The sequence below is a fragment of the Schistocerca piceifrons genome, chromosome 1 (assembly GCF_021461385.2).
Source record: "Schistocerca piceifrons isolate TAMUIC-IGC-003096 chromosome 1, iqSchPice1.1, whole genome shotgun sequence".
Taxonomy (NCBI): domain Eukaryota; kingdom Metazoa; phylum Arthropoda; class Insecta; order Orthoptera; family Acrididae; genus Schistocerca; species Schistocerca piceifrons.
This window is the reverse complement of record NC_060138.1, coordinates 651,518,624-651,806,981: the sequence shown is the minus strand read 5'-3', so window position 1 is coordinate 651,806,981 and position 288,358 is coordinate 651,518,624. Positions and strand designations below refer to the sequence as shown.

Below are 288,358 nucleotides of genomic sequence, written 5' to 3'. Positions count from 1 at the left end.
GTGGAAAATCCGGGACAGAAGAGAAACGAAGAGTTTGAGAAATGGTACTACAAATGAATGTTGAAAATTAAGTGGACTAATAAGGTTAGCAATGAGTTTCTCCACAAATTCGGGGAGGAAAGGAATATATGGAAAACACTGACGAGAAGGAGGGACGGGATAACAGAACGTCTATCAAGACATCAGGTAATAACTTCCATGAAACTAGACGGAGCTTTAGAGGGTAGAAACTGTAGAGGATGACTGAGTTTGGGATATATCCAGCAAATAATTGAGGATGTAGGTTGAAATTGCTGCTCTGAGACAAAAAGGTTGGCGTAGGACAGGAATTCAGGGCGGGCCGCTTCAAAACCAATCACAATACCAATGACTCAAAAAAGAAAGCGTTTGTCGACCTAGGAAAAGTTTGCGCTATTCTGAAATGGTGTTAGATACCGAAATTCTTGGAAAAAATAGGTGTGAGCTATAGGGTAAGTCGAAGCGTTTGTCGACCTAGGAAAAGTTTGCGCTATTCTGAAATGGTGTTAGATACCGAAATTCTTGGAAAAAATAGGTGTGAGCTATAGGGTAAGTCGGGTAATGTACAGTGTGTAAAAGAAAAAAGAAAGACCAAAATACCTAGAAAGACGTCCTCGGATTATAAAAAGCTGTAAAACAAGAAGAAAAGATTGCAGTCTTTCTCCTAATATTCAGTCTGTACATAGAAAATATATCGATATTTCTTGTCTTGTTTCCATTATCAACCTCACAATTGCCTCTCCTGTGCGTTTACGTTTCCTAAAACCAAACTGATCGCCAGTTTACAAATAGACACAGAGCAGCTACAGACATTGGCTGCGAGGGGCCTCTTATCTGACACAACGGGGCAGTCGGTGCAGTGGCAACGACCACTTGTCACCACATCTGCCTAGTAAGCAGGGGACCCGGATTCGGATGCCAGTCCGGCACAAGTTTTTAACTGTCCACGTGAAACTTCTTGGTGTTTACTGAAATAACTGAGTAGGTGAAACTTGTTAGTGTTTACTGAAACTGCTCCTACTGTCTCGTTACTTATTTTTATCATTTCAACACTGACCTACGGAATTTCCCCTGACAATGGCAACTCCAACTTAACCTATTCCTTTATTACCCACAATATACAACCCCAAAGCAGTACAACTGCTCTCCAATGGCAACATGACTTCAAATAATTAACACAAAAGAATGACCATGAATTGGAAGAAATCCTAACAATAACCAATACTTTTCATAAGTCACATACCTCACAGAAAATCTTAATAACACGAACCATAGCAGTTACAGCATGCAGCAACTGCAGCCAGCTAAATAAAAAGATTCTCACTACTAGGAAAATCTTAATAACACGAACCATAGCAGTTACAGCATGCAGCAACTGCAGCCAGCTAAATAAAAAGATTCTCACTACTAGGAGGCACATGGTTAGCAAAAGAAAGATTTTCTTGTACAGCAAACAATGTATTTCGCAAATTTTACCTTATTCATGTGACATCCAGTACCAAATATTAGCCGGCCGTGGTGGCCGAGCGGTTCTAGGCGCTACAGTCTGGAACCGCGCGACCGCTACGGTCGCAGGTTCGAATCCTGCCTCGAGCATGGATGTGTGTGGTGTCCTTAGGTTAGTTAGGTTTAGGTAGTTCTAAGTTCTAGGGGACTGATGACCTAAGAAGTTAAGTCCCATAGTGCTCAGAGCCATTTGAACCAAATATTATATAATCGTCAATAATTCCACTATCTAAACATTACCCCCTACATTCAATCCCCATTTTACAATGCATGTCCTACCAATACTCTAACTGCTGACTGCTAGTCCGTCCAACCTCAGAGTCTCTTACCGAGGGCGCAGAGCGCTGTCGGCGACATTATTTACAGTCTATAGCGCTGCCAACGTACAAACATATAAACAGGCTGCTTACACCCGTGATTTGAAATCAAAGCCCACTCGCAGCCAGTGTCTGTAATTCCATTCCTTTGTCTCTTAATCTGTTGTGGCTTCTGGATCAAAATGGTGTAAGGCGAGGACGATCAATGATATCCTCAGTGTTGATGCACACAAGGCTCTAACTTTTCATTGTTCGTTTTTAAACGGTGTCTCACGTAATGGTTGTATGCGCCGAATCTGGCGCAGTGTGTGTTGTCTTATTTACAATCTGACTTCCTCTTTCAGTTTAAGGAACTGTGTACGAAACAGAAAAAAGTTGTATGATTTGTTAGTAGTATGGCTTACACACTCATGCATTCGTTATTTTGATGATGATTAAGGTATGCAATTCCCTAAACTTTCGATAGAGGTGCTTCCTGCGAGAAAATTTCTACATGCTGTTAGTTTCTGTTTGTATCCGGTTTTTATGATCACTTTTATTGTACTCCTTTGCATAACAATTTTCACGATATTCTTCTGTGGGGAGTAATATTTACTCTCGTTGAATGATAAGCATTTTGATACGTTAGACATTGCACTTTGTGACACGCATTGGATGTTTGATGCTCTATGTAACAAATTGTAATTTTATCCTATTGTCTCACAGAATGATTTCAGAATGTGTTATGAATAAAAACCTGAAACTAGTCATCATCAACTAATAAAAAAAAAATTGCAACCTATCTCCTCAATTATATGCAGGTTGGATTTCAGTTTCTGTTTCCTCTACAGTCTTTACTCTGTACAGCTCCCTCCAATACCATGAAAGTTATTCCCTGATGTTTTAGCAGATGCCCTATCGCCTTGTCCCTTCTCTTTGTCAGTGTTTTCCACATGTTGCTTTCCCCGCCGATTCTGCAGAAAGCTGCTTATTCCTTACCTTATCAGTCCTTCCAATTTTCGACATTCTTCTGTAGCACATCTTAGGTGCTTCTGTTCTCTTCCGTTCCGGTTTTCCCATTGTCCGTATTTCACTCAGATAAGATGCCGTGCTCCAAACGTACATCGTCAGAAATTTCTTTCTCAAATAAAGGCCTATTTTTTACACTAGTTGATTTCTGTTGAGCAGGAATACCCTTTTTGCCAGTGCTAGTCTGCTTACAACGTCCTCCTTGCTTCGTCCATCGTAGATTATCTTGCTGTCAAGGTAGTAGAACTCGTTAACTTCATCTACTTTGTCATCACCAATCCTAACGTTAAGTTTCGCGCTATTCTCATTTCTAGTACTTCTCATTATTTTCGTATTTCTTCTATTTACTGTCAATCCGTATTCTGTACTCATTAAATTGTTCATTCTTTTCAACAGAACCTGTAATACTTCTTCAATTTCATTGAGGATATCAATGTCATCAGCGAATCTTATCACTGACATCCCTTCACCTTGTATTTTAATCTCACTCTTGAACCTTGCTTTTATCTTCGTACTTGCTTCTTCGATTTATGGATTGAAGAGTAGAGGTGGAGGACTGCATCCATTTCTTATACACTATTTATCCCGTGCACTTCGTTCTTCGTATCTCTCTGTTATTATTCCCTCTTGATTCTTGCTCATGTAGTATTTTACCCGTCTTTCCCTATGACTTACCATTATTTTTCTCGGAATTTCGAACGTCTTGCACCGTTTTACACTGTCGGACGCTTTTTCTAGGTCAACAGATCCCATAACACTGTCTTCGTTAAGCCGGCCGTTGAGTCCGAGCGGTTCTAGGCGCTTCAGTCCGGAACCGCACTGCTGCTACGGTCGCAGGTTCGAATCCTGCCTCGGGCGTGGATGTGTGTGACGTCCTTAGGTTAGTTAGGTTTAAGTAGTTCTAAGTCTAGGGGACTAATGACCTCAGATGTTAGGTCCCATAGTGCTCAGAGTCATTTGAACCATTTGTCTTCATTATTTTTCAGTGTTGCTTCCATTACCAACCGTAACGTCAGAACTTGTTTTCTAGTGCCAGTCCTGCCGTAATAAGTCAATCGTACTGACTAGCAGATGATAGCTCGGCATAATTCAGTGATCCGTGGCATAACGTATTCTTTCAAGGTTTCTGGCAAGTCCAGTACTGAGATAGTCACTGTACAGGGTGTTTATAAATGAATATCGGGGCTTTAACGCTTTATAATATTTATTATATTAAACTTACAGTTATAAATGATATGTCAAATGAATGAGCAACTCAAACAGTTTTACTGAGAACCTTATAAATGTTCAGTGTGAGCACCATTTGCCACACGGCACACATCAAGTCAATAGGCGAGTTCTTCCCAAACGTTGATAAGTGTTGATTGTAGCAACAGCTGCTTCAGTCTGGTTTATTAATTCAGGGAGGTCTACTGGTAGCGGAGGCACGTACACACGATCCTTGATGAACCCCAAAGGAAAAAATCGCATGGCGTTAGGTCGGGTGAATGTGGAGGCCATGTAAAGCAAGCCCTGTTATTGGACCTCTTGGGGCCTATCCAGTGCTTGGGTACAATTAAGTTCGGATTGCGGCGGAAACATTGCGCGCTGCGCATGCGCACTGGTGCCAAACACAACTGTTTGAGTTGCTCTTTAATTTGACATATAATTTATAACTGTAAGTTTATTGTAATAAATGCTATAAGGCGTTAAAACCCCGATATTCATTTATAAACACCCTGTAGTTTATGTAGCCACCAAAATGAACTATGTCGACTGACCTCTGATAGTTCAGAATATTATGACCACTGCCATCACGAAACGGAACTCCGCCTGGTGCCTGTGCTCGCACGCGACACGGTAAGAAATGTACGTAAGTGGAGCAGAATGGGAACCGCTCTAGTGACACCATAAGCCACAGATAGGGAAATTCACAGACTTTCTCAAATGATAGATTGATATTGCTCGACACTGGCAAAAAGCTTACCAGGAACGGCGAAGTTGGCGTGCCACTGTCTCCACCATCTACTGAAAGGGGGTTGGTGTATGGTGAAGAGGCGAGTAGGCGACAAGGTGTTGCGCGTCCACACCTGATCATGGAACGTGAAGGTTGGAGGCTCGTCCGCTCTATAAAGCATGACAGGCGGCAATCTGTGGCATACCCGGCTAAACAACAGTGTTGTAGTCGGCACAAGCGTCTCGAAGCACACTGTTGTAACGGCCTGCGCAGCAGAGCACACGAACGTGTTCCATTGTTGACTCAGTTACGAAGGCAGTTATGGAGATCTGACCTTGAATCGGTGGACACGTGTCATCTGGTCAGACGAATAATGTCTCTTATTACACCAGGTCGATGGTCGTGTCCAGGTACATCATCATCTAACCGTACGGTTCTTCTAAGCATACCGAGTACCACGGACGCAGGACTATGGGGACAGTATGGTACTGTGGGGGACATCAAACTAAGCTTGCATGGGACCTGTGGTAGTAATTGAAGGCACAACGACAACTTTGAAATAGGTGAACATTATTGCGGATCTAGTCTGTCATGTTTTGTATCTTACCCGGTGACGATGGAAGAACCTCTGTTTGTCACAAGGCCAGAATTGTGCTACAGTAGTTTGGGGAACATGATAGTCAGCTCAAGTTGACGTCTCGGCCTAATTTGGCGCGACCAAGTGTTACCTCCACGTCCACGAACTCCCGGTCCCTAATTTACTGGAACTTTCTTATATGTCCGTAAACACGTGGGCTACATTCCTCCTGCAGACCATCAAGCACTTGTCAGTTCATGCCACGTAGAATATTTGTTGTAATATTCTCCAAAAGTGGGTTGGTTGTGTTGTTTGGGAGAGGAGACCAGACAGTGAGGTCATCGGTCTCATCGGATTAGGGAAGGACGTGGAAGGAAGTCGGCCGTGCCCTTTCAAAGGAACCATCCCGGCATATGCCGGGACCGATTTGGGGAAATCACGGAAAACCTAAATCAGGCTGGCCGGACGCGGGATTGAACCGTCGTCCTCCCGAATGCGAGTCCAGTGTGCTAGCCACTGCGCCACTTCGCTCGATCTCCAAAAGTGGACCAAAACGCTACTAAGCCGGTAGTCGTAAAGGTATAATTGGTTCCGACGAACATTACGCATCATCGCCAGAGGCGTCATTACGATACATCGCATGTGAAATCCAAGACGATAGTCAGCTATGAACAGGAAACCAACATTTACTGGTAAAATAAAGATTACACGCAGACAGTTATCGCCCAGTTCACTGCAGGGAATGATATTTTTCAGTTCAGTATCTCTCACCAATTGTAAACTTCTGGTCAATGGTGCCAGAGCAGCAGGCTCGTCATAATGCGCCAATCAGCACTCTTCATGAACTGTGGTGTCGTGTTGAAGCTGCATGGGCACGCCGTCCAAGCTCTGTGTGACTCAATGCCCAGGCGTATCAAGGCCGTTGTTACGGGTACTGATTTCTCAGGATCTATGCAGCCAAACTGCATGAAAATTTAATCACATTTCAGTTCTAGTATAATATATTTGTCCAATGAATACCCGTTTATCATCTGCATTTCTTCTTGGAGTAGCTATTTTAATGGCCAGTAGTATATAATGGATTTGAGCGAATAACATATATTGTCACTCATTAAATGCGAGCTCGAACTGCTGTAGAATGTAATGAATAATTGCAGTTAAGCTGCAAATAGTTTAATTAGCAGTTTTTCTTATTTAGTACGAGTTTGTTTTGGCTATAGCTCCATTCTCAAGTAAATCTGTAGATTTTACATTTGGTGAGCCTACTTACGTTCATAAGATTGTGTATATGAAGGTCAGTTTGCAGTATAGTTGGAATAGATGCCCATATTACAACAGTGAGTAAATTGTAAACTGTCTATCTGTTGATCGATCGTTATAATCACATAAGTTTTGTTTTAACAGAATATCTTCGTGAAATACTTTTGACTGCTTGACTGACAGCTTATTCTCGGTGATGCCTTATGTTTACAGTGTAACCTTTACTAGTCAGTGATGTCAGTTGCGTTTCATTCTCATTTTAATTTTGTTATCATTTGTATCTGTGGTTATCTTCCGTTTTCCGTTTACTGTGACTTTTATCCTTTCTCATTTTCTAAAATGTCAATAAAATTTTCTGGATAATATTTATCTTTGATGAGATCGATTTGTTCATTATGTCATTAAGGATATCGTTTGGATAATTTTATATAAAATTCTTCCAGATTTTTATGGCATAATGGCATCACCCTATGGTATTCTGTGTACAACTTGAAATGCATTTTCGTTATATTCTGCTTTGTGATGTTGGTTTCTGGCTTACAGATCAGAGCTTGAGTGAATACTGTCGCAATGTCTAGTGTGTTCTTTGATTGCAATGTTAAAAGTTTCGTCCTGTTTAACCGATGTAGAATTTTGTGTTGTCTTTACACAACGTTTTGCATATGTCGTGCTTAATAAAAAATCTCTCCAGATCTAATTTTCATTTTTAGATTCTTATTGGTTCTGAATCATAGTTTTATGGTTGTATTGTTTAATATTTTGTTCGTTTCATTCGGCAATATGTCGTCTGTATAGTTATTGCTTTTTGATTAGCTTTGTTTCTCTTATTAGTTTTGTGTCTTTGTGAATGGTTTACGTTTTGGGTTTCGTTAAACTATGTTCGGGTTGAATTTATTTTGTTGGGCCTCTATTGGAGTATTGCAAGCTTATTTTGTATTGCATGGTATTCGATTGGCAAGCTGATTATTTTGTTGTCATTGACTTAAAATTGGCATTTTTTTGCGATTTTCTGTGACAAGAACTTAAATTGATTATGCTGTCTGTAGTAGCAGTTGGTTTTCGCAAATTTCAAACACACGATGATTGGTATTGTTGCTGAATTTAAGGTCAAGAAAGATTATAGATTTGTTTCTTTCTTTCTCTTTGTATTGTAAATTCTGTTTTTGGTTACAAGTTGTTGAGTTCCTGATGGGTTGACTGCATGTCTTCATCGTTTCCATCGACTACTAGTACCAAAGTACCATCCACATATTTGTGGCAATGCATAATTTTGTCGAGAAGTGGCACTTTTGTGGCGAACAAATTTTATTCCAGTGTGTTGATAAATATGTCTGCTGTTGCGCCGACAGTACAGTTTCCCGCAGCCACTCCCTCGCCTTGTGTGTAAATTTTTTGGTTGAATTCAAAATAATTGTGGTTTAGTTTTAAGAGATTTATAATTTCATACGTTCCCGTGATATAAATTTTCTCTGCCTTAGGAGGCTGATTTTATAAACGTATGAGGACGCACCAAATGTAAGGCTTACAGGTTATCTTGAGAATGGCGTTATAACCACAACGAGCTTGTAGTAAAAAAGAAGCATTACTATTTAAACTATTTGCAGCTTAATTGGAATTATTGATCATAATATATCATATTATGACATATTCTATGCTGCGGGTCCGGCCGAAAAGAATATGTAGAATTTTTTATGAGGAAATTGAAGGAAAACGACGGTGCAGACACCTGTAAGTATTTGTGGGCTCAATAATATTCCACACACAGAGTTGACCAGAAGCTGTACCCCTCTCAACGATTGCTACACAGTTGAGCCTCACGTTCGACCATTCCTGAGTGCTAAGGTTGTTTATGATACGGTCTCGCCTACAAGTAGTGGTGTAGCCAAATTCATTGTACCTATTATTTTGTCCGTTTGACGTCACTGAGTGAGACAAATCTTGAGGCTACCAACATGTCATTTGGTGTTTAGTCATGCTAGTAGTCAAAGCCATCCCAAATAAGAAATGAGCAATTTTAAGTGTAAACTGTGCTATTACTGAATGCTTAAATACCTCTGAATTAAGTATCATGTCTAGTTGTTGTTCAGGTTAACGCGTTGTCGATCACTCGCACCATTGTGAAAAATGGGAATTGTCTATCATCTCGCCACAGCAACCAGTTTTACATTTAGCAGACGTTATCTAATGAATCAAAGATAATTTAAATATGTACGATACATTCGGAATCTTGCCCTTGTTTGCTATATCTCAGCAACTGAGTACAAACGCTTTATTGTATTTCTATCCGTAACTGTATCAAAATGTTTACATATCTCACAAACAATGTACCAGGAATCGCATAGCGATTACATGCATACTTTTAGACATAATATTAAAACTTCCACTTTGCTTATTAGGCTGTAATATTTTAGAAAATTAGGGCATTTTACTAAGATCAATTTATTTATATTGTATTTAGCAATAGCTGACACTGGGTGCAGAATTTAAATTAGCGGTGTTATCACTAAGGGACTGTATCAGGTAATGTGGTAAAAACAACAGAAAGCTGAGAAAAAGGTACAGAAAATGATAAAACTGTTTGCTTAACTGCCATGTGTGGTCCTACACTCTAGAAGGAAGTTCTGCTGATCTTGAAACTAGATTTATGGCCTACGAGTGTCCTAGGATAGAACAGAACTTAACATCTCGTCGAGCCGCTGTTCGTTGTAAGCCGATCAACAGCAAGGCAAGGACAATCTATGAAATCTGTTCTAGATCACAGAGCCAACGTACTATAGGGACGGCCAGGAAAATCTAATTTGTTATGGCTTGATACGACTTGAACCCGACTCCGCCAGAATGCGAATCAAGACGCTAACTGTGTGATCAAGTACGCGCAAATTTTCTAAGCTGGAACGAATTATAGATACAAGTACGGACATGTGATTTACACATAATGAACTTCGTAATGTTTGTGTCTATGGCATGCCTGCAGTTTGTTGCGCAAGGAAATTTTTCTTAATATTTATAGCAGCTATCGCTGGCTGATTATTTCACTGAATCGAGACGTAGTACAACAAGCATAGTGATACTCAGCCACATCACGTGCGCTCTGAGAAGCGTTTATTCCAGTCACTTTATCTGAGTGCTTGTTTATCGCTTTGCGCAGAAAGATTTATTACTACGGCGACAGTTCGTTTGTTGTTTTAAGTATTTTACGTGACACGTTTAAACAGTTCCGTACGATGCGCAACAATATTTAATCCTTTATAAAGGCATATGAAACGTATACCTCAACAAGTAAAAGAAGACTATTAGTAATTATCAGTTACTACACAACATCTTACACTGGACGCCATGTCCAGAGACCAGGTGATCTATCGTAAGGGGGTGATTTACTGTTCCCCGCTATGAAGCTGACTTGGACGCGATATTGGGGGAATGGCCACAGATCACGACTGACATAACTCACCTATCTGCAGAATTGTGAAATACTGCATCGAAAAATTTGCCTTTTTATGGGCCATAGACACGTGAAGTAAGTTACTGCCTAAAAGGAAGGAAAATAGAAGGTATTCTATCATCGAAAGAATTTTATTCAGCGGCCCTTCCACGGACATAACCTCCACTGATACATAATCTACACTCCAAGGCACATCCCTCAGTGGATCATAGAGTGTGAGGCAGCTAATACTTTCAACACAAATTCGTTTTGATGCGTAAAAGATGGAAACAATATATTTTAAAGTAAGCTCACTGTCACAAATACCTCACAAAATAATGATGCACGTACTAGCGTAATTATTTTCAAACCTCGATAAAAGATATTTGGTGATAAGGATTTTAAAGAAAGAACTGCAGCCAGTGTCCCAGAGAAAACTTGCATTGCTTTCCATTAAAACTTTGACACAGTCAAGGCGACAGGCAAAAAACGACAGATGTGTTACGTGTCTGCATATGCAAGTAATCAGCATTCCTGCATATCAGTAAAGTAGGCAGTGGTTACGTCATTTACGTTCTGTACAACGAGGGAACCAGAATTTCACAGACGAACTATGAGAGATGGTACTCTGGACCAAGACAAGAAAAGAAGTCTGTTAAACATGAGCTCCAAAATGCATTCTTCAAGACCTAAGAGCTCTTCATCTCCACTACCATGGAGTACATGTCTTGTACTGAACAAATGGTTATAGCCCTTAAGGTATGCAATTTAGAACCTAAGTCTACTGAACATTTACTCTCTTCTTTTACCCGTACAAACATCTCTGAAACTTGTCGGTTCACTCAGTATAAGGAATGATGACGCAGAGGATTTACCGGTCAGAAATTGCATAGGAATATTGTCTGTTTGTGAGAAAACCATTTCAGTCCTGTCAACGAAGGAAAATAACGGGGAAGGTTTCGTGTAGTGACAAAATTTTGTACACAGGTTGGAGGGAGTGCCAATGAACCGCGTAACGCACTGAGGTGGCAAAACTCGTGGAATACCAAGATTGTTTGCTTGTCCATCATCTGCAGCTAATACAGGAGTATTCGTTTTGTAAATAGAAACCACGTTCTTGTAACTGAAATGTATTTTATTTGTTCCAAACGTATTCCGTCTTTTACTTTAAGGCATTTTCAGAGGAATCTAGATTGATACAGTTTTGTTTTGATATGTGGTATTTTTGGATTATAAAACAAGGCGTGAACTATTCTATAGTCTCAAATATCGCGTATCAAAACGAAACTGTATCATTCGAGATACCACTGAAGATGCCTTACAGTAAAAAGAGAAACGCATCTGGAATAAATAAAAATACATAATGGCAAGAAAAAGGCGGCTTTTATTTACAAAACGAACATTGTGGGATACCTCCTAATATCGTGTCGGCCCTATTTTTGTCCAGTTTAGTGCAGCAATTGGACGTGTCATGCACTCACAAGTCGTTGGAAGTCACCTGCAGAAATATTGAGCCCTACTAGTGCCTCCGTAGCCATCCATAATGGCGAAAGTGTTGCCAGTGCAGCATGTTGCGCACTAACGGATCTCTTGATTACGTCCCATGACGTGCGATCTGGATGCTCAAATCATGCAACGAATTTTCAAGAATGTTCTTCAAACAAACTGCGAACAACTGTGGCCCGGTGGCATGGCGCATGGTTTGGGAAAATGAAGACCATGAATGGCTGAAAATAGTCTCCATCGACTTCTGCGATTATTTCATACTATGGTGCTCGTCTGTTAGCGCTGACAACTCTACACAAACACCGCTGCTCTTGGTCGTTAGGTCAAAGCCGTCGGCTATTGCGTTCAGTTAACGCCTGAAATTTGGTATTCTTGGAACACTCTTGACACTGTGGGTCTCGGAATACTGAATGCTCTAACGATTTCCGAAATGGAATGTCCAAGCGTCTAGCACCAACTACCATTCCGCGTTCAATATGTTAATTCCCGCCGGCCGGTGTGGCCGAGCGGTTCTAGGCGCTACAGTCTGAAACCATGCGACCGCTACGGTCTCAGGTTCGTATCCTGCCTCAGGCATGGATGTGTGTGATGTCCTTAGGTTAGTTAGGTTTAAGTAGTTCTAAGTTTTGGAGACTGATGATCTCAGCAGTTAAGTACCATAGTCCTCAGAGCCATTTCTTTTTTTTCTTTTTTTTTTTTTTTGTTAATTCCCGTTGTGCGGCTATAATCACGTCGGAAGCTTTCTCATATGAATCACCCGAGTACAAATGACGGCTCCGCCAGCTCACTGTTCTTTTGTACCTTGTGTACATGACACGATCACCACCTGTGTGTGCATATCGCTATCCCATGACTTCTGACACCTCAGTGAGCACATATTCACCTATTCACCGTGAGGAGTGACCGTGGTGGTGAGGGGGGGGGGGGCATTTAAAAGTCAGTTTTATTTGGCAGCCAACAGCGTGTGTTCCAATATTTTCTTTTTTACTTGCTGAGTGAACAGTTTCTGCAGAGTCTAGCTGTTAAAAACATTTACTGTTTTCTTCCTTAACTTAATTACGTTTACACTTTACCCAAACCCTGACGTGGCATGTTTTTTATGTAAGTTCCACATCTTGCTGGGAACAATCTGATATTTGGCAAATAAGGATAATTAGCAGCGAAGATCGCGTGATTTAAAATTTTTATTATAATTTAATTTCCTCAATGACCGGTTTCGACAGAGTCCAGCTGTTACCTTCCTCTCTACAATGCACCAATAGATGAACATTTACAATATTCTTTCTTAATTGGTACGCTGTAGATCCGAAGACAACAACTAGATTCTGTCGAAACAGGTCATTTGGGAAATAAAATAAAACCATTACAACACGCTTTATTGGCTGCAAGATATCCATATTTATCAAATACCAAATTGTTCCTCACAACATGTTTGACTTTTATATTTTTCTTGAATTCCCCAAAAACAAGACTTCTAGCGAAAATATTACCCGGTAGAAAATAAAATTACATTACATTTCCTATATAAAGGTCCTATATATTTTTTTCTCTAGGACTAAAAGTTTCCGCTTTACAGGGAATAAAAAATCACTGACTATGAAAGTAGTGTTTTAATGGTTCAAAATTAATTTTTACCTTTTAACAAAGTGGGCTAGCAAAAAATATTAAATGTTGGTACCACATCTAGTCCAGTACAGTCTTATTAATGGTAAATTGTGTTCTAGGAGTGTAACGGTGAAAGGGAGTAAGGAGAGTGAGGAAGGAAGTAGGTCTTTGTTCATAGGTTTCCAATCTGAAGAGCGAGCATGCGGTTTTCGACTCTAAGAACTCCATTAATTCACAAGAACGGTACACGGTATTTCACAAAGTTATACGGAGCTTTGCGCAGCTCAGATTTCGATCACTGGTGACGTAGTGCACAGACTTGGGCGGTGGGTATGTAATAAAAAGTATCCGGACACCTGACTGAAAATGACTTACAAGTTTGTGGCGCCCTCTATCGGTAATGCTGGAATTCAGTACGGTGTTGGCTCACACTTAGCCTTGGTGACAGCTTCCACTCTCGCAGGCATATGTTCAATCAGGTGCTGGAAGGGTTCTTGGTGGATAGGCAGCCCATTCTTCACGGAGTTTGCACTGAGGAGAGATATCGGTGTATGTCGGTGAGGCCTGGCACGAAGTCGGAGTTCCAAAACACCCCAAAGGTGGTCTATAGGATTCAGGTTAGGACCCTGTGCAGGCCAGTTCGTTACAGGGATGATATTGTCGTGTAACCACTCCGCCACAGGTCGTGCATTATCAAAAGGTGCTCGATCGTGTTGAAAGATGCAATCGCCATCCCCGAATTGCTTCTCAACAGTGGGAAGCAAGAAGATGCTTAAAACATCAATGTAGGTCTATGCTGTGATAGTGCCACGGAAAAAAAACAAGGGGTCAAGCTCCCTCCATGAAACACACGACCACATCATAACTTCCCTGGAATTTTACTGTTGGCACTACACACGCTGGCAGATGACGTTCACCGGGCATTTGCCATGCCCACACCCTGCAATCGGATCGCCACATTTTTCCCTAATCGACCTTATTTGGTTTTCGTTGACGGGCCTACTTATACTATTTGTAGGAAGGACAAACATGTACCATAACTTTTTGGATTTCAACAGCAGCAGTACCGTAGGATATCGAGACAGCAGTACTGGTGCGAACGTTGGTGAAATCTCACGACTGACATTGAAATACTGAATCGAGGAGCTCAGGAGAGGCACACACAGCGCCACGCAGGGTGTCAAAGGCACCACGCGACTAGGGTCTGCGAGGACACCGTGCAGGATCGTAAAGTCACGGCCTGTTCCGTCAGTCAGAAAATGAGCAAACATCCACGGAGACAGAGGGACAGCGTGAAAAACTACTGAAACGGAGTCCTATAGTAGGTTTTTAACGAAGGCAGGAGCATATAGAATAACTTTACAGCTATGTGAGTGGCTCGAAGACTTCTTATGTTCTCTTCGACTGGTAGTGTTAATCAGAGACACTCGTATCGTCAGGAGTGATCCAGGGAAGCGTGATCGAACCGCTGTTGTTCTCTTTATACATAAATGATTTGGCGGACGAAATGGGCAGGAATCTGCGGCAGCTTCCTGATGATTCTGTGGAATGCGGTAAGGTGTCGATGTTGAGTGACAGTAGGAAGATACAATATGAATGTGAGAATTGGTGTGATAAATGGCAGCTAGCTGCTAAATGTGGGGAAATATAAGTCAAAGCGGATGAGTAGGAAGAACAAACCCGTAATGTTCGGATACAGAATTACCAGTGTCCTGCTTGACACAGCGAAGTCGTTTTCATATTTGGACGTAACGTTGCAAAACGATATGAAATGGTACAATCATCTGAGGACTGTCTTAGGGAAGGCGAATTGTCAACTTCGGTTCCTTGGGAGAATTTTTAGGAAAGCATACTTCATCCCTAAAGGAGAGCTGATGTTGCCTAGTCTTGAATACTGGGATCCGTACCAGGTCAGGTTAAAAGTAGACATCGAAGCAATTCAGAGGCGGGTACTAGATTTGTTACTGGAAGGTTCGAACAACTCATAAATGTTAAGGAGATGCATCGGGAACTCAAATAGGAATCCCTGGAGGAATGGCGACGTCCTTTTCGAGAAACACTGTTGAGAAAATTTAGAGAACCGATTCAAAATGGTTCAAATGGCTCTGAGCACTATGGGACTTAGCATCGGAGGTCATCAGTCCCCTAGAACTTAGAACTACTTAAACCTCATCACACACATCCATGCCCGAGGCAGGATTCGAACCTGCGACCGTAGCGGTCGCGCGGTTCCAGACTAAAGCACCTAGAACCGCTCGGCCACTTAGGCCGGCTAGAGAACCGGAATTTTAAGCTGACTGCCGAATGATTCTACTGCCGCCAACATATATTGCACGTAAAAACCATGAAGATAAGATACGAGAAATTAGGACTCATACGGAGGCAAATAGGCAGTCGTTTTTCTCTCGGCCTTTTTTCAAGTAGAACAGGAAAGGAAATGGGTAGTACTGGTACAGTGCACCCTCCACGATGCACCATACCGTGGCTTGCGGAGTATCTATCCGGATGTAGATGTAGACGCAGACAACGTCTGAAGCACCATGGACAGTCAGCATGGCGACCACTGTTGTGCGTCAATGGTTTGATGTGTCAACAAAGAAAGGTCACCAACATTGGTATGATCAACAACACTGGACGCAGCAGTGGCACCAGTATCACGATGGACACATCCGTGAGTGGAGGCTCTGATGTGTACGAATGTTGCCAGATTGCATTACTCATCATCGTACCGGCCCAGCACCTGACTTTATGATATAGGGGCGGCATTAGGGTGCTCAACACATTCTATACACAACACATACAAAAGTTGTTTTTATTTTGTAAAACACCTTACTTCTCGATATAGTCTCGTTTGAGGGATATACACTTGGTCCAGCGATCCTCTAGCTTTTTCATCCCATCAAAAAAACAAGTTTTGTCAAACTCCGAAATGTACTCGTTAACTGAAACCATCACTTCTTTGTTTGATGAAAATTTCTGTCCGGGAAGCCAATATTTCAAGTAAGAGAACAGGAAAAAGTCCCTTGGGGCTAAGTCTGGTGAACGGGGTGGATGAAGTAGCAGCCCGAAGTCCAGTGCATGCAATTTCGCAGTTTTTACACTGATGCGTGTGGTGGTGCTTTATCCTTGTGAAAGACTACATATTTGTGTGCCAACTTCGGTCTTTATTCAGACAACGCAAGTTTAAGACGATCTAACGAGTCATAATAGGGCCCAGTTACGGTTCTGCCTTTTTCCAAGTAATTTATGAGGAATACTCCTTGGAAATCCTAAATAACTGTGGTCATCGCCTTACCAGCAGACAAAATGGTCTTTGCCTCCTTCGGTGTGCTTTCAAGAGCCTTTGTCCGATGTTTTACTGCCGTATCGACTCTGGTGTCTAATGATGGATCTATGTTTCATCAAAAATCGGCGCAAAAAGTGTTGCGAATTGCGATCAAAAACACATTGTGTTGAAACGTAGTGCCGCATGTGCTTTTCGCCGACTGTGAGCAGTCGCCGTACCCACATCGCTCGGAGCTTCTTCATAGCCAGTTTCTAGGTCCTTTCGCACCATCAACAGAACAAGCTCTGCTAACGGTATTCTACGCCTACCACATAACTGGCAACGGGTTCTACACAACGCTGGTGACTACTTTGAAGGACACTAAGAGGTGCAAACAAGTAACTATTTTGAATAGGTTGTGAATAAATAACTGCCACTATTTAAGTTTCAACCCTCGTATTTTACGAACAATGTATGTAAATGAATCTGGACGTAAATCCTGAAGGATTTAATGCAAGTGACGGTATCTTCACTCAACTTCATTCTAATCCACAAAAAACAATATGAAGCTAATCAACGATGTGCCGCTAGTAGAAGTACTGTAAGGCTTAGTGTGACACAAATAGCCTGGCTACATATCTTTTAACATTTAGATACAACAACGTAAAAGCTTTTGTTAAGCATATTTGTACACAAAAATTTCTAGTAGACCTCACTGGGTGCTTTTAATCGATAACTAGCCCCATCAGTCGGTTCAAAAAGGTGAAAAGTAAATTGTTGGTATGTGAGATAAAAGTATTAAGCACCAAAAATCCGAGAGTATAAGTCAGTGGTCGTCAAATTTCGATACGCGGGCAGCACGCGGCCCGAATCGAACTTCGTGCGGCCCGCGGATTTCAGGCGTGTTTTATAATGACATGCAATTAGAATCTAACAGCAGAATTCACAAAACGTCAACTATGGTTGTTGTTGTCTTACTTTTCAGTCCTAAAACGGTTTGGTGCAGCTCTCCATGCTACTTTATCCTATGCGAGCCCTTTAATCTCCAGTTAACTACTGTAGCCTACGTTCTTCTGAATCTGGTCACTGTATTCATCTCTTGATCTCCATCTACGATTTTTACCCTCCACGTTTCTCTCCAGTACTAAATTGGTGATTCCTTGATACCTCAGAACGTATCCTATCAACCGTTCCCTTCTTCTAATTAAGTTGAGCCACAAATTCCTCTTCTCCCCTATTTCTTTTAGTATCTCCTCATTACTCGTAGTTACGTTACCTGTCCATTTAATCTTCAACATTTTTCCGTAGATCTACATTTTGAAAGCTTCCATTGTCTTTTTGTCTAAACTATTTAACGTCCATGTTTCACTTCCATACATGGCTACATTCCAGACAAATACTTTCAGAAAAGACTTCCTGACACTTAAATCTATGTTCCACGTTAAAAAATGACTGTTCCTCAGAAACGCGTTTCTTTCCACTGCTGTCTTCATTTTATATCCTCTCTATTTCGGACTTCATCAGTTATTTAACTGCGAAAATAGCAAAACTCATCTACTTTAACTGTCTCGTCTCCTAATCTAGTTCCCTTAGCATCACGTGACTTAATTCGACTATATTCCATTATCTTTGTTTTGTTTATGTTAATCTTATATCCTACTTTGAAGACAACATCCACTCCGTTCAACTGCTCTTCCAAATCTTGACAGAAATGCAATGCCATCGGAAAATCTCAAGGTTTTTGTTTCTTTTCCCTGAACTTTAATTCCTGTTTCAAATTTTTCTTTGGTTTCCTTTACTGCTTGTTCGCTGTACGTATTGAATAACATCAGGGATAGGCTATAACTGTGTCTCACACACTTGTCAGCCACTGTTTCCCTTTCATGCCCCTCGACTCTTATAACTGCCATCTGGTTTCTGTACAAGTTTTAGATAGGCTCTCGCTCCCTGTATTTTACCATAGCTACCTTCAGAATTTCAAAGAGAGCGTTCCAGTCAACATTGTCAAAAGTTTCTCTAAGTGTACAAATGCTGTAAACGTAGATTTGCCTTTCCTTAACCTTTCTTCTGAGATGAGTCGTAGGGTCAATATTGCCTCGCGTGTTCCTACAATTCTCTGGAATCCAAATTGATCTTCCCCAGGTTGACTTATACAAATTATTCTATCATTCTGTAAAGAATTCGTGTTGGTATTTTGTAACCGTGACATATTAAACTGATAGTTCGGTAATTCCCACACCTGTAAGCAACTGTTGCTTTGGAATTGTAGTTATTACAGTCTACTTAACGTCCGATAGTATTTCGTCTGTCTCATACGTCTTGCACATCAGAGGGAAGAGTTTTATCGTAGCTAGCCCTCCTAAGGCTACCAATATTTGTGACGGAATATTGTCTGCTACCGGTCCCTTGCTTCGACTTAGATCTTACAGAGCTCGGTCAAATTCTTCACGCATTATCATATACCCCATCTCATCGTCTCATCGTCTACATCTACTTCCCCTTCTGTACTCTTGCCTTGTAGTTTATCTCCCTTTTGTAGACCCTCAATTTAGTGCTTCCACCTTTCAGTTTTCCCTTCTTTTGTTAGTTCTGGTTCCCGTCTAAGCTCTCATTATTCATGCAGCTATTTCTGTTTTTCTCAAAGCCTTATTTAATTTTCCTGTAGGTGGTATCTACCTTTCCCCTAATGAAATATGCTTCTAATTCCTTACATTAAGAGCATCTTAACACTGTAGGTATCCTGCTCAGTAAAAAAAGTACTTACAGAAAGAGTAAAAGTTGTTTTAAATTTTAAATGAGTTTGGTGAATTCGGCCGTGAGCTACATGAAATTGTCCGCATACTTCCGAGACAAAGGGATTAGAGGATGTGAGAGGGGGAATGTTTTATTGTTTGCCTTCCAGTACTTACAACTGCTATAAATTTTCGCCTGGAAGTAACGTGGATCCCTAAATGCGCATTAATCTGGACATCAAATGCAAGTAATATTATATTACATTAATTATTTGTGGTCGTGCCTCATATTGCATTTAAGTATGAATTCAATTGCTGTTATTAGTCAGTTAATTCGGCGCTGACACAGATAGCAAAACAGCACTTCGTCACCCAGTGTCACAACTTTGGAATAGCTGAGGATGAGAGTAATCTTAAACAGCGAACAATCGAGACGAACAGCGAAAAGGAGGCACAAATTCTTCCGAATGGTGCCGACTTTTAACGATCAGTACTTGGAGGCCGGCGACCAGCTTACGGAGTCCTAAGATTGGCTAACATTCACAGAAGTTCGAAATTTAGCGCGATCTTCAATGCGAAAAGTTTCTAATACTTTCCACAATGAAACTCTGTCTTGAAATGTGGCTGAAAACCCAAATAGATTCGGTCACACGTAAAGTGTACCTTCACTGCGCGAGGGCTGTGGAAATGTTACAGATCACATCACCACTAAAGAAGAGTTAGTAAACATGGTTCACCGCAATTCCTTAACCAAAAATGACGAAGCAAATATACGAGAATTCGAATCAAGATATCCTCGATGTAGCAAAGAAGCTTAAATCACTAAATAAAAGCAAGGCCTCCGGCTAAGATAGTGTGCCAGTTAGGTTCCTTTCACAGGATGCTGATACAATAACCCCATACTTAACAGTCGTATACATCTGCTCGTTCGTAACTTAACACTAGACCGCACCAACATTCAAGAACGGAAATAGGACAATTCCGATGAATTACAGACCCATTTCAGTTACATAGACTTGTTACGTCGACTTGCTGTTGGATTTTGGGACATATACTCTGTCCGGACACTGTGGATTAGCTCTAAACAAGCGATTTATTAACAGTCAGCCAAATCGGAACCAAAAAATACCGTTCTTGTGATACACAACAAGATCTTTACTCTCACGAAGACATGATTACTTTCGACAGGTGATCTCAAATTAATGCCATGTTTTTAGATTTTCAGAAGGATTTTGACACCGTTCCTCTCGAGCTACTTCCAATCAATTGCGTGCCTACGGTGTATCGCCTCAGTTGTTCGGAGGGTTTCGCGATTTCCTATGAGAAAGGCTACAGTTAGTAGTAGCTGGCGGAGAGCCATCGAGTGAAAGAGAAGTAATATCTGGCGTTCCCCAAGGAAGTGTTATGGGGTTGCTGCTGTTCCTGATCTATATAAACTATATAGGAGACAACCTAAGTAGCCATCTTAGATTTCTTGCGGATGATGCTGTCATTTATCATTATGTAAATCATCAGATTATCAAATCAATTTAAAAAGTATGTAGACAAGATATCTGCATGGCACGGGGAGTGGTAATGGACTCTAAATAATGAAAAGTTTGAAGTCATCAACATGAGTACTAAAAGTAATCCGCTAAATTTCGTTTACACGATAAATCATGCAAATCTAAAAGCTATGAGTTCAACTAAATACTTAGGGATTACAATTACGAATAGTTTAATTTGGAACGATCGGATAGATAATGTATTAGGAAAGCAAACCAAGGACTAAGATTTATTGGCAGAACAGATAATGCTACAAGTCCACTAAAGATACTGCATATATAGCGCTTGTCCGCCATCTTCTGGCGTGTTGGTGTGCGGTTTTGGGACCCGCATCAGATAAGAGTAGACAGAGGATATCGAAAAATTCAAGGAAGGGCAACTCTTTTTGTATTCTCTCGAAATAGGGGAAAGAGTGCCGCGAATATGCACATAGCATTGTCTTGTAACTTTGACAGCGACGGAGCAAAATACAGGCATTGCATAGTTGCTCTGTGTTGTGTGAGGACTAATGTTGACGATTCGGCTTACACAATGTTGTTGAACGAGTCTACTTGTGCAACCGTTTTGCCCGCTGTTCAGTCTAATACACTAGGACACAAAGGCACAAAGGGTAGTCATAAAGTTTTAGTTATCATCTGGAAAAAAAATAGTTACGTGAATAAACTTTCATTTGTTGACGGTACATTCCTGCAGTCGTGACACACATTCATATCAACACGCTACAGTACCTTAGTGTGTCAGTAGAGGAACCAAAACTAAATTACGCCCACTGCTAAAATTTTTCTGTAGCTCCTCAAGCGGCGTGCCGCGGTACTATGGGATCTCACTGTGTACCAGGAATGCTGAAATGTACCTAACAAATAAAAATATAGTTAGTAGTTATGCAATTTTACTTTTTTGTGGCGATGACTATACGACTACCTTTCACACGTAAATGGACCCCAGTCTACCCTAGAGCCTTAGGGACCAATTTGAGGTCGAATTTTCCATAACCATGGAAACATATGCTGTGGATACAGTCTCTGTCAGGATCGGAACTGAGGACGTCAACGCAGCATGATTGAGGAAGAAGTCCAACGCTGAATATGAGCTTACAGCTCGTACTATTCCTAATGAAGGGAAGTAAATGAACTGCAAGACAGCTGTAATTGATGGTTTCTTTATTGTCACAACCGGTTTACTTGCATTAAAACAGCATACCCAGGTGAACTCCATCAGAAGAGAAAGATCCCATGCCGCACGGAGTAGCCGCTCGTCAGAGGTTCGAGTCCTCCCTCGGGCATGACTGTGCGTGTCGTCCTTAGCGTAAGTTGGTTTAAGTTAGATTAAGTAGTGCGTAGGCTTAGGGACCTCATCAGTTTTGTCCCATAAAACCACACAGAAAAATCCCATATAATACATATGATCAAAATACTACAATAATATTTTAATTTTTTTGTTTTATTGTTCTTTAATTTTTAAATTTCTTCGAGAAATTTAAGAAAAAATTTTTGAATGTGTTTGTAGTTTCTATACAAATTATCTGAATAGGCAGAAAAAATCAAAATTAAAACATACTTACATCAGTGTCACATTAGCACACCAAGATTGCCCCGACGTTCGTAGTCAAATACCAAACGCTTGGAGAGGTGAAGTCGTCAAAGTAAATGAAACATGACGTCAGGGTGAATAGTGTGCTCGCGCACTACCAGAAAAATCCACATATAAGTACAATGAATGAAGATATAAATATGGAAATACCAAAATTGGAGCCTCCAGCGAGCTGAATAAGCAGCCCTCCCCCGACGCTTTCTTACACCTTCACACCGTTATATCGTATTGTAAGTACGTCAATGTTTCTGCCTGCTTAAATACTTTACGTAGAATCTATAAATATATTTAAAACATTTTCTTAGAAGTCTTGGGAAAACTCAGAAATTTTTAAAAATTTTTAAAAGGATTCTTATAGTATTTTGATCATATGTATCATGAGATCTTTCCTTTATTGTGTAGTTCACCTGAGGATGCTGTTTTAATGCAGCGAAACCGGTTGTGACTAAAGAAATCACCAATTCCAGGTGTCTTGCGTTTAATTTTACTTTCATTCATTATGAAGTTTAACGGCTGTGGCTACTCGCATTGCATAGTTCAGTATTGCAAAATAATTCTATGTTAGACAGCAGAAGCTGATTGTTATGCGTCACAAGAATTTGGAGGAATATATCTGCAATGCCACTAAGACTTGCATAAAATGTTTGCCTTAGGAACAACACAGTCACTGGTTAAAGTGGGCATGAACAGTCACAACCGCAAGAAACTTCTTTTTTTATGTGGTTGCCGGTTTCGGTTTGTTTTAGATCATCTTCAGACCTCACACCATGCTGGTAGACGGTGGCATTGGACGACGCAGGCGCTACAACCCCACGAATGCTAGCTACTGCAGTTGTAGCGGCTGCTCCGTCCACCGCCACTGTCTACCAGCAAGGAGTGAAGTGTGAAGATGGTCTAAAACAGACCGAAACCGGTGACCTCATAAAAAAGAAGTTCCTTGCGGTTGCGACTGTTCGCGATCATTTTTAAGTAATAAAACAACCACTGTTCTCCAAGAAAAATGGTCTCAGAAATTACAGTGATTGGAATTGGACTTTAATTTTATCAGAGAATAATTTTTTGTAGCATTTTGCTAAATGATTAAAATTTCGTCCACAATTTAGTTTGGGAAAGGGTGCTTTCGTGTCACTTTACTGGCATCCGTTGGTGATGTCGACATAGAAGACAGACAACAGTTCGTAGCGAGCTGTTTATGTTTGGCACCACCCGAGAATGGAAAAGGACTAGGACATTTAATAAAAGAATAAATACCTCGCCTTGCGCAGCGTCGGGATGTGGTGGTACTATGGTAAATATTTCAGTTGCTATTAATGGAAAATGGCTCTTGCCGAGATCCCTTTCGCATGAAGACATACGTCCATAGTTTGTGCCTCGCCTCATATTTGAATGTTAAATATTTCTTTCCATTTCAGTGTGACAACATCTTTTGTCGGCGAATGTTTTGTTGCGAAAGCAATACCGGCCCGGACAATATGACGAGACACACTTTCTTATGCGTTTCTGGGTGACGTTCTACGGAGAATGAAGACGCAGTAGCCTGAGGCAAGAGGAGAGATATGTCCACTGTTCCGTTTCCCATAATGTTGACTCTGGGTCGTCCATATGAAATCTCCATTTCACAGACCTGGCGCGGCCGGAGAGGACAAAAGGAGGAGGAATGGGGTTGGGGGATGAAGGGGAGGGGGTAAGGTGAGTGGGGAGAGGCAGCTAGAGAAAGCCGCGAGCAGGACGGGCCCAGCCAGGTCCCACTCGTATTTTCGTCGTCTCGCCCGAGAGCAGGGCAAACAACAATCCATCACGGAGATGGGTCGACTCGCGTCCCGCCGCGTCGCGCGCGCAGCCGGCGAACATCGATCGGCGGCCGAAACGTCGACGTGCAAAGCGCCATTGTGATCGCGCTCTCCAGAATAACGAGTTATTTGCGGTTCCTTTCACCGGCTCCGGCCTCATCAGGTAATTAATTATTGACAGAGCCGCGTGAATAACGTAAATTAAAGCCGAAGCAGGAAATAATTTAATTTACGAGACACTTCGCGCTGAGAGGCCGAAAGCGCCGTCAGTGGTGGAGTGGTCGCGGGCGCGCACCTCGACAAAGCAGCGCGCCGCGACACCGGCGTCAAACACTGTACACCGCGCAGCACTCCAACGGGCGACCAGCTGACCTCTGGCGGCGCTGCCACCAGACCTCACCCGCTACACTGTGCGTCTGGGTACTCAAAATATTTAACGAGATTAACTGACGACATGTTTAATTATTTATTCCTTTCTCTTTGTCTCTGTCATAACATGGTTAGCTATTCATACGACCCACCGGCTTGTCCACAACATTCTACGAAGAGGGTACTGACCAGTCTATGGTATGGTCGATACCCTCCGTATTGTGCAGTTGTTTACCCGAAATTCGTTATAAGGATGACTGTAACTGAGGCCATATTATCTCTCACGGGACTACATACTTAATTAATTAATTTAGTTCTTTCTTTCTCTCTCTCCCTCTCCCTCTCCCTCTCCCTCTCCCTCTCCCTCTCCCTCTCCCCCTCCCTCCCTCCCTCTCTCTGTCGATGTTGTAAGAAGTGCAGGTATGGAATGCCGAAGTAAGTACAATTTCATAATTCCAAAGTTTACAAACAACGATATAATCAAATAGATTGACAGTATTATTATTATTATTGGCACTGTTATATCGTAAAAAATTAAAAATACTTGGTAATAGCCGAGCGGGATTAGCCGAGCGGTCTAAAAAGCTGCAGTCACGGACTGTGCGGCTGGTCTCGGCGGAAGTTCGAGTCCTCCCTCGGGCATGGGTGCGTGTTTGTCCTTGGGATAATTTAGGTTAAGTAGTGTGTAAGCTTAGGGACTGACGACCTTAGCAGTTAAGTCCCATAATATTTCACACACATTTGAACATTTGAACAACTTGGTAATAAATGTTGCATATTGCTAGTTCATTACTTTCTGTTATTTCAGAAACTTTATTTTAAAAGAGACAATTCCGAAACACGTGGAGTAAATTCTACCCCACCTTGTCATTTACGTCCCGGAGTTCGCACGTTGTTATCTTAGGTTAATGAGCCCCTAGCGGGGAAAAGTTGTCAATATGAAATTGTTGTCAAACAACTGTTTGTTTTTATCTCCTCTAAACATTCTATAATACACACACACATATTATTTATATATTACGACATCGAGAAAAAGAGAGTGAGTAAAGGAGTAAGGAGGAGGAGGAACCGGCCGGTGTGGCCGTGCGGTTCTAGGCGCTTCAGTCTGGAACCGCGTGATCGCTACGGTCGCAGGTTCGAATCCTGCCTCGGGCATGGGTGTGTGCGATGTCCTTAGGTTAGTTAGGTTTAAGTAGTTGTAAGTTCTAGGGGACTGATGACCACAGATGTTAAGTCCCATAGTCCTCAGAGCCATTTGTACCATTTTTCTTTTCTTTTTTTGAGGAGGAGGAGATTAGAATTTAACGCCCCGTCGACAACGAGGTCATTAGAAACGGCGCAGAAGCTCGAATTAGGGAACGATGGAGACGGTAAACGACAGTGCCATTTCATCTACATCTACATCCATATAGATACTCCGCAAGCCATAGTACGGTGCGTGGCGGCGGGTACCCTGCACCAGTGCTGGTCGTGTTGGTATTTGCCTCAAGCGCTTTGGTAAATCACGGAAGACTTAAATCAGGATGGTCGGACGCTTTCAGCCATGGTCCTGTCTAATGCGAGTCCAGTGCGCTGACGTTTGCGCTATCCCGCTAGGTGACAGAGAGACAGGCAGCGAGAGGGAGAGAAAGAGAAAGAGAGAGAGAGAGAGAGAGAGAGAGAGAGAGAGAAGAAGAAGAAGAAGAAGAAGATTAAATGACTAAATTAAGGATGTACTACATGCATAAACTATAAAATATTAGAATGTTTAGAGCACATAAAAAGAAATATTTTTTTGACAAAAGATTATACGCGCGACATTTACGCGCTATTGGTCCATTAACCCTAGAATAACAAAGTGCGGATTGCTAAACTAAAACTAAACTCCATGCGAACAGAACTCGGAAGACCCAAATGTAATTCTCAGCCTACAGGCGTCACTCATCTACATCTACATCTGTATCCATACTCCGCAAGCCACCTGACGGTGTGTGGCGGAGGGTACCTTGAGTACCTCTATCGGTTCTCCCTTCTATTCCAGTCTCGTTTTGTTCGTGGAAAGAAGGATTGACGGTATGCTTCTGTGTGGGCTCTAATCTCTCTGATTTTATCCTCATGGTCTCTTCGCGAGATATACGTAGGAGGGAGCAATATACTGCTTGACTCTTCGGTGAAGGTATGTTCTCGAAACTTCAACAAAAGCCCGTACCGAGCTACTGAGCGTCTCTCCCGCAGAGTCTTCCACTGGAGCTTATCTATGATCTCCGTAACGCTTTCGCGATTACTAAATGATCCTATAACGAAGCGCGCTGCTCTCCGTTGGATCTTCTCTATCTCTTCTATCAACCCTATCTGGTACGGATCCCACACTTCTGAGCAGTATTCAAGCAGTGTGCGAACAAGCGTACTGTAACCTACTTCCTTTGTTTTCGGATTGCATTTCCTTAGGATTCTTCCAATGAATCTCAGTCTGGCATCTGCTTTACCAACGATCAACTTTATATGATCATTCCATTTTAAATCACTCCTAATGCGTACTCCCACATAATTTATGGAATTAACTGCTTCCAGTTGCTGACCTGCTATTTTGTAGCTAAATGATAAGGAATCTATCTTCCTATGTATTCGCAGCACATTACACTTGTCTACATTGAGATTCAATTGCCATTCCCTGCACCATGCGTCAATTCGCTGCAGATCCTCCTGCATTTCAGTACAATTTTCCAATGTTACAACCTCTCGATATACCACAGCATCATCCGCAAAAAGCCTCAGTGAACTTCCGATGTTATCCACAAGGTCATTTATGTATATTGTAAATAGCAACGGTCCTACGACACTCCCCTGCGGCACACCTGAAATCACTCTTACTTCGGAAGACTTCTCTCCATTGAGAATGACATGCTGCATCCCGTTATCTAGGAACTCTTCAATCCAATCACACAATTGGTCTGATAGTCCATATGCTCTTACTTTGTTCATTAAACGACTGTGGGGAACTGTATCAAACGCCTTGCGGAATTCAAGAAACACGGCATCTACCTGTGTACCCGTGTCTATGGCCCTCTGAGTCTCGTGGACGAATAACGCGAGCTGGGTTTCACACGACTGTCTTTTTCGAAACCCATGCTGATTCCTACTCGATGCGGATATGGAGGGCCATGCGGTCAGCACAGCGCTACCCCGGCCGTTGTCAGTTTTCGTTACCGGAGCCGCTACTTCTCAGTCAACTAGCTCCTCAGTCTGCCTCACTACGGCGGAGTGCATTCCACTTGCCATCAGCGCTCGGCACACCGGACGGTCACAGCCAAGCCCGCCAGCGCTTCACTTCGGTGATCTGACGGGAACCGATGTTAAGACTGCGGCGAGGCCGTTGGCAACAAGGTGCCCACACCGACACGTAAATAACAGGCTGAGGTACAAATTTACTCCACGTTTTTCGCAATTATTTGTGTTAAAATAAAGGTTCTAGAGTAATATTACAAAATATTATTAATTTTTTACAATATTACAAAGCCAATTATAATTATACAGTCAGTGCATTTTATTGTATAACTGTTGCGATCTATGGAAATGTAATATTATACTTATCTTTTGTATTCAATTAATCTTTTTATCATAACATTACGAAACACAATAAAACATGTCATAAAACGTTAGAAGAATCATTGAGAGATTGTATTTGTAAAAAATATAAAGGTAACAACTACGAATGAAATATCTCATCATATAGAAGGAAATAAAGGTTTTATAAATTTATAAAATTTTCAAGTCTGTTATGGCAACTTTAACAATTATTTTTGCGGTGGAACAGAAGAGACACAACATTGAAAGGAACTTCTATGGTCTTCGTTTCGACTGCAAACAAAGCATCGTCCAAATTTTGTTTAAAGATTGGTCTTGTTTGTGTTTCTGATCCTGGAATGCAGCCTCCCAAAACGTGTCAAAATCTGTTCCATCACTGTACGAAGCTCTTCAGTTAACTTTTTCATGAATCTGTCTTTTATTTCTCCTTCGACCAGCACACATGTCAAAGGCGAGAAAACTGCTTCGACTGCTGGTGCTGAAACTATCCTTATACGAGACAGAGGTGTCTATCCCCGAGGCATCTGAAGGCCTATACATACATCGCAGCGGCCAGCGGAGTGTTTTTCGTGCCGTCGTCTTATTGTGGCATAGTAAATCAAATTCAACGACTCCCTGTTTGTTATCATTGCAGAAAAGTACTATGTTTGTTATCTTTGCCTCCTCATCGACTTCATTTACCTTATACATCGTTGAAAATAAAATAACATTATTATTTATATTATTTGGGAAAGTATGACTCTAACATTTTTTTTCCTTTTGCTGAATGAATACAGACGAAGAAACTGGTCTTTTGTTGGTTTGAAGCTGGGATTCTGAGATTTCTGGATTGCTTTTGCATAAGGTACTAAGCATTGTCAAATTACTATCGGCCGGTTCGTGGGCTAGTTCGTTAGAAGCAAATCAATTGTCCATAGTAATGTTCCGGTTGGTTCCATAAATAGTTTAGCATAATTTGGTCATATGATATGTAAGAATCGAAACATCTTTCTTGCTAGTTTCTTTTCCCAGATACAGGATGTCCCCATAAAAGTAATATAGCTTAGTGTCATATCTTTAGCCCACATTTCTCCAGCTTGCTTCGCAGATACATTTTGAATGGGTATCTACTTCGGACCCAAGTAGTGTCTCATCAATTGTTAGGAGAGCTGAGGGAGTATACAATTCTTGACTACGTTTGTCAAACATACACCATAAATTACGGAAGGCAATGAACTTGTCTGCTGTCTTTTCTTGCAGTTCAGTATATCGTCATTAAATCTTAGGTTATTGATAAAAAATTCCAAGTGGTGTTTCGGCACAGCACCTCAGAAAATTTGAGATCCGTGTACGACAGACCATGCATCAGTGCAATTGACAGGAACATATTTTAGAACGCCTCTCCTAAAAGGTACACCAAACAATGCTTATATCTCTTTTTGGTTGGTATCGCCAATGTATCATCGTGGCGACAAAAATTTTGGCCTTGCGTCAGCAAATTTTTAGTTCGTGTGCATAACTTGTAGCGAAATCATGTCATTGGTTAACAACACTTCAAACAATGAAAGCGGAGACGTGTCATTTCTTGCTTCGACTAGTGCACCAGATATTCCTGTAGTCTCTGATATAACAATCTTCAGGGTTCCTGATATCTTCGTCAGTATCACTATAATATTGTTTCCGGCCGCTTGACGCTCAAATTCTCTTATTATTTCCTCCGTGATTTTTAAGTTTGTCGGAATTTATTTTCTAGGTCTGCAAAGAAAAGTACCACCTACACTGCAAAAGAAAAATCAAAAAATTAAATGTAAATAACAAAGCGAGGTGATTTTGTATCCAGACGGAATAAATTTCCTACTTCACCAGTTAAAGGATGACAGAGAATGGAGCTTGAGGGATTACAATCTCCTGAGTGTGAGCAACAATACTAAATGGAAAACGTAAACGCCCGAGAAGCCAGAAGTACCAATATAGAATAGAAAGTTATATGGACTTAGGTAATTATTTACCCCATCTTGTAATTCCATGATTGATGTTTTGACGCTGGTGGTGATGAGAGACGATTTTTACGCTGCCATATAATGAATATTGATTTATAGATGTTGCTGACAACGTCGTCCATTTATATTAACACACAACTGGCATCTGCTTCCTATAATTGTTACGCTCCAAACAGCCAGGTGTTTCAAGGATAAAGGCTGCAGTTTCAGCCAAATGGGCAACTAGCCGTTCTTTAGGGTCTGTCGGTACCTCGTCCCCTCCCCCCCCCCCCACGCCCCCCCCCCCCGCAAAATAAAATTAAGTCCAATTGAGAGAGGCCTTGGGGGGGGGGGGGGGGGCCCTCACCACCCAATCCCACAAGAGGGGCAAAAATTGTGTAAATGTTCTCTGACATTAGCGGCAAAGTGCGTCATTCTGGAACCATAATCGTTGCCTGACTGATAGCGGGACATTCTCCAACATTTCCGTTAGTACTTCGCAGAGAAAGATACCGTAATTTCCTCCACCGAGCGTCTTACTCAGAAGATACAGCCCAATCAGATGACTGTCAATAATACCAGACCATACATTGTGGTAAATTGAATTTGTTGACGTTGTCAAATAGGAAATAAGCGATCTGTTGTATTTTTTATTCGTATTAGGGACTGAAAACTACTAAAGTCGAGATAGTACGTGAACTCTTCTTTATTTAGATTGATCACAAGTTTTGGCTAACAATCTAGCCATATTCAGATCATAAAACATTCATGATTATTGTTGGGTGCCATTACGTCTTCAAACATGGTTTAAACCTTTCTTAAAAGAATAATATCGATACATGATAGTTACGTAGAGTTTCTCATCGTTGACGTGGTAAAAGGCATGTGTGGACTGTGACATACATTCTGAAAACATTTATAAAGCATGTGTTGCCACTTTAATGTTTATTGTTAATATCAGGAACTGTCAGTGCAGCCTAAGTAGGCCTGGCATGAAATGATCCGTAAGGTGAGAAACTAGTCGCCTGATATAAATGCTGCAACTGTTGACAGAATCATTAGAAAACGCTTTAGGGAAAGTTTTCCTTCTCCACTCACCTGCAGGTACGACTCCGCATATCTTGATCCTTACGTACTTCGCCCTATTCCTGAGGTAGATGCTTTCTTCACGGAAGACTCCGTTTTACCAAACAGACGGAAGTTCAGTCATGTCACGTATTCTACATATTGTTAAGTTTCATAACATTTGCAACGTAGCTTTTGAATCACCTTCAGTTTAACTATTTATTTTTTTCGTTTTGTGAAATTCATAGTGTAATACAGAAAGGGCTCAAACAAGTAACGAATCCAGGTAAAGCTACAGTTCCACCACAGGCGCAAGTAACACACCAAGCCGACGAGTGAGGTAATACGTCTTATTGGTTATTTTGCTGCCTATGTAGCAGACTTCCCTAACATCAACTACTTCGTGATCATCAAACCTGGTGTTAAGTTTCTCGGTGTTCTCATTTCTGCTACTTCTCATTGCTTTCACCTACTTGTCAGCAAAGCTACGTGTTGATCATGTTATCGGAAAGAAGAGTGGAAGATCAGGGCTAAAGGTCTCTTCGACAATGAGATATTACGAAATGGATTGATAATATGAGATGGATGGAAAACAAATGCTCTTTTATTTATGGCCTTTTTTCCTTTATTTTTTTTTTTTTTTTTAGTCATCCATCTTCTGACTGGTTTGATACGGCCCGTCACGAATTCCTCTCCTCTGCAAAACTCTTCATCTCAGTATAGCACCTGCAACCAACATCCTCAATTATTGCAGGATGTATTCTAGTCTCTGTCTTCCTTTACTGTTTTTGCCCTCTGCAGCTCCCATATATTCCTTTCCTCTCCGATTCTGCGCAAAACTCCTCATTCCTTACCTTATCTGTCCATTTAATCTGCAACATTCATATGTAGCAGCTCATCTCAAAAGCTCATCTGACAACATGCCCCACCATATCAGCATCCACTGACGCCTATGTGCCGAGCATGACACGGCGGTCGGTCAGTACTGTTGGTGCTTGCGACACCTGTTCGGACGGAGTGTAGTGTATATTACTTTTATACTGAGCGAGTTGGTACAGCAATAAAACATTGACATTTTGGAGATATTTATTGAAATCTCCGTCCGGCCATCCAAGATTTCATACTTGGCTTAAGGTGAATGCCCGGATGGTTCCCTTGAAAGAGCAAGGCTGATTCCCGCCACATGGGATCTTGTACTCTGTCTTTTAAGCGGGTTGGTTAAACGCTATTGTTCTTCACGTACTCTGCGTATCCACTTTGGCAAGTGACATAGAGCAACAAATCATAATGCTCGGTGCAAGCATCGAAGCCACCTCAATCGAGAACGAATAAACATTCCCTAATATTCTTCCAACGAATCATAGTTTGGCCTCAGTCTTTCCCATAACTAAGTAATCGTTTCATTTCAAAAATATCCCTAGATATTACAGTGTTGTTGTTGATTCGTACGATTAATTGCTGATGCTATAAATTAAAAATATCTTTTCTTCCACCTACTTCACTTTGGGCCGATGTCCTTCCCCACCCAGTGACTTCACCCTCACCCCACTCTCTGTGAGATACTGTAAGCGTCTAGTTTGCTAATATGTCTTCCATCCCATCTTACAGCTAGTGTAGTATCCTCTAAGCCGTTTTGCCACTTCTGATTAGAAAACTGAGCGTTTGAATACTTCGGCAATCGTTTCGAGACTCTGTGGAGCTACGTAGCTTTCGAGGTAATAATGTCTATCCTATTGTGTCTTTCTCTCGCAGAGTCGGTGATGCGTGTCTCGACCAAAGTCAGTGAAACCAACGAATGGCCATTGACATTTCTAATTGCTGTAACAAGTCACATATATTACATTATTTCGATACGGCCGGCTACGCCTTCACCATCGAGTGGATTTATTTCAGTTAATAAACCTGTGTATTTATGTTTTGTATGTATGACATTCAGATAAATTGGAGCACTGTCTGGCAGAATATACAAAAAATTATTCTTAGCTTTTTTTGCCTTCTATTGCCAGGTAGCGCCATCGTTTACACAAAGATCGCATATCATATAATACATCTATACCTTATTAACTGATATAAATCAATTCTATGACTTAGGCATAACCCTCTGTAGTTGAAATAATCTATACAAATAAAAATGAACGTTTCTTTGTATGTTTGTTCTCTAAGCTTTCCTAAATTATTCACTCTATTGTGAGGACCCTTTGGTTAGATCTTCTCAGTATGCCTGCAAAGCCGAAAAGGAAGGAGTATGACACATAATGTAGGAGATATGACGTTATGTATAATGAAATGCCACCGCGCGAAAATACCCCGAGTTCTGTATCCACTATTTGAGAGTGAAAGCACTTCGTGGCTAAGAACAAACTTAATACAATTTATAATTTCAAACCTTCAAGGAAATTTTTCTCGCTGACATGCTCCACAAAATGATGAAAGGAAAAAAGGTTATCCCTTATTACATTTTCACTACACATGCCGTAATACTACCGCATCAAGCATGAGGTTTCAATTTATTACTTCGATACTAGTAATTCTATTCGCAACGTATTTTGCATCCAGTATCCATGTACATCATTAAATGTTCCGGCAAATTTTTATCACTGTACTATAATTAATTAAGGAGAAATGAGGTCATAAAAGTTTTAATGCGTGTGAAACTGAAGCGTCGTTTTGTTTTATCAGTTATTTACTGATGGAGCTATTCGCAACACATTTCTCAAGCTTATTTAAAAGAGATATAAAACCAAGGGCGTATTCCAATACAACACTGTGTCAAAATTTCAAATCAATCGGTCAAGAACTTTCCGATATAAGCTATTAAGAACAAACAAATGGAAAATGTAAAAGATCAAAAGCTTGCAGTTTCCTGTGCGACTCGCGTTTGCAGTGACCATCAACAAGGCGCAGGGACTACATTTGAAAACTCAATGCTTTTCACATGTGGCCTGCTCACGCTTCGGGAAACCGTCTGACTTAATCGTGTGCGCACCGGACGGAAAAAATCAGCTATATTCTGTATCCACACGCACTTCAACGAACAGATAATAAAAACAAACACTTTTCTTTTCTCCGTAGCTCTGCAACAAATGCCGGATACAACTAAAGCAGTTTGCAATATCCATTGATGTTCATGAATATCACGGTCAACTCTAACCCTAAATGTCGAATTTAAAGCAAAACAGCAAAGTTCTGGCGAAACTTATCTAATTGTAATTGATATAGGGGAAGGTCGGTTAGTGTCGGATGGCGGGTTATATCGGACAAATGGTGCCTCTAATTTTTGTCACGCGTAGCAGCAACACTGCAGTCTTGGCTGTGAAGACAGAGCGGAGGTTACGCCATGCCATCTTGTACCGCGCCGACTTCGTGTATGGAAGTGATGGCGCATTTTATATTTTGTGAGTCTTTTTTTTTTGTACGAAGATAACTTTGGAGTGCTATACACGGTTTGGAGGTAAGTATAATTCCATTATAAGGCCATTGGTAACAATAAGGTTTTTGTACTACATGTTTTAGGTAGTAAATCTGTTTAGACTTACTAATAAGAACGTGACACTCGAATTGTCTTCACATGTCCGTCGGGTTGTATCGGACATAAACATTGAGGGTTGTATCGGTCGATAATCATAACCAACTAAAATTAAGTTTTGAAGGATCTGTTTCATTTTGCGGGCGAAATGGGGAGAGTGAGGCATACTTGGAGAGAAGAAAATATGAAGACGGCTGCAGAAAAAGTTTGTTTAAAGGGAATGACAATGCGGGAAGCTAGTGAGCGTTTTTCAGTCCCAAAAAGTACCCTTGGCGACCGGCTTAAGAACTTTTCGAAGGGGAAGGAAAATGTAAATTGGAAATTTGGGTAAGATCTTATAGGATCAAACTGCTCAGTTTATCGGTCCTTAAGTTTACACTACTTGATTTAACTTAAACTAACTTACGCTGTGGACAACACTCACACACCCTTGCCCGAGGGAGGATTTGAACGTCTGACGGGGGAGGAGAAGGAGGTAAAACTGAAACCGAAACTGGGAAACTCAAAAGATTTTGCTACAACCTTCAGTGATTAGCAGAAGCAAGTACTTTACGCTCACATTAAAACTCTAGACAGTCAGCTAATGCCAAGAAGCAAGGACGAGTTTTTAATGCTTGCTTATCAATTTGCTGAGAAAATGAAAATAAAAGATCGGTTCAATAAAGAAAAATTGAAAGCAGGAAAAGACTTCTACTATGACTTTATGAAAAGACATCCAGATCTGCAGAGGACAGCAGAATCAACAAGTTGACAGAGAGCAGCAGATTTTAGCAAAGAACAAGTTGCCCGATTTTCGACAAACTTTATGAGTTGATGGACAAGTATAAGTTCAGCCCCTCCAAGATTTTTAACGCCCAAGAAGCTGTTGTAACGTCTGTTCATACCAACAGACTGAAAACATTATCAGTTAAAGGTAAAAAGCAAGTTGGAAAATTGACCTCAGATGAAAGAGGCATGAATGTCACTATTCTCCTCTCAGTTAACCATGTAGGGGATGTGTTTATCCCACCGCTGTTTATCTTCCCTTGTGTTCAGGTGGACAATGACCTGAAGAAAGATTCCCCAGTGGAAAGTGTTTTTGATGCCCAACCAAGTGGATGGATCGCCAAGGATGCCTCAAGTGGCTTCTTTTTTTTTTGTAACTAATAATTGTGGATGGCCACTCAAGCCATAAGGACTTGGACGTCACAACGATTGCAAAGAAACACCATATTCACTTGTTAGGCCTGCCTCCACATGCTTCCCACTGGACAGAACCGTCGTGAGACCTTTCAAAAACGCTTATCATGAAGCATGTTCATACTGGATGCGACAATATCCTAACGTTACGATAACCTTGAAGGACATAGCAGGTTTCGTGAGCTCATTTTCTCAAAGATTTGCAGGGTGGAGTTGGCAAAACTGGCTCTGAATGCACAGGCATTTCTCCCCTGAAGCGAAATCGTTTCAGTGACTTGGATTACGCTCCTTCACTAAACAAGAAGAGTGAATCAACTGGTACCTCATCCACCAGTCCTGGACCTGGCTCCCCTTCTCACATGTCTTTACCAGGCTCCTCATCTGCTGCCATGTCTTTACCAGGCCCCTCATCTGCCATAGGCCCTATCTTCACCGGCCCCTTCGCCTACCCACCATTACCTGAGTCCTCGCTCCTTGTCTGCATTATCAGAGTCTTCTAATCACGATCCAGTAATTAAATCCCCTAAGAAACCTCAGTCTCAACTAATTTTAGGGGTAATTTCCCATTTCCCCTTTCATTCTCCAAGTAGATTTGTATCAAGGCAGTATCATGGAGAGAAGAATGAAATTTTGACCTCAACTCCACACAGAAAACAACTGGAAGTAAAGGAAGAAGGACAAGAAGAGAGGCAAAGAGCTGGAAACTTGGGGAAGAAAAACGTAAATTGAAAGTAGAAAAGTAAAAAGAACAAACCTCAAAAAAGCCTGTAGGTCAACCTAGAACCAAACTTTTGACCAACAGAAGAATTGGATGGGGTAAAAGAAAGCATAGTTCTACAACAGAAATGGAAAAACCCACAGAAAATGCGAAGAAAAAACTAAAATTTGACGATGAAAACACTAAGCGTGATGGCGTGACTCACTGCATTATTTGTGACGAAACTTTTGAAGAGGACTGGATCTAATGTCAACTGTGTAACGGATAGGCCCATGAAAACTGCGCATACCTAGAAAGCAGCGGTCTGTCCTATGATGCCATGGCTGTTTCTTGAATAAAAATTAAAGGTCGTGTTCAAGATGTAGTAAAATTAATTGTTAAGTGTATAAAATGGGAGACTTATTATTTTTATCATTTAGTAACTTTTTGTGAAACTGAAATTATTAAAATCACTCAATTCAATAAACATTTAGCATTTGTCACGTATTAATATCAATAAACAAGTGTTTTGTGAGAAATACTTGCTTATTTTCTGTAATTTACATCCCGTCCGATACAAACGTCCAACATTTCTCCTTAGTTAAAATTCAGATAAATTTTAAAAACCAATAGATAATAGTGATTCTCCTCCCTCATAGTAAATGCTAGGATGGTTGTTTTATGACTTATGACAGTACATTATGGTGGTTATTGCTTTCATATCAAGTCGCTAATGTATTGAAAATTTGGAAAAATGCTTAACTGTCCGATACTACCTGACCTTCCCCTATTGCAGAGAGTAATCGTGTAGTTCATCATTTAATGGTTCAGATACGCGTATGTTATACAATTTTCTAACATAAAAAACAGGTTTATGCTTTATAAAACAGCAAATTAAGTGATGAAGTATCTGTCAATTAAATGTGTTTGTTCGGTACCTTATTTGTCCAGAAATTTTTTGTTGCCATGCAGGTCACCAGCATGGGCTCTGTCTAACAGTTTATGTGAGGTGCAAAAGCCAAATTTACACATGAAACGGGTGTCTCAAGGAACATTACGTTATACTTCTCAGTAACATAAGCACAGTTTTTTTGTATTTATTCGCCAATACCAGGCCCTCCACTTTTAGTAAACACTTCCATCATGGACGGGAAAATACATGCAAGTTGTGGCTCATGGACGACGACATAAATAAATTTGGTTGTGGCCGTGATTCGTGCTCAGATGACTGAAGTGATCAAGGCGACCTCTCCATAAGCCGGTCGCCCGGCTTTCCCGCTCGGGGTTCTAGTCCCGATCCTTCACAATTTTCGATCATTCCAATACACAGCCGAAGGTGGTTCATGCTCGCAACTACGAATAGATTTTCTACAATTAATACCGTCTGTCGTACTTAGCAGGGGCCACATAAGCTTTTTGTAACTCTGGCGTTTGCAATTAGGTCGGCACCTGGATACCGTCCCAAACGGGACGGCGTGTCCTGATTCCAGGAGGTCAATGCTCCGCCGCGGACGGTTTGCATGTGGCGTCAGTGATGCACATCCGAAGGACAGCGCGCAGACAGGGCTGACAGGGGCGTCAGTATTTCATTAGCGGCTGGCACGCGGTGCCCCCGGGGGCCGGCTTGCCAAACTGTTTGGCCGCAGTTGGTACGCGTGTCGCTCGCAGTCTACTGCCGCGCAGTACAGTACACCGGGCGAGCACTTCCCAACGATAATGGCGGTGTCGCCGGCGGCACATTTCATTCTGCTGACAACACGGGAAATTGTTATATCATTCTGTCTATACGGGCGGTGGCTGGGGGGGTGCTGCTGCCGCCTGATGACGACAACCTCTTCCCGCCAGAATTAGTCGAAACGCTGTTCGCCGAGCGAAATTAATTTCATGTGGCGCTTTTTTTTCTCCCTCTCTCTCTCTCTCTCTCTCTCGTGCTCGGAATGCCGACATGTTCGCCTGGCAGCGGGCGTACACACGCTGTCCAACTGCCACTCGAGGACGAGGCTCTCTCAATCCACTTTGCCACCATTACGTCGTTTCCGCTAGTAAATGCGGCGGGAAGTACAGAAATGCCGAATTTTCCCTGCTAATGGCCACACTTACACTGTTTTGGGTACTTCGCCTCTCGTAATATGAATGCTGAAACCAATAAAATGGTATATTTATCCGCGTTAAACTGATTCACTAATGGAAATCTGATGTCAGTCTAAAAACGTGAAACTGACGGGCATGATGAAAAATACTAGTACACGAACTTTGCTTACATTTCATCGACATATACAAGTAGAACACGAGATGAAATAGAACGAACCTAAGGGAATCACTGAAACGGAATGTTGTTGATTATTTCGTTTCCATTGATCGTGGTCAGTATTAATTTCAGTGTGCTCGACCTACAAATTTACTTGTTATACGGGTTGAATCACGTATGACATAACCCCCCCCCCCTTTTTTCTTTCGCGAACGGTTCCAAATACCGAAACGAGCTTTTCGGAAAATGAAGCTATGCTAAGGGGCGCGTACTTTGATATTCAATAAAGAAATTTAGCTCTTGTATCGATCGACATATTTAATCACGCATGATTTTCTTAAATAGAATAATATTGTTTTTTAACAGAATCCTGAACCGCATGAAAAGACGATTGCGCTGATATAACGCTTTTTAATTTGTATTTGAAACTCTTCGCAAAAGAATCCGAGAAGTATTTTACAATTGAAAAGCAAGTTGGCCGATACCGGCTGCTGCGTTGCAAACACACTCACGCCACCAGATACGTCGCGATATGAAGCCTTTTGACTGTTTACTTTGCACTGCAGAACCAACAGGAACTGTGTTATCCATCGTCAGGTTCAAAAATGGTTCAAATGGCTCTGAGCACTATGGGACTCAACTGCTGAGGTCATTAGTCCCCTAGAACTTAGAACTAGTTAAACTTAACTAACCTAAGGACATCACAAACATCCATGCCCGAGGCAGGATTCGAACCTGCGACCGTAGCGGTCTCGCGGTTCCAGACTGCAGCGCCTTTAACCGCACGACCACTTCGGCCGGCCCATCGTCAGGTCATTCCTGCTTTAAAATTTCTTACACGCAGACATGTGAACGAATGAGGGGGAAGTTAAACGTGGTACTTTCATACGGCTGTTGTCTAACAAATGCTGTCGAAATGGTAATGGAACACTGCCTGACCAAACCGTAGTTGTTTCCACAAAAACCTGGAAAACGTAGGCGCATTTGATATAGTTTTCCGAAGTCCCATCTGATGCTTCAGAAGCTAGCATATCCCGTAGTTCCATATTCAAAAATCATAGCTGACCCTGTATCTGTGTCGTAAAGGAAAGCGGGTTTTACCTTAATAATGTAGGCTTGTCTCACTGCCTACAGCGATGGAGCGTGGCATCTGAGTTCTGCTTAGCCGATTCTAGGTGCATTGCTTTCCAATTTTAGTACATTTCTCGAACTCCTTTTGCGAAAGGTCTCAACGTCAATACTAATAAGTGCTATATCACTGTAATTGTCTTTCCAAGACCTATTGAATGCAAGTACAAAAAATATACGAATCCATTAAAAAACCATACTTGTTTCAATATATCGGTTGATACCAGAGTTCAGAGCACCGTTCGTATCCCTCAACATACAAAAACTCGTTTCGACATGTGGAATCGTTCAGGATATAAAAGGGGTGTAACGTCTTACTCCCTATATACATCACTTAGGTATTAATGGAGTTGATAATGGAGAATTTCCAGGCGATAAAGATTTCAATATTGGAGAAAGCACAGCGCAGTGTCAGAATTTTTATAATCGGCTTTTGACCAATCCTTACCTTCGACAGCTACAATTTGTAGTTATCTTTTCGGTCTCAGACATGAGAGAAATGCTCTTAAAGGTGAAAGTCATTTGAGAACGTAGGCAACAAACACTGCTATACAAAACGATCTACAAGCCCCGCCTCCTATTAACAAGGTTCGCCGCTTCACTAATCTGCAAATTAAGTACAGCTTTGTGATCGAATCCGTACTAGTTTTATAAAACTTTGCATGGCTATCTTTGGCTAAAAATATTTACAATCGTTGACACCGTGCTTTCTAATCCCTGAAAAAAAATTGAAGTATGTTGAATACTGTCATCAAATTATAGAAAAATTCCATTCTGGGCAGTCAGTCTTTAACACCGTGTATAGTGATGAAGCGTGGCTAATTTAATTCGATCTTGAAACAATCATGTTTGTTTTTCACTTTATTTTCACTTCATCTTTCTTGTACCATACACGAAAACGTAATTTGCTTGCTTCAGAAAGAAGTGCAATGTAAAGATTTTTTTGGGAGAGCATTGTGAAATGTATGTCTTATGGAAATTATGGGGAAAAGGACTCCGAACCAAACTGGTGGAAATTGTGAAGAAGGAGAAACCTGACACAGAGACCGAAAGGACTCTTCTCTTAGATCTGCAAGGTTGAATAGATCTTTGGCGGATTTAGTGGCCAGGTAGGGCGATGTGAGTAAAGTTACGTTGACATAACATGTGGAGTGCTTTAGGTACGGGAAATGTGCTGGCGCTTAAGTGTGATTTGCTGAGTGTCCTTGAAGATGTAGGTGAAGTGCAACTGAGTACAGGAATTGATACTCAGAGATGAAACGATTGGATGCTTGGTGTCATGTTTGTAGACACCTCAGGAAATCAGCAAGTGGAAACTGTAGGGGAGGAGAGACGAAATTAACACGTTCATATCGGACCGTGGCTGAACCCACGGTGCCGCGCGGAGTGGCCGCGCGGTTTGGGGCACCCTTTCATGGATTGCGCGGCCCCTACCGCCGGAGGTTCGAGTCCTCCCTCACGCATGAGTGTGTCTCTTCTTCTTAGCGTAAGTTAGTTTAAGTAGTGTGTAAGTCTAGGGACCCATGAACTCAGCAGTTTGATCCCTTAGGAATACACACACATTTTTCTTTTTTTTTTTTTTTTTTAATCTGTGTTCCAGGAGTTCCCGGCTCGATGGGTCAGAGTGTTTGGTCAGAGGGCTCTGTAATAAAAAAAATTAAGTAAAGCATACAAAAATCTACTTCAACAGGTTTCATCTAACGTCAGCCCAGACCGAACACCGAGAACAGAACCGATTGAACGAAGAAGCAATAACAAAAATATAAAAAACTGTGAAAGGGCGCAGTCTCTCGATTGGTAAACTAGTCCGGAGTAGTCCCCCTTTCGGATCTCCAGGAAGAAACTGAAGAGGGCGAGGTGATCATGAGAATAAAAATGAATAACCAACGAAAGGATGATGTTCTCCGAGCCGGGACACGAAATGCCACAAGTTTGAACGTGGTAAGGAAGCTAGAAAATCTGTAACGGTAAATACTAAGGTTCAGTCTAGATATAGTGAACGTCACAGAAGTGAAAGGGAAGAAGACAAGGATTTCTGCTCAGATGAGTGTAGGGTAATATCAAGAATTCGTTGTGAGGAGGGCGGAGATTGAGTTACTGTGAGCAGTTCAGTGATTGGTTTGCTCTCATCAGAATCAACAGAAAACCAACGGCAGCAACGATAGTTCAGGTATACGTGCAGACGTCGGGAGCACAAGATGAAGAAGTAGAGAGAGTATATGAGGATACTGAACGGGTAATTCAGTACGAGAAGGGAGACGAAAATCTAATTGTCATTCATGGGAGGTAGGATTGTGGTTGTACGGGAAGTAGTAGATGAAAAAGTTATGAGAGAAAATGGGGACTAGGAATGAGAGAAGAAAGACTAATTGAGTCCTGCAGAAAATTTTAGCTCGTAGTAGCGAGTACTCTGTTCAAGAATTACAAGAGGAGCAGGCATACTTGGAGACAGGAAAATTTCAGTTATATAATATCATGGTCAGATGGAGATTCCGAAATCGGTTATTATACTTTAAGATACCCCTGGAGCACATATAGACCCAGGCCACAATTTAGTAGTGTTGAAGAGAAGACTGAAGTTTAAGAGACTAGTCAGCAAGAATCAATCCACTAAGAATGGAATACAGAAGTACAAAGGAATGAAGAGATAAGCTTCAAATTCGCTGAGGCTATAGACACTGCGATAACGAATGCTTGAATAGGCATTTCTGTTAAAGAGGAATCGAAAACAATAAAAAGGGCAATCACAGAAGTTGATAAGAAAAACATAGGTACAAAGAAGTTAACTGCAAAGAAACTACGGGTAACGGAAGAAATATTTCACTTGATACAAAAATATTCAGGGAAATACAGGAATACAAAAATACAAGTTACATAGGAATACACGAAGAGGAAGAGCTGGGAAGATAAGGCGGAATTTTTGCATGAAAAATTTGTAATCGGAAAAGAAATGATTGCTGGAAGGGCTGACTGAGCGTACAGAAAAGTCGAAACATCTTTCAGTTAAATTAAAAGCAAGGATGGTTACATTAAGAATCCAATGAGAATTTCTTTGTTAAATGCAGAGCAGAGAGTGGATAAGTGGAAATAATGTCCTCTAGGCATGTATGGGGAGGAAAACTTGCCTGTGACGTGGTAGACGAACAATCACGAGTCGAAATAGAAGAAATGTTGGATCCAGTGTTAGAATGAGAATTTAAAAGAGATAAGGAAAACTTAAGATCGAATAAGGCAGTAAGTTTAGAGAGTATTCCACCAGAATTTCGAAAATCATTTGGGGAAATGGCAACAAAACTGCTGTTGACGTTTATGTGTGTGGAATAGGTGAGTCTGGCGATATACTATCATAGTTTTTAAAAAACATCGTCCACACAATTCCGATGATTGAAAGAGCTTACAAGTGTGAGAGCTGTAGCACAATCTGTTTAACAGCTCATGCATCAAGTTGCTGACAACAAAAGTGTACAGAAGAATGGAAAAGAAAATAGAGGATATGGTACATGAAGATCAATTTACCTTTAAAAAAAAGGAAGTTCTAACGTTGCAGTTGATAATGGAAGCAAGACTCGAGAAAAAGCGAGACACGTTCATATAATTTGTCGGCCTGGAAAAAACGTTCGGCCTTGTCAAATTGTGTAATATGTTCGAATTCTGAAAAGTATAGGAGAAAGCTATATGGGAAAATGGGTAACATATAACATGTACAAGAGTCAGGAGGGTGAGAAAAATAGCTGTCAAGCTGTAGCCAAATATGGGTGATATATAAGATATACTAGAGTCAAAGGGAACAATAACAGTAGAAGACCAAAAACGAAAAGTGGGGATGGAAAAGGGTGTAAGACAGGGGTGTAGTCTGTCGCCCAACCGTTCAATCTATACATCGAAGAAGCAATGGCAGATATAAAAGTTCAAGAGTGCGAAAAAAACGCAGGGGGAAGGAATATCATGGTAAGATTCGCTGATTACATCGTTATTCTCAGTGAAAGCGAAGAATAATTATAGAATGTGTTGAACATAATGAACAGTCTAATAGATACAGAATATGGGTGAGAGTAAATAGAAGAATAGATGAAAGTAATTAGAAATAACGGAAATGAGAACAACTTGCAACTTAACATCAGGTTTTGTGATCATGAAGTAGATGAAATTAAGGAATTCTGCTACCTAGCCAGCAAAATAAACTTTCACCGATGAGGAGGACATAGTAAGTAGAGTAGCACCGGCAAAAAGGATGTCCCTGGCCAAGAGAAGTCTGTGAGTGCCAAAGATAGGCCGTAAGTAGTAGAGAGATGAGAGTCTCGGTGCAATTTTCATATCAAACTGATATGCAAATTAATTAAATTGATCAATTAATCACCCACCGCCTCTGACCAAGCCCACTCCCTACCACGCTCATCCACACCGCCGACCAAGCCCACTCCCACCCCCCAGATGACATCACCTGTTTTCCTCAGCCTGCAGGCAGGTCCCAGGCCCCTGCCCCTTCCCCACCCTCCCCCTTCCACAACCAACCCTATTGGCGGGAATTTCGAATTTCGCCGGAATTTCTTTGTCCCAGGGTTGTGCTGGCATCCCCCCACCCCCACCCCACTCAGGATACTGTCCTGATGCAGAAGAGGAAGGTTAGATTAGGGTACAGTATTTATTTTGGTCAGGAGAATGAAGTAAAGATAGGTCCTAATTATGGAATTAATCATAAAAATTGGACTTAGTTACACAGCTACATGCATGACACTACACAAGGATGGCCTGAAATCACAATACAACTCAAAAACTGACGATACCATACAACTCGTGTTATCCTGCTGGGAAAAAATTTCGCAATACCACTCGAAACTTGTGACAAACACACTCAAACTGTACGCTTCACCTACAAGCTGGTGGGAAAAAAGGCTGGTATGTAAGGTATTATGTTTATTCTTTTTGACAGGAAATATGTTCAACTGACAAAATGCTGGTGTAGGACAGAGAGGACTTTAAAAGTTGATTTATCTGTTAGCATACAGTATCTATCTTTGTTTGACTTCAGAGTTCGCTACAGACGCCCACTCAAAAACCACCCTGCAGCCCAGGGGACTGAGGCCGATTTACAATACCACAACCGATGGAAAAAATGCATTACAGTTCTAATTACCCCGAAATTGTCGTGAAAAAACTAGCACTCATGCTGAACAGGTCATAATGCAGCACATGTACTGGGGAAAATCGTCGCCCTGAAAGACTGCAAAGGAAGCGATCGTTGATCGTGCATTTTCCTCAATGTTCAATCACAAACTACCCAAAATCGAGGCCCTCTTCCTCACAACTACTTCTCTCCCCTCCTTTCATCCATCCACCTTTTCCAAAGGACCGGCTGCTCCGCCACACGCCTCGCAGCATGTGGTGACTGCTGTCTGCCCTTTGCTGTTTTTCTACCACCCCTTTGAGACCACTGGCCTCACCAGGCCTTCCGCTACCCTCTGCAATCACTCGCGATATTCAACATGCCTTGAGGCGACGGTCTAGACAACACGAAAGGGAAATGTAGCAGCACAACTCTGCCTATTTACAGAATGCTCCAGATGGCTTTTTCAAAAGTCGACTACTTGTGAAACAGGAAGCGTCACACCACAGTTTCTTCAGTACAATTCGGTTCGGCAACCACGCTGCCAAGCAGTCAGCTACACATATAATAGAGTGCAACGCCGGCGCCCCTCAGAACCAACCCTTGATAAATGTGGGCTAACCCGACCGTGGGTTGTTTGTCTAAAGGAAGAGCTGTAGCCTCTTATGGAACTCGCCAACAAACCGTTCTGTGAACTGGACTGTAAGAAACACAACTGCAAAGTTAATAGATGTACTCTTCCCATGAAAATAGGCATAGCCCATTTTCTTTTAATTTTATTAGCAAAATCGATATAGTTTTTACATTCAACTGCAGGATACAATTCATATCTCTTTATTTTGCGAGGTCCAGCGAAGTGCACTGCTGCCGATAACAGATGATCACTTGTGTATTACAAATATTTCAGATACGTGTAATAACATTAGAGAATACATTCTTACAGGCCATTAGCTCACATGTTGGGAAAAAAACACAGTCATTTTACGTTTGGCAATAACAAGCTGTAATTCAAGAGCAATTGCTGCGGCTGGCTCCCAGGTCCTACAATATACTCTAGTTATCGTTCGTGTGTTGATCAGCTGTGCATTATATCTGGAGTTATGTTGGTAAGCAGATCCACAGCACTTCACATCCAGCATAGGTCTCGTGGGAGGACCAACCACGCATTACGTTCTGAGATGTGTTCTGTGTTCGAAGCTGAATCCACCAGCGGGAAGAGCACATCCTGAGAGCCATCCGTGACAGGTGAACAGACACAGACATACAGGGAACAGAGCAAACGTGCTGTAACTGTAGAATATGCGGTTGGAGGTGACTGGAAGCATTCAAGTACAGTACTACTATGCTGTATGATTAGAAAAATAGTGCATAATCACTAGGTGTTGGCAGCTGTATTACATTTGTAAGCAATTTTAGAACATGAAACGAGAAGTGATGTCATGATCACATGGATAGAAGTGACATAAAATCCATAGAATGACGAAAAATGACGGAAAATACGTATAAATAAATGGAAAATACGTCGGAATGTGGGGAAATTGAGGGAGTACTTGCATATCTTCTGATTGGTGTGGAAAAATTCTTGTACATGGGTACGAGTATATAAGAGCAAGAGGAATATGAGAAAACGTTGAGATGGATGCACCAGGAATTGGGGAAACAGTCTTTTATTTTTTTGTTGAGGCAACATTCTACTGTATGTCTATTGACATAATAGCTATACAAGAAAACTGGCTGCTGTCTTCGATTCTTTCCTGGAAAAAAGAGAGCCACCTGCCTCTAAACTTAGTTGTATGTGTGTCAAGGGATGACAGCGTGCTGATGGAGTGATCGGTTGAGATGGAGTTGTTAGTAGACTGATGATGCATTCTGCAGAGAGAGGGACTTGTTGCTGTAGGTCATTTGACCATTTTTTTCTGTTGTTCTGTCAGTTGTGTGACATAACCAACGTTCAAATCGCATACAACTGCGTCTTCTGTTTGTGAGTTAGAGCACTGCCTACATGCACTCAATAACAGCAAATCTGTTGGTCACCAGAGGACTTCCATCCTGTTTCGACACATTCCTCTAGACGAACGAAGATTTATGCAATGTACTCCAGTCCCTGCCGCATCTTGGGCATAAAATCGAGTTTTCAGTTTCATAAACATGCAGATCCTAAGTTAGTGACAGGTGTTTGTGAGGTACTACAATCCCCGTGTATACATCTGCTTGACAGATATATTGTTTACGAAGTTAGTGGGGGAATGACGGGCAATTTCACATGTCAAACACCACTGTATGCTTTTGTCTCTTTCTTTGAAAGAGGCCTTCTCCGTTGTTATGGATCACTTTATATAGGATTGAAGCGAGCATGGTATAATTTCTGAACCATGATCGGATGTGAACAGTGAGGCTTATACACCTGCGGAAAGCAACATTGTACATGTATCACAAGGAATCTATGTAGTTTTTCATTTTACAGCTTATCACCACAGTTAATCGTGGAGAAACCAGCAAGGAGAATGGATATTATGCGCTGGAAACATATTTCATACACTGGGACAGTAACAGCGTCGTACCCATATGACTAATAGGTCTGAAACTGCAACGATCTAACATTATAGCGTGTCTTAAGTGGAGAACCTTGTAGCCTTAGGAGTGCATGTGTTTATGTTCTCTCTTACTCATACCTTCCTGGTAACGATCCCAGACACTAGAACTATACTTTTGAGATGATAGCGCTGTTGATTTACGTAAAATGCTGCAAACTCCATCCATCTGGAGCTCCACCATGCATAAAGACCACCCGTTTCTTGTTGTTAACAGTCTGTTATATCATCACAACAGATTCATGTCTACTATACACCTATAAGGGGTGCTCACGTCCTCGACATTCACGCATCTGGAGAAATATTGTGCTCTTGGATGGGTTTGGGATAACAGCTACAGCCTGGGTTCGCACTGTTCCTGCACGAAACGTGGAATGTTGCGATCTACTTGTGGTCAGATGAAGATTAAATAGGTGCCAGTGCTGCATGGAGCGTTGGTCAAAGATAATGTGAGGAGTTCTTTCGGTTTTTACATTTTGTTGTATATGTTCGAGAATTAAAAATGAAAGAACATACTGCACAGTCATCTATTTAAATTCGCAATGGTACTCGCAAAGTAGTGGAGGGGCTGTTGAGCGATGATACAGAAATTGGTAAGAATGCTGCCACGTCATTGGTTGGTGTTAAAATTATGATAAAAGTGCAAAAACTGCTTATTATTAGAGTACATCCATGGTGTCTTTTTCATCCCAACTGTTCACAGGTATGCTGTTGACTATCAGATAATGATAGACTGATATCGTCTGAGATGGAGAAAGAGATTTTTATTGGAGGGGCACACCTTTCAGGAATGGCTAACACCGAAACAGTGATATCGTGCATGGCAGCAATATGAGGAATCAATCAAAAGGAACACAGCGCCATCAGCTATCCCGTCACTGTGAATGGTAGGTTTAAATGTTGAGGTCATCAATCACCTTCAGACGAGTTCCATAAGAGGCCGTGGCACTCCCTTTAGACAAACAACTGGTGCTCGGCATAGCCCTCATGGTTTTGTTCTGAGGGATGTGGGCGTCGCTTACTATTGTACATGCAGCTTATCACCCAAAAGCATGGTCGACAAAGCGCATTGTACTGAAGACTCTGTGGTGTGAGGCTATGGTCATTTTAGGTGGAAGGGGCTTCCTGTTTCACAAAGCCATCTAGAGGTTTCTCTGGATGGGCAGGGTTGTGCTGCTAAATTTCCCTTTTGTGTTGTCTAGACCGTCGCCTCAAGGCATGTTGCATATCACGAGGGACCTTGGAGGCTAGTGGAAGGCCTCGTGAGGCCAGCGACCACAGAGGGGTGGCATAAAAACAGCAGAGAGCACCCAGCACATGCTGCGAAGCGTTCATCAGAGCTGCTGGCTGTTTGACAAAAGCCTTTGTCCTCCCCATAGCTTGATGGGGAGAGGGGGAAATGTGAGGAAGAGGGCTTCGATTGTATATCGAGGAGAACGCACGTTCAACTATCACCGCCTTTGCAGTCTTTCAGGATGAATGTTTTCCCCAGAACATATGTTGCATTATGACCTATTCATTTTGAGTGCTTGTTTTTTCACGACAGTTTCGAAGTGTAATTAGAACTGCAATGAATTTTTTCCATTGGTTGTGGTATTATGTATTGGCTTTTATTACCTAGGCTGCAGAGTGGTTTTTGAGTAGGCGACTGTAGCTAAATTTGACATCAAACAACGATGGATACTGTATGCTCACAGGTAACACAGTTTTTAAGCTCCTCTCCGCCCGGCACCCGCATTTCCTAAGTTGAAATATTTCCTGCCAAAAAGAATAAATGTAGTACCTTACATCCCAGCTTTTTTTCCACCAGCTTGTAGGTGAAGGGTACAGTTTGAGTGTGGTGGTATTGCGAAATTTTTTTCCAGCAGGATAACACCAATTGTATGGTATTGTCAGTTTCTGAGTTGTATTGCTATTTTAGGCCATCCTTGTGTAGTGTCACACATGTAGTTGTGTAATTAAATCTGATCCTTATGATTAATTTCGTAATTAGGACCTACCTTTAGTTCATTTTCCCGACCAAAATAAATACTGTACACTAATCTAATCTTGCTCTTCTGCATCAGGACAAGTGACAGTCTCCGTGTGTTGGGGGGCTGCCTTGGGCTTTCCTTCCAGTAGAATCAGAGTCCATGTCCTGGAAAGAGCGTGGCTATTTTTAATTTCTCCTTAGTTCCAAGCGCCTCTGGTGGTATAATTGTATTTGAGGTTGCTCTTGGACTTTCCATTTTGGAAGACCTGTGTTTTAGTTTCTCAGGTGGGATGGGATGCCAGCACAGCCCTGGGACAAAGACATTCCGCCGAAATTCGAAATTCCCGCCAGTAGGGTAGGTTGGGGAAGGGGGAGGGTGTGGAGGGCCTTGGGGCCTGCCTGCAGGCTGAGAAAAACAGGTGACATCACTGGGGATGGAAGTAAGTGTGGTCAGGGGTGGGGGTGGGCGTGGTAGGTGGTGCGGTTGTTTGGAGGCGGCGGGTGATTAATCCATCAATTTACTTAATTTGCATATCAATTTGATATCAAAATTGCACCTACTGCCATAATGTGAGGAAGTAATTTCTGAGAATTTAAGTTTCGATCGCAGCATTTTATGGTAGTGTAACATGTACTGTGGGAAAAGCAGAAAAAAAGAGAATGGAAATATTTGAGTTATGGCATCACAGAATATTTAATTGTGTTAAGCCTTTGTAAGTGTGGCGTGTGGAAAAGGATGCAATTGGCATGTTCCACCTGCTGGTAATCTATAGTGGTCATTTTTATGTACACATGCTTTGTTTCAGGTTAGTTTACGGTCGATGGATAGTCCATGATATTTTAGACTGTTTGTTAAATAGGTAGGATTTTGGTATATAATGAAGTAGATGTTATGGGAGCGGATGCTGAAGGTGACTAGTTATATACTGCTTGGCTCCTTGGCGGGTTGACCTGAGGATCGCAAGGATGCAAAATACATCATAGGCGGTTCTTCATGTAAAACGCTCTCCCATAAAAAGTGAAGAGTGAAGAGAATGATGTCTACATTGTATTTTGAACAGAGGGAAATAAGGTGATCCTGATGATTCACTACTCAGTCTTTGGAATGCATCTGGGAGAAGCACCGCAGATCAAATACACGCGTTATCCTATTCCCTCACGACACTACATCAGCGTACAGCATGGCAAAGTTGCCTCTTGAGAATACTGAGAACCGCTTATGAAGCAAATCGTATGACCCCAAAACTCCTCGTTATGTCTTCTTTCTATTTTTCAGAGCTAAAGAGGTTATGTACACTTGTCGATTTCTGTCCTGAGCAGTCATCTCTGCATCTGATGCTAACCTAAAACAATTCGCAAAATAATCCCACTGTGAAGCCTCTCCGAGTGACATTAAGCGATTTTGTGGCGCTTCGATCACTGAGAGAGTAGGGCCTATTTAGAAAATGTGTAAGTGTATGATTTTCAGTAGTTAACATAACAGCTGCCAAATTTTTAGTGTCTTTGGAATAAATGACAACCATATTAACTTTATTTCCTCGAGGTGGTAAACGAGACAGTAAGCCTACGTCTCATGTAGCGAATGACGGGCCTCTATCATGATGGCGATCACTGTTTTTGTTAATAATACTAATACTGATACTAATACTAATAATAATGTTAACATTGTTATTATTGCTGAATGCATCAACTTGTGGCAAAAGACTAACATAAGGAATAATTACGTATTCAGTCAGCGCCCTTCGGTTTTAGATGAACACATCGAACAACTCGATTTGACTGACTGCCCAGTCATCCGGTGCATGGATTGGTTTGAACCTCGAGAGCTGTCTTTTTGTGTTGTTCTCCAGAATGTGCTTAGCAGGCTCCACAACTGCAAAATCGCAGGTTGATCCTGGTCCCTGTGTTTTATGTAACTGGACTATAGTTGGTCGTTCTCGCATCCCGTCATCTGTTCAAACCGTCCTGATAACAATGGTCCTTGCTTTTAAGCTAGTCTACTTGACATCTTTGTAATTTGGCCTGATGGTGTGACCTCTTAAGAGTATATTTTTAAAAGCACTTTTTAAAAAAAATTTCGATAAATCTTTTAACCTTCCATTAGGCGCATCAACTTCGGTGACGCTGCCGTCAGCGATGTATGTCCTAGACACATGCGAGGACTTTTATATTCGTTTTCACTTTTTCCAGGTTTTCAGTTCTAGAACTGAGCACCACGCTCACTACGTTTAAAAATAAATATAAATGGTCAATATTATATAGTTATGCCAATGGACACAAATAAATCATAGTTTAATTACGTTATAGTACTAATCGGAGAGCAGCTCTATGTCTCCATTGCTCTGTACAGATAAGCATTTTTCACTATTTATTTGCATCGTTTTACAAACTGCTTTTTATGTACGCATACCTCCTGAGGCAATACTTCTTCGTCTCCTTGTAACATGACTAGCACCTTCTTTTCTTGTTCCCTAGTTCCAAGGAAATTTCAACATTTCCTGCAGTTGTCCTTTGTGGTTGTGTTTTAGCAGCATTGATTTTAGACCATCCGGTAGTTTCGTAATCGGCACTCTTCTTTTGAGGTGGTCTTCCAGTAGAGTCAGAGCCAAAGATTTGAGGTACTCACGCCTGTCTGAATACTCATTCTCGTTGATTAAGAAAATACTCTTGAGTTGACGTATCCAGCCATTAGCCTCTTCCTTGTTGGCCTAGCTGCGTTTAGGTTGCACAGTGTGTGTTAACTGCATCAACTCCAGATTCGGTATCATTAAAGTGAAGTATTATTTCTGTTTTTCTTTTTCTCCAATCTTCACTAAGTCTCATTTGATGATACACGCGTACTCTACAAAGAGCACCTAGGGTGGACTAACATTCAAATGCATTTTATACCCTTTGCAGCTGCCGGTCACATTGGTCAGCGCAACGTAATGCTGCGCAAAGAGGCCCGGGTTCGATTCCCGGCTGGGTCGGGGATTTTTCTCCGCTGAGGGGCTGGGTGTTGTGTTGTCCTCGTCTTCGTCATCGTGTTGTGTTGTCTTCATCATCATCTCATCCACTGGGGTGGTGACAGGAAGGGCATCCAGCCACCCCTTAAATTAACCTTGCCAAATCCTCTAACCATGCCGACACTGCGTAAGTGCGGGACGAAGGCAAAGGAAAGAGAGAGTGAGCTGCAGGACACACACAATAGATTTTCGTCGCTCTCCCGCCCTTCACTATTTTCCTCTTTGTCAAATTTTTGACCACAGATCTTGTTTCATTTATGTCTCCAGGTTCGGATTTAGTTTTCACAATATGATCTCCAACGGGCACATCTTCGCCGAAAAGAAAGCGATGAACCTCTTCCAAATCCTTAGGATTTTCTAAATCGTATGCTTTATGCATTTTCAAAGCTAGGATTCGTAGTACTAACGAAATGTGCCCGCAATTAGCAGGCGATAACAGAACTACCGATTTGCACACGTTCTAAACAATGCTTTGTTTGCATTCGACACTGAGTTGCGCTAGTTGGCGCGGACAACATTATATAAGTGCTGACGTCTTCCTCGTTTGCGACCTCGGAAATATGGCCTTAAGGCAGCGACTTCTGTGAAACAATAACAAAGGTATGATGTAAGATGTCCTGGGCCGGCAAGCACTTATCTCTGTTTACTGCGGTAATACTGAAGAAAAATTAGGCCATTTATCTCAGAGACACATACGCGATTAGACCGCAAATAATATTCGACACTAAATTTGGTAACTAGTTTCGATTGTTCACAGGATCATCCTCAGGTCAATCATGGTTAACACATTACGTCAACGTAAAGAGTAAGGTCAGGCCGCAACTTGAGCACATCTTGGTAAATCCTCAAATAAGAGAGAACTGAAATAAAATGCTGGCTATACAAACAATATAAAAGAGAGTGATTATAAACGGTGCTTATTAAAATTGTATTTGAGTATGAAACGTTTACACTTCAAAGTTATAAAGTGTAACTTTTTGAGACCAAGAACATAAGATATACAAGTACGCAAAGCAGATAAAACTTGTTTGTGAGCTATTCGAGTCCATTAACCAAATGGATTCGAATCGGTCAGAAACAAGTTTTATCTACTTCGCATACTTCTACATACTGTCTTCTTGGTCTCGGAAAGTTACGCCACATGTAGTCTGTACTAGCAGCAAGACAATGTTCCATCCCATCGCTAACCGAATCGCGTCAAGATTGTTTAACGACTACTCCGGAGACAAGAGACTGGCATTCTCACCCAGTGTCATCTCATCTGAACCCTATTAAGTACGTCCTTGTCCCCATCGAGTGAGGTGTGCACTCCTTCGACCCAACGCCGACCAGCTTCCGAGTACAGTACCTCAATATGGGAAAACCGCAACCACCATTTACCGCGGGCTTCAAAATGTTACCGGCAGGAGTCGCTGTCGATTGTCGCCGACCAGTCTGCAGTCCTTAATCAGCCAGTATCCGAAACACGTTCGGTGTCACCTGGAGTCGATGCCAGGCAGCTTTTCTGCCAACATCATGGTGGAGTGGAACGCCACGTATTATTCCATTCTGTTTATCATAAGTTTATCGTGGAGACCAGCTTTTCGCTATATATACCTCTTACCCTCGCCCCCTTCCCCGTTTCGAACGCTTGTGATAGTCGTAATTTCCCGAAACGTCTACAGTCTCAATCATTACAGATTTCTTGTACGCTTCTGATAGTGATTTCCGTAAATCCGCAAAAGCTCAAGTTTAGCCAATTGCAGTTTTATGGAGCTTATCGCAGTGAGATAATGATGTGGCAGCTATCAAGTTCTCTTTAGAAAATGTAACAGCTGACACTCGATTCTGGAGCCTGGCTTCATTCGCTTGTAAGTGGCCCCCCCTCGTTCTGTAACAAAGAGCAGAGTGCTGTTCCACGGATCAGTAGAAGATTGAGAAATCTCGTTTCGCCATCGCTTTTTTCTTAATGTAATCAGCAATAGCTAAGCGCAGCGCTTCGTGGAGCATTGACTGGTTTCATAACAGAATGCCACGTGCAGTACCGTATGCAGTTCGTTATGCACTAAAATTTGTTCTCTGTGTTATATCTTATGACGAGGATTAGTCAAGGGCTCTTTATTCCTGGTTATTTTTGTTTACAACGAACTATATTTTCACATCACGTTCATTATCAATAAACTTAATTGAAAATATCTTTTATAAATACAATGAAGAGCCAAAGAAACTGGTACATCCGCCTAATATCGTGTGGGAACCCCGCGAACACCCAGAAATACCACAACACGCGTGCACTCGACTAATGTCTGAGGTAGTGCTCAAGGGGACTGGCACCATGAATCATGCAGAGCTGTCCATAAATCCGTAAGAGTACGAGGGGGTGGAGATCTCTTCTGTACATCACGTTGCAAGGCATCCTAGACATACTCGCTAATTTTTATGTCTGTGACCAGTGAAAGTGTTTGAACTCAAAAGAGTGTTCCTGGACCCGCTCTGTAGCAATTCTGGACGTGTGGGGTGTCGCATTGTTCTGCTAGAATCGCCCAAGTCCGTCTGAATGCACAATGGACAAGAATGGATGCAGGTGATCAGACAGGATGCTTACGTAGGTGTCACCTGTCAGAGCCATATCTAGACGTATCAGGGATCCCATACCACTCCTGCTGCACACGTCCCACACCATTACAGAGCCTCCACCAGCATGAACAGTCCCCTGCTGACATGCAGGGTTAATTGATTCATAAGGTTGCCTCCTTACCCGTACAAGTCCATCTGCTGAATACAATGTGAAACGAGACTCGTCCGATCAGGCAACATGTTTCCAGTCAGCAACAGTCCAGTGTAGGTGTTGACGGGCCCAGGCGTGTCTGGAGTCATCTAGGGAACACCAGTGGGCCTTCGGCTCCGAGAGCCTATGTCGATGATGTTTCGTTGAATGGTTCGCATGCTGACACTTGCTGCTGGCCCAGCATTGAAATCTGCAGTAATTTTGGGAAGGGTTGCACTTCCGTCATGTCTAACGATTCTCTTCAGTCGTCCCGTTATTGCAGCATCATTTTCCGGTCGTAGCGATGACGGAGATTTGATGTTTTCCGGGTTCCTAATATTCACAGCACACTCGTCAAATGGTCATGTGGGAAAATTCCCACTTCATCGCTACCTCGGGGATGGTGTGTCGCATCGCTCGTGCGCCGTCTATAACACCACGTTCATAGTCACTTAAATCTCGATAACCTGCCGTTGTAGCAGCAGTAAACGATCTAACAACTGCGCCAGACACTTGTTGCCTTACACAGGCGTTACCGACAGAAACGCCATATTCTGCGTGTTTACATATCTCTGTATCTGAATACGCATGCCTATACTTGTTTCTTTGTCGCTTCAGTGTATTTTGCTGCTTCATTTCCTAGCTTATCGATCATTTTGTTGGATACATGCCAAATATCATCGTAAAGCAATATAGTTCTAGATCGCAAACTTCAAAAATGTGTCACCTCCACAGTCATTTTCATAATACAGAATAGGTTATTTTGAAGGTAATCACGTGCCACGCTTAACTTTTAATTAAAACTGCTCATTGTTGTTGCGGTCTTCAGTCCTGAGACTGGTTTGATGCAGCTCTCCATGCTACTCTATCCTGTGCAAGCTTCTTCATCTCCCAGTACTTACTGCAACCTACATCCTTCTGAATCTGCTTAGTGTATTCATCTCTTGGTCTCCCTCTACGATTTTTACCCTCCACGCTGCCCTCCAATGCTAAATTTGTATTCCCTTGATGCCTCAAAACATGTCCTACCAACCGATCCCTTCTTCTAGTCAAGTTGTGCCACAAACTTCTCTTCTCCCCAATCCTATTCAATACCTCCTCATTAGTTACGTGATCTACCCACCTTATCTTCAGCATTCTTCTGTAGCACTACATTTCGAAAGCTTCTATTCCCTTCTTGTCCAAACTAGTTATCGTCCATGTTTCAATTCCATACATGGCCACACTCCATACAAAGACTTTCAGAAAGGACTTCCTGACACTTAAATCAATACTGGATGTTAACAAATTTCTCTTCTTCAGAAACGCTTTCCTTGCCATTGCCAGCCTACATTTTATATCCTCTCTACTTCGACCATCATCAGTTATTTTGCTCCCCAAATAGCAAAACTCCTTTACTACTTTAAGTGCCTCATTTCCTAATCTAATTCCCTCAGGATCACGCGATTTAATTTGACTACATTCCATTATCCTCGTTTTGCTATTGTTGATGTTCATCTTATATCCTCCTTTCAAGACACTATCCATTCCGTTCAACTGCTCTTCCAAGTCCTTTGCTGTCTCTGACAGAATTACAATGTCATCGGCGAACCTCAAAGTTTTTACTTCTTCTCCATGAATTTTAATACCTACTCCGAATTTTTCTTTTGTTTCCTTTACTGCTTGCTCAATATACAGACAGAATAACATCGGGGAGAGGCTACAACCCTGTCTCACTCCTTTCCCAACCACTGCTTCCCTTTCATGCCCCTCGACTCTTATAACTGCCATCTGGTTTCTGTACAAATTGTAAATAGCCTTTCGCTCCCTGAATTTTACCCCTGCCACCTTCAGAATTGAAAGAGAGTATTCCAGTTAACATTGTCAAAAGCTTTCTCTAAGTCTACAAATGCTAGAAACGTAGGTTTGCCTTTTCTTAACCTTTCTTCTAAGGTAAGTCGTAAGGTTAGTATTGCCTCACGTGTTCCAACATTTCTACGGAATCCAAACTGATCTTCCCCGAGGTCCGCTTCTACCAGTTTTTCCATTCGTCTGTAAAGAATTCGCGTTAGTATTTTGCAGCTGTGACTTATTAAACCGATAGTTCGGTAATTTTCACATCTGTCAACACCTGCTTTCTTTGGGATTGGAATTATTATATTCTTCTTGAAGTCTGAGGGTATTTCGCCTGTCTCATACATCTTGCTCACCAGATAGTAGAGTTTTGTCATGACTGGCTCTCCCAAGGCCATCAGTAGTTCTAATGGAATGTTGTCTACTCCAGGGGCCTTGTTTCGTCTCAGGTCTTTCAGTGCTCTGTCAAACTCTTCACGCAGTATCTTATCTCCCATTTCGTCTTCATCTACATCCTCTTCCATTTCCATAATATTGTCCTCAAGTACATCGCCCTTGTATAAACCCTCTATATACTCCTTCCACCTTTCTGCCTTCCCTTCTTTGCTTAGAACTGGGTTGCCATCTGAGCTCTTGATATTCATACAAATGGTTCTCTTCTCTTTAATTTTCCTGTAGGCAGTATCTATCTTACCCCTAGTGAGACAAGACTCTACATCCCTACATTTGTCCTCTAGCCATCCCTGCTTAGCCATTTTGCACTTCCTGTCGATGTCATTTTTGAGACGTTTGTATTCCTTTTTGCCTGCCTCATTTACTGCATTTTTATATTTCTCCTTTCATCAATTAAATTCAATATTTCTTCTGTTACCCAAGGATTTCTATTAGCCCTCGTCTTTTTACCTACTTGATCCTCTGCTGCCTTCACTACTTCATCCCTCAGAGCTACCCACTCTTCTTCTACTGTATTTCCTTCCCCCAATCCTATCAATTGTTCCCTTATGCTCTCCCTGAAACTCTCTACAACCTCTGGTTCTTTCAGCTTATCCAAGTCCCATCTCCTTAAATTCCCACCTTTTTGCAGTTTCTTCAGTTTCAATCTGCAGTTCATAACCAATAGATTGTGGTCAGAATCCACATTTGCCCCTGGAAATGTCTTACAATTTAAAACCTGGTTCCTAAATCTCTGTCTTACCATTATATAATCTATCTGATACCTTTTAGTATCTCCAGGATTCTTCCAGGTATACAACCTTCTTTTATGATTCTTGAACCAAGTGTTAACTATGATTAAGTTATGCTCTGTGCAAAATTCTACAAAGCGGGTTCCTCTTTCATTTCTTACCCCCATTCCATATTCACCTGCAACGTTTCCTTCTCTTCCTTTTCCTACTATCGAATTCCAGTCACCCATGACTATTAAATTTTTGTCTCCCCTCACTATCTGAATAATTTTTTTTTAAATCTCGTCATACATTTGGTCAATCTCTTCATGATATGCGGAACTAGTTGGCATATAAACTCGTACTACTGTGGTAGGCGTGGGCTTCGTGTCGATCTTGGCCACAATAATGCGTTCACTATGCTGAGTGTAGTAGCTTACCCGCACTCCTTTTATTCATTATTAAACCTACTCCTGCATTACCCCTATTTGATTTTGTATTTATAACCCTGTATTCACCTGACCAAAAGTCTTGTTTCTCCTGCCACCGAACTTCACTAATTCCCACTATATCTAACTTTAACCTATACATTTCCCGTTTTAAATTTTCTAACTTACCTGTCCGATTAAGGAATCGGACATTCCACTCTCCGATCCGTAGAACGCCAGTTTTCTTTCTCCTGATAACGACGTCCTCCTGAGTAGTCCTCACGCGGAGATCCGAATCGGGGACTATTTTACCTCCTGAATATTTTACGCAAGAGGACACCATCATCAGTTAACCATACAGTAAAGCTGCATGCTGTCAGGAAAAACTACGGCTGTAGTTTCCCCTTGCTTTCAGCCGTTCGCAGTACCTTTACAGCAAGGCCGTTTTGGTTAGTGTTACAAAAGCAGATCAGTCAATCATCCAGACTATTGCTCCTGCAGCTACTGAAAAGACTGCTGCCCCACTTCATGAACCACACGTTTGTCTGACCTCTCAAACTACGGCTGTAGTTTCCCCTTGCTTTCAGCCGTTCGCAGCACCTTTACAGCAAGGCGGTTTTGGTTAGTGTTACAAAAGCAGATCAGACAATCATCCAGACTATTGCTCCTGCAGCTACTGAAAAGACTGCTGCCCCACTTCATGAACCACACGTTTGTCTGACCTCTCAACAGATACCCCTCCGTTGTGGTTGCACCTACGGTACGGCCATCTGTATCGCTGAGGCACGCAAGCCTCCCCACCAACGGCAAGGTCCATGGTTCATGGGGGGGGGGGGGGGGACTGCTAATAACAAATATAAATACTAGGTACACAACAGTCAATCCTCTGGAATATAATAAATTTATTGTATCACCTACAAAATTTAGTTCTTGTGGCACGACATGTCTCAGAATTTATATCAAAAATAACATATTTAGAGTATTGCCCTTCCCTGGAAAAATTCATGCATACACCTATGGTCAACTATTAATTACTAAAGCATTTATCGAAACTGTTTGAAGTAATTCGAGCTTCATAGTTATCAGACAGATATCATGCTCCATCTTATAGTGTCATACTTACTTCAAGCTTTGTGTTGCCTGTTTTCATCTTCGACCATATTGTACGAATCGTTGTCGATAATTATAACGCTGGTGGGTCAGTTTTGGCGGAATATCTCTGAACCATTTTTAAAAGCTCCAACGTTCACACCTCATCTTTCTCTCCAGTCTTCATAGATACGAAAATGAGTACCCTCTACAAACCTGGAGTTACCTGCAGGCATCATGGAAAATAGTATTTTGTCTTTGCTGTAATAGAGCTGCAAAATGCTTATCTTTTTTCAGTCAGTGTATTCTCAGTCCACGTATTGTCAGTAATGGCTGTTGATAAAAAATCGATATTTCGATATATAATCATTTTCCAAATATATCGATATGTACGTGCGACATTTTGTTCGCTATATATCGATATCTAAACACCAATATCGAGTGACGATATTTAATTTTATATTATATTTTGTTTTACAATCTGCACTTTTGAAATTGGAGTAGAACAAAATTTTAGTTTCACTTTGTGAAGTCTTCCTATATTTTGGGCGTTCTTCACATCCGCTCTTTCTGTATGACTGTGTGAAGCAAGTATATGTGGCACAAAAGAAGAAGTCCGATCGCACTGGGGAGGGGGTGATGCGAATGGAACACGAATATTTTTGATGCGAAGAAATAGCACACCAGTTGCATTAAAAAAATAGTTTTTAACAAATAGTGTGCTCTTTCTTCACGCTGGCATTCTTCGAAAACAGTTGCTGAAAATGATTAACAAAACTCTAAATGACAGTATTGGGTTTTGCGGTGGGCGGATACGCGTGAGGGGAATTGCTGACATAATCGGCACTCGGCGCAACAACAGAAACTACGACGTTTCTCTTCATCACGCAATTTTGACACTACAGCTCCTAGGTTGCTAGTGTTGACAGAAAAAAAAAAAAAACAGAGAAGTCGACATAAGGCGTTCTGGACAAATCCGATGTGGGACACCTTTTATTGGGCCATTTACATGCAGTTACCATTGTTAGCAAAGTGGTTAACGCCAAGCGTGAACGTGCATCGTTTTCCTTTGAGCTCCTATCCGAAAGGGGCTAGACGGGCTGCCAGCTTGTTGATGTACAGAATAGCTAGCAATAAATCAGTACTATAAATACATCGGTAAAACCGGCAGTTCAAATGGTGCAAATGGCTCAGAGCGCTATGGGACTTAACTTCTGAGGTCATCAGTCCCCTACAACTTACAACTACTTAAACCTAACTAGCCTAAGGACATCATACACATCCATGCCCGAGGCAGGTTTCGAACCTGCGGCCGTAGCGGTCGCGCGGTTCCAGACTGTAGCGCCTAGAACCGCTCGGCCACTCCGGCAAGCAAAACCGGGAATATATTTACAGTGTACAGCTGATATATTTCTAGACAGGTACGTTATATCGATATGTCGATACATTTCTCGATGTGTAGATAGCGGATAATCACATTTCTCTATCGATATATCGGATTACCGATACTTAAAACATATCATCAGTCTTATTGTCAGCGCACGTCTTGCCTGGAGCGGAGGTCCCACGTTCTATATTTATCTTTCTGCGTGCTAAGCACGCTCAAATCAGCCACCACGCTAAACTCAGGTATTATCTCTGCAATTTGTCGTTTTGGCGCCGCGCGATAGTAGCCGAGCGGTCTAAGACGCTGCAGTCATGGACTCTGCGGCTGGTCCCGGCGGAGGTTCGAGTCCTCTCTCGGGCATGGGTGTGTGTGTTTATCCTTAGGATAATTTAGGATACGTAGTGTGTAAGCTTAGGGACTGATGACCCTAGCAGTTAAGTCCCATAAGATTTCACACACATTTGAACATTTTTTTTGTCATATTGGCAACAACTTTTTTTCCTATAAACTTGACTTCAAACGTTAACCATAGCCTGTTATTTTCTGATTTTTAATAGTTTTCCGCAAGTATGTTTCACTACGAAACACGAAGCAGGTTAAACATTTGACATGGTGATTAATAAAATCACTGAATGCTATCAATGACTTACCATCGCTCAGTATATCATTCACTCAATAGTAACATCAAAAAATTAATAGATAAGTTCCGAATTATTTCCAGTAGGGTTACAGGATCCAGTATATGCTAAAGGCCGCAGATGAACAATCGCTGAGCGTCCGTTTGTTTCCGCTGGAGATGGAGTAACGATGAATAAAGTGTAAGTGTTGGAGTTTCAATGAATAAGATAACATTTTGGTTAGTTCTGAAACATTCTCAACACCCTCCAAAAACCAGAAGCAGACCATGAGTTTTATTCTTCTTCAGGACGTGTCGTTCTGATCAACGCTGACCTCCACTAGACGGTAAACACTGGACGTTGGCAATTGGGCATATTCATCCACTGTCTTGCACAACAATACTTTGTAAGAATTCAGTCCTGACTGTATCTCCCTCCCGTCTGGAATAATATGTAAGAATTCCTCATCCACTTCACGATTCCACATCTACGTTTACAGGAGATGGACAAAAATATGGATACACCAAGGGAAAACCATGCTTGAACATAAATGAAGACGCTACCCGAGCCTGCAAGCTGTGCTGTTGTAGTTGACCACGGATGACACCTGCACATTATCCTCAATACATTGCAAGTGTCATTCGTGGTCAGAACAGCGATCTCTGTAGTTGTGAGTGCACTATGTCGCAGCTAAGTGTATTAGGGCGGGAGCAAACTGTTGGTGCTCCTATCATGGGTGCTTCCGTAACCAAGGTACGCGAAGTGTTTGGTGTTTCACGAGCCACCGCATGGAAGATTTATAACGCATCTAGGGAAAGTGGAAAAAATCATCCGCTAAGTCATAACGTGGACGAAATTGTGTTCTGAATGATGGACTTTACGGCCGTTGAAGAGGAATGTGACGAAAAGTAAGATGACGAGAACTGCACAAGTCACTACAGCACTGAATGTCGCACTTAAGAACCCTGTCAACATCAAAACGACGCGGAGACAGTTCCATAAGGAGGCGATTGCAGGGGAGCTATTGCTCGTAACGGGAAAATGTGGTGCCATAGCTATAAAACCTGGGCTGTGGAGCAATCGACGAACGTCATTTCGTTCGGATGAACCTAGTTTCATACTGTTTCCAACTTCCAGACGAGTTTACGTGCGGAGGGAGAAACTCGGCGCGTTTGGTGATGATTTCAGCATCCATATTGTTGTATTCCACATGGTTGTTTTGCAAGGTCGCTTTACTGCCAAGAATTATGTGACCATTTTCGCCGATCAGAAGCATCCCGTGATACAGTGTTTATTCTCCAGTGGGGATTGTATATTCCAAGCCGACACGGACCCAGTTCATCCGGCTCCTATCAGCTAGGACTGAATTTGGGACAACGAGGTTAAACTATCGGACCTCCCATGGCCACTACACTTACTAGACTTTTGTTGTCTACTTTTGAGAGAGGGGTGCGTAACTGCTATCCATATCCATCATCGTTACCTAAGCTGGGTACTATTTTGCAGGACGAATGGTATACGATTCCCTTTCAAACCATGCAGGACATGTAATTAGCCATTCGGAGACAACTGGAAGCTGTTTCGAATGCCAACGGTTTTCCTACACCGTATTAGGCCTGGTAATGAATGGTGTTTGTGGTGTTTCTATTTTTATTTTTTTTTCAGATTTGGTCCACCATGAGTTCTTTGTTACTCTGCAAGCGACTGCGGAGTGTATGCCAAAGGTTAATTGTAATAAAACGACGTAGTAGGAATCTTATCGTAGCATTCCTGTGTATCATACGTGAAGAATTTTCACGCTCTGATTAGTCTTATCACGTCTTTGTTATCCATACAGGAGTTATAACCATATTCGCCATATTCAATAGATTCGTCAGTCAAAACTGGTGCTTGAAACTTAGAATACTTTTGTGCAATGATTGCGTCAGTTTTCAGACGTCTGTCAATCTGGTTATTCAACATTTGCTTTGCTTTGCTTTGCCGTAAGTCTAACAAACCTGTGACCATTAGTGCTGCTCTCCTTTGTGTAGGAAAATTTTCGTTATTCATTATGGGTCCCACATACTTGAGTAATGATGTAGGATGGACTGTATGACTTACAAGAACTCTCCTCTGAAACCCACTGCATTTCCTACCCTACCACGTATTTATATGATTTCAAATGGCTCTGAGCGCTATGGGACTCAACTGCTGAGGTCATTAGTCCCCAAGAACTTAGAACTAGTTAAACCTAACTAACCTAAGGACATCACAAATATCCATGCCCGAGGCAGGATTCGAACCTGCGACCGTAGCGGTCTTGCGGTTCCAGACTGTAGCGCCTTTAACCGCACGGCCACTTCGGCCGGCTATATGATTTCACCCATTCGAACTGCGACTCACTGATGTTACAGTCACGGGAAACTACTTTTCTCTGCATTATTAAGTGTACATTTTCCCATTGATGAACATTTAAAACAAGTTGCAAATCATTGCACCACTCTCAAATTTTACCAACATTTGACAGTCTGTTTGTGCGCCATTTTTCAGATACTACGTTGTTACAAGTAACATTACCGTTGATGAAAAGTCTAAAGTTTCTGTCAATATCGTCTGTGAGGTCATTAACACAAAACATGAACAACAATATTATCGACGTATTTTCCTTGGACTGCATGAATTACTACATCTATCGCTGACTCTGCACTTAGTATAACATCTTGTGTTCTCGCTACAAATAAACCCACAGTCCACTCACATATTTCATTGACGTCCCGTGTAATCGTACTTTTTGTTTCTAAGGGTTGATGAACCGATTCAAATGCTTTTGGAAAGTCAAGTAATAGTGTGTACACCAGACTGTCTTTAACAACCGATATGAGTTTCTCATACTTTATGCTTTCGGAATTCATGGTGATTTGCATGATGAAGGTCACTCTGTTCACAATACCCCATTGTGTTTAAGTTGAAAGTATGTTCTAAGGTGACGCTGCAGTGGATACCAACAACATTTGACCGTAATTATCTGGGTCATTTCTGCTGCTGCTCTTTCTTCGAACAAGGGTTTTTTTTTTTGTTCGAGGGATATATGATACATTGTAATTAAAATAGGGGTTCATTCATCAACAAAATTTGTACTAATCAGATAGGGATTCCGTCGGATCCTGGAGCCTCTGTATACAGGGCCCATGGGGGAACATTGTCCGTACAAGTAACTTACCATTCAGTAACCCTCAATCTCCGTCTCCTTTTCCTTCGTGCACTTTCACCATCGCCAGCTTTCGCTTCTAATTATGATAACACTGTACACAAATCTTACACCTGGACGCTCCTCTCCACTTTGGCGTCCCAAGCGGCAGCTTGTGTCACGTGGGCTTTAAACCAGGCTCTGTTTGTTTACGAACACTGGAGAACGAACTTCATCATTGCTGCTTTTGTTTTCTTGCCCTAAATTTCCGTTCCTGCGTTGTCTATGAGTGTCTGGGCACTAACTTTGAGGCCACTGACAATCTTAACATACGATTATAATTTCTTTGGCCTTTGTGAGAGGGCTTTTAATATATAGAAATAACTTCAGCAGTGTTCCATATTTCGGGTACAAAACGGTTCTTCCAACACATCCTTAAAAAATGAAAGAAGCAAATTGTAAAATGATATCTCCATATTTGATTAATTCAGCATTCATCTAGGCCAGTAGCTTTTCTATTTTTTGTCATGTTTAAGGCTGCTTTTAATTCTTTTATGTGTACTTTATCTACAGAGTTACCATCAATTTTTGTAGAATAGCTTTCTTCGCTATCTCGATGCCATAAATTTCCGTAGTGTTGTATCAGCTGTTTTTCTGTTATGATATAAATGTTTGCAGTATCTTTATCCGATTTATTCATATGCTTCGTAAATTTAAAAGCTACTTTCTGTCTTCTGTGAGTGTCATGTTCAACATTAGCAATGACTCGTTCTCAAGATTCACCACGGTATCCTTTTATTAAATTCTTTTTCTATGCTTTCCGTTTCTTTTATTTCCAAGGCTTTGTTCGCGTTTGTAAAGAGGCGTTATAAGCATTTTGTTTTTCTTCAACATTGTTAGCTATTTCTGTATTTCATATCTTCAGATCGCTTTTCTGGTTTGATATTTCACTTTTTCCTAGTAAGTCATTAGCTATTTTCAACTTTGTTTATGGTAATTCTACCCAGCCTTCATCAATATTATCTTTAGTTTCAGCCATTCGCAATTCGTGTGTGAGTCTTTGTTGATATAAATTCCTTACGTTTTCTTCTTGCAGAAGATGAACTTTATATTTCAAGTTTTCTCTTTGCGTTTTCCTTACATTTGTTTGTTTCCTCCCTCTTGCCCATATTTCAGTCTCTTCAGTCGTTAGGAAGTCATCAGAACTTACATCTCTACCTCTAAATAGATGAGTATATCGAATTTGAAAGCTTATTTTTTTAAATTAGCTATTATATAGTCAACTGATGATTGAATCTAACAAAATCTCTTATGTCTTCTCATTTTCATTTCAGTAAATAAGCCTACTCTATCTGCTTCTGGCACGATTGCAGTTCTTCCATTTAAGTCTTCAAATATTAAGAAATGATCAGTTTTATCATATTTATTTACTTGTTTTAGAAGCTCTTCATAAAATATTTCAGAATCCTCGCGTTGTCTTTCTTCAGGTTCATATATTCCTATGACGCATAAATGTCATCGATCAATTCTGAATCTATCAATTAATATCCTTTAATTTTCGTCGGCATAAAAGCTCCCTTTGTTTTCCATTTTTCCATCTATAAAAATAGCTACTCCACCAGAGATGTGGAACTTTTTTTTAGTTGATATATATAAAACTCTTGTATGTCTCTGTGTGATTATGTTGTTGTGAGTTATCAGATAACATGTTTTTGATGTCCAACAACGAGTATGTATATGTAGCACTGTTAAAATATCGTCTATAGCGTATTCAATTGTTTTGTCTGCTGGTGTGTATTTTGAGAAGATCGACTCAGTCGTTAAACTGACTGCCTGAATAAAAAGGCCACTAAATACGCTTCAAGTCTAAACAAGTATACAGACAAGTTTTATGTATTGTGAACAGTCAGCTCTCTGACACAAAAGTGTTTAGACGTGCTTCGAGGTCGCTCTTCCGTGTGACGCCTGAGCTTGCATCAAAACATGTGTCTACTGCTTTTATGTTTTCCATGGCTACCGGTAACAATCCATAACATTTTACTAGTTAACGCCTACACAACCGGCTGCCTAGCAGCAACATCAAAACACGCTTTTCTCTTTCCAGCTCTCCCAGAAACTACACTGGAAAACTTGATGGAAGCTATTAGCCACTCGCTGAAGAAGAGACGGCGGAGTTGTCCAAACAGGATACCTTGAGCTTCTACAGCACGAGAGATAAGCGAAGAAGTTAGGTCTGTCTGTATCTAAGGATTTCAAAAACATTTACTGCAAGCTAACCAAGTTTCATCCAGTCGTAATATTTTCAATAAATCTGTTCCCCTTGTAAAGGTAGCTTCTGATTCCTCTCTTAACCAACAATATGTTTTCAACATTTCTCCAGTTGGAACTGTAATTACTCAGCACTCAGCTGCCAATTGGGACAATTGTCCGGATGCGTCTCCAGACACCTCTTCGGTCTGAAATCTCATTGACTGGAGAAGAATTGTCTACAGAGATCAGCCCCGCTCCGAATTCAGCCCCGATTACCATCGAAGACATATCGGGAGACGCCCTGAGATGGGATACCAACCTGATTGTTGCCCGCCATAAGACCTGACTAACAGGAGTGGTAGTATGGGGTGGAATTTCATTTCACAGCAGGACTCCTTTGGTTGTCATCCTCGGTACTCTTACACCACAGTAAAACGTCGAAGATGTTCAACGCTCAGGTTTGTTGTCCAGAATGGAGAGCAATTCTGCCCGCCCGCACACTGCAAAAGTTTCTGCTGCTTGTATCGGGCTTGCTAAGCCCTATCTCGGCCAGCATAGTCAAAGGATCTCCCCCCATCTGAAAACGTTTAGAACATTATGGTCAGGGCCCTCCAGTCAGCTTGGGAGTTTGACGACGCCGTCTGACAACTCTATCAGTCAATGCGAAGCCGTATAACTGCTTGCATAACGGCCAGAGGTGGACCAACGCGTTATTTTGCTCAATTTTTGAAGCCCTTTCTGTGAAATAATTCATCTAATTTTTTTAAAAATTGTAATCATTGGGACCTGGATAAACTGAAAGAACCAGAGGTTGTACAGAGATTCAGGGAGAGCATAAGGGAGCAATTGACAGGATTAGGGGAAATAAATACAGTAGAAGAAGAATGGGTAGCTTTGAGGGATGAAGTAGTGAAGGCAGCAGAGGATCAAGTAGGTAAAAAGACGAGGGCTAGTAGAAATCCTTGGGTAACAGAAGAAATATTGAATTTAATTGATGAAAGGAGAAAATATAAAAATGCGGCAAGTGAAACAGGCAAAAAGGAATACAAACGTCTCAAAAACGAGATCGACAGGAAGTGCAAAATGGCTAAACAGGGATGGCTAGAGGACAAATGTAAGGATGTAGAGGCCTATCTCACTAGGGGTAAGATAGATACCGCCTACAGGAAAATTAAAGAGACCTTTGGAGATAAGAGAACGACTTGTATGAATATCAAGAGCTCAGATGGAAACCCAGTTCTAAGCAAAGAAGGGAAAGCAGAAAGGTGGAAGGAGTATATAGAGGGTCTATACAAGGGCGATGTACTTGAGGACAATATTATGGAAATGTAAGAGGATGTAGATGAAGATGAAATGGGAGATACGATACTGCGTGAAGAGTTTGACAGAGCACTGAAAGACCTGAGTCGAAACAAGGCCCCCGGAGTAGACAATATTCCATTGGAACTACTGACGGCCGTGGGAGAGCCAGTCCTGACAAAACTCTACCATCTAGTGAGCAAGATGTATGAAACAGGCGAAATACCCTCAGACTTCAAGAAGAATATAATAATTCCAATCCCAAAGAAAGCAGGTGTTGACAGATGTGAAAATTGCCGAACTATCAGCTTAATAAGTCACAGCTGCAAAATACTAACACGAATTCTTTACAGACGAATGGAAAAACTAGTAGAAGCCAACCTCAGGGAAGATCAGTTTGGAGTCCGTAGAAACACTGGAACACGTGAGGCAATACTGACCTTACGACTTATCTTAGAAGAAAGATTAAGGAAAGGCAAACCTACGTTTCTAGCATTTGTAGACTTAGAGAAAGCTTTTGACAATGTTGACTGGAATACTCTCTTTCAAATTCTAAAGGTGGCAGGGGTAAAATACAGGGAGCGAAAGGCTATTTACAATTTGTACAGAAACCAGATGGCAGTTATAAGAGTCGAGGGACATGAAAGGGAAGCAGTGGTTGGGAAGGGAGTAAGACAGGGTTGTAGCCTCTCCCCGACGTTGTTCAATCTGTATATTGAGCAAGCAGTAAAGGAAACAAAAGAAAAATTCGGGTTAGGTATTAAAATTCATGGAGAAGAAATAAAAACTTTGAGGTTCGCCGATGACATTGTAATTCTGTCAGAGACAGCAAAGGACTTGGAAGAGTAGTTGAATGGAATGGACAGTGTCTTGAAAGGAGGATATAAGATGAACATCAACAAAAGCAAAACAAGGATAATGGAATGTAGTCTAATTAAGTCGGGTGATGCTGAGGGAATTAGATTAGGAAATGAGGCACTTAAAGTAGTAAAGGAGTTTTACTATTTGGGGAGCAAAATAACTGATGATGGTCGAAGTAGAGAGGATATAAAATGTAGGCTGGCAATGGCAAGGAAAGCGTTTCTGAAGAAGAGAAATTTGTTAACATCCAGTATTGATTTAAGTGTCAGGAAGTCGTTTCTGAAAGTATTTGTATGGAGTGTAGCCATGTATGGAAGTGAAACATGGACGATAAATAGTTTGGACAAGAAGAGAATAGAAGCTTTCGAAATGTGGTGCTACAGAAGAATGCTGAAGATTAGATGGGTAGATCACATAACTAATGAGGAAGTATTGAATAGGATTGGGGAGAAGAGAAGTTTGTGGCACAACTTGACCAGAAGAAGGGATCGGTTGGTAGGACATGTTCTGAGGCATCAAGGGATCACCAATTTAGTATCGGAGGGCAGCGTGGAGGGTAAAAATCGTAGAGGGAGACCAAGAGATGAATACACTAAGCAGATTCAGAAGGATGTAGGTTGCAATAGGTACTGGGAGATGAAAAAGCTTGCACAGGATAGAGTAGCATGGAGAGCTGCATCAAACCAGTCTCAGGACTGAAGACCACAACAACAACAACAACAACAATCATTGGTTTTCCGTCCCATTCGGATGGTCATTGGTTTTCCGTCCCATTCGGATAATTCCTTCATGGTACTTTTTTTTCAAGTCTTCCGGTCGAGATTCTAAACCAACTGGTTTCATTTTAGAGTATGCTGATGTAACAGCTTCATACTTACAATCATATACAGCGGCTCGCTGGACGAAAGGTTCGTACCCAAGAGTGGAAAGCTGCGCAGGTCATACCAGTACTTAATAAATAAATAGGAGTAATTCGCTGAATTACAGATCCATACCACTGATGTCGAATTGCAGCAAAATTATGGAACATATAGTGTGTTCGAACATCATTAATTACCCCGAAGGAAACGATGCATTGACACAAAGCATGGATTCAGAAAATATTGTTTCTCTACGACACAAGAAGCAACAAAATATTGACAGGATATCTGAGATTGATCCTATATTTATAGAGAGCATTTGACAGTGTTCTTCCCAAGCGGTCTCTTACTAGATTGGTTGCCTAGGGAGTATCGTCTCAGTCGTGCCACTGGTTTCGTGATTGCCCCCCAGAGCGACCACAGTGCGTGTTAACTGACGGAAAGTCATCGGGTAAAATGGAAGTGATATCAGGCGTTCTCCAAGGAAGTTTTATGAGCACTCTACTGTTCCTAAACTATACAAACGAGTTAGGAGACAACAGAGGTAGCCCTCTTAGATAGTCTGGAGAAAGTACTGTACCGTCTACTAAAGCATCAGAAGATTTAAAAATTGTAAAATGATTTGGACAAGATATCTGCATAGAATTAAAAGGTGGCAATTGATCCTAAATAATAAAAAATGTGAGGTCATCCACACGAATCCGTTAAAGTTCAGTTACACGATCAATCAAACAAATCTAAGAGCAGTCCATTCAACTAATTTCCTACAAATAACAAATACAAACAACTTTAACTGTGACATAGATAGTGTTGTGGGGAATGCGAACCAAAAATTGCATTTTGTTAAAAGACACTTAGAAAGGCCAACGAATCAACTAAAGAGACTGCTTGCGCACCACTTGTCCGTCCTCCTCTGCTAGAGTATTGCTGCGCGGTATTGACGGACGATGTCACGAAATAGGTGAGAGAGTGTGACGGATATAATATGAGGCGTTTTCAGTCACTGCGAGATCTTTCTACGACATTTCAATCTGCAAGTTTCTCCTCCGAATGCTAAAATATTTGGTTGACGCTCACCTACGTAGGGAGAACCGATCAGTGTAATAAAATAGGAGAAATCAGAGCTCACACGGAAAGACTTAGGTTTCCGATATTCCCGTGGGCTGTTGGAAAGTGCAACGGTAGAGAAATAGTATCGAAGTGATTCGACGAATCCTCTGCCACACGCGTAATTGTGAACTGTAGAGCTATCATGTGGACAGTAGATGTAGAGCTCCTTACTAACCTTGTGACATGCATGGGACCACGCTGTAGAGTATGCACTATCGTGTTGATCAAACACCCTATTAAGAAACAAGTCCCGCCGTTTGTAATGCATAGGAGGCCCTCATAAATCGCCGCGATTCAGTGTAATTATTGTCTTTTAATAGAGCGTTTCTGTTCATCTCCCTGCATATTTCTTTCAGTTACCTTCTGTACTATACTGTTCTTTTATACAAATGGTCCAAGTTTTATACTGCTGTGTCACGTGGCAGCGACACATCATGCGAAAGTTACTTTGGTCCTTCAGTTTGCTCGCTAGTGTAGTATGCAGACGATGTGCTTATTCCACTGGAGACTCTTATCTTCAGGCCAAATTGACATTACTCACTGTCATAGCACACGTTAATGAATGGCTGCTTACTAATGGGCTGGAGATTTCGGCTGAGAAATCGGCGATCATTCCTTTTCACAAATCTAATGTTGCTGGTACTGACAGCCACGCCACGTGTGGGAAGTTTACTACCCAGCTAAGGTCTCATGCTCGATTCCTAGGAATGACATTTGACTCTCGGTTAAGTTGTTAGCCTCATTTTCGATCTGCCGTTACTAAGTGCGAAGAAGTTTTGAACGCAATTTGGTCACTCAGCCGCCTACGGCGGGGAGCGCATTCTACTCATCACGAACTGAGGGAGTGTTCGACTGGATTTTGGCTGTACAGTGTATCACAATGCTCGTGAACTTTATCTCTCCAGATCAGGTAGTTTTTATTATAGAACCTTTCCTGTTAATCTTGAAATCATGCGTTCGATGCCCACTAACGCCCTTTTAGCGGAGGCAGGAGAGATGCCCTTGAGCATTGGCTGTCACATGTTGTCAGATAAATTTTATATCCAAGTTATGGGCTCCATTGATAGTTTTTTCTATAAAAGTAAATAATGTATCAGTTCATTCACTGCTTCCTCAAGACGAAATAAAATTCCGGCCGTCTTTGCCAGCTTTGACGCTTGGTCTCCTGTAACACATTCTTCACGAGTCCTTCGCATCCGCCTTCACATGGTTTGGCACACAGCTGCCGAATTCCAATCTGTTAATTTAATCGACAAGATCGGAAAACGTTGATGTAAACTGTAGCTATAATCGTCTTATTGCACCTCAGTGGCCTGAGTCCAAATTTCCACAAGAGGAGTATACTAGATGTGGTTTCCTCTGCCATTCAGATACCAGTCAGGAAAATGTCTCACTGCCTGAAAGCCATTCTGCTTTTGCGGCTGAGACAGTGGCTCTTTTGGACGCACTCAAGTTTTCATCTTCAGCTCCCTTCTCAAAGGTATTAATCGTGTCTGATTCCAAGGGTGTCTAAAAATGTTCAACACCGGCCATGGAATAAAACAACCAACCGTTGTACACCAAAAAGTGTTCAGTGGTGTTGAACCACAGTAACGCAATATTTTTTTAAAAGAGGAAACCACCAAACCACCATTTGACTGTGTATTACTGTATTTATCTTCACTGTATCTAGATTTCGGCTTTTATACCATTATCAAGTACAATGCTAAAAGTTATACACTAGATGCGGTATTGGAATATATTCGCAATTTATGGAGGGCGCTGGCAGTCCATCTGCTATGGGTACATTCCCACGTGGTAACCTTTATAATGAGGAAGCTGACTTATTACCGAAGCAATATGCATCTGTAGAAATGTATTTAATCTGAAATTGCCGTATGCAGACTGCTTATGTGAGGTTCAAAAAATGGTTGAAATGGCTCTGAGCACTATGGGACTTAACGTCTGAGGTCATCAGTCCTCTAGAACTTAGAACTACTTAAACCTAACTAACCTAAGGACGTCAACACATCCACGTCCGAGGCAGGATTCGAACCTGCGATCGTAGCAGTCGTGCGGTTCCAGACTGTAGCGCCTAGAACCGCTCGGCCACCCCGTCCGGCGCTAATGTGAGGTCGAGGGCCACAGAAAGCACTACGGGTATGATATGTGGAGCGACTCCCAACAAATGAAAGGTGGTCATTATGTGAACTTCCAACTTCGTACTCCTGCCAGGCCGTGCTTTACATGGACTCATTTGGACCGATCAACGTTTTCTACCATCGTTCTACTCCGCTTCAACCACTACTGATTATCTCTTCGTTTGCATCGAATCAGTATTCACGATTCTCCTGCATGTGCGTGTGAGTCTGCGTCGGAAGGTGATATAAACGAAATCTTGTTGTCGTGTCCTAAACTTGTCTGTGAAGATTGGGTTTTTTAAAGACGTTTCTGAGCTTCCTCTCATTTGTTTACTAAAGGCATCTACATCTACATCTATACTCCGCGAGCCACCTTATGGTGTGTGGCGGAGGGTACTTATTGTACCACTATCTGATCCCCCCTTCCCTGTTCCATTCACGAATTGTGCGTGGGAAGAACGACTGCTTGTAAGTCTCCGTATTTGCTCTAATTTCTCGGATCTTTTCGCTGTGATCATTACGCGAGATATATGTGGGCGGTAGTAATATGTTGCCCATCTCTTCCCGGAATGTGCTCTCTCGTAATTTCGATAATAAACCTCTCCGTATTGCGTAACGCCTTTCTTGAAGTGTCCGCCACTGGAGCTTGTTCAGCATCTCCGTAACGCTCTCGCGCTGACTAAATGTCCTCATGACGAATCGCGCTGCTTTTCGCTGGATCATGTCTATCTCTTCTATTAATCCAACCTGGTAAGGGTCTCATACTGATGAGCAATAGTCAAGAATCGGACGAACAAGCGTTTTGTAAGCTACTTCTTTCGTCGATGAGTCACATTTTCTTAGAATTCTTCCTATGAATCTCAACCTGGCGCCTGCTTTTCCCACTATTTGTTTTATGTGATCATTCCACTTCAGATCGCTCCGGATAGTAACTCCTAAGTATTTTACGGTCGTTACCGCTTCCAATGATTTACCACCTATGGCATAATCGTACTGGAATGGATTTCTGCCCCTATGTATGCGCATTATATTACATTTATCTACGTTTAGGGAAAGCTGCCAGCTGTCGCACCATGCATTAATCCTCTGCAGGTCCTCCTGGAGTACGTACGAGTCTTCTGATGTTGCTACTTTCTTGTAGACAACAGTGTCATCTGCAAATAGCCTCACGGAGCTACCGATGTTGTCAACTAAGTCATTTATGTATATTGTAAACAATAAAGGTCCTATCACGCTTCCCTGCGGTACTCCCGAAATTACCTCTACATCTGCAGATTTTGAACCGTTAAGAATGACATGTTGTGTTCTTTCTTCTAGGAAATCCTGAATCCAATCACAAACCTGGTCCGATATTCCATAAGCTCGTATTTTTTTCACTAAACGTAAGTGCGGAACCGTATCAAATGCCTTCCTGAAGTCCAGGAATACGGCATCAATCTGCATTCGGCTTTATAAAGTGATTGTTAATTTCCTTAAGAGTATATGGAAAAACATGGGGTTTTAATGGTATGCGTATTTTACTTCTATGTTTTGCTTTTGATTACATCTGTGACATGGGTTGAGTTGATAAATCTCAACTTATCTACTCCTAAATCTATTTTTTATCAATTTATGATGGAGAAAATTGTGACAGCATGAGCTGTTGAGTCTGTACATAAGCATTTACACGATTCTGTATACATTTTAACCAAGTGTTTCAGATGGCTAAACAAAGCACACAGTCCGTAGGCTAAATAAATTAAGAAGAGCTGCAAGGAGTGACGGGGTCTCATTCTCTTCAGATCAAAAGAAATTTGAAGAAATAGTGTTACAAACAACGGAGGTTTTCTTTATTAATTATCTTGGTGTACAACATCAACTCATTATAGCCACGTATAGTATAAAATAAATATTTCGTATTTGGTTTTCCAATAACATAAATAGTACATATCTTCAACGGAAAGACAGTGCATGGAAAAGTAAGATTCTCCATGCCAAAAGCAGTGGTTATGTCCTTCAGTTGGGAATCGGATAAGATTAAGGAGGCATAGCCGGCCGTCTTCTGAACCGCTCCTACGAACATCGCTCTCTCGCAATGTTAAAATATGCAGAGAAGTTTGTAGAATCTGTTGTTGTTTTGCACCATTGTGACATAGACTGTATATGGTAAAAGGAATGAAGAGGACACGAGGGAGGGAATCGTACATTCCAAGTAGTGTGACAACGCAATACGATATTGAGCCTGTGATCACGATCAAACAGTAACTGGAATTAACAAAGAAATTCCAAAATTACGTATAAGTTACAGAGTAATTGTACATTTTGAACGGTATTAAAACTTTTAGAACAAACGTAATCAACGCTACAGGAGACAACAAAACATATACAATAAGCAGCGATTTGAATGTCGTTTTCCACTGTAACACTAGTTTCCTTGTGCAACGATGGGTAATTTTCCCACCATGCAAAGGTACACCTTTTCCGGCAGTACTGTCAGTGGCATCACATCCTGATTACTGGTTCTACATTGTAGACACAAAAGTTCCTATTGGTAAGCTCTTCCGAAGATTATCCCACTGCGTGACGCAACATGCCTAACCCTTTTGCGCCCACCACTGCTGGGAGTTACCACTGCCTCCCCAAGCAGACGGGTTGGCGCTGTACCCTTGGAAGGGCGGAGACCTGGTAGGATCCCAGTTGGACGATCCGGCCACCCTCAGATTGGAGTAGTTTCTCTCCTGCTTGGGCTCCGGCTTCCGGGGAAAGTGGTACGGCACCGGCGTCTGCTGCTGCGGAAAGTTGGCGTGGTGGTAGTGGTACTGGCCGTGCCCCTGCGGGTTGTAAGGGAAGGACCAGCCTCCCGGCTTGAACCCGGACGGCGGGTAGGGCGCTGCGCTTGGCACCGGCTTGGGAGGGAAGGCCGGCGGCGACTTTGAGGTGGGGTACTTGTTCTGGAAGGGCGCCGTGGCGAGGCCGGGCTTGCCGGCGGCCGGGTAGGGGCGGCCCGTGCTGGTGCTGCTGCTGCCGGTGCCCACTCGGTTGCTGAGGTCCACCCCGCTGCGCCACTGGCGCTTGATGAAGTCGGCGGCGCGCTCGCCGATCATGATGCAGGGGCCGTTGGTGTTGCCCGAGACGACGCGCGGCATGATGGACGCGTCGGCGACGCGCACGTTGCGCAGTCCGCGCACGCGCAGCTGCGGGTCCACGACGGCGTCGGGGTCGTCGGCGGCGCCCATGCGGCACGAACCCGCTTGGTGGTTCTCCGGGCCCGTCTGCCGGCGCACCGCGCATTCCCAGTACTCGTCAGAGTCCCACGTGTAGGCCTCGCAGCCCTCCACCGGCGTCTTCACCACCTCCATGCCGTATTTCTCGCGCAGCACCTGAGGAAGACAAACCGTTAACGATAAGAATATGCTTATTTATTAATTACGAGCAGTAGCGAAATGCAGGAAGATCTGCAGCAGATAGGCACTTGGTGCAAGGAGTGGCAACTGACCCTTAACATAGACAAATGTAATGTATTGCGAATACATAGAAAGAAGGATCCTTTATTGTATGATTATATGACAGCAGAACAAACACTGGTAGCAGTTACTTCTGTAAAGTATCTGGGAGTATGCGTACGGAACGTTTTGAAGTGGAATGATGATATAAAATTAATTGATGGTAATGCGGGTGCCAGGTTGAGATTCATTGGGAGAGTCCTTAGAAAATGTAGTCCACCAACAAAGGAGGTGCCTTACAAAACACTCGTTCGACCTATACTTGAGTATTGCTCATCAGTGTGGGATCCGTACCAGGTCGGGTTGACAGAGGAGATAGAGAAGATCCGTAGAAGAATGGCGCGTTACGTCACAGGGTTATTTGGTAAGCGTAATAGCGTTACGGAGATGTTTAGCAAACTCAAGTGGCAGACTCTGCAAGACAGTTGCTCTGCATCGCGGTGTAGCTTGCTGTCCAGGTTTCGAGAGTGTGCGTTTCTGGATGAGGTATCGAATATATTGCTTCCCCCTACTTATACTTCCCGAGGAGATCACGAATGTAAAATTAGAGAGATTCGAGCGCCCACGGAGGCTTTCCGGCAGTCGTTCTTCCCGCGAACCATACGTGACTAGAACAGGAAAGGGAGGTAATGACAGTGGCACGAAAAGTGCCCTCCGCCACACACCTTTGGGTGGCTTGGGGAGTATAGATGTAGATGTAAATGTAGGTCACAACGTACAGTTCAACCACATAACACCCTCCAAAAACCTATCAACTACACTGACGTAATGAAAACGTAGCATCAGAAAATAATTAACGTGGAGTAATAAAATTTCGGGAATACATTTGTGTAGGTAACACATACATGATAAGTATTCCAAGATCACAGGTTAAGATAAGAGCGAGAGAAGCAACTGCAAATGTGAAATGCTGGTACAGTAATAAGTGGTGTAACCGCCAGAATGTTGAACTGAGCTATGCAAATGAGCTTGCATTGTGTTTTACACTGCCGGATGTCAGTTTGTAGCACGGCGTTCGATGCCTGTTGCACTTGGTCGGTCAATCCAGGGACAGTTCATGCTATTTGAGGATGACGCTGGAGCTGTCATCCGATGATGTCCCATATGTGCTCGACTGGAGACAGATCTGGTGATCGAGCAGACCAAGGCAACATGTCAGTACTCTGTAGAGCATGTTGGATTACAACAGCGGTATGTGGGCGAGCGTCGTCCTCTTGGAAAACACTCCCTGTAATGGAGTTCAAGAATGACAGAACGACAGGTCGAATTACCAGACTGACGAAATTTTCAGTCAGTGTGCGTGAGATAACGACGAGAATGCTCCTGCTGTCATACGAAGTCGCACCCCAGACCATAACTCCAGGTGCAGGTCCATTGAGTCTAGCACAGGGACAGGTTGACTGCAGACCCTCAGCTGGCCTCATTATAACCAACACAGGGCCATCACTGGCACCAAAGTAGAACCATCTTTCATCAGAAAACACAACAGATCGCTATCCAATGGGCTCTCACTTGACACTACTGAAGTCGCAGATGGCGGTGGTTTGGGGTCAGTGGAATGCACACTACGGGGCATCTGGCTTGGAGCTGTCCTTGAAGTAACTGATTTGTAACAGTTCCTTGTGTCTCTGTGTGCCAACTGCTGCTCAAATTACTGGTGCAGATGCAGTACGATGCACCAGATCCATAAGCTGAATGCGATGGTCTTGGCATTCAGAAGTGCAGAATGGCCATCCATAGCACGGTCTTCTTGCTAACATACGTTTTTGTGACCACCGCTGCTAGCAACAGTGTGTAGTAGCATCATTCCTGCCAAGTCTGTTACCAATATTGCGGAAGGTACATCCAGTTTCCCGTGACCCTGCTATACTACTTCATTCAAATCAATGAGGTGTTGATAACGGTGTCTTTGTCGCCTTAAAGCCATTGTTGACCAACATCACCTCATCACATCCAATATAAAAGGTAACTAACGCTCCCGACCGTTACAGCGTGTATTTAAACCAAACCTGACTTGCATCCTCATAGTTCCTTATGCGTCTAGCGTGAAATTTGAAAACGTCTTTCAGAGATGGAAACACGTCTACCAACTTTAGTTTATGTCTCAGAACTCCTTCTTGGTGTGTAACAACATGGAACACCTGCAGCCACCCTTTCGGTGCTATGTAGCTACAAGTTTCGGTGATTCAGTACACCATCTTCAGGCCTTAACTGACGCTGAAAAAGGTAACTCCAATCGTACACACTATCCCATGAGCGGCCAACATATAAGATCTGTTTCCGCATGTTATTGTAGCAGCGATGCTGTGTCTGCAACCATAATGGACGATGGTTGATGGTTGCAGACAACATCGCTGTTACAGTAGTCTCCGGAAACCAGTTCTTAGACGTTGCCCACTGATGGGATCGTGTATAGTACTGGTGTGTACTTAATCACCCGAACTGAGAGCTGTATGATAAATAACATCGAAAGCACGGCTGCAGGTGTTCCATTTTATTACATACGACCCTCAAACCTTCAGCCAGAAGGATGAACTCAAGAGACCTTTTTGGTGTTGTATTTTTTTGGTCAGTGTGTTTAGTATCTTCCACGTACACCCGGTGACGTCCGAGAAACACGAAATGCTTATGATTGATGAACGAGCACGCCTCACTACACTTCGACGCGTCTGGTAGACGCAAATAATGAATGCTATGCAGCAGTGACAGAACATCTTGTCACTGACTGACTTGCAGTTATAAATAAACCAGCCGCAGGGTGCAGTAATGATTTTCAATTTCTTTATTGCACAGTTGATTTCGTGGGTACCAAACTACCTAATTTCATACAAACATTTTCTTGAGATTCCATCTGCACCAACATGGAGATGTTACAGCGGCCTCTCAGTCGATTAAGGTGCGTGATCCCCGATTACATTTGTATGGAGACACTAGTATAGGACACCCGACACTCACTCAGGGGATAATTACGCTCAAACAGATTGTATACAGAGTGTCTCTCCTAAGAGTCGTTAGGCGCATTTTCTCTGTTGTTTCTGTAGATATTTGAAATTTCATTGTTGTAATATAGTTTACAAAAATTTAAAGTGGAATTTTACCTAACCATTCGATAGAGGGGCCTCAAATTTGTCTGGCGCGATATTCGTTTTATGGATGTGTATTAATAGGTACAGAAAAACACGAAAAATAACCAGATAGTTGGCGTGGTCATCCTCCACAGAAAACACAGAAATATTTGTTTTGTAAAGAAAAATCGCCTTTTTTTGCGCTGCACTGTAATTTATTTCTCCCAGACGCGTTTCGCCTTTCTACTTTAAGGCATCTTCAGTGATATCTAGAATGATACAGGTTTGTTTGATATGTGTTATTTCTAGATTACACAGTTCACGTTTTTGGAAATAAATGATTACTTACAGTTCTTCGCGTTTTTGGTTGGCATCTCCGTTTCCTCTCACCTGGTCACATGCTTAAGGTCTCCCAACAACTTTATTTACGAAACGTAAGCTTTTTATACCACGTGCTTTACACCTGAGTTAACTCCAGGAATATTTGAAGAATTGACTGGTTGCACTAACTAACATTGGTAAAATTCTTTATCTCACAGTTATTTCTCTCTTTTGGCTAGGAGCATCTATTGACAATTTATGATTATTATTTGAGATGGTGCTGTATTTATTGTGTAGTCACGATCAGTGTAACTTCACTGCATGCTGTTTTAATTCAAATTTAATTCGGATAGCCGTGCGTGTTAAAGCGCCACTTTCGACACTGAGAGATGCGCCGGGTAACATCGAGTCCTCCTGGCACAGTGACGACGTGAGCTTGAGTGCTGGCCAACGTAGATGTCGTTTTTACACGGTTGCCATATCCTATTAGGTGAATTCGGACCGGTACCAAGTTTTCACCGACTTCGATAAAAATAATACTTCTCGCGTATAGCTGGGCTACGCCCATTTCTTACTGGAGGGTAACGAGGTGGCGACAGGAAGGGCATTACGTCACGTCTTCAATTAACCATGCCGCATCCGTAAATAACTACTCAGATCCTGTGGTGATGTGGGGCAAAAGCACAGAAAAAAAGTAGTACATTCCGGCAGATGAGGAACACCTGTGGCGACTAAGGCGGTCGCGCGGTTGGCAGCCACGACCAGCTGACGGAACGCAAGTGTCAACGAGGTTCACATGCCAGCCGCGAGGAGGGCTGACATGTACTTACTCCACGCCGCGGCGAGCGAGCGTTTCATGACTTTTAAACGACGTGCTACGTTATAATGGTTCCGTTGTTGATTTCACAGAACGTTTCTGGGGAGTTCTACCCAAGTTTAGTTTTATGTAACGTTCCACTTGTTATTACTGTGTATTCACTGCCTATGTTATGTGTTCTTTCCTGAGTGATCTTCAATAAAAACCATGATAAACATGGAAGACGTACTTCTTCCACAATAACAACGCGATAGTTAGTCACGAGTCTAACGCACAGTGGAAACGCGACAGACCCGTGAACTCACCTTGGAGGAGGCGAGCTTCATGCCAGCTCGGATGGCCGCAATGAGGGTGCGGACGTCGTTCGGGTGGTCCAGGTAGTTGGCGTAGATGAGTGGCGGCTGCAGAGGGTCTGCGGAACGCAGCTTGATCTGGCCGCGGCTCTCGGGGTGCAGCACCACCGGCGAAATGGACACGTGGCGGGGCATCGGCGTCTCGGAGGCCCTGTCGCCCACCTCCCCGGTGCGCGCGCAGTTGGCCAGGTAGCCGGCGAAGAACAGCTGCACGTCCGGGTCAGCCGCGGGCCCGCTGTCTGCGGCGAGAAAGCGTGCACTGTCACTTCCCTCACTGTCCCACCCTCTGCACGAGACAGAATTATAACGGGACCACGCATCGATCCATGGACAGCCGTCGGCTGCCACACGACACACAATGCACGGTGACTCCAGGATTTCTACAGAATTATAGCCTACGAAGATTTAAAGCGGCGTTTCCACGTATCGGCAACTGCCTGTTGTCAGATGCCACTACTTTCTATCCTGCCAATCTTCTTCCTATAGCTTCGTCTATACAGTAGTTCCCTCGACGTTGTCCTCGGCTTTTCTCGGCTCCTTCTCCCTAGTAGAGACAAGCTGAGCAAACATTGCGGCTGCCGTTGCTACTCCATCCAACCATACCATCTCAGTGCTCCAGCATTAATCCTATTTGAGAGTGGTTCGATCGCATCCATCTCCAGTATTACATATTCATTCCTCAGTGGATCCAGGTGTGTCGCTCCCATGCTTCGCCATAATCCCTCCATTTCGGCCGGCCGCTACAGTCTGGAACCGCGCGACCGCTACGGTCGCAGGTTCGAATCCTGCCTCGGGCATGGATGTGTGTGATGTCCTTAGGTTAGTTAAGTTTAAGCAGTTCTAGGCGACTGATGACCTCAGCAGTTAAGTCCCATAGTGCTCCGAGCCATTTGAACCATTTGAACCTCCATTTCGACAGTCTCAGTTTTCCCCTTTGTCTCTCGTTCAGAGTCCAACACTCTTAACCGTAAATCCTAGTGCTTTCAATCACTGATAGTAGCTCTACTTTCTTTGTTCGTCTGGGTACGTGTCGACTCCAAAAGATACCATTTAATGCTTCCCTCGCTTGACTTATTCTGTGGGGTAGGACCACTTTACACTGACCAATCTTATGAATTAGTGAACCCCAATATTTGAACACTTCCACGTATCTTCCCGGGAGAAACTTAAAATTCAAATCCTCACCTTGCCCACTCCCAACAAGAAGATATTCTGTTTTATTCATATTGATTGTTAGTCCCCATGGTTTATAAGCATCTTTTAATTTCCCTCTCGATACAGCGCATCATTCTTATCCCGAACAGTAAGTACTTGAGCATCGGCAAACAGTAATTAATGTAAGTGTTCATGCTGCACTGCGACGACCTGATTTATTCACTGTCTGCCCCATCAACCAAGGACAGCTTCTAAATACAACTTAAATAAGGTTGGTGCCACAGAACATTCTTGTCTCAATCTTTTACTTGTTTTGAAACTTTTCGGTGTCGTACCACTAATGTTGACAGCTACGTCGTTTCGATGGTACGTCCCATTCACCAGCTCGATTAATGCACAGTCCACTCAAACGTATCCAGTGCCGTCCATAGTACCTTCCTTGGTATAGAATCATAGACCTTTTCTAAATCAACGAACAAAAAATGGAGATCTTTAATTTTAGCGATCATTTTCTGATACATCTAGCGCACAGTAAAGCTGTTACAATATAGCTATTCCCAGCAATGAAACCTGACTGTTGCTGAGATACAACGACAATGACAAGCTTTTCCAGTCTTGTACTATACTACTGAAACCTACTCACAGAAACCAATACACTTATTCCCCTGTAATTAATCGGATCTCTCCTACTCCCTTTCTTATACATGACAGTAATACATATATTCCATTCTTGGGGTACTTCATCTCCTTGAGCCACTTTATTAAAAATGATTACCAGCGCCGCTACGACTTTAGGTCTTCCGTAATTCAGTAATTCTATATACCTCCAAGACCGGCTGCCTTTCCATTTTTTGATTTTTAAAGCGTCTGATAAGCTTCGTTGTCAGCCACCTCTTTCACAGAATAGATCTCCGCTTCATTCAGCTCTTATCAAAACTTTCCTATGCTATAAATGAAGATCTTTAAAATGTGTCTTCTATTCCTAAAAGCAGCACTTACAGTTTCCTTACGAAAATTTGATTTACATTCCTTTTTTTTCCGTATTCGCGTAGGATTTAAGTTAATAATAACCGTTAAAGTTTCTTCGACTGTAGCAACGATCCTCGATAACCGGCTGTACTCCAATGTAATAACAACGAGACGCAATTTATACGTCCTGCTTAGAGCTGTCATTACACAGCGAAACGTATCACCCATCAAGTTCAACTTAAATATGGAGCCCTGTCACACTCTACGTGCCTTTGCGGCAGTACCACGTATACCAGGACAATTAAGGACCGTTTCTTTCCTTTCGCTGTGACAACAATTATTGACAGTGTAAAGCCTATGAATTCACAATTTGTCTGAATATACCACAAGCTATTTTCAATATAATGCTTCACGTTTTCGTAAAAAGTCTAACACAGTATGCCTTTTCTGAAACAATGATACTTCTTCCGAGCCTGATAGTTCGCGTTCTTCTGCCACCTTTTAGAAGTAAATCACATAGAGCCATATTTCTATAAAATCAGTGAAAGAATAGTGTATATCGCGATGGTACTTTATTAAAATGAACGGTTTCGGCCTATACTTGGGTCATCTTCAGACAGCACCATCGGCTGAAGTTGACGATGCATAGAACAACCAGTTGATCTCAGTCGCTGACCTGCAGTTTATCGTGCTGTCTGAAGACGGCCTAAATATAGGACGAAACCGGTTATTTCGATAAATTACCATCGCGCACTAGACTGTTTTTTCACTTATTTAATATAGATTTTATATAGATTACAAGATCGCTGCTTCCCAAAAATATTACCGTAAGTTTAGAACCATATTTACTCGGAGTATCGTTACTAGCTTTGAAGACCAGTCATGTGCGATAAAAGCTGTAAAATTTTCTCAAAGCTAGTATTTTTACAGTACAATCAGTTAACGAGATAATCTGTTTTACAGTCTTCTGGCCTGCTGTTTGTGAGCTTCAGAAAAGTAGCGGTAGCTTGATAAGTACTGGTCTGTGTGAAAAAAATGGTGGATAATTTTGTTATTCCTTTCAGGGTTACGTCCACGTCGTCTGATTTTCCGTACACGACGAACATTCACAGGACCATGGGATTATTTTTTCACCTCAAACAACTTTTGCCTCATAGATGTTTTCAATATATTTTAAGCTAGGCTAATAGTCATTAGGAGCTCATGAAACAAAGACAAATGCGATTTCGCAACTTCATTAATCACCGAGATACAGTCACCAGCTCTATTTCTGTTTTGTGTAGGTATGGTAATTGTTTTACCGAACCAGCTGAACTATGTTAGACAAATTGAATGATAACTCTTTTGGAGGAATGAAAGAAGTTCACGATGTAAAAGTACATTGATTATGAGGATCTCTGTGCTGCTCTTATGGCCGTTTGAAAGGCGGAGCCCCGGATGCTTAGTCAACTTACTGTGCAACTAGCGCACCGGGATAAGCGATATGTGATTCTTACGTCACTCTGGATGAAACTTGAAGAATAGAATAAATTAACAGACTGCAGACGTTTCCAAACACCGAACAGCAGCACAGAAATCCCCACATATAATATATTTTTCCTCCGTAATTTCTTTTCAGAGATACGGTAGATCTGTATTTTTTCAGAAGCATTACAGGAGCTGTTGAACGAGCTGGACGATCGATTGTGCTTAGAACATGAGTTGACAGTAAACCAAAGATATATGAACTTGTTTCGAATAGCAGAAATGAGATTAGCGCCAAATTTACCATCAGAAATTTGGAAAATTTAGTGTAACAAGTAAATGAACTCTGCTACCACGGAAGCTAAATAACGGATGACCGGTAAATCGAGTTTGATGTGGGCTAACACAGTCAGAGAATGCAGTCCTCTATAACCTACGTTCACTACAAAAGAACATAGGCCTGAATCCACTGAGGAGGGACGTTATGGCAACGTACGTTACAGCACTGTATGAATCACAAGCCATAGAAAAACCGAGAAAGAAGAGAATAGAAGCGCTTGGGATGCGGTGTTACAGAACGATGCTGAAAATCAACTGGATTCATAACGTAAGAAATGAGAAAATTTTCCTCATAATCGGTGACAAAATAAATTTTATGAAATCTAACCAAAAAATTGGATAGAGTGATAGAACACGCATTAAGACATCAGGCAAGAGGCTCCATGCTACTACTCTCAGATGAAGGTAATGACATTCGCTGAGGACCGCATCAAATTAATCAGAAAAATAATGCCCAACAAAAAATAAAAACGGAAATTAGCCTCCCACGGATCTGCTATTCTTGTATAAAAAGCTATAGCTCAAATAAACAGGAGAAAAACTATGATTTATAAAGTTACGAAATCCATTTGTCCTCGTCACTAAAGAAGAAACTACAATCAGCCGTATTTTTTTTTTTTTTTTCGAACGGTTTATTCTCAGTAAGCATTTTCTGACGGAGGCCTGACGCCAGACATTAGCGACGGTTGCTCGCAAAAATTTCAAATTTTGTTTTGTGGATAAATACATCGAAACATAGAGGTCTGCTGCACTGGTACGATACATTCTGAATCATCAGCTTGGACTGACGATACTCCCAAAACTGCCTACGGTGTAATAAATGGTTCAAATGGCTCTGAGCACTATGCGACTTAAATTCTGAGGTCATCAGTCGCCTAGAACTTAGAACTAATTAAACCTAACTAACCTAGGGACATCACACACATCCATGCCCGAGGCAGGATTCGAACCTGCAAACGTAGCGGTCACTCGGCTCCAGACTGTAGCGCCCAGAACTGCACGGTCACTCCGGCCGTCCTGTGTAATAAATAATTCATTCAAAAAATACATGTTGTTGGATGCTTCTCTTCAGTGACGGCCGTTGTTTTGGTATTCGTCTAGGATAAAAGACATTACAGACATCTTAAACAAATGAATAATTACTCGAGAGGAAGAATTTCGACGGCTCACCTGTATATGTGGTGTGCTGTTCATCATAACCAGTTTAAATAACATTTGGTCAAGAAGCAATATAAGAAATAAATCAGGCAAATTTTGTGTAGCCACTAGGTGGACATTAAGCAGCATGACTGTCTTTCTTGTAACTTTGTTCGTCACGAAGATATGACCAGCAGTACGGCTTTTATTAAATATCAACCGACACAGATTGTTCGGAAATTACCTTTACGAGCAAAGAGGGGAGCGAGTACATAATATTCTGAATAGGAACCCCTCTCCGTAAAGGTACCGTTTTCGTGCTACAGCCGTTTGAAAACATATTTGCTAAGCAGATATGCAATAGGAGGAGGATGGTTACGTCGGATCGGATGACTAATCTATCCTACCGCTTTGATCTAGATCGAGACTCATTTATGTGTCTGTGTCAGAGCTACTAGGCTTAGTACAAGTTCGCAGAATACATTGACATGAGACTTCAACGGGGAATCTCACGGTAGTGCGAATGCTGCTCGCCACCTTTATCGATATCGTTTCCACAACGTCCGACTCCATCATATACCCTTTTTGCCAAAATTACGCAACGGTTCGAGAAAGGGTACCTCCACCGTTATCAGGCGTGAGTGTTGTGTTCCTAGTAGACACACTGCATACCCGAATTGGAAGAGGCCGAGCTGCATCACGTTGAAGAGACCTTGGTCAATGACCACACGAGCAATTTCTTCGTCTATTCACGAGTGAAATTTTAAAACAAGTGATATACTGGGTCATGTCTAATCACTTATTTGTAAAAGTGGTGGCGTTACCAACATATTTTCAAGCGGATCTAGCGCGGACATGGAACGTTTCTGGACATCGGTTCTAATTCGAAATATTATATACTCACTCCCCACTTTTCTCAAAAACATATCACAATGTGTAGTTCACGTAAACATGAAGTTATTAAAAACATAACACAAAACTGACTGAGTCTGCTGCACTGGCAGACAGTGTAAGTACACGATAACGTAACTCGTCCACTGATTGGAGATGACATTAGCTGATGGAAACACGGAGAAAACGCCGCTCTCTGCGGTGTTCCTCTGCATGAATATCATTACTTCCGCTTTCAGTCAAAATAAAATAAAAGTAATGATAACGCACTAACTAAAGACTACCTTTATACAACATGTCGTTTAAAAGTAATACAGTAGTATGCGCATTGCAGCTACTATTCTGGTAACTTACAAAGTCCGTAAATGAGGATCATTTCTGCCTTCTCTTCCTTTGCGTACATTGCACTTAGCTATTCCTTCAACTCAAGAGGTAACTGAGCAACTGGTATGCATTTTCCTTGTGTTCCATTTTTTTCCTGTCAACTCCAGCAAGTGGACGAGTGGCGTAACCCCAGGTACCTGCACTATGTATTGGGGTAGAGGAGTCAAACTCAGTCTTGTGTAATCTTTTCAGTAACATCATGTTTACATGAATGATACACTGTGATACGCTTTACACTAGTCTTCAGGTGAGGTAGATTAAAGAACAGTATGGGATTCAATTTGACTGCTCTTCGTATCTTTATAACGAACAAACTTACAAGAAGGGCAATCGTGCTGGTTATTGTCCTCCTGGTAAACAGACGAAGTTTCATGATGTTTGTTTTATTCTACTTCTGGGCTGAAAATTATTCAGGGTAGTCAAGATAAATGGAGAACCAGTATAGTATCCACAGTTTCAGCAACGCAGTGCAAATCGCAGCGGTGATAAGAAGAATTTTGCGGAGGTGTGGCTGACTTACTGGGTCCCGGCGGGGAGAGGCCCGAGTAGAGCTTGGCGGTGACCTGCGAGAGGCCGGTGCTGGAGAGCGGGCCGCTGCGGCTCGTCATGTACTCGACGGCGGCCGCCCAGTCCAGGTCGCGCTGGTCCGTCTCGTTGTGCAGCTCCGTGTCCAGGAAGAATGCCACGTGGTTGTGCAGGTTGCGCCCCACGCCGGGCAGGTCGTGCACCACCTGCAACGACGCAAGCTTTTGGTTCTCGTCTGGCGGATGGCGAGATACTCGACACGTCAACAAAACAAAAAATTTCTGCCTGCAGTGTATGTCTCGAACATCAGGTAAATCGACTACTAAGTGAGTAGGGGTAATACATGAGGGTGAGCCATTAGACAGGGTAAATAAAGAAACACGAGGCGCGTCCATAAATTAAGATTCCCTGACGTCGTAAACAGATGAAAAGTATAATTTAATTGACAAATTTATTGGAATAGATAGAGGAAGTGTTGAACTATTTCTCGTCACAGAAATTCAAGCACTTCTTATACTTTGGGACCAACTTTGCGTACGCCTGTCTCATAGAAGTCTCCCGCATGGGATTGAAACCACGGCCTCTCTGTCAGTCTGAAAACGTTGACTCCGAGCGGCCAGCAATTCCTTGTGTTTCCGGAACAGATGGAAGCCACCGGAAGCGAGGTCCAGGACTTAGGGCGGATGGTCAAACTTTCCAGCCGAACGTTCGCAGGAGCTCTGTCGTCCGGCGAGGTGTGCTTGGCCGAGTGCTATCGCCCAGCTAGACAACTTCCCGTGCCGCTTTTTCTTAAGGGGCCGTCGCAATTACCACATTGTTTCATTACGAGGGAATCAAATCAGTCGCCATGTGCTCTGTTTTGTATTCTGTGGTCAGTTGCTTTGGCACCAACCTGGCGCGCAGTTTCCACAACAATAGGTTCACAGTTTCAACAATAGGTTCACAGTTTAATGCAACAAGGCGTGACACCTCTGCGGGAACTGGCTGCTGAGTTTCCTGACTATGAAGCGACAACTCTCCAAAACGCGTTCCCGTACAGGCTCAACAACGTGGCCTGTAATTGTATATGGGTTCCCACTGCGCTTCTCTTCGTGAAAATATTTGGTGATCCAATACAAAGTCTGTACCAGCGACATGCCATTTGTTTGCTCATCACGTTAGGCCTAAAGACTTGTCAGCTGATGAATTTCAGTCGGCACTATACTGTTTCCATTCAAAAACGTCATAACCGACCGCACTTCGTACGCGGGGGCAGCTGGAATAGTTCAAATGGTTCAAACGGCTCTGAGCACTACGGGACTTAACTTCTGAGGTCATCAGTCCCCTAGAACTTAGAACTACTTAAACCTAACAAACCTAAGGACATCACACACATTCATGCCTAAGGCAGGATTCGAACCTGCGACCGTAGCGGTCGCGCGGCTCCGGACTGAGGCGCCTAGAACCGTTCGGCCACACCGGCCGGCATGGAATAGTAGCCACCATTTTCAGCCGCTGCTACGAAGCTACTGTGACACCTCAGGAAATTACGTTAGAGTAATGACGAATCACGGCGCATGCGCTATCACGTAGTCACTTCACGTAGCTGTTGGGCAAGTGGGAAACTTACTTTATGGACGTGCCTGGTATGTATGGGGATAGCGCCCTACAGAACAGAACAAGTGTCAGTGGGAGGGCATGGCTGAGATGCTCATGCTGATTGGTGTACCAATAGTGCTCAAACAAAGTGAAAGAAAGTTCGTACATAGTCCTATGCAGCACAGTGCGTGGCTAAGTTAGTACGCTGCGTATTATCTAGCAAATGCACACCAAGATCCGTCCTCCCCGCTGTTGTCTTCGGTCATAAGACTTCTCTTATTCAGTTCCGCATACTAGTCTATACTCTGGAAGCCTCTTCATCCCTGAATAACTACCGCGACCTACAGCCGTTTTACGCTACCTTCTATAATTAAGCGATGCAGCATAGCTGCTGTTCTTCGGGAAATGTAACGACTGTTGTCCATTTTCTTTCAGCGCTTCCTGGTAGCAAGGAAATGTTTGCTAATACTGCAAGGCCATATATAAAAGGAACAAGCCAGCTATAATGAGGCATATCAGTCCTTTAGAATGTGCTCAGCAGCATCGTTTAGCAACGCGAGAAGCCAGCAAAGAAATAACAACGCTCTTGGTTTCGTCCGATCATCTTTGTCATTTTGTAACTCCACCAACACTTACCGGCTAACGCGCGGCCACGCCGCGCGGTTTCAGGCGCCATGCACGGATTGCGTGGCCGCTCCCGCCGGAGGTTCGAGTCCTCCCTCGGGCATGGGTGTGCGTGTGCGTGTTCTTTTAAGTTGTAGTTTCAGTAATGTGTAAGTCTAGGGACCGAGGACCTCAGCAGTTTGGTCCCTTAGGAATTCACACACATTTTAACATTTGAACTTACAGGCTTAGTTCGGATTAATGTTGTTTCTGTTATCGGACACGAACTACATCCAATTCGCTGCACGCGGTAGCAAGACTCCATCTTCTTCTACATTCACCTTTCTCCCTCAGTTTATTATTGCGTGCATTTGAAAATGGTAAAGCAGTAAGGGACCGATTCAGGTCGTTGGATAGTGGTTTCGTATTCAAATCGCCAGCAGCTCCGCGTAATGAATAACATCCCACTCTTCAACACTTGCAGCCACCTGATTCCCCGTCACTCTCTTCCTTCCTTCCATGGGCCCACAAGGAACGTAATGTAATGTAATTGTCTAAAAGGGACCAGCAAACTGTCAACGCCGATGACAGTTGATGAAAGCTATAAACCTTAACAGCCGTTCTAGAAACAGGCCGGATCTGTCACTTTCTAACATAGCCTGAAACACAAAACGGTGTGCAAATCAAACGTGATACATCGGAAATAACGAAAAATCTGGTTCTGTAGAAGAATTTTAAGAAAGTCCGTCTGGATCGCACCTAATTTTTTTTTCTGGTGACTAGTCTCAGTCAAACATGCCCATTTACAGACCACTAACTCCGTGACATGTTTCACTGAAACCGGTTTCCAAATCAGATAAATATTATCATCTTATTTATGGATTCTTCTGTGGCTTCTTGATAGAAGAATTCCTTATTGAAGGTTGAATAACACTTAGGTAGTTTTTTGTTCTACTAATTTTTATTTGTATGAACCACTTTTCGGCTTATTAGCCCATCTTCAGATAACTACTGGCTATTGTTTACAAGGAGCTTAAGTTCAATAGCCAGTAGTTATCTGAAGATGGCCTAAAAAGCCGGAAACTAGCTCATACAAAAAAACGTCAGTAGAACAAAAAACCGCTTAAGGGTTATTCAACCCTCACTTATTAGCGATCATAACTGTTTTTGTTATACGGCTTGAGAAGATCGTTGTCGTTGCAGTATGACTTGAAAAGCTATCGAAAAATGTGAGAAAGTTATTGGACAAACATATTACAAAATAAACAGGGACTTGAAAAGTATAGTCGAAGAGATATAGAGTATATGTGGAAGACCCTTAACAATACAAAAGGACAGTAGCTGGGACATCTAGTTTGGCATCTAGGAACAGTTAAGTTGGCGCTCCAAGGAGCAGCAGAGAGAAAAATAGTTGAGCCATAGTAAGAGTAGAATATGTACGTCACAATGTACTACACTACTGGCCATTAACATTGCTACAGCACGAAGATGTGCTACACACGTGAAATTCAACCGACAGGAAGAAGATGCTGTGATATGCAAATGATTAGCTTTTCAGAGCATTCACACAAGGTTGGCGCCGGTGGCGACACCTACAAAGTGCTGACATGAGGAAAGTTTCCAACCCATTTCTGATACACAAACAGCAGTTGACCCGAGTTGTCTGGTGAAACGTTGTTGTGATGCCTCGTGTAAGAAGGAGAAATGCGTACCATCACGTTTCCGACTTTGATAAAGATCGGATTGTAGCCTATCGCGATTGCGGTTTATCATATCGCGACATTGCTGCTCACGTTGGTCGAGATCCAATGACTGTTAGCAGAATATGGAATCGGTCGGTTCAGGAGAGTAATACGGCACGCCGTGCTGGATCCCAACGGCCTCGTATCACTAGCAGTCGAGATGACCGGCATCTAAACCGCATGGCTGTAGCGGATTGTGCAGCCACGTCTCGATCCCTGTGTCAACAGATGGGGACGTTTGCAAGACAACAACCATCTGCACGAGCAGTTCGACGACGTTTGCAGCAGCATGGACTACCAGCTCGGAGACCATGGCTGCTGTTTACCCTTGACCCTGCATCACAGACAGGAGCGCATGCGATGGTGTAGTCAACGACGAACCTGGGTGCACGAATGGCAAAACGTCATTTTTTCGGATGAATCGAGGTTCTGTTTACAGCATCATGATGGTCGCATCCGTGTTTGGCGACTACGCGGTGAACGCACATTGGAAGCGTGTATTCGTCATCGCCATACTGGAGTATCACCCTGCGTGATGGTATGGGGTGCCGTCGGTTACACGTCTCGCTCAGCTCTTGTTCGCATTGACAGCACTTTGAACAGTGGACGTTACATTTCAGATGTGATACGACCCGTGGCTGTACCCTTCATTCGATCCCTGCGAAACTTTACATTTCCGCATCATAATGCACGACCGCATGTTGCAGGTTCTGTACGGGCCTTTCTGGACAATAGAAAATGTTCGACTGCTGCCCTGGCCAGCACATTCTCCAGATCTCTCACTGATTGAAAACGCCTGGTCAAAGGTGGCCGAGCGACTAGCTCCTCACCATACGCCAGTCACTACTCTTGATGAACTGTGGTACCGTGTTGAAGCTGCATGGGCAGCTGTACCCGTACACGCCATCCAAGCTCTGTTTGACTCAATGTCCAGGCGTATCAAGGCCGTTATTACGGCCAGAGGTGGTTGTTCTAGGTATTGATTTCTCAGGATCAATGCACCCAAATTGCGTGAAAATGTAATCACATTTCAGTTCTAGTATAATATATCTGTCCAATGAATACCCGTTTATCATCTGCATTTCTTCTTGGTGTAGCAATTTTAATGGCCAGTAGTGTAGTTACGAAGAGCTTTAGATCTTAGCTGAAGGCAGGTAAAGCTAATGTAGACCATCAAACAAGTCGAAGAACTAGTGGGGGTAAAAGTCATTATGGCCACATTCTCAATGTCTCTAAATGATTATATGGCGGTCTTACGTGCAGAACCATGAAAACTGGTACTCCAGTGACCTTCTAGCTGAAGTTTCCCATGTACAGTAAGCTAGTGACTGCAACAGTGGTTGGCCTTCCAGTCCGCTACGATATCAGCTGAGCTCGGGGACGAGGAGTTTCTCGAACTCATCACAAACTTTCACGGCGCCGCCCTTCGAAACGAGCGGCAGCAGCAGCAGCGTCAGCACTGACCTTGACGCCGACCTTCTCGAGGTCGTCCTTGGGCCCGACGCCGGAGAGCAGCAGCAGCTGCGGCGAGTTGACGGCGCCGGCGCTGAGCACCACCTCCTTGCTGACGGTGGCCGTCTCCTTGGTGGTCTGTCCGCCGGGCTCGCGCACCACGTACTCGACGCCGGTGGCGGCCAGCGTGCGCGGGTCCAACACGACGCGCGTGACCGTCGCGTTCAGCAGCACCGTCAGGTTGGGCCGGTCGCGCACCGGCCGCAGGAAGGCGCGCGCGCTGCTCAGCCGGCTGCCGTTCCTGCAGACACGCGCGCACCCACACCGGCGAATTAGTACAACACCTACTCAAAGGAAGGCCGCGGCGCTTGTTCGTGACGTCACGTCAGCTAGGCACGGCGAACGCCAGGTCTGTTGCAGGCATACTCATAATGGTGGTGTCTCCCTCTCTGACACAGGAAAATGTGAAACTATTGGCTGTAGTTGACCAACGCACATTGTTCTGAGAGATTTCTGCAATCAATTAATTGTGCAATTCATTACACTTCTTAACAAATTGTGTACTCCTGAACTTAAGTTTCCACCTGTTTTAAGGATTGACATACAAAAACAACTTCATGGTCCAGCAGCAACAGAATTCGTGCTTCTTTACCTTATTTGTAAATCTGGGGAAGTTACGTTTGTACTGGGTTGCTTTTACAACAAACTGTGAACATATTAGTGCTCTTCTTTAGGTATCTTGGTTGACTAAGGGGTGAGGAGCACTGAATGTTAATGAAATATTTTGCGATTGTACACATAGGGGGAGGGGGTGGGGGACAGAAGAAGAGGCAAAAGAGAGGTACTTGTTTTATCAAATAAAATGTTTTTATCTTATAAAGTTTCTCCTTTCAGTTGCAAGAGGGGAATATTTACCTTTTCTAAAGTGCATGTTTAAAAAAGTCTAAGCTTAACAGTATTTTCGATGTATGAAGCTATTTTGTTTCCTGTTCAGAATTCCTTTCGTTGGAAACGACTGTAATCTAATGAGTGGCAACAGTTGGACATTTATACAAGTAAATTAGTTCACATTTCCAGTGACGGTGTCAAACGAAAATAAATAAAACAAACGAGTTCATTGTAAGGGGGTTCGGGTAAGTTTCGATAGCAAAATGGATGAAGTAAATACAGTTACTTGTATACAAAATTTCCGAAGCTTGCAATGGGGCAAATCATCTTCTCATATTGATCTACGTTTGTTTCGACAGGATTCAGTAATACAGAACTATGATATTCATTTGCAGCTTTACGATAGTAAGAAAATCTTTCATCTAAATAAAACTGCAGAATCCAAAACAATACCAAACATTTTGTCCAGAAATAAGAGATTTATAGTGATAAGCACGCCCAGGCATTTCTGCCTGCAAGAGACCTGGCCTTCACCGTGCCTAGCTGACGTGACGTCACCAACAAGCGCCGAGCCCTTCCTTTGAGTCGGTGTTGATTAGTGTTGATTAGAGATCGCAGCGTCGTTTCCAAGCGTATTTTAGCAGCGCACGTCGAATAACAGGGCCATGCACACATGGCAGTGAAGCTGTGAACTAACCGTGAGGACGCGGTGAGAGAATTCTGCTAACCAGTAACTTGTTGCGATATTAGAAGCACGTCGTTTCTGCTCGCGGATGGTAGCATCTCTATGTTTCCTCCTCAGCGACTCTTTAGCTGCTCTAACGCTACCAGTCTGATTGAAAACACCACTGAATATTAAGTTGTCGGAAACAGTCTGAAAGCTTATAAGAATGCAATTTTGTCATATGATGACATGGGTGGAGACTGTGGCTGTAATTTGAAGATAAATGGTTCAAATGACTCTGAGCACTATGGGACTTAACATCTGAGGTCATCAGTCTCCTATAACTTAGAGCTACTTAAACCTAACTAACCTAAGAACCTCACACACTTCCATGCCTGAGCCAGGATTCGAACCTGCGACCTAGCAGTCGCGCGGTTCCAGACTGAAGTGCCTAGAACCGCTCGGCCACACCGACCGGCTGAAGACAAATGTTGATGGTGTTGAGACAGCAATCAGTCACAAATTTATTTTCAGTTCCTTTATTCAAAAGGTAACGTTACCGGTTTCGAATCATTACGATTCATCTTCAGACGGTTTTCATGGTTTCATTACATATGGTGCGTATTTTTTTACAGATTAATTTTTCCTAAAATATAAATAATACATAATTATAAGCAGGCCACACAGATGGTTGCGTTACAGATTTGCAATGCATGTGACTTACGTGAAATGTCGGTTTGTACTGTTTGTTTTCACAGTTTTCGTCCAACAGATGTGAATACATTCCCACTGCAATCTTATCGTTGCACACGTAAATTTTTCTCACTGAACTCTTTAGGTTTGTCACAGAATAGATTTCTAACACGCACCACATGTTTTCATACATAGAAACTGCTTACAAACATATGAGTGTCAAAGATGCTATGATATATCGTAACGTTATAAACATGTCCTATGTTTGGAGAAAGACCATATACTCACTTACGTAACTGAAACGCCTTTTACACTGGTACAGAGAGACATTGATTTTGTGAGTTTTAGAGGGAATATCTGTTACATTAATTATAAAGTTGTTCCATATTTTTTTAGTACTTTATAGGTAAGACAGTACATTGTGTATTTACAATTAGCATCATGAGAATTGTAGTAACATATAAATTTGCTACTTAATCTGCAGATAGGCGTAGGAATGTTATTTGCTTGGGAGGGTGGAAAATAATTTTTGGAAATGTTATAATGTTACGATATATCATAGCATCTTTGACACTCATACAGGGTGTTTAAAAAATGACCGGTATATTTGAAACGGCAATAAAAACTAAACGAGCAGCGATAGAAATACACCGTTTGTTGCAATATGCTTGGGACAACAGTACATTTTCAGGCGGACAAACTTTCGAAATTACAGTAGTTACAATTTTCAACAACAGATGGCGCTGCAAGTGATGTGAAAGATATAGAAGACAACGCAGTCTGTGGGTGCGCCATTCTGTACGTCGTCTTTCTGCTGTAAGCGTGTGCTGTTCACAACGTGCAAGTGTGCTGTAGACAACATGGTTTATTCCTTAGAACAGAGGACTTTTTCTGGTGTTGGAATTCCACCGCCTAGAACACAGTGTTGTTGCAACAAGACGAAGTTTTCAACGGACGTTTAATGTAACCAAAGGACCGAAAAGCGATAAAATAAAGGATCTGTTTGAAAAATTTCAACGGACTGGGAACGTGACGGATGAATGTGCTGGAAAAGTAGGGCGACCGCGTACGGCAACCACAGAGGGCAACGCGCAGCTAGTGCAGCAGGTGATCCAACAGCGGCCTCGGGTTTCCGTTCGCCGTGTTGCAGCTGCGGTCCAAATGACGCCAACATCCACGTATCGTCTCATGCGCCAGAGTTTACACCTCTATCCATACAAAATTCAGACGCGGCAACCCCTCAGCGCCGCTACCATTGCTGCACAAGAGACATTCGCTAACGATATAGTGCACAGGATTGATGACGGCGATATGCATGTGGGCAGCATTTGGTTTACTGACGAAGCTTATTTTTAACTGGATGGCTTCGTCAATAAACAGAAATGGCGCATATGGGGAACCGAAAAGCCCCATGTTACAGTCCCATCGTCCCTGCATCCTCAAAAAGTACTGGTCTGGGCCGCCATTTCCTCCAAAGGAATCATAGGCCCATTTTTCAGATCCGAAATGATTACTGCATCACGCTATCTGGACATTCTTCGTGAATTTGTGGCGGTACAAACTGCCTTAGACGACATTGCGAACACCTCGTGTTTTGTGCAAGATGGTGCCCGGGCACATCGCACGGCCGACGTCTTTAATTTCCTGAATGAATATTTCTATGATCGTGTGATTGCTTTGGGCTATCCGAAACATACAGGAGGCGGCGTGGATTGGCCTACCTATTCGCCAGACATGAACCCCTGTGACTTCTTTCTGTGGGGACACTTGAAAGACCAAGTGTACCGCCAGAATCCAGAAACAATTGAACAGCTGAAGCAGTACATCTCATCTGCATGTGAAGCCATTCCGCCAGACACGTTGTCAAAGGTTTCGGGTGATTTCATTCAGAGACTACGCCATATTATTGCTACGCATGGTGGATATGTGGAAAATATCGTACTATAGAGTTTCCCTGACCGCAGCGCCATCTGTTGTTGAAAATTGTAACTACTGTAATTTCGAAAGTTTGTCTGCCTGAAAATGTTGTGTTGTCCCAAGCATATTGCAACAAACGGTGTATTTCTATCGCTGCTCGTTTAGTTTTTATTGCCGTTTCAAATATACCGGTCATTTTTGAAACACCCTGTATGTTTGTAAGCACTTTGTATGTATCAAAACGTGTGGTGCGTGTTAGAAATCTATTCTGTGACAGATCTAAAGTGTTCAGTGAGCAAAATTTACGTGTGCAACGAAAAGAATGCAGTGGAAATGTGTTCCCATTTGTTGGACGAAAACTATGAAAATAAACACTACAAACCGACATTTCACGTAAGTCACATCCCATGCAAATCTGTAGCGCAACCATCTGTATGGTGTGCTTATAATTATGTATTATTTATATTTTAAGACAGTTAATCTGTAAAAAAACGCACCACATGTAATGAGAGCCTGAAAACCGTCTGAAGATGAATCGAAATTAACGGTACCTTTTGAATAAAAGAACTGAAAATAAATTTGTGGCTGGTTGCTGCCACAACACCATCAACATTTGCTTGTAAGGACGTTGTAGAGCAGTGCAGGCTTTGCTGAGAAACAATAATTAAGAAAAAAATTCTACACGTTGGTAATTTTCCGACTGAAATAGTATCGAAATTAGCCAATCAAGACGTCGCGTTCGCAAATTCAAGCAGCCCGCTCGATACAACTAGTGCCAGTTATCCTCACAGCGTATATGACAGCGCACGAGACCCCTCGGGGTTTGCCTCCAGTTCGATCCTTACTACCGTCCCATGTCCAATTTTTGTATCGCTCTCTTATTTGGTTTTAAGAAATTAAGCGAGAGCATGTTTGGCGACACCTCTCTGGTAAGCCGCTTGAATCTGCGCGCTTAACTGACAGTTAGGCTTACTTCAATGCTAATTAACTCGAAAACGGAGCAACACATCGAATTTTTTCTTAAAAATTATTTCTCAGCACTGTCTACCCTTCGACACCGTCACGAGGTCTTCAGACTGTTTCTGACCGCCCTGTATATGATTGTGAAAGTACCGGAATCATTCCGTGAATAAGACCCTTTAATTATTTTCGTTTGGGTGAAATCACACTGTGAGACCACTGGAGATGAAGCTGCCGATCGCTTAGCCAAAGAAGCTCCTGCCACAGGACTTACCACCTGAACTGGAATCCCAAGCGCAGGCCACCGATATGTCTTACAGTGAAGCATGATAGTAAGGGAGGAAACAACAAGAAACAGAGGCACGAAGTAAGCATAATTTACTAGTCGGTCCCCTATTCCATGACATTTAATACAAATACAGTGCCTAGGTACCTTCTGTCTCTACTGACTGGTCACAAATTTAGCCACGAATGTTTCTACAAACGTCTTCGTTGTCTGCGGAACGTAGATACACCAATTCGCTCTTGTGAAGGATAGGAGAACACGGAGGAGCATAGCCTACGTGCAAGTACTACAACGCTCTTACAAGAACTTGTGACGCTCGATTAGAGGTCGTCAGCCTGTGTGACAGCTTTCTTAATCACATCAGTTCACGGACTTCTCTATGTGATGTAGAGATTGACTGTTGCTGCAGATATCCACCTAAAAATACCGACACATCACTGACAATTGGCTCTTCAAAAGTGTTTGCAACGTTTCACTTTACAACGATTATTCTATATTTGTAATTACGTGTGTCCTGTCTACAAAATGCTCCCGCATGCGCGAGTGTGCGTGCGTGAGCGAGTACACATGCGCGCGCTTTGAAACAAACAAATATTCTAATATTAACGTTCTATAAGTGCTATATAATGTAAGCATGAGGTGGCTGTGTTATGTAAACTTAAGGCCAGTATGTTTAGTGAAAATAAAAAAATAAAGTTCTGGTAACACAGACCGGTGCACACGTCTCGCAACCGTGGCAACAGCTGCCGGTCACCATGCATGTATGTAGTCTGTTAGGATATGGAATTCTTGCAAAGATGAAGAACTACCCTGAAATATGGCACACACCTCTTTTCGAGAACCTTGATAACACTGATAAAACAGCTCATGGATTCAAGTGTGCAAAAATTATTCTGACGCTTTTGCTGTGAATCTGGATTGACTGTGGACGACGTGCTGAACAACATTCCGTCAGTGTTTACGTCATTTTTGGATAAATAAATAACCATTACAAGTCAAATATTTTTACCTCCAAGTATATGTGGCTACAGCAAGACATTAATGCTTATTTTCTACTTGACATCACGTCAGGTGTTGAAGTGTGGGGGCATGGATGCAAAATGGTTACCCACACTGACAGGCATAGACTACCTGGTGGTGCAGTAGCGACCATGTAGAAAAGGTCGTAAAGTCTGACTTGTTTTTGGGAAGACTGTTCGCCACAGAGAAAATACAAAATGGTTCAAATGGCTCTAAGCACTATGAAATGCCGGCCGGAGTGGCCGAGAGGTTCTAGGCGCTACAGTCTGGAGCCGCGCGACCGCTACGGTTCATGCACGAAGCAGGATTCGAACCTGCGACCATAGCAGCAGCACGGTTCCGGACTGCAGCGCCTAGAACCGCTCGGCCACAGCGGCCGGAGAGAAAATACAACTAACATATTGGTGTGCCTCGGGCATGGATGTGTGTGATGTCCGTAGGTTAGTTAGGTTTAAGTAGTCCAAGTTCTAGGGGACTGATGACCTCAGAAGTTAAGTCCCATAGTGCTCAGAGCCATTTGAACCACTATGGAACGTAACATCTGAGGTTATCAGCCCTAGATTTAGAACTACTTAAACCTAACTAACCTAAAGGACATCAAACACATCCATGCAAGTGGCAGGATTCGAACCTGCGACCGTAGCAGCAGCACGGTTTGGGTCTGAAGCGCCTAGAACCGCTCGGCCACAGCGGCCGGAAAGAAAATAAAACTAACATATTTGTGTGTACATATTAAAGTGCCACGTATAAAAATATCTGCACTTGTACCTGTTATACTCTGTATATTCTCTTATTACACCTGATCCGGTGTAGTCACTGGTTTACCGTACAGTAGCCATACTGCCTGCTTTCTCTGCCTATGTCCATACAGGTTGCCTTACAGTTCAGTACAGCAGCACGGCTATCGCTGAGATGTCGCTGTGTGTGGACTGAAACGATTTCTGACGCTGCGACATCACTGCAGGCACGCACAGTTGTTACTCGGTCGTTTGCATCGAGCACTGTGTTGCTTGGCGTGACGGAGAACCTGTTGCGACTATCCTCTCTCTCTCTCTCTCTCTCTCTCTCTCTCTCTCTCTGTTTTCCAAACACGTAAGCAGTGAAATCTCCAAGATTAACCAAAAAAATTCACTATGCTGGTCACATAAGTGATCATCAGGTCTGAAACAGATCAACGACTCGTTGGACCCTAAGTCTTGAACTCAGTTCCGTTTACAGCACGCCCTCTGCAACGTTTCAATTTTAAGATAAGATGACAGCTCTAAACCCAAAACTCCTAATCCTTTTAAGTAACTCTGAATGTAAGCATCCATTTAGATGGATAAAATCTTGGTTTTCAAGCCGCGTTGATTCCAATAGAATTCTAGAGCTTTCTATGGCTGGGTCCTCCATCGTCCTCAGGAGTAAAACTATTGACTGCCTGGACTGGCACTATTTCCCACTTATATAGGTATATATAGGACTGGCACTATTTCCCTCTTATATAGGTATATAAGCGGGAAATAGTGCCAGGCCTGGCAGTCAGTGGTTTTACTCCTGACGACAAAGGCGGAGTCAACCATCGAAAGCTCGAGAATTCTACTGGAATCGACGCGACTTGAAAACCGATAAGATTTTATCCTGCCATGCCGCCTCGAAAGACTCCGAGGACACAGAGCTTATTTAGATAGTTGGGTCTCCGACCCCCTCCAAAGATCAAAGAGATCTAATTTCGTAAATGTGGAAGATGTCTAGCAATCTCACGCCCAGACTTCCCCAAGCGGGATCACAGAATTCACCCAAAGTGCTGCAGGAAACAAAGAAAAAACAGCGGGTCACGATTCAGGAAGGTGTGAGGATGGTACACCTAAATGTGCTGTGCATCCGCTGTATGGTACATGGTAGAAGGTACATGTCGTCAATCCATCTATTTACATCTACATCTACACCTCGCAAGCAAATTACTTTGTGTGGCTTTAAGTGTCACTGTCATTTCCCCGTTTCCCTGTTCCAGACTCGAAGGTTCGAGGGAAGAACGATAACTGACAAGGCTCCATATGAGCTCGAGTCCCCCTTTTTCATCGTCATGGTCTTTAAGCGAGATGTACATAGGAGGAAGCGGCCTAATGGTCGACTCTTCTAGGAAATATAACAGTAGACAACACAGTCCTGCAGAACGACTCTCTTGAAGCGTCTACCACTGGAATTGGGTGAACCTCTCGGTGACACTTTCCCGCTTCCTTCTCTATTTCCTCTATCGATACTATCTGGTACGGGCCCCAGACTAAAGACTAATATTCATGTATTGGTCGAACGAAGGTTTTGTAAGCTACCTTCGTTGTGGGTGGCCTACATTTACTGAGGACTCTTCCAGTGAACGTCAGTAGGATATCTCCGTCCAGCAGAACACTGGTCATTTATAGGAGTTGTCATTTCTCTAATATAGGTAGGGGATAAATAAAAGTGACCCGGACGAGCGGATACCATTGAACGTGAATTTGTGGTGGCATTAACGGAGGAAAAAGAGACCTACAGTTACTTCCAACAGGATAGGGCAACTGTCTACACAGCCAGCAGAACCCTGCAGCACATTTAGACACTCTTCACGCCCGACCGAGTTGCTAGCAGAGGGCAGTCTAGTCGTGGCCCTAGCTGGTCACTTGATCTGCCAGTGTGCGATTACTTTGTGTGGGGAGCCTTCAAGTTTATGGTGTATCGCAACAACCCTCAAAGGTTCAGGAACTGCAGCGGAACATTTCGGATATGATTGGAGCAATTCGAGCAGTACACCTTCGATCCGCCTTTAGTAACTCGCTGATTAGGCCGCAAAAGTGCCAAGAGATGAATTGTGGTCACTTTCAACATCTGCCATAGTCAAGTTAGTTTTGCATTTCGCCGGCCGAAGTGGCCGAGCGGTTCTAGGCGCTTCAGTATGGAACCGCGCGACCGCTAAGGTTGCAAGTTCGAATCCTGCCTCGGGCATGGATGTGTGTGATGTCCTTAGGTTAGTTAGGTTTAAGTAGTTCTACGTTCTAGGGCACTGATGACCTCTGATGTTAAGTCCCATAGTGCTGAGAGCCATATGAACCTTTTTTTTCTGCACATCCTTTCCTCTGCTGTGTTTTTTTATTCCCTAGAACTCTGTTCTCGGAGCCAGTTTTATTTGCCCCGCTGCCCTCTACCTCTGTATTGTTATCTGTTACTGCGGGATACGTATATTCATGGTTGTAGGATATTGGTAGATTCATGTACGAAAGCATTAACTTCGAAGCTTTGAAGCTGCCTCGTGAGACTTCAAATATATATGTGTGCCTGTTTAGACGTTTAACACTTTAGCGGTAGCATAACCCGTAACCCTTCTTGCAGCTTTCTTTAAGTCACTGTTATTCCCTGATAAATCAATGTGACAGGGATCTCAAACACTACTGGCCATTAAAATTGCTACACCAACAATAAATGCAGATAATAAACAGGTATTCATTGGACAAATATACTAGAACTGACATGTGATTACATTTTGATGCAATTTGGGTGCATAGATCCTGAGAAATCAGTACCCAGAACAACCACCTCTGGCCGTAACACCGGCCTTGATACGCCTGGGCATTGAGTCAAACAGAGCTTGGATGGCGTGTACGGGTACAGCTGCCCATGCAGCTTCAACACGATACCACAGTTCATCGAGAGTAGTGGCTGGCTTATTGTGACGGGCCAGTTGCTCGGCCACCATTGACCAGAAGTTTTCAATTGGGGAGAGAACTAGGGAATGTGCTGGCCAGGGCAGAAGTCGAACATTTTCTGTATCCAGAAACGCCCGTACAGACCTGCAACATGCGGTCGTGAATTATACTGCTGAAATATAGTGTTTCGCAGGGATCGAGTGAAGGGTAGAGCCACGGGTCATAACACATCTGAAATGTAACGTCCACTGTTCAAAGGGCCGTCAATGCGAACAAGAGGTGACCGAGACGTGTAACCAATGGCACCCCATACCACCACGCCGGGTGATACGCCAGTATGGCGATGAAGAATACACACTTCCAATGTGCGTTCACCGCGATGTCGCCAAACACGGATGCGACCATCATGATGCTGTAAACAGAACCTGGATTCATCCGAAAAAATGACGTTTTGCCATTCGCGCACCCAGGTTCGTCGTTGAGTACACCATTGCAGGCGCTCCTGTCTGTGATGCAGCGTCAAGGGTAACCGCAGCCATGGTCTCCGAGGTGATAGTCCACGCTGCTGCATACGTCGTCGAACTGTTCGTGCAGATGGTTGTTGTCTTGCAAACGTCCCCATCTGTTGACTCAGGGATCGAGACGTGGCTGCACAATCCGTTACAGCCATGCGGATAAGATGCCTGTCATGTCGACTGCTAGTGATACGAGGCCGTTGGGATCCAGCACGGCGTTCCTTATTACCCTCCTGAACCTACGATTCCATATTCTGCTAACAGTCATTGGATCTCGACCAACGTGAGCAGCAATGTTGCGATACTATAAACCGCAATCACGATAGGCTAAATTCCGACCTTTATCAAAGTCGGAAACGTGATGGTACGCATCTCTCCTCCATACACGAGGAATTACAATAACGTTTCACCAGGCAACGCCGGTCAACTGCTGTTTGTGTATGAGAAATCGGTTGGAAACTTTCCTCATGTCAGTACGTTGTAGGTGTCGCCACCGGCGCCAACCTTGTGTGAATGCCCTGAAAAGCTAATCATTTGCATATGACAGCATCTTCTCCCTGTCGTTTAAATTTCGCGTCTCTAACAGGTCATCTTTGTGGTGTAGCAATTTTAATGGCCAGTAGTGTATATTCTATTACCACTGCGATAAAAGTCGGTAAAACAATATCTATTTCACAATATTATATTGAGGAACTGAACATATATATATCTGTATTTCACATCCGGAAGGAATGGTATTACGAGAAAAGTCCGAAGATGACACGTTCATTAATCATGAGTGATACATTCTCTTTGTTCGTGAAAATCATTTTGATGCGCAGCTGGGAAATATTATTTGCATTCAAGACCCAATATGATCTTGATATTTTTACGGAGGTAACGTAATAGCGATCAATTAAAATTTCCGAGTGGTGATAGATGATTTATCTCGATGTATTTCAGATCTATACGTATTTACAACCAAATTGTGAAAAACGGAATATCTCAGCTAAATTGGACGCGTTGAACGCAGAAGTTCAAACCCATTAACCCCTCAGTTATATTAGACATGCTTCGGTGCGATTCATTCAGTACAGATTGTGAGTGTCTTTACAAGACAGGTACAGATGCCAAGTGCGCTTAAGAACTTGCTACGTTTCGGTTACATGACCGGGGTGCAGTCGGAAAGTGACTATACAGTTGGGTACGGGTTACAATGACATCTCATAAAATCCAGAGTCGCTTTAGAACGATCGAGCAGAAGCGTTGCCTAGTAATAAGTTAGATGCCACACCGCCGCCACAGCTGGAACACGACTTTACGGCACGGCGCATTACACGCAGCGGCCGTATTCTCGAGGAGTGCATAATCAGGGCTCGGGCAGAGACTGCGCTCTCTCATTACTCGGCCGGCGACTGCTTGCTCCAGCCGCAGCAAAAGAGTTCCGCGCACCCGCTGTGGCACGTGTCCATTATCCGGCGGGTGCTGCCCGGAATCGTGATCCCCGACTGCGCATAATCGCGCAGTTTCAGAGGCAGGTGGTCTCCGGCTGACGGGAAAGGTCAAGGTGCCGCAGAGGGGTCGCGGCTAATTAAGGACCACCGCACTGTAATCGTCATCCATCAGAGACTCTACCGAACTGCGGCCCACACGCACAAGTTTCCGTTACGAAACACGTTACCTATGGCTGGGCGAAACGACTGCCTCAGTATTCCTGTCGCATGTAGCGTGGACATAATTAAACGGATTAGCAGGCAGTATTTAAAAAAAAACGTACGAAGAGTGCCTGCGGACGTGAAATAACAGACATGGGTATACGCAACGTAACAACAATCTCCAGAGGGTGGACAGCTACACCCACAGTAACAGCAATAACAGTGACACCGAAGAGGTTGAGGAGGAGCAGGATAATTATGAAACAGACGTAACATGCCAATATGTACAAACAAATCGTTCGTAGCAGTCAAATAATAATTAAAGATGGCAAATACCAGAGTAAGGTCCCGGCAATCTAGCCAAGAAAGCTCGCAGTTTTACACGTGGATGAATACCTAACGTTAATAAATCGGATTAGTAATACCATTTTGTTACGAGTGGCGTCAACAGCTCCAAGAACCCATTCCGAGGTATTAAAGGCCAGCCACAATTAGTAATGGCACTAACAAATCTCTCCTCTGTCCTATCATTTTTCTAAATTCTTCTTAAACCAGCAAAATTTAATTTATATTTCAATCTCAAATTATTTATTATTTTTAAAGGCATTTATTCCGTGTCAAACGTATCAGAACTGTAATATGTAGGGCCGGTTTGAAAGAAACTTTTAACAGATCTTTAAATTTGCAATAAATAAAAAACATAGGGTCTCAATGAACTCAGTCTCTCATACAGAGAAACTCATTTTCTCCGACATCTTATTTCACATAAGGATATGATGTGTTGATATAAGGGAGGGCGCTTAAGATATGGTATTTTTCTCTGTAACGTACAGCCGGCCCCGGAGACCGAGTGGTTCTAGACGCGTCAGTCTGGAACTGAGCGACTGCTACGGTTTCAAGTTCGAATCCTGCCTCGGGCATGAATGTGTGTGATGTCCTGTGGTTAGTTAGGTTTAAGTAGTTCTAAGTTCTAGGGGACTGATGACCTCAGATGTTAAGTCCCATAGTGCTCAGAGCCATTTGAACCATTATTTGTAATGTATAAAATAATAAGTGAGAGCAATATTTACGAGAACACGCTGAAAAGTAATATCTCCAAATTTCTTATATGCAACTCTTAAAGCTTTTTAAACAAAACAAGCGTTATTAACGTTCTACATATTTATTCTTGATGTCTACATATTCATTTCTCGACCTAGTCACCCTGACGGTGAGCGTACTTCTCCCATTGAGACACCAGTTTATTATACCGTCCCTTCAGAATGTTTGAATTTGTTGAGAGAGCTACAACTTTACCTCTGCTTCCAGCTCTTCATCACTACCAAAGTGAAGCGCTCGAAGGAATTCTTTAAGTTTTTGAATCAGATAAAAATAGGATATACCCAAGTCGGGACTGTGTGGAGGATAATCAACGACACTGAACCCAAGACGTCGGACTTCTGCAGATGTCGAAGCGGTCGTGTTTGTTCTGGAACTGCGATGCTGAATTTTACTCAGCTTTAGTCAGATAGATAGAAAGTTAAGGGTGAATGCAAAACGCCATTGTTAATTAACTGTGTTCATATGCATGTTGTGGAGCCAAGATGTTCTTTGAAGACAGGTTTTCACACGGATGTCCACTTTTCTCAATGCACAACTCAGTGAGCCTTCTAAACAGGAGGTAAATTTGTGGTGTCGCGGAGAGAGAATTTTCCTCGATGCGTTATTTAAAGCCACCTTTGGTGTTAGGTTCGGTGACATCACCACCATACTTTAGATAGCCCTCAAAAAAGAAATCAACTCGTGTTACATCTGGCGACTGTGCGGGCCATCCCTGAGAACCACGGCTTCCTAATTATCTCCCTGGAATCTGCTGTTAACTTGTGATCACTCAGATTCTCTCGGCGTGAGTGATCAATGCTGTGCTCCCGTCTCTTCTGTGAAATTGATAGAAACCTGATTTAAATCGATTTGTACACATTTGGTTTACATATATCACCTGCACGATTGAAAAGAAATGATGTATTGTTTAAAAAATATTATAACTAGTTGCTGCAATTAGTAAAATATCTAAGTAACTAGTTGCTGTAACTACGTAAAACAGGTAAATAAACTACGTTCATATCTTCATATAAACAGTAACATCTCTTAATTTCCCTACCGAAATGAATATTCCTTACGCTTATTATACTGTAGGACAATGCAATACCCCGCACTTCAGTCCACAACAAAAACGTTTTGAGGAACGAACGGATGCTTGACTACCCTGCCACCAATAGAACAACTCTGAGTGCGATGAAATTCCAGCCAACGTTCTCGCTGTGGCCGAGCAGTTCTAGGCGCTTCAGTCCGGAACCGTGCTGCTGCAGAGGTCGCAGGTTCGAATCCTGCCTCGGGCATGGATGTATGTGATGTCCTTAGGTTAGTTAGTTTTAAGTAGCTCTAAGTATAGGGGACTGATCATCTCAGATGTTAAGTCCGACAGCCCTTAGATTCCTTTGCACCCAATTTTTTGCCAACGTTCTTCATGAGCGAGCCGACATAGCATGTGCTGCAGCCGTGGCAAGAATTTCCCCAAGATGACATTCGGAAGCTCTTTGCTTCTACGTCACAACGAATGCAAGACTGTATCTAACCTGACAGTGCCAGAAGAGCAATCACAATTAACTACAACATATGATACATTACAGCAAATTCTCGTGTAATCGCAAAACATTTATAAGCCTTTCGATTTGATGCCCTTTCGTCGGATTGTATGACAGTTTGTATGCTCACTGAATCTTTTCGCTGCGTGCACCCCGTCCCCAAATATCCAAAACCCGATGTGATTAACGTGAATTGATTTCAGAACCTCCTGTAGCCGACTGCAATGCCAATCGTTTCATCCCGAGGAATCTGATGAGCAAAAGGTTTGCTATCATTGACGGAAATAAAAGGAATGTATTCTACACTTCCTGGGTCACATAATCCGCGGCTATGACGCAGCTTATGAAACTAGTGCCTTGTCTGGCGTACGACAGAGTCGAAAGACTCTGTACACCGAAGAAGCAAATCAGCACCGAGATCTAAAGATGGTCACTACCTGCCGAACCAGTACCCTAAGGGCCAAAAATTTTGTGTTCATTGAGACTGAGGGAAATAAAGGAAAATTATTCTTAGGCGACCATGTTTTATAGGGTACGTGATAACTCTTTTGTTAACACTGGCAAGCTAAAGGCAAATACTTGTAGTACATTTGTCGTCTTGACGTCTTGAGAGCGTCCGGGACTCTCCAATTGGACGAAGGAACTCATGATGCGAAACGCTTGAATGAGACCCCAAAATGCAAAAATCCTTAAATTGCGAGGGTCTACAGAAGCCTTATGTACACAGGGCACATTGCTTGACACTTCTGTTGTGGAGTCAGTGGTAGACTTTCACAACGAATCAGGACACTTCGTAATCAGCAAAGGATGAAAGACGACGAGCATCCGTTTCGCGCGAGTTTCCTAACTCGCTTCGCTGCTGATAGTAGACCGCATAATGTAGCCGACCGCAGTGCGTCCTGCCACACGGTGTTTACCCAGTGATGAGAGAGCAGATTTCGAGTACAGAGAGCGTCACAATACCATCACACCTCCCAAAGAGATTGTCACAATCTCTGTCACTTGTAACCTCTACCTTGCCAGCTTGAGAGTGTGGAGGAAGGTAGAGAAAGCAAAGAATACACTGAGGTGACAAAAGTCACGCCCCAACGATATGTACATACACAGACGGGGGTAATACCGCGTACACAAGGCACGAAAGGTCAGTGCATTGGTGAAGCTGCCATTTCTACTCAGGTCATTCATGTAAAAAGGTTTCCGACGTAATTATTACCACACGACGGGGATTGACAGTCTTTGAACGCGGAGTAGTAGTTGGAGCTAGACGTGAGGGACATTCTATTTGGGAAATCGTTAGGGAATTCAATATTCCGCGTTCACACAGTGTCAAAAGTGTGCCCACAATATCAAATTTCAAAAATTACCTTTCACAACGGAAAACTCAGTGGCCGACAACCTCCACTTAACGGCCGAGAGGAGCGGTGTTTGCATAAATCTGTCACAGCTAACAGACAAGCAGCACTTCTTAAAATAATCGCAGAAATCAATGTGGGACGTACGATTAACGTATCCGTTAGTACAGCGCGGAGAAACATGGCATTAATGGACTACGGCAGTGCTCGACCGACACTAACAGCGAACGTCTCCTCCCCTGGTCTCGTTAGTATATCGCTTGGAACCTAAACAGCCGGAAAACCGTGGCCTGGTCACATGAGTCCCGATTTCCGTTGGTAAGAGCTGATGGTAGAGTGTGGCGCAGACTCTACTAAGACATGGACCCAGCTTATCAAAAAAGAACTGTGCGGGCTGGTGATGGCTCCATAGTGTTGTCGGCTGTGTTTACATGGAATGGAATGGGTCACTGACCAGAAATGGTTTTGGTCGGCTATTTGAAGACAGTTTGCAGCCATTCATGAATTTGATGTTCACAAACAACGATGGAATTTTACGTCAAGTCAATGGGCCGCAATTGTTCACTATTAGTTTGAAGACATTCTGGACAATTCGAGCGAATGGTCACCCAGGTCGCAAGGCATCGGACATAATCGAGAGTCAGTTCGTGCACAAAATCCTGCACCGGCAACAGTATGGCTCAGTATTTCTGCACTGGACTTCCAACGGCTTGTTGAGTTCACGCCACGTCACGTTGCTGCAGTATGCCGGCCAAAATGAGGTCCGACATGACATTAGAAGGTATCTCACGACTTTTGTTCTCTCAGTGTATAGTCGTAGTGTTTCTTAATTCCTGTTGTAATTTTCTACTAGTCAAGACTGGTGTCGGAGAGAAATTCTAAGTTACGGACGAGGCCCAACTTAATTTTGAAAAGACGAGAGCAAAACGCGACCGTTCAATCAAGTTATGCTCTACTGTTAACTGAACGTCGAACTTCGTATCTCAGAGGCTGTAGGTTCATTGGCGCACAATAAGTGATCTGATGATTTTCCAATCAATATTTGGATCACGCCATTGGGGAATGGGATCCACGTCAGCACTTTCGCATTTCTTTCAGGATTAGTTGCGAACAAACCTGATAATTACAATACAGAAGAGAAGGTTGGATAGTTAAGTAAATAAATCTGAAAGGCATTAACTTAAGTATATGTAAACATATTCATGGGTCCTAAGAGTTAAAGAGATAGATACTTACACGGCGAAAGCTGAAAGATAACAGACGATACGAAAATCAAGACATCGCCTTGCTGGCAGCAGAAAAAGTATGAAGGCTGCTCCTTCCTTTATAACCAGAGAAAGCCTTACAAGTGCTTGTTAATATTTATGGACTCTGTGATCCATATATTTCATGTTTCGCAAACATAAGGAAAGAAAAATTTCTTGGGGGTCTTACACCCTGTGAAGTTACATACAAAGAGAGAAGAAAAAAGGAAATCAGACAAAGTCTTGTTCTCACCCTAGTCTCTGGAACATTAACACACCCGCAAGGGGAAGTAGAAGGGATTGGGACATCGCCAGCATTCGAATGAAGTGATTCTAGGAATCTATAAATTACCCAGCGGGGATCTTAGCTCTGTTTCTCCAGCATAAGAGTTTAACCCACAGCACAGGACCTAGTTCAGTGTGATGAAATTTTTTTAAAAGAGGTAGGACAGGAGATATCACCCGAGGAAGGGAGAGCGTCAAATCAACTGTTTGCAGCACCTACGATGAGCATATCATTACTGTGCCACTACGTAATGTCGTCCGACTTACAATGCCACTTCTTTCGTAAAGAGCACCAGCTGAGGTTTGTATTTAATTTTCACTTCAGTTTCCTAACGCTTCCTGAAATTACTGTCTGTTAAGGGCTAGTTTTCCTTCGAAAATCATGTATATTCCACTGCTGTAGAATTAAAAACGGATCTCATTATACTTCTTCACACTTACGAAATTAGCATAGACACGACGTATTTGAACTTTCAATATACACAGATATGGTTCCAGGTTTGAAAGTCGTGCAGTCGTTAGCTGGTTAAGGAATGAATTTCTACAAAGTCAACACTTTGAGAGATCGTGCTCAAGGAGGGCATGGTTTGGAAGTGACCACATTTTTGTTTGGCTTCAAGTCAAGTGTCGCTAGACCATGAGTGATATCTTGGCAGCAGCCATGTCGTCAGATACGACAGGCGAAGCTGGACGCTCCGGGCTCAACGCTCCTAGAACGGCGAAATGCCTTTCCTCGATCTCCTTATGTCGATTGAGAAATGGGAATCTAATAGAGAGTATCGTGACTTTTCTTCTCTTACCACAGTTACTTTATGTCATAATTACTCTAACATGACTGCTTTTGAGGTAGAAAACAACAGTTTTCAACAGCAGCTGCACACATCATCAGTGCCGTTAGCAACAGCACTATGAGATTCGGTCTTATGCTCGTAAAGTCCACGTTGTAAATGATACCTACACATGACATCGGTTGTAATATGTGCCTCAGCATCTACTTTGGCAGAACAGGGATTTACAGTCTGGATAACGTGAGCATACACCGATCAAATGTGCCAGTACACTTATTAATGGATACCAATATCGAGGTATGTCCATCCTTTGCCCTTAAGACGACTTGGGCTCCGTTGGGAACACTTTCGACAAGGTTTATTAATGGCAGTCCATTGTTCCTTAACAGATGAAACCAAAGAAGGCAATTATGTTGAATGCTGTGGTCTGGAAGGGAGCTGACTTTTTAAGTGATTCAAAGTAAGTTCCTTTGGGTAAAGGTCGAGAGTTTTGGGGAGGGCAGTCGATTTCAGAACTATTGTTGTGCACATATCATTGTCTCATATGGTGCATTGTCATTGTGATACAAACAGTCATCGTATCTGAAGTGTTCCTCTACTGTACGCATCACACAATGCTGTGAAATATTTATATCCTTCCACATTTAGCCTTTTCTGAAGCGTAAAACCACGGAAAACACAGTGATACTGTAACACCACATCAGCCGTAGTTGACTACTGCCATTACACGTTGGATTGCCACAGAATGCAGCGTGATTCATCGCTCCAGATCACTCTTTTTCCACTCATCCACTGTCCAGTGGCGTCGCCCTCTACACCACCACAGGTGCCACCTGGCACTGTTTACAGAAACGCTTGGCTTATGAGGAGCTGCTTGGCCACTGTACCCACATTCTTTCTGTCCCAAAGCGGTTCGAAACTCACGAGTGATTCCTTCCGCAGATTTCATGTCTTGTTTCACAACAATCCTCCTAGATACTGGACAGTTCTTGTCCGGCGGTATACGAGGTCTGCCTGTCTTGGTTTAGTAGTGGTTGCTCCTTCGCTTTTCCACCTCACAACTACGTCACGAACAGTCAAGACTTAGGCAGCTTTAGAAGAGCTGAAATGACCCTGGCATATCTGCTACTTAGGTGAAATCCACTGACTAGTGCACGTTAGAAGTGACTCAGCTGTCGTGACTGAACCATTCCACCATCGCTGCTTCACTCACAACACAATACTCCCTGTATCCTTTTACACAAGCGGCTCCGTCTCTGGTGACATCTAGTGGTCAATTCCGCATTATATATGGGTGCACAGAGACTTTAGATCAGATTGTTCATGGTCGTGTCACATCGTGATGTTCCAAAAGATGATTTGTAGAAACGCTGTTTTAAATGAAATTTGATGTTTCGAAACCGGTTGTGTCAGGAAAACAGAAACTACGTCAAGTAAGTGTTACAAGGAAAGCAAAATTCTCTACGTTCAAGATTTTGAAGCTCCGGTACTGTAGTCGGGAGGAATTAAAGTACACAGTCCTTACTGTACGCCGGAGTATAGATAATAATCTATCTCAAAAAGTATTTAGCATTTATCAGGAAAGTCCTGCTAATTAGTTTGCAGTGACTTCATAGTAATTTAAGGATCTATCTGTGATGATCTAGTGCGTATAGGTTTTGATTCCGACAATGATGATCCCACTTCCAATCTCGGTTGCATTCCCTCCAAAACAGCCCCAGGTCAACTCAGTCTGCTATCATATTAATTACGGGGGCTCTTTCCTGGAGGTAAAGGGGCCCAGGACTCTGTGCTTCCCACCCACCCCTTCCCACCGCCGTGACAAGAGAAAGACAGTACTAGCCCGTTCATGTGTTCAGCGCTACAGATTTTACCTGTAGTAGGATCAGATTTAGTCCCTCAACAATTTCATGAATGTGTGCAGCAAATAAACGGTTCCCTATGGAAATTTCTGTTGCTACTGGAGCATCGCTGTCAGGTTTTACGAAGAAGAAAACTTGTAAATGGTCGAGCTTCATCGAAACAGTTCAGCACCTAAGAACACTAGGAGCAAGCAGACTCACGACTGTCGCAGTAACAAACCTCCGAATGCGATGGCCAACCGTGGTGCTCGAATAACGAATTCAGTTTCTTCTACACGGTCGAGTCCGATTATGGAAGGGTTACCTTTTCCAGTGAATCATATTGTTTGTTTCATAGAGCAAAGACAAGAAGAATATAAGTACCGGAGAGCCAGATCCTGTCTTATTTTTGACGTCCTCAAAATCTCAAAAACCTTCCGCACCGCTACCTGGCTTAAAATAAACACGTGCATACCAAAGACCAGAAATGGCGTGAGACTGGATTCAAGACTTACTAACTAAGAAAATCCAATATGTCGTGCTCACTGGAGAGATATAGTCTCTGTAAGTCCGTTATGTTTTGTGGTAATGTAAGCTGCCAGTTAGTTTTGTCTTCTTCTGACGCCATAGTTCAAAAGCAGTTCATCCTGTAGAAAAATCGTTATGATATTGACGGAGGCTTGCAGACTGAGTGTTTGGCGCAAGTATCGGCCACTGATTTTCAACACAAGTAAATGTAAACATGCTTAAATAGACAAGACCCTCTATCGTTTGACCTCACAGCTGGTGATTTCTCAGAATCGACAAATACCTAGACCATCTGTCTGGCGTTTATCAGTCTGAAGCGACCACATAAATATTGTCATGGGAGAGACTTATGGTAGACAGGTATTCAAAGCAATCCTGAAAAAATCACCTTAAATAATGAAGAAGATCGCTTACACCAATTATTGAGTAGTGTTCGTTAGTCAGGGATCCTCAAATGGAGTAAACAAGGGAGGTAGGAGAGAGAAGGAGAGAGTGGATATCCGAGAAGCGAGAGAAAGATGTTCAAGGAAGGGCTTATCGCTTTATTGCTGGTGTGGCCATCGGTGCCGACCGACCGTCGTCTCATTCTTAGCCAATGGCATTACTGTGTGCCGGGGTCAGCTAACAGCTCTCACGGCCGTTGTCACTTTTCCTGAGCTGGAGCCGCAGCTACTCTGTCAAGCAGCTGCTCAACTGTCATCACGAAGCTGAGTACCCATTCCAGTCCTCCCACCACTGAAAAATCCTTGGCAGCATCGTGAATCGAATCCACGTCTTTCGCGTGTTAGTTAGCAGCGCTGATCCCTGAGGTACAGAGACCAAGGTACGCTTCATCACTATTTTGTTCCAGTCAGCAAGTCACAACCACAGAAAAGTTCGATGTACTCTAGAAAGCACTAAAAGAAAGACGCTGTACATCGCCTAGAGCGTTTCTCCGAAATTCCAAGAACCTGCGTTCCGATACAAGGTAGGAATCATGTTCTTGTCTCCAATTTACACGCCATGCAATGACTACGAGGGGAAAATTTAAAAAAAAAATTTCGTAATGACTATCACGGAGCAGTAGCCGCGAATGGAACAGGAACGGAGTTATTGTTCAAAACCGTGTAACTACTGCTACGCACCGTATTGTGTCTTCCGGATTAAATTTAGGTGACAAAAGTCGTCGGATAGTGTTATGCACATATCCAGGTGGCGATAGTATCTTGTACACAAGGTATAACGGGCAATGCATTGGTGGCGCTGTCATTTGTGCTTTGGTGATTCATGTGAAAAGGTTTCCGACTTAATTATGACGGCACGACGGGAATTGAAGGACTTTGAACGCGGAATGGTAGTTGGAGCTAGACGCATGGGACACTCCATTCAGGAAATCGTTAGGGAATTCAGTATTCTGAGAGCAACAGTCACAAGAGCGTGCCGAGAATACCAGATTTCAGGCATTACCAGTCACCACGTTCTCCGCATTGGCCGACGGTCTTCACTTAACTTCGGAGACCAGCGGCGCGTGCGTAAAGTTTGTTGTCAGTGCTAACAACAGGCAACACTGCATGAAATAACAGCAGAAATCAATGTGATGTGTATGACGAACGTAACCGGTTGGAGAGTGCAGCGAAATCTGTCGTTAACTGACTACATCAGCAGACGGCCGACACGAGTGCCTTTGCTAACAGCACGACATCGCCTGCAGTGCCTCTCGTGGGCTCGTGATCTTCTCGATTGGACCCTAGACGACTGGAGAACCGTGGCGTAGTCAGATGAACCCCTATTTCAGTTGGCAAGAGCTGATGGTAAGTTTCGAGTATGGCATAGATCCCACGAGCTAACTTGTCAACGACACCCTGTGCAAGCTGGTAGGGGCTCCACAATTTTGTGGGCTGTGTGAACATGGAACAGGTCGTCTGGGGCGACTGGCCCGATCATTGACTTGATACTGTTATGTTCGACTACTTCGAGACCCTTGCAGTCATTGATGGGCTTCATGTTCCCAATCATCGATGTTACTGGGTCACAGTTGTTCGTGATTGGTTTTGAAGATCATATTAGGCATTTCGAGTGAATGGTTTGACCACCCAGATCGTCCAACATGAATCGGGACCCATGACCGTAGCAGTCTGGTCCCTTTAATCCCACAAACCAACCAACCAACATGAATCCCATCAAACCCCTATGGGACATAATCGAGAGGTCACTTCGTGCACAAAATCTTACACCGAAACACTTTCGCAACTACGGACGGCTATAGAGGCAAAGTGGTTCAATATTTCTGCAGGGGACTTGCAACGTCTTGTCGAGTCGACGACACGTGGAGTTGCTGCGCTATCCCGGGTTAGATCAGGTCCGACACGACATTATACTATCACCTCAGTCTCATTGCACATACACATATGCACGGCTGAAGTCGACGTGTATGGTGAGAAACATTGAAGAAAAGCCACATTGATATCGTTGCTGGAAGAACACAAGACGATGAAAGCAGATTGTGCAGGCAACGTTTTAGGGGCGTTCTATGCGACCACTGTTCCAATTCTTGGTCGATTTGTTTCTGTATCCATCCTCCCGTGTCATATTCACCAGTTAATGCCTTACCACAAGGGTACAAATCTCCAACTACGGGTATTAGAGCGTAAGGTATTTCTCTGACATGAAAAATCTCCGTATTTGAAGCAGTTTGAACTTATGTGTGAAGAACTTCCTTATACTTGGGGTTCACAGTCATGTGGAACATTTTAATGTACATATTAGCCTCAGATCTGTAGAAATTATTTATTTCAAAATTGCAATTTCAGCCTTTGGGCCTTTTTCAAGTGGTACTGCAAAAGATTTTGCTTTACATGTGTCAAACTTTAGAACTGTGAAGTAAATAATTTCTACAGGCAACGGTGAATGTGACGTCCTTTAAAATATTCTTTGTGCTGGCTTCCATCTTCTTATTCACTGTGCAAATTCCTTGTAAAAAGCCCTGCTATGGGCATGAGAAAGCTGTGTGGATCTGTCGGCTACCGCTACCCTTCCAGTTTGTGTAAGTGTCGCGCGGGCTGTATTTAGCAATTAAAGTACACGCTGGTAGTGATAATAATGCTACTCAACATTTGACGGCGATTACATCGTTTTCATAAGTACGAATCTCATTTGAAGGTGCTAGTTTGATGATGGCTCCAATGAAACTTACGCGGTTGGATACACGATCCCTATTATACTAGCGAAACTTCGGACACGTGGATTGATTGCTGCTGTTACCATCTTATGCGCCGACTGAGCCGGCAGATGCAAGAGCCATTGCCGACGCCATAATATGGCGACGTCACAGCCATTCCGGTGATTTACGCGACCAAACAGCCGCGAAGCCGTCGCCCGCCGTCTCCTGTAGCTGCTCAGTGCGATGTTTATGGCGTTATACCTCGTGTCCATGACGTGGCGATAGCAGCCCTCGCGTGTGCGGCTAGCACACCGCGGGCCGCGGCACGTGGACCCGACGCTGCCTTCGCCCTTCCCCCCACGCCGCGCCGCGTTTATTTCATTAGTATCGATATCTGCGGCGCAGTGGTGCCAATCTAGTTACGTATGCGAGCAGATGAGGCCAAATTTCATCCACAGCGCACGATCGCAGAAGCACGTTTGCCAGATGACCGTTCTTGTTTCGAGGTACGATTAACCGGTGCGGAATTCTCGAGAAGCCACTGGTACGCTACTGAGCGTTTTTACGACGTGTGAAACGCCTGTTCTCTTTCTCAACGTCAGATTGTCAGGGAAGGTGGAGGAGAGCCGCAGAAATTATGCAACACAGAGGCAGCACCTGTATACACAGATGTTCCTGCGTGCGAACAGAGAAAACATCCAACGAGCAACTTTTAGGGAATGTCATGTAGAAGAAAAGGCTCACCTTTTCGTAATGCTTGTGCAGATCTTGTGCTATGAAATGATTCTTCTGAGAAACTACTATAGTTTTCATGAGTTACTTAATTCTAGGTTTGATGCATTTTGTTAAAGGACAGTGGTTTTCAGACTTTTCAGCCTACAGCTCCCTTCACTCGAACATAGGCACCCGCGGCTTCTCTCGCACATGACGTCCGATTTGAAGTGTGGGGTAAATAAACTTAAGTTTCAGAAAACTGGCCAGGTGCCAGTAAGATTCGCGCACTGAGATGTCCGTACAAACTTAATTATGTTTATAGACAGTTTAACCATTCCTGGAATTGAAGATAAGGATGATTTTTGCCTGTTATCGACATTGTTATTGGGACAATATCGATCCCAAGATTTCCAAGACCTATAAAAAGTTTCAATTTCAAGTTTGAAGTCAGATAACAAATGACAAAAGAAATATTTTTTTGGTGTGATGTACTTACATATTAAAAGTTTTGGATTTTTCCTTTACTTGTACTGTGATACCTTGCTTCCCGCCAAATTTTATGTTTCTATGTCAACAGAAAGTACCGTGTAAGTTTTGATGAGTGAGTTTTCGAGTATCACAAAATGTGAGAAAATGCCCGTACCTTTTGACTCAATTGATTTATAAACGTAAATGTTTTACACCGCTTACGTACCATAAACCTAAACACATGACACAAATTTCTATTTGGTGCGTCCACTCGTCCATGAGAAAAGGAGTTTTGAACAATTGGACAGACAGACAAACAGACAAAAAAGTGATACTGTAGGAGTTCCGTTTTTACAGATTGAGGCATGGAGCCCTAAAAATGAGTAAGAGTAGTTATTAACTGTTTGCGTAACACATTTTAATTAACTTTCAATGTTACTACAAGCTATTTTTGCAACTAAATCAGTCTCCATCAGTTCTTCAAATCGTTGCACAACATGGGAAATTGCGATTAGCATCTCTTTCAGCACATCTTTTAGTAATCTATGTTTCGTGATGATGACTGCCAACACTAATAAACCAACCTCAGTTGAAGGGGATGTTGCAAAGCGTAAAACCTTGTTACCTACTTGCGGATAGTCCTGCTTAACCCAGCTCCTAATCTCAAACAGTGATGAGGGAGAGAACTTCGATTTCAGTGTGGACTCTGATGGAACATCAATAACCTGCTCTTGTTCTTCAGTGGTAAATTTTGTATATTATGCGTTTAATGGACCTTCATCCACTTGTGTCGATCAACTTCTTCAGAAAGTAGCCATTTAACTAAGTGAAACGATTCACAACGATCGGTCGCCAGGTTCCAGACTGAAGCGCCTAGAACCGCTCGGCCACATCGGCCGGCTTAAGTTTTACCATTTACGCCGTCTAAGGTGTATCATCAATGAATGGAACATGTCAAGGTAAGGTAAACTGATGTCCTACTGTGCATTTTATTGTACGTTGTGCTTTTTATGACGTAACAATCATCTGCGAGCGCTACATATACGGACATGACGATGTCCACAAAGCGTTTTTTTTATTGTAAATATTGAATTTCTGACAAACCTTTGAATAATGTGTTACATATCACTCATTAACATGTCAAGATGGCGTTAGGTTCCAATTCATAAAGAACACGTTTTGTAAGAAAAATATTGAAGGTTTGAAGATAACAGGAAAATCCGTCGAAAACAGTTGTTGCAAATATACAAATAATTATGCGATCTTGGCTTTACATAGTTCATTACCTTTGCGTTATTCAACTAACTGATCATTAATATTGCTAACAATATTGAATGTTCTGAGAAAGGCACAATTCCTTGTTGGTTGGTAGCTGACAAAGCCACAATTCCTAGTTGGTTGGCAGCTGACCCATCTATCATAATAGATATATCTGGAGCAAATAGTAAAATGATGTGTTTCGCTGTGGTGTGAGGTTTCCTCCTCTTTTCTACAGACTAGGAAACTCTCTAAGATGAAAGAAGAGCCTTTGTAGGAATCGTAGCTTGTTTGGTTAAAGCTTTATTTTTCTCTCATTTCTTTTAAACTGTGGAAAAGTATAGTCTTGGTTTGTTTACGAGACTACCAGGATCTAACACCAAATGTCGTTTCATCTTACTAAGAATCATGCTTCCAGCATCTAGGACTTCGAGACAAATGACACTGTGGTTGTTCAGGATTTACAACAGCAATACACGTAAAACCGGAAGTCAAGTAAGAGTCATCATACTTCCTTCTCTCTCGTATATTCATCTCTTTAGATCATACGTCCTCTTCAGAACATGCAATTGAAGCATAACATATTGTACTTTGAGATATAAATTTGTCCATGCTGGCAGAAAAACTTAAATCACAGATGAAAGTCAACCACGAAACACCATCTGTAATTGTCAAGATTAACCTTCAAACTGACTGTTACAAAATAAAAGTAACTGAGTCACATGGTACGTTTCGACTGCAACCTACAACGACATTTTCTTGCAGGCCTTCTAGGTATCACTTCCAGCGCGCACGTTGATCCTTTACTCAGCAAGCAAACAATCCAAATTATTACATTTATGAAACCACCGCGACGCCCCTACAGTAAGGCTTCGACTTGGGTAGGACGCTCGACGCACAGCTTAAAAACCCTTTGTTCTAGGATGTGTTAGCACATTCAGACAGCGGTAATATGAAACAAGCACTGCTCCAGTAAAAACTCAAAATATTAGATAGTAGAAATGTCTCACCTTTTCGTAATGCTTGTACGATATTATCATGGACAAACAAAAAAGGTGAGTGCGATAAGCGTTCAACAAATTCGAAAATAAAATTATATTCAAAGATCTGGCAGAAAATTCTAAGTAGCTTTGGACTTCTGTTAAATCAGTAAAGTGATCGACGCCATTTGTCCAGACACTGAGTGACGACAGTGACATCGAAACGGATGTTGCCAGAGAGAAGGCGAAAATATTAAAATCCTTTTTCCAGAATTGCTTCAGTGAGGACTATCCAACTGAGGTTACTCCTTTAAGTCGACGCATGAATGCGACAGTGACAGATATTGAAATGGAAGTGGGATGGAAAATCAACTAAAATTACTAAACAGACGTAAGCCGGCTGTGGCTGATGGCATACCAGCATAATTCGACACAGAGAATGTGCAAGAACTGTTCTTCTAGCAACCGCCTATTATATATCGCTGAAAGAACAATGCATTCCTTGTGATTTGAAAAAAGCGCAGGCCATTTCCGAATTCATCAAAGGGTGTCGAACAGACGCACTCAACTTAGGCCCATATCACTGGCGTCAGTCTGACGCAGGATTCTGGCACAACATTTCAGGAGACCGAAAACTGCTGTGCAGCAAACAAAATTATTTCCTTAAACGACGATCGTGTGAAACACAGTTCCGTTCATTTAGTAGACCCAGAATGGAGTAGAGACAGGTGCCCGAGTTGATGCCTTGTACCTTGACTTCGGAAGACGTTCGGCACAGTTCCACACTGCCGCCTAATGAACAAAATGCCTACGTATGGAATATCAGACTCGCTTCGTGGTATGACGGCGGACCTCCTTGCACACAGAAAACAGAATAATTGAACATCGAAAATTGAAGTACCAGTTTTTAATGTTAATTATTCGCCGGGACAAATGTAACTTACTTAATTCGAAAGGTACTTTGCGGCAGATGTGCACAAAAAAAATCGTATTTGTGCATAGCCGTAAACAGAGGTAAAAGGGAGTAGAGATACACACATGACCAAGGCTTTGTTCCATCTCTCACACTCCTGCCAACGTCTACCCCGCTTACCGATCACGTTTATGATAGAAATGAAACACGAAAGTAACAACGTTTCGTAAAACCGCGTTCTAGCGACGTTTTTATTTAAGTCTTGCACATAATTTATTTTCAGTAAGACACACGTAACGGGTAGCTATAAAGCCACATCTGCTGGGTCGTTGACGTTGTCAGCACTGGAAAACAAAACGTCTAGTGACGAAGCCTTTGGAGCAACTGAGACTGTGCGTAATGTTGTTTACTAGCTTCGTTTTTTCCCTTACTTTTGTCTAAAAGTAAACAGACCTAATTTTATGCTCATTTGTCGCTGTTACGGTAGAATTTGAAATAGATTCGTAATTTACAATTTTTTCATTTTGAACAGAGACCTCTTTCTTTATTATTCATAGTGTACATCTGCTTTAGGTTATGCCTCAAACATCAACACCAACGGGTTTGACGGAAAGACTTAGAGCTGCAGAGAGACGATGTCTGCGTAGATAAAGTAATAGTACTCATGTGGATAATAATAACGATAATTCTAACGTTGTTTTGAAAGATACATTTAAATGTGCACTGAATGTATTTCGAAATAGCTTTGAGGGCTATAAATGCTTTTTCATGGGTTTACAGGGCAGATTTTCTAATGCTAGATATTCCATACATGAGGTTACTTTACGCGATACAACGGAATTCCCATTGTACTGTCATATGGGAAAAGTTAATTTGCCGCTCTTAATGCAGGGCTATTACAAATGATTGAAGCGATTTCATAAATTCACTGTAGCTCCATTCATTGACATATGGTCACGACACACTACAGATACGTAGAAAAACTCATAAAGTTTTGTTCGGCTGAAGCCGCACTTCAGGTTTCTGCCGCCAGAGCGCTCGAGAGCGCAGTGAGACAAAATGGCGACAGGAGCCGAGAAAGCGTATGTCGTGCTTGAAATGCACTCACATCAGCCAGTCATAACAGTGCAACGACACTTCAGGACGAAGTTCAACAAAGATCCACCAACTGCTAACTCCATTCGGCGATGGTATGCGCAGTTTAAAGCTTCTGGATGCCTCTGTAAGGGGAAATTAACGGGTCGGCCTGCAGTGAGCGAAGAAACGGTTGAACGCGTGCGGGCAAGTTTCACGCGTAGCCCGTGGAAGTCGACGAATAAAGCAAACAGGGAGCTAAACGTACCATAGCCGATGGTTTGGAAAATCTTACGGAAAAGGCTAAAGCAGTAGCCTTACCGTTTACAATTGCTACAAGCCCTGACACCCGATGACAAAGTCAAACGCTTTGAATTTTCGGCGCGGTTGCAACAGCTCATGGAAGAGGATGCGTTCAGTGCGAAACTTGTTTTCAGTGATGAAGCAACATTTTTTCTTGATGGTGAAGTGAACAGACACAATGTGCGAATCTGGGCGGTAGAGAATCCTCACGCATTCGTGCAGCAAATTCGCAATTCACCAAAAGTTAACGTGTTTTGTGCAATCTCACGGTTTAAAGTTTACAGCCCCATTTTCTTCCGCGAAAAAAACGTTACAGGACACGTGTATCTGGACATGCTGGAAAATTGGCTCATGCCACAACTGGAGACCGACAGCGCCGACTTCATCTTTCAACAGGATGGTGCTCCACCGCACTTCCATCATGATGTTCGGCATTTCTTAAACAGGAGATTGGAAAACCGATGGATCGGTCGTGGTGGAGATCATGATCAGCAATTCATGTCATGGCCTCCACGCTCTCCCGACTAAACCCCATGCGATTTCTCTCTGTGGGGTTATGTGAAAGATTCAGTGTTTAAACCTCCTCTACCAAGAAACGTGCCAAAACTGCGAGCTCGCATCAACGATGCTTTCGAACTCATTGATGGGGACATGCTGCGCCGAGTGTGGGAGGAACTTGATTATCGGCTTGATGTCTGCCGAATCACTGAAGGGGCACATATCAAACATTTGTGAATGCCTAAAAAAACTTTTTGAGTTTTTGTATGTGTGTGCAAAGCATTGTGAAAATATCTCAAATAATAAAGTTATTGTAGAGCTGTGAAATCGCTTCAATCATTTGTAATAACCCTATACAAAACTTATTTTTCAGGACCCACGTTAAATGATTGAATAATTAAAGAGGTGTTTCAATAACAGTCTACTGGCAGCTGCAATACAGCATATGCTATGGTCAGTTCTGAGGCTAACATATCAGACACAGTTTTACTTGGAGTATATCGCTTTGAGGTAAACGACAATTTAATAACAAAGAATATGGGTACGAATAAAGTCCAGTTAAGTACATGAAAAAAAAATTGACTTTCATTACTTTACAAACATTATTGGTCGAATTTTGACGACAGGTGATACTTGTTTTATAAAAATGACTTACTAGATAAAGTGGGAAGTTCTATAGGGCTATTCACGGGTTATGCTATTGGAGATAAGGAAATCTCAATGCTATAAAACGTGAGCGATATGCAGGAAGACCTGCAGAGAAGCGACAGTTCATGCCAGGATCGGAAGATGACGTCCAGGACACACAAATGTAACGCATTTCGCATAAATATACGGATATACGCTTTACTGTATGATTACACGATTGTCGAACATTCAGTGTGGAGTTAGTCACTTCCGTTTAACAAATGGGACTAAGAGTACGGAGCCATTTGCATTGGAACGGTCAGACAATCTGATCTCCGGTATGGTAGATGTTAGAGTGAGATTCTGTGGAAGAATCCTCAGAAAAGTTAATCCACCTGTGAAGCAAGCAGCTTATAAAACCATACTTCGACCACTACTTGAAACTGCTCGTCAGTCTGGGAGGGGAACCCGATAAGGCTCGTAAAGGAAAAAGATATCCGAAGAAGAGCAGCACGTTAAGTCACACATTCATTTAGCAAGAACGAAAGAGTCACATAGATGCGCACCCGACTGCAGGGGCAGACACTGCAAGAGCATGGTCATACACCAAGATGCGGTGCACTGTTAAATTCCAAGAGAGCAAGTTCCGAGAAGAGTCACCCCTTCTATTGCTTCCTCCTACGTATATTCTGCGAAGAAGCCATGAAGGCCAGATTACAGAGATTAGATCCAGCACGTAGATGTACCAGCAAAAGTTCCACCGGCTCAGCACTGGCGACTGAAACGGGAATAGCGGACGTGACAGTGATACAAAAAGTTCAAATGGTTCAAATGGCTCTGAGCACTATGGGACTCAACCGCTGAGGTCATAAGTCCCCTAGAACAGAACTACTTAAACCTAACTAACCTAAGGACATCACACACATCCATGGCCGAGGCAAGATTCGAACCTTCGACCGTATCAGTCGCGCGGTTCCGGACTGAAGCGCCTAGAACCGCTCGGCCACCGTGGCCGGCGATACGCAAAGTACCCTCCGTCTCACACCATAATGTGGATTGAAGAGTACAGGCGCAGATGCACGGAATGGTCCCTCAGACACGCTGCTACGTCTTCGCTCAGACATTTATCTGAGGGTGTGATGATTTCGTTCTAGGACTTGTTTTTATCTTTGAACAGCGAAAATGCAACAAGTACCGTACAGGTAAGTACTCAAAATGTCGTACAGCAGAGATGGCTCAGCTGTTCTGAACGCTGGGGTAGATATTATGCTACGAAGTGAATCCTCAAAGAAAAGCTGCTACTACTACTTTCATGTGATACTTACTTCAAATATGGTTGCTTTCGTTTTAGGACATTAATTAGGTACTTGCAGCAATTCCAAAACAGTATAATTTGGATTAAAATTTGTTTCCATGCATGATGAAATGTTTGTACGAGCTATTGTGGATAGCAGCAATCGACTCTTTCGTAAATTGATGATAGTTTTAAATTAAATACCCCATAAAAGCTGTTAGTAATGAATAACAATTTTTAAAGCTTATGAGATGGATAAGAGGTATGTATGTGTGCTAAGAACAGATATAACATGTGTTTCTTCAATGACCTATTCGCCACTAGAGTAGAAAGTAAAATTTGTTTGTAGTTTCCGATATCGCAGTGCCTGTGCTGTTCCGAATTACAATGTACAGCTCCTTCGAACATGCATGCACGTCCGAAGGAAATTTACATCGTAACACAGAATAACAAAGGCACTGCATTATCGTATTTAACCGCGGACACCGGGCAAGCGACTTTCAAGTAAACTGTCTCTGCTGTACAGGAATATACTTACTGGATGTATGAGTATAGGTTGTAAACACATGGTTAACGACATATGGAACTTTGGGTCTGGCAATGAGTCATGCTGGGATAGCCAACTTGTAAAACGACCACTCGTGGTAAGAGGGAAATCCGCAATCGAGCCAAGGTCTGGCACAAATTTTTACTGTCGTCATTCCATTATACAGTCGATGGTTATTCATATTTGCAGCTGTGGATACATTTAATGTTTGTAGTTTCTTTCAATGTCTCTTTGATTCATATTTTCTGTTTAGACTTAAAAACGAATAAATTTGTTCAAAATAAAAACATAAATATGGTCACGCGCAGACTGCCTGCAAGGGCACAAGTCATTAATTAAATTAATGGCAGTAGCTGCATGTACCAACCTTACTGATCAATCTTTTGAGTTAAAAGTCTGCTGCAGTGGCTGTCGATGGATGGCTTAAAATATCGTTTTATTTTGTGGTCGTCAAAACTGCGTAGCTCAGATGCTTAAACATTTCCAAATGAGTTCAATATACCCCGATAAGCGAACATATTTTGTTTGCAGTCTAAACGACCGGTCATAAATTAATAAATGTAGTGAGTTGGCCGATCTTTAACGTTAATAACATTAATCTGTTTTCTGAACAGGAGGTACGTAACGTACCATTAAGTGTAAGCACGTGCTGCATCTAAAATATTTTTCAAACACTGTTGAGAGCTAAGATTTGGTATAATCATATTGATCAAGTAACTTTGGAAGTGTAGCCTCATAAACTCAGTTTCTTCTTCTTCTCATACTTCGACTGTGTACCTGTCGGTCATCGTGGTAAAGGGTCGACAGACTGGTGGAACAGTATTCGTTTTGTCGTTTTATGACACAGTTACAAAAGTCCAGAGACGTTGATCAGCGGCAAAGAAGATGGATAAATAGAATCTGTGGCTACGAAGTCGATCCATGCTGCGATATCAACTTATCATTATCAGCTATACAGTAGCGATGTCTTTGCGAGTTGATTGAAGAAAGCGGCCGATTCCATGATCTGTCCAGTTTGAAAGCACTATCTCTTTTAATTAAATTTTTCACCAAACGAATTTTAATAGATGGTCCTTGGTAGAATTTCACATTCGTACGAAATAGAGGGACATTGACATGCTGTACTTCATAACGATAGTATGTCAACATTGTGCTCATGTACACTGCTAAATAAACAGATTCAAAATTGCACACTGTAAGCTAGTGAGACGTGTTGACATACACTTTCAGACGTTGACGCTGTAGCTTACAGTGTACGTAGATACAGAACCTCTAGCATAAATTATCTGTGGATGGTTGATTAGCAAACAAAACTAGCAATGTTGCAAAATAACGTATTGTTTTTATATTCTTTTTTAAAAAAGTTTTAGGATTATATCAGATCGCTCGTCTCCGTCATCGACGTCAGATCTTTTTTCCTTCTTTCACTTGACCAGGGCGAAATGATCGAAATAACCAATTGTTAGATTATTTCGAATCAGTCTGGAAGGGAAAAGCTGACGTAACAGAACGGTCGGGGTATCGACCAAATCGACTGCTTTGTCACACCATGAAGATCTTTGAGCGGGTTATAGACATCAGGTTCCGCGCAATTGTTTCTACCACCCCAAATCAATGAGGGTTTATCAAAGGAAGTGTAACCACAGATGCCATTCATACAGCTAGGTTACTTATTGAGAAGCACTGAGAAGAACAAAGATGAAACTTCCTGGCAGATTAAAACTGTGTGCCCGAAGGGTAAAGGTCCCGAGTTCGAGTCTCGTTCGGGCACACAGTTTTAATCTGCCAGGAAGTTTCATATCAGCGCACACTCCGCTGCAGAGTGAAAATCTCATTCTGGAAAGAACAAAGATATTCACATGTCAAACCTATGTCTGTCGAAGGCCTTCGAACGTGTCCCATATCAGTTTTTCTGGCACGCATTACGATCTCACACTGACCCTGAAGCCCACGTCTGATGGATCCAACTGCTGTGTCGGAATACCTCCAGCAATGTTCGATGTGCAATAGCAACATCTCTCCCTTTTACTACCAATGTCGGAGTACATCTGGGTTCCGTACTGTCACTTCCACTGTTTATCCTCTGTAGGCACAATGTGATATACGACCTACGTTCACACCACCCTTTGTCACTTCTATATAGCAATGATGTTTTACTGGCAAGGGATCACTTAGAAGACCTCCAGCAACAGACGTAGCAATGGATGAACGATTTGATAAATTTGGCCTCCGACTGAAATCAAGAAGACAGAATACACGGAGTGCCACATTCAAACCGATAGTACCATCAAAGTTGGTGGAGAGGACCTGAAGAAATAGCTGGTGAAAGCCCACCGGATGTCCCTGCCCGTGTTAACACAGCATAGATGAAATGGCGCCCCGTGACTGGCATCCTGTGTGATCCCCGTGTGCCTTTACGCCTTAAGTACAAGGTTTATATGACTGTAGTCCCCTCCCAGTCGCACTGTAGGGGTCGGAGTGTTGGCCAACGACAACGAAGCATGAGCAAACTCTCCAAGTAATGGAAATGCTCCGATGGTCCCTTGGGCTTACCCTATTTGTCCATGCAACAAACGTCGACGTTCGACGGCGACTTTGAGTTTCGCCCATCTCAGACAAACTACGGGAAAGCATGTTAGGATAGATCCGACACATCATGCGCAGTAAAGCAGACTCGATGGCAAGAACAGCTATGCACCTGGGCATAAATGGCCGACGGCCTCGTGGCAGACCGAATACATGATGGATGAATCGTATGAAGAAGGATATGGAATTCCTCAATGCCACCTATGAATATGCCCTTGCCAGACCAAATGGAGGCAAATGTGTCAGAAAGCAAATCCTGCTGGCGCGGGATAAACGCTAAGAAGAAGAAGAAGAACTATGTTTCTGGAATGACATGTAAAATGGACATTTCCTTGTTTTAGAGTGTTGTAACAATTTCACCTTGTTCGAAAGTCATTCTACGTCGTGATCTTTTTTCGTAAACGAAAGCGTAGCAATTTAAACTTCTTCACAGAAGATAATTTCGAATGGCACACGACTGCTTTGCCGAAATTCGCTGAAATCTGTGGGTCGCAGGGTCTGACCTCGGCCTCTCGACTCCACTGTGGCACCTGCTTTCCTCGGAACCTCCTGTATAATTACGTGGGCATAGAGCCTCGATACGAGTGGCTACCCTATATGTTTAGAAGGCTGTGAATGATTCCATCGGTAAACACACATTACTCGTGAATGCTATCTGATGATATAAAACTGTGAGCTACGTATTATGTTCCTGCTTTAAGTTAAAACTTTATGCTTCACAGTAGGTAGTTTTAGAAATTTGAATATGGTAACACGCACTCTGTTAATCCGTATCACGAACTCACTGACGGTACTAGTCAATGTCATTTAAAGAGACGTATAAAATTAATCACCTCATCACCTATGATCATCGTGTTGCATGTTGCCTCTGATATAGGAAAATTATGTAGACTAGTATCACCTATGGTCGAAATTAGACCAATTGTGTTTGTAAAGTAACGAAAGTCAATTGCTTAATACAATTATCTGGGATTCATGCCTATACAGATTCTTAGTTTTCACCTGCAGTAAAACTGCACATAACATGATGGACGACCACACGCACAAATCATTGGACCTGATCTGTGTTAAAAAAAAAAAAATGTCGTATATCTTAAAGCGATACATTTCACATAAGAATTTCTCTGAAATTTTAGCCTCAGAACTGACGATAGCAAATGCTGCTTTGTAGCTAAGAATATTAATGAAATAATTTTTTGATTTCTATTTACTTGTTCGATCATTTGAAGCGAGTCCCTGCTACAATGCGTTGAGAATTTCTGTATCTAGTTCTTTGTCTTTCAGTCAGACACTTTCAGTCTTTTTCATATAGTAATATACACTCCTGGAAATTGAAATAAGAACACCGTGAATTCATTGTCCCAGGAAGGGGAAACTTTATTGACACATTCCTGGGGTCAGATACATCACATGATCACACTGACAGAACCACAGGCACATAGACACAGGCAACAGAGCATGCACAATGTCGGCACTAGTACAGTGTATATCCACCTTTCGCAGCAATGCAGGCTGCTATTCTCCCATGGAGACGATCGTAGAGATGCTGGATGTAGTCCTGTGGAACGGCTTGCCATGCCATTTCCACCTGGCGCCTCAGTTGGACCAGCGTTCGTGCTGGACGTGCAGACCGCGTGAGACGACGCTTCATCCAGTCCCAAACATGCTCAATGGGGGACAGATCTGGAGATCTTGCTGGCCAGGGTAGTTGACTTACACCTTCTAGAGCACGTTGGGTGGCACGGGATATATGCGGACGTACATTGTCCTGTTGGAACAGCAAGTTCCCTTGCCGGTCTAGGAATGGTAGAACGATGGGTTCGATGACGGTTTGGATGTACCGTGCACTATTCAGTGTCCCCTCGACGATCACCAGTGGTGTACGGCCAGTGTAGGAGATCGCTCCCCACACCATGATGCCGGGTGTTGGCCCTGTGTGCCTCGGTCGTATGCAGTCCTGATTGTGGCGCTCACCTGCGCGGCGCCAAACACGCATACGACCATCATTGGCACCAAGGCAGAAGCGACTCTCATCGCTGAAGACGACACGTCTCCATTCGTCCCTCCATTCACGCCTGTCGCGACACCACTGGAGGCGGGCTGCACGATGTTGGGGCGTGAGCGGAAGACGGCCTAACGGTGTGCGGGGCCGTAGCCCAGCTTCATGGAGACGGTTGCGAATGGTCCTCGCCGATACCCCAGGAGCAACAGTGTCCCTAATTTGCTGGGAAGTGGTGGTGCGGTCCCCTACGGCACTGCGTAGATCCTACGGTCTTGGCGTGCATCCGTGCGTCGCTGCGGTCCGGTCCCAGGTCGACGGGCACGTGCACCTTCCGCCGACCACTGGCGACAACATCGATGTACTGTGGAGACCTCACGCCCCACGTGTTGAGCAATTCGGCGGTACTCCACCCGGCCTCCCGCATGCCCACTATACGCCCTCGCTCAAAGTCCGTCAACTGCACATACGGTTCACGTCCACGCTGTCGCGGCATGCTACCAGTGTTAAACACTGCGATGGAGCTCCGTATGCCACGGCAAACTGGCTGACACTGACGGCGGCGGTGCACAAATGCTGCGCAGCTAGCGCCATTCGACGGCCAACACCGCGGTTCCTGGTGTGTCCGCTGTGCCGTGCGTGTGATCATTGCTTGTACAACCCTCTCGCAGTATCCGGAGCAAGTATGGTGGGTCTGACACACCGGTGTCAATGTGTTCTTTTTTCCATTTCCAGGAGTGTAGTTTTCTTATAATAAGCGAAGTCATAGATATTTATAACGAAGAAAATTTGGAGCTTTCTTCAAATTTTGTGGTAGCGGTCGAAAATGAGGATAGGGCTAATTGTTTTCTCTCGGAACTACAAAGTTAGTTCCGTTTCTTGTTAGACAAAAGTAAGCGAAAAAACGACGCTATTAAATAAGGTTGTGTACGGTACGTGCTGCTTCCTAAGGCTTCGTCACTAAGATGTTTTGTTTTCTACTGCTGACGACTTCAACGGCGTAGCAGTTACGGCATTGAAGCTGCCCGGTGTGTTACTGCAGATGAACCACCTGGAACATTCAAACATGAACAATCCAAAAATGAGATTTCACGAAACGTTGTTTCTACTAAACGACCTGATGGGTACGCGAGGTAGAAGTTTGTAGCAGTGTGAGATGCGGAGGAAAACTTTTCTCACGTATCTATATCTACTGCTTTTCCTCTGTTAACGGCGTACACACATAACCTTTTTTGTATAAATAATATTAAAAAGCTATTATTAAATTTTCCATGTCAAAGTATTAACATTCTGATCACGAAACCGTGGCCAGTTTTTTATCCAAAGGGCTGAAAGGGAGCAAGAAGGGTAGAATTTAGTTTTTACTGCAGATACACAGTTATCGATAGAAACTTACCATCGACTCACGCAGACAAAATGGCAGGACAATAGGCCGCGAGCTCCATTGAAGAACCACCCAGAAAATCGTTTGAAATGATTAAGTTGGAGAGCCTGATTGTCGATAGCTCGGAAGGAAAATGAGCATTGTTCAGTTCCTATACGGAAACAGAACCTTGACCATTCCCATCTCATGCAGCCGTCAGTTTAGGATAGAATTTTTGGTAGTTATCTCTTCTTTTGGTATAAATCTACGTACAAGTCTTGTAGCTAATATACTGTAACACGAACACCAGATTCCCCACGTGACTCTACAGTGCTACCCTGCGTTACTTGGTTCTCACAGTACGTTATAACTCATACCAGACTTCACTGATAGACATTCACCGTATTACATGCACTCAATCCTCAATATGATTGCCTCGCATCTCGAACACCTCCCGCCAAAGAGATGGAGGGCATCGTGCGCCGTCAGCGAAGCCATCTCTGTAGATGCTGCGGCAAGGACCGCCCTGTGGTTCGGATAATGTCTTCTCTTGTGTTGCAAAGCTTGTCAGGAAGTGTTCCTTCATTTTGACGAACAAGTCGTAATCGCATGGACTCATATTGGGTGAATGGCGTGAATGTTCCGGCATCTCCCACCCACTCGTATGCAGGGTCACCTGCACTGGGTTCGCCGTGTGACATCATGTATTGGCATGAAGGATGATGGCCTGCAATGCCAAGAGGGAACACTATTGTGTGCCCCGACCACGTGCCACTTCAGTCTTGGTCCTCGCGATGTTTACGTTTTCTAAACATAGTGTTGCGACGCTTGAACTGGCCTCCCGCACTTCAGACAGTATACACAATAACTGACTGCCGTCGCCGCGCACTGCACTGCTTTTGATGCGCTTCTGCCGTCAGGTACAGACAGCGGACGTGCTATGTGACACACATCTTCCATGTTACGGTAATGCTGCCACTACTTTTATCTAACCCATGTACAACGTCCTTGCTAGCTCAGTTGTAAAACTCAGCCGCAGCGGAAAACAGTACGATAAGCCATCAACCGACAACCTAGAAACCTACTTCACTCTCTGTGTATTGCGGACACTCTTCGTTGCGTGAGACATGTGACTGAAGATGTTGCCCGAAAGGATCTCGCCGATAAATATTAAAACTAATGGTCCGATAAAAAACACAAACAATGCAAATTACAAGGGTGGAACAAAACGTTATTTGAGGTGGTCATAATAACAAAGAAATAGACGAAGCAGCTAGCATTCCTAGGGAACTATTTGTCGTGATGTAGCAAAGTAGTGGACGAGCAGCTCAACATCTCACAAGGTGTGCTCTTGCGCCACGTCGAAAAAAAAGGATGAAAGCCCTTGGACATGTACTGCCATAAATTAAAATGGATAAAATGTCATTGGTTTCCGATTTCTTAAAAATAATGTGGCCCACAGTCACGGAGCTAAACAAGGAATAAAATCGATAAATTACTGAGGCAGAAATGTTACAATCAATAAAAGACAGACTTTGTGGATCCTTAATGGTCCTATTTTGGAAGCGCTATATTATCTTAAGGAATTTGCAACAGTTATGAACCTGTAATGCACTATACATGCAGGCATCTCCCGCAGTTAAAATGCAAGGAATAGAGAAGGAATTATCAAATACAGTCTGTACTGCGTAGCTACCCTTTCCATGACACAATGTCAAGTGCATGTGTAAAACCAGTTCTTCCCTGCAATAAATAGTGTTTGCGGACAGTCTTCTATACGCATGTCAAATGAGTAATGATTATTTTGTGAACAATTTGCATAATTTGAACGGAGAACCTGTATCATGTTTCGGAGTGACGTGGGCAACCAACCCAGACTCAGACATAAACATCGAGACAGCCAGCCACTGTTGAAGACACAGGAGGAAGGGATCTCGAAGACCTAATCTTAGGACCATTAAGGTTTAACGAGGTCATTAGTGCCGGAGAACAATCTTTTCATGGGAACTATTCCGGGATTTGCCCTACACGATTCAGGGAAACCACAGAAAAGTCAAATCTGGAAGGTCGGAAAAGGATTTTACTCCAGCTTGTCCCCTTCCGAATCCTCTGTCACAACCGCTACGCCACCTCACTCGATCGCACGCGCTGATACCACTACAGCTATCCCGAATTATTTTTCTGTGATTTCTTTACATCAAATTACGTTAATACCGAGTTGTCGCTCTTGAGAATTCCTTAGTTGATTTCTTCTCACAGCCTCATCCATCCAATCTAGTCAAAAGTAACAAAACAGTATAATTATCTGGCATTTGCATTCGTACATAGGCGACAGTTCCTGAAAATCCCATCTTCGCTTTGATTCCATTCGAAGCGTGTGGATGATAAAATGTGCTAGGAATGTGTTTTCAACGTTATAAAAGTGCAAGACCTCTGCAGATCATGCAAGATAGCAGAATCCTGACTAATAACGTTCAAGATCCGAAATTACTTGCGTTCCGCTGTATACTGTAATATTTTAAGAAATGTTATAAAATGTCCAGAAACATGCAATGAAAAAAATTAATAATGTAGATTTGTAAGATTAAAGCCGTATGGGATATTGTGAAACAAGAATCAGGATAACTAATCAGTGAACGAGATTTTATCACAATTAAACTGAATGAGAATTCGCAAGGTGGAACTATTTTTCACAGTCGCTTTTTAAAGGTAGCCTCAGTAACGGGATTAAACAGTTCAAGTGTACAAGCAAGAGAATATTTCGGATTAAAATTCAGTCGTCAGTTGAAAATATATTTCTATTTCGCTTTACCTGCTTCTACAAACTATTTAGTTATCTAACCTTTGTACTGGTTTAGAAGATGTCAATATCTTCTTCACAGAAGCTTAATGCCATGATATGACCAAAAATGTGTATATTGCATGTGATTGCAGTAAACACAGTTTGACAGACAGATAATTCATAGTAACCGAATCACATCTACGTACATGTCAGGACGAATTAATTTGTCGAAATCGGTAAAGCGAAATAAAAATATATTTGCAACTGCAGTCTGAATTTTGTTCTGAAATACTGGTTATAGTTCCTCAAAAATAACAGTTGTGAATAAAATAGCAATAAAATGTATTAAAATGCCATTCCACAGTACTTAAAGCACCAAGAATTAGCACCAACCTCTTCACTGAAATTAACACAATTACGAAATAACTGACGTGATATTGCAGGAACTGTGGTCTCGGTCGTTATAACGAATGAATAAACGCTGTCTGCATCACAACTTCTTTCAGTAGTGATTACCAGTTCGGATTTACCCATCACATCAGCTTGAGATCTGGCACCACAAGGTCCCATTCGCCTACAGTGGTATGAGTGACATAAAACTAACCCATCTCCTTCTCACCACCGTTCACAAACTGCGCCTTGCTGCGCCAGAGCTCACTACATCTGTTGGGGAGATGAAAACCGATAAATATTAATAAAAAATAGTCAGTCCGACAGCGTTTGTTCATTCATTAAAATTTAAAGAAATCTCAAAAACCAAAGGTTATATAAAGGTAGAATTTCGAACAGAATTCTGAAGAGTTATCTGACTTAAATGATGCCCATACAAATACGTGTAATGCAACACCGGCACAGGGAATTCATCCAGATAGCCTAAAATATACCATTGTTAAGCCTCTTTATACAAAATGTGACAACGATGAATTAAACAATTATCGTCCAATTTCCATACTTACGTCTTTTTCCATAATATTCGAAAAAAGTTATGTACTCAAGGACAGTCTCACATTTACGTGGTAACTTTGCTTAGCAGATCAGATTTTGGATTCCAGAAGGGTTTTGCGACTCAGAAAGGTGTTTGCGGTTTATTCATTCACATACCAAATATTGAAACCGTTAAACAATTTAGTGGTCTTTCGAAGTTTTTCATTTAGTAGATTGTGTTACCCTCTTAGAAAAAACTTAAGTGTGATGACTTTATAAACAACTGGTTTGAATTACACTTACCAGAATGCAATGTTGGAAGGAGAGAAAAGTTTAGTGATTGGGGAAAAATCACAAAGGGAATCCAATAGGGTTCTATTTTACTTTCTCTTGTATTATTTATATTTATGCATGACCGTCTATGTAATATTCAAAGAGAGTTGGTACTTTTGCAGATGGTTCTAGGGTTGTAATATAACCTGTTAGAAAGAAATCGATAAAGAGTGTTTTTTCAAAGAATAATTAAGTTTTTCTTTGAAAATGGACCTTCCATAAACTTCGAGATATCATTATATATTCAGTTCTGTTCAACAAACGTAGGCATACCAACAATTGTGGTTGCGCATGAAGAGGAGGAAGTGAATAAGGTAATAGGCTCCATATTTTTGGGGTGTGCGTACTGATGTAAACTTGAAGTGTGAAAAGTATATTACTGAGTTGCTCAAACAAAGTTCACGTACTTTTGCTCTTAATATAATTACTAGTCTTGAAGAGAACTAATCAACCGCGTAACATCTTTTGTATATTTGCAGCTAATAATGCCTTACGGAAGAATTTTGTGGAGCAACTCATCACTTCGAAAGAAAAAACTGATTGTACAAAAACAAGCAGTAAGAATAATGTTTGTTTTTACGTGCACCTTCACAATAGCTACATAAATATTGTAATGGAAACTGTAATAAATAAGCTATCACAATTTGATAAAAATAGTGATAGCCATACTTACAACACTAGCAGAACAAATTATCTTTACCGGACATTATCAAAGCCGTCAGTGGCTCAGAGACGTGTTCAGTGTGCGTCAATAAAAATGTTTGCTCATTTACGCAGTAACATAAAATTGTGACAGGTAGCAAAGCAAGTTATGAATGTAAAGTAAAATCATTTCGTCTGGACAACTGCTCCTATTCTGCACAAGAAATTTTATCTGTAAAAAGAAATCTGGTTACTAAGTGTAGTTTCTCGAGTAGGACGACAAAATAATATGTTCATTAACTTTAAAACTAATCAATTATACATATTCTGTAAACTGACTCCTTTCGATATCGAAATGGGGCAAATGATGTATGGAAGAAGCGGAGCTTGCTTAGATCCAGATGTAGGCGTTGCATCTACTGTCAGTAGTGTACATCTCGGAATCTTTCTGAAATAGTTTGTTTCTATAGGGCATTTTATTAAGAGCGCAGGGTAGGGACAATTATTTTAACCCTGTTTTGGTGTTCTAAGCGAGGTCATGTATGGTGATTCAATGATGATATTACAAACTTTTAGGGATGGTGGAGAAGGGTAAATGTATTAATTCAAGGTAGAGACCAAGGTACGGAAATGCCGAGTCAAAAGTTACGAGCAAATATCGTTTTGATAGTTCCGACATTGGAGTACATGAATCGGGACTATCGTTTATGAGACTGTAAGGTAGGCAACTTTCAGGGGTGAAGTATGTACCAGTTCAAGGAAATAAGTCATCTAGTAGCCATGGGCTCTAAAATGCATACTTTAAAAGATACGAGCACTTGTTCATTCTCGGTACCGCAGACTCTTCGGTTTCCATATTATTGGAGGAGGTATTATGGGCCAAAATAAGAATAAGATTTTCAAGTAACCATGGGCTAGAAAATGCATACTTTAAGAGATATAAGCACTTGTTCAGTAGAAGAGAAGTGTTTCACAGCAGTGAAAATGAACGAGTGATCGTTAAGGTATGCATTTTTTTCTTATTGTGGTCCATACTATCACCTCTGAACGTTGCCTACCCTGCATTCTTACCAACAACACACTGGTATATGTAGACCACTGTCAGAGGTCTCAGAACTATTTTCGACTCGGTCTTTCCGCACCATGGTACTTTACCTTAAATTGATACGTTTACCCTTTTCCACCATCCCTGAAAGTTTGTAATATCATCACAGAATCACCATGTATATGTACCAGACTAGTACCAGAGCAGCAGGTCACGTAATTTGTCTCGCGAGCTGCTCGTAGGTAAGAGCGCGTGGATTCGCGAGCACTTGGAGCGGAGCCACAAAAGCGAGACGAAACGTTGCAACAGCCCAAACTGATAGGCATCGGTGACGAATGGAAGCACCCTCCACTTCGGTAAGAATATATGTCCCTCCTTGTTGAAGAAACATTAAGCGCTTTTCCTTGTTGTTTCGTACGAAGTCCAAACGTGCCAACGCGACCTCCACCCACCGTCTAGCTGCATCGGCAAGTTAGATTCATACGCGCTGTCAAGGACAGACTACCAGCAATACGACCGCAGGGAACGCTCAGCTGTCGTAGCGTTAGCAACACAATCCTTCCTTTGCTTATGCTGCTAAGGCATGGCCGGCTGTCATTGTGCTTAGCTAGCTAGACGAGCTGTCTGCTGCGAACTCACTGAGCACTATGTACGTCTCAGCTAACGCTGATCCAGCCGTTCGTTTGTTGTCTGTTTAGCCAAGGGTCATCACTGCTTTATCAGAAGCATAGCTGTCCTGTCCTCGAAAAACATATCGCAACACTGAATGTAAAGATCTATGATTAAAGTCAGTTACGTCAACATGCTAGCATTTAAGGGTGTGTATAAACATGACTTGTGCATTTTAACTGAAGCATGTAAGTAATCTATAACATATCACTTTCAATATCTAATTCTATAATACGTTTTCAAGTACCTCCACTATCAGATGAACTCTCGTGGTGGAAGAAATTTTCAACGATAATATTACTCTGAGATGCAGTAGGATCGAAAGCGAAATACAGAAATAAGAGCAGAATTAAGACTGACGTCTCTAAACGAAAATATGAAGAATCTAGGAGAAAATAAAAGCAGCACATCGGTGGAAAGTAGGATGGCAGACTACCAAGGATACACTGTACATTCGACTTCCAGTACATCATGGCACAAGAACTACCACGATAACTATATATAGCGGGAACTTTATGTCGTAGAGGTGATATCTTCAGCTGCATTCATACATCTTATTTAATTTGCAATGCAATCAAAAATATCCAAATGTGTGTGAAATCTTATGGGACTTAAGTTCCAAGGTCATCAGTCCCTAAGCTTACACACTACTTAACCTAATTTATCCTAAGGACAAACACACACATCCACGCCCGAGGGAGGACTCGAACCTCCGCCGAGATCAGCCGCACAGTTCATGACTCGAACCTCCGCCTAAGAACGCTCGGCTAATCCCGGGCGGCTGCAATGCAGTCGATTCCATTGCTATAAAGAGGGGCCTGAAGATGGTGTAATGTAACAACGAGATCGACTGGAAGTAAAATAAGACCTACAAGAACAGATGAAGGTAACATCTCTCCTACATGAAAATCTGAGCTCTCAAGAACTTTCTCTGTGTCTGAAACTTACGTTTCTCTTAAAACTCTAAATACACGAAAGGAACTGGGAAGAGATTGTTTCCATCCAGAATTTCTTTTGCGCTGTGGAAACTATGCAAAAAGATTACTGGCCGATTTATTCTTTGACATTACATGTTGTTCAATTCGACAAAAAATTAATGAATAAAAATTATAGCAATACTCAAACCTGGCAAGTCACCAGACCAGCCGAAGAACTATCGCCCGATTGTACACTTGTGAACTACTTTTAAGTCTCTTAAAAGATTTTTATACAGTCGGATTAGTCCGGTGGTCTTTCAGAACCTTCCTCTTTATCATGTTGGACACCGACCAGGACGGAGCTGCGCCACTCACATCTTGTCATTAACATATTTATTGTAGCAGGATACCAAACGTAGCAGTAAACATCAATTGACTCCGTTCATCTAAGTGCATCGTGTGATACGGTTTAGGGGCATGGGAACCTTCACAAAATTCTCACATATTATTCCATACAGAAGGGAACAAAACTAATTGGTAATTTGTCTAATTGGTAATTTGTTAGCTGGAAGGGCATTTACTGTACCTACAGAAAAATATAGTAGCTGTCCAAGAGTACTGAATAAAAAATCACCGCAAGTATCTATTCTCTCTCCTCTCATCTTTAATTTATATATGTCTGAATTTCCTCCAAAACGGTCCAAAATGTGTGGATAAGCAGGTGAAAAAGCGGTAGCTACCCAACACAAAACCTACGAAGCAACTGATGAAGCCCTAACTTATGAATATTGTAAATATGGCTCGCACTACAGCAACGGTTACAGAACAGTACGAATAAAGGACACCCGATTAAGCTACGGCTGCAAGCTACTGCGTGTAACTACTAACATGGTCTGTTATTCAAAGTTATTGCTTTCAATGATGTGACATGCCCTTGATTCTACGGATCTCAGTTTTTACTTACGAACGCACAGGCCGTTGTTAGTAAATGCGATGTGGGGACAGCCTTTAATGAGTGAATTGCTAATTTGACGTTCCTCTGTCCTGTAGAACAAGACGGGTTCATACCCGTCGAAACTGTGCTCAAGGTTATTTGAAAATCATTTTTTTGCAACTGGTTGGCTGTCCTTTATTCCTGCTGTCCTAACTTATGATCTAGAAGTCTTAAGCCAATACTTCCGTCAATCTAGGTTACGAGGTAGCTCAAATAAGACAACAGTTTTCATCTGCTCATACAGATACACTGAGTCCTTGATGTGTATGTTGAGGTAGACAAACTTCGCAATAAGATACCTTGGGATCGTTTTAGACAGGACACTTTCTTTTAAGGAGCTCTTGACGCAGGCATCTGCTAAGCTCAAAAGCAGGAATAACATTCTTCATAAATCCAGTGGCACTACTTGGGGATCGTCAGCAGAACTCTTCCAGTATGGGAATTCGATTTTTTGTGCTCAACAACGTCTGTCTGGGTCAACAGTGTCTACTTGGGAAACGTCGATGTACAACTTAACAAGTCCATATGCATTGTTAGTGGATCAATACGATCTACTCCCACATACTGGTTACCCATCTTGAGTCATATTTGACCTTCAGATATCAGACGGAACAGTGTGCTAATACGCGAGTACCAGAAGTCTGTTGATAACCCCGACCTTTCAATAATGAATGAAGCATTCCCTGTGAAGTGAAAATAAATTCAAGACATCGCACTGTTATTAAAGACAGTGGTGTTACTGAAAATTAATTCAATCCTATCGATGGACGGAAAGCAACAAAACTGTCCTCCGCAATGCCTGAAACTATCAGATGGTTAAAATGGCTTAACGTCTGAGGTCATGGAACTTAGTACTACTTAAACCTAAGTAACCTAAGGACATCACACACATCCATGCCGGAGGCAGGATTCAAACCTTCGACTATAGCGGTCGCGCGGTTCCAGACTGAAGCGCCTAGAAAAGCTCGGTCACAGCGGCCGGCCTGAAACTATCCTGGATCCCGGAGCACGCCCAGCATCAGAGCAGCCCAGGGGAATTTCGACTTTTTTGAATCACGTCCCAAAGGCTCATTGAAGATGTGGAGACACTTTCCACAAGTGGGGCAAATTTTCATCACTTTGTTGGGGGTGCTGTACAACGGACAGTTCCTCATGTTGTATCAGCATGTCCCGCACGACGGGTTCATTCGAAGATTTTCTAACAGTGACGAGTGGTATGATAAACTATACAAAATACCTTGATATTCACCTATAACTGTTGCAATTTGTGCTATATTGGAGAGCTATTAGTATGCTGAAGTGTTGATATACAGTAATTTAATAATTATATATATATATATTTCTTGTGGTTCATGAACTCTTATTATATGCCACTATACAAATACAAACCAACAGTACGAAGAATCATAGAGGATCAGAAGTTAGAGAAGTCAGACAGGACTTGGACTAATCTCTGCAAGTAATCGTAACATGCAGTATGGCACGTCTAAGAGATGTGATGATGACGGTCACAGTGGTGTGTCTCATAGATGCTTATCTGGTGGGACTCTTTGTGCAAATAACGTAACGCACCTCCGTTTTAATGCAGCTCTTCTCCTCGCTATGTTGATAATTCCGGGGGATCTTAGGCCAGTTGCCAAATGGCGACAGGGAAAAATAATGTTTCTCATTAGGAGGGAATAATCCTGCGGGCCACAAATCAGGCCTGTGGGCCGCGGCCCGGCCCGGCACTACATTTGGAGCGCGGCTCGTTTAAGGGAGATTTATCTGCAGCCTCTGCAGGGCGGCCGTGACGTCACGAGGAGGAGGCGGCGGCTGCGAGGCTGTCAGGCGCGAGCGGCGCGCCTCTGTTTGGCCGCCACTGTGCGCGGCGGTGGCGCGCTGTCTGTCCGGGATCACGCGGGAGGAGAGCCGTAGCCTCGGCACTAACTTCGCAGTGAAGGGAGTAAAGATTTAAGAGGCAATATCTTACGGAAAACCGAAAGAAATATTTACCTCTTACATTTTTGCTTCACTGGGGAGTGGGGGGACGACATGAATTTTGGTGTTGTCACACCTCATATTTATAAGCACATTTATCAATATTTTTAGTAGGCACCGGTCTACAATAAATAACAAAGGTGATCGTAATAAATCTGCATGGATAAATTTGTGTAACAGACAGTAAATCACGTTTACACGCTCGTGAGGAGTTTTATAAAAGACCCGGGAGCTTGCCAATACCTGCTGATAACAGTAAAGAGGGCAGGGCGGACCGGACTGAACGACGAAAACATATTGCTTCTTGACGAAAAAAATATTAAATTTTGGCAGTAATGAACAGAACGTATCTAATATTATGGAAACGGTTCGGACAGACAATAAGAAAACGAATAACAAGACATATTGATGTATAAAGAAGAGATGATACTCGCAAAGATAAATGCAGAAACTGTCCAGTCAGAATTAGATTCCAGGGTGCGATGTACTGAACATTCTGCATCTACATCTACATTTATACTCCGCAAGCTACCCAACGGTGTGTGGCGGAGGGTGGTGGTGGTTATTGGGATGTTTAAGGGGTGGCGGAGGGAACTTTACGTGTCACTGTCATTACCTCCCTTCCCTGTTCCAGTCGCGTATGGTTCGCGGGACGAACCATTGCCGGAAAGCCTCCGTGCGCGCTCGAATCTCTCTAATTTTACATTCGTGATCTCCTCAGGAGGTATAAGTAGGGGGAAGCAATATATTCGATACCTCATCCAGAAACGCACCCTCTCGAAATCTGGACAGCAAGCTACACCTCGATGCAGAGCGCCTCTCTTGCAGAGTCTGCCACTTGAGTTTGCTAAACATCTCCGTAACGCTGTCACGCTTACCAAATAACCCTGTGACGAAACGCGCCGCTCTTCTTTGGATCGTCTCTATCTCGTCTGTCAACCTCACCTGGTACGGATCCCACACTGATGAGCAATACTCAAGTATAGGTCGAACGAGTGTTTTGTACGCTACCTCCTCTGTTGATGTACTACATTTTCTAAGGACTCTCCCAATGAATCTCAACCTGGCACCCGTCTTACCAACAATTAATTTTATATGATCATTCCACTTCAAATTGTTCCGCACGCATACTCCCACATATTTTACAGATGTAACTGCTACCAGTGTTTGTTCCGCTATCATATAATCATACAATAAAGGATCCTTCTTTCTATATATTCGCAATAGATAACATTTGTCTATGTTAAGGGTCAGTTGCCAGTCCCTGCACCAAGTGCCTATCCGCTGTAGATCTTCCTGCATTTCGCTGCAATTTTATAATGCTTAACTTCTCTGTATACTACAGCATCATCCGCGAAAATCCGTATGGAACTCCCGACACTATCTACTAGGTCATTTATATATATTTTGGAAAGAGATAATTCTTGTGTTGTGGTTCAAAGTTTCTTCTACAAACGTTGTGTTTTGGCCACTCCAGATGGGGAAACTGGGTTCGATGTGTCTCCGGTTCAGTTTTACAATTTGCCACCACCATTTCTGCCCGTACCACTGCTGCAATTTGGTAATGCCTACTGGAGATAATTATGTGGCCTACAATGTTCCGGGCGCATGTCTCAAAGTCAGGTTGGGTTGATGTAAATGGTTAGGGTGACCCCGAGACTTAGAAAGTAATTGTTTGACGTCTAGCTCGTGTCATTACCAAAGACGAAAAACGACTCTGAAGCAGACATTTCACTCGTCTTAATAGCGGTCCTCTACAGGCTGTTTAACGCTAAAGAGAGCGATGAAGAGGCGATCATTCGAATGATGCAACATAACACGCAAAAGGATTTTATACCAACTGACACTGGCCGCGGAATCCTACACACACATATCGGTGATACTGACATGTCTATTTCTGTTGGCACACTCAGCCCTGGCCCAATACGACAGAGAAAAGAGAGTAACAGTTCCTTGAATAGGGCCATGGTACTTGCCTCCGATGAAAGTACCCAACAGGATCCACCAGAAAACATACGTCTGCTACTAGAACCAAACGAAAGAGGGCAATAAAGGAAGTTCAGCGTCCCATCGAATCCAGGTCATTAGAGACGAAACTGCATATCGGCCCTCGATCTGTTAAAGGAGTCATCCTGGTGTACATCAACCTAATGTTGTGAAGTAGCAACGTTGATATGAATTCATTTAACGTCAGATATCATTTGCATAAAGTTAGGTCCTCAGGAAAAGTAGAAAGGATGTAGTTCACGTCTTGATAAAATTCAACATAAGAGCAGGTTCCATTGTCAGCAAAAACTCGATATCTTTTTCCAGTTACTTAAGTCCAAGCGTAAATATTGATTTCACCCAAGTGCTATGTATCGCACATTTAAACCTATAGATGTTTCAGTAATTAGACCGAGCGGAGCGGACCAAAAGGCTCGACCACTGACGTAGACGATTATGATGGTGATTGTACTCACGAACCGCAGAGTGTCAGAAATGGAGTTCACGTGTCAGCTTTACTCAGTGCGCATCGTCAGGTCTTCCTGGAATGGGATTGGTTAGCACTCTCGACTGGCACACTGAGGTAACAGGGCCTGGATTCTCGTCTGACCACTTTACATTACTTCAGATGAAAACTAGGCTGACTCCTTGACAGTTTGAAAATGTAGTGCGAAATATTTTACAACGAGTATTGCCTCCTGTATATTTAAAATGTCTGATACATTGCTCTTTCTTTTTTGTAGGTAAGATGCAGATCGCAATAGCTGATCGCCATAATCTCTGCATTTCGGCGGAAATACCCTCCGTTTCACTGTGAGTAATACTGTGTCCTAGGACATACTCTTAATTTCAGTAGTTACTGCAGTTATTGCGTAGAAACAGATATACAAGTTTTTAGATGCTGTGCTTGTAAATCATGAGGTACTTAGAAATGCTTATGTCAGCAGAAACTTTCATAATTTAAAAGAAAAATAGATTAGTAATATTTAAAAATTCAATGACGACATGAATTAATTCTTTCTCGTTCTTAGCGTACGTGGTGGAACACAGGGTGATACATTTTTATTTTCAGGACAAATGATACACTGCGGTATTTCTTGTTGGCGAGCTTCTCAAATAACCAACGGGCACTAATGACCGCGCTGCAAAGAGTCTTAATGCACACCATCGTTATAAACTTCTTTGTTCCTACAGCTGCAGCAATTAGAGATTCTGTGAACAGGGAACGGAATACGTGGCATAATCTGAGCTGTGTGTGACGCACGATCCTAGTATGTTACGATCGTCATGTGGCTCCTATTTCTTCCTCATGTAACTGAGGTCCAAACTCGTGATACCATTATCATAGGAACGCCTAGGAAAGTGGCATTTGAAACTATATGCTCCAAATTTACATGCAGCTGCCAAACACTGAAAGGCAGATTCTATCCTAAGATGATTACTGAAAACATCACAATAAAATTCTGGGTAGATAAGACGTGGCGGGACTAAAATTAGATATTTGAAAGTCTTTGTGGGATGAAGACAAGAGTTCAGGGGGTACGATGTAAGTCCTCTATATTTTGCTTAACATGAAGAGCTTCAGCAACAGCAAATGACATCGGACTTGCAAAATGCCATCCTGTGTAGGAAGTTGCTGATATCTGCAGTTCTTCATGGAGTCGTCTCCAATTGAACCGCGATTTGTAAGTAAATATTGTTGAAAGACGATCTTGATGTAGCGAACGCCAGCTAGTGTGTCAACTCAGGGGTAAGAATCAGTTCGTTGCCAGGAAATGGCTTCTCAGTACGGCAGCGCCGGTCCTCACCGACCCATTTACGGTCGAAAACTGCTACTGCGTTGAATATGGAGCAGAGCTGAGTACAAATGCCCCTCACGCTGCTCCACTCAGGAGGCGCCCAGCAGTAGTAGAAGAGAAAATGTTGACTAGTCAGGAGTGGGGACGTGATACCGTCTGTGAAGAAGTTCAGCAACTGTTGGATCTAACTTAGATGAAGCGATCTGAAAGCGGCCGATAATGGCCGAAACTGGTATTCGGCCATATTAAATCATAGTCGCAAAAGAGACTGAAAAAAATTATCTCGTTTTACCTAATAAACAGGCAAACACTGTCTGGATCACAAACTATTACCGACTATCAGTCTCAATCTGCGATACAGCTCGTCTGATCTCCTACAAGTGTGGCACCGCGTGCTGCACTTGTTAGCGGAGCCAGACCTGGAGGTATGGGGCGTGCCGACTGAAACTGGGAACCAGTAATAACTTGCGATCCTGACGGTGCTTGTTTATTTATTATAATAAAAGAGATGACGTTTCCTAAGGCATGTTGTCTGTGAGATATGCTCTTTTTCACGCTGATTATATACCTCGGGAAGACTTAAATGACAGCGTTCAAGGAACGGTGAACATTATGTGGCTCGAAGATTTCAGTTAAGCGGAGTTGACCTCTTTGACTAAGCTTATTGGCATTTAGTATCAAAATTCGAAGTTGGAACTTCTAAAAAATCAATTTTTTCCTGATTTTCCGTCATGTCAAAGATGTTTAAAATATTAGAAAGCATTCTATTAAAGGAGCGTAATCAGCGGTCGGTATAAAACGTTAAAATCCAGTAAAAGTCAGTAAACGGTCTTGAGAATGGTCTAAATCATTTACCGAAGCCAACTGCCAATCTAAATAAACTCCAGCTGCGATCGAGACAATTTTATTGAATTTTAGCATCTCAATGATGATTTAAACGTTACAAACGTTGTCTTCCAAGACGGCATTATCGCATTTACTGGGCTATAATTACGACTGCATGGCTTCACGAACATAGAGAACATTCACAAAATTTAAAAAGGCTTGTGAATTTCCAGAGTTTAGAGGAGCCCATAATTCTTAGGGACTGCATAGCGTAGGATATAACATGTCAGCGACGATTGTACCCATTTTGGCTCCAACCAAAGTTGTGTGGAGTCTATGAGATAGTGAATCTCAGCAGTTATCAACAGTCAGGAGAGATACTCCTCGGAAGAAGAGATAATTGTTTTTCCTGCTGTTATCAGTAGTCGTGAAAGATACTCTTCCAAAGAAGAGAAAATATCTTTTTTCTCACAAGTTGTGATAAATCATGGTGTAGCGGCTCTCTTCACAAAAAGTTTGACAATTTATGAATTTCTAGTAATTTGGACTGAATTTAATTGCTGATATTCATTATGAAAATTTCTCCTTATGGTATGCAAGGAAAGCTGCAATTAAGTACAGCGAGGGTCAGTTTCCACAGATAAGCGGAAGCGGGCGGCTTCTGGGAGAGATAGCAGCAAAGAGAAATGATTTAACAACAAGTATTTAATACATATGTGTGCAAAACGAAGGCAACTTTCACATTACGTGTCACAACTAAGTAAGATAGATCGTTGAAACTAGGACCGTACAGATACAGAACTGCTACAGTATAGTACAGAACGAAACTGAAAGAAGTTCGCAATGACATGAATAGAAACAGTTTGACTGAAAGACAGTAATTACACTGAAGTCACGGCAATTTATGATGTTCACCTGGATATTACAAAATCAAGGACATAGACCTTGTGTTAATGTTATGTTATGTGAACCGGGGACCTAGAAACGACGGAGAGGCTCCGTCTCCGCCGCAGCCGCAGTGGTCCGCAACCCCACGACGACTAGCGCAGTCCACTTCACCCCTCCGCCGCCCCACACCGAACCCAGGGTAATTGTGCGGTTTGGCCCCCTGTGGACCCCCCAGGGGACGTCTCACACCAGACGAGTGTAACCCCTATGTTTTGCGTGGTGGAGTAATGGAGGTGTACGCGTACGTGGAGAACTTGTTCGCGCAGCAATCGCCGACATAGTGTGGCTGAGGCGGAATAAGGGGAACCAGCCCGCATTCACCGAGGCAGATGGAAAACTGCCTAAAAACCATCCACAGACTGGCCGGCTCACCGGACCTCGACACAAATCCGCCGGGCGCATTCGTGCCCGGGACCGGCGCTCCTTCCCGCGCGGCAAGCCGTGCGTTAGGCCGCACGGCCAACCGGGCGGGCTGGACATAGATCTTAATGGGGTGTATGATCACCAAGGACGGCAGTGCGTACTCCGCGACGTGCTTACACGCTGGCCACTAGGCTTGTAAAGACCTCTTGCCGTAGGACGTTCCATTCGTCCATCAGCACGGTTAATTGCAGTATGGTTTTTGGTTCATGTGAACGTGCTGCAGTAAGCACTTCTCACAAGTTCCCGATGGATTTTAGGTCGGGAGAATGGGCAGGGCAATCAGTTTGCCGTTTATCCTCTCTTTTCAAGAGCTGCTCCTCCTGCGCTGCTCCATGCGGTCACGCACCATCATACATAAAAATGAAATCAGGGCCGGACACACTACTGAGCAGGTGTACGTGGGAAAGGACTACTCCCATGCAGCATTATGCCTCCGCACACCACGAGACCTGTTAGACAATGTTCCTGGGCGCATTATGTAACGTCGTATGGTGAGAGGTGGATCTGTTTGGTGGTGCTGGTGTCATGATGTGGGAAGTCATGTACGTCATTTTAGAACTACTTTCGACTCAGACTTAAGTTTTGTGGATGACGATGCGAGCCTGCTTCCAACTCCGCACGTGGAGCAGCTCATGGAACGAGAGAATATTCAGCGAATGGATTGACTGGCCCTTTTCACTGACTTAAATCCTATGAGGCCCGTGTAGGATGTGTTAAGGAGACTCATTACAACACATACACGTGCACTAATGTCCATCCAGCTGTCGTCAAACGCACCGGTGGAGAAATTCGTTCCTCAAGAAGTCCTTACCAATCTTGTGGTCAGCATGTAGAGTATACATTGCCTTCCGTAGTGACAACATACCGTATTACGAAGCGTGTCTCGCGTTCTGTAATGTGCAGGAGACCATCACGAATCGCAGTGACTTGAGTATAATCATTGTCTTTGAATAAAACTCCCATTTCTGTTCATCTCGCTTCGTATTTCTTTCAGTTACCTTCTGTACTATACTGCAGCAGGTCTATCTATGAATAGTCCAAGTTTCAGTGAGTTATTATCTTACTTGGCAGTGACGGAAGATGCTAAGTTCGTTTCGTTCTTAAGTTGTGCACTTAGTACTTTATTAGTTCAGTCTTAAACAATGACCGCCTTCAGTAGCTGCCGGCACGGTAGCTCAGCGTGTTCGGTCAGAGGGTTAGCTGCCCTCTGAAATAAAAAAAAACTGAGTTAATCGATCAACAACGAACTTAAACGGATGTCTTACGACGTCCGCCCCGAGCAGATGCAGCGAACAAAATGAGGTTTTTTATTAAAAAAAAAGGAGCTGAGTTGTCAGCGCGACAGAATGTCAGTCCTAAGGGCTCGGGTTCGATTCCCGGCTGGGTGGGAGAATTTGTCCGCTCAGAGGCTGGGTTTTGTGTTGTGCTAATCATACTCATTCCATCCCCATTGACACGCAAGTCGCCGAAGTGGCGTCAAATCGAAAGACTTGCACCCGGCGAACGGTCTACCCAACGGGAGGCCCTAGTCACATGACATTTACATTTATCTTAAACATTGGGCACTTATGCACTTGAGCATTTTACTGTGCAAGTACTATGTTAATCAATGGGCACCAGTGAGAACCAACGGACAAATTCCTTTACACATTTACTGTAATATCACAATTTTTATTACATTGAAACTGATATTTTACTAACTATTTGCTGCGGTTATATAACCCGAAAAGTATCAATCACGGATTATGAATGTTGTACTGAAATCGGCTCTAGGATCCCGTAGAGATTATATTGCGGATCACCTGTGGTAATTACATTTCGGTAGCAAATAATAGCCCATTGAGAGCTTAGATCTCATGCCTGATGCCCCATGTGTAATTTACAAATTATATTTTTCACAGAATTTAAACAGCTGATTAGGATCAGTATAGTGGCGTACCGGAGATATTTGTATAGTGTTGAAGTATAGGGGGACTATAGAATAAGCTATCACTTATAAAAAACTTCAATATCACTTCTTTTGACTATCGTAAAACGATTGCACTCGAGACCACAAATCATATAGCACGCAGTGCGAACAAACATTCGCTGCTGCCAATGAAAGTTTCTTTCTCTTAGGACAGCCAGAAGAAAATTGAGTGACACATTTGTTTCAACGATCCTATCCATGTCAGCTCGGGATTCAGAACAAATAAGTTTCGTTTCATGATACAGTCGCCGTTAGAGAATTTCAGAGTGCGCTCACGAAACACAATTCACATCGCACATTACCACTTCAGCTAATAACAATACTCTGGAGAAAAGATGCTTAGGAATATATACATTGCGCACCAAACTTCTAGTTGTGACATGTCATGTCAAGGGGAAACAACTTCTATTAGCCGTTATCTTACACTTCCCGGCGACACTAGGCCTCTTTTATTACTGGTGATGTCCCCGAGATGCGGCTGGTCGTTGCAACTCTGTGGTCTGCGTATGCAGTCTGTGTTACCAATAACCTACTCATATGCTCCCCGTGAAAATTAAAGTTCCCGAGTCGCTTCTCAAATATTTTCCCTCCATAAGGTTTTCTTGTTGAAAATCACTCTGTCAGTTCACTATTGTAGGGAGAATGCAGCAGCAGCACCCTTGATTAGTAGGTCTTGCTAGTTGAATGAAATCTCATCCTACCAGTGTCGCCAGGAAGCAGCAGTGAACATTCTATCATGTACAGAAGTGTTCCTTAAAGACATGATGACCTTTGATGCAATGACTTTGAACTACCATGTATACTTATTTTGTTTATGTATCTGCATTTGCTTCCTACTGCATTCTATGAACAATTTTGAATAACTGAATGCCTGAGAGAGTTGTATGAATGCATTCTGTGGCAGTCTTGGCAACTTAAATGTTTACGTCATAGATGTGGATAGCAGACGGTGAGATCAGTGTCAGAGAGGTACCATTTGCACTGAGCGCCTCTGGACAGAGGTTGGCGAACTCCGTAGTTAAGGGGTCTTGCTTTCCTGTCAGCACGCTACGTGCGAAAACAGCCAGCGGCATGACACATTGTTTCTGGGTAAGCTCAACAGAGCAGCTCTGTTGAGCTCTTGTATTAGATTTGGGAGTCAGGTATTTGAACGGATGATCTTAATCTACAATTACGCTTAATTTCTCTCTCGATTCCCAGGCGTAGCCACGAAGGCCGTAAACACTTTGTCCTTTGGCTTTCATAAATGTTTTAGTTACTAACTCTGTCGTGCAGTTTCTCGTGAAGTTTGGAGATTATCATGGTGCCGAACTTGTCATTTTAATACAATAACCGGTAAGTTGAGACTTTTATTTTTTGTCCATTAGATCACCGTGTGGCGTCGAAGCAACGTAAATTTACTCTAAATTAACTGAATGGCTAGAACAAACGCCTTCAGCAGTCCACCTTTGCCATATCAGGAAAAGCCTGCTCCATATTTTTCAGACCAATTATGGTAATCTGATAGACTTGAATTTAGTCTTGAGACGCAGATCCCGTCGTGTGTTCTTTGTTTAGTACCAATCCATCAATACTGCAGCTGATCTTGTAATACACAAAATTGCCTGTGAGAGGAGTACCTGTACGTTTGGTGAATTTATTTTCGGTACCTTTATATAGAATTTTATGTGTTTTGCTGTCGCGAAATGCATCTGGAACTTACTCCCATTCCATTAGGTTACTGTTTGATGGCCGTGATTGTAGTGGTTCATGGAATACATGCCAGCCGCAGGAACCCATGTTTTTGTTTTCGTGAATACGTGAGCGGAAGCCACTTCGTCATTATCCTACCGCATCCTTCCATCCGTGTCTCGAGCGTAGTAGCTCGTCCCCCTCCTGATAGTGCCATTGAGTTCATTGGTTCTCGTCTCTTACGTGCGTTAATGGATCCTCTGTTTAGTTATTTTTATATGTGAGGATTTTAAACTACAGTGTTGTGAATCGTATGTTCTTGTTTTTGAATACCAGTACAATTCATGTCTTTACCAAATAAGCTGCCACTTTTTTTCGTACTGAAATCCTTTCTTTTCATGATAACACACCCTATTTCAATCCGATTTAATACGTTAATCCCGAATTAACAACGAAAACTTGAGTATGTGTATTCTGAAAAGGTTGCGAAATGTCTGATTAAAGTGAAACCGAGGCATAAATATATCACGTCACATTTTCTACGAGCTTATCTTAATCCTTTGAACATATCCGTTGCGCATCTCATTATCATTTTATTGGCCATATTCAGTTCTACAAATTTTGTAAAGTGATACAAGCATATGGTTGTCTATGAACGCGACGTGGGTACAGCGTTACTGATAACAGAGAAAGACAAATGCTGAATTCAGTACCAGCATATAAATGTAGTCTTTACTAAACACTTCTCAACCCTTCTATCGAAATCCCTGAGGCTGTTATTATCGTTGTGAAATAAAGACTTTATAAACACCCATCCTCTATAATTGCTTTATGTCCGCAGCAGCTCTCAGAGCAATATGTTTACCAGAGTACTTCTACGGTGTTGTGACTATAGCCTACGGGTAGAGTTGTCATACAAGTAAGTAGGTAGCATAGTATAATGTGCAGTTGCTAAAACGTGGGAATAATTAAGAAATGTAATGCAGTAGGTGAACTGATTAAGAGGACTCATAAGGTAAGAAATGAGGAGGCTCTCCGCAGAATCGGCGAGTAAAGGAATATAAGAAAACACTGACGAGAACAAGGGACACAGTGACAGGACATCAGCTAAGGCATCAGGGGATAATTCTATGGTACTAGAGGGAACTGTAGAAGGTGAAAACTATGGAGGAGGACAGAGATTGGAATGCATCCACCAAATAAATGAGACCATGGGTTGCAAACGCTACTCTGAGATGAAAAGATTAGCACGGGAGAGGAATATGTGGCGGGCCGCATCAATCCGCCAGAAGACTGATAACTAAAATAAAAAAAAGGAAAAAAATTATATTATCTACATGGTGAGCCTACTAAAATGTCAGACGGCGAAAATTCTTGTCGTGGATGAGTTGTCAAAATCACTGTTAGATAAATTAGTATCTGGCTTCGGAAGGAGCATTTCGATGCGGTTTTCTTGTAAACACGGTACCCTTTTTCTTCGTCAACTTGTGCTAAGAGGTTAGGATTCACTTAGAGTCTGTGCATCACTTCAATGTTAGGGGCGAAACAGGATGCCGAGGAGTGGCTCGTAACGTGATGGGAGGGTACCCAGCAACGGGCTGTGCTAACACGGTCATTGGTGGTGGTAGAGATTAGCGTGCGCCGGCTAATGGCTGATCATGACGGCCGTAAGCAGCCCACTCATTATCGGACTGATTTATCTTAAGGGCCAATTATTTGTGCCATCCTAATGACTGATGCGCGTGCTTCCTGCCGCGTGAATTAGCAGCCGATCGCCGGGGTTAGTAATGTTATTGTTTTACGAGATGCTAGGCGGATTACACGGCCCCTGTTCCCCGCTGCCCTCTGCTGACGCCCGCGCGTAGCTGCTGTATTCCCGTTGCTAGATGGTCACAGGGCAAAAGGCAGACCACGTTTCTAGTTCTACTTCGACAGGTCAGAAAGACGATACCATTAGATGTTGGCTTAGCGGTTAAGAGTGGGCTGTCGCCGACGATTTAAGCCCGATGCCGCACACCATCACCGCCCCCATATCTCTCCCAAATGCGTTTGTCGTTCCCGAAACCAACATAAACAGTGAAATATCTTCCTGTTTACATCCTTAAACTTAAAAGATTCAAACTCCTTCTTACTCTGCCTGACAAGAAAGCGAAGCACCTGGAAGACATGGATGGATATCAGTGTAATTTCAAACACGTACACACAATCGGTGGGTATGTAAATTATTAGAATTGCAATTCTCTGAGACAGGTAGAACGGCGACAAGGGTGTTTTTTAGTCAAACACAAAATTATAAAAAAATTTAGACGCTCTCTATAAACGACTTAAAATTTTGAAAGATTTTCTATATATTGTCTCAACTACATTTAACAGAAAAAAATATTACAAAATGTTGAGTGGATTCGGAAGCTTAACTATCACTTTCAGATCGCATGTACTAGCAATGTACAATGCCTTGCATCGTCCATAAAATTATTGTTTTAAATCGTCAGGTAAAATCTGTTGTAGTGAGTGACGTTATCTGTTGCCGCAATTGAAACACAGAGACGCTGCGGCGTTGTACAAAAACAATTATACATTGAAACATCTGCGTAATTATTTTCGCTACAGTCAGTAACTGCAAACAGAGAATTGATATGTAAGCTGTACTTTTGACTCAAATTACGGCTTACACGAGAAATATCTGTTTGCTGTTACTGAATGTAACGAAAAGAATTACTTAGAGGTTTCAGTGTATAATTTGTTTTACAACGCTGTAGAATCCTTGTGTTTCAAATGCGATCACTGATAGCGTAGCTGACTACAAGAATTTTACGGACGACTCAACAGCGTTCTACACTGCTAGTTACGCTGTAACAGTAACTGCATGTGATCTGAAGATGGAAGCTAAGCGCCCGAAATTGTAAAAATTTCATATTGAATACAACTGAGACAATATATAGAAAATTTTTGAAAACTCTAAGAAGTTTTATAGATTGTTCTAGAATTTTTTATAATTTTATGTCTGACTGCTTCGTTCGCATAGACTGTATAGCCTGCGAAGATTTTTTTTGTTTTGTTTTTATTTAATGGCATTTTACGTTGTTCACGAACTGCAACAACTTCTAAGCTTTTCACGCTAATTAAGCACGGTCTTTTCCGAATGTACTTCTGACCAAAAAGCGATTCTTGTAGTTGGACTCCAAAGTTTCTTCTAATCATCACTTTTGCGTTATTGTGGAGACATTTCCATAGCAACTTTCATCCCCTAACAAAAATTTCTTTACATCCAACCGGGAAGCGAAATACCAGTCTTCGTAATTTTCTTTCACGTAACGAAATATTTTCTTAAAAATTTTCAACCACTATTTACTTCCTTGCGGGTTAAATTTCTAAAAGACAATGAAGCACTATTTTTATTTCTAACCCAGAAGAATAATTTTAATTGTCATAGATGTAGCATTAAAAATCCTTTCATAGCTCTTTCAAAGAAACTTTCACCCATTATTTTACCCCCTTAGTGATTGAATTTCCAAGATGCTGAGACACGCACTTTTTATTTTCTGACTGAGAAACCAAACAACAGTTTTCGTAGTTCTACCTTCAAAATTCTCTTAATAGTGACATACTTTCGAAACGTTTTTGATCCCTTATTACACCCCCTTAGGGCTGCAATGTAGAAAACTCCCTCCTTGAACGAGGCCTAAGGTATAAGATTCACAATTTCTCCAAACTTCGAGATTTTATCCTTAGATGTTTGCCCTGGGCGATGATGAGTGATTCAGTCAGTCAGTCAGTCAGTACGTTGTCTTTTATATATAAAGATTATCTGCTAAAGATTGCTTTCTTCTGTTCTGAGAATGTCAGATGTATTTAGAGTTCTTTAGTGTCTTTCGTGTTTAGAGTTGTTACCAGACCTGGTGATATATTTGGGGCATACACGGCGTCAGGTGATAGGTAATCAATTTGAAATACGTGGAGGTACGGCGTGCATGTGTTAGGACAAAGTTATCAGCAACTGTAGGATTTGAAAGACGCCTCATTATGGATTTCCGTTTGGCCGGCTGGTCGAATCGCGCTACATCCAGATATGTGGGGCATTCGGATGTGACACCGACTCGACATTGGACTGCGTGAGTACGTAAAGGCAGGCATTGTCGTCGCCAAGGTTCCGGTCGACCACACGTGACCCCCACAATGAAGGATCACTGTATCGTGCATCAAGCACACAGTAATCCCCCGACACTGGCAGTAACTGGGTTAATGAGTTACTGTCCCATGCGTAGGCTGTCGTTAACAGCACAACACGAACGACTGCGTTCGGGGCACTGACGCGACAGGGAAGCATAGACTGCCGATAAATGACCGTAGCATTGTGTTCATTACCACGCCGGGTGACCGTCATCGGCGAATACGGCGACGACCTGGGCACAGGTCTCACCCTTCCCATATTTTGAAGTGGCGCAATGGTGTCACTCCTGGCGGCTTGCTGCGGAGAGACATCGGGTATGCACTCAGGGGAAGGCTGACGGTGACTGAGGGATCTATGAGAGCACAACTCTACGTCACGGAAATCCTACGCGGCAGTATCATGGCGCCATTTTTCAACAGGACAATACTCGTCCACTCATGGCTCTTTTTCCTATGAGCTGTCTGAGTGATATTGAGATACTCCCATGGCCAGGAAGATCCAGAGATCAGCTCCTGACGGAACATTTGCGGGACTGGATCACACGTCAGCTCTCTCCCAGCGCCATATTCTTCCAAACCAAATCAGTGCATGCATTCAGGCCAGAGAGGGCACATCGTCAGTCACATGTGGACTCATGCTGTTAAGTACTTCGTAACTTCGACTCGATTTTCTAATCACCGAAGTAAAATCACACACTCTCCCAAACTGGGAAGTTTCATTTCGTCCCCGCCTTCCTTTGTGGGTGCTTCACTTTTCTTCTCAGACGATGTATTACTCAGGCTATGTATTACCTAGTAATTATTAACGTCCCAGCACGAAGATATTAGTTTTATCATCTTGGCAAATAAATTATATCAATTTCGACAGCCACTGTTTTAGCCAATGTAGCACCTTTAATGTCGAAAATCACATAAATCAGCGTTGCACCTGTGACTTAGAATAACTTTTACACAGCAATGCTTCACAAACAGTTCTACATATCGCAACAAGGGTAATAGTAAGCGTTAGTACGCTGAACATTCGTAAAAATAGTATTGTACTATTTTCAACATAGATATTTTTTTCTAGGATCAAACTCGCAGCGCAGCTCGTAGAAGCAATGAAAGATCTTGGAGAAAGCTTAGACAGCAATGCTGTTCTGAACTCCTTCATATTCCGTTAAACAGATTCTCTTTGACCGCAGATTTGAATATGGGCAAAAGGATGAACTCTGCTGGCATCAAATCAGGCGAATATGGGGGACTTTTATTAGTGTATCCGTAGTATCCCTAAATTTCTTACCTGTCGAGACACTGAGGCAGTTACGGTTTACTTCGTGGCACGATGTAGTTGATTAAATGATATTTCAGAGCTCTTCGAAAACTTAAGTTCGCTGAAGCATAACGTGCAAAAGGCACATAGACATAGAGCTGATGTATGTTTTCTCTTATGCTTGTATATATTGTGTAGTAACGTAAGTGAAGTATTATCTCTACCTGTGGCACAGTTTTGTTCACACATATTTCTAAAGTAGTGTTCTTTCCATGGATGAACTGGAATACTGCATCGTTATATAATTCTTTCTGTTGTGTGGTTTATCGTCAACAGAAATTCAGCCGTATCTGGGAAGCAGTTGTGTTACGTTCGACTAAAAGGAAACATGCTGTCCTTTTGTCGGGTGTGGGCCACAGAAAGACATGGGACTTCGGGAGCAAGAAGTGATAACATCGAGAATATGTGCTGTTTGGTGGTCGGGGTTAAGGAAGTATGGAAGAAGTAATGCCATACACAATTCAAAATAAATGATTCACGGGTAACCGTAATTTTTTCTTATCAACTGTCAGAAACCTATGAGCTAGAAGTATTTCGCATGAGATAATGCTGAAAAATTGATGGAAATACCAATTCTTTAGGAGTTTTTGACTCGTTTTAGAAATTTGTGCATGCATGTGTTACAATACATCACCAAACTCCAGAAACAAAACAGCAACCTTTCTACACTAAAATGATTTCTCAAAATATACAGAAATAATCCATATTTGAAGCCCAGAAAGTCGAGTGAAACATTCATTCCGAGCTGTTTAAGTAGCAATTCCAGTGAAAGTGTTACTATGTCGTTAGCTGTGTAAGTCAAAAAACTACGTTTACCCAATAAATTTGGGTAATTTTCATTGTGAGTTTAGCGTGCAATATGTCAGAGTACTGTCTTTTCAGGACACTCAAATGCCGTTTCATTTGACAAAAAACTAATAAATAATTTATCGAGCACGTCGGCAAACACTCTACGAGCGGTGTCCGCACCGTGAAATACTCGGCATTCTGCGTGCTACCATTTGTCTATAAACTTATTTATATGTTCTTCTAATTATTTTTTAAGTATTAAGACATTTGTTCTTCCCCTCTTAAACTACGGACCTTGCCGAAGTGGAGTAGCTTGCCTGCCTCAACGATACAGATACTACCAAAATGGCCGGCCGCTGCGGCTAAGCAGTTCTAGGCGCTTCAGTCCGGAACCGCGCTGCTGCTACGGTCGCAGTTCGAATCCTGTCACGAGCATGGATGTGTGTGATGTCCTTAGGTTAGTTAGGTTTAAGTAGTTCTAAGTCTATGGGACTGATGACCTCAGATGTTAAGTCCCATAGTGCTCAGAGCCATTTGAACCATCTTTGAAATTTTGAAGCTAGAGAGACAAGATACAGGGAGCGAAAAATTATCTGCAACTTATACGGGGACCAGACTGTACTTATAAGAAGAGAAGAATATGAAAGTGAAGTAGTAGTTGAGAAGGGGGAGAAAGAGATGCATGTTATTCAGTCTGTACCCAAGGAGAAATTTAAAAATGCAGTTGAAGTTCAGAGAGAAGAAATAAAAACTTTGAGATTTGTCGTTAATACTGTAATGCCACCACGGAAGGGAAAAGAGCTTCGAAGAACTGTTGACCGGAATGGATAAGGTCTTCAAAAGAGATCAAGAATATTGAAAGAAAGGTAATTCAGGCATGATGAAGGATTTAGAAAATAAATTAAGACACTAAAGTAGTCGATGAATTTTTCTATTTGGACAGCGAAACATCTGACGATGGCCAAAGTAGAGACGATAACACATGTAGAAAGGCGATAGCAAGAAAAGTATTTATGAAAAAGTGGAATGTGTAAGCATCTGATATAAATGCGAAATACCCTCATACTTCAAGAAGAATGTAGTAATTCAAATTCCAAAGAAAGAAGTTGCACACAGGTGTGAAACTTACCGAATAATAATAACTCATAGTTGCAAAATACTAACACGACTTTTTTTTTTACAAAAGATTGGAAAAACTGGTAGAAGCCGAACTCGGGGAAGAAGTGTAGGAATACCCGAAGCAGTACTGCCTCTACAACTTATCTTAGAAGATAGGTTATGGAAAGACAAACCTACATTTGCAGCATTTGTAGACTTAGAGAAAGCTTTCGACAATGTTGACTGGAGTATTCTCTTTGAAATTCTGAAGGTATCAGGGGTAAAATACAGGGAGCGAAACGCTATTTACAACTTTTACAGAAACCAGACGGTAGATATAAGAGTCGAGGGACATGAGAGAGAAAGCGGTGGTTGAGAAGGGAATGAGGCAAGGTTGTGACCTATCCCCGATGTTATTTCAATATGTACATCGAAGGAGTAAAGAAAACCAAAGAAAAATTTGGAGTAGGATTTAAAGTTCCGGCAGAAGAAATAAATACTTTGTGGTTTGCCGATGACATCGTAATTCCTTCAGAGACAGCAAAGGATTTGGAAGAGCAGTTGAACGGAGTGGACAGTGTTTTGGAAGGAGGATAAATACCCCAAAAGTAAAACGTGGATAATGAAATTTAGTCGAATTAAATGATGTGATGCTAAGGGAATCAGATTAGGAAACGAGACACTAGAAGTAGTAGACGAGTCTTGCCACTAGGGCAGCGAAATAACTGATGATGACCGAAGTAAAGAGGATAGAAATGGCGAGAAAGACATTTCCGTAGAAGATAAATTGGTTACCATCGAATATAGATGTTTTTGGAAGTCTTTTCAGAAGATATTTGTTCGGAGTGTAGCCATGGATGGAAGTGACACATGGACGATAAACAGTTTAGAATGCTGAAGATGAAGATGGGTCGATGAGGAAGTACTGAATATAACTGTGGAGACAAGGAATTTGTGGCATAACTTGACTAAAAGAAGGAATCGGTTGACGGGAAACATTCTGAAACGTCAAGGAATCATGAATTTAGTTCTGGAGGGAAGCATGTGTGTGTGTGTGTGTGGTGGGGGGGGGGGGGGTAAAAGTCGTAGAGGGACACGAAGAGATCAATACAGTAAGCAGATTCCTAAAGATGTAGGCTGCAGTAGTTATTCGGAGATGAAGACGCTCCCACAGGATAGAGCAGCATGAGGAGTTGCGTCAAACTACTCCTCGGACTGAAGACCACAACGGCAACAATGTAAATTTAACTGTAAGGAAGTATATTCTGAAGATATTTTTCTGGACTGTAGCCTTAACGGAAGTGAAAAGTGAATGACAGGTGGTTCAGCCAAGAACACAACAGCAGCTTTTGAAATGTAATGATACAGATAAATCCTTAAGATTAGGTGGTACATCGAGGAGATACAGAATCGATCTGAGAAAACAATAAAATTTAAGGTGAGACTCGAGTAAAAGAAAGGATCAGTTCATAGGACATCTCCCGAGGCATCAAGTAATAGTCAGTTTGATAATGGAGGGCATTGTGGTTTGGCGGATGAAGGGGAAGGGGGGGGGGGGGGGGGGTGAAAGCTGTACAGAGATTCCTAGGCATGAATACGTTCAGCAAGTTCAAACTGATGTAGCTTCCAGCAGTTATTCAGAAATGAAGTCTAGCACTGGATACGCTACGGTTGAGAGCTGCATCAAACCACTCTTCGGACTGAAGAAAACGATAACAAAACACATTCATACGTGTATCAATAACGTGAAAATATATGAAACTGATTTCGCTACCTGAAACTATTTTAGTAATGTTTAAGGACGCCTTAATTTAGTTTCATTTCCCTCCATGGAATATTATTATCCATTACCAACGCAGTTAGTATATAACTGTTTCAAATAAGGAGCTGCATTCGGCTAACTCTCAGTGCACTAACTACGAGTAGATGAAGCATTCTTTTTCGTACGTAAATATCAGTGCCACCATGTGGCTTGAGAAAGGGCAATGACCAACGTTATCCGACCGTATAAAATCAAGAAATGACGCTCGCATCTTTCCTCTGAAATCTCACTAATGCTTTTATTTCATTTCTAAATTTAACTCGTAATAAATTCTTAATAGGAGTGCCTTTCTTAAGTTATATTCACTCAAGGAAAATATTCAGATATCACCTTCAGATTGATCCAATGGGCTCGAAAATTACACTGTAACGCAATGTAACACTCGTATCTACTTTAGAAGTCGGCGTTAATGACTTTTTTTTCCTTTCTTGAGTGATCAGCACTTGGCAATCTACGTCCTGAATTATTTGCCAGATGTGTTCGAATCTCCGTCTTCCTCTACAGTTTTTACCCTCTACAGTTCCCTCTAGTGCCATGGAAGTTTTTACCTGATGTCTAAACAGGTGTCCTGCCACCGTGTCCCTTCTCCTTGTCAGTGTTTTCCACATATTACTTTCCTCTCCGAGTCTGCGCAGAACCTCCTCATTCCTTAGTCTATCAGTCCACCTAATTTTCGACATTCTTCTGTAGCACTACATCTCAAATGCTTCTATTCTCATCTCTTCCGGTTTTCCCATAGTCCATTTCTCACTACCATACAATGTTGTGCTGCAAACTTATATTCCCAGAAATTTCTTCCATAAATTAAGACGTATATTTGGCACTAGCAGACTTCCCTTGACCAGGGATGCCCTTTTTGTCAATGAAAGTCTGCTTTTTATGTTGTCCTTACTCCGTTCGTCATGGGTTATTTCCTCCCTAGGTAGCGAAATACCTTAGCTTTTACTTCGTACTCACCAATTCTGATGTTACTTTTCTCGCTCTTCTCATTCCTTCTGCAGCTCATTACTTTCGTCTTTCTTCGATATACCCTGAATCCATATTCTGTACCAATTAGACTGTTCATTCCATTCGACAACCCTTGTAATTGTTTAATATACTTCTTGTTTATTTGTCTCAGTGTAGCTAACACTTTTTAATTGTGAATAAAATTAAATTAATTTCCCAAACAGTTCAACAATGTCTTATTATTAGAAACATGATGAAAGAAATATTCGTGTCTTGCAAGTTCCCTTGGAAACAACCACTGGAGAACAGATAAAAATGTAATATGGATTATGTCGCTACTTTACTCTCTCAGATATTTCTGCATGTTTTTCTTTACAATGAATTTCGTTTCCAACGTCAGTTCGCAGCATCGCTGGCATACGTAGCGGGACAACTACAGCCGTAGCGTGGCTGCGAGCCGTGGCAGCAGCGGCGGAGGTGTGCTAAACGCGGACCCCGCTGCACGTGTGATGTGTTTCGCGCCAGAATGTCGCCGCCGATGACTTTCGACCTTCATCGGCGTCCTTTCGCGTTTGCTTTAGGATGGTGCTGACGTAGAATCCGGCTGCGGCAAAGCGTGGCGCCAGTGATGCGCGTCACGTCCTCTGAAAAGCTCGCATGCGTGAATGAATTTACGTGCTCTGCCTGGTAAAGGGAAACCGTGTTTTCCCTTGTTGCACGCCCGAAAAAAAGTGCCAGGCCTACGGACATTCCATACCAAAGCGACATTACAAGTAAGTGATGACTTCTGTCCTTCCGTGTCTGGCGTACTCGTAATTCACTGTCTTGTGAAATATGAAATATTTTAAATACAAAATTATACCTCCGGTCTGAATCACATTCCTTAATAATATTGCTGGCAAGGGTAACAGCAGTTGCAGTCCTACAATTTGACGGTCACAGTGCTCTTGCCAGAAAAGTAACATCGATGAAAACAATTTCTTTCGTTATGACCATAGTTGCAGAACAAGCAGTACGCAGTGTCATGTACCTTTGAATCTCTTTCAACTGTCTTTGTCTTTCACAGGCAAGACAAAGTAATCTACAGGTCTACCAAATGTGTATGTACGTAGTTCAAGGACTCAGAATTTTATCTAAAGGTCAGACTGTTGCAGCTGTGTGGGTGCTCAGTTAATTATCCATGGAAATCCATGACATAGCAGTATCTTTCTCTAAGGTGTTAGTAAACGCGAAATACGTAACATTGGTCTACAAGATATACACTCCTGGAAATTGAAATAAGAACACCGTGAATTCATTGTCCCAGGAAGGGGAAACTTTATTGACACATTCCTGGGGTCAGATACATCACATGATCACACTGACAGAACCACAGGCACATAGACACAGGCAACAGAGCATGCACAATGTCGGCACTAGTACAGTGTATATCCACCTTTCGCAGCAATGCAGGCTGCTATTCTCCCATGGAGACGATCGTAGAGATGCTGGATGTAGTCCTGTGGAACGGCTTGCCATGCCATTTCCACCTGGCGCCTCAGTTGGACCAGCGTTCGTGCTGGACGTGCAGACCGCGTGAGACGACGCTTCATCCAGTCCCAAACATGCTCAATGGGGGACAGATCCGGAGATCTTGCTGGCCAGGGTAGTTGACTTACACCTTCTAGAGCACGTTGGGTGGCACGGGATACATGCGGACGTGCATTGTCCTGTTGGAACAGCAAGTTCCCTTGCCGGTCTAGGAATGGTAGAACGATGGGTTCGATGACGGTTTGGATGTACCGTGCACTATTCAGTGTCCCCTCGACGATCACCAGTGGTGTACGGCCAGTGTAGGAGATCGCTCCCCACACCATGATGCCGGGTGTTGGCCCTGTGTGCCTCGGTCGTATGCAGTCCTGATTGTGGCGCTCACCTGCACGGCGCCAAACACGCATACGACCATCATTGGCACCAAGGCAGAAGCGACTCTCATCGCTGGAGACGACACGTCTCCATTCGTCCCTCCATTCACACCTGTCGCGACACCACTGGAGGCGGGCTGCACGATGTTGGGGCGTGAGCGGAAGACGTCCTAACGGTGTGCGGGACCGTAGCCCAACTTCATGGAGACGGTTGCGAATGGTCCTCGCCGATACCCCAGGAGCAACAGTGTCCCTAATTTGCTGGGAAGTGGCGGTGCGGTCCCCTACGGCACTGCGTAGGATCCTACGGTCTTGGCGTGCATCCGTGCATCGCTGCGGTCCGGTCCCAGGTCGACGGGCACGTGCACCTTCCGCCGACCACTGACGACAACATCGATGTACTGTGGAGACCTCACGCCCCACGTGTTGAGCAATTCGGCGGTACGTCCACCCGGCCTCCCGCATGCCCACTATACGCCCTCGCTGTCAACTGCACATACGTTAACTGCACATAAGTCCGTCAACTGCACATACGGTTCACGTCCACGCTGTCGCGGCATGCTACCAGTGTTAAAGACTGCGATGGAGCTCCGTATGCCACGGCAAACTGGCTGACACTGACGGCGGCGGTGCTCAAATGCTGCGCAGCTAGCGCCATTCGACGGCCAACACCGCGGTTCCTGGTGTGTCCGCTGTGCCGTGCGTGTGATCATTGCTTGTACAGCCCTCTCGCAGTGTCCGGAGCAAGTATGGTGGGTCTGACACACCGGTGTCAATGTGTTCTTTTTTCCATTTCCAGGAGTGTATATTGATAATAAATGCCTGGGAGCCAATTTAGAATTTCACAGCCGTGTCTATATGTGGGTGGACGACACAGACTGTCCTTAGCGAATAAATTAGTTTCTAAAGACACGTAAGACACTTCCCAGAGCCCAGACAGTGAAAATTAGACTCCGTTTCACTTGTTAGGAACTGAACATATTTTTAGTGTAAGGTAGAATTAGATGGCCTAGAGATTTCTTTTTATTTTTTTATTTATTTTTAGAAAAGGCCAGGGTTTTCGACTGCTACCCGTAAGACAAATAAAAGCTATTCACATAAATCTAGAATTAATAAGTGGAAATCAAGAATAGGAAGTATGCAATTATTCTACAGTTCAAGGTCTTTCTTTTTAACCAAAGACTTGGCACACGAAAAGGGTAAATACATTGCTTGTAACCACAGACGTACTATGACAGCAACCGTGAAACGAAATATGGTATGAAAGGACAAAGCAACTACGAACAACAGAAGCAAAAGAATTTTCCATTCGCTTTCAGAACTCATATAAACATATGCAGTCACCTACAGCAATGATTTTTAATTAAAAAACATTTATTTTCATTTGGACTGCAGGCAGAAGTCTTAAGGTATATAGGGAAATGACTGTGTCTGTAAGGATATTAACTTAGTATTTTTGTGACTGAAGGCTGTACTATACACTCATACGTCGATTCTGCAAAAGACGCATATACGATATTTGAAAAAATTAAGTGGTTGCTACTCCGGTATGATAGCTCTATTTTCCCATGCTCAAATCGCATTCCTATATGCTTTCGGTGGTATTCTGTAAAATATCAACGCTAGTGCATTCTATGGTGTTCGCGCAATTTTAATTTGGACATTGACGCCCTTGATCTCAGCAAAAAATCAGGTACCGTAGACAACGCATCCGTATCAGAAACAGCGACCCTCGAATTCCAAACAATGCATGAGCGCATAAGTAGCCAGCGTGGTACCGGCAAGGCTTGTCTTCTTAATTTCATGCGGCCGTGAGAGCGCGAAGCTCTATACCGAGCGTCGCAAACCGACTGTATCAGATCTCACAAAAGAAGCGTCATACCTTCTACGAGTTAAATGGGAACCTCTACGGAAAAGCTGACACACGTAAATCTCATAATTTAGACTCAGAGTTTGATATTGAATTACAGTTTACAATTCACTCTGTTCAACAGGCTCGAACACTAGAACAGTTGAATGGGAAAGTATCGAATGACATTAACCCCTATTAACTCCTGTCCAGCCGTTATTAACTTAGAGATAATAGAGTTAAATGTGTCCAGCATGTCAAAAATATGATTTCAGAAATACACGTAACACTTTTTCGTAGACATAGATTCCCTAACCAAAATGTTGGCTGCTAGCTAACTCTGGTAGCTACCATAAATCAGTCAACACCGGTCAGTGTAATTCGATTTCTGTCAGTTCAGCTATTCGTATCAACTGCATAGACGAGAATCCTGGTAGAGTGTGCGTATAGTAGAGGAAAGTGTCCGAAATCGGCCCCCTGTTTTGTTTTTGATTTGAAAAAATAGAAAATAGTAAGTAATCGTGTTTTAAAAGCATATAACACTTATTTCATAATACGAAAAAAAAAAAATAATTTTCAAAAACATTGCACTCATCGAGTTGGGAATATGCTTGTCAAAGTCGGACCGCTTCTAAAAATAATTAAAGTAGAACTAACAAAAATTGGAAAAGGTGTTATATTAGAGAAAACACAATCTAATTTCAAAAATAGGTATAAACACCACTTTCCATATTTTGCTGAATCTAAGAGCCCTGCAATAAGATGTTACTGTAGGCTTTCTTTCGGACAGTTTGCTTTTGTGGCATTAAAAAAAAAAAGTTACCCACTTTTCCCCAACAATTTCGTCTTTGAAAGGGTGTTCTGTTTTGTTTCTCTTTGCCAGTTACACGGCCATTCCTCACAAGCAGTACCGAAGACAAAAACTTTCATAACAAGACAATAATGAGCCAGTTATTCTTCATGATCTGTACCCAGAACTGCAATCCCCCCCCCCCCCCCTCTATTTTTTGCTGCCTCCCCACGTTTGACTGTCTCATAAGTTTTATTTTCGTAAATGGCCTTCCTGCGACAAATCTTCTTTTTCTGAAATTCATCAATAGCTTCAATCGTTTTAGACGGACTACACTTTCTTCGATCAACCTCCTCCATTACCCTCTTGGAATGTGCAATAGAATTTCAATAATGGCAGGCTTTAAAAACGAAGAAGTCTGGGGGTTCGGTTTAAGCAGTTTACGCAACTATAGCCCCCATTTTGTTAACCAAATGGTTCAAATGGCTCTGAGCACTATGAGACTGAACATCTGTGGTCATCAGTCCCCTAGAACTTAGAACTACTTAAACCTAACTAACCTAAGGACATCACAAACATCCATGCCCGAGGCAGGATTCGAACCTGCGACTGTAGCAGTCGCGCGTTTCCGGACTGAGCGCCGAGAACCGCTAGACCACATTTTGTTAACCAAACAAATTTTATCCAAACAACTAAATGAAACGGTTTCATCCTAAACATTAACTTTAACGTTACTACTGAAGAACACCTTCTTATCTGCCATATCTCTGAGAAATAACAAAAAATGTGGTGCAATGTAAAATCTTTTTCAACTGTGAAAACATGTGATGTTGAACTTCTAAGTAACAAGTGAAACGGGCTACCTATACACTCCACCATAATGGAAGGAGTCTAAACTACTGTTTGAGGTGCGCCAGCAGTCCTTGCGACTTGTCCTCTAGTACTGATCCTTCTTAACCTGCGCTCTTTGGTCGTTTCTGTCGGAACGAACTTCCGCGTTTCCAGGCGGCTGTATCCGCTGAGGCACATATATTTATGGAACACCATGGACAGTACAGTGGATGTTAGGGCGATTAATAAAGTGTCAGTATTGATAAGACAACTTCATTTGTGCCGACCATCATACGATCACCAATATCAGTACCTATGTAGTTGTGATACGTAGTGCCTGTTACCTTGAACTTCCACCGTCTGAAGGAGGTATGGGACTTTAAATGCCACTGCCACATCTTCTACGTGAACCCCAATGATGTCATTGGGATTGTAGGGTAGAAAAAGTTTACCCTTACCCCAAGGCAGTAAGACGGAGATCCACCAGTGACGCTGTACCTCAATCTACCACAAAGAAAAGATACAGTGGAGAGTCGCCTCGACGAGGAATCTGGAGTGCGACTTGGGGCCTTGGTTGTCCGCGGATTCTTGTTATCGGCTGTGGGCCTATGGCAGTGACGGAAAGGGCAGTGCGTATTGCCAGACGCCCGACGTGCCCTGTGGTCTCTGTTCTGTAATACGGTGCCGGGCACAACTTCATGAGAAAGCCGACACAGGAATCCCTTCACTGCAGAATAATGGAGTGTAAGGGTGAGCAGTTTCTTGGTTCATCTTCTCCATTTTGCTTGTTTAGGCTTCAACTTTTTTAGACGTTGTCCGTTAAGTGGTGACGGCTGCACGCCCGTCCCGTCTCATTCCGCCTTTACTGGCGATAAGAGCCGATTGCTAGAATACCTGCAAGCATGGTCAGTCTCACTGATATTCCGCTGCAGCTCTGGTTCGCCTCTCAGTATTATCTTCTGAGGGAATGCTTTTTTTATTCGTAGTGTACTATGTGAGTTACTCTAAGAGTGTTTCAGAGTCAGCCGTTTTTGTAATTGTGTTGTATGATTTTTAATGGAACCCACTGAGTCGTTACTATCATATTAGCCTGACATACTAAGCTCAACAAATTAGGCTGTAATCAGGCCATGCTAAGAAGATATTGTAAGGTCGATGCTCGGTTGTTTGTGTGTCTTGGCACCTCTGTCGGATTTCAAACTTAAGAAGATTTAATAAGCTTACTCTATCGCAAAAGCAGTAATAATACTAACAGTTGTGGCACATCAATTACAGTATCGTGTCACTTGAAATGTTTACTGTATAAAATTTGCAGGTCAGGTCATAAAATTTGCGTTCCATTTATCATAGGGCTACTTCTTTAGTAGTTTTGAGTATGCTATGTTTAGCATCATTTGTGATTGTGTACTAACATAGCCGGTGGGCCGTGATTAAAAATTATTCTGTCGAAGAGATAGTTATATGAAAGATAGTGACTTTTATACAATTGTTACTATAGTAATTTGGGCCGTTGCTGTTTGCATCCAGAACACAACTATTGCTTTCTGTCAAGGAAACTTTGTAAATGTGTATTAATTTCAGTTACTAGAGAAATATTTTAAGATATGTTCTTTTTTATTGCCTGTTCTACTCTCTACTCGTAAGGTTGTTATGGTAGGTCGATTGTACTCATATTTTTACTATCATGTTGAAAATCATCAGTACTCTTTATTTGGTATATCCAAAGGGACTTTACCCAAAATATAAATGGTCTTGCTTATTAACAAATTTTCGGCGATTTCTGCGGTTAGAAAAAAGTTTAGTATTTCGATCACAGATTCTTTTGAAGAACACAGATAATATGACTTGAAACTATTCTGGCACCACACTCATGCATACAGATATATAGTCACTTAGCGTAACTTTGAAGGAAATATATTCAACTGTGAATATTTGTTAATGAGTTAACTGCAGATTTAATGAACTTACGTTTTTAATCGAGAGAGGATTGCATTTATTAAAGGTTTTACGGTGCCTTTTTTCTTTTTTATGGTTTATGATAACGTGTTTTGCACACTGCATCTAAATAATTGTTAAATAAATGTTATTTGATGGGATTTTTCTGTGTTTGACTAGGTACAGCTCAAAACCATTTCCCATCCTGCTCCCTGCTGTTTCATACTATTTACACTTCGTCTCATTCGAGGTCAAAAATAGGCGGAGCCAAGAGACACGAAGGGGTCTGCTTTAGGATGGGGGAAGGCGTCCAGTTCAAGGAACTTTTCAGTACTCGCGTGGCTTCTCCTGGCATAACTCTTAGCTATACCGGGCCAAATATCTGACGAAATAAGTGTCAAGCGAAAAAACTACAAAGACGAAACTTGCCTAGGTTGAAGGGGGAAACCAGATGGCGCTATGGTTGGCCCATGGGATGGCGCTGGGATAGGTCAAACAGATGTCAACTGCGTTTTTTAAAACAGGAACCCCCATTTTTTTTACATATTCGTTTAGTACGTAAAGAAATATCAATGTTTAGTTGGACCACTATTTCGCTTTGTGATAGATGACGCTATAATAGTCACAAACATATGACTCACAATTTTAGACAAACAGATGGTAACAGGTAGGTTTTCTAAATGAAAGTACAGAACGTAGATACGTTTGAACATTTTATTTAGGTTGTTCCAATGTGATACATGTACCTTTGTGAACTTATCATTTCTGAGAACGCATGATGTTACAGCGTGATTACCTTTAAATACCACATTAAAGCAATAAATGTTCAAAATGATGTCCGTCAACCTCAATGTATTTGGCAATGCGTGTAACGACATTCCTCTCAACAGCGAGTAGTTCGCATTTCGTAATGTTCGCACATGCATTGACAATGCGCTTACGCATGTTGTCAGGCGTTGTCGGTGGATCGCGGTAGCAAATATCCTTCAACTTTCCCCACAGAAAGAAATCTGGGGACTTCAGAACCGGTGAACATGCGGGCCATGTCATGAAATATACTATTCAATACCGCTTCAACCGCACGCGAGCTATGTGCCGAACATCCATCATCTTGGAAGTACATCGCCATTCTGTCATGCAGCGAAACATCTTGTAGTAACATCCCATCGGTAGAGCATTACGTAGGAAATCAGCATACATTGCACCATTTAGATTGCCATCGATAAAATGGGGGCCAATTATCCTTCCTCCCATAATTCCGCACCATACATTAACCCGCCAAGGTCGCTGATGTTCCACTTGTCGCAGCCATCGTGGATTTTCCGTTGCCCAATAGTGCATATTATGCCGGTTTACGTTACCGCTGTTGGTGAATGACGCTTCGTCGCTAAATACAACGCGTGCAAAAAATCTGTCATCGTCCCGTAATTTCTCTTGTGCCCAGTGGGAGAACTGTGTACTACGTTCAAAGTCGTCGCCTTGCAATTCCTGGTGCATAGAAATATGGTACGGGTGCAATCGATGTTGATGTAGCGTTCTCAACACCGACGTTTTTGAGATAGCCGATTCTCGCGCAGTTTGTATGCCACTGATGTGCGGATTAGCCGCGGCAGCAGCTAAAACACATACTTGGGCATCATCATTTGTTGCAGGTGGTGGTTGACGTTTCACATGGGGCTGAACACTTCTTGTTTCCTTAAATAACGTAACTACCCGGCGAACGGTCCGGACACTTGGATGATGCCGTCCAGGATACCGAGCAGTATACATAGCACACGCCCGTTGGGCATTTTGATCACAATAGCCATCCATCAACACGACATCGACCTTTTCCACAGTTGGTAAACGTTCCATTTTAACACAGGTAATGTATCACGATGCAAATACCGTCCGCACTGGCGGAATGTTGCGTGATACCACGTACTCACAGGTTTGTGACTATTACAGCGCCATCTATCACAAAGCGAAAAAAGTGGTCCAACTAAAACATTCATATTTCTTTACGTACTACACGAATATGTAATAAAAATGGGGGTTCTTATTGAAAAATAACGCAGTTGATATCCGTTTGACCTATGGCAGCGCCTTCTAGCGGGCCAACCATAGCGCCATCTGTTTACCCCCTGCTAGCTAGACAAGTTTCGTTCTTTGTAGTTTTTTCGTTTGACGCTTATTTCGTGAGAAATTTGGTCCGGTCACTATCAATGGACCACCCTGTATATTAAACTGATCGGGAAATGAACTGCTAACCACTTGAGAGTACTTAAAAACAAACTTTTTGAAATGTTTCAATACTTGGACGAAAAAATTAATGTTTCCCTAATTTCAGTGCAGTAGGCAGTCGTGTGGATTACTGTCGCTTTGCCACTGAAACGTAAACAAATGAGCAATTATGAGAGATCGCCTCGAACGCGGTGACAGCGGGCTCTTACTTGGTGGTGGTCTGGGCGATGGTGAAGCCGACGGGGCTGTCGCCATTGAGGTCGTCGTTGACGGGCCAGCCCTGCTCGGCGGCGGCGCTGAGGATGTCGTAGGCCATGGGCGGCTGGTGCGGGAACCTGGTGACAGATAGAGGGCCGCCGCGGCCGTGCAGCGCCGGGCCCACGCGCTCCAGCTCCAGGTTGTCCTCCGAGTAGCGGAACCAGGGCAGCACGTCGCGCCACGACCAGCCCTCGCAGCCCTCCTCCGCCCAGCGGTCGTAGTCGCGCGCGTGGCCTCGCAGGTACATCATGCCGTTCAGCACCGAGCAGCCGCCCAGCACCTGAGGGGCACAACCGAGCAGCGGTCTTAGGGTAGGGTGGAGCTTTCTAAATCGTCGGCCTATGAGAATAGAAATAAGAAAATATTCTACTGTTCAGCCCACGTGTGAGGCTCGGACGCCATTGTGTTACAGCGCCATTGCTAGACAGGTCGTACACAATTGCCAAAAATCTTGTGAGCACGCTGTTTAGGTTTTTACGTTGGTAACGCCACGTACCGCTCTATATGAAAATCACCGACTATGCGGTGTGCAGTCTGTGACTGGTTGGACTCATTGCTGGAATATTCGCTTCTGTAGTGTTGGGCAGTTGGATGTGAACAGCGCGTAGCGTTGTTCAGTTGCGAGTGAGCCGCCAGCAGTGGTGGATGTGGGGAGAGAGATGGCAGAATTTTGAACGGACGATCTGGACTTGTGTCCGTCAGAAAAAGGAAATTTGTTTAATTGGATGTCACAAAGTTATATATTATGAATTTTGAACGCTATTAAGGTAAATACACTGTTTGTTCTCTATCAAAATCTTTCATTTGCTAACTATGCCTATTAGTAGTTAGTGTCTTCAGTGGTTAGAATCTTTTATTTAGATGGCAGTATTGGCGCTCGCTGTATTGCGGTAGTTCGAGAAACGAAGATTTCTGTGAGGTAAGTGATTCACGAAAGGTATAGGTTATTCTTAGTCAGGGCCATTCTTTTGTAGGGTTTTTGAAAGTCAGATTGCGTTGCGCTAAAAATATTGTGTGTGTCAGTTTAGTGGTGTTCAGAATAAGTAAAGAGAAAACTGTTTGAGTACGTTGAGTTTTACTCAGCTGCCTTTGTATCAAATAACGTAGAAGTTTACCAGCACAGTAATTCATAATTGTTCTAAGGGGACGTTACAAGCTTTTTCCAAATACATTTAAACCAGACAGCAATCATCTAGGAGGAAATAGAAGAGGTAAGACAGTATTGCTTAAAACAACCGGCCAAGCAATGTTAGGTCTGTTTAAAATAAGATGTAGCCATATCGGTGGCACAACTTTTTTTTGTCAAATAGACTATGGTTACAACTGCACTAGGGCAATATCCACCAGAATAAAAAATTACATGGTTTACATGTAAGAACACTATGCGTAAAAAGCGTCTGAGCCAAAGTGCTGTCGTCAAATACGAAATGCCACAAGAATTAAAACCAAAATGCAAAAATAAAACATGTTTGTCTACTGGATAAAATATTCCATGGAAATACAATGGCAGCAGCAAGGTCGCTCAGGCGCAAGAGATGCATCAACACAGCCACTACCGAGAGCCTAAAAAAAAATTAAAAAAAAGTTGTGCGACAGATGTGGCTGTATATACATCCTGTAATTACATAACGTACGCTTGCTCGATCCCAGCCAATAAAAATGTTTAAAATTTAATATAAGATCTATAGTTGAAATACATTCATGCTATTTACGTATCTTTCCCCTACCAGTTGTTTAGGATCCACCAGGTTGGTCAGCAGAACTACTACCGGTATCAGTTACAAACTTGAGCAACTGTTTACATTTAAAAAGTAACAAGAGAATGGGGCTATGGAAATAAGTGTTCGTAAGGCTTCTTCAATCTGAATGTAATATGTATCATTTATTCTTTATTGCAATATTCATGTGGCCTAAATATAAACAAATTACAAAATTTGGTTTAGGTAGAATTTTCGATCTCTGGAGACGTGCTGCTAATGTACGAAATGCTGTGAAGGGGTTTCATCCCCGCAAAATACCATCACACAAATTCTTTCCTCCATCCACATTCCTGAATGATTAGTCCTTTTCTGCTACAACAGAACCAGAAGTAAACCCAGGCCGTGCAACTCCTCCTAATCCTCAACGAAATTCCGAAAGACAGAGCTCGGCAACATCTCCATCATTTTCTTCTGCTTTGCCAACTACAACGAAAACAAACGGTACTACATGTGCGAGGAAAGAGAAAAATTCAGCTTGTCATCTGACATCACCATCTCAGTCTTACAAGAAGGAACAAAAAGCTGCGTTTGAAAACTCCTCAAGAAAGAAGGTGAAGGGTTGCAGAAATCAAATGTACAAGAAAAATCTTCAAATGAAGAACAGGATTCATTTTCATCATCACCTAAAGCTGAACCAGAGAAAGAAACGTACCTTGAGGTTTCCTAAATATGAAATATTATGACACTAGATCCGTGTAGAAAGTTGAATGGATCAGGTGTGAAAAGTGTGGGGACTGCTATTCCACTGTCAAAAATGCCTCTAATAATGTACCTTTTCATACGAAACTTGAGACTATGATCTATTCACTACTTCAATTTAACATGCCCAGTAAAATATTTACTACTGTTTGAGGCCCAAAAAGTTGAAATGATTGATTTAGTCCCATCTTATTCCATAAAGGGGTTGGTCAAAAATATGGAAACACTGCGAGAAATGCAAGCTTCAGCATAAACGGAGGTGCTGGTCAAACCTGCAAGCAGCGCTGCTGTACATGACCATGAACGGCACCTGCGAAAGTCCTCAAAACGTTGCTTGCATCAGTCGGTGTTAGAACAGTATTCCGCGTTGTTGTGAGTGCGTTATGTAGATGTTACGTGAATTAGAACGTCGGGAAATTGTTGGCGCTCGTATGATGGATGATTCCTAAACTAAGATACCCAAATGTTTAGTGTTTCAAGGGGCTCCGTATCAACAACTTATACCACATACAGGGAAAGCGGAGAAAACATCATCCACGAAGTCACAACGCGGACGAAGGTGTGTGTTGAGTGATCGTAACAGGCGATCATTGAGGAGCACTGTGACGAAAAATAAGAGGGCGGAAGCTGCAAAAGTCACTGTAGAAATGAATGTCGCATTCGCGAGCCCTGTCAGCACATAAACAACACGAAAGGAGGTCCACAAGGAGGGATTTGGTTGGCGAGCTGCAATTCCAAAACTACTCATCAGTGATGCTAAGGCCCACAACAGCGAAACGTGGTGCCGAAGCATAAAACCAGGAATACGGAGCATTGGAAGGAAGTCATTTGGTCGCGTGAGTCTTGTTTCACACTATTTACAACTTCTGGTTCGAAGTGTAAAAGAGTGCGGGGGTGGGGGACGGAGTGTTGGGGATTTGTGATGATTTGGTAAGCCACATCGTGACATGCCGTAACCCCATAGGTATTCTGCAAGATCGCATTACTGCCTTGGCCGGATTATGTGGCCAATTTGAGTGATCAGGTCCATCCACATGTTACAACGTTTTTGCCCAAATAGTGGTGCTGTGTTGCAAGAAGATCGTGCCTGCTTAGACACGGGTCACATCATCCAGGACGGGTTTTGTGACCGTGACGATTTCCCCTGACGACCGCAACCATCATGTTATGAGCCTTTGTGGTCTGCTTTGGAGAGAAGGGCACGTGATCGCTATCCACCTCCATCACTGTTACCTGAACATTCGACTATTTTGCAGAAATAGTGGTATACGATTCCCTTGAAACGCATGCAGTATCTTTACTTAAGAGTTCCGAGACAACTGGAAGCTATTTAAAATATCAGCAGTGTTCAGATAACGTATTAACCACGGTAATGTGCCTTTGTTTGTGTTTCCGAACTTTTGTCCTCCCCTGTAAGTCACTGCATACTAGAGATGCACATCATCGTCTGCAGCTCACTGTCGTTGTCGTGTGGCCTATCAAATGAATCGTCACTAATTGCTTTACACTTGATTCAGATACTGCCAGTCGCTTGCGCCATTCCCTGTCACCTTTCGAGACCACTTTGCCAGATATGCAGCTTTGTATTTTATATTCATTGCCCACTGTTGATCCTTAGTATTATGTAAGATGGAGGTCTTCTCTGCATGTCTCACAGTGAATATACTTCTGTCAGTATTCGAAGTAGAGAGTTACATCGCAGGAATGTTCAACAGACCGTAATGTGATTTTGCTCTGTACCTTTTCACACACTTAACTGACTGAGTGTTTGCCGGCCGCTACGGTCGCAGGTTCGAATCCTGCCTCGGGCATGGATGTGTGTGATGTCCTTAGGTTAGTTAGGTTTAAGTACTTCTAAGTTCTAGGGGACTGATGACCTCAGAAGTTAAGTCCCATAGTGCTCAGAGCCATTTTTTTGACTGAGTTTTTCAGGACGGTTCAATAGGAAGTCAAAAAACTCCAACGATCTGCTAGAGTTGCCTCAAGACAATGGAAAGCTCCAAGAGATAACAGACAACTACCTACTGAGTGTCACTTATTCTCTCTTTTCTCCATAGTATAAAGACTTGCAGCGAATGCAAATACTTCCTGTATCGTAAACGTTCCGTAACTGACAACCGGTACAAACAACACGCGACATGCGGTAATTCTGAACCACAGGCTTTCTACCCTGCTGCAGCAAGCAGCGCTTCAGATACATGACCGTCCGTGTGACAGGGGCCTTGTGATTTACGGTAGTTTTCTGACTGAAGTTAGATGCTTCGAAAACCCATTAGGCTATCGCACCCTGGAACTGCAGATCAATCAGGTATTTCCGCTAGTTTTGAAACATGGGAAGTGCAGTCATACGGCTACACGATAGAACATACAAAAATATAAAGGATATCAATTCAACCAAATACCCAGGCATTAAAATTACGAACAACTTAAATTGGAACCACCACATAAAAAACGTTGCGGGAAAGACAAAGTGAAAACTAAGTTTTATTAGAGAACACTTAGAAGATGCAACATATCTGATGAAGAGACTATGTACACTACACTTGTCCGTCCTCTTCTGGAGTACTGCAGCACAGTATGGACAACTTCTGCAGCACCCATTGTATGTTAGCGAAGAATCGACTCTGGGAAAATTGGAAAAGAAGAGAACAGAAGAGTTTGAGGTGTGCTGCTGTACAACGATGTTGAAAACGAGGTGGACTAATAAGGGAAGTTATTAGGGGGTTCCCCGCAGAATCGGCGAGGGGAGAAACATGTGGAAAACACCGACAGGAAGAAGGGACAGATCGACAGGACATGTGAATAAGACATCAGGAAATATCTTCCATGGTACCTGAAGAGACTGTGAGAATGTAGAAACTGTAGGGGAACACAGGAATTGGTACAAGAGATTTCATGGTGTGCTGCACCGAAACAGTCAGAAGCCTGATGAAACAAAAATGTCAATGTCCTTACCAGGCGTATAGACGTACTAACCTGAGAATGTTCAAAGAAGGGAAGTTCATTTTGTGTTGTCGCGAATCAGAGGAGAGAGCGTCACGGATATAACACACAAGTAGGGATGTCTCCCTGCATAGGGAGAAGTGACCACCGTAAAGTAATTCAAGAAATAAGACCAGCAATGGAAAGATCAACGTCTTCAATTTTTCCGAATGCTATCCGAGAGTGGAACAGTGGAGAAATAGTCTTAAGGCACCGCTATAGCCCTCTATCAAGCAAGTGTGAACTACAGAGTAGCCTTGTAGATTTACGCTGTCAGACCAAAATGTTCCGAGGCTGTTTTTATTCCTCACGAATAAGCGACGTCATTGCGGTAACTGCGGTGGCAGCTTGAACGAAAAACGGTAAACAACGGACGTGTACTGATCAGTCAGTTGTGAGCTAGCAGTGTTAAGTGGTGGACGTACGGCCTAGTGTGTCGACGTCGGTATGACAAAAGTCGCAGTCTAGCGACATTTCTAAATCAAGACATTCTGATAATGGTTTGACGAAGAAAATGTGTGTGGAAAGTTTGCAGGTGCAGACCGCGTAACTAGTCTGAAGGTTTATAAGAACACTCACGCATTTTTCATTTTCGTCTAGAAGTATTTCCGACTTCACAGGCGCAGTGAGGCGTATATCCTTGTCCGACTTGTTACTGTGTCTGTATCGCGAACAGTGGCTATTTTACGGTGTCTTTCAATAAACGTGACAGTCACCCCAAAAGTGACAACAGAGCGGTACAAAATGATGGTAATGTACAAAGTAGGCACAGTAACACGCTTCCATACTGCACTGCATTACTCGCATTACTCGAAACTAGAAGATAACTGACCTACTGTTATGGTAAGAAGGCGAAAGTGGACAACAGGTGCGGGAGGCTATGATTGTAAGAAATCAGTTCGTGAAGTTCGAATAACAAGTACACTGTACAATAACATTAAAGTGACCATCCAAGACCTTTCGCAGTGCGGATCGCTGCGAGACGTCCAGGAAGAGATTCAACGAGGTTCTTGAGGGTACCGACAGGGATGTAGAGCCATGCCGCCAGCTTTCTCGGCTGAGGATCCAAGGCGCGAACAGCCCGATCAGGGTGGTCCAACAGATTCTCGATTGGGTTTAAATGCGGGAAGTTTGGTGGCCTGGGGAGTGCTCTTCGAATCACGAACTCTTCGAACCACGCACGTACTCTGCGAGCTATGTGACCCGTTACATCGTCCCGCTGGTAGAGGCCATCTTGCAGAGGAAAACATACTGCATGCACCGGTGGACGTCATGGTCTGAAAGAATAGATTCAAACGTGTGCTGATCCAGTCTGCCTTCCAGAATGACGAGATCATCCAGGTAATGACACGAAACATTCCACAGACCATAGCACACCCTCCCCTCTTCTGAACCCTCCCGATAACAATTGCAAGATGTTTGTTTTCAGGCATTTTAGACCGTACACGCCAGCAACTATCTGTCTTCTGGAAAGGCCCCCTGTCGTCATGAAGTGGACGCACAGTTGCGAGACTGGCGTGTAAGTTCCATCTTTCGTCGCCGATGTAAAGCAGTCAGCATGTGTGCAAGAAACAGGCATCTGCTGCGGAGGCCACTGCGCAACAAAGTTCGCTGATCGGTCATTGTGGACACATTGTTGGTAGCCCTCGTTGCTCGACATTTGCTCGTCTATTCCCCGGTACACATCACCCCAGCCATCGTTCAAATGCTTCAAATGGCTCTGAGCACTATGGGACTTAACATCTGCGGTCATCAGTCCCCTAGAACTTAGAACTAATTAAACCTAACCTAAGGACATCACACACATCCATGCCCGAGGCAGGATTCGAACCTGCGACCGTAGCGGTCACGCGGTTCCAAACTGAAGCCCCTAGAACCGCACGGCCACACCGGCCGGCAGCCATCGTTCACCTTTGGCGTCTACGGCTCGTGCTGCACCACTGTTGAGCGCTGATTTTGGATATTTGCCGTGCACGGCATTCTTTAGCAACGGCGGGACGGGAACAGTTTACAAACTTAGCCTTTTCGGAATTTCTTCCACCCTTGGCCCGAAAGCCAGTGATCACGCCCTTTTGGACGTCAGATAAAGCGTTCCATTTCCGCCTTAAGATAACTACTGCACTGCTTCCCCCTTCCCCCCCCCCCCCCCCCCGACATGCCTTGTAAACCCTCCTCCACTGCTATTTCGACCACCTGACGTCTGTGACTGATTAATGCACGTTGCGTCGTACAGAGGTGTCTGTCAGATTAATGTGACTGGACAGCGTAATTTTAATCGGATAGTACCTGCTGGATGGGCTTCGCTTGATACGACCGGTGTACATTGTACTGTAATGGGGCTGTGCACGTAGTGCTGTTTGAACAAGTCGATACGTCTTCTTCAGTGCCGAGAAAGCGGCGGTGCTGAAGGAGAGGGGAAGACAGGTTCATCCCGGCGGCGAACGAATGCCGTTGCCGGGCGAGCTGTCGGCAGAGAGATAGCGGCGGGCCGAGGCAGGCCGCAGCTGTATTTTTAATGCCGCCCCCGGAAGCGGGCCCGCTGTATTATTCAGGCCGGCGCGCACGCAGGCGCCGGTTCCTCCGGTTCCTCGACGGCGCAGCGCTGCGTCCGATCGCCGGCCACAAATCTCGGCAGCCGGGCGAACGAGGAAGCGAGCGGCAGCTCGGGACCCGGCCGGCGGCGCGGCGCCCTCGCCATTTCTGTCACGCGCCCTTTACGACGGCCAATAGCGGACCTGCAGCCACCCTGAAAACTGTAACGGCGCGTGCTTCCGGCGCGGGGCGGGGCGGCGCCGCGACCTTACGCGCAGCACGCGCATCGACTATTCATAGTGCGGCCGACTTACTCCGCGCTGCAGGCGTGCTCCCGTTCCTGCCGCTGCCCTGGCCGAGGACGCACGTGCGCGGGCGAGCGCACCGCCCGACCACCCGACCACGGTTAGCCCCGTTCTCGACCTCTGGGCACGGAACGGTGTGGAACACTTCGGCTGGCACAGACTGTAAGCGGCACGCGCAGCGGGAGCGCACTCCGAGCTCCACTGTAATCCCCGGTAATACTAGTCTTATCATCATACTAGTCACGTTTACAGACAGTTGCACTACGCAGTTGACCGCAAACTGTTCTCGAATTTATATACATTATTAGGCACATCTGCTTCCTTCCGTCCCCAGCCAACTCTCTAATGTACTTAATTATCTCACTTCAAATTAAGAGATATTGAACATACCATCTGCTCCGATCCTTTCAGACGTGACTATCGGTTAGTTTCATACAGATGGACTAAATCCGTCACCCGAGCACCGCCGGCCGGGATGGCCGAGCTGTTGTAGGCGCTAGTCTAGAACCGTGCGACCGCTGCGGTCGCAGGTTCGGACCCTGCCTCGGGCATGGGTGTGTGTCATGTCCTTAGATTAGTTAGGTTTAACTAGTTCTAAGTTCTAGGGGACTGATGACCTCAGAAGTTAAGTCCCATAGTGCTCAGAGCCATTTGAACCATTAGAACTTGTGCAGCATGCTCCCTGGGCCGTACCACGTCTGCCACGGTAAATTGTTACCTTGGCAAAACTGAAACCTCTAGAAGGACGATTGGACGAAACATGTATTTTTGTTTCATTTACTGCAATGGATCCCATTTTATGTTCCCTTATTCCATGTGTGACTGTCACTGAATGATTGCACAATTGAGACCTTAGTTACTCCAACGTACATTATGCTCAAATAACTGATGGTAATGCGGTCGGGTGACGTCGTCGACAATCGCCGATATTTCGTTACGAGCACATGCTGTTGCTTTATAGGCCAAACTGCCATATGTAAGCGATGTGGAAGGGAATTTAAAACCTCTGTTTGCAAATAAATTTCGGAAAGATAATACAAACACACACACACACACACACACACACACACACACACACACACACACATATACTCTAAACACTAGAACACTAGCGTCACCACAAAACCAAAGATGACCGACGACAGTAGATACCGATGCTGAAAATCAAACCCCAACAGTCGAGGTACCATTAACTCTTTCCCTCCGCTTTTTGTCAATGGAGGGAACATACACTCCTGGAAATTGAAATAAGAACACCGTGAATTCATTGTCCCAGGAAGGAGAAACTTTATTGACACATTCCTGGGGTCAGATACATCACATGATCACACTGACACAACCACAGGCACATAGACACAGGCAACAGAGCATGCACAATGTCGGCACTAGCACAGTGTATATCCACCTTTCGCAGCAATGCAGGCTGCTATTCTCCCATGGAGACGATCGTAGAGATGCTGGATGTAGTCCTGTGGAACGGCTTGCCATGCCATTTCCACCTGGCGCCTCAGTTGGACCAGCGTTCGTGCTGGACGTGCAGACCGCGTGAGACGACGTTTCATCCAGTCCCAAACATGCTCAATGGGGGACAGATCCGGAGATCTTGCTGGCCAGGGTAGTTGACTTACACCTTCTAGAGCACGTTGGGTGGCACGGGATACATGCGGACGTGCATTGTCCTGTTGGAACAGCAAGTTCCCTTGCCGGTCTAGGAATGGTAGAACGATGGGTTCGATGACGGTTTGGATGTACCGTGCACTATTCAGTGTCCCCTCGACGATCACCAGTGGTGTACGGCCAGTGTAGGAGATCACTCCCCACACCATGATGCCGGGTGTTGGCCCTGTGTGCCTGGGTCGTATGCAGTCCTGATTGTGGCGCTCACCTGCACGGCGCCAAACACGCATACGACCATCATTGGCACCAAGGCAGAAGCGACTCTCATCGCTGAAGACGACACGTCTCCATTCGTCCCTCCATTCACGCCTGTCGCGACACCACTGGAGGCAGGCTGCACGATGTTGGGGCGTGAGCGGAAGACGGCCTAACGGTGTGCGGGACCGTAGCCCAGCTTCATGGAGACGGTTGCGAATGGTCCTCGCCGATACCCCAGGAGCAACAGTGTCCCTAATTTGCTGGGAAGTGGCGGTGCGGTCCCCTACGGCACTGCGTAGGATCCTACGGTCTTGGCGTGCATCCGTGCGTCGCTGCGGTCCGGTCCCAGGTCGACGGGCACGTGCACCTTCCGCCGACCACTGGCGACAACATCGATGTACTGTGGAGACCTCACGCCCCACGTGTTGAGCAATTCGGCGGTACGTCCACCCGGCCTCCCGCATGCCCACTATACGCCCTCGCTCAAAGTCCGTCAACTGCACATACGGTTCACGTCCACGCTGTCGCGGCATGCTACCAGTGTTAAAGACTGCGATGGAGCTCCGTATGCCACGGCAAACTGGCTGACACTGACGGCGGCGGTGCACAAATGCTGCGCAGCTAGCGCCATTCGACGGCCAACACCGCGGTTCCTGGTGTGTCCGCTGTGCCGTGCGTGTGATCATTGCTTGTACAGCCCTCTCGCAGTGTCCGGAGCAAGTATGGTGGGTCTGACACACCGGTGTCAATGTGTTCTTTTTTCCATTTCCAGGAGTGTAGTTCTTCGCAGAATTTAAACAAAAGCATCCATCTCTATTTATTAAGTTACTTGCTAATTTAATTTTATTTCATTGTTTAAATGACGTTTTCACCATTTTCCTGTACAAACTCCTTTGTGCAATACTATTAGCATGATTTCGGCCTTAAGTCGTTATCAAGTACAACAACGATGGGTGTAATTAGACTTTGTTAAGTAAAATCTAGTTACATCCAACATTTTTGTATTTGATAATGGCTTAAAGCCATAGTAATACAAAGTAAAGAAGGTATCAAACATTCCCTTAGAAAAATTAACAATGACAATGCTGGTAAACCTCTTCCGTTATTTGATTTTCAAACAACTGAGCGAAACTGAACGTACTCAGACATTTCTCTCTTTACTTATTCTAATCAACAGATAAAAGACACACTATACTTTTTTTAGCGCAACGCAATCTGACTTTCAATAATCTCTACAAAAGAATGGCCCTGACTAACAATAACCTATACCTTTCATGAATCACTTATCTCACAAAAATCTTCGTTACACGAGCTACTGTAATACAGCGTGCGCCAATACTGCCAGCGAAATAAAAGATTCTAACTACTGAAGGCACTAACTACTGATAGGTATAGTTAGCAAATGAAAGATTTTGATGGAGAACAAACAATGTATTTACCTTAATAGTGTTCCAAAGTCATATATATCAGTTCATGACATCCGGTCTTACAAATTTCGTTTTTCTGACGGACACACGTCCAGATCGTCCGCTCTCAAAATTCCTGCATCTCTCTCCCCACATCCACCACTGCTGGTGGCTCACCTCCAACTGCACAACGCTACGCGCTGTTCACATCCAACTCCCCAACACTACAATAGCGAAAATTACAACAATGCCAACCAGCGACAAACTGCACACAACACAGTCAGTGATTCTCATACAGAGCGCTGCGTGGCGTTACCAACATAAAAACCTTAGCAGCCTACCTACAAAGGTAGTACACTCAATTGCCGAAAATATCCTTCAAACATTAATACATGTCTGGCCCAAAAAATGAAATGATTATCAATTTAATTCCAACTATTTCCTTAATAACGTTGTCCCAGTAGCTGGAAGTGCATGCCAGAATCTCCGTGTTGTTAAATTCCGTAGGACGACAGGTGCCAAGACAACGTTCTGCAATAGTGGATTTCCTCGGCTGATGTAAGCGTATCTGACACTTATGATCAGTACACCCGTACTCCGTGGACCCGATAGTCTTACCAAATTATGACGTGCCACAAGTGCAAGGAATACGGTAGACACCCGTCTTAAACAAAGCAAGATCGTTGTTTACGGAACCTAAAAGGACCTTGATCTTAGATGGAGTTCGGAAAACATTTCACATCATATTTCCTCTAAATAAGATCAATTTTGTTTTGAAATGCTCTCTGTGCACAGCTGAGAGGCCGTAGTCTTGAATTCAAGTCAATATTATCATCGTTCACCAGTTGCTCTGCTGGTCGACAGGGCGACGCACTTCACGATACGGATAAGAAGCCTACTCACACTGAATTGTATTTACACGTTGATAGTTGCCACAATCCGGCTCAGCGTGAAGGGCTATTTCGTACCTTGGTTCATAGGGCACAAGGACCCTGACAGAGTTAGTCAGAATTTCTGTAGTGGAAAACAGATCAGACGAGCGTTGCGATACCCACCGACCGTGGGCCGGGTGAGTGATGATAATACCGAGGTGGCACAAAAGTCTATGATATTTTTCGTTACGCAGGGGGCATTTCAAATTCAAATGGTTCAAATGGCTCTGAGCACTATGGGACTTAACTTCTAAGGTCATCAGTCCCCTGGAACTTGGAACTACTTAAACCTAACTAACCTAAGGACATCACACACATCCATGCCCGAGGCAGGATTCGAACCTGCTACCGTAGCGATCGCGCGGTTCCAGACTGTAGCGCCTAGAACCGCTCGGCCACACGGCCGGCGGGGGCATTTCCAACCGATTGATTGTACTAGGTGGAAATATGACGTGAGGTGTGCTTTTAGGCCCCGTCTAACGTTAGGATCATTTTAAATTCTGTAAAGGATGATCTTGGTTTGCCTAAGGAAGGTATCGACGGTATTCCTTGCAGTTGCTGCGTGTCGAGGTCAGTCTACCAAGAACGAGGAGGATCGTTGCACCGAGCGTAAGCGTCACAAACGCTTACAACGGCCGAGCAAATCCACTATTACAGAACATTGTCTTCGCAACGGTCATTCTATGGAATCAAACAACACGGAGTTTCTGACATGCACTTCCAGCTATTGGAACAGTGCTGCAAAGGAAGCAGTTAAAATTAATAAATAACCTTACAAATATAAGAAGAGTTTTTGATGAAATTGTGCGTGTAATCCTGTTCTCCCCCTTATCAACAAGTAGAGGGACAGATTTAATGCTACCGTTGGTTACTAATTTTCACTGTCGACACCACCTTCTGACGTCTGTCATCTTTGTTTTTGTAGTGGCGTTTGTGTTTACAGAGCGTGTATGTGTGCGTGCGTGCGTGTGTGTGTGTGTGTGTGTGTGTGTGTGTGTGTGTGTGTGGGTGTGTCACCTTTCCAGAATTTCTCTGCAATTCGAGGTATTAAATTCCCTTGTACAGTGCATACTTGTTGCAGTTTTGCGCTGAAAATGGACAGGTGTAATTTCGGATAATATATCGCCACAACCGATTTACGGACTGCCACACCAATTCGCTTGTTACATGCTTGACTCCGTCTCCCCTATTTCGCTATAGCACAAAACGAGTTGCCTTTCTTTGAAACTATTCGAAGTCCTTCGTCACTACATGGCTTTAAAGACGACACACGACCACAGCAAATCGTGGCGAGAACATAAAAGTATTTTATTGTGTCCCGTATGGATGATTTTGTACGTCTAGCTTATGACGGCACAGGAAGTGCTGATTGTATTCTGTATTCTTGGTGCTCGGCCTACGAGACCTGGTCTGGAAAAGTGTCAGCCTCCCCTCTAAAAAGCCTCGTTCCCACGGGCAGGTTGCACTACGGCCTACGGCTGTTTTCCGCACCGCTGAGAGGTCGACGCGGCCGTGGTGCGGGGATCGATGTCTGTCCGCGGAAGCGCGCCAGCTTGTGCCGCGCCGTGGTGAGCTGTGCAGAGCGCCGGAAGCTCGCGTTAACCGCCACCGCCGTTTCCGGGAGCCGTCCGCGGAGCGCGGATGGCCCATCTGTGCCGGGCCGGCTCACACCGCAGCGGCACGCGCTTGCCTGCCTGCCTGCCTGCCTGCCTGCCGCCTGTCACGAACAGGACCGCCTTACGAGCGCCCTCTCCCCCACTGACTACACTCAGACGTGCCGTTTGGGTTCTTTCCTGTCCTTGACACATTTCCGTTCTTGCAAGAGAATTTGCCGGTTCTGAAATATCGTAACTTATCGGTGTATAAACTACATAATTATCGTGGAGGACACAGCTTCAAGGTATCACTTCCGAGCTTTTAGGAAAAAATTTGGAAACTGGTGGTAAGATGCGATCTGAAGTTTTCCCGGCTTATTTCCAATTTGAACAGTTCTCGGGTATCCGACCGGGTAACGTCGTAATTTCGAGGACACGTTCGTTGTTTGGCCACATGGACGGGACAGCTTAAATGAAATTCTCGAACACCCCAACTCGCTACACCCCAACATACATTTCACGATGGAGGTGGAGCAGGATGGTGCCCTAACGTTTCTTGACGTCCTCGTGAAACGGTTCAAATGGTTCAAAAGGCTCTGAGCACTATGGGACTTAACTTCTGTGGTCATCAGTCCCCTAGAACTTAGAACTACTTAAACCTAACTAACCTAAGGACATCACACACATCCATGCCCGAGGCAGAATTCGAACCTGCGACCGTAGCGGTCGCGCGGTTCCGGACTGAGCGCCTTAACCGCGAGACCACCGCGGCCGGCCTCGTGAAACGGAACTCTGACGGCAAGCTGGGACACAGTGTATACAGAAAACCTACACCTACCGATTTCTACCTAAATTCCTTCAGTTGCCACCACAACTCCCAGCGTGAAGGCGTTTTACGCACTCTTGTTCACGGGGCACGATCGAACTGTGATCGCCGGCCGGTGTGACCGAATGGTTCTAGGCGCTACAGTCTGGCGCTACAGTCAGGCTCTACAGGTTCGAATCCTGCCTCGGGCATGGATGTATGTGATGTCCTTAGGTTAGTTAGGTTTAAGTAGTTCTAAGTTCTAGGGGACTGATGACCTAAGATGTTAAGTCCCATAATGCTCAGAGTCACTTGGACCATTTTTGATCTGTGAGCAGGAGAGCCTTCTAGCAGAACTGCAGCACCTCGAGGCATTTCAGAAAAATAGGTACAACCAGAAGCAAATAAGACACGCACTCAGACACACTGCGCCATGAGAACAAGAAGAAGAAACAGAAGAATACAAGTCATTGGCGTGCATTCCGTTTGTCGGAATCACCTCAGAAAAACCGGTAGAATCCTGGGGAAACACAAAGTGAAATGTGTATTCCGACCCCCTGCAAAAACCTTGACTCTACTGGAGTCAGTGAAAGATGACCTAGGCCTTCGAAAACCAGGCGTTTATCAAATTCCCTGTCAGTGCGGAAAATCATACATTGGGGAGACAGTCCGCACTTTAGAAGAGAGTTGCCGCGAACACAAGCGCCATACCGAATTACGCCAGGCCACAAAATCAGCCGTGGCTGACCATTGTTTAAAGACTCGCCATCTATGCACTATGAAATAAACAAAAATACTCTGTCAATCCTCCTACTTCTGGGACTATGTTACTAAAGAGGCTATCGAATTATGACGATCTGATTAATAAAGACAGCGGCCCTCAACTTAGTCAGGCTTGGAACCCCGCACGCAACCTGGAGAAAAAGATGCGGTCCCAGAGATCGAGGACCGGCCCCGACGGCGGCAGCAGGGAGACTGCAGACCCCAGTTCAGACTCAGGCGCCGCTTCCCCCACCACCTCCAGTAGCCGCCGCGCCGGCCGCACCAGAGACGCCAGGAGAAGAACGGTGGAGGGGATAACGGCTAGTACATATAGGCCGCCGAGAGGAACAGCACAGCATTCGTCAGGAGCCACCTGAAGATGGCAGCGTGTACGTCTGCCGAAATATTGTGGAGAAATTACCACGCTACCCAGTCGGATACCCGAGAAATGTTCAAATTGGTGGTAAGATCTCACGGCACCAAACTGTTGAGGTCACCAGTCCCTAAGCTTACACACTACTTAATCTAGCTTAAACTAACTTCAGGTAAGGACAACACACACACACTCATGCCCGAGGGAGGACTCGAACCTTCGACGGAGGGAGGCGCCCGGACGGTGGCAAGGCGCCTGAGACAGGGCGTCTACCCAGCGTGGCTCCGAGCTTGTAGGACATAGATATTCTGTAGTAGGGACATCTACTGTTAACGAAGAGCGAGTAATTTCCTTACCCGCGCGTAGTTTGGTAAATTTAAGTCGCTTCAGAACACTCTTCTGCGAGATTTTTGGGACTATCTAAATACGAGGTGATTCACCATCATATTGTGCCTAGTGAGAACGCCAGTACTTACGAGGACAGTTTGGTAAAAAAAAGGAAGAAATTATGTTTGTTACCTAAACAACTCACCTTACTTCTACACATAATCTTCTTTCATGGCTTCACTCTTTGTACAGCGATCATCCAGCTTCTTCATGCCATCGGAAAAATAGATTCCATCAAACTCTGCAACATTCTTGTTGACAGCAGCTATCACTTTGTTCCAAGCAGGCCAAAGTTTCTTCAAGTTGAGGAACAGAAAGCTATCCGTAGGGGCTAGGTCTGGTGAATAGAGTGAATGAGGTACCAATTCAAAGCCCAGTTCATGCACTTTCGCTATTGTTATCACTGATGCGTGGGATGGTGCATTATCTTGGTAAAAGACCGCTTTTTTGCGTTGCAACTGTGGACTTTTTTTAACCAGCACAAGTTTCAAACCATCCAACAATGAAGCATAATAGCGTTCTGCCTTTTTCCTAGTAATCTACGAGGATTATTCCTTGAGTATCCCAAAAACCAGTGGCCATCAGCTTACCAACTGGCAAAATCATATTTGCCTTCTGCGGTGCACTTTCACCAGCCTTTGTCCTTTATATGACTGCCATTTTGAGTCTGGTGTGTACCGAGGGGTACAAGTTTCATCAACAGTCACAAATCTGTGCATAAAGTCCTTCGGTTTACCCTTAAACATCTCCAAATATTGTGTTGGAATGCGCTTTTGGTATGCTGTGAACAAATGTTTCAGCCACCTCTCACACAGCTTCTTCATACCCAATTCTCCGTGCAGGATATTATCCACTCAGCCAGTTCAGGTTCGTAAGGTCTCAACACTCACGAATTTTCATTGGGTGGTCTTTCCTTACCATATTACGGATTTTGTCATTGGTTTCTTTTATGGTGACCTCAACTGGGCCTCGAGAAAGCACTTCGTCTTCGGGGCTGGTCCGACCACGTGTAAATCCATTAATCCAAAAGTAAATGGTCTTGAATGATGGAACAGAGTCAGCGTGAACTAAGCCAAATATCGTTTTGATCAGTGCGGCAGGCCAACCCTTCAAATGAATAGATTTAATAACAACACGAAATTCTGTTTTCTCGATTTTCTATCGCAGTCGACACAATGACCAATTCTGACGGCTGTCAGCAGTGAAATGTACGCTGTTCATTGTTGGAACACTTTATATGATCCTTGGAATAATCAAGCTCTCCAACAATAAAGACGCAACAAAAATGTTCCATTCTTTTACCAAACTTATCAAGCCTTCTTTCAACCCACCAGAGTATTGTCAAGACAGGATATGATGTTAACTTTACCGTTCTTCTAGTCTTCTTGAAAGAAAACCTGTAAATGCTGTACATCATCTAAACTCTCTGCAGATGACGATTGTCGGCAGACAGAACGCTATAAATGTTAAGATTCACTATCAAAATAGACTATAAATAACTTGATTATACGGGCGTTTTGTCATTACATATATTTTCTTCCTACGCCGGCCGAGCACTAAATCATCCTAAGACAGCCATCCATATACCATGCGAATGGTTGCCTGATGTTGAGCTCAGCTTTCATAAATGTAGCGACATGTAAATACATATTCATCACAGTCATTCACCACAGGCAGAATCTTTTTGACGTAACTTTATCTCGCGGTTCTATATAGCTGCAACACTCACGGTTAACGCCAGTGTTTAGGCCTACACTTTACACTGATGTTCTATGCACGTCTATTCAGTTTATTTCCAGTTTTATTGTTTCGGGGATGTTCTTGATAGAGATACTATAATGATTTTGCAGTTCCTCATTTTTCCAATTTTCTGAGTGGTGTTAATCTGAGTCATTTATCCGTTTCATTAGTTCATGTTATCGGGATTTCTCTCACAACTCACGATTTTTATTACTCTTGCTCGTATGCACATATCTATGTCTTAAAATCTTTTCCAGAGTTTCTAAACTGTATCATTAATTAAACATATATTTTGCATATGGATGTGTGAATTTTATTTATTTAATGATACTATTTAAATGTTAATGAAATAAAATTGTCGATATATCGTGGTTGCTACTAGTGTTTTAGAAACGGTTTTCCCTATATAGTCAAGCTGTCTGGATTGTTTTGCATGGCGGTAAGATCTTCAATAATTCGTCACTTTACAACGGGCAACATGAAAACACACCATGTTTGCTGACTCTCAACACTAACATCCCACAGTCAACCGTGCGATATGACGGAGAACTTCTAGCCCAGCCAAAACAGTACTTTCCTTTTCAGGTATTACATACACGAACGAAAGTCATGGAACAGTAATGGTGCAACACTTCTAGTTCCATTGCATGTGAAGAAAGTGATTGATTCCTCTTATTTCTAGATCCACAGATGACAGACGGGACACCACTGAACATAACCGTAAACAAATCGAGTACCTATTTACGGAATGGGTGACAAAGGTTTTCTGGTGTTCTGTTACCTTGCAGACTTGAAGGACGTACAGATGTACTTGGACGTGTTCGGAAAGTGGAGTTCCGAGGTAAGAAACGTTGTTGAAGTTGTCAAACGCCATCGATACGGACGTTCCTGATCTATGTGACGCCGTGGAATAGGTCAAGTTATGCTTATTTTATAGATCGCCCTTCAACAAGTTTATGTCCGTTGTGGTCCTTGAAGGTTCCTTTAGGAGAGAGCATAAAGCTGTAAAATCTCCAAATGTAAATGATTAGCCAGAATATTGTGACCATCTGATGTTGGTAAATCTTCAGAACGAAATATATCAACGATTCTGACTGGCATGGATTGTATAAGTGGTTGGCAGGTTTCGAAGGTAAGTGGCAACGTGTCACGCAATTTCCATAAAATGCAGGCCGGTGGCTTGTGGAAGCAATGGCGCCATATACCGTCCCAGGTGCGTTCTATCTGGTCGAGGTCACAGAAATTTGATGATCAAGACATCAACGTAACGTCACTGTCAAACCACTCTAGCACGATTCTGGATTTTTGACCATGATACTTATCCTGTTGGAAGATGCCATCGCCGCCGTGGAAGACATGAGACAGTAAGGGATACAGGTAGTCCGCAATAATGTTCACGTAGTCCACAATAGCCACGGTGCCTTCGATTACTGCCACAGATCGCACGGAAGCCTCATCCGCTACTTCACCCCCTTAGCGGTTGAATTTCCAAATATCCTGGAACACTTTTTTTAAATTTTTAGCCGAGAAACCAAATACCAATTTTCGTAGTTCTAGCTTCAAAATTGCCTCAATAGCGATGTATTTTAAAAAAATATTTCATTCTAATTTCAGGCCCTTGGAGGTGGAATTTTCGAAAAATACCTTCTTGAACGACGCCTTCAGAATAAACAACCTCCCCACATTGCAAATTTGTATCCTTAGCGTTTTGCGTTGGTCTATGATGACTCAGTTAGCCAGTCAGGAAAGTTACTCTTAGATGCAGAGATAACTAGTTAGATAAGAGCAATATTAACACTAAAATAACATTAGCATCCGTAATCTTCATGCTGTGATCCTGAGGGGTTCTGAGCGGACTCATATTTTACGGGACCAACTGTGCCAACCGACAGGGTATTCAAGTATTGTGAGAAGAGACCCACCTCTGTGACACCTGGAGAAGGCACGCCTGTTACTCTGCGTTCACTTGTTATGTATCGCTTGCAGCGGCAGCAGCAGCGGCAGGCATTTAAACCCCGTTACGGCCGCTTTCGTAGAAATTAACGGTCACGGGGACCTGTTTACGCGGCTGAGGAGTTCACTGCCAGCCCGGGAGCTCCACAGTAATGTCGTTGACCCACGGACTGCCAAGCTGCGCTGAGCGAAAACTATCTAGATAAACGACTCTCCATAACACATAAACCCCGTGGTTTCTTCACGATGTCAGTGTGAAAGCTTTTCAGTATTAACGGATACGTAATAACGGAAAGATTTGCCAGGAGGTAGCAAGAGAACATTCCCAAGTGTAAGTAAACGATCTTGGTGAAACATGACGGACATATAGAGGGGTCAAAATAACGCAATACATACTTTTTTAGTTTGTGTATTATTTCATTTTTAAGGCGTAAAAAACACCTCGAGAAGCAATTTGGCTTTTTCGGTTTGGAGGCAATATCTCCGAAACGATGACATATAAAAATGTTTTTCGCATAAAAGTTGACATGGAATTAACGTTTTTAGAAAATGTATAATAAATTTTTGTAATAATTTGAAATTTTCCAACTCACCTCACCACCAATAACTAATTCTGAAAACTGAAAACTTTTGATACAACATAATTAACAGACGCATTCAAGCCACATACACCCATGTATAATAAACCTGGTTTCGAAAATACCATATTTGATAAATAAGCTGTACACGTTTTGCTGTCTGAGTATTTTTAACATTCCTAGTTAAATATCTAAAGATTAATTATGGTTCTATGGTTCTAATTACTTCTTTCACTCACATTCATTTTATATTTTCAATTGTTATTTTACGTTCTATATTTATGCTTTTCTCATTTTTTTTTCGTTGAACGCAATATGAAACAAAATTCAGCAGCATTCCAAATTGTAATTGTTGGCCTATATATATATATATATATATATATATATATATATATATATATATATATATATATATATGTGTGTGTGTGTGTGTGTGTGTGTGTGCGTGTAAGCAAGCCGTGGTGAAAAAAATTGATTATGTACTAGAGACTGCAGCTTTATTATACTATTTCTCAAGCGGCGATTGACGACATAATCATTCAACAGAACTAGAACTAAAAATCTTCGAACATCGAAATCAGTAATACGTCCCACGGCTGTACCTGTGCCGTCGAGCCATCTGGAATCACCAACTGAACAACTTTATTGCTCTCGGGTACGATACTCAAAATCTTTTTTTCCCCACACTGACCACCCGCCTCAACATAGCTTGCAAAGAACGTTATGGTGAGCGGGGACCGAGAATTCGAGAATCTCTCTATGAAGCCTCAAATGTCCTTGTGACAGCATCAAAATATGGTAAATGTCTTACGAGATCAAAATACATCTAAAAGCGGTTTTCTTTCCCAGCGAGGAAGAAAGCTCTGTTATATTGTCAGTTCCTTTGGGTGGTCAATGTGAAAGAGCCGTTTAGAGCATCGGTTTCAAGAACTCTTATGAAAAATATTTTCTTATATATCATCGTTTCAAAAATATTCACTCTAATACAAATATGCCTAATTACTTTTCGCTGTGTGTTTTACCCTTTAAAAGTGAAAGTGGTTACGGACAAAAAAAATACATATTGCATTATTTTGATCTCTCTACATACCCACAAAGTTTCATCACGATAGTTTATTTTCATTTAGGAATGCTCCCTTACAAGCAAGAAATGGAAGCTGTAGAACAGGGGCAGAACCAATGGGATGGCTCGTTTCTGAGACAAAAGACTAGTCAGTTTCTAATTGCTGAACTAATTAGCTAGGGGGCCGAATGTTCTCCAGTCACTGTGGACTAGAAATATTTGAGTTCGCCAAAGATCATCGTAGAGTGCAGAGGGCGAGTCTTGATATCCTACGGGACGCCGTCGTATCCCCGGTTAAGGTTTAATAAAGATGACAACTGTTGCGGCAAAGAAAGCTAAATCACTGGAAATGTGATAAGAGCCTTGTAGAAATTTCACTGCGTCTTTGTCGTACTGTGCGGGACATTTTGTGATATCTCTGTGTTTTATTGTACAAAAAATAAGCCTTAATCGCAAGAAAAAATAATAGTAATTTGACAGGATTAGACTGAAGTGCCAAAATTATATCAACTAATGTGGTTTGCGTATGAGTGGCAGTAGATAGCTATTTTTTGCACGATTTCCCAGAACCTTTCTTTCCTAAAATCCAAGGAAAGTTAAAACTAATTAACCGGTAGTTTAAGGGCATATTGCTGGCATTAAATCATACCCAATCCAAAATCAGATCATATCGGATCAGCAGTTTTATCGATTGCAGTTTATTCATATCAGCCATATTGAGTCTATATCTTTAAAAGCATAACCATTCTGACTCATGTATGGAGGACAACCTAAGTTTATAGACGTACTGGAAACCTTATAATAGATCTGCGCTAATGGTCACAGTTAACGTCAGTATCCTGTTATATAAATTATTTCTGTGACGTATTAGACATACTGAATGATGTGTAACAGTAATAAACAGTTTCATTTTATCCATTACAAGAAGATTGTTACAATAATTGCAATATACGTATTTCCATGTTACGTTGTAAACGGAGTCAGCCAAGCCTCTTTTATGAATCGAACTTTCAATTTACATAAAACACTTTTGTACTGAATTTACGTACAGGGTGTCCATCATAAGAGTCGTCAGGTGTATTTTCTCTGATGTTTCGGCAGATATTAGAAGTTCCGCTTTAGCGGTAAGTTGCTCTCATACGACGGCCACTGTCAGCGAAAAGCGTCGGTTTGTTTCCCGTAACAAACAAAATGATTTTTAAAGCGGAATTTTACTTGCCAACTTATTAGAGCGGTCCAAAATTTATCTAGTGCGATGTTATTTTGTCGATGTTTATTTACAGGTGCAGTAAAACACGAAAAATAGTACTTCAGCAGTGACAGCACCGCCTTGGCCGGCGCTGACAGCTACCGCCATGCAGAAGCGCTCCTCATTCGCTGCTGGAATGCTCATAGTTTTTTGTGTTTTACTGCCTCTGCTAATACATATGGTCAAACGCTGTGTAGTCGCCATTTTGCTGAGTGCCTCCACACAATATGTTAGTACCACCTATATGCATAAAAGAAACACTGACAGTTTTGTATATTTTGTTACTGACAATGCAATATATTTTACGACGCACTGAGAAGTAACACTAAATTAATGTAGCGTAGTTAAGTAAGTCGTAATGTCCACTGTGTCAATGCGACTACTTTACTTACTTTACTTATTTTTCTTCGGGTATTCCAATCTCAGTCTTTCCTCTATAGTTTTAACGTTCTACAGTTCCCTCTTTTTCATGGAGTTATTCCCAGATGCCTTAACACATGTCCTATCATCTTGCCCTTTCTTCCTGTCAGTGTTTACCATATGTTCCTTTCTTCGCAGATTCTGTGAACTTCCTAAACCCTTATCTTATCAATCCACCTGATTTTCAACAATCTTCTGTTGCACAGAATTTCATACGCCTGGATTCTCTTCTGTGATTTCCCTAAATCACTTGAGGCAAATGCGGGATGGTTCATTTGAAAGGGCATGTCAATTTCCTTACCCATCCTTCCCTAATCTGAGATTGTGCTCCGTCTCTAATGACCTCGTTGTCGACGGGACGTTACACACTAATCTACTCCTCCTCCTCCTCGATTTTCTTTTGTTTCCGTTTCTCCACACAGCCCACGATTTACTACCATGCAATGCTGTGCTTCAAACGTATATAGAAATTTCTTTCTCAAATTAAGGACTTTATTTGACACCAGGTGGGCCAGGAACATCCTCTTTGCCTGTGCTAGTCTGCTTCTTCTGTCCTCCTTGTTTCGTGATTGCTTCTTCCGTCATGCTTCCAAGGTAGCAGAATTCCTTTGTCTACTTCGAGACCGCTGATTTTGATACTAAGTTCCTCTCTGTTCTCATTTCTGCCACTTCGCATTATGTTCATCTTTTCTCGGTTTACTCTCAATCCACATTGTGCAATTGGTTGATTCCATTTAATAGTTTCTGTAATCACTGAGGACAGCAATGTCACCAGTGAATCTTATCACTATTTCCTTTTCACCCTGAATTTTAGTCCCGTTCTTGACACTTTATTTTATTCCCGTTCGAACAATGTTCACATGTGTGTGAAACCTTATGGGACTTAACTGCTAAGGTCATCAGTCCCTGAGCTTACACACTACTTAACCTAAATTATCCGAAAGACACACTCACACATCCATGCCCGAGGGACGACTCGAACCTCCGCCGGGACCAGCCGCACAGCCCATGACTGCAGCGCCTAAGACCTCTCGGCTAATCCCGCGCGACTTTATTTCCGTCATTGCTTCTTTGATGTATAGATTGAAAAGTAGCGGCGAGAAAGACTGAATCGCTGTCTTATTCCCTTTTGAATCCAGCGCTTCTTCCTTGGTCTTACATTCGTATTGTTCCGTCTTGATTCTTGTACATATTAATACTTAACCTTGTAATGTTGATGCAATAAGTTGTTCTGAAAGCGGTGCTGATATTCAAGACAATGAAAGCGGGTTAAAAGCTGCGAGCTATCTGGGGAAGTTAACCTTGCATTACTGAGCAACTACACTCCTGGAAATGGAAAAAAGAACACATTGACAGCGGTGTGTCAGACCCACCATACTTGCTCCGGACACTGCGAGAGGGCTGTACAAGCAATGGTCACACGCACGGCACAGCGGACACACCAGGAACCGCGGGGTTGGCCGTCGAATGGCGCTAGCTGCGCAGCATTTGTGCACCGCCGCCGTCAGTGTCAGCCAGTTTGCCGTGGCATACGGAGCTCCATCGCAGTCTTTAACACTGGTAGCATGCCGCGACAGCGTGGACGTGAACCGTATGTGCAGTTGACGGACTTTGAGCGAGGGCATATAGTGGGCATGCGGGAGGCCGGGTGGACGTACCGCCGAATTGCTCAACACTTGGGGCGTGAGGTCTCCACAGTACATCGATGTTGTCGCCAGTGGTCGGCGGAAGGTGCACGTACCCGTCGACCTGGGACCGGACCGCAGCGACGCACGGATGCACGCCAAGACCGTAGGATCCTACGCAGTGCCGTAGGGGACCGCACCGCCACTTCCAAGCAAATTAGGGACACTGTTGCTCCTGGGGTATCGGCGAGGACCATTCGCAACCGTCTCCATGAAGCTGGGCTACGGTCCCGCACACCGTTAGGCCGTCTTCCGCTCACGCCCCAACATCGTGCAGCCCGCCTCCAGTGGTGTCGCGACAGGCGTGAATGGAGGGACGAATGGAGACGTGTCGTCTTCAGCGATGAGAGTCGCTTCTGCCTTGGTGCCAATGATGGTCGTATGCGTGTTTGGCGCCGTGCAGGTGAGCGCCACAATCAGGACTGCATACGACCGAGGCACACAGGGCCAACACCCGGCATCATGGTGTGGGGAGCGATCTCCTACACTGGCCGTACACCACTGGTGATCGTCGAGGGGACACTGAATAGTGCACGGTACATCCAAACCGTCATCGAACCCATCGTTCTACCATTCCTAGACCGGCAAGGGAACTTGCTGTTCCAACAGGACAATGCACGTCTGCATGTATCCCGTGCCACCCAACGTGCTCTAGAAGGTGTAAGTCAACTACCCTGGCCAGCAAGATCTCCGGATCTGTCCCCCATTGAGCATGTTTGGGACTGGATGAAGCGTCGTCTCACGCGGTCTGCACGTCCAGCACGAACGCTGGTCCAACTGAGGCGCCAGGTGGAAATGGCATGGCAAGCCGTTCCACAGGACTACATCCAGCATCTCTACGATCGTCTCCATGGGAGAATAGCAGCCTGCATTGCTGCGAAAGGTGGATGTACACTGTACTAGTGCTGACATTGTGCATGCTCTGTTGCCTGTGTCTATCTGCCTGTGGTTCTGTCAGTGTGATCATGTGATGTATCTGACCCCAGGAATGTGTCAATAAAGTTTCCCCTTCCTGGGACAATGAATTCACGGTGTTCTTATTTCAATTTCCAGGAGTGTATTTCACCAGGTATCCACTCCAGCTTACCAAATTCCCAACCAGACTAACATTAATTATAATCTTTTAATAGTCATCTTACGACAACCGGTGATATATATACAAAAAGAGAATTTAAATAAAAAGAAATAAATCAGTTTATATTTGGACATTTATTTTAACATTGATCATTGTTCCGTTAAAATTTTAGCATATTAAACTTGATTCATAACTAAACTGGTGCCTTATTTAGGATTGTGAAAATGAGAATTTGTAATCTTACGGAACACATCAAATATGGAGCCAAGTTTGGGAGACTGCATACAACACTGCATTCATCAAATAACACACGAAGAACGTTGAAACAAATGCAAGAGGAAATTAACCACAACCAACCGATTCAATTTTCATCCAAAGAAGTTACGTTCGCAATGCAATCCTGTTCGTCATGAAATTACCACACACTGGTTTGCACAAAGAACGTAACACCACAATAATTTTGATAATTAAAATAAATGACATCGAAACGCAATTTACAAAACAAAAACCTCGAACTGGTTACTATCGTCTTACTATTAACCTGATGGGTCAAACAATTGTATAAGCACGTGGTACTGGTCTCACAAAGTACGCCCCACATGGGTTGAACATAAAGAAAAGTTGCTATATCGAAAAATATTGTCAAGACAAGGCGTTATAATCTCACTCACATTCGCATTTAAGATTGATGTTCTTAGAGTTATGGATCTTCAACACGTGGTTCCCCTTTACTCACAAAGTAGTGACATAGCAACTACTGGAAGATATTCTGAACTTCACATTCTAATTACACTGCGTTGCAATTTATGATAACATTAGATATTTGACATCTAAACCTGAAATAAAGGTGATTAAATTTTCAGTTAGGCTGAACATAAGAAATTCATTGTCCTACGGACTTAGTAGAGACTCGCTTAGCTGGAGATCTTACCACTTCAGACGCTCACCGCAGACAGACTGCCGTGGGCCCCTACCGAGGGTGCTTCACAGATACAAACAAAAGTGACCAGAGAGGCAGCTTCCTATGCCAACATGACAAGGGACGGACAGGACCATACTAAAAATAGAAACCTCTTTGCTTTTAGAAAGCGTAGCTACCTGTTCCGACGTTGGTCCTACAGTTCTCTATCAGACAGGCTTGTCTGCTACCATCAAGCATGCAACTAGAAATACATTTGCTCATTCATCCTTTCACACAGAAGGGAAGGGGGATGATCATATCTTATCATATACAGTTTATAAAAGGAAGCGGATGTAGTTTCCGTATGAGACTGTGTGACATGAATTACATATAAACTGTGTTTTAAAGTGTAGTGGTGTGACAGATCGTTCTTGATTATGAATAAAAGTAGCGCGTTCCACTGGTCAGTCTCCTCCCAGATTGAGTCAGAAACACCATACTAAATTTAGAAGTGGAATGTATGCCGTAAATGACAACAGTTTTAAGAAATTAACATGAAAGGAATCCAACAGAGACCTTTCAACCTGCCTTCCCAACTAGTTTACTTCCGTTTTTCTCAGAATTTCGAACATCTAGCACCGTTTCATCTTGCCGACCGTTTTCTCTAGATCGACAAGTCAGATGAGCGTTTCTTGATTTTTCTTCAAATGGCTCTGAGCACTATGGGACTTAAAATCTGAGGTCATCAGTCCCTTAGAACTTAGAACTACTTAAACCTAACTAACCTAAGGACATCACACACATCCATGCCCGATGCAGGATTCGAACCTGCGACCGTAGCGGTCGCGCGGTTCCAGACTGAAGCGCCTAGAACCGCTCGGCCACGCCGGCCGGCCGCTTTTTATTCAATCTTGCTTCTGTTTTCAGCAGCAAACGCAGAACTTTCCCTTTGATTTCTTTACCTTCCCTAAAATCATACTGGGTGACTTATATCATATTCCCAGTCTTCTTTCCCCTTCTGTATTTTATTCTTGTCAGCAACATGGATGCATGAGATGTTAAGTTGATTGTGCGGTAGTTTTCGCACCTGTTTGCTCTTCCTATATCTTCGGAACTGTGTGGGTGAAACTTTTCTGGAAGTCTAATGGTACGTCACCAGTCTCGTAGGAACATGAACAGTCAAAAAAAAAAAAAAAAAAATGGTTCCAATGGATCTGAGCACTATGAGACTTAACATCTGAGGTCATCAGTACCCTAGAACTGAGAACTAATTAAACCTAACTAACCTAAGGACATCACACACATCCATGCCCGAGGCATGATCCGAACCTGCGACCGTAACCGTCGCGCAGCTCCACACTGAAGCGCCTAGAACCGCATGGCCACTGCGGCCGGTCATGAACAGTCATTTGGTTCCCATTTCTACCAACGATTTTTGAAATTCCGATGAAATCTTATTTATTCATTCTGCTTTATTTAATCTCGAGTGTTCCTGAGTTCTTTCAAATTCTGACTTTAACGCTGCAACCCCTGCCTATTCCGTGTCGTTTGCCGCTGTGGCCGAGCGGTTCTAGGCCCTTGAGTCCGGGACCGCGCAGCTGCTACGGTCACAGGTTCGAATCCTGCCTCGGGCATGGATGTGTGTGATGTCCTTAGGTTAGTTAGGTTTAAGAAGTTCTATGTTGAGGGGACTGAGCCGGCCGAAGTGGCCGTGCGGTTAAAGGGCGCTGCAGTCTGGCACCGCAAGACCGCTACGGTCGCAGGTTCGAATCCTGCCTCGGGCATGGATGTTTGTGATGTCCTTAGGTTAGTTAGGTTTAACTAGTTCTAAGTTCTAGGGGACTAATGACCTCAGCAGTTGAGTCCCATAGTGCTCAGAGCCATTTGAACCATTTGAGGGGACTGATGACCTCAGATTTTAAGTTCCACAGTGATTAGAGCCATTTGAACCATTTTCTTCCCTGTCAACTCCCCATTGTTTTGTCCCACCATCAGACAAGCAGTCGCCCTCATAGATGCCTTCGGTCTACTCTTTCCATCCCTCTGCTCTCTCCTCTGAATTTAACAGCGGAATTCCCATTGTACGCGTACTATAATGTTAGCACCCTTGCTTTTAAATATCCTTGCTTTTAATTCCACCTAAGATTGTTTTGAGTTTTGTGTGTACTGATTCAGTTCTTCCGGCGATCATTTCTTTTTCGATTTCTTCACATTTTTCCTGCAGCCATCTTCCCTTTGCTACCCTGAACTTCCTATTTACGAGTATTTCATTTGTAAGTGAGGTATAGGCGCATCGCTGTATTCCTGTCTTTCCATCGATCAACTGAAGCATCTCTTCCGTTGCCCAAGGTTTATTCGCTGTAATCTTCCTTGTACGTATGTCCAACGTCCGTGGTTAACGTTTTTAGAAATGTGCACTCCTCCTTAATTGAGCTGTCTAGTGTGACATTATTTTTGCGTTGTATTCTATAGTAATATTTAAATGCGATCGTCATTGCTCGGTTCTTCGAAGGTGTCTCTTAAACTTTAGTGTACTCTTCTTCATTAATAAATCATGATCTAAGTATATATCTGATAGTGGGTACGCCTTACACTGAAAAATCTGATTTCGAAACCTCAGTCTGAACATTATGCAATCCAGATGGAATCATCCCTTGCCTCTGCATGTTTTCCAAGTACATCTCCTCCTCTTCTGATTCCTGAAGAGAGTATTCGTTGTCAATAGCTGAAATTTATTGCAGACTTCAATTAGTGTTCGTCTTTTCTCGTTTATGCTGCCTAGACCTTATTCTCCCGTAACCCTTTCTTCTACTCCTTTCCCTTAGAACCTCATTCGAATCAACCACAATTATCAGATTTTCATCTCCTTTTATATAGTAAAATACTTGTTCAGTATCTTCATATACTTTCTCCATCTCTTCTTTTTCTGCTGAACTACCGTTGTTGGTCATGATTTTCTGTCGAAGCTTTATATTGACAGTTAATATGGAGAACACTTCATGTATTTTCCGCTTTGGTATATAGGATACCTGACTATAGTCGGAGGAGGGAAACTGATGGTAATAAAGAAATATTTACTATCAGCTCTTGACGCAAATGTATGATATTTTTAAGTATATACTGGCCATGGGGTGCCAAGTATAAGAATTTATTCTTTAACATTATCTTGAGGATAAAAGCAAAGTTATTGACATTAACTACGCGCTTTCTCTAATAGACGAGGGTACGATGGTGATGTATGTTTCTTTTGGCGACACTAGCGACTTTACGTCAGGTACTGAAATCACAAGCTTCTCTGCTCGCTCCATAACGTGGACGGTGTCAGTAAACATTTGTTTCGTTGCGACGATAATACGACGAGAGAAAACACTTTCGACTACTACTCGACCACGGTGTTGTTGCCTCCCTTGGCCGTTACAGTAAAGAAGTGCAGTGATGACTAAGGAAATTGCATCGCACTGTGAATTATTCAAGACTTCTGTGCATGTAATGTCAAGTGGTTCAGCGTGTCCCCGTCAAATATCACGACAGAACCTCAATATAAGCCGTCCCAACTGCCCTCACTTCCAGATGCAATAATATTGTGGTCGACTGATACGCACAGGAACAAAGAGTCACACATACTTGACAGTTGAACTAATGTGTTTACCTCCTTGAGCGGTGCTGGTAATGAGAAACGGGAAGCTGCTAGTAGTGTGTGTGTGTGTGTGTGTGTGTGTGTGTGTGTGTGTGTGTGTGCGGGCTGGACGGTAATGGGAGCTTGCGTTACCTTCCCCCTGGGCCAGTCGCAGCGCTGCTCGGGGTAGCCGAGACAGGCGGCTTTCTCGGGCTCGGTCTTGTAGTTCCAGTCCAGCTCCGGGTTGCCGTGGTAGTTGATCACCATGGACGGCACCGCGGAGCCCGGCGGCTCGTCCCCACCGGCCTCTAGCAGCAGCACGCGCCACTCCGGTACCTGCAGCACGGAACACACCGGTCACTGCCGAAATCCCTACACCGTGACAAGGGAAACTTAGCTAAGCAATTACTTTTTGTTATGAACGCAGAGCTGGACAAACATAACAAATAAGAGCTGGAGGTGGTCGCACAGTGCATTGTTGCCGTACTGATGTGTCATTAAGGGAAGACAATCATGAAACACACATACACTATGTAAAAGATGCACCAAATTCACATTTGCAAGATACAGCAATGAAATTTTGTACCATGCCTTACAAGAAATTTACACGTTTACTGTTAGGCTCCTTGGATTATATAGATTTAACTTTTATTATGGAATTTAAAAATTTAGTTTTAAAATAAGAATATATGTATCTTTTTCTCACGAACAGCTCAAGAGATTTCTAAAGAATTTTCTCTGTTTAATCTCTTTGCATATAGTAAGCCTGTCTCATGAGGTTTTTTGATTATATGAAATAGGAGAATTTTAATAATTTTTTAATTATAATCCCATAAGAATAATATAAAATTCATTCAAAATTCCAAGCACGTTGCCCATATCTCAGTTTACACTCCGAGTTTCAAAATGTACTTGTTTACCAGCTTTTACTGGGTTTATAGAAATAAAAAGCATATTTTTCACGAAATGCAGTTTAAAGTTCAATCTAACATTTTTTCTTGTGTCACCTCTTCAGAAGGTCCCAGATTTGTACTCGGGGTCCTCTTCCACTCCAAGGTTTCTCTTCTGGTGTCTTTTTTCCTGTCATCTTTCCTTTATCAGATGGTCAACTGACTTTTCAGCTGCACAGAGGAGCAAGTTTGCTTGAAAGCACTCCACAATATCGTTGTTCATTGAACTTTTGAAGAAGTGTTGCTTCAAAAAGTCGGCGTGGCAGGAAGGTTGCAACACACATTTAATTATTTTTCGGACACTTTGGATGCGATTTCATCATCGAAACTTTGGGAACTTATTGTCCATGAGTTCTGCTAATAAATAAAAAATAAATTGAAAACTAACATTTTCGGTCATTTTCGTGAACGTCCCTCCATAACTAAGCAACGGAGTCAACCAGAACAGTAAATTTCGCAACATTATTGTTCGCTGTACAATTCTACCGTTCTACTTCGGTTCAGTTTCAGCTACAATGAGGCTCGAAAATGTACTGTATCGTTACCAAGTAGACTTACGCATAAGACTTTGAGGTCCTACATGCAAAGCGCTTGTCACTGAAGTCTCAGGAGTCTTTCTGAACCGTCAGTAGCAACTGAATGACGTGTCAGAAAATTCCTTGCCGTTCTCATAATATACAGCGTTACTATAAATGATTCAATCGTTTTTAAAGTCTATAGCTGTATGCACTAATACGATTGAATCATGAAGAGAGCCGTGAAGTCAAATCTCACATGCACTTGCATTATTTTCGTTGTGTTACGTGTGTTCTTTTAATCTAATACGAAAATTCGTATCGGTTTGGCCAATGTAACTCAAATGCATCTGCCACGTATCTAATACACAGCAAGCATAGAACCTGAAATATTTCAGACAAATTCGCAATCCTTCATCACACAACCAAAGGGAAGAAAATCAATGCTCTGAAAGAAATCGAAATTTTTTGTCATTCTAAAAATTGGCCAGACAAACTTACCAATGAAGGAAGTATAATGGAAAACAAAAGATGTCTCGAGAACTTTGCTATTACTTTATGTACGAATAATAAAGACCAAAACAGCGATTCCATTCGTAATTTCCACACTAAACATAAGTAATTTCCACAGTGACACATAAAATTATTCTTATTACTTATCTTATTAAGTGAAATTTAAATCTCCGAACTTCCATTTTTTAACACTATAATAATTTTATTTTATGTTATTAATTTTTAGATAGACAATGAGGTTATTACATCAGCACCACCTGAATGGAAAAACCGAAGAAATGAGAGAACTCAAAACTGTGACGTCAGTGAGACGCTGCGAAAGTCAATGGTTGTCTTTTGTTGTATCAGCAACGTGTTGAGTACAAAAAAAATCGTTGTGGAATGTGAACGTTACAAGTTTCTCATTTAAGGACACAGAAACCATATTTTGCGTTCCTAAGTTGCGCTTATATGAGTTTAACACAACATAATGTGTGTTTATGCAGTTTCACCTTTCTTACGCTTATGAAGTATTACGTCCCAAAAAGTAATGCAAATTATACAGCAAAAAACAAACTTCATGTATTGCAGTTTTCGAAAGACGGTGTAATGAGACAGAAATGGTTCCATTCAATTCTAAGGTAGCATTTAACGGTTATTAATTATTCAGTAACAAGTTTCGTTTTGAATGTAATTTAGTAATGCATGTTTTGGATTGCAATATATTATCATTTGCTGGGTCACTTTGCTTGAATATACACTGAAGAACCAAAGAAACTGGTACACCTACATAATAATGTGTAGGACCCCCAAGAGCAGCAAGACGACGTAGCATGGACTCGACTAATGGCTGAAGCCGTGCCGGAGGAATTGACACGATGAATCCTGCAGGGCTGTCCAGAAATCAGCAAGAGTACGAGGGGGTGGTCTCTAATGAGCAGCATGTTGCAAGGCATCCCAGGTATACTCAATAATGTTCATGTCTGGGGAGTTCGGTGGTCAGCGGAAGTGTTTAAACGCAGAAGAGTGTTCCTGGAGCAACTCTGTAGTAATTCTTGGCGTGTGGGATGTCGCATTGTCCTGCTGGAATTGTCCGTCGGAATAAGCAATGGAGATGAATGGATGCAAGTGATCAGACAGGATGCTTCCGTACATGGCACCTGTCCGAGTCTTATATCGAGGTATCAGGGGTCCCATATTACTCCAACTGCACACGCCCTACACCATTACAGAGCCTTCACCAGCCTGAACAGTCCCCTACTGACATCCAGGGTCCATAGATTCGTGAGGTTGTCTCCATATCCGTACACGTCCATCAGCTCGGTACAATTTGAAACTAGACTCGTCTGACCAAGCAACTTGTTTCCAGTCATCAACAGTACAACGTCGGTGTTGACGGGCCCAGGCGTGGCGCAAAGCCTTGTGACGTGCAGTCATCAAAGGTACACGAGTGGGCCTTCAGCTCCGAAAATCCATATCAATGATATATGTGAGTGCAGGCTTTCTCGGCGAATTTCATATATCAAGTCTTCATGGGTTGTCAGCCGAGTAGCGTCGTTGTCTCGTAGCAACGTTTCGATGGAATGCGTATCCATATCTTCAGGCGAAGTCACTTCCCTTAAACAAAATTCTAGCCTCTGAATTTGTAGTTGAAGTTGTACTGGTAATAAAGATTTTGTGAATACAACCAACTCTGATGTGCATGGCTCCGTGTTAATGGATACAAATACTGTTTGGAAGTTTGTGAATGTTTTCCTGATCAACTACTGTTCGTTTCAAAGCGTCAAACACGCGAAAAAAAGCGCTTTCTTTCAAAGACGTCGGTAGCTTTGTTTACAAGTGTATCTGTGTGTTGTATAGGCTGTGCACGAAATTAGTCGGAGTTATGAGTTCTTGAATGCTTTTACCTCATTTCAACATAAGAAACTACATGTTTTCTCTGTCAGCTAAGCTCATTCACGTTGTTGTTGTTGTTGTGGTCTTCAGTCCTGAGACTGGTGTGATGCAGCTCTCCATGCTACTCTATCCTGTGCAAGCTTTTTCATCTCCCAGTACCTACTGCAACCTACATCCTTCTGAATCTGCTTAGTGTATTCATCTCTTGGTCTCCCTCTACGATTTTTACCCTCCACGCTGCCCTCCAATACTAAATTGGTGATCCCTTGATGCCTCAGAACCGATCCCTTCTTCTGGTCAAGTTGTGCCACAAACTTCTCTTCTCCCCAATCCTATTCAATACTTCCTCATTAGTTATGTGATCTACCCATCTAATCTTCAGCATTCTTCTGTAGCACCACATTTCGAAAGCTTCTATTCTCTTCTTGTCCAAACTATTTATTGTCCATGTTTCACTTCCATACATGGCTACACTCCATACGAATACTTTCAGAAATGACTTCCTGACACTTAAATCAATACTGGATGTTAACAAATTTCTCTTCTTCAGAAACGCTTTTCTTGCCATTGCCAGCCTACATTTTATATCCTCTCTACTTCGACCATCATCAGTTATTTTGCTCCCCAAATAGCAAAACTCCTTTACTACTTTAAGTGCCTCATTTCCTAATCTAATTCCCTCAGCATCACTCGACTTAATTAGACTACATTCCATTATCCTTGTTTTGCTTTTGTTGATGTTCATCTTATATCCTCCTTTCAAGACACTATCCATTCCATTCAACTGCTCTTCCAAGTCCTTTGCTGTCTCTGACAGAATTACTATGTCATCGGCGAACCTCAAAGTTTTTATTTCTTCTCCATGAATTTTAATACCTACTCCGAATTTTTCTTTTGTTTCCTTTACTGCTTGCTCAATATAAAGATTGAACAACTTCGAGGAGAGGCTACAACCCTGTCTTACTCCCTTCCCAACCACTGCTTCCCTTTCATGTCCCTCGACTCTTATAACTGCCATCTGGTTTCTGTACAAATTGTAAATAGCCTTTCGCTCCCTGTATTTTACCCCTGCCACCTTTAGAATTTGAAAGAGAGTATTCCAGTCAACATTGTCAAAAGCTTTCTCTAAGTCTACAAATGCTAGAAACGTAGGTTTGCCTTTCCTTAATCTTTCTTCTAAGATAAGTCGTAAGGTCAGTATTGCCTCACGTGTTCCAGTGTTTCTACGGAATCCAAACTGATCTTCCCCGAGGTTGGCTTCTACTAGTTTTTCCATTCGTCTGTAAAGAATTCATGTTAGTATTTTGCAGCTGTGACTTATTAAGCTGATAGTTCGGTAATTTTCACATCTGTCAACACCTGATTTCTTTGGGATTGGAATTATTATATTCTTCTTGAAGCCTGAGGGTATTTCGCCTGTTTCATACATCTTGCTCACCAGATGGTAGAGTTTTGTCAGGACTGGCTCTCCCACGGCCGTCAGTAGTTCCAATGGAATATTGTCTACTCCGGGGGCCTTGTTTCGACTCAGGTCTTTCAGTGCTCTGTCAAACTCTTCACGCAGTATCATATCTCCCATTTCATCTTCATCTACATCCTCTTCCATTTCCATAATATTGTCCTCAAGTACATCGCCCTTGTATAGACCCTCTATATACTCCTTCCACCTTTCTGCTTTCCCTTCTTTGCTTAGAACTGGGTTGCCATCTGAGCTCTTGATATTCATACAAGTCGTTCTCTTATCTCCAAAGGTCTCTTTAATTTTCCTGTAGGCGGTATCTATCTTACCACTAGTGAGATAGGCCTCTACATACTTACATTTGTCCTCTAGCCATCCCTGCTTAGCCATTTTGCACTTCCTGTCGATCTCATTTTTGAGACGTTTGTATTCCTTTTTGCCTGTTTCACTTACTGCATTTTTATATTTTCTCCTTTCATCAATTAAATTCAATATTTTTTCTGTTACCCAAGGATTTCTACTAGCCCTCGTCTTTTTACCTACTTGATCCTCTGCTGCCTTCACTACTTCATCCCTCAAAGCTACCCATTCTTCTTCTACTGTACTTATTTCCCCCATTCCTGTCAATTGCTCCCTTATGCTCTCCCTGAATCTCTGTACAACCTCTGGTTCTTTTAGTTTATCCAGGCCCCATCTCCTTAAATTCCCACCATTTTGCAGTTTCTTCAGTTTTAATCTACAGGTCATAACCAATTGATTGTGGTCAGAGTCCACATCTGCCCCTGGAAATGTCTTACAATTTATAACTTGGTTCCTAAATCTCTGTCTTACCACTATATAATCTATCTGATACCTTTTAGTATCTCCAGGGTTCTTCCATGTATACAACCTTCTTTCATGATTCTTAAACCAAGTGTTAGTTATGATTATGTTGTGTTCTGTGCAAAATTCGACCAGGCGGCTTCCTCTTTCATTTCTGTCCCCCAATCCATATTCACCTACTATGTTTCCTTCTCTCCCTTTTCCTACACTCGAATTCCAGTCACCCATGACTATTAAATTGTCGTCTCCCTTCACAATCTGAATAATTTCTTTTATTTCATCATACATTTCTTCAGTTTCTTCGTCATCTGCAGAGCTAGCTGGCATATAAACTTGTACTACTGTAGTAGGCGTGGGCTTCGTATCTATCTTGGCCACAATAATGCGTTCACTATGCTGTTTGTAGTAGCTTACCCGCATTCCTATTTTCCTATTCATTATTAAACCTACTCCTGCATTACCCCTATTTGATTTTGTGTTTATAACCCTGTAGTCACCTGACCAGAAGTCTTGTTCCTCCTGCCACCGAACTTCACTAATTCCCACTATATCTAACTTCAACCTATCCATTTCCCTTTTTAAATTTTCTAACCTACCTGCCCGATTAAGGGATCTGACATTCCACGCTCCGATCTGTAGAACGCCAGTTTTCTTTCTTCTGATAATGACATCCTCTTGAGTAGTCCCCGCCCGGAGATCCGAATGGGGGACTATTTTACCTCCGGAATATTTTACCCAAGAGGACGCCATCATCATGTAATCATACAGTAAAGCTGCATGCCCTCGGGAAAAATTACAGCTGTAGTTTCCCCTTGCTTTCAGCCGTTCGCAGTACCAGCACAGCAAGGCCGTTTTGGTTATTGTTACAAGGCCAGATCAGTCAATCACCCAGACTGTTGCCCTTGCAACTACTGAAAAGGCTGCTGCCCCTCTTCAGGAACCACACGTTTGTCTGGCCTCTCAACAGATACCCCTCCGTTGTGGTTGCACCTACGGTATGGCTATCTGTATCGCTGAGGTACGCAAGCCTCCCCACCAACGGCAAGGTCCATGGTTCATGGGGGGGGGGGGGGGGGGGCGTATCAACTCAAAAATCGCTCATTTTGAGGACCACACAATTCTTTTGGTGCTGGCTATGACTTCATAATACGGTTATTTGGTCCTGTCTCTGGGCGGTGTTGATGAGACGCCCACTTTTTTATTCTTTGTTCAAGATAAATCTCCTTGAGATGAATCAATAAATTATAGCTTTGCACAATTCCCACATAATGTACACAAACCAAATGTCAAAACAGTTAGTATAGTAGCATTTTGCAGACCGAAACGAATGGAGACACAGACTGTGAAGATACTGCCAACTTAGAAATTTGGCAATTTTAAAGGCATCTAATTTTCCGCTAATTTATCTTCACATCTTTGTGTTCTAATTTCATTTCGGTAACATGTTGTGCTTTTCCATACACATAGTCACTAGAAAATGGCCCCATAAGCCGAATCCGTTTGTGAATAGAAAGATACACTAAATAAATAACAGCCAAAGTAGAAAAAGTGACACATTCTCTCGATTACTACAAGCTGTGGTACCCTCCACGAACAAGATGAACAGCATGTAAGTGTTCGTCATATTTAATCTCAATTAGGTGGGGACTTAAAACGAAAGATTTGAATTTCAAATTAACTTGTAGCGACTAGGACAATATTGGACACTGAACTCTGTGGCGGCTACTAATCGTACATTCACAGTGGTTTCGTAAATAGCTCCTTGACAGACCCACGTTTACTGAAACTTTTGGGCTTCTGTTAACGTGTACTTCCACACGTGTCAGTTTGCGCTATTAGTGAAGATACACCCACAATTTTCAAGTGGCCATATATCAGTCATATGGCGTTATTTAAACTCCAGTCATCATCTCTAGTTCTATCAAGGGATTTGTGAAAATGGAACGAGATCCCTAAATAAGTTATGAAGCTAACAAACGAGTTTTATACGGTCGAGGCTATTCTACTAAAACACTGATCTTTTCACAATTATATGCAGCCGCGGCAATAGAAGCCGTCATGACCGTTCCGGCATACATTCTCGTACGTCCACTGAGACTAGCTCAGTTTCTCGTATTGAGCGTGGAAACATCAACATTCCTCTATCGAAGCAAGTGCCAGGTATTCAAAAGTTTTGTTGCTTATTGAACGCTAACTGTTGCCTGGATAGGTCTTGGCAGGTCAGTTACGCTAGCACCGAACACTTCTATGGCTGCGGTTAACACCGTGTGAATTGCCTCAGTCTGTTGGGACGGGGAGCGAAGAGCATTAGAACCATGAAAACAGAATTCCGTAACAATATGTTCTGTGGACCTTGTCTTGGTGTCGTGATTTCCCTACTGCGCTCTTGAGAGGATAATGCTGGAAGACGGCCATTCACAAGAAGAGTAGCCGTCTGGTTTGCAAACTGAAACGCAATTCAGCGACATCGAATAACAGAGAATCTCGTACAGTGTATGGAGAGAAACTTTCGTTCATCGGAACTTTCAGTCTGGTCTCGTCGCGTCCTATGCGAAGTGAGATTTTGGGGTCTTCAACGAGCTAAATTCAAAACCTCTGTTGGGCAACTACAGACATTAATTTGTTGAAGAAATCGACAGTCAGTTGCACAAAGCAAAACTTTATGTCTTTACTAGTTTCAGTCAGCTGATGCCTTTTTTCGGCAGGTTAGAATTGTGTAACAATATAAGCGAGCGTAAAAAAGAAGCAGGCATACGCAGCTTAGAAACAGGTTACAAGTTACTATTCTGCTACATAATGCTGCTGTCCATCACTTCTGGCCGTTTGGACCTGATGGTGCGCCTTAATTTTTGCAGTATGTCCACGTACCGCTGTGCGTTAATTGTGGCGCCACGTTCCAGGAATTCTATAAGAAACGGGCCCCTTATAGTGAGAGAAACAGGTATGAAAACCTGACCATCCCCGAGTTAGCGTGCCTGTTGTTTCGATTACATTGCAGAAGTGTCGCTGGAAAGCCCTTACACATCCTCCATACTGTCCCGATCTGTCCCCATGCGATTTCCATATTTTTGGAACCTTGAAGAAAGACATTCAAGGCCGTTGATTTGCTTCGGTCGAAGAGGTGGCCGCCTGGGTACAATCATAGTTCCATAGGCAACTGCAAACATTTTTCTGTGTTGACAGTGACCATGTTGTCTCACAGTGGCGTGAATGCATTAACGGTAATGGTGACCACGTTTAAAACAGTAACACTTTATTTATTTTCTTCCAGCTGTCTCGTTTTCATTTGACTGACCTTTATAAATATATTCAGACATCCTCTTTTTATTACGTAAAATGTTCTTACGCAGCATATAACTACAGTTTCGTAGTCTATTTCTAATCATAGCTACACAGCAGCGCACGAAATTAATTTAATTATGTTTAATAATCCTAATACTGTCCACTGTTCTGGTTGTTCTAATTCTGACATTGACCCATCTATAGAGCAGTAGAACTTCGTTTCCGCAATTGCTCTCAGACAGAATTCGTTAGGTGCAGCACCAGTCTTCCATAAATCTTTCTCGCCGTTAATTTCTTCTGATATGTCTGCTGCATCAGACACATTCAAGAGCTTTTCATCGATCACCGTACTCAGCTTCCTATTGACAGATCCCTCTGTCGTTTCAGCTATGGGGCGTTCTTAGCGTAGATCACCTCAAGGACACTGCAGCACATTGAAACGTTTCTGTTGGGTTCGTTTCATACCATTTAACTTCCATTTTGTGCTGTCACGCTCAATTATGTGGAATTTAGTTTCGTAATTATTGTTTGTCCCCATTCAGTGGTATACAATTACATTAAAGTATCAGTTTTTCCAGTAAGTACCCAATTCTGTGTACGTTACCTGCCTTTTTTGCTCACAAATTTCATTTCTCTCTTTGTCATCTGTGTAGATGAGTGCGTGAGTGTGTGTGTATGTTGAATTTGTTTTATATATGATGGCAGTGCAACATCTGGTTGTCTGCTGTGGTAGCAACAGTGCAGCCAACGTTGCTTTCTCAGTGAAGGCAAAGAGATTTGCATCCTTTCGGTAGCCATTCGACGTAGTTAATCTGTTGGTGTAAAGGGCCCCTCTGGTCTCTTCTGGCTACCTGGGGGACGTTCGATGCAGGGAAAGATGCTCTCTTGTAACTGGAATGTGTGTCACAATCTTTATCTTGTGTATGTGTCTTATTTCTTGGTGTCCGTCCCCGGTATCTGAGTGGTCAGTGCGACAGAATGTCAATCATAAGGGCCCGTGTTCGATTCCCGGCAGGGTCGGAGATTTTCTCCGCTCAAGGGCTGGGTGTTGTGTTGTCCTAATTATCGTTATTCCATCGTCGCCCAAGTTGCTGAAGTGGCGTCAAATCGAAAGACTTGCACCCGGCCAACGGTCACACGACATTTTATTTGCTGGACCTTTGGTGAGTGAAGACGGTACTCTTAAGAGCGACTTGGAGTTGGTAAGTGTGTCAATATCTGATGGTATGTGGCTATTCCAACCGATGTACGCGTTTGATCCGCTAGTTAATTTTCAAGTTCGGTAGTCGAAAAAAAAAATGGTTCAAATGGCTCTGAACACTATGGGACTCAACTGCTGAGGTTATTAGTCCCCTAGAACTTAGAACTAGTTAAACCGAACTAACCTAAGGACATCACACACATCCATGCCTGAGGCAGGATTCGAACCTGGGACCGTAGCGGTCTCGCGGTTCCAGACTGCAGCGCCAGAACCGCGCGGCCACTTCGGCCGGCTCGGTAGTCGAACTCTTGCAGTTTTCATAGTATATTGTTCTGTACGTAGTAAGTTTTTCCGGTCCTCTCTTTGTGTAAGCGGAGCACGTGATTTGGGAAATTCGTTACCCCAGCACAGATTTAAAATTCAGTTGTCTGGCTTCTCTTGTAACTGGAATGTGTATCACAACCTTTATCTTGTGTATGTGTTTTACTTCTTCTGCTTTGAATTTCGTTTAAGTTTTAAGATTTTGCAGCTATTTTCATACCACGTGACGGTGATTTCACCGTGTATAATTTCACTACCATCTTAAATAAGTTTTATTCTTAATTCCACGCACCCGGCCCGCACGTGCCCGCCAGCGACGGGCCCAGGTAGGCGGGCGCCCCGCACACGCCCTGCAACAGCGCCGACACCACTTTCACCAAGGCGTCACGTGTTATAAAGTAAAATGAAGACAACAGGGAGTAACTGTTGGGGGGTTACAGCAGACGACGACGACGGTGATGATATTTGATTTGTGGGTTATACGGTTTACGTCTATCTTCTGAAAGTTTTCACGAGTCGTAGTAACTTTGCTTTCTTCATGAATATTCACGGCATTTGCTGCTGTTTCACGACAACGTACCTTAGTTTCATGTGCAAGATGATGCAGATAAATTTCTTTGTCGCAAAATGTTACAAGTATTCTTATTCACAATAATTCAATCATAGCGATAGGGATGAACCTCTGAGCCTCTGACTTACTGTGATGGACAAAATTCTTTTTATCTCTGTTCTTATCTTGTACGGTTGTGTGAACTTCTCCCATGCGCGCGTAAGTCTTCTTTTTTTCTTTTTTCACCGGAATGTACCTCAGCATCCAATGTAATAAGAATGTAAGTGAGTTATCAGTTAAATAACAGGCACCGACAGATCATAGTTTAGAATTACTTTGTGAATTTTTAATATGATTTCTTACTTTAGTAAACTATGTTAAACTGTGATGACTGTTTCTCGGACAAATACGTTCCCTTTTTGTAAGATTATTTTTAACAACGTTTGTACTTAAATTGTTCCCACACGCTCATTTGATACATTCACTTGAATCATTTTGTTAATATTAACACGTTAGCTATACTTACCAATTCAGTGTTTAATTCAGTTCATATATTAATTTTTCCCAATTTTAGTTAAACTGGGTGACGACCCAGAAAAATTTTGTGACACACGAAACGTAACAGTAGAGTACACAGTTCTACATTGACTAACCTCCTCCAGTTTCTGTTTGACAATCACTTTGCAGATAACCGCTCACCCATTGATAATCACTTAACGTTTCACTTAAGCACTGTTTATTCATTGGTGAACATTTCAGAGAATTTTACCGTACAAAACACAAAATGCTATGGTGTCATGGTATTTGTTTATCCTTTTGACTAGAATAAAAAGACGACAATTTTCACTACGCTGCGGTATCATAACAAATCCCGTCATAATAAAAAGCTAAAATTGCTCTCGATGTATTATCTTCCGTAGGTAAATGTTATGTATCGGTATTACTTGTAAATGTATAAAGAGGTTCTTGATCACCAGAATTAACTATTGCGTCAATAGAAAGATTTTACAGGAAATTGTCTTCGATCATATAGTTCATTATCAAGTTAAAAGAAAAAAAATCAATCCAACATATTTATAATATGTGATCAAAATATCCGGACGCGGTCAAAAACACACGTTTTTCATATCAGGTGCATTGTGCTGCCACCTGCTGCCAGGTACTCCGTATCAGCGATCTCAATAGTCAGTGGACATCGTGAGAGAGCAGAATGGGGCGCTCCGTGGAACCCACGGACTTATAACGTGGTCACGTGATTTGGCGTCACTTGCGTCATACCTCTGTACGTGAGATTTCCACACTCCTAAACATCCCTAGGCCCATTGTTTCCGATGTGATAGTGAAGTTGAAACTTGAAGGCGCACGTACAGCACAGAAGCGTACAGGCAGACCTCGTCTGTTGACTGAAGTTGAAACGTGAAGGGGCACGTACAGCACAAAAGCGTACAGGCAGACCTCGTCTGTTGACTGACAGAGACCGCCGACAGTTGAAGAGGGTCGTAATGTGTAATAGGCAGACATCTATACAGATCATCACACAGGAATTCCAAACTGCATCAAGATCCACTGCAAGTACTATGACAGTTAAGCAAGAGGTGAGAAAACCTGAATTTCGTGATTGAGCGGCTGCTCATAAGCCACACATCATGCCGGTAAATGCCAAACTTCGCCACGCTTGGTGAAAGGAGCGTAAACAACGGACGATTGAACAGTGGAAAAACGTTTTGTCGAGTGAAGAATCACGGTACACAATGTGGCGATCTGATGTCAGGGTGTCGGTATGGCGAATACCCCATTAGCGTCATCTTCCAGCGTGTTTAGTGACAACAGTAAAATACGGAGCAGGCCGTGGTGGCCGAGCGGTTCTAGGCGCTACAGTCTGGAACCACGCGACCGCTACGGTCGCAGGTTCGAATCCTGCTTCGGGCATGGATGTGTGTGATGTCCTTAGGTTAGTTATGTTTAAGTAGTTCTAAGTTCTAGGGGACTGATGGCCTCTGAAGTTAAGTCCCATAGTGCTCAGAGCCATTTGAACCATATTTTTTTTTTTTTAAATCCGGAGGCGGTGGTTTATGGTGTGGTGGTGTTTTTCATGGAGGAGGCTTGCACCCCTTGTTGCTTTGCGCGGCCCTATCACAGCACAGGCCTACATTGATGTTTTAAGCACCTTCTTGCTTCCCAATGTTGAAGATCAATTCGGGGATGGCGATTGCGTCTTTCAACACGATCGAGCGCCTGCACATAATACACGGCCTGTGGTGGAGTGGTTACACGACAATAACATCACTATAATGGACTGGCATGCACAGACTCCTGACCTGAATCCTATTAAACACCTTTGCGATGTTTTGGAACGGCGACTTCGTGCCAGGCCTCTCCGATCGACATCGGTTCCTCCCCTCAGTGCAGCACTCCGTGAAGAATGGACTGCCATTCCCCAAGAAACCTTCCACCACCTGATTGAACGTGTGCTTGCGAGAGTGGAAGCTTTCATCAAAGCTAAGGGTGGGCAGCACGACAGTAAATTCCAGCATTACCGATGGAGGACGCCACGAACTTTTACGCCATTTTCAGCCAGGTGTCCGGATACTTTTGATACATAGTGTAACAGACAACTTCAGCAGAATATGTTCTGAATTTTAATTTTATAGCAATGCAAAACACTTCTCACCAGCGCATGTCTTGGTTATTATACTTAGGACGCCGTATGTTTTTCTGACAGTAAATATGGATATGGAGGAACCGTACTCAACAGTGTTTCCGTTACAGACTTTCAGGGTGATGAAGAAATATAAATATATCGGTTTTTGGTAAGAAGCCCCGGTCAAAAAACGGCCGAGTCGAAAGATAAGCGAAACTTTTTCTGGTACCTCCGACAGTGGAATACATGTACTGGTATTGTTTCTGCTAAGATTGTAAGGTTGAGAGCTTTCAGAAACAGTATTATAGACCAAAACAAGAGTGTTATAGACCAAAACAAGACAAAAAGATCAGCAAACATAGACTCTGAAGTGCATACCTCTCAGAGATATAAGCACTCGTTCATCTTCGCTGTGAATAGTTTGGAGGGGAACAGTGTGTCCAACAGTATCGACGATGAACAAGAGCCTGCAACTCTTAAGGCATGCATTTTACAGCTCAAATTTAAGAGACTTTTCTTCTTGTTTTTTCTTTCGTTCAAACATCTGTGAACGTTGCGTACCTCATAATTTTAGCAACAGAAGGGCCCATGTATTCCACTGTCAGAGGTGTCAAAACGATTTCGCTCTTGTGATTCTTCAGTTTCTCCCGGCGTATTTCTTGCTCGAACAGTCCACATGTGTACTGCCGGTCCATAGTGTCCAGTGGGCACAATATTTCGGCGATTAGACATGTCGCCATTGTGAGGTGTGCTGACGAAATGAGCTCCTGAGGGCGGGCGGCCGTCTTAAATCCCTCCCCTCGCGAGGCGTTCTCTCCGCGGTCCGGGCCCGCGCGTCGGCGGTCGGTGGGACGCTGGCGTCGGCGTCTGTGATGGCGTCGGTGTAACTGCGTCGTCCGCTCTAGTTGCCCGTTCGTTTCCTTTGCTGAGCGTCTTTTTAATTAGACTCAGTGCTGGTTCCCATGTTCTGCTGAGGTTGTAGCCGCAATCTCGGTTGATGAGTCCGTCCCTGATACGAATTTCGATAGCCTCTCTAACGACTCTGTTCCAGTATTTAGATGTCTGTGCCAAGACCCTGGTATGTTGGTAGTCCATTTCGTGATTCTCGGACAAACAGTGCTCTGTGACCGCCGACTTGTTGGGGCACCCAAGTCGAATGTGCCTCTGATGTTCTCGGCAACGATCTTCGATGGTGCGCACTGTTTGTCCAATGTAAATATTCCCACATTGACACGGAATCTGGTATATGCCGGCCTCCCGCAAACCGAGATCGCCTTTGACACTTCCCAATAATGCTCGTGTTTTATTTGGTGGGCCAAAGATAGTTCCTACTCGGTGTTTCCTCAACATTCGTCCTATTTTCCCCGATAGTGCGACAGTACACGGTATATGGGCAGTGTCTATCTCTTCCTCCTTAACTTCTTCCGTCTCCACACGCTGTACTGTAGAGGTGGGGCGGAGATCGCTTCTGATCTGCCATTCCGAGTACCTGTTTTTCCGGAATACAGTTTTGAGATGTTCCAGCTCTTGGGGCAGACTCTCTGCGTCAGAGATGGTGCGCGCCCTGTGCGCAAGTGTTTTTAGCATCACATTCCTCTCTGGAGGGTGGTGGCACCTATCCGCTTGCAAATACAGGTCGGTATGTGTCATCTTCCTATATACCCCATGGCCCAGGGTGTCATTCGCTGTTCTTTTGACCATGACGTCCAGGAATGGTAATCTTCCTTCTGCTTCGGTCTCCATAGTGAATTTTATGTTCAGATGTATGGAGTTCAGGTGTGTAAGGAAGTCTAGGAGCTTGTACCTTCCACGGGGCCAGATCACGATCGTATCACCCACATTACGTAGAAAACAAGTAGGTTTTCAATTTGATGACGCCAAAGCTTCCTCCTCGAAGTAATGCATATAGAAATTCGCTACCACAGGCGAGAGTGGGATCCCCGTTGCGGCTGCTTCTATACGTTCATAGTATTCTCCATTAAAGAGAAAATTGGTGGTGGTCAGAACTATCTTTTGCCCACCAAATAAAACACGAGCATTATTGGGAAGTGTCAAAGGCGACCTCGGTTTGCGGAAGGCCGGCATATACCAGATTCCATGTCAATGTGGGAAGACTTACATTGGACAGACAGTGCGCACCATCGAAGATGGTTGCCGAGAACATCAGAGGCACATTCGACTTGGGTACCCCAACAAGTAGGCGATCGCAGAGCACTGTTTGTCCGAGAATCACGAAATGGACTACCAACATACCAGGGTCTTGGCACAGACATCTAAATACTGGGACAGCGTCGTTAGAGAGGCTATCGAAATTCGTATCAGGGACGGACTCATCAACCGAGATTGCGGCTACAACCTCAGCAGAGCATGGGAACCAGCACTGAGTCTAATTAAAAAGACGCTCAGCAAAGGAAACGAACGGGCAATTAGAGCGGACGACGCAGTTACACCGCCGCCACCACAGACGCCGACGCCAGCGTCTCACCGACTGCTGACGCGCGGGCGCGGACCGCGGAGAGAACGCCTCGCGAGGGGAGGGGATTTAAGACCGCCGCCCGCCCTCAGGAGCTCATTTCGTCTGCGCAACTCACAATGGCGACATGTCTGAACGCCGAGAAATTGTGCCCATTGGACGCTATGGACCGGCAGTACACCTGTGGACTGTTCGAGATTTCGGCGCTGCCGTTTCTGGATGAAGGTACCTTATCTCGAATTGATAAATTCAACCTTGTCCATCATCCCTGAAGTCTTAACAGTATCACGGAATAATCCTGTCTATTGCGAGTGCGCCAGTTGTACAGAAGGCACCACCTGCAATAGGAAAGAAACAGGAGACTCTTTTTCGACAGCTATGGCGCCTGAAAATAGAATTTCCCACAAGGTTCCGTTTTTGCTATCCTTAAGCAACTCTATTACTAATGAAGATTTTTTAAAATTGTTAACAAGTGCCACGGCAATATATCCTTGTAAGAGTACCGCGAAATGTGTACGTAATCACACTGCAAACATTGTTAACCACAGTTTTAAGAAATTCCATTGCTGCAATTGATTAGTTTTGTTATGTTTTCTACACAGATGTGTTCTGCATGAAATTATTGTGTGCTTTTTTATCTATATTTCAATATTGGACTGATAATTAAACTCATACTATTATTTTTATCAGTATAATACTTATAATGCTGTAATTTTATATATTGTCTGCCGATTTTGTCTTATAAAACAATACGAGAAGGACATCAAAAAGTTTCGAGACTGCCTCTGTTTGCAAGCAAGTGCCTTACTTACACACGTCATACACTATAACTTCAAAATACTTCATATAGCTGTATAGCGGTGCCAACGTTTTTGCTACTGCTGGAATGCGACCTGGAAGTCTTTTTGAAGCGCGTCAAGCATCTTTCGCGATTCGCACTGGATTCTCGCCATGGCGTCAAAACGGCGACCTTTGACGGTTAGTCACCCGCGGAGATTCTCGACATGAAGGTCATCCACGGCACGCTGACGGAGGTCTTGGAGGACTACGACGCAGTGTTTTTTCTGCACCTGAGTCAGCAGGCAGGGGGCGAAATTGTCAACAACAAATCGCACGCTGAATTTAAATCTGAGGGTGTCCTGCACTGTTCCGTACGACACTCCGACAATGGCAACAATTTTAAGCATTCTTCTTCGATAATCCTTATGCACAAGTTGCCTGTCTTGAAGCGTTACAGAGCTAGCCCCGAAACTTATAATGTCGATAAAAGTTCCTATCAAATGTCTAAATAGCAAATAGGCGCTGGACCAACTATGTACATTTTATTAGCAAAGTAATAAGGAGTGAACAAAATTCACGCACTCGGACTCCGCAGAGCGATTCCTCACATACTAGAAATACAAAAATGTCTGTCATGAAATCTTGACCCAAGCGTATTTTTGGAAGTAAATGGACGTTAAAAATTCTCAATATGTCCAAACTGCAATCATCTGTACGGTAACTTCCTTGTCAGAGGACAGAAGAAGTGCTGTGCAGTTGGTGCAGTGAATAGTGTTTTGGATTAGCATGCAAGAAGTAGAGAGTTCGATTCTGAATCGACACATGCTTGATTTTATTTGCTAAAAGTAGTCAGTGTGGTACGGTATATGGCGTCTTAATCGTCATTCAGCGGTTGCAGTGGCTCTTCTTCAAAACATTTGCCTTTACGTACTGCGAACGCAGAAATGGAAGTACAATCGCTTTTACTGGTCAGCTTTTAAAGAAACCCTTTGCACGTCGTGGACGCAAATTGTCTCGCACCACTGCATCTACTAGGTCCCAAACCCGTTTGTTTTTTACCCTCCCCCTGATAGTTGGCACGTTCAGGTCGATTACAATTCGTTGCGGCCTTTCGTCAATAGGAGGGCTTGCATCGTGCTTTGCAAATAATTTCCAAGCTCGGTTAAAAATGTTTCAAATAGCTCTAATCACTTTGGGACCTAGCATCTGGGGTCATCAGTCCCCTAGAACTTAGAACTACTTAAACCTAACTAACATTAGGACATCAGACCCATCCATGCCCGTGGCATGATTCGAACCTGCGACCGTAGCGGTCGCGCGGTTCCAGACTGAAGCGCCTAGATTCGCTCGGTCACAACGGCAGGCCAACGCGGTTACCTTTTGCATGTATTATCACCCTTGAACAACTAATTATGCCTTTCAACATTGAGTCTTATAAGCGCATGTTGTTTAGTAAGTATCTCCATGCTTTACTACTACTACTACTACTACTACTACTACTACTATTATTATTATTATTATTATTATACTATTGTAATCTGTGGAAAAATCACATCCATTACCTTTAGGGAAACAGTGTTATTCGAAAACGAACAGTTCATAATTATTAGGGTCTGCATGAATCATGCAGAACACAAACTGTAAGAGAATTGGTGCGCGTTAGCTGGAACAGCCCGCCGCCACTTATGACGTTTTATATTGCATGCGTTTTTCACAAGACAGGGACTAGTTGCTAACGGAGCAAAGAGCTCGAGACAGACTCCATGTGCATTGGCACAAATATCGTATTTTCTTCTTATATTACTCTAAAACAGTGTCGCAGATGGCGTACACAAATGATGAATATTTGGATATGTTTCTGGTCCTTGGTGCATCTGATAACCCGGCTGGTTTTTTCGCCCGAGAATATGCTCCTGGACGTCATCCATATAAAAATATGTTTCGTCGTGTGGAGCTTCTCCTTCGGCAGACAGGTTCTCTCCTTCCACCATCACATGACAGAGGTCGTCCATGGACTCTCCGTACTCCAGCTACTGAGGAAGCTATTCTGGATGTCATACACCAAGAACCGTACCTAAGTACGTGTAGCGCAGCAAGGCAGCTGCGTGTCTTGCAACGCACGGTCGTAGACGTGCTGCCCGAGCATGGACTGTACTCCTGTCATTATTATTTAACGCAACAACGGCATCCTGCAAACCGTCACGCGAGGATGCAATTCTGCAAATGGTTCCAACAATAGTTAGCCAACGAAAACATCACAAACACTGTAGTATGGCCAGATGAAGCAGCGTTCACTCGTGAGGGCCTCTTCAATATGCATAATGCCCACCATTGGTTTGACAATGACACGCACGTCCCCCGCGACCGTGGATATCGAGTTCGCTTTGGCATCAACGTCTGCACCAGAATATTGGAAGACATGAGTCTCGGTCCCTACTTATTGCCTTACCGGTTGACTGCACAAGGTAACATGCACCCCTCTCAAACTATTTGTTGACGCACTCGAAGGTGTTCTACTTAATGTTCGGCAGAGGTTATGGTTCCAACTTTTTGGTGCACTCCCACACTTTGGAAATGATGTGCGACGGTATTTATACAGAACATTTCCAGGGAAATGGCTCGGACGGGAAGTCCAGTTGTATGGCCTCCCCGTTCACGTGATGTAAATCGCTTGGATTTTTTACTCTGCGGACACTTGAAGCAGCACGTGTATTCTACTCCGCCGACATATGTGGAAAAAATGATAGAGCGTGTTCATGCTACTCTTGTAGTTGTGGATGCAGCCATGTTACGAAGAGTCCAAAGCTGTGTGATCCAGAGGGTCGCGCAATGTTTGGACGTGCAGGAAGGCCGTTTTGAGTATCTGCTCAGAGGAAAACTTATTCTTTTGTAAACGTCATACGGTCATTAATATTGAAATTATTATTGTCACTGGTTGCTCATGTGTTACCTCTAAGCGGGCGTACTGCATGTTGTATAAATGCCGGCCGGAGTGGCCGTGCGGTTCTAGGCGCTACAGTCTGGAGCCGAGCGACCGCTACGGTCGCAGGTTCGAATCCTGCCTCGGGCATTGATGAGTGTGATGTCCTTAGGTTAGTTAGGTTTAATTAGTTCTAGGTTCTAGGTGACTGATGACCCCAGAAGTTAAGTCGCTTAGTGCTCAGAGCCATTTGTTGTATAAATGACTAGTAGACGTTGAATTATTTAACTGTGCAGTTATCCTTAGCACCTCGAAATTGAAATTGTTTTTGTAGCTATTCTGTCCTATGACAAGCCATTTGCTTCAACTATCTATTTCTGATTTGTCGACCGTGTTTTTGTTAGGTTCACCATTACAAAACACTGTACTATGTAAATGTCGTCTGGCATAAAAAATGGTGTATACTTGAGTATTACACGGCAGAATGAAATTGGTAAATAAAAACAAATATACTTTGATCCAGAATCGAGCCCTTGATCTCCTGCATGCAATCCAAAACGCTGTTCACTGTACCAACTGCACTGCACGACGGCTATATGCTGACGGAGGTAGTAACGGTACGTGTGATTACAATACTGACAGATTTCCCATCTTTAACGTTCATTTACTGCCGGAAATATGCACAAGAGGAAATTTGTAAGACACACTTTTTTATTGCTAATAAACGAGGAATCGCACTGCGAAGTCCGATTGCACGAATTTTTGTTCATCCTGTGTACATCGATTTTATACAGGGTGTTCAGTAACTTTCCTTACAAAGATCTAGGACTTGTAGAGGGGACTGAGTTGACATTATTTTGATCCGGAATCCATGTCCGGAAACGTACCGATTCCGTGCTACGGCCGTTTGAAAACATGTTTGATAGCTAGCCATCAGGGGGAGGGGCGGGGCGGAGTTCTTACGTCGCATCGGCTGATATCATGCTACCTCTATGACCTGGGTCGAGCCTCATTTAAGTGTTTGTGAGTGTTAGAGCAACTTGGTTGAGTACACGTTTGCAGAATACACCAACATAGTCCTTCTGTATCGCGAAGGTCATGGTAATGGCAGCATTCCTCGTCGCCTTTATCGGTGTCGTTGCCCACAACGTCCGATTCCATCGCATACCATTTTCACTACAATTATGCATCGTTTTCGAAAAACGGGTAGCCACCGTCAGCAGGCTAACTCCAAGGAGGTGCCGCACACCCGAAATGAAAGAGGCCGTACTGCATCACGTTGAAGAGAACCCGTCAATGAGGACGTGAGCAATTGTGCGAGCAGTGGATGTTGCTCCCGGCACTGTCTGTTATGTTCTGCATGACCAACGACTTTATTCTTACAACGTCCAAAAGATACAGGCACTAATGCCAGCCAATTTTGCTCCATGCGTTGGTTTCTGTAAGCAGTTTCTGCAACGCTGCAACAACGGACCCCTAGTATTTCCACGACGCATTCTCTTCACGGCTGAACGAAAATTTGCTAGGGACTATGTTCTCAATTCTCGAAACAGCCGTGTCTGGGAAGACGAAAGCACATATGCCACCCATGTCCAGGCAGTCCAATAGAGATTTTGGTATCAGTGTGGACGACCATGTGATTGCACCATAGACGCTTCCACCCTAGCTCGCGGGTCGCATCAATTTGAGCTTCCTACAACAAGTGTTGTTGGATGCTGTGACACTGAACGTCCGTCAGGGCCTGTGGTTCACGCTGTAGGCGTCCGCAGCTCGTGGTCGTGCGGTAGCGTTCTCGCTTCCCACGCCCGGTTCCCTGGTTCGATTCCAGGCGGGGTCAGGGATTTTCTCTGCCTCGTGATGACTGGGTTTTGTGTGATGTCCTTAGGTTATTTAGGTTTAAATAGTTCTAAGTTCTAGGGGACTGATTACCAGAGTTGTTAAGTCCCATAGTGCTCAGAGCCATTTGAACCACTCTGTAGGCGCATCCGCTCACTTTTCACGCCACCAACGATTCGGACAGAGATAGATTGTCCGAAGTTGTCTAATCGTAAGGCTTCCGCGATCGTCGGATTTCACTCCACTGAACCTTTTGTTATGGGTTCGAGTGATGAGTTCGCTTATGAGACTCTTGTAGAGACAAAAGAAGATCTGGTGGAACGAACTGTCGTCGCTGCATGACAGATTGCAGAGACACCAGGTGTGATAGAGCAAGTATACCACAACATCTTTCGTAGGTACAATGCGTAAACCCAACTTCGTTGTCATCATAAGGAACCTTGCTTGTATTGGATCGGAATGCTAACCCTCTTTTTAAAAGTACAAAAACGGCTTAACTTTAAAGGTAAACAACAGTGTTCCTGAAAGCTGATTAAGTTTCCTTTCTGTTCCTCTAGTCGCCGACCGGAGTGGCCGTGCGGTTCTAGGCGCTACAGTCTGGAACCGAGGGACCGCTACGGTTACAGGTTCGAATCCTGCCTCGGGCATGGATGTGTGTGATGTCCTTGGGTTAGTTAGGTTTAATTAGTTCTAAGTTCTAGGCGTCTGATGACCTCAGAAGTTAAGTAGGATTGTGCTCAGAGCCATTTGAACCATCTTTTTTTGTTTCTCTAGTCATTAATCAGTGGAAGTGTAAAATAAGTGATATACTGGATCATGCCATACAACTGTTTTTTGTAAAGGTGGTCATATTATCGTCATGTTTCCAAACGGATGTAGTACGGATCCAATTCATGGTATTATCAACTCACTTCTCTCTACAAGATGTAGAAGTTTGTAAGGAGAATTTTAGAGCACCCAGTGGAAGGGATAGGAATGGACCCAAAACTCAATCCTGTGGGATTCACTTCGTGATTTCTTCTGTCACTAAAATTTTCTACACTACCAACAGTGTTTGAATTAACAAGTTTGTTTGCTTGGGCATCAGTAAATTTATAAAACGAATATTGTTTGAAATACTCAGCACAAGATTTTGCATTCTGCCAAAGATGAGACAGAGCCACCAAATGCATAGAACTTGAGTTATCCTGCCTCCGACTGCTCGGTCGCCTCACCTCGGAGAGCCTGGCGGCGACGGCGGATCCCGCACTGCCGCCGCCCACGACGACGAAGTCGTAGGGAGCCCCAACGCGCAGCGCCAGCGGGTCGGGCTCGCGCACGCGGCCGCACGGGTCGGCGATGTCGCACTGGCGCCGCAGGAAGCCGTCCAGCAGGCCCATGAAGAGCGCGAACGCGCCCGGCCCGCACGTGCCCGCCAGCGACGGGCCCAGGTAGGCGGGCGCACCGGCGCTGCAGCCGCACACGCCCTGCAACAGCGCCGACACCACTTTCACCAAGGCGTCACGTGTTATAAATTAAAATGAAGACAACAGGGAGTAACTGTTGCGGGGTTACAGCAGACGACGACGACGGTGATGATATTTGATTTGTGGGTTTATCAGCGCCCGTACAAATTTCCAATCTTCTCACTGTCCAGTCGCAGCACTTTTCCCCGAATGACGATGAAATGATGAGGAAAACACCAACACCCCGTCCCCGTGCGGGGAAAATCCCCGATCCTGCTGGGAATCGAACCCGGGATACGGGTGTTCCAGAGGCAGCAACACTAGCCACTAGACCAGGAGCTGCGGTCCTGTAGCAGACGGGTACACTTACGACGTTTGTAACACTTACAAGGAATCCCTGGAGCGCTAAGTCACAAGTTCAATCTCTAGTAAGGTTTATTTGAAACGGTTTTGTTAACAATTATGATAGGTAAAGTATTAGCTCTCATAACTAACCATGTCCATCAGGAGTGTGACAGAACATGATTGTCACGGAGCTGCAGAGATCAGCCTTCCATGGGATGTACGTACTAATTTTACAAAATAGACATCGGTGACATTCAAGAAATGTTTAGAACAAACCATTAACTTCTACCGAATGAAAAATGACGCTCCACAAATATTACAATCGTTCGCATCATCAAGTTCGAAGTTGAACTTCTTGGGAGATACAAACCGTGCAGGACGTTCAGCTAGGAAACCACTCTTAACGAAAACATATAGAATGATACTAGTGTAACGGGGGGCATCAGGGAAGCGTCTGATACCACTTTTCTGCTTTGACCCGTGACGTCTTCAATATGGCGGAAACCCCTACTTGCACCGTGTACAAAACATCGACGATGTCGTCACTGCATACACGTGCCAACAAACGCTAACAAAAACGACACAAGAACGTCTCGCTACAACTATAAAATGCAATCGACGGGAAAACGGTGGAAATATGGGGCTTAGGACGGGGACAAGCTAAATTTGTAACAATACAAACCACCGCACCATCGAAAAACAAGTATTATAGAAAAAAACCCTCAACTTAGGACATAACGCTACAGCCGCAAAACCCACAGGTATCGTACTCTTCACTGGACCTAGGTAGCTCAAACGAACCCCACGATTCCAAAAAACTAATAACTGCAGTTCCAAAAAGTGGATTCGGACATATCTCTTTACCTACACAGGTATAGCTCAAACGCAGCTCTTGATACCTACTAGCAAACCACATATAAAGAAATTACAACCAGAAACTTCACACACTTACATAACTCATAAAACACCACCAAAACTAAAACCCCAACAATTTAAAAACCGAAAAACCCCATATTCATCTGATCAGTTAAAAAAACAAGCATAACACCCCAAGTATAGAACAGGCAAAAGATCACATTTACTGTAGAATACAACCAAAACAAAAGTTACTTACCGACAAAAGCCTCCTACAACATCATCTAGGTTGGCCACCACACACACACACACATACATAAAACAAATTCTCCAGAACACCCACAACCATCCACCTATAAATCAACCTCAACCATTCGACACAACTCCCAAAAACAAAACCAACAAAGAACAAGGAACAAAGGAAAACAAAAATCAATTACTTTATATAAAAAAAAAAAACGGCCTATACATTCCACCACGGCCCTCAGGAAAACACTAAGAACACACAAATTTACAGGGGCGTTCTTCCGCTAGCAATACTCATCCAAATGAGATTGCACGTTGGAAGAGCACCACTTTACGCTCCCAATAACTGGTTTAATTACCCCAAAATACCTTTATGGTATTAGTGCAAGTATCATTGTCGTAATCCTTAAAGCGAATGCTATGGTTAACTGCTAAATATTCATAAACCCTCTTTCCCACCCCTACTCGACGAAAATGTGTCTGACACGAAAGTGCTACCCTCCTCAATATATTCCCCAATGAGCCCCACTAATTCGTTCTTACTACGACTCCGAAAAAACTCAAAAACACAATCACAAATCCCCCCGCCCCCTGCCTAAATAACAGCCCTCCCCACCCACAAATCAAACCGAGAACAGTCCCTCTCGTACTTCCTCTTACCAGACTGCGACTCATCAGTTTCAACAACAACCCCCGGTCCATCAATTTTACTCCAAAATTCTCGTACTCTGAACACATCTCACGACAAAAATAAAACCAGTCAGAAACAGTCCTAACACTCACACCAGTCTCATGCGCACAAAAGCTTAAGGAGAATCTGCATCAAAAGTAATATGTAAGCAGAAGAGTTTCCCTTACGACCCACTTAGGTTTCTCGAACCAGATACCACGCCGTGCCGTATCGAACGCCAAGATACTGTCGCGCTGACAGCGCCACATTTAGGTCGCCAGTCCGAGACGCCGCAACTGTTGTCAACTTCATGCACTGCCCACAGGCATGACACCTAACACATTCTACTGTTAGTCCAGCAAGCTGCAGAAATACTGTTATGGACAACATATCTGAGCCGTGGCGACTGGCGGTAGGGTGTTCTACTTGCATCGCTGATATCGATATTCGGCTATCTTGCTATCTTTGACTGCTCCCCCTTCCCCCCTGCGGTTTTCCGGGTGAACGTGTGAGAGAGGATCTCCGATCGGCGTTCAACGAGCCAACTTGTGTTGAAAACAAGCCTGCGTCCCTAACCGTGGTGCATGGGCCTCGCCGTGCTCGCCGCCCTTGTCTTTTGTCGCGCCCGATGTACGGTGCCGACCATTGGGCGCTTTGACGTGCAAAATTGTGCTGGGTTCGTCGTCTCATGCTGAACAGCTTCCCAGCTCGTAATTACCTAGTTCCAAGTTACGTATGACCTTTATTCTGTGTTTAACTAAGAAGACTGTTGAAACTTATTGTTTCATGGGTAGCTGCCGGAGATGGTTCTGAACTTGGTTCCACAGTGGCTATTTTAAGGAGGCTGATGTTCTTCATTTCGTTTCTCATCATCTGTGGAGTGTTTTAAGTGGTTTTCATGCAAATTTTAACTTGTTTTAGAATATATTGACCGCTTTGGGGCTCGTTGCGATTGTGTACGCGCCCGGCAGCCGTAGTGTTAATGGCTTAATCATTTGTCACGGCAGGATGTGGTATGTTATTTAATGTTGAAAGTGCCTTAAGGCATCTGGAAGTGATCTGTAAGTTTCGTGCTAATTTACTGGGTGACTTGACTGGTAATGTTAGAGCAGGGCCGCACAAACACGGAAAACCGCACGCGTGCAAAGCGAGGTGCAGCGAGTGCCTGCACAGTGCATCGGTTCAACTCGGCATACTTCGCCTCAACTCGGCTTGCTAGGTGAGGCCGACGCTGTGCGCTGCCGAATGCGCTGCCAGACGGCTCAGTCAACATTGGAATACGTAAGCGCAAGACAATTACCGGAGTAATGGAACCATCTGACCCAAAAAAAGGGAAAATAGCCGATAGTCAATTTAAACCGGAATGGGAACTCTCCTACTTTTTTGTGCGTTGTGACGATAAAGCCAAATGTCTAATCTGCGGTACACTAATTACGTGTGTCAGAAAATGGTCTATTGAAAGGCACTACAGCAAATTGCATTCAGAAAAGTATAGTGATATAACAGGGGATGCCAGAGAGGAAGAATTACGGAAGTTGCAAACTCTTGCAGAAGAGAATTCTGTATCTACACACGAGGTTTGTTGCAAGTACTTTAGCATGTATATTTTGGTTAAAGGTCATGCGAAACGAAATAACACTTGTTTAGATTCCTTAGTTTTCGCATAAATTATTGCTAACATATCTTTTTTCTCTACATTAGGGTGAAGAAGATGAGGGGTGTTGCGAAAGGACTCTCAGAGCTAGTTACAAAGTTGCTCTACGTTTAGCAAGAGCTGGGAGGCCATTTATGGACGGGCCATTAATAAAAAACGTTATGTTGGACGTAGTAGAGACAATGAATCCCACATTAGCCCCCGCGTACAGCAGAATACCACTTTCCAGAATGACAATACATCGGAGAATCAACGACATTGCTGAGAATTTGCATGAACAACTGGCAGCCAAAATTGAAAACTTCCTAGCGTACTCCATCGAACTTGATGAGTCCACGGATATTAACGACACGGCTCGGCCGGCCGCGGTGGTCTAGCGGTTCAGGCGCTCAGTCCGGAACCGCGGGGCTGCTACGGTCGCAGGTTCGAATCCTGCCTCGGGCATGGATGTGTGTGATGTCCTTAGGTTAGTTAGGTTTAAGTAGTTCTAAGTTCTAGGGGACTGATGACCACAGATGTTAAGTCCCATAGTGCTCAGAGCCATTTGAACCATTTGACACGGCTCGGTTAGCAATATTTTTGCGTGCCGTGGACGACGACCTACATGTAACGGAAGAGCTCCTGGATATGATTTCGTTGAAGGACACTGTTACAGGGGCGGATATTTTAGCAGCTGTTGAAATGGCAGCTGAAGGAGTAGGACTCCCTTGGGAAAAGCTGTTTTCCGTAACCACAGACGGGGCACCAGCAATGTGCGGTAAAGCAAAATGGTTTATTGGCCTACTGCGGAAAAAACTTAACATGCCGAATTTACCTTCCGTTCATTGTTTTGCACACCAAGAGGCTCTTTGTGCGAAAGTTATCGGTCTTCAAGATGTGATGAAGGTAGTGGTGCGTATCGTGAACTACATTCGTTCTCATGGATCCATTCATCGTCATTTCAAAGAATTTTGGATTTCCTTTGAAGAGGAGTATCCAGATATTCCCTACCACGCTGAGGTGCGCTGTCTGAGCAAAAGGAAAATGATTTCCCGAATTTTTCGACTACGCCACACTGTGGCTCAGTTTTTGGAGAGCAAAGGACGTCCGGAGCCACTTTTTCATTACCCTAAATGGGTAGCTGGTTTAGGATTTTTAGCATACATTTTGGCTCTCCTAAATGATTTAAGTCTGAAACTCCAAAAAGAAAACAGTCTCATCAACGACATTATCAGCAAAATAAACGCTTTCACGTATAAACTGAAGCTGCTCAAAAACAACCTTTCAGAGAAAAATACGCAACACTTTCCTGAACTAGGTAAGCGAGATATAAATTGTACCTTTATTAAAACAGCCTGATTTTTATAACCGCTCTAATCAAAACGGTACTATGTTTTTGTTTGACAGCATCTCTGCAGAAAGGAGCGCGCTTTGAAAAATACGTCGAGGTGCTACAATCCCTTCCAGGTAATGTGCCGGTATATCACATACAGCTAAATAAAGGAGATTGCGTTACATATGCAAGAGTAGCATTACATTAAAACCCATAGTACACATTACATGTTTATTAAAATCTATCGTATTTTAGTACTTCGAAACAACGGCTTACATTACTTTCATTTATTAACATTGGATTTGTTATTGTTTCAGGAAATTACCTACCTGCAGCCAATTCTCGATGTTTTTGTGAAACCTTTTTCGATGGATATTGAAAGTGCGCCTTCAGATTTACATTTCGAACTAACTGATTTGCAAAGCGATGTTCACCGAAAGGATGTGTTTTACAATACAAAAGGTTTGCTCCAATTCTACTAGAATTTGCCGAAGGAAGAATTTCCCAAGTTACACAGAGAAGCAGCGAAGATTACTTCTATGTTTGGTTCCACTTTTGTATGTGAAAGGTTTTTTTCTGTTTTGTCTCGTACAAAAACTAGACTGCGTGCGAGTACTTCTATTTGTAATTTAAAAAATTCTCTCAGAATTGCTGTCAGCCAATCTCTTGTTCCAGATCTTAGTAGCATAGTTGCAAATAAAATAAAGAGCACATAGGATGATACATTTGTGTTGAAACCAAATTTAAAATTGTTACCATTACATTTAATATATAAATCTCTTTCGTCCCGGTACACCAAACTAAGCTCTCCACCTAGTGTACATTAGTATTTGGCAATGACAAAGACACCAGGGTAAAAGCTTTGAAACAGGTCTAGACAGGCGGCGCGAGCGACACAAGCTAAGGAAGTGAGGGGCAGCGCTGTTGCGCAAAGCCGAGGAGTGGGGGGTCTGCACCGTCGTCAACATCGCGCAGCCGTCTTCTGCACTCTGCACTGTGCGATGCACTTGTGCGGCCCTGTGTTAGAGTATTGCTCCATAAGACTTTGGGGCATGCTTATTATACATCCCAGTGTGGCTGTGATTTGACCTTGTTTTCACTGCAGTCTATTTGCGCTGCAGGCCATTTGTTAAGCCTCCTCGTTTCGTGGCGTCGGTGCGGTTATGGATTCTTGTCAGGACCGCTCATTGTGAGGCCGGTCGGACTATATATAAATATATACCGCCTGCTAGTGAGCCCGTGCACAAGCCGTGGGGAGTGAACCCTCGTATTGCATGCCAGCCGTAGCGTTATTGCTTCCAAATACTGCCGTGGGCCTTAGCGCTGTTCTCTAAAATTAAGTGCTATTTGGGAATCATTGTGAGTCATTATGTCCATTAGTTAAGTGAGGCCACTTTGGTAATATTAGCGTTTCTGTAAGTCATTTTATTGTTTGAGTTATTAGTAACCATTCTTATTTAACACTTACGTTAATCATTTGTGTATCTTTAATGAATATGCAACTTGTTATTTTTCCTGTGTGCTAGTTTTGCGACCTTGGTTGGCCCACTTTGCATTTTTAGTATAAGCATGTTTCACTGTGGACCATTATGTGGGCAGTCCAGTTTTATTACGTATTAAGATCTTTGTTTTTTAATGAAGTTGTGGTACTGTGTGGCTGTGTAACTTTGGGTTGAAAGTGTATAGTGTTCCTAGTCTTTTGAGATATGGTTAAACATGAACAATTGTTTATGAGTGATTATTTCACCGTGCCTATAATCTGTGATTTTGGTTGCGACGCAACATATGATTCTTATTCGTGTTTATGTAATTCAGTTAAAGTGAAGATCTGTATATTGCATCAGTAAGAGGGCAAATGACCGAATTGATGTTTATTATAAAGTCTGTTTTGAGTTAGTTAAAATTGTAAAACAATCACTAGTGATCCTAGGCTTTCTATTTCCTTTGAATAACTGTGGTGAGATTGTAATTTTTGACTTTCTAAAGAACTGATTAGTACCACGGTTCAATACCGTCACCCATAGCAGCACATAACGAAAAACTGGTAAAAGTATCTATCATTTCCATCCCTTAAAAAAAAATTTAAAACATATTAAATTTAATTCCGTACGACAAACACTTAAGTAATCAGACTTAACAAAATGACAAACACAAAAAAGAAAAAACATAATAACTCACTGAAAACATAGAAAACACTTCAAAATCCACGTTACAGCAATGACTACTCAGACTCAAACCCTCGTTACCACAGTGATAACCAAGACTCAAATCAACCCAACGCCACACATTAAACTCAACACGTCAAGACCCACCTCCAGAGGGTGTCATCAAATACAACACGACATCTGCAAACACGAACCAACTCAAAAACACCACGCCATAATGACATCACTCACCACAACACCATTACGTCACGGGTCAAACTAGACCGTTGGAATCGGACGCTTCTAATTACCCTAACTGGATGATGATAACTGATGGAATGTGGTGACACGCGACCGAATGCGGAACAGTCTGTCGTGGACCTTGTCGTGAGACTGTCTATTCTTTAAGACCTACCTGCAGATAGTGCAATAATATGTTTTACAGTCACGGAAAAAAAGAAGCATCCAGAGGCTGAATTTGTCCAGTTGTTCCATTTGGTATGAATTCTACGTCACACACTTTTCAGAAGGGTAGTTTGCTCTGAAAGAACGTGATTTTTATGCACAGACCAGGAATCAAGCAAAAGCAAGTTATTTTGACGGGCATTTGGCCAAAAGCAATTGTCACACTTTAGCTGTAGTTCTCTTACATCCATTTTTCCCACTCTGTTGATAAGAGGTAAATAATATATTCCGTACAACCTTGCAAGACCACGCGCACGAGAAAAAATCGGTGGGGGGGGGGGGGGGGGGGGGCAGAGCACCTACAACTTCCACAGCACAATGAATAACTTTCCAGTCCATTTACTATTCAGATTAACAGTCGGCATAATTGTATACGAATGCGTTAAGGTTATCATTAGCTCACTTTGATACAACTCTCTTGGTACTGTTCCTCTAATTTACAGTGATCCTTCGATATTCACTTCCTCTTCACATCCCTATTGGTCGCAGTTGGAAACAGATTCCATACTGAACGATGGGATAAGTTTATTTATCTTACTTACAAATTTTCGGGCCGATTCCGCAGTTTGCTGTGCATCGCCAAGTTGACGCTTTGTTTGCAATGTCGTTACCTTACGTCTTCCAATTCTGTAGCACTGTTTGAAGTTATGCAACAGTCCACTGCTTCCCTTGAAATCACTGCAATTTATGTCGCGAGCAATTTGATGTGCATAACGCAGTAGATCACTATCATGCACATCCTGTGAACTGTAACAAGCATCTAGAAACGCGGATACACCAGTTTTTTGTAAAAAGTGCCCCTTGTTCTCCCTTGAATTTGCGTAGTTTTTCTATGCACTGTACTATCACATTGCTGTGGACGTATTCGAGATCTGTTCATAATTGTTTCTTTACTATGCCGCGGATGATAGTCCATGTACATAATTATGGTTAGAAGTCGCTCCTTGAACAACGATTGTCCTTTACTGCGATTCACTGGAGGCGGGATTCGTGTCTCCCTCTCCGACAAGCATAATGAACTACATGACTCGACACCTGTTTCTGTATCACTTTTAGTCGTTAAGCAAGTATAGTTATCATTGTACTCAACATGAACATTGTCCGCACAGTTGATCGTATACCACACCACACACTCCACTGACTCATCTTGAAGAAACGCTAACATTTCGTCTGCCACTTCTTTCTCGCTCTGTGAAATTCCTTGGGTTCCTTGCTGACGAAATGTCAACTTCGGCAACTGTTGTTACAGATGTAATGCAATGTCTGCTTTGTTCATTGTTCCCATTAAAACCACTAGCACTGTAGCACTGTTGTCAGCTACTCTTCGACTAAGCAGTTCAGTTACGCTCCGTAGCCTCATCCTGTCCTCACCATTGGATACCTCCAGTCCCGCCCCCTTCTGCTATTAGCAACCAATATTGTTGTTGCATGGTAGACAAAATGTGGTGCGTCGAATGGCATCAACATCGTTGGCCATTTGCGACCTCGCACTCAAGGGGTTCCTCGTTAGGCACAATTCACCCTGAGACGATGCAATATTACGATACGCTGCAATAAAGGTCGCGCGGAGTGACGCCTACTGGTACGATACTTGTGTTCCCACTGGGATGTACTGGCTGTAACTGTACATTGCTACAAATATATAACATAGTTCAGCTGTGGTTCTCGTAAGCTATACCAACAGAAATGCCAGTTAATGAATTCTACAGATTGAGTCCAGACAGTTTCGCTTTTTGGGGCACTTAGTATCAGCTGCAAAGCAGGACACAAATTTTCGACTTGCTATCGCTCCTGCTGATAAGCTACTCATTGCAACAGGCTAACTTGGTGCGAGTGTTTGAGTCCCATTACAAATTCCACTATGAAAAGTTCGTTATCATTAAGCCGTGGCGGCCTTTATCTATTCTATTTTCGATACAGTCGCACTCTTTGGTTTCCTGATGTTCAAGTCAACTATGTGGCGTGTGGGATGGCGAGAGGGCTGTGACCAGTACTGACGGTTAGTAAGAAAGTGGACGCTAAGTGTTTCTCCTAATGGACGGGCAGTTGGATTTGGCATTTCTTGGCCGTAGTGTGACGTGTCCGGGCTCGTGGTGGTCCTGCCGTCTTCTTGAACGTCGCCATGTTGTGGAGGGTGGTTTGGTTCCACCGTCGCCTCGGTCAGAGGAAAATTTTGGAAATTTGTGGTAAGTTCCTATGGCCAAACTGCTGAGGTCATCGGCCCCTGGGCTTACACACTACTTAATGTAACTGAAACTGACTTACGCTAAGGACAACGCACACACTCATGCCCTATGGGAGAACTCTAACCTCCGGCAGGAGGAGCCGCGCCAACCGTGGCAAGGTACCCTAGACCACGCGGCTACCCCACGCGGCCTTGGTCAATGATTTACTTCTTAGCTAGCTGCAAAGTCAAGTGTTCCATATTGGGAAGTTGGCGGAGTATACGCGGGTATTCACTCACTCCATGCCGTGTAATTGGTTCTGCTTTTATTTGTGGCGATTTTCATTGTGTGATTTAGAAAGTTACTTGGGATTTCAACCTCTATATTATGTATGTTACCTCTTTTTCTTAAAAAGAAAAAAATGGAGCAGATTTCCTTGTGAGCGTTATTTAAGCTGACAGTTCAGCTCCTGAAAGGGGCTCTGATACTGAGAGTAAACTGCGTGATACCATTTCCCTTTTTTCTCTAGTACTAAAACTTCACTGTGTTTCATCGTTTTCCATTGAGCTCCGCTAAGAGTCGATGTGTACTTGGGCATGGTACGATTGCGGCGTCAGACACTTTGGACGCACCATTCTTTCTACACGCTCGCCTACTGGTTGAACGAAAGCTGGTTGATAACTGTAAACAATTTTGGTACTAAAAGCATCACGCCTCTATATGTCTGTGGTTATTTAAATGCAGCTTATTTCAGTTTCGACATCTGAGCTGTTCTAAAGACTGTTGCTAGTTGGTTGTGCTAATATTATTAGAGGTGTTTGTTTTGAGTACTTACCATTTGATTAGCAAGTCCTCAGTGGTTTATTGTGTCGCTAAGGCAGCAAATTTTTAAGGTGCACTACCGTTACGTATGTTATATTATCTGCTTGTAAGTGTCATTAATAGCTAATTAAAGGTGTAGCTCGGCTGGTCCCGGCGGAGGTTCGAGTCCTCCCTCCGGCATGGGTGTGTGTGTTTTTCCTTAGGATAATTTAGGTTAAGTAGTGTGTAAGCTTAGGGACTGATGACCTTAGCAGTTAAATCCCATAAGATTTCACACACATTTGAACATTTTTGAAAGGTGTAGCTTGTGCTTAGGCCCTCACGCCGTTTTGCAGACGTCTCTATGCCATCGCCTCATTGTTGCCGGAGCTCTATAAACAGCTGTTGTTTTCGCCTGAAAGCGTTTCCACTTCGTAGTTGAGAGCTTGCAACAGCTTTCTTTCCACCATTAAAATCAATTTCCATATGTTAGGTGCATTTAATATTCACCAACGTATGCCACAAAATGCTCCAAATATAAACTTGCCAATGACAACAATTTTCACTGCAAACTATTTGAAGTATGTGCAATGTTTTGCTTTACTTCGAAGTATCACAATAGCTGTGAGCGATAACGAAAAGAAAACCAATTCATTATCAGACCGCTATGTCAGGCTAAACTATGTCAAAAAAATAATTTTTTAAAATAATAGTTTGCTGAAAATCGAATGAGAAATACTGAAATACTAGAAGTCGCGTGAATGTCGAAACTGTGGTTTTTAAATTTTTACTCTTACTGAGTAGCTACAGAGACAGATGTAGCTATGCTTTATCTACATAAGACAATTTTGTTTTAGGCACATTGCGTGGCTTACGATTTCGCTCCCCGTGTATCGTTCGATGCAAGCTGCGGGGAGCAACCAGCACTTCGGGCAGTACAACAGAGATTCGTAATGCTGGTGTGTCACTGCCGTTGAAGTGTGAACCAGTTGCTTCGCTGTGCCACTGTGGTCCTGTGTGTTCCATTGATGGGGTTCCTGCTGCGTTGTACCTCCATTCGCATCGTGTATAGCATAGCACGTCGTATTGTCTCAGTGAGAACCGTGCCTTACAACAAACAACAGGAGAAAAAGTCTGTAAACACAGGCGACGATAAATTTAGACACTCCCAGTCGCTCCAATACCGCGGGAATCCGCCTGTAGCCTCTGATCGGCTTACTTCCGCTTCTGGCCACTCAGATAGAGGTTTTCTCTGATTTACCTAAATCGTCAAGATAAATGGCCGTTCACCGCCTTGTGTCACAGTGGGAGAAGTGTCTCAACAGCCAGAGTCAATACTTCTAACATACAGGTACTAGTTTCTGTGATTATGATTCCGGCTCGTTTCTTTTTGGACGCCCCTTATATTTGCCCTGCATTCAAAATACAAGTACCTGGTGAAGAGGCTAGCGGGCGTTTGACGTTGTTGTTAGCAGCGAGCACCGTAAGCCAACAGAAACATTACCTTCAAGAAATTAAGACACATTTCGTATTATATTTACTTTTACTTGTGACCAAGTGTTAAGATTGCACTACAATATTACATTTGGGGCAAGAACTGAACCAATTTCTCAGCAAAAAGATAAGGAAGACCCAAGACTGCTTTTATGGAAACAGCAGGGGGCCACGCTGAACCTATGAAAGTTTGTTGGTAAAGTTCTGACTCAGCTTGTATACACGTTACTGATTGCTCTTCGGGCTGTGGAAGGGATGCAGTTACGGAGAATTTGGAGTCGGTTGACCCGTGATGTTAACTTTCTCGGTTATCGGTAAAACCTGGTCGGACGACAAGCTCATCGGTTAAAATTTCAAACTCTGTGCAGACCAACAAATCTCTATTTAAAGAGCATTCTGTGATCCTCTCAAACATTAGCCTAATTCCTGCAGCTCCTAATATAAAAACGACTCTATTACTGTGATTCTTCCGTTTCTCCCGGCATATTTGCTGCTCTAACAGTTCACGGGTATACTGCCGGTCCAACGGGCACAATATTTCGGCGATCAGACATGTCGCCATCGTCAGGTGTGCTTACGAACTGAGCTCCTGAGGGCGAGCGGCCGAGCTCAGTTCGTCAGCGCACCTGACGATGGCAACATGTCTGATCGCCGAAATATTGTGCCTGTTGGACACTATGAACCGGCAGTATACCCGTGGACTGTTCGAGCGACTCTATTACTAGTTTGAACACTTCCTAGGTCAATAGTCATTTTAAATTCACCGCTCTCTGAAGTGATATTTATCTATGTACTGTAAGATACAGATCGGGAAAAGATGACTAAAATCAGAGGAGCGACTGTGATCCAATTCTGTACAAGTGCGTTTAGGTCTTGACCAAGCAGTCTTTCAGCAGGCTCGGGATGTGAGGTCGGCAAGTGAGTAATTCCAGCGCTGTAACTCATCTTTCACATTGTAACAGAGTGAAATGAAATTTCCTGACAAACTAAAACTATCTTGGACTTAGAGTAATATCTACATGTTTACCGTTCGTGGGAAATTCTCTTAAAAATATGTCAGTGTCTTACCTCAAAAACTCAATGTAGTTTGTATATTTTGCTGAAGTAGTGTGATGGAGAATAGTCTGCTTGCAGAATGTGGTCGATTCTGCGAATATTTGTCTGAACAACGGCAATATTTTGTAATGAAACTTCAAGACAAAACAGCTTTCAGGTTCATTTTCTTCGGCGAGAAAAGCGTTTAGCAACTGAGCTGTGCAAGCATGCCTCTAGATTCAGCTCAGTCTTCACTACGGCATTTAATGTAGAGGAATGCCTGATTATACTACCTGAAAAATTACACAAAATGGCCAAAATGCGTTACCATTGTCTGTCACTCCGATTACTGGACTAAAACTGCATCCACTCGTCTCCCAGTTCCACGTACTGCTCATTCAATGCAGCAGAGGGCATTCCAGCAGATTACTAATTCCGACTAATGATGGAGCAAAGCAGTGGAGTGAACTTCATCTGTGAGCAAGTGACCAGTGAATCTCGCGAGCTACCGTATCTCATAGACAGTGCAAAGCACGTAGCAGTGGACATTACCAGCCTCTAAAATGTAGAACTACTAAGACCACGATTTCATTCAATATCCAGCGATTCGCAATTGCAGGGCTGTTGACTTAGATCACAAGAATTGTGGCTCAAACTCAAGTGTACATGTACCGGTTTTTTCACTGTCTCACAACTGAAACGTTACACATTAATCGTGCCGTTACTCATAATCAAGTCGTATATGTCCCATGTGTTTCTTATTCTTCTCCGCAATTTGATTATTCAAGGGCGATTGGGATTTAACGTAAGTCTACGTTGAGGTGATTGGAGTCTTAGAACAATGCACAAGAAAAGTGGAGAAACAGGCCGTAGCCTTCCTTAAACCATCCTATCACTCATCTTAAAATGTCTAGGAAAATAACGAAAAAAAAAAAAGGAAATCACGTTGGTTGCATGGTGCTTTGAGTCCTACCTCTCCTTCGTAGTATCCATTGGCTCTCTTCCACTCGAACTTTGTTCTCCATATTTCCGTTCCTCTCTCTTTTTATCCTTTTATGCTGCCATTTCTTCCATTTAATAGCAGTATTTCACTTACGCAGATTTCTTAGTCTATTTTGTATTTGCAGCCTCTGCTATACGAGTAAATTGGTGTATCCTTAGCTAGATACACAGGCCTTCAGGTATTTTCCTATGGAGCAGTTGGACTATAAACCTACAACTAGGACGTCATCGAATCTTAAGAACGCCCTTTCACCGGGGAACACGTGATGATGATGTCCGTCATGGCGACAACGGATGTGCACACAGGGCACTCCCAGCTGAAAAATTTTCGACCACAAATAGGTCAGCTCAGTGGGTGTTTATCTGCATCTCCCGACCAGAAAAGCTGGAATTTTTAGGAGATAATGTTGTAGCTTACATTATTATGGCAGAATTGAGGACGTTATCTGCGAACATTTTCACAAACGAAAGCAAATATATTTTCAGTTTTTATTTCTACACCGAAATAGCTCTATATATTTCGTTCTAGTTTAATTTCAATCGATTTTGAAGCGACCAGACTTTATTTTTAGGTACAAAATTTGTGATATGGTGTACGGTGAAAATTCCGCGACTCCGATAATCGCTATTAAATCATCTGGACGTGAAGTAGCTCAAAAATCTATCAACAAACATGAAAATGACTCAAGTTTTTGTTATGGTTGTTGTGACCGCTTTTTAAATGGTAGCTCCCCATAATAACGTTGGATGAGCCGATCTAAAATAAGAAAAACTGATGGACATACCACTTCCAATCGGAACAGTTTTGAATTTTTTTGAAGGGAATGATATCTTTCAAAGAACCACCTTACTGGTTTCTTTTTTTTTTCCAGAATTTACATCCAATCCACATCTATTGTTTAAAAGTCTTACACGGTAGCAGTCTTGCTGCTACCCTAAATCGTATTTTGGTAATATCTGCTGTGTGTAGAGGATCCCTGAAGTCCAGTACTTAGTGCACATTGGTTCATATCACGTGTGTTATTAAAACGTTGCGAATTGCAGGGACAGATTGTTATTTTTCACAGTTCATGAATTCGTTATTTCATCACCTCACTTTTATGGTACAGACTGTCGAGAATTAGCTTATAGTATCCACGTTTCGTTAACGTCGCCAATCTATGTGCAACTCATTTTTTTCCGTTGCGTGAGAGTTCAGGAAGGCACGCTTCCAGTTCACACGTTGTCGAATTCTGGAAAAAGGATTTGTTACATCATAACTTGTCTTGTGTATAGATGGCATGCAGCTGCTACATTATCAGTGCGTGTGTGGGCAGTGCATGTGGAAGACTGTTATAGGGAGAGATAGACGGGCACTGGGTCACGCATCATGACTACCGCTTGCGATAACCACTAGTAGGGATCTCTCTGAATCGGCGGAGTGGCGTCATCAATCGTGCAATGAACTGATAGCGGTCACACAATGTTAGCGGCATCCGTAATGGAGGGAGCATCCTCTGGAAAGCATTGCAACGTTCTAAGGGTTCTGTTATAAGAACTGCATCCGCTGAGGTGACAAAAGTCATAGGTACCTCCTAACATGACGTCGGATTTCCTCTTGCCCGAGTGCAAAAACTCGACGTTACACGAACTTAATAAGTCGTTGGAAGACACCGTCAGAAATGCTGAGCCATACTGCTTTTATAGACGTCCACATTTGCGAAAATCTAGCTGGCGCAGGATTTTATGCGCCAACAGACCTGTAGATTTTGTCCTGTAAATGTTCGATGTCAACAATCAGAGCAAAATGCCTCGGAGCTCTGGAGGTTACGGAGTCCCACCTCTATCTGACAAACCAGGAACTCCTAATATACGACTCGGCAAACAAATGGTAATGAGATGGGGAGCTATTGGTATCAATGGGGGCTACTCTGGGAAGAAGGTAGAGCTGGCAGAGGCTGCAAGTAAGATGGGGCTGGATGTTTCAGCTGTTAGTGACATTCGGGTAAGGGGTGAGAAAGAAGAGGAAGTGGGAGAATACAAGGTCTACCTGTCAGGAGTCAAAGCAGGAATAGCACAATGGGGTGTAGGGCTTTGCATCAGGAAAGAAATAGAACCCAGCGTAGTTGCAATACTGTATGTAAACGAACGACTGATGTGGATAGATTTGACAGTGTCTAGCAAGAAAATTAGGATTGTGTCAGTATATTCGCATTGTGAAGGGACAGATCAAGATAAGATGGATAGTTTTTATGATGCACTTAGTGATGTAGTTGTTAGAGTAAAGGACAAGGACAGTGTTCTGCTCATGGGTGATTTTAATACCAGGATTGGAAATCGAGCAGAAGGGTATGAAAAGGTTGTGGGTAAATGTGGAGAGGATATGGAGGCCAACAGGAACCGGAAACAAGTCTTGGATTTCTGTGCCAGTATGGGCTTAGTAATCACAAACTCCTTTTTTAAACATAAGAACAATCACCGGTATACTTGGGAAGGCAGGGGAACCAGATCTGTCAATGACTATATAATAACAGATCAGGAATTCAGGAAGGCTGTGAGGGACACACGTGTATTCAGGGGATTCTTTGATGACACTGATCATTATTTAATCTGCAGCGAAATTGGTACTGTGAGGCCGAAAGTGCAGGAGGTCAGGTCCATATGTAGGAGGATAAGAGTGGATAAACTTCAGGATAAGGAAATCAGGCACAAGTACATAACAATGATCTCAGAAAGGTACCAGTTAGTTGAATGTAGTCAATTACAGTCAGTGGAAAAGGAATGGACAAGGTACAGGGACACCGTACTAGAAGTGGCTAAAGAATGTCTTGGAACAGTAGTGTGTAAAGGTAGGAGGAAGCAAACAGCTTGGTGGAATGACAAAGTCAAGGCAGCCTGTAAAAGGAAAAAGAAGGTGTATCAAAAATGGCTACATACTAGAACTCAGGTAGACAGAGAAAGTTATGTTGAAGAAAGAAACAAAGCCAAACAGATAATTGCAGCATCCATGAAGAAATCTTGGGAAGACTTTGGAAACAGGTTGGAGACTTTGGGTCAAGCTGCTGGAAAACCATTCTGGAGTGTAATTAGCAGTCTTCGAAAGGGAGGTAAGAAGGAAATGACAAGTATTTTGGACAGGTCAGGAAAATTGCATGTGAACCCTGTGGATTCCTTGGGCAGATGGAGGGAATATTTTGAAGAGTTCCTCAATGTAGGTGAAAATACGATCAGTAATGTTTCAGATTTCGATGTACAATGGGATAGGAATGAGGATAGAAATAGGATCACATTTGAGGAATTGGTGAAAATGGTCAATAGATTGCAGTGCAATAAAGCAGCTGGGGTGGATGAAATTAAGTCGGAACTCATCAAATACAGTGGAATGTCAGGTCTTAAATGGCTACACAGGATCCAGAATGAGATATTCACTCTGCAGCGGATGCAGGCGATGCCTTTCTGCTAGCAAAGCCAATCGTGTCGATCACCTGCTGCCATAGACCATTAACGTCATACATCACCGCAGTGACCTACCGAATACGTTCGCCATAAGTCACACATTGATTTCTGCCATTTTTTCACACAGTGTTACTTGTTTGTTAGCATTGACAACCCTACGCAAAAAGCTGCTGCTCTCTGTCGTTACGTGAAGGCCGTCGGCTACTGTGTAGTCCTCGATGAGAGGTAATGCCTGAAATTTTGTATTCTTTGTACACTCTTGACACTTTGACAATATGGATCTCGGATACTGCATCCCCGAACGATTTCCAAAATGTAATGTCTCATGCGTCTACGTTCAACTACCATCCCATATTCAAAGTCCGTTAATTCCCGTCGTGCGGCCATAAGCACGACGAAAACCTTTTTACTTAAATCACCTGAATGGAAATGACAGCTCCGCCAATGCACTGCCCTTTTATACCATGTGTGCGTGATACTACCCAAATCCGTATAGGTGCATATCGCTATCCCAAAATTTTTGTTACCACAGTGTTACCTAAGCCGTCAGATACTTGAATGAATACATCTTTAGCCTTCAGCTGAATATGTGCAACTTTCTTAATGGGTTTCGTTTATTACAAGCATCATAGTTTCCTGCAGCGATGATGCTTGTAATAAGTGAGACGTGTTGAGAAATGAAATTGCCCATGTACAGCTGGAGGCTCAAGACGCTTTACTTCAAAGATTCTGTTACAATACTGTAAACCTACTCTACGGCACAAAATTATTTTTGTAGCATGTATCCTACTTGCCGCTGTAAGTTTCAAATACCAGGCGTACCGGTATGAAATGAGCGTTAGATACAAATGTGTCAATAGGGAACATTTGTTGTGAACGAGCCTTAATTTTTTTGTTTCAACATCTGTCAAAGATATTTAGTATACACCAAGTCATGGAACAAACATCATCATATGTTTTCATCGTGTTAACAATGTCGAATTTTGTACCAGAAAGTGATGATTTGCGGAAAGCATTAATTTTTTGTTTTCATTTGAAAAAAAGTGCTGCAGAGTCGCATCGAATGCTTGTCGAGGCATATGGTAATTATGCTCTATCAGAAGCAAAATGCAAAAGATGGTTTCAACGGTTCATAAGTAGTGATTTTGATGTAAGAAATGAAGGACGCCGAAGACCACCAAAAAAGTTCGAAGACGCCGAATTGCAAGCAATATTGGATGAAGATGATACTTTGAGTCAGAAGCAAATGGCAGCAATGCTAAATGTTGCACAACAAACAATTTCTGACCGTTTGAAAGCTATGGGAAAGATCTAAAAGTGTGGAAAATGGGTGCCACATGAATTGAATGAAAGACAGATGGAAAACCGAAAAACCATTTGTCAAATTTTGCTTCAAAGACATGAAACAAAATCAGTTTTTGCATCGAATTGTTACTGGCGATGAAAAATGGATTTATTTTAAGAATCCTAAACGAGAAAAATCATGGGTTAATCCGGGACAACCATCAACATCGACTTCAACAACAGATCGATTCGACAAGAAGGCAATTCTCTGTGTTTGGTGGGATCAGAAAGGTGTGTCGTATCACGAGCTTCTAAAACCCGGCGAAACCGTGAATACTAATCTCTACAGACAACAAATGATCAATTAGAACTATGCATTGATCGAAAAATGACCTGAATGGGCCAGAAGACATGGCAAAGTAATATTTTTACACGACAATGCACCTGAATACAAAGCAAAACTGGTTCAGGATACAATCAAAACACTTGGCTGGGAGCTGCTACCCCACCCGCCGTATTTACCAAACTTGGCCCCTTCCGACTACCGTTTGCTTTCATTAATGGGACACGACTGAGGAACCCTTCGATTCCTACGAAGAAGTCGAAAATTGGGTGTCTGATTGGTTTGCTTCAAAAGACGAACATTTCTATTGGCTTGGTGTCCACAAATTGCCAGAAAGGTGGTCAAAATGTTTCTAAAGCAATGGTCAGTACTTTGAATAATAAAATGTTTTTACTTTTCAACTCAAAATTAATGTTTCATTTTCACAAAAAAACGCTAATTTCACACCGGTACAACTGGTATGTTAGTTTTGAATTACTTGTTCCTTCACTGAAAAGGTTGATTTCCGCATTTGTTTCTCAGTTCGCAATGATGGTTTGCGGAATAATCTCACGTTTTCTCTACATTCATTAAAAACATTTACACAACAGTGCTTTTCTTATTAGAGTAGTTTAAAGCAGCTGCACCGGATTTCATGGAAAGAAACTGGCACAAAACTGACCCGCTCGGATAGTCACGTGTGTTAAACCACCGCCTCTGGGACGGGGAGTTGCACAGACCTCGAATCGAATCCATCAGGGCGGGTTAATGATGAACGTCGATATGCAGGCTGGTCTGGATGTGGTTTCAGGCGGGTTCTCACCCTCCACCTAGGCGAATACCGGATTTGTCCCAAACTGAGGTACACACATTCCCTCCCGGTATGCAGGTGTGGGGCAAGGGGGAGAAGGAGCCTAAGGGGTGGTGGTGACAGTGTCGCTATTCCCATTGATGTGACAACACATTCACTTCTGTAGAAATTGCCTCAAAAGTAACGTTATGTTAAGACTGACGCACATTAATTCACCTGATGATGAAGGTTTAACCTCTGAAACTCGTTGTGGATACAGACAAGTAGTTCCCCGTAACAGTAAACTTGTTCTTTCATTCTAAAGAAGAAGTAACTAGCAGTAAACTATTTTTAAATGCGTGACAAATAGCTGTATTAGTTGCCTTTCATTATTACCGTTTTCGTTGTTAAACCGTCATCACAATATAAAAGAACCAATTACTAATCCCATGTCACAGCATCTATCAGTATCGCAATTCATTTGACACCTGCTTCAACTAAACTTTTACACACAGACAGAAAACTCAGATAGTACGAGAGACACATATTATATGGTTTGTTATACTTACGCTGGGCGGTGAACACGAAATAAGATGGCAGCAGGTAGCTCATTACCAGTAATGCTCAGATGATTAATTTTTGACCATTGCGCATCGTGATGATGGTATGATACCAAAACAGACAGAAACGAAAGACAGCCCTACATCGCGCATTTCTAAAAATACGTTGTAGCTATTGGAAATCGACTTCAAAAAATGGTCCAATAGAACAAAGCTGTGGAATGCAGCGAGCCACATCACATAGTGCTTACAATAGACAGCTGGTTTCGTAAACTATACATCATCTAACAAAATGCTCGAGGCATGTAAAACTCTGTACCAACAGCTACATACCCGTGGGCAATGAATAGCCTTTACGAGTAAGTGCTATATTTACGAGACGCAATACAAGGTCGAGTGGCACAATCGTTTGCTGTGTGCTTCCCCCAAGGAAAAATGAAAGAAGTCCGGCAGGTTTTGCTGCAGAAATTACGTTCTGACCTTCCCTTTATTTTCACAGCAAGTCACTTACACTGCGCGGTGAACAGGAAATAAGGTGGCAGCATGTAGCTCATTTACGAGTAATGCTCAGATGATTGTGCACAATCATTGATGCATATTCTGTCTGTTCAGTGGTGGGCATTTTGCACAATCATTGATGCATATTCTGTCTATTCACTGGTGGACATTTTGCACAATCATTGATGCATATTCTGTCTCTTCAGTGGTGGTCGGCAATATTTGGCGGCCTGAGACAATTACACTTCCCAAAATGTTTGTTCCAGAATTTGCTAGATTACTGTGTTGTACAAATGGAATGGAACACAACATCCAGTAAGGTACTGAGGCGAATTACTAAGGGCTGCCCACAGGGATCTACATGAGGACCTATTTTCTGGGAACTTACCCTTCAGTCACAGCTAACAACTCTGGTTGAGAATTCTCAGTTGTCAAGAGTAATAAGCTATAACGACAATGTAGGAGCCAAGCTGAAAAGAAAAGCGTTTGATGAACTTGTTCAGATGCAAAATTGGTGCTCAGATAATAAATAAGGAATAGCACCAAATTTAGAATACCTGCCTGCTGCTTAAAGGCAGCCTCTTCCTACGCTGAGAACTGGAGGATCTTCGGTGTGACGCAGTCAGGTATGGAAGTATTTGGGCATAAACTTGAAAGAGAAGCGTAACTTGCACCCAAATATCTCTCAGATAAATCAGAAATCTATCAGAGTTATAAGGGGGCAAGACAGGACACCGTTGACTTTACAACCCCTTTGTAATAGCTTAGACTATCATGGTGCAATCCTCACAACTGTCGTAGGGTTTGCTGCCAGTGCATGCACACATAAAACTGCAATACAGAAGATACAAGTCAATCCTAAGCCATACACAGAGGAGTGTATTGCTGGGGTTCACAGAAGCCTATGGGACAATACCGTGGAGGCACTGTCGGTCATACCAGGCGTATGCCCAATTGGTATTGCTGTCAGATACAGAGGAAGGCAAAGCTTTCCAAGGTGAGAGACAGAACGGATTAAGAAACAGCCAAATAAGAGTTTAAAACACGGAAACTACGTCAGTGGCAAAGAGACTGGGACAACGTATTTCCAAACATTAAGGAGAGGATGTACATGAGCCATGGAAATCCATCTAGAGGTATGACTCACTGCCAGAGAGGCCTTGGGCCATACCCCGAAAATTTATACAGGATAAAGAAACCTTCGACAAATTCGTGTACATGAGATGACATTGGTGCACGAGACCAATTTGTACTATGGTGTCAAGAATACGAAGATTCAAATAACTGGAAATTGTACACTAAGTGACGTTGCTAGAGATAAAGACAAATAGCACCTAGTGAACTAGGTAGCAAATAAGACATGTGGGAGCGAACGTACGAAGTACTTAGAGTATGCGAGCAACCCAGTTGCGAATCACAATGCTAAAGTGAGAGAATGAATGTCGCCGAGGATTCAGAGATGGTGGTGTTAATTTCTGCGCAGACGTCGACCAGAAGCAGTGGGTATGTGAGCAACAACATGGCGGTTATGGCAGAACCGGCAGAATGAATGGTAAGTTATAGGTGACTTGTGTACCTATCCCAGCAAGAGCAGGCTGCGCAGGATTTGTGTGGTGAATACGTTGGGTTCCGTTGGATAACTTCACTGGGATTGCGGAAGATTACACTAGCACACCTTAAGTACAACCCCAGGGCTGACGCGCAGATGGGTCTGGATTGTTTCGGGATGGTATGGTTTTGTTGGAACGCCGGCGCTAGAGATTTAGCATGCTGCCCCCACTAATCAGGAACTCACTCGCACAGTAGTGAGTAACGGTAGCATGAATCAGGGATGTGAAATTCCGTACAAGGATTGCTGAAGAATAACGCTACATTAACCCTCATGTTTCCCAATAGTTAACGTTAGGAACTGCCTGCAGGACGTCTGACGAAGTGAATGTTAATAACAGTCGTACAAAACTTTCTGTATCTATGTGAAAATATGGCCGCATTGGATACCAGGTGACGGGTGTCAGAACTGTTAATGACGATAAATAAAATATTGTAAGTAAAATATCTTCCACTTCATTGGGGAGGCTGGTACAGAAACCGTGTGTGAATTTGAATTAAGAACAGTCTTGGTTGCAGTGTATTCTTTCATTAACAACGCGTTTCGCCTTCGTAAGGCACCTTCAGATTATCTTAAAATTTTCATTTTACTGCACATTAAAAGCCATAAAACGGCTCTGCATTAGACTAAAGCACGCGTCGAATCAGACGAACCCTCAGAGACCTTTTCATTTTACGTTTTAAAAATCGTAAAACGCCTCCGTGCTAGACTGGAGCACGTTTCGAATCCCATGAACCCGGAGAGCTCTTAATAAAGTCGCACCAGTGGCCCAGAATAATGCAATTATAGGACCACAGTCACAAAGAAGTGTACACATTTAAACATAGTACCCAGAGATGCCCACCGTAACTTCACGACAAGAGCGTCAAGCTTACACAGCAGTTGTCCTACCATTGCATCATTGTGACCTTCTTCGTGAAGGTCTCCGAGGGTTCATCTGATTCACTGCGTGCTTCAGTCTAGCCCAGAGCGGTTCTGTGGTTTTTAAAATGTTGTAAAAGGAAAATGTCTTTGCGAGTTCATCTTATCCGACGAGTGGTTTAGTCTAGCGCAGAGCCATTTTATAGTTTTAATGGTTGTATGAGGAAAATCTGGAGATAATCTGAAGATGCCCCACGAAGGCGAAACGTATTCTTAATAAAGAAAAATGCAACCAAGACTGTTCTTAATTTCAATAAAATGGTTCAATGTTTAGTTATAACGTTGTAAGGTGTCAGGAAAATCCAGCCTCTCATGAAAACCCTGACATGATAAGCAAATCCAGTAGTATGTCACATAGCTCCGAATAAATCGTGACATTAAATTAACCAAAGTAATACGAGTAACGAGCGAGCAAATGGAATACCACAGACTAACACAAGAATGCCTAAATGCATGTCATACCTTCCCACCGTGAGACAGACGCAGTTCCGAGGGGAGAAACGAGAACAGAAGCCGAGAGCAGAACCGTGTTAAGCTGAAAGGCGCTACGATAAGGGACGGACGGACACCCAAGTCGCCAGCTAACCGCTAGGACCACACCACCCGCAAGTTTTAGCGTGAGACTTTTTCACGTCTCTGTTACGTTAGCACCACCCCCAGCCCATGCTAAAAGATAGAGCCCTCCAGAAGGACAGTATAGATCTTACGATAACGCTAAAAGGACCACACCAGCTGCAAGTTTTAGAGTGAGACTTTTTCGCGTTTCTGTTACGTCGCAAACTTTAAAAAACATTGCCCCACCACGAAAAGTATAACGTTTCTCATTGGATAGACAGATCTTTTGTAGGCAGAGCTTCGGGTTGACATTGAGACCCTGATTGGTCAGATGAAAACACAGCCAGATAGGTTTTTTAAACCAACTTCGGTAAATTGTTGTAAGGAGCAGTTAGGAGAGAGTTGCTTTCGAGACGGTGAGGTGAGCGGAGCTGTGCTGCGCCGGCTGCCGCCCCCTGACGAACACCGACAAGGTAATGAACGCACGTGATGTCACATTTTTGAGTGCATAAGGCTTCACTCAGAACTGCCGAAGTCTCATCTGTTACACCTCCTTTTTGCGTAATACTAGTGTCGATCGTCAATTAAAGCTCATGGTGTTCACATTTGCCACTTGAAGTAAAAATCTGAAACGCGATGATCTTTCTGTTATATCCTGTAGTTACTGAGAAGCCACATCAGCCACTGTAATTTATGACAAGTTAGATAAGTAATTAAAGATAATTGAGGGTCACTGTAGACCATTTTGATAGTTTTCTCTTTTGTGAAACTTAATTTAAACCGAGATTATAGATGTGATATGGCATAGGTCATCCTTCGATCCATTGTAGAACTTGGAAACCCATTCAGGGAATATTCGTTCACATTTTTGTTGACCGCAGTTGGTTTTTATCATCCTGTATTAAAACATTTCCTTTTATCAATAGCGCAATTTATAAACAATGTTTTGTGAGTAGAATAAAATTTCCAATGGTAAACTTAACTGCTTTTTCGACGTTATTTTACCAGCTAACTAAAAATAGGAAAGCCTTGAACCCCTTCCACTAAATTTAGTTAGTATTAAGCTTCTTTTACAGGGAGTGAAGTGGAGCTGACGCTGAAATCATTAAGTATTTGGTTATATCATCGCTAGTCTCACTGAACTCTTCTGAATTCTACATGTCATGTGTGGTCTGGCGTCTCCTTACCAGCAACGGGTCCCAGGTTCAAACTAGTCAATTCTCTAAAAAACACGCTCAGAGCGTCGTTGCGCGAAAGAGGTAGGGAGACACGATATAGAACAACAGACACCACGCAGAATGTTAGAACGTTTAGCTGTTCAAGTTATGCAAATTTGTTTTTTTTTTTTAATTTTGTGCGAGAGATTTGGAATATATACAAAAGCCGATTGAAGGCGTTGGGTGGGAGTGCTATTTTGATGCACTGGAGATGGCAGCGTATCCGTAATTGGGCTGAGCGATGTTCAGTTTGTAAAAATGTAAATTTGTGGTAAGATCTTATGGGACCAAACTACTAAGGTCATAGGTCCCTAAGCCTACACACTACCTAATCTAACTCAAACTAACTTAGGATGCGGACAACACACACACACACACACATACACCCATGCCCGAGGGAGGATTCAAACCTCCGATGGGGGGAGCCGCGGGGACCGTGACAAGACGCCGCAGACCGCGCGGCTATCCCGCGTGGCAAGTCTATGTTTAGTTCCTCATTGGGCTATCCAAGTTAAATTTTCCCCATGATTTCTCTAAATTACATGTGCCGAATACTTATGCAAGGCAACAGACGAATTCCTACTCCATCCTATTCTACTCTTGGTTTCTGCTCCCTCTCTAACGACCTGGACATCGACGGCCAACACAGAGGGAGGTAGCACAGTGGTTACAGGAGTAGGTCTGAGGAAAGTGGCACAGCTAGCAGTCCCGGTGACTGCCCTGATTCTCGCGACGTAGGCGTGTATATGAAGTTCCTGGTACATCAGCTGTGTCATATGGGGTAACAGTCACATTTGTTTTGAGTAATAGTTGCTGTCTGTGATGAGCGACAGCAAATTATTTGTGTAAAACTGCAGCTGGTCGTATTCTTTAAGGAGGTTGTCATCGATTTCGTGGATCAGTTACTTTCACTAGACTTCAAACACCTTGCTCTCATTTTAGAGTCGCTGACTCGACTTACGGGACGATTCCACATGTGTCTCTTCCCCATGCAAGCACGCTCCACACAGTGCTATCGCTGTAAACAGCACTTCGAAATACGTGGCTTTCTTAGTTTCCATCTGTACTCCGGGTCCGGAGACTAAACAGATGGCTGGATCGGCGTCAGGGCAGGCACGGCCCCGGTCGTGAGGCGGGGAACGCCCAGCTGGTCGCGCGGAATGCTCCAGCCAGATAGCAGATAGCGGCCGCGTGCGATGCCTGCCTCACGCTCCGGCCCTTGTGCAACGCTATACGAGTATTCCCACGCGCGTCACACGGCGGGGCTGCTTCTGCGAAACACTCGGGAGAGACGAGTCCGCCGCACGCCGGTTATAGCTCTGCTTCTTCCTAACCAGACAGACGCGCTCAAATGCGGGTGGAAGTGAGTGAAACTGCGGCAGCAAGTTTGCCAAAAGCTACCAATACGCACATCACGTGGCATGACGTCAGAGTGACTATAGCGCCAAATGACGCTGGCAATGCAACATGGGGCGCTTGAAGAAAGGGGAAAGAAACAGTGTGTGTGAGTGTATGTGTGCGTGTGTGTGTGTGTGTGTGTGTGTGTGTGTGTGTGTGTGTGTCTCAATCAGAGAGGATTTACGGTGAGGGCGTTCCTCATTACATCATCGCTCGGAGACAACATTTGAATGGCTTTATTCGGGTATGAATCGTGGAGAACCTGACAGAACGACGAAGTATGACAAGGGCAGCCCAGATGTATGGCATTTCTCACAGTATTGTTTCACACGCATAGGGAGATGGCCGCCCCACAGGGGCTGCTAGCCAAAGGAAAGAGGTGTTCGACCACGATCAACTACAGTAGCAAATGACTGCTACACTATACGGCAGGCAAAAAGGGAATACGTCAAACAGCTGGTGCCATTACTACCGCAGACTGTAGAGCTTTCAATCTCACGCTCCATAGTAGCACGCCAACTGTATGCAGGTTGTCCCTTTGTCCGAAGGTCAGTACCTTTTGTTGGTTGACACACACACAACGGTGGCAAATTTTGAGACAGTGCCGAGAGCGTAGGGACTGGATCAGTGGTGTCACGTGTTATTCTCGAATGAGTGCGGCTTCAATCTTAGTAGTGATTCTGGGCGTACATGACATAGCGAGAAGTGAGGAGGTGTAATGCCCCCAGGAACATTGTCCAACACGATCGTCTTTGTGGTCCAGGCATTATGGTACGGTGAGGCATACTCCATTGGTGTACTGACCTCCAAAACATTGAACAGGGTACATGCACTAGTCAACATTATTGGGGAAATGTACTTTCTCCCACGTATGAGCATTTTCAGGAGTGCATTCGGCCGCGACCGCAACGAACAGCGCGGGTTGAAGAGCTATTGAAACGAGAGGATCTTCCGCGAATAGGCGAGTCTGCCCATCAACCCGATTTAAATACCATCGTGCACGTGGAGATGCGTTGGGGAGACGTATGGCAGCACGTCCGCATGCAATAAAGACCATCAAGCAGTTGTCAACCAAGCTGGCAATGGGATGGAACGTCGTACCACAAGAACTTACCACCCTTGTGGCCAGCATGGGTGCATGCTTCAGAGCATGCTTTGCCGTCCGTTCTGACCACACATCCTATTGGGAGTACGTTCCACCTTTTGTAACATCCAGGGCACTATCATAAATCGCTTGACTTCGGTGTAATTATTGTGTTCAAATAAAAATGTCACTTCTGTTCCTTTCATTGCGCATTTCTTTCAGTTATCTTCTGTAATATACTGTAGAAATTCTGTCTTTGTTTGGTTCAAGTTTCATCTAGCCATTTTACTAGCCAGAGACACATCATGCAAAAGTTACCTCCGTCCCTAAGCTGTGCACACCAGTGTACACCCTCGAGTGAGATGGACAGAGCTGCTGGAGAGAGTGCTTATCTCGTCATTGCTGGCGCTGAGACAATAAGAAAAGAAACTAATGAAATTTCACTTATTGTGCGTGCACAGTATAATAGCAAGAATACACGATTAAATTTTTAGGTGATTTGGGAGCATACAGGATGCGATGCTGTTTGCTACACAGAGCTGCCAACTTTGGAAGCATCATCAAATGCGGCTGGGTATCATGTCGAACGGAGCTTGTCTTTTCGTTCTGCTTCACCTCTGTGCCAGAGTTAGTTAACCGTCTTCGTTGGTTAGTGATGGTGTTCCAGGGTCTTGGCAATCCATGACCAGACGTTTTCAATGGGTAAGGGATCTGGAGAACGTGTCGTCATACCAGCAGTTGAACACCCTCGAGGTACGTCAGAACAGCATGTGGTCTTGCTTTTTTGTAGTGTAAGCTAACGTCAAGGAGACCTCAAAGACAGGTCGCAGGTCCTTAGCACGTCAGAATCTAACAGCTGCTGTCCAGATTACACAATTTGGCAAGACGCATTACTCTTACTGGTAGTTCTTGTGCACCCAGCACTTTCTTTGTAAGTGACGAGATACGAGAACTATTCTATTAGTCATTACTGAGTGGAAATATGCAAAAAATACGTCATGACATTCATTCGTTTCTTTCCAAGACCTGCAGTTACACAAGAGCGAAACACTGGAGATCAGACGCGGAGATAAAATGTCGCTTAGAGAACGCCTTTAACGCTTTCATGAAATTCAAGAAATTTCTCACAAATACATACCTAAACTTAAGCTGGACCAGTAGCAAGGAAGACTGAGGTCTTTGAAATGTGGATATTCCACTGAATGCTTAAATACCATGGACAGCAAGAATTACTGTCATCGAAGTATTGAGATGCATGCACAAACAGCGAGAAAAATTAACAACCTTTTTTTTAAAAAAAATTGCATACCTACGACGTATCAAACCAAACACGAAGTATAACCTTCCACAGCTGATAATAGAAGGGAACATGGAGGTTGGTAGAACAAAATTGTCCGGAGAATAATATCTTGGTTTGATAGCATAAAGAACTAGACAGGTTTACAAAGTGCAAACCAAGTGCTTCATACTGCGATTCATAGAATAAAAATGCACTGTGTGGTCGCAACACTCCATTAATGGACAGACAGAAGAAGAAGAAGGTAGCGGAACTTAATTGTTTGAGCAGCTCAGTAATATGCATCTGCAAGTTTAGATGCTCATTAGTATGTATATTCGAAAACCTAAATCATTCTGCCCTCTTCACAGTCTTCTGTTGACGTGCCATATCAGTTGGTGGTATCATTCTGTTTGCGTCTAGTGAACTGAGTACAGTGTTCTCTAAAAAATGAGGAATTATCCCTTTTCAGAGAATCACTGAACTATACTTTGAAACATGCCATTAACGACTGTCTTCTATTGTTTTCTCTTGTGGGATTTATTACAACACTAGTATTGTCTGGAAAAACTATCAATTCTGCTTGATGAATTTCAAGTGGATATGCATATATAACGAATATGAGTGGATCCAAAACTGATCCTTGTGGGACGCCCTTGTCATGTCTCACGTCACAAAATTTTTTTTCTCTTTCCAGCATTGAGTGAATTATTCAGTACAACATTTTACGTCCTGTTTGCTAAATGTTATTCAAACTAGTTGTTTGAAAGCCATCAGCTCCAGAAAACTTAAGTTTTTCTGAGAGAGTAATATTATCTAAGCTATCAAAATTGTTGAAAAGATCACTAAATACACCAACAGGTGAATCTGTTATCATGTTCGATTCCATGGGAATAAATGTGTCCTATAACCATGATGTAATTCAGGACAGGGAGGCCAGAATTGGTTGTAACGCCACCATGAAAGATATTCACCTCTCTGTCTGTGGTGATATTTTATTATTTAACGCATGTATAACATCATTCCCAGTCGATCGACCCCTCTGTAATCCAAAATTTTATATACGTAACCTGTTTCTATTTAAATGTGAAGTTACTTCTGGCTACATTACTTTTTCGAAAATTTGGAGGAAAATCTCAGTAATGAAATCAACGAAAATTATTCTTAAGTCTTTTTTATCACCTTTCGTACAAAGATATTTAACAATGGCATATTTTAACTGTCTAGAAAAATTCCCTGTGCCCACTGGCATATATGTATTACATAGATCACTAATGACATTACATGACATTACTTATCAAATTAGAAAAACTGTTCAGAATTGTGTTGGAAATTCCATCAACATCATAGGAACTTTGATAATTCTGTTAACTTCAACGAAAGATGTTGGTGCTTCTTCTAATTGATTAAAGCCTCGGGAATGACATTTTAATATGCTCTCTGGCCTCTTCAACTGAACCATTTATTCCTATTTATGAACCTGCAATAAGAAAGTAACCGTTAAAAATACTAGCAACCGTGAATTATCAGTCACAGCCCCGTCATTCAGTTTAATTGTGATAGTGCCCTCTGCACTGATTGGTTGCCCTTTGTCGCGTTTCACAGCATCCAGTACAGTTATAAACTTACTGTCTACGTTATTAATTTCCGTGATGAAGTGCATATTTATGGACATTTTAAGGACTTTACAGTGTTTTTTGTAAGATGCAAGAAATGTCGGATCTCGACCTGTTCTAACCTTCAAATAAATTTCCTTTTACCTCTTATATAATTTATTAATTCTTGTAGTTATCCATGACTTATTTCTTTTATTGACTCCAGTTTGGTATTGAATGAATTACATTTCACTATAGCACAGTTTTATCTTATTCTTAAGACACTATGAACTGGTGTGATTAATAAGCTTGATTGGTTTGTATGAACATGCATGACAATTGTTTATTTCCATTAAATTTGCGTTATAAGAAGATGTTCTGTTAACTACTGGACAACTGTTTCAGCCTGAGCCTATTTTTAAAAATGTTGTCAGGATCCTGCTATCTTGCTGCAACGATTTCAAAAACTGACTACTGAATCGAATGAAGCAGCCAAATAGTTATTTTAGTTCATTTCCCCAGTTAGAACCTTTTAAGACATCTGCATTGAAATATCCGCTAACTACTGACTGTGAAGGTAGTTTTGTTTGTGCTTGGGAGTGAAGAGGAGAGGGTGTTTTAGTAGGATTAAATGGGTCTCCTGATAAGTTTATAATCGTCTCCCCTCAACGAACGAATGCAGAATTAATGCCCTTAATGAAACTGCAGTACAGTTTATGTAATTCGGTTTCACGTGAATGTGTTACTACAGCGTTCATAAATAAGTGAAAGAATCACTTATTATTAATGCACACGATAAGGTGCATCAACCTTTAACTTCCGAGGAGGAACAGTACGAGGCTATATTAAATGCTACAGTTACATGAAGTCAGTAGTAGTGAACGCAGGATTACCAACATATTTGTTGGGAAGTCCGTGAGAATAGGCAGCGCTTCTCTTAGAGAAGCCACATAGAGGACCTTAGTGCAAATAACGCTACAGTCCTGTTCTACTGCTTTGTCACCTTGCCAAGTGTGCTGCAGATGTTGAACAACTCCAGACGCACGATGGATCGATCGTAACAGATAGTTGCAGCAGTTACAGATGTGTAACACAGATTTTCGGGGAACTTCAACGTAAACGGTTCAAAAAAGGGTCTTACCAAACACTATGCAACGATTATACTGCTTCCATCAAGGACATTGCTTGGCGAGTCTTGGAATGAAATAATACAACACTGGAGACATACGAAGCAGAACAGCACTGGCGAAGCTACCCTTGTTGAGCACAACTGCTTTTCTGCTAAGAAAAAGTTCATTCGTTTATTCGATTCAAATGGCAGAAGTAGTTGGACAAAACGCAAGCAATGATGACGCCGTTATTACCGCAGGAAAAAAAAAAGAAACAGTCCTTATGTGTTCTCGGAGCTCTATGTGACCTCCGTTTGAAATGGTAAAACAGGAACAATAATAATTACAGTAAAAATTAACCTTCTTTTAATCTGAGTTCTAATTTCCACATTCCGTGTCCCTTTGTGGAGAAATGTCCGCCACCGCAGCGCCGTGATTAGCGTGTCTAACTTCTATGCGGTGGACGCTGGTTCGATTCTCGGTACTGGCAGGGAATTTTCCTTGGTGGGAGGACTGGGACGGAGTGCACTCCGATTCGTGATGGCAACTGAGGAGCTACTTGAGTGAGAGGTAGCGGCTCTAAAGTCATGACAGCCGACAACGGCCATGAGAGCGGTGCGCTGACACCGTGTTCTTCCATTGGTAGAAGATGACACGGCGGTCGGTCGGTCCCAATTGGATAGTACACTTTTTACACAATAGCATCATATTTAGCTTATACGCTTATTTCGATTTGTCCATAATTTCAGCCAGTCACTTTCATTAAACTGAACTCTCGGTTTCACGGACCTTTTGTTAGGTGCAATTTTCGAGAGTCGACAGGCCTTTAGGGCAGCGCTGTAGGATCGCATCACCACTAATTTCGTACTATCGAAAGTGGGGCCCATCATCTGCAGGCTGGAGAAATGCCGCGTATCCTACACACTGGAAACGGTTTTAAGGCCGACATTAGATACTAAATGAGACTAACGATTCGGCCACGAAAGATACGTTACACACAGACCTCTGCGGTTAACAGGCTGATCAGCCACTTTGCTGGATACAGACAGGGAGCGATAGAATTTGACACAACATATGATGACTTGGTGGAAAAGCTAGTTTACAACCGTTCATGTTGTAACCTATATCAGAACTCTGCCAAGAAAAGGAAGTGGGATGCCAAGTCAACTTGCTCAGCAAAGAATTTTTTGAATCAAATGATTCATTTAAATAGTGTTTTCATAACAAGAACAAACATTTAAATAAAATGTATGTTTAAGATACCACTTTTATGAAGCGAACAAAAAGTATGAAATAATTTTTCCTAGCGCCATACAGTTTCCTAATCTCATACAAATCCGTGAAAATTTGTGATTTTGAATTTTTAATAGCTATGAAAATACTTGTAGAATTTAAAACGAAAATTATTCATGCATCAGTTGTGTACTGCATGTGCCCAATGTACTTAGCTCCAATATTACTGAAAACTGACAATCACGAACTTTTAGGACTATCTGTGTGATGTTTGGAATCTGTATACATCTAGGCGAAATCATTTTAAACTTTTTAGATTGATTTAGAGACCTGAAATACCAAAAATTCAGTTTTATTAAAATAATTAATTTCTGGTTTGTAGTCTAGTGTGACTGAAATTTTTAAGTGTATTTCAAACATTCCGGTAAGATAAGAACGGAGACGTATGCTAAATTTTAGAATTATTTCAGTTCCTCTTCACTTGAGTTCACTTCCTCTTATGTGTACCACACAAGAAGACCGTGAAGCTAAAAATTAGACAGATTCGAGCTCACACGGATGATTACTAGCAATTGTCCTTCCTGTGAATCATTTGGGACTGGATCCAGAAAAGGGCGACAGGCAGTGGAACACAAAATTGTCGTCCGACACACACCAGACAAGAATGTGAGCTAATGCTGCATTGTCATACAGTTGTCAGCTAAGTTTAAAATTTCAAGACCCTAGTTCAACAGGAAGATAATTTAACAACAACTGCAGATTTTGTACCTAGCAGGCGGACAAACAAGGAAGTGACTTAATAAAAACGCGCTAAAATGGTTACCAATTACTGGTATTGTCCAACGAGTGCTGCGAAATGGATTATTATTTCTTGCTTTGCCTACAGTGCCGTCGGAGACGGCCAGCAGTACTGCAACAATATAGAGTCTATTGCGGTCATACGCTGGGAACCCACGGTAGGAAGGCGGCATCCGCCGTAGGTGGGAGCATCGGCGGCGAAGCAAGGGCCGGCCACAAACCCAGGTGAGGCGGCGGCAGCCAGTAAAGACTGCCGGCGGGATCTCGGCCGGCCCCCATCGCAGGCCAGAGTCGACCGTGTGCGCGCAGCCGGGCCGCGGCCGACCTGCTCGTAAGTTGCTGGAGTAACGGACCGTGTGCGCCTGGAGCCGTTCCAGGCGGCCCCGGCGGTCGTTCCAGCAAGTCACGCCCTTATCTGTGCCCCAGGAGCTTCCAGCTTCCTCCAGAGGTACCCGTCGCCTGCAGGAAGACCGTCCCTGTCCTCAGTGCTCCGTGATTGCTACATGCTGAACCGGTGTCCTTCGCTTCCTGGAACCGACATGGTTTAGCACTTCCTCAACTCGAGGAAACTGTAGGCAGGTCAACAAACAGGCGCCCTGTTTCGGTGCTCGAAATCTGCTACAACACGGATAGCAATGCTCCGATCAAAGTATGGAGAAGTGACACTTTTCTGATTATTTGTAATAATATACACTACTGGAAAACAGAGCATGAAGCATCAGTCCGATTTTTATGGAATGGAGTTTTTGATAAGATAACAGGTATTAAACGTGTAAACTTCCGTTCTGAACTGGTGTTCATCACCAACATGAGTGGGAGATGTGGTCCCAAAATGGCATGAAGACACTCTTGTATCCATTACAGACTTGATGCAACCAACCTTTGAAGCTTTGCTTCCACCAGCACGTCACCCCCTACATTTCAAACCTCACAGAAGTTCTCCTGTATGCCTTTCGGGGCTAGAATGTTTTCACTCTGCAGTGTGCCGTGAAATAGGAACTTCCTTGCAAATTAAACTCTACGTCATTTGGAAGGTAGGAGATGAGATGCTGGCGGAAGTACAAGCTGTGAGGATGTATCGTGAGGCGTGATCACGTAGCTTAGTCTTTTGGAAATAAAGTTTTCAACTATTAAAAACGAAAGGTGACATGCCCGCGAAAGGCACAGGTCTTCTGCTAGGAAGTTTCATGTCAGGGCACATTAGTTTCTAATCAGTGCTCATTACGCTGCTGAACGAAAAATTCGTTCTTCGAAGCACTGAATGTCATTTTGAAGAATTTCACGTCTTGCCCGAGACACATGCTGTGTTAGTCGTAAAGACTGCTCTTTGAAGAGTATTATGCAAGTATATGTCGTCCCACTGCATCATAGAGATGCTCTATAGAAGACAAATCAAGGGGCTAGATAAGTCAGTCAAGGATCCATACACTCCACAAGGAGTCTGTGGCGTGAACTGCAGTGTGAGGACTTCCATTATCTTGCTAGAATGTGCTGTTTGTCCATCGTGAAGTGTATGACAGCAGTGTATGACAGCAGAGGATTCAGCCTACCTTGAACAGCTATTAAATCAGCTCTGTTATATTATTCAACAGCCCCCTACAATCACGATTCAAGCACTTCAGGAGTTAACGCGTGAGAATGGGTCCTTTCGGCGACTTTTCGCCATGTCCTTGCGCTGCGTTAGCGTCGATCTGACTGTCACAAACAGAATCGCGACATCTCTGAACAACACACAATTTCAGATGTCCAAATTAACCTTGGCTGTACACCACTCAGGTCTCTGTAGTCCGTGGTAAGACGTCACAAAAAAAAAGGTTCAAATGGCTCTAAGCACTATGGGACTTAATATCTGAGGTCATCAGTCCCCTAGACTTAAAACTACTTAAACCTAACTAACTTAAGGACATCACACACATCCATGCCCGAGGCAGGAATCGAACCTCCGACCGTAGCAGCAGCGCAGTTCCGGACTGAAGCGCCTAGAACCGCTCGGTCACAGCGGCCGGCAAGATGTCAGTGGTAAACGCTTCGTCATAACACGAGAATTCAACCCAGCTTCCAGTTACACGTTCCCGACAGTTCGCTGTCTCACACTGTCCAGATTTTAGCTGTTGTCGTAGTCCTATTCAATAGAGGCAGTGGAACAATGCTACGATCTCCTCGTGGTGCAGTTCTTCTGGAAGCATCTGTGCCTGCTCATCCAGCGACACTCTTGCTCTGAGTTCGAGACCAGCCTTTCTGCAGCCATTGCACAACAGCCAACTGTTCGTTCGGCGTAAAGCTATCGCGCCCCACCCAGAACTGTGAAGATCATCCATTCTCCTAATGTTGTAGCTATGTACATTACTATTGATTCTGAACTGTATTTCCGTATTACTGAATTTCCCTGAACATTTGTTCACTTCTTTAATTTTAGACACGCCCAACAGCCATCACGGACTTACACCTTCCTCCATCAGTAGGAATGACGTTTTTACTTTCTGAAAATAACATTGCACACAGGATTTATTCGACATGCGAATAGTTATGGAAATACTGGATATTACCTTCGCACCATTAACTCAAGACATCCTTGTTGTAAAACTCTCCATTTTCGTCAATGTAGATAATTATGGGTATAGATTTTCGTTATCTTAGTAGTGTCATTGCCATATGCACTTGCCAATAAAGACGTAAAGTACAAACAAAGCTTGAGTATTCTTCACAGAACTATCTCCAACCTGGAATGGATGGTGCTGAGCAAGACAATCAAGCTCAGGATCATTCAGGAGGAGGACGAGGAGGAGAAGACTGGTGTTTAACATCCTGTAGACGACGAGGTCATTAGAGAGGGAGCACAAGCTCGGATTAGGGAACGATGGAGAAGGAAAGCGGCCGTGCCCATTCGACGGAACCATCCCGGCATTTGCCTTAAGCGGTTTAGGGGAACCACGGAAATTCTAAATCAGGATGGCAGGACGCGGGTTTGAACCGTCGTCCTGCTGAATGCGAATCCAGTGTGCTTACCACAGCGCTACCCCGCTCGTTAGGATAATTCAGAGTAATGTTCAATCGACACTTGTAGTAGCAAGACATATGAGGTAACCAAACAACTAGAAATTAAATTAAAAAGTTCCATAAAATTCTACCTCCATTTAATCATCATTATGAGGTGTCTTAGGGTGGGTTGGGCGTAATCTGAGCTTTGAAAGAAATGAAGACCTTGGAGCAGAGACAGAGAGAGAGAGAGAGAGAGAGAGAGAGAGAAGGAAATTTACACTAGTGAGTAGATGTGGATAGAAGACAAATTCCTTCGTCACTTCCCATGCTTTATTGATAAAGAAACTGATGGATGTTATAATAATCTATGACATTTAAACACATACATCTAAACCCACTGTACACTGCATATTGGAAAGCATTTAACACAGTCATTTTTCTGACCACGCCCTGGTTTGTTCTCCTATTACTTACATGCGTTACGCCCTGAAAAAAATTATAGCTAGTGAGTTTCTCTCTCTGTCTCTCTCCCTCTTTTCTATAATTTTAGGCAAGAAGATATTGAATACTTCCGTACTGTCGCTTGGCGTAGTCAGAAGTCATGTTACGGCCGGCCGTTGTGGCCGAGCGGTTCTATGCGCTTCAGTCCGGGACCACGCGGCTGCTACGTTCGCAGGTTCGAATACTGCCTCGGGCATGGATGTGTGTGATGTCCTTAGGTTACTTAGGTTTAAGTAGTTCTAAGTCTAGGGGACTGATGACCTCAGATGTTAAGTCCCATAGTGCTCAGAGCCATTTGAACCATTTCTGAGTCATGTTACATGTGCAATGCCAAACTGGCACATCACTTCGTATTCTCTCTAAGACAGAAGAAACGACGCACCTCGAAGAGTTACGCAAACTGGTCACAAACTGTTGTACATATAGATATCGACGGAAAGTACAATACTGTAAATATTGATGGAAGATGGATGAATGTTTGAAGCTCTAGCGTATTTTCACCGAGCACCTACCAAAAACAGAAAACAGGGGACAGATCGATACTAGGAGATAAAGCCTTTGCGAATTTCATTGCGTGTACTGAGTCGCACAGTAACTACGCCTCTCAGATAGGCGCGTCAGCAATATATGCAGATGTCCGCATTTCTGAGAGGACATGTGGATGGACTCAAAGAAGCCGGTTAGAGTAATAGCGAGTCGCTCGATATTTTAATAGGAGCTAGGCCACTATTCAACGATGTTGGTAAGAATGTGTTAACCATGGCCGAACACAAGCTCAAGAAGCAAGATGTCGACCTAGAGAGGCGAAGAAAGTGAGGACAGAACAATGGTCAGAGAGGAACCCATGGCCCCGGATTCATCATTATCACTGATTCGATGAGCAAGTGGTGCTTTAGTGACCACAAGGACCAGTCACAGAATGGGGGTGTAGCTCACGGCTCCCCTTGCGCCGACTACCTTCGACCTCTCTGCACCAAGAAGCCCGTTTGCAGTGGTGTCGGGCGCATTCGGCCTCGAATGTCATTAACTGACGAAGGATTGTATTTTTTGATGAGTCCCGCTTCGAAATGACCCCGATGACCAGCTAGGACATTCCTAGATACGCCCAAGACGCCGGTAGGAGACTGTCTCCCGCCATACGGCATGACAGCAGTGAGTGATGGTCCAGAGTGCCATTTCATTTCGTAGCCATTTCATTTCATTTGGTTGTCATCCGTCGCACCCTTACATCACAGTGATACGTAGGTGATACTCTACGCTCAAGTTTGTTGCCCTTACATTTCAATAAGATAATGCCCGCTCGCTGGAGGCGAGAGTATCTGCTGCTTCCTTCATATTTGTCAAACCCTTTCTTGATCAGCAAGAGAAAGTTTGGAGTATTATGGGCAGGGCCCTCCAACCAGCTCGGGATTTTGATGATCCAAAAAGCCAATTGGACAAAATTTGGCACTATATCCCTTAGAAAGAAATTCAACAACTCCACCAATAACGTGAAGCTGAGTAAATGTTCGCAAAAGGAATACAGGTGGATCAACAGGTGATTGGTTCAAATGCCTCTGAGCACTATGGGACTTAACAGAAAATGGTTCAAATGGCTCTGAGCACTATGGGACGTAACTACTTTGGTCGTCAGTCCCCTAGATCTTAGAACTACTTAAACCTAACTAACCTAAGGACATCACACACTTCCATGCCCGAGGCAGGATTCGAACCTGCGACCGTAGCAGTCGCGCTGGGACTTAACATCTGTGGTTATCAGTCCCCTAGAACTTAGAACTACTTAAACCTAACTAACCTAAGGACATCATACGCATCCCTGCCCGAGGCAGGATTAGAACCAGCGACCGTGGCGTTCGCGCGATTCGAGACTGAAGCGCCTAAAACCGCTCGGCCACACCGGCCGGCAACGGGTGATTGACTTGCTTAATTTGTGAAGCTCTTTCTCTAGAATACATCATCCAATTTTTTCTGACATTGCACTCATTTGTTTGTATGTTCTTCTACATTACAATTACAGATTTCCTTCCAATTCGGATAATTCCTTCGTGGGGCGTAGTTTTCCTTTCTTTGTCTAAGACCGTATTTGTAAATTCGAACATAAATTCCTTGTTTGTAACTATGACTTTTCTTTCATTCACGCTGTGTCGTGTCTGCTACAGGTGGGCTAGAATAACGTTATTTTGTGATGTTTATGGATATCTGTGTATGCAACGTATTCTTAGTGACAAGAAATCTCTAGTCAGCTGTTTCTCTTACTGTGTAATTTATGAAACAGCTTTTTATTGACTAGTAGTAGTGTGCAGCCGATGATTTGATTCGATGCAGCGGAAGAAGGTGATTGCTGCAAAGAATGATGAGATGCTGTAATCCAGGACTTCATTGTGGGACGAGCGAAAAGTCGCCACTGTTAGAGGAAGAAACGCTGCTTGAAATCGAACTGCCCACTTGGTGCCTTTCTGTAGCTACTGAGCGTATCTGGATGAACTGTTGTGAACCTGATACTACTGAGCGTATCTGGGTACACTGTTGTGAACTTGATACGTATTACTTCAGTATACATGGAATCAAATCGAACCGCAAGGTAGCTGTAATTGGTGATTTCTTTATTGTCGCAACCAATTTCGCTGCATTAAACCAGCATGCCTAGGTAAAAACAGTCCTGCATTAGCATACCAGGACACCCTCATCGTTCATAGTCAAAAATGAAACCCTGAAGTGTGGAAGAACACGCCTGACCACCTTCCATTCTGTACCCTTGGAAAGAACACAGGTACGCTACTGCATTATTCTCGCCGATGTCCTGTTTTATTTAATTTGACAACTTCCCCTCTTCAAATGTTTAACTTTCGACTACGAACGTTGTGGTCGTATTGGTGCGCTAACGTGACACTTTTTTCACCTGAGAATACTGTTTTAATGCAGCAAAACCGTTCGTGACAAAGAATTACAGCAGTTTTGCGGTTCGTTTTGCTTCCATTCATTAGGAAGTTTAACAGTTGTAGTTGCCCGCACTACAAAGTTCTGTATTCCTTCAGTATTCGTCGTACACAAAATTTTCAAAGTTATATGAATGGCTTGAATTCACGTCCTTCTGATTTTTAAATGTCCTCATTTTGGTCTAAAATGAAAAAAAAAATTGTTTTTGCAGTATGCTATCACGTACAAAGATTTCAGTAACGGTCTGGTACATTGGCACTGAACTACACCTGTGTGCGGTCCAATAGCATTCAGTCTTTTGACTCATTATCAAGAGTATTCCTGGCACATTCTATGATATTTCATCAAGCTAGGGTATCTGTTGGTCTTGCTGATGATTATAACCCATATGGGAGAAAACTGGTAACATCACAAAGCCTGCCTTTCTCGTAAAGCATCAAACAGGGTACCGGTCTGAAAGCTTCCGCCATATGAACGCATCATTGTGTACAGTGTTAAGTGCCTTCACTCTCTGAGAAAACTTTAGGTTTTTATAATGGACGTTTACGCATATTCTGATGAGGAAGGTTACGAAACTAGTTTTTCTCCTAATTACTGACTTAGCCCATGGAGGTGGATCCGTTGTTTTAATGCAACACTATGTTGTAACTAACGGTTTCAACCATCGGAAAACAAGCCTGTGGAACGGTTCATTAATAAATTAAACCACACAAAAAATGGCTCTGAGCACTATGGGACTCAACTTCTGAGGTCATTAGTCCCCTAGAACTTAGAACTACTTAAACCTAACTAACCTAAGAACATCACACACATCCATGCCCGAGGCAGGATTCGAACCTGCGACCGTAGTGGTCTCGCGGTTCCAGACTGCAGCGCCTAGAACCGCACGGCCACTTCGGCCGGCAAACCACACAAGGACGGGTTGCTAGTAACGAGTGATAATCTTCCCAGGGATCTAATTCCGGTTCACGGAGAGGCAGTTCCCAAAACTCTGGTAATATGAAAATTTTGTAATACTTACTTAAAGAGCTATATCCGTTTCACCGAACCAGAGCAGACATTTAAAGCTGATACGTGTCTCTGTTGGTTATTGCGCTTATTTGCTTCGTGTCATTAATGTTCTGACGAAATGCCATGCCACATAAAACGGTATGTATTTCAAGTTGTGGAAGGAAAATTCGTGCGCTCCCGTTGAGGCGTGAAAATATTTTGACGGCAGATGATGGGTACGCAGCCGGATGTCGGGCCTCTCCCTTTTCCCGAGCATCTTGAGACAACACGCGGGGGCCGTAACCTTGAAATTCCCAGCTGTTCACCGACGGCTGGGAAGTCTTCGTCGCTTCATACGTTTTGTAGTGTCAAGATCATCAAAGCAGAAGCATACAACACGATTGCTGTGCTGCTTTCTAAAATAAGGAGTTATAAAAACAACCATACAAAGGTCACGTTAATGCAGAGAAGTGAGGAAGACTAACGCAGGAGATAGCACTCCTGCATTTACGTCACTGCTTTAAAAGGTCTTTTCTTTCAGGTTCAGAACAGAGCCACTGAATACTTCTCTTAAATTTGCAGTAAAGAATCTCTGATTTCATTTCATCGTGCAGCTAGTACTACTACTCTTCGATTATGTGTGACCAATTAAATGAATCGTAAATAATCATTTTTTCTGAGAAAAGTGATCCTTGGGTCATCATTGTAAACAGAAAAGAATCGAGACGTATCATGTTATCACAAATATGGATTCACACAATGTGAAAAGCGGTCGCTTTGATCTTTCGAGGAGAGCGGTGACGCTGGTATCTCAGTAAATCGTAGAATTCATAGCTTTGGTCATATTTTAATTTATCTGAACCTGCAACTGGTTTCGGCTTTACAACCGCCATCAGATACACAAAAGGAAAATTTCGAATACACGTTATCTGCGTCATTGCCTGCCTTTACAAGGCAATTCGCTGACTGATTTTCCTTGGGTATATAATAGGTCCATGTTCATGTTTCGCAAATTCCTTCATTTTATTTTCGTCTTACAGATCTGATGATGGTTGTAAAGCAGAAACCAGTTACCTCTTCACACAAATGAAAATGTGATGAAGACAGTGAATTCTACAATTTATTCAAATGACATTACCTAGCGTTTCGTGAAAGACGCGAATTGAAGCAAAGTAAGAACACTATATTTTAGACTAATATCCCTGAAGTTTCCGAGTATCAAGTGACCACTGACGTTCTAATGTTTGACGCCGTACGGTGCTGGCGTGCCACATCTGCAACTTCATCTACATCATACACCGCAAACCAGCTAACGGTGTGTGGCGAAGGGTACTTTTGTACCACTAACTGAGACCTCCAACCATGTTCCGCTTGAGAAAATCGCGTGGGAAGAATGAATGTCGGTAAGCCTCTGTATTGGCTTTAATTTCTCGAATTTTCTCCTCGTGATCATTAAGCGAAATGTATCTGGGGGGGGGAGGGGGGGGGTTGGTGGGAGGGTGTAATATATTGTCCGACTCTTACAGGAGACTACTCTCTTTAAATCTGAAAAGTAAATCTCTCCTTATTGCATAAAGCCTCTCTTGTAATGTTTGCCGATTATGTTGAGAAACTCCATAACGCTCTCGCACCGGTTAAATGATCCCGTGAAGAAACGCACCGCTGTTCCTTGGATCTTTTCTATCAGTCCTATTTGGTAGGGATCCCAGATAGATGGACATTACTCAAGACTCGATCGAACAAGCGTCCTATAAGCCCCTTCCTTCGTGCGTGAGTTACCTTAAAATTCTTCATATGAATCGGAGTGTGGCATCTAATTTTCTCATTTTTTATGTGCTCATTCCAGTAAAGGTCGCTCGGGTTAGTTACTCCTAGATATTTTCCGGTAGATACTGTTTCCACAGGTTTGTCATCGATAGTGTAGTTGTACAGCAATGGATTCCTTTTCCTATATATGCGCAATATGTTACATTTATCTACGTTCAGGGTCAACTTCCAGAGCGTGCACCAGTCTTCAGCTCTCCGGAGGTCCTTCTGAAAATCGTTACTACCTTCTGGCGTTGCTACTTTGTTATAGACAACCACATTATCTGCGAACAGCCTTAAAGAGCATTCTACTAGATCACCTCGTACCAAATGTAGGAACTTGATGCTATTTAGTCAAAAATCAACATGGTGAGACTGTGGCTGCATACAGATACAGGCTAAGTCTTAGAATTATCTAACAACAGCAACCAACCAATAGCAATAACAGTATTTACTAAAAACAAAAGCCACCGTTAATGGTTTCGACTTGACAGATTCGTCCTCAGACGACTGTTCAATTTTAAAATCGCGTATCTCTTATGCTGTACATTGACGCTGACTTTTTTCAATTATGATGAAAGTTCCTTTTGGTGGTGGCTCTATACAGCAGAAAATTGGATCTATCAGTGAACTAAAACAACGTAAACACCCTTCCCAGATTACAACTGAGTCATTTGATAATACTGTTGACTACTTTTGAACTTCATATACCTGTGGAACTGCAAACGCTTTTTAAACATCTGAAGATGCAAACAGAGCACGAAACTCGTGCGCGCGCGCACAAAAAAAAAAAAAATTGTTCAAATGGCTCTGAACACTATGGGACTCAACTGCTGAGGTCATAAGTCCCCTAGAACTTAGAACTACTTAAACCTAACTAACCTAAGGACATCACACACATCCATGCCCAAGGCAGGATTCGAACCTGCGACCGTAGCGGTCCCGCACAATATTTCGGCCACCCGGATGTTTATATACAAATACAGCAGTTTGTACATTTTAAGATCTTGTAAGCTGTAGCTCATTGCTATGTCCAGCCGCAGTAGGGCACCCATCGTATTTTACGACTTTCATCAAAATAATAAACATCGAAAACTGAATTTACAGGAAAAGCCAAATCTAATTTTAAACATTCCGCCTTAGTTGCTGACTGGTCAGCGCGGTTGACTGACATGTGGATTACCCGATTGCATTGCAGGTACTATCAGGGACTTTTTCTTGGCGGGAGGCCTGGAAAGGGGTGCACTCAGCATCATGATGCCAGCTGAGGAGTTACTTGGCCCAGTAGCAGTGCTCCAAGTCACGAAGCTTGACAACGATCTGGAGAGCGGTGAGCTGACCGCATTCAATGATCCCTATGGCGGTGGATAACACGGCGGTCTGTCGGTATCGATGGACCCATCAGGGCCTGTGGGCGGAGTTTAATTTTAAACATGCCGTCTGATGATGAACCTGTTGATTCGAAACTGGTAGCAGTGTTTTTTTTGTCCTAAATTAGTAGCTTCATTACAAGTGATTGATTGTTGTTTCTATTTTTTATAAGAATTAATATGCATAATGATTTTCTTACAGTTACGTAACACAGAGTAGTGAAAGTGGGGGAATTATCAATTTTTGTGCAAACTGACTCAACGTTCGAAAATTTTCTGGACTGAAAATCTTGGCTTTAGAAATAACTAAATATTGTAAATACGTAGACGAGAAAATTTTCATTATTAAAACCCAGCGCACAGCATATGTGTGCCAGAAGGGTGGATTCCGGCAAGAGCTTTTACGAGGAGCAGATTTATCCGAGGTGCTGTGGGTGTGTAATCAGCATTCACAGGCTAGTAGCTGAAGTCGACCAGCAGGCCTAACCGCGCCAGTTCCTGCCGAATGAGAGAGGGGCGCTCGTAGTTTCGTAGGCGTATATCACCCTTTATGCAACAGCCAGGGGTGATGTGGTAATTCCGCTTTCGCTATGGAAAAGGCATTCTCGGAAGTGAGTTACCCGGAACCATCCACGTAAAGTCACTCGCTGCCTCTGAAAGTAGAGTTCTACGCGTTGATATTACAGGCATTCAGCGTTTACTTTTGTCCCCAGCAACTGACCTGTTTGCGCTGTTGTTGAATTATTTCCGTATGATAATCATCATCACCAGTATATTCCAAATTGGTGAAGTTAATTAGTATGCACATCGGCTATTCGGATGAAACGTTGTGTCACTGAATTTCGAACTGTTCATATTGTGCCATTAACACCCTCATACTGAAAACAGTAGCTAATTAGCTTTATACTCAACTTTTGGCTACACTTATCATTTGCCTGTGACGTATGAGAGCGTGAAAATGTGGGCTGATACGAATGGGAGAGAATGAAAGTGAGATATGATTTATTTCGGATCTTTTACTGTTCGTTGATTTACCTGCGTGAATACTTAAATCATGGTTACACAAAACTGCATTGTTTACGATTTATTGTTTTGATTTGGATTAGTTATGCCAAATTATTAACATGTTTAAAATTTTTGTTGAGTGTATAAACATGAAGTGGGCTTTACTTGTGGCTTTATGAGTACGATACGTAGCAAATCTAATGTGCAGTCAATAAATAACCCTATATCTGCAGTTACACTCAGCAAAAGACTTTACAGTATGTAGAGGAAGGTGTTTCATGTACGATTAACATTTCCCCAAAATAGCGCTGAGCACTATGGGACTTAACATCTGAGGTCATTAGTCCCCTAGAACTTAGAACCACTTAAGCCTAACTAACCTAAGGACATCATACACATCCATGCCCGAGGCAGGATTCGAACCTGCGAGCGTAGCAGTCGCGCGGTTCCGGACTGAAGTGCCTAGAAACGCTCGGCCACCGCGGCCGGCTGTCCATGATAGTAGAATCCTTTGATGACAGTCGATGTAGTCCTCATGAAGCCCGCCTCGATAAATTTACACAAACTGTGTGTCAGTTAATGTCCGTCGTAATTCTTATGATAACTAACACATCGATCCAATTATCGAACACAACAGTCTTACCGAAGAACTTGTAGAATGTTCCTTCGAGAACAGTTACTGGGCATGACTAGGCACAAGATGTGCCACATACGCACCTCTCACGATCAGTGCCACAGTGCACCAACTATAGCTTTCATGACTGCATATACGTAATAACGATAATTACGATGTTAATATATGGACACATCACTGTCATTAGACCATTACCCGTAGGCCTTACGTTCGCAGCTTGATCAAAGACCGCTGCCTACTGGCAAAATTTTAAAATGCCGGAGTAATTTGTTACTCGTATTTTACCGGGTAGTGTGCACGACAAAGAAGAATGCAGACGCAAGTTCCGATGAAACACAGCAACTGTCTGTATATGGTGCAAGACGCACTGAAGTTGTGCTTAGCATTTTGAATGATTTGGGACGGAAAGTTAATAATAAAATACAATACATAAGTACTTGTTAACGCACTTTAATCTTCACCACTGCCATTCTTGGCTAACAAGAAAACAACTGAAAACAGAAAATACGTTATGTAATGTTGACCTTTCGAAATGGACCATAGTACTTATTCTCAACGTGTGTCCGTTTATTCTTGTAATACCCTGTATGAGCCCTACGTATTCCGTAGTCTTGTTAGGACACCGCACGCAAGATTTTCAGACCTGCAGCTTACAGCGTTTACGCGCACACAGAACACAATATCAGGCGACTGCTCCATTGCTCGTTATTCCTACCGACTTTTTATTATATCCAATTTGCGCGAAGCCTTTATTACAACCAACGCGTTTGTGATTCGCCTGTATGCGAGAGACGTCTTTGTTAACGAGTTTGCGAGTGTATTCAGAGTAGTTCAGAAGCCCGGCGTAACAGCCCTATAATATTTTTATGGCTACATAAAAAATCCAATTTTCTCATCCGTATTAACACATAACAATACACACATTTTATATGGTACCGTAGAAAGAAAGATACGAGCTGTACTTAAAACAGAAATGCTCACCTTATGCAGTTTCATCGTGATTGACAAGTAAATGAATAAGCTTCTTTACAGTAGAATAAACCAAAGAATTTTTATGTAAATGAAGTATTTCTGTGATGTTTCCCGGAAAATCATCATAAAAAGGGCAAGAAAGGTATAAAAAAGGATTGTTTTTCTACGCCTTCCGTAACTCTCTTAATAGATTGACATAAAACAAACTCCTAGCGGAAACATACATACCTCCCTCCCTCTCTCTTTCTCTCTCTCTCTCTCTCTCTCTCTCTCTCTCTCTCACACACACACACACACACACACACACACACACACACACACACACACACAAATTACAAGCTGTGATCACTTGTTCACCTTCCATACTATGTAACACATCTGGTCTACTTCATCCCCCCCCCCCCTTACCAAACCTCCATACAGAAATACAGAATGTATCAACAAGAATCATCCGATTTGACACGTCTACTGATACTTCTGAACCTAATAAACATATACAATGAATTTTGTTTTTGGTAAGCGGAAGACTCAAAAAGGTTTTCTTCATACATTTTCAGAGGTGTTCAATATGCCCTCCTTGAGATGCACGGCATATTCCAGTGCAGTATTCAAATTGTTCCCACACTGCAGCTTACACAGCTGCTGTTATGCGACGTCTCAGTTCATTCATCGTTGTTGGTGACACAGGCACATAAACAGTCTCTTATAAACCCCAAAAAGAAATAAAATACAGTCAAGTTCGGTGATCTTGGAGGCCAGTAATAGAAAAATGGACCATCCACCTTTCCCGTGAAACTGCACAAAACACATGAAGTTTTGTAGAGGCCCTCTCATGTACAACTTCATGTAGTTGTTCTGTACACCATATTCTCACATTATAACGATTTACTCTTCCATTTAAATGGAATGTTGCCTCGTCACTAAACACTAATCGTGGAAGAAAACTATCATCCTCCATCTTGCCAAGGACGGAGTTACAGAATTCCACACGTTGTTGTTAGCCATCTTTACGATGAGCTTGCAGTAGCTGAATTTTGTATGGTTTCAGGTGTAAATGTGGACGCAACACACGCCAGACGAACATCGGAGGCATTTGAGCTGTCGAGCTGCACGGCGAATGGATTTCTGCGGACTCCTTGTGAAACTATGGCGGATGCGTTCGACGTGTGTGTCAGACACTCGGGGATGGCCCGGCGATTTGCCTTTACACAAACATCCTGTTTTTCGAAATTGTTCATTCCATCGTCTAAGCTCTTCGCTGTAGGAGGATCCACACCAACCTAGTACGAAAGTCACGCTGAACGTTTATTACTGTCCGGCACTGCGCTAAACATAGAACACAAAACGCTTTCTGTTGTCCCGACACCATTTTTACTACAACTGAAGTGGACGCACACTACTGCTACCTAGCGGGAACTATGTAAAACTTGAGAATTTGCCCTTTCCAACTGTACGTTGTTCACGCAAATATCTCATATAACATAATAGTTATGATCGTTTTTAAATCGGAACATTATTTTTGATATACCCTGTATTAATTGAATATTCGTCGCAGTACAATGAGACAGACAACAGTCATGTTTCAATAATGATCATTCGATTTTTACATTTTGTAAAATGCGAACTTTCACAAACGCAAACTTTACATCTATTGAAATAATTAGTCTTAAGGTGGTGGAACGAATATCTTGGTGAAACCAAACGTTACATTCCCATCTACAGAGAAGATCTTGAAGGAGGTTCTAGCTTCTGTAACGGGCCGATTCACTCCGTGGCTCGTTACTGACTGAGGAAAAAATTCATTTCCGAGTGCTCTCGCGCAGAGCCGTGACGTCAGATGTTTTCAAAACTCGAGCGCAATTGGCATTTGTTGGTTGTTGTCGTCTACTATTGCTGTGGCCTCACAGTGAAAGAATGGTACCTATATATTTCCAGTAACAGGTTCACAACCCTGTCTTTCAGAATAAAATTATTGTCGAGTTTTATAACCTCTATTGCCACGAGTGTACACAACAATTGGCTGTACATACAGCGTGTCCCAGGAGGAATGGCCGATATTCAGGGACATGATAGGAACGCTCATTTGAAGCAAAAACTCCGCATGGGCATTTGCAGTATTCAAAATCTTTCGGAAGCACTTAATGAACATTTGCTAACGGGTTAGTAGCACGCACGACTGTATGTGTCTTACCAAACCAAACTCTTCGACTTTTTATTCAAGTCCATCCTGTCTTGCTGCTTTCAGCCTCTTTGCTCGGAGTGTCTTTCTGCCATTAAACTATCGCTCTGAACGAGCAGTTGTCCACGGTGTGTTATGAGTGTGGTAGTGCGACGCTGTTACCCTCGTCAGGGGACGTGCAGAGGTACTCAGGCAGGCAACACAAATGTTTTCCCAAAAGTGCACAAATACATTGACGTTGACGGTAGGATATTCGAACATTTATGTTTAACTGTACAGCAACTGTAGTCTTACGTTCAAACTGTGGAAGTCAGTTAGAATGCTTGTTGATCACGGAACAAAATAACGAGCCAGCAACTAAAAAACACATGAAAAGCTTCATCCAATTAAATTGGGCGTGAGTTCATAAAATGTTAACAATTTTTGTGCTGTTATTTCGTCTTATCTCAAAGTTGAGGGTAAATCTCTCGATAGACCAAAGGCTTCTCGGCTGTCAGTATACAAAATAACAGAACGTTAACATGAATACTGCATTCCGGTGGGCCTACATGCCGCAAGAGATAAGCATGCGTGCCAACACGAAGGCGAGTAAGGAAAGTTTTATTCGTTCGTGGAGTTCAAAAATGCTCCATGGGCGAATAGTTGGTTTGATCGACGTACTTTTCAATTGTTCCTTCGTAAAACGCGTGTTGTAATTATTACTAACTGTTTTACTAGCGTAAGCCTTACAATTTATTGAATGATGCACACAAATCTATGCACATAAAATGTATTCTATCTCGGAAACCTTTAGGAGTGGTGCAAACGTCCATATGAAGCTTTTTCCTACAAATGAGCATTACTGTCGTATCCCTGAATATCGTCTTACTCTTGGGACATCCTGCATATGGAGGCTACATTATTTTTTAAACACAACAATAATTTTGTTTAGAGCGAAAAGGGAGTGAAACTGAACACCCTCTGAGTTCTGGTCCTGAAAAAGAAGCGTGCCAGCCCTGCAGTATGGAGCGATGGCTTTAGCAGACATCAATCGACAACGGGCTACTATGCACGAGTTTTGAACCCATGTAACGTCACGCCACTGTGCGGGAGCACGCGGTTAGGTAGTTTTAAATGAGTTAGCAGCGTTCCTCTGTGTGTACCGCTCTATTACAGAAGCTACAACCACTTTGAAGATGTCCTCCATATACGGTTACGAATCGTTACGAATCTAGAAAAAACATTCACTATGATATAATAGCCCGGTATATTTCAATAAGTATTTCAGATGTTGTGGGAAATCGGAATGGCAGCTCTAGCGCTCCAGAACTGACGACGTGACTTTCTCAGGAGACATTATCGCAAGCCGTTAACAATGGTCAACTCGTTCCCGGGTCTTAGAGCGGCGTGGAGCCACCTGTGCTTAGTTATTTACAGAGCAAGAAACTCCCTTTCTCCGGCGAACTTACAGTTTCCACAATACGATCGATTGTGACCAGAATTTTGTCCATTTACTGCTTGGCAATAACAGTGCGGTGACTATTGATTACTGCAATCTTTCCTCTAGGATTCCCAGCGCAGTTAACGCTTAATCGGAAACCGATAACGAAACTTGCTGACCGCAGCGTGACCGCAAATGAAATCACCGCATCCCAAGCGAGCCGTCGCAACACAGCTACTGCATATTACTTTTTCGAATGGAGAAGATTTGTCAAGAGTTACAACGCATGTGCACGGGTCTTTCCCATAAGCATACCGCTGTGGGTTCCCCCTGCCCCCTCCCCTCCCCCTTGTCGTCTCTAGTCCCACTATTTTATTGTTAATGAAGACAGAAAATTCATGTTGTCAACATTTCCACCTGTTTCGAATGTAATTTTCACTGGTTGGCTAAGAATAATGTGAAGCAAGGCTGAGCCTTCCCTGGCAAAAGCGCACGCAAAAAAATAAAATCAGATTCTTAGAAAAATGTCAATCGTGATGCGCCATGACCAATGACACTACCAGTGAGGAGCATAACATAATATTCAGTGTTTCCTTTCTCATGGGTAAAATTAATTAGGTGTTCCTGTTTCCTTTCATAGAGCCTAAATTCGATAGCATAACAACTAGTTTTGCAACATGTTTCAAAATTACTGTACAACTGTACTGTTATGGTGCGTGATACTTAAATTCTTCTTAGGAAAACAATGATTACTTCGCTTGCAGTTAACACCAAATGAGGAGTTTCAACCTGCTGCTACTGTCAAATTCCGGCAGAATTATAGGAGATGAACTTATTGATCATTTAAAATATTATTCTTTTGTTAAGTCGTGGAGAAGTGTTATAAAAATAACATTAATGACTAGATGCAATGATATCGGACATTGAGTGAAATGATGGCTTACACAACGCATAATTCTTATTGGACATGGTTCTGTTGGAAGCAGACAGTTTACTCTGATCACTGAAGTCAATCACTAAATGAGTGGTCTGGTAACCAGTTTCTAGGCTCTGAATCAGAAACTAGGTGGTAATTGACGTTTAAAACGTAAACAAACTCATATGCAAGACATGATCCTAGAAACGACAGTAATACAAATTCAGATTTTCTATTTGTAGCGTACACATGTCGATAGGATTCCTAACTCACGTGCTTCTCTTCAGAGTCCTAAGAAATGAAAGTGTATGACGAGTCATTTCTCTCGGAGAGACACAAGATTACAAAGTGACCTTCATGTCTGGATGTCTGCTTCTAAATCTTCGTTTTATAAACTGTATTTGGCTCCTCTATTAAATAAGTTCCCGGTTCATTCGAAAACATAGTTCAACATTTCAAGTAACTTCTCTGTTTAATAAGCGAAGGGTATGCTATTGAAACAGAATACCTGAAACCTGCGAGTATTTGAACCTTCCTTTCACCGTTCAGACAATTTGTGAAGAGTTTCATAAAGATTAGCTTTAATAACGCTGCAAGATCGAAGCATCTAAATGCAGAGAATTTTGTTATGGTAAGTAAAACTTTGGTAATGATGATACTTGTCTTGCCACTAATAATGGAGTCATCTTCCCAAAAACTTACGTGGAAGTCACAATGTTTATATAGTTGGCATAATTGTATTCTATGAACTCATTTCTCCAACTAGATCCAAGGTGTAACGTACATAGCTGCACGAGTTTGTCATACACACGAAGTCACGAAAGGGTTGGGAATGGAACCATGACTCTTTGAGGTTATAATCTGAAATGTAGGCACTGACATTTCATCCGAGGATCTATCGCCATTGGAATGAAAACTATGTGGTGTTAAGAATCATTTTCATATCACTGGAACACATACGAAACGAACATTTCGTCTGTTACACGCTCTTCATCTGCAACACTTTTGACATCTACGTATCTAACTGATTTAAACTCCACTGCAGAACTGAACACGTTACACAGTAGAGAACGGCAGAGGGGACCGCTACCTGCAAAGTGTCAGGGCTGACAGTAACTCTGCGCCCGATGTTTCGTGTTTAGACACACGCGCTCGGCGGAGCGGCACGTACCTGTGTGTTGAGCGACGTCATGGTGGCGGCGCAGGCACTGTGCCTGCGGGAGCGCGCGTCACTTGTTTTACGGCGCCGCTCCCGCCGCCGACAGCCAATCGCGGCGCGCTCCCCAGACGCCCGTCACCCACTTGCTGCCCTACTAGTCCTTCCGGCAACGCTTTTCTCATACGTTTGTGGTAGAGTTTTACGGCAACGACGCTGTGCGACTGTACATGTAATACTTCTAGCAAGGTATCGCAATTACTGACGTAATGGAGACTCATATTGGAGAAAGGATGATCAAATTTCTGTCCACCACCCAGAGTTATGTTTATCGTGTACCTTATAAATATTAGATTCTGTATAAGTTCGCAGCAGTTTTCCGTAAGTTTAATAAACACAACAGATCACATAAAGACTTTAGGCATCAATAAAAAATTCTACTTCACTATTAACAAAACTCCACCAACGCGGGGTTAACTTTCCGATACCGCGACTGTGGAAATAACATGGGTTTGAGGCGCAGAGCTCGTCGCCCGAAGTTCGGAGAGCATTTTTATCCGGAAATGAGGTTTCTTGAAGGCTGTTCGATAGAGAACGGAAAAGGTAGCGATCAGGTGAATAAGATGAGTGCGGAAAGACTTCCCAAACCAATTCCTGTATAGTGTTTTTTGTCAGTCTAGCAGAATATGGGCGGGCATTCTCGTGCAGTAGCATACGAAACTTCACACAGGGTTCCTGGTTGTTGTTCTTGGATTGCGTCTGCTCAAATAGTTCAAATGGCTCTGAGCACTATGGGACTTAACTGCTGAGGTCATCAGTCACCTAGAACTTAGAACTCCTTAAACCTAACTAACCTAAGGACATCACACAAATCCATGCCCGAGGCAGGATTCGAACCTGCGACCGTAGAGGTCTCGCGGTTCCAGACTGAAGCGCCTAGAACCGTTCGGCCACAGAGGCCGGCGATTGGGTTTGCAAGACGTCTCAGTTGCTGGCAATAAATGACAGCAGTGATGGTTACACCTCGGGAAAGTGATTCGTAGTACGTCACACCGTCGCTGTTCCAGCAGATGCAAAACATAATCTTTTGTGGATGTGCGGAGGTCTTTCTACAGAGGAGTTGCTGCTTTGTTTGGGTTCAACCATTCCTCCCCATACGAAAGCGTAAAGACACCATTTCCCGTCACCAGTAACGATACAGGATAGGAATGGTCAGTGTATTTCACGACTTAGTTGATGATGAGCAAGCAGAAATGCGCATATGGTCACCGGCTGATTTTTGTGATTTTGGCTTAGGGCATGCGGTACATATGTAGCCGTTTCTTGAACATTCCCTGTAGCATGCAAATGTCGCACGATTTTGAAATGATCGCAGTTTATTACATTTTCCAGTTCTCGAGTACACTGATATGGATCATTGAGGATTAATGCGTTTAATCGGCCTTCATCAAGCCTTGAACTTAGAGAGTCAATAATTTCAAAATAATCATCCTCAAAACGAGAAAAAACACTTTCTTGCCGTGCTCTGTCCTGTGGCATTATCCCCCTATACGGCCCAAACATTCAAGGCTGCCTCCGCTACTGTCACCCCCCCTACTGGACTCATCACTATCTCCAAATATGTCAACTCAGACCACAATAGTGGTCTACAAATAAAATTTGGCGATCGATAAATAAAGCCATAGCAGCAAGAAGACCAACGAGAAAACCAAAAATGCTACGGACTTACACACTAACCTAATGGCTTTAGGAAACCAACTACCTTCCTTGTCCTTATCTGAGCAAATGTAGCGTCCTCAGTAATTTCGGCATCTATGGAATGTGAATGGTTCATTTTCTTCCACAACAACGCATAGGAGAACGAGTGTGCTATCTCTGTTAATGAATGCATTGGTAGCCTAGGATGAGTGGCCTTCTCCGGAAATGCTAGAAGAGCTTTCGTTTGTGTCCGAGTCGCGCTGCTCTTCCCCGCAGAGCGCCGATTGTCATAATTATTTTAACTCATTTTTTGTGATTTTTTGTTTAAGATGTAGTGTATGAACGCTGGGTAGACTAAGATTGATGAGAAAACTGTATTCGGATTTAGATTTACAACAAGAGGATAAAAAGAAATAAATACTGAAATGTTTTGCGTAAGTTTGGGCGCTTTGCTTTAGAGAACGTAAAGGGAAAACTAAATTGAATTTTTTTAATGTTTCACGCAAAGACGGAGATATCGGCCATAATTGTTTTGTCTAGGATTACCATTTTTCACAGGAACTTATAAAAGAATATTTTTTACATCTTCGACGGTAAATAGACGATGGAAAGATGATGTCACAAAGGCAAATTACTGAGAAAATTCCTCAATTTAACATATTTTTTCCAAAATGTTATGCGAGAGAAAATTGCCAGTACAGACAGCAGCAAAAAAAAAAAAATGTTCTGGATACATCGAATGAAGTTTATTGTTCACACACAGGAAAAAAATACTTACACATGCATCGAGAGATACTGTATGTTCCCACGCAGGTAGAAGGTGTCTCATGTAAAAGTGTTATTAAGTTCCATTTTCAATTTTTTTCTGTCATCGGTTGTTCACTCTTTCGCTCAGTCTAATCCACGGGCGATGATAACGTGTCAGAGGTCTAGTATTTCACTGTGCAGCCAATAAAAATATAAACTTTTTATCAACTTCACTCCTAAAGGTTCGAATTTGTCACCGTCGATTTCCTCTCCTACGCTAATCTCTTCACCTCAGAGTAAAAATTACATCTCAGTTCTATCTGTTCCAATATCTCCCCCATATTTTTCGTCCTTTTCGGCTCTGTCTTATAGCAGGAAATTTGTTCGCTGTTGCCTTAACAGAACCTACCGATCTGTCCGTTCTGTAAGTTAGTCTTTTCCATATGTCTCATCATTACTCTTAATCTTCAGCATCCTGTTGCAGCATGACATTTCAAATGCTTCGATTCTCTTCTCTTCCAGTTTTCTCACACTCCACGATTCAGTTCCGTACAATGCTGTCTCCAGAAGTACCTTCTCAGAAATTTCCATCTTAAAACCTACGTGTGATACAACTGAACTTCCTCTGCCGAGAAATCTTCTATTCCCTTGTTGCTTCTTATAACCATTTTTCATTCATACACTCCTGGAAATTGAAATAAGAACACCGTGAATTCATTGTCCCAGGAAGGGGAAACTTTATTGACACATTCCTGGGGTCAGATACATCACATGATCACACTGACAGAACCACAGGCACATAGACACAGGCAACAGAGCATGCACAATGTCGGCACTAGTACAGTGTATATCCACCTTTCGCAGCAATGCAGGCTGCTATTCTCCCATGGAGACGATCGTAGAGATGATGGATGTAGTCCTGTGATACGGCTTGCCATGCCAATTCCACCTGGCGCCTCAGTTGGACCAGCGTTCGTGCTGGACGTGCAGACCGCGTGAGACGACGCTTCATCCAGTCCCAAACATGCTCAATGGGGGACAGATCCGGAGATCTTGCTGGCCAGGGTAGTTGACTTACACCTTCTAGAGCACGTTGGGTGGCACGGGATACATGCGGACGTGCATTGTCCTGTTGGAACAGCAAGTTCCCTTGCCGGTCTAGGAATGGTAGAACGATGGGTTCGATGACGGTTTGGATGTACCGTGCACTATTCAGTGTCCCCTCGACGATCACCAGTGGTGTACGGCCAGTGTAGGAGATCGCTCCCCACACCATGATGCCGGGTGTTGGCCCTGTGTGCCTCGGTCGTATGCAGTCCTGATTGTGGCGCTCACCTGCACGGCGCCAAACACGCATACGACCATCATTGGCACCAAGGCAGAAGCGACTCTCATCGCTGAAGACGACACGCCTCAATTCGTCCCTCCATTCACGCCTGTCGCGACACCACTGGAGGCGGGCTGCACGACGTTGGGGCGTGAGCGGAAGACGGCCTAACGGTGTGCGGGACCGTAGCCCAGCTTCATGGAGACGGTTGCGAATGGTCCTCGCCGATACCCCAGGAGCAACAGTGTCCCTAATTTGCTGGGAAGTGGCGGTGCGGTCCCCTACGGCACTGCGTAGGATCCTACGGTCTTGGCGTGCATCCGTGCATCGCTGCGGTCCGGTCCCAGGTCGACGGGCACGTGCACCTTCCGCCGACCACTGGCGACAACATCGATGTACTGTGGAGACCTCACGCCCCACGTGTTGAGCAATTCGGCGGTACGTCCACCCGGCCTCCCGCATGCCCACTATACGCCCTCGCTCAAAGTCCGTCAACTGCACATACGGTTCACGTCCACGCTGTCGCGGCATGCTACCAGTGTTAAAGACTGCGATGGAGCTCCGTATGCCACGGCAAACTGGCTGACACTGACGGCGGCGGTGCACAAATGCTGCGCAGCTAGCGCCATTCGACGGCCAACACCGCGGTTCCTGGTGTGTCCGCTGTGCCGTGCGTGTGATCATTGCTTGTACAGCCCTCTCGCAGTGTCCAGAGCAAGTATGGTGGGTCTGACACACCGGTGTCAATGTGTTCTTTTTTCCATTTCCAGGAGTGTATAATAGTTTTGAAATGGGTTACGTATTTATCATTATAAGCTCCAGTCATTGATATCCATTGCTGTAAAACAGCCTCTTCTAGACTTAAAATGATCTATATGATGATTACATCCCTGACACTAAAAGCACACAGCGGCGTTAGTTTTTAAGAGTGATCACAATTCTATGGTGAAGTTCTTCAGAGAAGCACTACGTTGAATTAGAAGGAGCAACAACAGGAAACGATACGTTTGGACAATGGCACTTGGTTTCTCTGTGAAGGTGTCACGAGTGAGCCCTGACAAAGGAGTTGCGATGATGGGCTACGTTGAAAGTGGGAAGAGAACAGTTTGTTGTTGGAATGTTTCTGACTTACGTACGTACATATTCAAAGAGGGCAAGGTAGACGTGAATTTGATGAACCATTAACGAATTCATGTAGAGGGGGGCAAGAGGATACGATAAAAGTGAGGCGGAGTATATAGCTTTTGGGTATTTAGAGGGAGAGGTATTTTGACGAAGCGGAAATGTAGGCAACATTGACAGGCATGGGGTGCAACGAAAATTTCCATTGCAGGATTCACTGAAGATCTCGGGATCAACGTATTTCTTCAGTTATTTCCACATAAAATGAGGTGCAGGATTTCAGACAGGATTAAGCTCACGTATTTCGTTTGGTAAATCCATATTCATTCATTGAAATTTCTGTAGTAAGGTGTCTTTTTTTTGTCTCATCGTGCAGTAACGGGCCTGTAGTGGCGGAACCTGTGAACTAGGAGTCTCAGTGCACTGTATCTCACACCTCACATTTATTTCAGTAATTCACTGCCCAGAACAAGTGCCGAATGGATGAAACATTTAACGTAAGACTACCCTCAGGTACCGTCTGATTTAAATTAAGCTACTGAAATTTTGTTACGTCAGTAGCTGGTTCATGCGAAATGTTCGCGCAACACAACGAAATTCCCATGCAGACTTTTGTTTTTTAGCAGTACCGATAAAAATGTTTTGGCAACTGAGGCACCGTCAGTACAACTGTCTCTGCGAAATTTTTCCATACACTACAACTCCATTCCTTTGTTACTCAACAGGTTTTTACCGTTATACCAAATCACATGACCAGTAGTCATATTTCAGAGACAGTTGCACGTGATAAAAGAGAACAGAATAGAGACACAAGGCCAAAATAAGTCGCAAAATAATTATATCATTAGGAAGCTTCAGCAGTGAACAGACTTATTTCTCAAAGTTTCTGAGAGTATGATTAAATGATCATTTAAGACTTCGGAAACATGTTGGGCTACTGAAATTTTTTTAGTAAATGCTGTTATACCTAGAGAATGTTTAGAATCTACTGTTGATATTGCAGTGGTACAATGTGCTTAGAAATCAAACAGATAGCCTGTTATTGTATGATGTCCTTCTGTATGGACACGTATGGTTGAAAACGATTATTTAAAATACAGAACCAAGCAATAGGTAATCATGAAGGACTTTTTTAAAGAATTATTTCAGGATTGTGGATACATGAATCGGTTTCTTACAAGAAATCATACAAGGACTCTTTACAATTCAACAGCCGAGTTCACAGTTATAGAATCTGAAGTAAGGATAACATTTAGTGGCATGGAAATAAAAAGAACTAAATAATGAAAGTAAGCGATGCCAACCCAAAATAATCATGACCGAATTAACTACACAAATAAAGAACATAAAAACATTGTATCAATTTGACAAGGAGATGATAACACACTGATATGCAAAACTTAAGGACGAAAGTAACTTTAACCAAGTAAAGCAACTCAATCAAACTCGGACCCGACTGATCACCACAGACAGCAGTGCATTCATAGCAGCTTGCACCCATGCTGGTCACAAAGTTGGTAAAGATTTCTTCTTGTAAGGCGTTCCACTCCTTCACCAGCTGAACGGTCTGTCGATTAATGTGGACGTTCTGCAATACGTCCACCAACGTATTCCACATGCGCTCGATGGGATTTATGTTGCACGCCAGTCCATTCGTCGAATATCCTGTCGTTCCAAGAACTCCTCTACCTGCGGTTTTCGATGCGGTTGCGCACTGTCATCCATAAAAATGAGGGCAAGGTTCAACGCACTCGGAAAAGACACACTTGAGAAAGGAGCACAGTGTCACAATAAAGTTGGCCGGTGAGTGTACCGTTCAAAGAATTGGCACAGTTTGAGCTCGATTTACGCAAACTCAACTAGTTTAACTTGGTTTAGAGCAAACCCCAGTTATCTCAGTTGTTTCATCCCAACAAGGTTTAGCGCATTTTGAACTCGGTTTGCGCAACCCTTCCACTAGATTAATTCTGTTTGGCGTAAACGCAAGTTGTTGGAGGTCAGTACGCCATTCTAACATTATAGCTCCCGACACTGTAACAACAGAGACCACCAAACGACGATGTTCGGCAATTCTGGACGTACTTATACGCGAAAGGCAGCGAACATGCTATCCACCCACAACGCGATCTTTTGGACGTTCAGGTGTTATTGCACGACAGCATCGAACACTGTAGGTGGAGGACTCTTAGAACGAGAGGATATTGTCCCGACTTAAATCCTAAGGAGCACGTTTGGGGTTTGTTGGTGGATGGGTTTGGGAGAAAGGGGGGGGGGGGGGGGCGAGACCTATCACAGCACCTCCACATGCACCAACGACCATCCAGCAGTTATCAACCTCACTCGCTGGTGGAGGAATGATAAGCCCTGCCACCAACCTTGTGGCCAGCGTGGGAGTATGTGGCAATAAATGCACTGATGTCTGTGGTGATCACACACCATTTTAAGAATCACGTCCCTTCTTCAATAATGTCCAGACCACCATCATAAATCGCGGTGACTTCGGTGTAATTATTGTCTTTGAATAAAAGTATCAGTTGTGCTCGTCTCGTTGCTATTTCTTTCAGTAACATTCTGTACTATACTGTTGCATTTATTTCTATGTGGGGCCTAATTTCACCGAGATGTGTTCTTTGGCAGCGACACATCATGCGAGACTTACTTTCGTCCTTAAGTTTTCATACCAGTGTATTAAATTAATTTAACCGTCGTATGCAGATCCATGCAACGCGTCAATTAAAAAGATGACATTGAGGTGTACGGCGCTGTATTACCCCTTTTATTTAGAGGTGTAAAACATAATCAGAGAGGAAAAAGGGCGTGTAGCGCCCATCGACAGAAAGTCAGATGCACTGCACAGAATGGATAAGTAAATCAGAACCTTTGAAAAATGTTACTACCGAGTTTGACGCTAAACTTTTACAAGGATTCCAAGATTCTCCCGCTTACGTATTAATGATATAAATGACTGGGTGTGAAATGACAATGATGTTGGCTGGATAAGGTATGATATCCGATGGCGAAATTATGGACGTTTGTTCGTCTACATATAATGACAATAGTAATTAAGGAGTAGCTGAAGAAGCCGGCGCTCAGTCTGAATAAATTGTGATCATTAGAGAAGCAACAAGTTGCTGGACAAAATAACGCTTTATTTGAAACACCAGGAAGAAAGAATTTCACCGAGCTGGAGAAATGCCTACGCGATCGTGCTGAACATAACCGACATGCAAATATGACTCTAACGAAACTGATTAGTTCAGAACCCAAAACTTCTTTTTGAGGAAAAGAGAAGCAGCTGTAAAAATATCAAGAGCTCAGAGGGAAAACCAGTCCTAAGCAAAGAAGGGAAAGCTGAAAGGTGGAAGGAGTATATAGAGAGTGTATATAAGGGAGATGAACGTTGAAAGCAATATTTTAGAAATGAAAGTTGACGTAGATGAAGATGAGATTAGAGATATGATATTGCGAGTAGAATTTGACAGAATTCTGAAATATCTAAGTCGAAACAAGGCCCCGGTAGTAGACGATATTCCGTCAGATCTAATGATAGCCTTGAGAGAGCGAGCCATTACAAAACCCTTCCATCTGGTGGGCAATATGTATGAGACAGGCAAAATACCCACAGACGTCAAGAAGAATGTAGTAATTCCAATTCCAAAGAAAGCAGTTGCTGACAAGTGTGAATACTACTGAATTATCAGTTCATTAAGTCATGGTTGAAGAATGCTTTCTTTACAGAAGAAATGAAGGAGACAACGGGGAGATCAGTTTGAATACCGGAGGAATGTAGAAACACGCGAGGCAGTACTGACTATGACTTATCTTAGAGGATCGGTCGAGAAAAGACAAACTACGTTTTCAGCATATGTAGACTTAGAGAAAGCTTTTGACAGTGTGAATAATCCCTTTCAAATTTTGAACGTAACAGGGGAAAAGTACGGTGAGCAAAAGGCTATTTCCAACCTGTGCAGTTATAAGAGTCGAGGGGTATGAAACGGAAACAGTGGTAGACAAGGGAGTGAGACAAGGTTGTAGCCTCTCGCTGATGTTATTCAGTCTGTATATTGAACAAGCAGTAAAGGAAACAAAACAAAAATTTGGAGTAGTAATTAAAGTTCAGGGAGAAGAAATAAAGACTTTGAGGTTTGCCGATGACATTGTAATTCTGTCAGAGACAGCAGAGGACTTGGAAGAGCAGTTGAACGGAGTGGACAGTGTCTTGAAAGGAGATACAATATAAACATCAACAAAAGCAGAACAGGGGTAA

At 43.0% G+C, this 288,358-nt stretch overlaps 1 protein-coding gene across 1 annotated transcript; it reads right to left on the bottom strand.

Annotated features, from left to right (window-relative positions):
• Positions 1–75,213: 75,213 nt before the first annotated feature.
• LOC124787137 (glucose dehydrogenase [FAD, quinone]-like) lies at positions 75,214–279,237 on the bottom strand. Its single transcript, XM_047254316.1, has 8 exons — positions 279,213–279,237; positions 226,230–226,481; positions 203,031–203,213; positions 172,136–172,464; positions 93,701–93,989; positions 88,309–88,519; positions 81,402–81,688; positions 75,214–76,770 (listed from the first exon to the last, which is right to left on the bottom strand). The coding sequence occupies exons 1-8, from the start codon at positions 279,231–279,233 to the stop codon at positions 75,985–75,987; spliced, it is 2,358 nt and encodes a 785-aa protein (XP_047110272.1). The 5' UTR covers positions 279,234–279,237; the 3' UTR covers positions 75,214–75,984.
• Between the last annotated feature and the right edge of the window lie 9,121 nt (positions 279,238–288,358).

What these genes read in the sequence shown, in the direction of transcription:
- LOC124787137 (XM_047254316.1), bottom strand. Translation starts at nt 279,233, where the DNA reads ATGACGTCGCTCAACACACAG. An exon ending in TGACGTCGCTCAACACACAG is followed by an intron (nt 226,482 to 279,212) that starts GTACGTGCCGCT and finishes GCGCTGTTGCAG; the next exon opens with GGCGTGTGCGGCTGCAGCGC. An exon ending in GCGACTGGCCCAGGGGGAAG is followed by an intron (nt 172,465 to 203,030) that starts GTAACGCAAGCT and finishes TGTGCCCCTCAG; the next exon opens with GTGCTGGGCGGCTGCTCGGT.